Source organism: Balaenoptera ricei, chromosome 18, assembly GCF_028023285.1.
Source record: "Balaenoptera ricei isolate mBalRic1 chromosome 18, mBalRic1.hap2, whole genome shotgun sequence".
NCBI classification, from domain to species: Eukaryota; Metazoa; Chordata; class Mammalia; order Artiodactyla; family Balaenopteridae; genus Balaenoptera; species Balaenoptera ricei.
In genome coordinates this window covers 70,925,978-71,180,507 of record NC_082656.1, presented here as the reverse complement: position 1 = coordinate 71,180,507, position 254,530 = coordinate 70,925,978, and the positions used below count along the sequence as shown (strand labels likewise).

Below are 254,530 nucleotides of genomic sequence, written 5' to 3'. Positions count from 1 at the left end.
GTAGGTAATGTACTTGTCTTCTGGAGAAACTAAAAAGTAATATGAAATTATCTGGTTCCGCTGTAAGACAGCATCTGGCTTACCCAGAGAACAGTTGTAGTTTCTCTTGTGAATACAGGGAATTCCTTATTGTCCAGCCTGAGGTGAAGGGCATGTAGGGCATGTAGGGTTATAGCCTAAGTCATATTTGTAAACTTACCATCATCTCTAAAGTAGCTTCATATTTAACTTTTAAATCAATTTGGAGGTGAAACTCTCAGACTATACCATTCATCATCTAAATTTGAATACTTTTGAGAGTAAAATGGGGTACTGTTAATAATAAAGCTAGGACACCAAGCATAAATTGGGCTGCCACAGGCAAGCTGTATGATATAGTCACCCTACACTTGGCCTTTGTATTCAAGTTTCTGAGTGACTTAATTTTAACATAGTCATGTTGGTAGCAATGATAAAAATCATCTAGCTAACATTATTACATTAGACATAGTGCTGTTTGTTTTATTTATTTTTATTTTCACAACTGGTATGTTTTGTTTTTCTTTTATTTTGTTTTTTGGCATGGTTTTTGAACACATCAAATTTTAGCTGCCATTTTGGAGACTTGCCCATACTCCCACCACTGGTCACTATCTGTATAAATGGAGGCATCTCTGGGGCATCAGTCGCTTCACCTTTAAGATTAAGTGGATTATAGTCCATAAACCTAAAGTTCCTTTCAGCTCTTAACAGTCTATAATACACTTTTTTTTTTTTTAATTTTGGGCCGCACCATGCGGCTTGTGGAATCTTAGTTCCCCGACCAGGGATCGAACCTGGGCCCTTGGCAGTGAAATCGTGGAGCCCTAACCACTGGACTGCCAGGGAATTCACACTTAACAGTCTATAATCAGTGATATATACATCTAAGAATTCTACTTTTTTTGGAGACATTTTGATTATTTTGATTCAGGTCAAACCTTAATACAAAATAGAAACTATGTATGTCCATGGATAATATTGTAAATATGTTTTATACACATATAGTTAGTATGAAAGTAATTTTTTTTTTTTTGACTGCATCGGGTCCTAGTTGTGGGATCTTTGTTGAGGCATGTGGGATCTTTCGTTGCAGCGTGTGGGCTCTTCGTTGCGGCGTGCAGGCTCCAGGGCGCATGGGCTCTGTAGTTGTGGCCCGCGGGCTTAGTTGCCCTGAGGCATGTGGGATCTTAGTTCCCCGACCAGGGATCAAACCCGCGTCCCCTGCATTGGAAGGTGGATTCTTTACCACTGGACCACCGGGGAAGTCCCTGAAAGTAATCTTAATGATGCATTTATGAAGTTGCACTGACAGCATGTGTAGCATCAAGCCCCTGGACTAGAATCTAACCACTTATTTCCTCTGTGAATTTGTGAAAGGTACTTAGCCATCTGGATCCTGAATACCTTCAACTGTAAAATGGGAAGAAGAAGAGCTACTTTTTAGTGATACTGTGAGGATCAAATGATGTGTAGTACGTTAAAGTATCCTCCATATACCAGATAAATAGATGTATACAATCCGTAAAGGCAGTCCTTGTTCCTATTAGAATGTTAGTGTTATTATTGAATATCTGTATCATTAATGTGGACTGCTAATGGACCTTTCTATTCTCAATATTGGCTTTTACCGTTAGAGGCATATTTACATTAGATAAAAGCACATCCATAATTATATACATTATTAGAGTCAAACATTCCTGGGCCAAAATACCTTCTCTCACCTTCTCAATATATGACCTTGGAAAGGTTACTTAGGCTCACAGAGTCTCTATATTCTGTCTGCAAACGATGAATGAGTAATGTATATAAATCACATGGCACAAGGCCTAGTTTATAGTCAATAATGTGAACTATCATTGCTATTATTATAGTTAAGATAATATTGGAGAAAAGAAGTCAAGATCTCCGTTTAAGGTGGGGAACAGAGATGTTTCCATAAGAGGAACTTTATATAGTGCGTGTAGACTACGGAAGTGTTTAAAAGTGAAGAATGGCAGTTGAGACAACAAACCCACAGACACTTCGTCAGCACTGTTGTTCCCACTAGGCAGATCTCATTCATGGTCATCGTTGAGCCATCTGTCATGGGCTGGCCACAATGCTATGACTCCTAAGAATTCAGATTTACAGTAGGGTTGCAGATATGTTTTCCTATACAGGGCTTCTGCCAGTGAAATCAAAGGCTTGGATTGATGAACTCTGCAAACAGTGTTAAGTTGCTCTTAATCATTTTATTGATGAGGCAGACCAGTCTGATGAGTAATAAACCAATTTTGCCTGAGCCCTACCTGCTCCTCTTGTAAACACTATTTTGGAGGAACCCACTCCTATAATTTGTTGATAAGAAATCAAGTATGGAGTGTTGATGATCGCATTTAGAGAATTATATCTGTGATATTAATGAGGACGGGCAACATGGATGATGATGATGATTTACCTAACGTGCATCAGAAACAGACTTGACAACTTGATTTTACCCTCATTGTCTCAATTAATTCTAATTAAATAAATGCATGACTTAGACAAGGGTCAAAAGTTATCATTGCTTAGTAAAGATTCTGAATTTTCTGGTGCCAAGAAACATTTTCCTCAGGTCATTTTCAACTGAGTCTAAAGCTTGCTGTACAATTCTTTTTGAGGAGAAGGATCTAGATTTAGTAGATTTTTGGCCAACTTCTGGTTCTCGATTTATGGATTTGGCAGTTCCTTAAGGTCCATGGGTTTATCCCAGCTCTCCTCCTGCCTGAGGTGGAAACTGTGGGAACCACGTGGATGTTAAAACCCCAACCTGCCTTCATTCCCCAGGACCTGGACCTCTGTCAGGATCTGATTGCCCTGTGGACAGCCCAAACCTCAATTCCTACTTTCCACTCTGGGTTTCAATTTCTTCTCTGTTTCTGTATCCAGTGATTTCCAATTCCATCTTCCAATTTTAGCTTTGGTGTAATTATATTTGATATATTTTATCCAACATTTATAAGTGTTTGGAATAAGACCAAGGACCCATCTGCTTAGTTTCCAGATTTTGGTATAAAGAGGATTTGACTTCTCCTGATTTTCAGATCTCCCAGAATGCCATGTCTAATGTTTGTCATGAACAGAATTGGCATGAGGAAACTAGAGCCAGGATCTAAAATCTCAGAGTCCATCACAGTGTGGCAGGTTATTTGAGAAAACAAAAGAAAACAAAACAGTCTCCTATCCTAAAATATCTAATATCTGGAATAAAAGGCACAAACCTTAAACTCTGATGACAGTGAGACTGCAAATTTTAAACTTTGAGGAGTAACTGGGATTATTTGTTTGACCAGGAATAAGCACAATAGGTCAGGTAGTATTTGAGTAAAGTTCAAGGTGAAACTTGTGGAGTGTTGACTTTTGAGTAGGACTGTGGTCACCCCAAGAAGTCATACCGACATCAGCGCAACCTTCCTGGACCCTGGAGCACAGTCAGGATGGAGACGTATGTTCCCCCTTGCCATGTCAGGTTTCCTTTCAGTAAGTCACACTCTTCTTAACTTCTTAGCTTCTACAGACTTTAAGCAAGCTTTTTATTTGATTACCTTAATTATAGTGCTTGGTACCTTAATTGTGTCTTCCAACAAAACCTAAATTGGTGTAAAAGCATTTTGTTTCCTTAAACACAAACACTCACATTCGTACAGGGTTTTTCCATTCCCGTTTTCCTGCAGGTTCCGGTTGGCTGGTTCTCTGAGGCTTGGTGACAGTGCTGGGGCAGTCTGAGTAGGGCTGTGCTCTGACAGGGACTGATGGGGCCCTGGAGCAGCAAGATGCGCACGGAGTAGCAATATTCTTGTCTTTTCTTTTTGGCGTTCAAAAAGCGTCAGATTGCATTGTGAATAAACACATATTGGAAGGTTATTGAAGGAGGTGAGCACCGCTTTGCCCCAGCCACGTAAGTTCACAGGCTCCCTAGAGGAAAGCTGGCTGAAGATGGTTTCCGGATGCTGGGACTTGCGGCTTAAGAGTCAGGCCTTTCTCTGTCCTGCTGCCTCTAACAGCACTGAGAGCAGGGACTAGGGTAGACCAAGGTGAGATTTTCATACACTTCCACTGTCCCCTACCCCCTAGTTCTCAGCACTACCTTGTCAAAAAGGCAAGTTAGGAGACAACCCAAGTGTTCATTGACAGATGAATGGATAAACAGAATATGGTAAATCCATGCAACGGAATATTACTCAGCCATGATAAAGAATAAATTGTGACACATGCTAAAAAATGGATGAACCTTAAAACATTATGTTACGTGAAATAAGCCAGACACAAAAGGACAAATATTGTACAGTTCCACTAACATGAAATACCTGGAGTAGGCAAATACATAGACATGGAAAGTAGACTAGAGGTTACCAGGGTTTAGGGGAAGGAGAGAAAAGGAGTTGTTGTTCAGTGGGTACAGAGATTCTGTTTGGAGTATGAAAATTTTTTGGAGATGGCTAGTGGTGATGGTTGCACAATATCGTGCAAGTAATTAGTGTCCCTGATCTGTACACATAAAAATGGTTAACACAACAAATGTTATATATATTTTAACACATATACAGACAGAGGTAAGTAAAGGGGACCATCACTTCGGGAAAGATGTAGAAGGCATATTTTTCTCTATTTCTCTAAGTACAGCTGTATGTAGTTATATAAACTATAAGGACAAGCTATATAAACCATAAGCCTCTGAATGGTAGAGAGAAAAAGGTAACCTGCTAGGGGTCTTGAGATACAAGGAATGACACAGTTGTGAGTTCCATGGGTTTTCTTTTTGCCTCATGTATCCCAGACTGGGTGCGGGAGAACTCAGCAGCTTGGGAACACCAACAGTTGCTGGCAAAAAAAAAAAAAAAAAAAAAAAAAAAATCCCAAAGAAAAGTCAACTTGTCATTGAAGATGCTAGTGCCAAATTTAACGTAGGGGTAGGGTGGGGTTGGAGCTGACAAAAGGGTGACTCTGCGCCTGGGCCTAAAGAATACAGTACACTAACACATATAGATGGAATCTAAAAAAAAGGTCATGAAGAACCTATGGGCAAGATGGGAATAAAGACGCAGACCTACTAGAGAATGGACTTGGGGACACGGGGAGGGGGAAGGGTAAGCTGGGACAAAGTGAGAGAGTGGCGTGGACATATATACACTAGCAAATGTAAAATAGCTAGTGGAAAGCAGCCGCATAGCACAGGGAGATCAGCTCCGTGCTTTGTGACCACCTAGAGGGGTGGGATAGGGAGAGTGGGAGAGAGATGCAAGAGGGAGGAGATATGGGGATGTATGTATATGTATAGCTGATTCACTTTGCTATAAAGCAGAAACTAACATACCATTGTAAAGCAATTATACTCCAATAAAGATGTTAAAAAATAATAATAATAATAAAAAAACAATAGTGCCTGGGATTGTTATGGCTACAAAACCTGCTGGAAGTTTGTCAAAGACAACATCAACTCCCCTAAACTCCTCCCTCACTGAGACAGTACAAAGCCTCTGCTTTAATCTGAATGTATTCAAAATATTACCTCTTCACTCACTTCTAATTTTCCCAGAAAATTTTCAAAGACTGGTTTGTTACCATATGCAGTGAGGGACTCCTTGGTTATCGTAGCTCAATACAATGCCTGTAGAGACCTAGCAACCTATGTAATTATATACAAAGTAAAAATGGTTACTGCGGAGAATTTATACCCAGAACTATCAGTAGGCCAGTACTTTTAAACAAAGCCTCAGGAATTCCTAAAATTCAAACTATCATCCTTGATGAAGTTTTGCCAACTTTGGATCCTGTGAGAACAAAGTTCAACACAAAAGGGGACTCCAGATCCCACCTCTTTGCTTCTCCATGAACAGTAGGGTACAGAGTGAGCTCAAGTTGAACCTCATTTGTCTCCCTCATTATCTTTGTTGCACTGGACAGATCACTGAACTCTGTGCTTTTGTTTTCTCATCTGTAAAATGGGAATGATAATAATAATAAAGATTCTTCTAAAGAGTAAAAGTCAAGTTAGTTGCTTATAGCTCCCATTATAAAAAAAAAAAAAACCTTGTAAACTCTTAGAAAGCAGGAACTGTCTTCATCTTTAGAATATTCCAGAAAAACCTGTTCTGCTGCCTTGTAGACACTCAAGGAAGACTTCACTGACCAAAGCAGTGTTCAGTATGAACACTTAGCACCAGCACTAAGTACTCTCTGAGCTATATTGAGTACCTGGAAGTACTCATCTTCTCATCCCTGGGGGCTGGAGATCCACACTGCCGTGTCACAGATCCTATTTTTGACAGCAGTCTAGCCATTCTCTCATCCCAGACTGGAATATCCCAGTGGCAGGGCCAGTGGGCACCGTTCTTCATTAAAGGCTCTGAAAAACAATCACATCATTCCTTATTTTTATATCTCCCTGGGAGGATATGAGGATTATCTTGGCTTCCTCAAATCTAATTAAACCATGAAACCACCTTATAAAATGGACTGTTTATCCTTATCTTGCAAATTATGAAACCTTAGGGGTTAAGCGATTATGTTAAGCTTACTAATTTAAGCATGGGGAAGTATAAACAGAATTCAACACTTATGCCACATTTTATCCACTGGGTTCTACTCTCCTGATGCTGAAGAAGAAGAATCTAGCACTCATATCCTTTATGCTTGTTTTTTTCTTCCCGTGGTTATCTGAGGGACTTTAATTCCCTAAATCACAAGGTGGTAGGTAGAATTTAGAGTAGTGTAAGAAACCTGTAAGCTAAGAGATCACTTTTTGAGGGGGGTCTAGATATTTAATTAAGAAAGTCTCTAGATAAGGACAGATAACAGAATTTCCTTAATCTATACACCAGTTTCAATTAGGCAGTGGTTAGTTAAAATGCATTTACAGGACAACCTAAGTCAAGAGTTAATGAAATTTGTCATTTATTTTGCCTGCTATAAAAGGAGAACCATACAACTTCATTCTTGGGTATCTCCTCTTTGTTATTTACATGAATTATTTATCTTATGTCTGGAAATTTAATACATGTCATAGTGCTGCAAATTACATAATCCATCTCAGGTTCTGTAGTTTGCTGTCTAAATGGGTAATCAATCTCAGCTATTAGTTTTGTTTATTAAACCCGGCTCAGGAAGTAGAAGTTTGACCCCATTTTACACTGTGCTGAAAACATAGATATGGTTAAGTCCAAGATGTTGGATGTGGTGAAGGTAAAAAGAAAACCAGTTGAAGTGAAATGTGAATTGATAAATGCTGTGCTGATTCTGCATGGCAGGATTGTGGGAGGAGATTAACCTACTGCCTCTGCTAAGGCAGAGACCAGAACACACTGGCTAGTAGGTAAAGCGCTGAATTAAAATACGGCCTCAATCGTCATTCTGAATCAGTGAAACAAACTTTGGCAATTTTAAGAAACGAACTCTCAGAGGTACAAAACCGATCCGATAATAGCTGCTTTGCTTTGTTGTGACAGTAGCAATAAAGTTACTACGATGTAAAATGTGGTAACCAACCCAAACTACTGAAACAAAGCCACAAATCAGAGGCTGCCCAACCCTGAGAACTTTATGTGCAGAAGTGACAGTGGGCTCCGATCTCTGAACAAGTAGCACAGGGAACGCTGTCATAGTCATTATATAGGTCGTATTTGCTGTCGGTCAAATCACGTTCCCCAAACTACGGGGTAAAATTCTGTTGGGATATAGAAAAATTTAATGCCATTTACATCAAAAAAAAAAAAAAACAAAAAAAAAAAACCGATCCGCGTCCTCTTATCTGATAATTAAAAAAAAAATGTTGGTTTCTATCCCAGGATCCTTAAACAAAGTGTATTGGAATGTTATACTAGCTTAGTTACTAAGTCCAGTGACAGACTGCCACGAAAAACAGATAGTGAAATCCTTTCTGAATTGGTTTTTGTATGACTGCCTTTCATTTGAAGGGAAAAATGCAGAATAAAGGAAGGGAAGGTTTAGACCCCGTGACTATGCATCGGAGCTCAGGGAGGAAGAGGAAGGAGAATGGGTCACACACACAAAAAAACAATTCAAAAACTTCAGGACACACTCAGATATTCACATCTCCCCGCAGCCCCTCACCCCTGCCACTGCCTCATTTGAGGACATGCTTTTCACTCAACTTTTTAAAACAGTCTGCAATTTTAAGCTTTCCAAACTGCTAAATAATTAACTTTTATTAAACAGAACATTATGTAGAATCCCATGAACCTGACCACTAGGTAGTATTGCAAACAGAGAGAGGATGGACCACGTTAGCTTTAAGGCTGTTTTTGTCTCAGTGTTCATAAATGTCTTTTGTCAGGCAACAAGGCCTTTGTGTGCACTGCTTCACTCTGCCTAGAACATTCTCTTTCCTCATCCTCCCTGCTCTCTTCCTATTTAACTCATACTCAACCTTCAAATTTCAGTGTACAATCCTTTTCTAGGGAAACTCTGTAATTCTCCAGACTATCTCAGATTCCTTTGTCTCATACGCTTTTCACAAGACCTTCTTTCACAGCAGTAAAATTTATATTTATCATGAAATTATTTTATTGATATCTGTCTCCTCTAAGGGAAAGTAAGCTCTATGAGGTCAGGGGTCATGCTTGCTATTTCTCATCATTTTGCCTCTAGTTTTTAGCACAGTGCTTAGAGCATAGCAAGAACTTGATTAATGCTTTGAATAAATGACCGAAAAGCAAGAGCAATTTTGCTTTTGGATTAGGTAAGAAAAGGAACTCAAAACACAACTTCTGTGCCTTTCAAAACCATTATGGGTTTTGAAGTTCTTGTGACCAGTATGAGGGGGCAAGTTCTCCATAGAACGCTGGCTCAGGGATGACTGTGAACTTCACAGTAAAAGTGGCTAATTTGGAAATAACTATGAAAGATGTTTGGATGGTTGATTCATTATTGTGTGACAAATAAATAATTGGCTTTAAAATTAACAATGATTTTTTTTATCATTTGGTGGGAAGAAGGAAAGAAGAGAAAATTGAGATGGACCTACTGGGCATCTTGGCTAATTATAGTCACATCATTCCTGCTTTTTTCCACCACTGTAACATCTGCTGACCTTCCGTGACATATTTTATTGCTCTAGTGCAACAGGAGAAATCAGCAAGTCTATCTTCTTAGGGAGATTAGAAAATAGGACTTCCTTTTGTTCCATGACCCCAACCCCCCTTGTGGCCTTTAGTTCCTCTTTCCTTTGTCAGGGAAGGTATTACCTTTGGGTTTCCTCTTCAAAACTGTGAAGGAAATTCAAGATTTAGTTCGTTTTCAGCTTGCTGCTTGGCTTAGTGACAAAACTCAGCTATTGTTTTATTTATTTTTTTATTATTTTTTTTCAGCTATTGTTTTAAAGATCAATATAAAGTTGAGAGTAAAAATTGAGATCTGAGTGAGAAGCTCTTTGTGTTTCCTTTTCATCTCATCTTCAGTTAATTCAATACATGTTTGCTGCAAAGCTATGATACAGAAGGCACTATGATTTGTGTTAGCTGATTAAAAAAAAAGATTCACAGTCCAATGGGAGAAGCAGAGTTGTAGGTAGCAATATAAGACAGATAGTGATAAGTATTAGAATAAGAGTACAAAGAAAGTTCTATGGGAATATAAGGGAGGACAGATTAATTTCAATTTAGGGATTTTTGGAAGACTTTGTGAAGAATTTGGACCTTGAAGATGGATCTTTAATGATGGGGAAGATTTCAGTGAGCTTAAAGAGAAAAAAGAGGGTCTTTTAGGCAGAAGGACACAAGGGGAACCTAGACAAGAAGGTAGGAGAGCATAGGGAATGCTTTAGAAATATATGATAATACCGTGGAGCTAGAGTTCCCAATGTTTGGCGATACAATGAGTAGTAAGATTATAAATGCAGATTGAATCTATAGAGTAGGCTTTGAATGTTATGCAAGACAGTTGCAACTTTACTCTATAAACAGTGTCTGTTCCGGAAAGGTTACCTTTATCAGAGTTTTAGTAAGTTTTAGTTTAGAATGGTTTAAGATAGCTGGAATTCTATTCTGATGAGATAGTGAGAAATAAGCAGGCAGGTCAGCCCAATTTCTTATGTCTTTTGTTAGTCTCTAGGGGTTTTTGGCTCTAATTTATCTGAGATGAGTACATGGGCTTTGTTGGTGGGAAGGGGGCATGGGTAAATGATACTCAGGGTGCATCAAAATGTATTATCTGCAAAAGAGGCTGGCTGCCCTGTGTCCTGGTTGGTAATGACTCTGGATCCTCCAGCCTCAAGGAGGGCGATGGAGGAGGAACAATGCCTCTTTCCACTGTCTTGCTGGCCTGCATGGCTTCTTTTTCAAGACTCAAAGCATGACTCAGCGTCGCCCATTGATTTTGAAGTTCATTTCAGCTTTGTAGATTTTGTTATTGGCATTTCCTCCCATAGTCTGGCAATAGGATGTGGGACAGTCTTTGTTTTCATTTCTTTTTTTTCCCCCCAGTGTCCTATATATATTAGTGTAAAGTTGAGAAAGGCTAAGTCTTAGGCTGCTATCCAGAAGTCATGTCAGACCGGAAATGAGCGCATGATATTTTGAAGTTCCTTTTGGTGATTTCATGGTTCAACAATAAGAGAAATAATAAGAAAATCTTGATATATTTCTTGTCTGTGATTATTTTCAAAAATCTGACAAGACCAAAGTGGAGTTGGAAGATCATCTGGGCCACTATTGTAGTATCCAGAGGGGAGGGATCAGGGAGCGAACTCAGGTCATCATAGTAGAAATGGAGAAGAGAGGATGGACATGAGATTTGTCAAAGGGGTAGAATATGTAGAGGTTATTGTTGATTGGATGTAAGAACTGAGAAAAAGGGCAAATTTGCAATATTACCCAGGTTTCTGGCTTCAGTGACTGAGCAGATAGGTGAAAGTGCCACTCAAAAGAATGGGGAATGTGAGAGAAAATAAAGACTTTTATGAGACCAGTCATGAGCTCGTTGTGGATATGCTGAGGTTGACATGCTTGTGAAGTTTTTCAGTGCGTGTACAAGCAGTGGGAGGAAAACACATGGGATTGGAGCTCAGAAGATGTATCTAGCCTAGATTTGATGGTCATTAGTCTATTACAGTATACCAAGGAACTGAATGAATTTCCCAAGGGTTATGAAAATAAGAAAGCCAAGGGCAGAAGCTTTAAGACCATAGAAGGAAAGACCAGGACAGCTCCCATTTAGGAAAATTTAAAATGTTCAAAAGGCTAAAAGAAGGAACAGGGTTCCTACCTCAAGAACTGGACATTTCTGGGGAGAAAGAGCATCCAGATTTGAAAAAAGAAACATGCAGACATTTTAAGCAATGAAAGACATTGTCACTAAAATAAAAATCAACAGATAGATTAAAGAATAGACTAGATGCAGATGAAGAGAAAATTCGTGAATTGTCAAATATGCCTGATGAAACCACACAGAATGCAGAACTGAGAAATAAAGAGATGGGAAATATAGAAAAAGAAATGAAGAGACATAGAAAATGAAATGAGAAGCTTCAAGAAAATGAAATGAGAAGCTTCAATTAAGAGCTAATAGAAGTTCCAGAAGGAGGAGTTTAAGAGCATTGTGGAGAAGCAATATTAAGAAGAATTATTAAAGATGTTTTAAAGTTAAACAAAAAAGAAGCCTGAGTTTGAAAAGGCACACAAGCTCAGTTAAGATAAATGCAACAAATCTGTATCTAGAAACATTATATTAAAATTACAGGACATCAAAGGTAAAGAGAAAAAATATAAAGCTACAAGAGGCAAAACAGATTATGTGTAAAGGAACAAATCAAATTGACAGTTGTAGGATCACTGTGATCATAGATAACAGAAGACAATGAGATATTTTCAAAATGCTTGGGGCAATTACATTGTATAACCACTTAAATGTCATTCAAGAAAAGGCACATATTTTTATTCATTTCTAAGGAAGATTACCACCTACCAACTCTTCTAGCAGGAACTTCTAAGGGATGATACACTTTAACTGAAAAGAGCTGAACCCAGAAGGAAGGAGTAGGAAACTCACATGTAGAAAATTGACCTATGTCTGAGTTGGCATTGCAAACCAATGGGTGAAAGATACTTGACTCAATAAATGGGGCTGAGGCATTCCATTCTCCTCAAGGGAAAAACAAAATAAAATTGGGTCCCTGCTTCACTCTGTATACAAAAATCAATTCTCAGTGGAGTAATTTGAAAGGCAAAATTATTATAGAAGAAAATACAGGAAAATATCTTTATGGCCTCAGGGTAAGGAAAAATTATTAAACCACAGAGAAAAGGCCTTAATAAATTTGACTATGTTAAAAATTAAAAACAAATCTGCTCCCACCCCAGTAAGATTGGTATGTAGAACAATTTTCAGAAAATTCAAATGGCTAGAAACTTATAAGAAAGAGCCTGAACTGTACTAGTAATTGGAGAAATGCAGGTTAAATCCCGGTGGGATTAGCAGACTGTCAAAAAAATGTAAATTGACAATATTAAAAGTTGTAGAAGATTTGGCATATAGAAATGTAGAGAGCTAATGTCCATTTGCAGTAATAAATGAATACTGACAGTATTCACTAAATCAGGACATAAATTGTGGTGTATTTATACAGTGGAACATCATATAGGAGTGAAAATGAGTGAACATAAACTGTGTATGTGCACAGATAATTCTCACACATAATGCTGAATGAATAAAGCAAGTTGCAGAAGAATACATACTCTATGACACCATTTACACAAAGTTAAAAAACAAAACAATATTGCATGTGGTTAAGGATAACCTTAACCATAACATACATGATAAAATTATGGAGATGCATGGGAATGGTATAGTTCAGATTCAGGAGGGAGAGTTATGTGATCTAGAAGGGTTCACAGGGGTTTCACCTGTGTTGTAAATACGTTATTTATCAGGTTGTGAGGTAGGTACCTGGTCATTTGTTGTTTTGTTCTTTTTGGCTTTTTATGCCTTAAATTTTGCATAATCCTTTTCTAAAATGAAAAGAGTAAATCAGAGGTGAGGAATTGGAGATGGCAAGTGAAGACCATTCTTTCTACTTTTTTTTTTTTTTACTGGGAAGGAAAGAAGAAAAGAGATTGTGTTCTATTTCTTGACACCAAGTGGTTGGGAGAAATTCAAAAGTTTATGCTATTTTGTAGATAAACTGACATGTGAAACTGCAGAATTCTGAGCTCAAACTCAATATATTCAACTTTGTGGGGTAATTATTATTATTTGGACCACACCATGGTCTAATCATGCACAACTTGGAATTATGTTGAATTAAATCATTAGAAAGCAAAAAGCTCAAAATGATTTTTTCTTTGTATTATTTCTTATTCTCTAATATAACTTTTTGAGAAGAACCAATAGTATACATATAGAAAAATGATCAAAATTGAAAATACTGAATCATTGAAAATATGTATAAAGATCATTCTTTCAAAGAAGCTGAAATTTGATGATATGAAGGTCTCTTAAAACCTGTTCTCTAAGTGTAGATAGTTTGTGGTCAAATTTCTTTGTTTATGTTTTCAATTCCAGACACTAAACTAGGTATCTTTACATATTTTGTTTCATTTATTCATTGTAAACCTTTCAAAAATGAAAGAACTCACCAACAACATCCATATCTCTTTAATGAGATGGGATAGGTATTTTTAAATGTGTGTTAAAAATTATGTGCTTTAGTTGTCTCTTCTTTAGAACTAAATCAGACATTTTCTGAGTAGGGTACAGCATGTTCAGTACTAAAGGAAAACCCCTGCTTGGAACAAAGGTGTTACTGAATAGCTCTGCCAGAGACCTTTATTTCAAAGGCAGAATTTTATTTCACAAGAAATGTGAATATGAAAGTATTTTACTAGTAATTAGCTTTTAAAATAGCAGGAACTTCATTTTCTTCATTTATGCTTGGAAGCTAGACATGGAATTTGTGGGGTTTTTTTGTGGCTTGTGTGAAATTGTTAGAAACATGCCATATTGTAGCTAAGAAACATACCAAACTTGGTCTTCACCTGAGACAGCCCCTGCAGAACAGTCTTGAGGAGGCAGTAAACCTGGAAGATGAGCAACCACTCTTCTCAGCAGGTGCTGTCCCAGTCTGGGCCCCCAGCCCCGCCCCCTTACACGTTCATTCTCATCTCCAGTGGAAAATTTAAAATAATTAGTAATCATAATAGCATTCACTAACTGTTCAATCTTGCTGTCCCCATTTAGAGATGGTAAAACTGAGGCACAGAGAGGTTAAGGGTCTTAACAAAGGCTACAATGAATAAGTGGCCAGAGTCAAGCTTTAAACTGAGGCAATCTGATTTCAAAGCTACTCACTTAACTGCCATGCTACATGTCTTACCGTATTTGAAGACATTAAACTTGGCCATTAATGTGAGTTACTATCTCACACTAGGAAGATTCTATCATAGTTTCTGTTATCGCCCCTGGTAGCTGTTATCACTGGTAAGTTGGGGCTTAGATCTTTACCCTCAAGCACCGTACTGATGCACATATTCTGCTAGGTAATACCAAATAGTTTTCTAAAATGATGATACCAATTTAAGTTCGCAACACTGTATGAGAGTACTTCTTGTTCTACATTTAAATTTTTTGCTGATCTGTTAGGTTTGAAATGGTATCTTGTGTTTTTAAATTGCATTTCCCCAAATTATTGATACAGTGGAGAATTTTTCACATGTCTTTGGGCCATTTGTATTTCCTCTTCTATGAAATGTCTGTTCATGTCTTTTGCTCATTTTCATTTTGTCTTTTTTTTCTCATATTGATTTATAGGAGTCCTTCACCTATTCCAGATACTAATCTTTTATCTCTTGTATGTGTAACAAATGTCTTAGTTTATGTCTTCTCACTGATCCCCTTGATAAATAGAAGTTCTTAATTTTAAAGGAGTTAAATTGATCAATCTTTTTCCTTTATCATTTTTTTTTATCATTTTTGAGCTTTTAAAAAACATTTAATGTATCTTGCCCTACCCTCAAGATGGTAAAGGTATTCTTATGCATTTTCTTCTTAAAAACTTATAGATTTGACCTTTACATTTAAGTCTTCAATTGGAATTGATAACTTTCATGATGGTGGGAGGTAGCGATCCAATTAAAAAATTTTTTTTATCCATTGGATAACCAAATGTCCAAGTACCATTTACTGGACAGTTTCCCTACTCACATTGATTTTCCAAGTCCCTCTGTCTCTCTGTCTTGAGTCAAGCTTTCTCATAAGTGTGGACTGTTTCTGGCCTTTCTGTTTTGTTCCATGGGTCTACCTTGTATGATACTTTATCAGTTCCACCTTGTCTTAGTTGCTACAGTTTTATAACTAGTTCTGATGTGGATTGGGAAAGTCCTTTACCTTATTCTCCTTTGGGAGTGGTTTGGTATTTTTAGTCCTTTGCTTTTCCATATACATTTTAGAATCAGTTTGTCAGTTCCCATAAACAATGTTAGTATTTTGATTGGATTGTATTGAAGCTATAGATTAATATGGGAAGAAGTGACATCTTAATGAAATTGTTTCCCATTTGTGTACATGGGCTATCCCTGTTTATTAAAGTCTTTCAAAAAAGTTGAAAATTTTTCTCAAAAAGTCTTTGTACATCTTTTGTTAGATTAATTCCTAGGTACTTTATGCTTTTGTTGCTACTGACACTGGTATCTTGCTTAAAAACTTATTTTTAAACTGCTGTTAGGTACAGCTATACAATTTTTGTTTATTGTGTGGCAGAGACAACCTTGCTTATCATTAAAGGTTTTTCCCTTTCTTTCTGGACACACATCTTTCTTCTTGGCCTTCCTTCTAATTAGGTGCAGCCATGTGACTGACTTCTGACAAATGGAACAGGGGGCAGCTATGATATACCCCACATTGAGGTCTGGCCCATAAAAACTTCCTCTCTGGCCCCCCATCCCTTCCCTCTAAGCTGCTGGATGTTGGTGCCAGAAAGACTTGGGAAGCCGCATGTTGAAGAGGGTGGCATCTCTATCCGTTGGGTCCCCAAGTGACTGGGTAGCATGGAGGCTCATCTCTCATCTGCTCCAATTAAATTAGCTTTACATGATGAGAAACAATTTTTATTTTGTTAAGCCACTGAGATGTATCCATTACAACAAATATGATTATCTTAATTAATGCATATTAATTCTAATCCCAGCAAGTCAATAAGCACATTTATTAATCTAAATATTTACCTGTTGATTCCTTAGTATTTTCCACATAAATATTACATCATTTGTAAATAACGAACTTTGCTTGTTTTCTTTCCTATTTTTTACAGATTCTATTCTCTTTCTTGTATTACAGTACTAGCTAAGACCTCCTGTACAATGATGAATCAAAGCAACAATGGTTTGCAAGTTGCCTTGCTCCTTATATTCAAGGGAGTTCTTTTAACATTTTGCCATTAATTGTATGCCTGGTAAAATTTTGTGTATATCCTTTATCAGGATATGGAAATTCCTTCTTATTACTAACATATCAAGAGATTTTTTTTGTCATAAATGGATGTTACTTCACTTAATGATATATTTGCATCTTTGGGAAGATCATATGTTTTTCTTCATTAAACTGATAATGTGCTGTTATATCTCTTTTCATGAGTGACATTCACCATAATTTTAGCTAAGGCTCAAAATTAATAAATCAACATCCATTTTAAGAAGAAGATTCTCTACATTATCTATTGGTTTCTATTTTAGGAAAAATTTCTGTTACATTTATTATTCTCTTCTTTATACTTTTTTGAGACTTATGCTGCTTTTTAAAAAAAAATTAAATTAAATTAATTTTTTTATACAGCAGGTTCTTATTAGTCATCAATTTTATACAGATCAGTGTACACATGTCAATCCCAGTCGCCCAATTCATCCCACCCACCCCCACCACCCCGCTGCTTTCCTCCTTGGTGTCCATACGTTTTTTCTCTACTTCTGTGTCTCAATTTCTGCTCTGCAAACCGGTTCATCTGTACCATTTTCTAGGTTCCACATATATGCATTAATATACGATATTTGTTTTTCTCTTTCTGACTTACTTCACTCTGTATGACAGTCTCTAGATGCATCCACGTCTCTACAAATGACCCAATTTCGTTCCTTTTTATGGCTGAGTAATATTCCATTGTATATATGTACCACATCTTTATCCATTTGTCTGTCGATGGGCATTTAGGTTGCTTCCATGACTTCGCTATTGTAAATAGTGCTGCAATGAACATTGTGGTACATGACTCTTTTTGAATTACGGTTTTCTCTGGGTATATGCCCAGTAGTGGGATTGCTGGGTCATATGGTAATTCTATTTTTTAGTTTTTTAAGGAACCTCCATACTGTTCTCCATAGTGGCTGTATCAATTGACATTCCCACCAACAGTGCAAAAGGGTTCCCTTTTCTCCACACCCTCTCCAGCATTTGTTGTTTGTAGATTTTCTGATGATACCCATTCTAAGTGGTGTGAGGTGATACCTCATTGTAGTTTTGATTTGCATTTCTCTAACAATTAGTGATGTTGAGCAGCTTTTCATGTGCCTCTCGGCCATCTGTATGTCTTCTTTGGAGAAATGTCTATTAAGATCTTCTGCCCATTTTTGGATTGGGTTGTTTGTTTTTTTTAATATTGAGCTACATGAGCTGTTTATATATTTTGGAGATTAATCCTTTTTCCGTTGATTTGTTTGCAAATATTTTCTCCCGTTCTGAGGGTTGTCTTTTCGTCTTGCTTATGGTTTCCTTTGCTGTGCAAAAGCTTTTAAGTTTCATTAGGTACCATTTGTTTTTATTTCCATTACTCTAGGAGATGGATCAAAAAATATCTTGCTGTGATTTATGTCAAAGAGTGTTCTTCCTATGTTTTCCTCTAAGAGTTTTATAGTGTGTGGTCTTACATTTAGGTCTCTAATCCATTTTGAGTTTATTTTTGTGTATGGTGTTAGGGAGTATTCTAGTTTCATTCTTTTCCATGTAGCTGTCCAGTTTTCCCAGCACCACTTATTGAAGAGGCTGTCTTTTCTCCATTGTATATCCTTGCCTCATTTGTCATAGATTAGTTGACCATAGGTGCGTGGGTTTATCTCTGGGCTTTCTATCCTGTTCCATTGATCTATATTTCTGTTTTTGTGCCAGTACCATATTGTCTTGATTACTGTAGCTTTGTAGTATAGTCTGAAGTCAGGGAGTATGATTCCTCCAGCTCCGTTGTTTTCCCTCAAGACTGCTTTGGCTATTTGGGGTCTTTTGTGTCTCCATACAAATTTTAAGATTTTTTTGTTCCAGTTCTATAAAAAATGCCATTGGTAATTTGATAGGGATTGCATTAAATCTGTAGATTGCTTTGGGTAGTATAGTCATTTTCACAATATTGATTCTTCCAATCCAAGAACATGGTATATCTCTCCTTCTGTTGGTATCATCTTTAATTTCTTTCATCAGTGTCTTGTAGTTTTCTGCATACAGTTCTTTTGTCTCCCTAGGTAGGTTTATTCCTAGGTATTTTATTCTTTTATTGCAATGGTAAATGGGAGTGTTTCCTTAATTTCTCTTTCAGATTTTTCATCATTAGTGTATAGGAATGCAAGAGATTTCTGTGCATTAATTTTGTATCCTGCTACTTTACCAAATTCATTGTTTAGCTCTAGTAGTTTTCTGGTGGCATCTTTAGGATTCTCTATGTATAGTATCATGTCATCTGCAAACAGTGACAGTTTTACTTCTTCTTTTCCAATTTGTATTCCTTTTATTTCTTTTTCTTCTCTGATTGCCATGGCTAGGACTTCCAAAACTCTGCTGAATAATAGTGGTGACAGTGGACATCCTTGTCTTGTTCCTGATCTTAGAGGAAATGCTTTCAGTTTTTGACCATTGAGAATGATGTTTGCTGTGGGTTTGTTGTATATGGCCTTTATTAGGTTGAGGTAGGTTCCCTCTATGCCCACTTTCTGGAGAGTTTTTATTATAAATGGGTGTTGAATTTTGTCAAAAGCTTTTTTTTTTTAACTAACTTCTTAATGTGGATGTTGACTTATTAATTTTGAGGCTTTCTTTACTAATATAAACATTTAAGGCTATACATTTTCCTTTATCATTTTATTTACATCTTTAAAGTTTATATATATTTCATTATTGTTCAGTTCAATATTTTCTGATTTCCATTATTCTGTCATTCAGAGGACTGTTTTAAAATTACTTAACAAGTGGAGTTTCTAGTTATTTTATCATTAATTTCTAACAATTGCATTTTTTATCAGAAAAGTGTGATTGGATATGCATTATTTGCAATTTATTATTGAGGCTTGCATTAATGGCCTGGCACAGAGTGAATTTTTAAAAATGTTTCTTATGTGCAAGAAAATAATGAATATTACTTAATTTTTTGAGTTCTCTGTTTATTATGATATGATCTTTAAATATTTCCTTATGTCAGTCAGTTACTAAGCAGATGTATTAATTTTCTTTGACCAGGATTTCTCATAGTTCTATCAATTTTGCTTATATTCAATTTTTGCTTATGTATTTTGCATTTGTGTTATTATGTGCATACCAGTACAGAATTGAGTTTCTGATGAACTGATCATTTGACAAGGCCTTTTAAAATCTCTAGTATTGCTCTTGGCTTTAAAATTTATTTTGTCTGGTATTAATGTGGTGATACCAGCTTTCTTTTGGTTAGTTTTTCCTAGTTTCTCCTCTTTCATGCTCTGACTTTCCAACTTTCTGTGTATTTATGTTTTAGAAATGCTTATAGTAAACATCACATACCTAGGCTTTTAAAAAAAATCCAGGCTGGCAATAATATAACAGAGAGTTCAGTCTATTTATATTTATTGTCATTAATGATATTTGCATTTATTTCTACTCTCCCATTTTGTGATTTTTATGTATTCAATATTTTGGGTTTTTTTCAGTTTCTTTCTTTGTATTTCCCTTTTTCCACCTTCTTCTGGATGGGTTGAGTTTTTTTGTTTGTTTATTAATTTTTTTTCCATTTGGTAGTTGTACTCGCCATGGTTACCTTTAGTAGTTAACCTAAAACAGTGTCTTTGAAACTGTGAGTTGTGAAAATAATTCTGTGGTTATTGACCAGGACTTTTAAAAAGTACATAGAAGAGAATGGTAAATGGAATAGTAAATGTCTAATTAGGGAAAATGTTGTTTTCATGACAATGTTGTTTCATATATATGTGTATTTCGTATATATGTATATTGCATATATATGTATATTGCCCTTAGAACAGGGCTTGTTATTACTGCCTCTGTTAGCCGCACTGGTCCACTGGTTTTATTTTCAATCATTCTCACATAGCCAGACAGCAGCGCCCTGTAGAACCATATTGGAGTCTGAAGCAAAAGAAAAAAATGTGTGCACTTTTCAGGATTTGTTCTCATATACAAAATATATATACTTTTCAAAATATCCTCTCGTATTGTGGACCAAGTGACAAAACTTAATGAAAGGTCAATAGTTTAAAAACAAGACTATATAGAAAGCCCCACGTGGCCCAATCTGATGTCAGGCCACTGTCTCCCTTCTAAACCCACCCGGCAAGGACGTGCGGGCCGATTGGAAAGGCCAGTTCCTGCTGCAGAGTGACGTGGGGTGACATGTCAAACAAACAGCGACAGACAGTCTTGTTCACAATTTTGATATTTTGTTCATTATGGACTTTTCCCCATTAGTTTTGATTTTTAAAATATTACACTAACAATATTCTTTATCTGGATTACTGGGTCTTTTACTGGCCACCTGAGGTGGGCGAGTAAACACGAATCCAGCCGTGCTGGCGGTGTAGGCCCTGGGGCTCCAGCTGCAGGCCCACTCTGCCTGGGAAAGGTCCAATCTAGCTTTTGGTCTCCTGTGCCATGTGGAGACTCCAGTTTTCTGGAGTTGGGCACATGCCACCAGGCAAAGGGTAGATTTGGTGCTAGCTCACATTAAAATATTCCCATTTAAAAAAAAAAATCTCTGAGCATTGCTTACTTTCTTGACAGTGCATTTAAAAGGATTTTCCTTAATATTTTATCCAGTTGTCTTGTTATTTTCCTCCAGAGGCTCATTCATTGTATTTATTCTATTGTACCCCCTCCCCCCCAGAAATGGAAGTCTAGAAGGTTCATTACCACAAGATATAAAAAGATGAGCTATCTGCTGAGTTCAACCAGTGTCTGCTGACTAGCCGCTGGTTTACTTAATTCCACTGTGAGGCAACCAGACTATCCCAGTTAACCTTGCCGGGAGCATGGCTGACAGGCTGTCCTCCTAGAAAAATATACATATAGAGGAATTCCTTTGAAATGGCCAACTTTTCAAAGTCTGATTTTTTTTTTCAAAGATGGTTAATGCTTTTATGTTCCAGGCACAGTTCTAAGAGTTCGGTGTATGTTAACTCACTTAATTCTCACAACTACCTTACGGGGTAGATACTATTACTGATCAGCTCCTTTTTACAGAGAAGGAAAACAGGACCAGAGGTTCACTCACTTGCCTGTGGTCACACAGAAAGTGGAAAGTCAGGATTTGAACACAGCCAGCTTGGCTACCAGTGCCATGTTCTTAACCTCTATGCTGTAGGGCCTTCACTTGCCACAGGACGTGGTGCGGTTAGCCCAGACCAAGGATCAGCAAAGGGCTCCCCGACTGCCCCAATTTCCTGTCTCCTACAGTGGCTCATGTGGGTAGAATATATGAAAGTGATAGTCCCTGTGTCCTCAGGTAGTCATCAACTCATGCACTAAATATGCTAATTGATTTCTGTAAAGATTTTTGCCAGAGCAGAATCACCAAACATGTGGCTTTTATTCAAAACATATTGATGACTCTTGGAGGAGTTGAGATAATCTCAGTATTGATTATGTGTACGTGTTTCTTAATTACTCCTTGCTGTCTTAATGGGTGCTTTGGTCAATAGTGCATGTGAACTGCACTAGTTTCCAAGTGCGACCCACTTCAACTTGTAAACGCCGTGACTGATAGAGAGGAATCACTTCAATTATTTTGAAATGGCTCTGACGGGTGGAGCGGAGTTTTATACTCCTGTGCTTTATTTATAGCCAAAACTGGCTCCAGGATCGTATTTACCAAATGCACACTGAATACTCTTTGTTTTAACCTTATATGAAGATACTTGGCTTCCGTAAGAACCAATTTGATCATTTTTCTGGTTTCTTTTCAAAGAAATGCTGACAAAGAGCTCAATAATATAAAAGACTAAGAGTGAAACTTTGGACCAAGTGAAACATGACTTTTCATGCCTTTTAAAGGCATGCTTTAAAATAAAAAATAAAAGCTATGTTTCCTCTGAAAGTATGTGAAAATTTGCCATTTTTGGAATCCACAATAAAAAAAATACTTCAGTTTTGATTTCTTTCTTCCTCTTCTTTTTCTTCTATGATTAACTGAGTACTGTCTCAGGCGAGACACTTTTACAGGCAATTAATTTTCTTTATCAAAAAGAATCAAATTGCTATGTTGAATATATTTCTTGCATCAGTTTGAAAGGAACTCAAAGCTTGGGCAGTGGAATTAATAAATGGTAGAGTTGCCTTTCTGTCTCAGTTTGGATTTTCTGGGAGGCAGACTCTGAGGTGGAGATTCCAATCCATGGAGAAGGGGAGGAAGCACGATTGGGCCAAGGGAGAGGTTGGGCCGTGATGTAGTCTCAACAAAAGCCTCAGCCCACGCCGTGGGGAGCTGGGGAGCCCGGTGCAGTATTTGCCCTGAGTTGGGCAAAGCTGGGGGCCTTTATACTCCTGTGTCAATCAACTGGACAAGGGATGTGCTGCGGGAGGAAGCAAGACTTTGGACAAGGCAGTTCTCTTTAGTCAGTGCAGTTCCAGAAGGAGGCTGACAGCTGCACCTGACTACTGTCACTCCTGGACACTGGGGAGTGAATGCCGCATCCCGAACGGGGAGCTGACTGCAGACTGCAGCAGCCACTTATTGTTCTTTGAGTTGTGGCTGGCTCGTAGGAGCCAATGCCCTCTTCCGTTTTGTGTGCCTCTCATTCCTCCAAGTGTAGAATCCCTTTAAGTGTAGAATCTGCCTTCATTCTAATCACAGGCCACTGTGTTTCCATTCCTGTTGCTTCTCATGCTTCTTGCTTTGCCAAATACTATATTTACAACTCCTCAGCTTCCATCTCAAGAAACTCTCCTTCAGGGAGACTTCTGTGACATCTCCAGCTCTCAGTAATCTCCCATGGCAGTCACTGGCTGGTTAATAATTTGGAATTTATCATGAAATACCTCAATGCATGTATTTTGTTTTCAGCCATATGTATCTCTAGCTAGATGGTAACTAGATTATGATGATTTCAGATTATTTATAATCTAATAAGAATATAGATATCTTTTTTTTTAATGTTTTCTAGCATTTTGTAATACAAAAATATTTGTTAAATGAGTGGATCTGCAGTTTGTTTAGTTCCTTAGCCAAGAATGTGGATCGGGTATAGGCAAAGTTTATGAGAAACTATTTGAATTTCATAATTTTATACTTTCACTTATGTCTGTCTCTTCTGACACCATGGTTTTACTAGTCATTCGTTCCAACAAATATATACTGAGTTATGTTCTTAGACACTGTTCTAAGCAGAGGGGATATGGTGGTGAATAAGACAAGGGCCAGACATCACAGAGCTTAAATTCCAATGAGATAACCGATAATACAACTGAAACAGATGAGCAAAATAATTACACAGTGTGACGGGTGTTATGACGGCAGTAAACATAGCGGTGAGATGGAATCAGCCACTTTAGATCAGGGCTGAGGTGATATTGTCTTCAGAAGGAAATGATTCTGCCATGGCCAGAGAGAGAAGACAAGCTCCTAAGGCATAAGGAATAGGAATTCAGGAGGCAGAAAGGACTCCACGTATTTAAGAAACAAAAAAGAGGTCTGAGGGATTGGACGGTAGTTGGCACAGCAGAATACACTGGATGAGGCTGGAGATGTTGGCTAGGGTAAAAGGTTTCAGATTTTATCATAAGAGCAGTGGAAAACTAGTGAATACTGGTGTTTGTCTTGTGTGTGTGTGTTTAACTAGGAGATGGAGGTGTTTGTAGGGCACACATCTGTAAGAGTATATAATAAGCAGTATGTGTATGTATATGTGTGTGTGTGTGAATTGCACGTCAATTATCAATACAAAAACAGATGCTAAAAAAAATTTTGCTAACCATGCTAGAGGTGAGATTGAATTACCTTTCTGTTCTCTATATAGGAAATGACATCACAAAAGTGTTATCATAAGACGATGGGGATACAGTCAAAAATGTAAACAAAACATATCATAAGGCATGTCAAATGGTTAATTCATAAAATGGCATGTTTTTCATATTCTTTTTCTATGTATTTATTCTCATATTTAATTCTATATTCATTTTTTGGATTCTTTTTCTTTAAGACCCCTCTTCCCCAAGTTTTATAACCTTCAGACCCCACAAAACCTGGAGTGGATCCACCTTTGATTGGGAAGATGCTGTGATCTGATTTTTATTTTATGAACGTACTGGCTGCCGTATGGAGAATGGATCGAGAAAGGACAGGAATAAAATCAGAGAGACTCCAGTTTGTATCCAAACAACCACAATTCTTTGGAGTTTGGATATTGAAGACGGCCATCAAAATGGTCAAGTGTTGGCAGTGGTTTTCCTTCATTGTTCTCTAGAGTCAACAGAGCCTTTAAGGGGGTGGCACTGGTTAGCACCGTGTCACTTCTCACACTCTAATGTGTGTATGAATCACCTGAGTGTCTGGTTAGAATGCAGGGTCTCCTTCAGTTGGTCTGGGGTGGGGCCTGGGATTCTGCATTTCCAACAAATCCCCAGGTGCTCCTGTGGAAGTTCAAGGACCACATCTGGCGTAGTGAGGCAGTAAAGCACTGTGGATCCAGAGTCAGGCGGCCTGGGTTTCAACGCCCATTTTTCTACAAACTTTGTGACTTTGGTTAAGTTAGCTAATCTTTCCAGTCCTCAGTGTTCTTATCTATTAATGGGCGTGCTAATAATAGAATCAACCAGAGAGGGTTATTATAAAGATTAAATGACATGATCCAGACTAAGAGGCTATCACAGTATAAGGGCACAGAAATATTTGATATGATTATTCTTGATGTAGTTAGAACACTTGGTCTTCTTAGCCAAGCTTGGCTAAGACTTCCTATGAATGATTACCGAATTTTCTCATGCATATAGAAAGAAAGGAAAAGCCTTTCTCTGCAGTATGGATTAAGTAAAATTAATCCAATCAATAAAAACTTATAAACAATGAAATATATTTGCAAATCAAAATTACTAAGTAATGGACTTCCCTGGTGGCGCAGTGGTTAAGAATCCACCTGCCAACGCAGGGGACATGGGTTCAAGCCCAGGTCCGGGAAGATCCCATGTGCCACGGAGCAACTAAGCCCGCGCGCCACAACTACTGAGCCTGCGCTCTAGAGCCAGTGAGCCACAACTACTGAGCCTGCATGCCACAACTACTGAAGCCTGTGTGCCTAGAGCCCGTGCTCCACAACAAGAGAAGCCACCGCAATGAGAAGCCCACACACCGCAACAAAGAGTAGCCCCCGCTCGCCGCAACTAGAGAAAGCCCACACGCAGCAACGAAGACCCAACGCAGCCAAAAAAAAAAAAAATTACCAAGTTAAATAAATATTGAGACCAGTGAAGAGCGGGCTAAGCTGCTGATTAAATCACAGAATGTTGCATCTAGAATAGAAGTTAGAGATCTTATAGTCCAACTGGTTCATTCTACAGACAAAACCAAAACAAAGCAAATGGAAGAGGCCTAAGGGGTCATGACTCTCGTCATCATATATCATGTAGGTGGGATCTTCTTATTGAAAAGACAACAGAAACCCTTTCATTGATATTTTGATATCTATAGAAACCTGTCTTTATTTAGGTTGTCATTGTTGTGACAGGTCAAACTGTGTCCCTCAAAAGGACATGTTGACATCCCAACCCCTGGTCCCTGTGAACGTGACCTTATTTGGAAATAGGGTCTTTGCAGATGTCATCAAGTTAAAATGAGGTCATTAGGGTGGGTCCTAATCCAAGATGACTGGTGGCCTTATAAGAAGATAATGTGAAGACAGACATATGGGGCGAGGCCCTGTGACGATGGAGACAGAGAGTGGAGGGACGCAGCTGTGAGCTAAGGAACGCCAAGGATTGACGGCCCGCACCGGAAGCTAGTAAGAGGCAGGGGAGGATTCTCTCCATAGCCGCAAAGGGATCTCGGCCCTGCCAACTCCATGATTTCAGATGTTAGTCTACAGAACTGGAGAGAATTCATTTCTGTTGCTGTAAGCTACCCTCTGTGCGGGGCTTGGTTCCAGCAGCCTTGGGAAACTATAGTACTCTTTATCCTTTCTCCATTTTTTCACAGGTTTATTTTTCCTCTTCTGCCCCACAGAAAGCTTCTTGAGGGTAGGAACTGGACTTTGCCCATGTTCGTGTTCCTTGAACAGCTTAGCAGTGCTTAGTCGGGGCTCAGTGAGCATTTGTTGAATTGAAGTAATTGTCGGCTTCCCCAGAGATAATGCAGCTCATTATTTGTTATTATAAACCCCCTATAATTTGCCTGTCAGCTTTTGACACTGTCATCGAGGACATAGAAGAGGTGCCTCTTAGTTGCCAAGAGATTTTTGGATAGAATGAGGAAATAAATACTGATAGGGAAACCCAGGAGCGTACTTTAATATTATTTTAAGAAGAGTTACTGGGCTTCCCTGGTGGCGCAGTGGTTGAGAGTCTGCCTGCCAATGCAGGGGACACGGGTTCGAGCCCTGGTCTGGGAGGATCCCACATGCCGCGGAGCAACTAGGCCCGTGAGCCACAACTACTGAGCCTGCGCGTCTGGAGCCTGTGCTCCGCAACAAGAGAGGCTGCGACAGAGGCCTGTGCACCGCGATGAAGTGTAGCCCCCGCTTGCCGCAACTGGAGAAGGCCCTCGTACAGAAACGAAGACCCAACACAGCCATAAATAAATAAAAATTAAAAAAACAAACAAACAAACAAACAAAAAACTTCTCACTACCCTCTGGAAGGGTGGGGGGTACAGTTTAAAAAAAAAAAAAAAGAAGAGTTACTAATATTCACTGAGAGTTTGCTATGTGTCAGACTCTGTTCTCCGTGGTCAGTGCACATTCTTTCATTGAGTCATCATAATGTCTAGGTGAGAGAGATCCTGTTAGACCCAGCTGACCGATGAAAAACACTGAAGCTCAGAAGCTGTAAAAAGCAGAGTTGAGAGTCAAACTTGGGCCGTAAGACTGTAAAATTTGCTCTTAACCACTAGACTATTGGGAAATGCAGACGCTGATCATTCCTTTCTGCAGAACTGAGAGATCCTCAGCTTTGTGTTTATGGACGATAATGTGTTTAGATTGCTCTCCATATAAACGTGTGTGGGACAGTGTTGCATATATATTTATTCTGTGGTATGTTTGTTACCTCCATATATACAGGACATCAGGTTCCTCAGACGTATTTAGAACTTATGAGCCAGGTTTCCTAAGCTGCCACGCTACCTTTTTTTTTTTAAGATTTTTTTGATGTGGACCATTTTTAAAGTCTTTATTGAATTTGTTACAATATTGCTTCTGTTTTATGTTTTGGTTTTTTGGCCCTGAGGCCTGTGGGATCTTAGCTCCCCGACCAGGGATCAAACCTACACCCCCTGCATTGGAAGGCGAAGTCTTAACCACTGGACCGCCAGGGAAGTCCCTGCCATGCTACTTTGAGAATACTCTTCTCCCTCTGTAAAGCCACAGGTTTTATACTTAAGTGAGTGGGTTTCCACCTTTGTGTGCATTGCAGCACTTAGTAGAGGGATGGAGAGCCCCAGCAAGGAGAGCACTTTGCTCTTGTTTTGCTTTTGTACTTTTGTGGGGTGACCCTTTCGTTTGAAAGAAAGTTTCTCTAGCGAAAGAAAAGTTAGATTCCCCTAATTTAGATCATTTTAGTTTACACAGGAGGATTGATAAATAAACTTCTCCCTTTAGTTTATATAAGCCCAAGTCCTGAAAAGACCCAAGAGCAAAGTTATCAGAGAAAGGAAGAACTGTGGTTAATAATAAACAGAGCATATTTCTGAGTCTGAAACATTATTTTTAGTTTGGGCTGCCCCAAATTAAAATAACACCTTCCTATTGGCAGATAATTATAGAATAATTGATATTTTATATTTAAATATTTTCTGTGCTGAAGAGATAAATTAGTTTTATCCTCTAAGGTTTAAATTTCTCTTTTGATTTTGATGTAGTAAGTACCATAAAAAGTCAGTCTACTGATGAAAATTACACTTCATAAACCAAGTGTGAAAATTTTTGAGTACAGTTTGTCTTAGATTTTTCACTTAAAATAACAGCTTGTTCTCGAAACTTGACACCTTGAACTCACTTAACAGAGAATGTTTTCTTGTCAGGAGTGACTGATGGAATAGCAACTTTTTTTCTGCTTTTACAATAAAAGAAATTGCTCATCCAAAAATATAGCCAATTTTTCAAACATCCACAAAGGTGTGAAAGTATTTTTACCCTTGGAATTCCTGATGGCAGTGTTTAAAAATACAAGTGCCTTTATTTGTATATGCCTGGTCTGTTGAATGTTTGTGTTTTCTACCCTTATAAGGGGTCTCATAACCACTCAGAAGGCCTGAAGCTTTAAACCTGCCATGGAGAAAATCTTCTCCTCTCCCTGTTCCTGCCTTGGCCCATAGAGGAGGTGACTTCCGCCAACCTCTGCATGACAAGGACTGTTCCCACCTTCCCTGAGAAATATCATGGACCCCAAAGGACAGAGGAAGGAGAAGACTGAGAAGGTGCCCCGCACCTCTCAGGAGGCCTCACTTTGTTGAGCACCTGCCCTCAGGTGTGATGCTCAGCTCTCGTGCTCTCCTCGGTCCACCCAGCCAGGATGTCCACGTAGAACAGGTTTCATCATTCTGCCTCTATCTGCAGCCTAAGGTCTAAGACACGTTGCTCAATCAGGCTCTTACCTGAAAGCCTGTCTTATGGATTAATGGGCATTTTCTTGTCTGTTAATTAACGGACGTTTTGTTCCCCATTTGGTTACTAATCTCTTCACATCTCTTCATATTCAGGCAGAATTCTGAAGATGAGGGCTGAGTGGTGGGATTTATTTTTATTTCTAATTTCAAAGAATAATAGAAGTAGTTCCAAAATGATCCTTGTAAATTGTTTTTCTTACTGTTGAAAAGCCCAAAAATCCAAAGCCTGCTTTTCTTTGAAGCTACGAAATGTTATCTGTATGAATGTAAAAACCATTTGGTTTGGCTAATTATCAATCTGTCTCAACAACAAAAAAAGGAGGATGACCAGAAATCCTTTTAAATGCTTCTTTTATTTCATTGGTTGTACATTGGGTGAGTGAACTGAATATTACAACCAAAACATAGAATTGATACAAATTAGACTCCTGTTTACACTGTAAGGTAATGAATGAGGGAATTCTTTAAGTGTTACAGAAAGATTTAGTAGAAATGTTACCAGTGATATGGCTCAAAGAATATTTAGGTGAAGTGCTGTTATATCCTGAAAACCAAGAGTGAAATGTAGTTCCCATACAAGTGGTGAGTTCATCTTTTAACTACAGTATTTGTTGAATTGCTATCATCATGTCTTGGATATTGGTGATTTTGTTGTGTAATTAAACAAAGCATTTAAGATTTATTCATCATAGTCAGACTTCTGAATATAAACAAACTTTTGGCAAATAATATTTATACAGAAAAATAGTTTTAGATCCTCTCAAATCCCAGAATTATTCTATAAAATTACATTATAAATAAATAAAAAGCAAAATCTGTTGTACATATATTTGTACATCTATGCATTTGCCTTGCCTCCTCCTTATTGTAAATGGCATATTTATGACTCCTTGCATATTACAATCACAATTCTGGAAAATGGATATCATAGTAAAAATACAGTCTTCTATATTCGCTTGGGGGGTACAGGTGATGTTTCTGATGCTCCATTATTAAAGGGCTGAAAATAGTTGTGTGCTAAAAACTTTAAAAATCAAAATCATGAAACAAAAGAAAAAAAAAGACAATGTTACAATAATTAGTCTACAAAAATATTTCAGTGATTCCCATAATTTACCTTTTAGTAATGTATACTATGTTTTCAATGAGTTTAAGTGAATTAACAAAGAAAAAAAGTAAAAAGAAAATAAGTTTGAATGTTTTAGGCAAGTTGTAGCATAACTACATTGTTATAGCTGAGAAAATTACAAATATCAATAATACATAAAGATGAAACTACCAAAGAAATACAAGTTAGATACAATACTTTCCCACAAATTAAAACAAATGCAACAATACAAGCACTATGTAAGATTACACTTAGAATGTGATTTTTTTTTTGATAGGGTTATCAAATCTACGATATAAGATAAATAGTCACTAGACTTTGACCAACATTAATTAAAATGGCAGATTTCTTTTTTCTCAAACAAAAATGATATGGTTGGTGCATCTAGTTTTCAGAACAGGCAGTGATGCCAAAATTTAAAATATTTTACATTCAATCTCAAAAGTCAAAATACTTCAATCACTAATACGTTCACAAAGAAAATGGATGTTTTAAACAATTACACATAATAGTAATTCATAACAGCTGTTTCGTTTTTTAAACAATAATTTAAAAACTATGTAGGTACTGTATAGGCTATGTGCAACATATAAAATGTGAAATATGAAATATTTGGTACGATAGTGCTTAAAATAAACTTTAAAACAAACTTTCTGAACAAAATTTAATTGTATCGCTATTACCTTGAAGATCAACCAAGTATTTAAAAAAGTAAACAACATTAAAATATGTTTCATCCATATATAGTATATATATATGTATGTGTATATATAATATGTATGTACTTGTATTAAAGTTTTTTATACTTTTGAGACATAAAATATGCTTTAAGGTGAAAGAATTAAAAGAACTATTTTTTTCCATGCTGTAGTCAGTTACAACCTTTTAATCCAACTTTTGAAATGCAAAACAGTAATGGATTTTTTAAAAAGTGAAACTATCTACTTTTTGTTTACATAGTAATTTAGATTAAAGTCACAGTCAAATTTTCAGTGACTAAACTCAAACTTACTTAAATTAGAATATTATACAGATCTCCTCACCTACAGCTTCCTTGTTTGTCTAGGTTTTTAGTTCAGAAGAGTTATTCTGTAACAGGCAACCGGATGGTGAGTTTGAAAGACTAATCCTTTTGATTAGACTGTTGGCATGGGCCTCTCATTCTTGTCAAGCTGGATGAAGTCTGGCAAAATCTAGGCACTTCTACAAAGTCTCTCTTATAAAACAATTTTAAAAATATACTTGTAAAATAATACCTTCAAGACTTTGTTTGGTGGGGTATGAAGCTCATACCGTGCAAAGTTTCTTTTTCAATCTAGTTAATGTTATTCTAGAATCACATGATTCAATGCGGCATCTCCAGGCAAACCAAATACCACACTTTGATGTGTCCCCAGTACTTGTGCTTGAATTTCCATTCAAATTTTAGACCTGCAGGACAGGTAACGGTTTTACTTCACTTCTCATCTTTGCTGCAGCATTCGTGTTGTCAAGAAGTGAAACATAGCTTTGATCCAGTAGGTAAATGAAATGACAGTAATTGAAGTTAGAATCGAACCTGCCCTTGGAATAGGTTTTTTTTTTTTTTTTTAAACTAATGCTAATTGTTTATTGCTAACTTTGAAATATTCTGAGTCAAAATGAGTAAATTGGTTGGACTTTCTGCATCAGCTATAGTTATGGAGATAAGACAATATTCCTAGGACAGAAACTATGTTTAGAAACCCTTTAAAAGTAAACTTTATCCTTTATGTCTTTAAACATCACAGCTGGTCTCAGGTAGTTAACTATCTTAGGTTGGAATATACTAAGCATACCATATTTAATACTCATATATGATATAGCAGCACTAGCTTCTTAGAGTTGTGGTCTGTCCAGAAGAACTAAATCTTTATTTAGCATGCAGTTTGTGGCAATTCTATTGAGGAGGAAACAGGATAGTATGTACAGTAACAATGTTTAGTTATTCTCAATGCAGATTCTTGGCATTCCATTCCGTTTCTGCTGATTATTTCAGAATTATCTGTTAAAGAAAAAGACAAGTGTGATTTAGACATCCTTCTTGAGGGAAGATAGCTAGTTTAAGTTTTACTCTTTGAAGATAGACATTTAAAAATAGGAATTTTCTGCAATTTCTCATAGTTTTGATGCAATTATAATTTTGCACAATCCCCACCCTTCATGCTGAAAATGTTTACACTTAAGCACTTCTGCTATGTGGCCACTGTAAAGAATGATGATTCAAATGCACAGTATTTTCTGTAAAACTGTGACTGCATATATATGGGCATGCAGTGTGTTCAGACCTTAATCTCTTTTTTTAGTTTTGGCTTCATATCTCTTTATTATATGTTCAATTCTCATTCAATTAATATTTGCTAATGTGATAAGGAAGTCTAATCAAAGAATTAGTTTGTACGTGAAAGGTTCTTTGTAAAGATTAAATATAGATATTTAAAAATGTGTAACAAATTAAGTAATACTTATCTATTAACTTGCATTTATAATTCAAAGATATGTTCCCATCAAAAGTAATTTTGTTCCCAAGATACAATAACAATTAGTTTCAAATTCAGGAACCACTTAAATGTCCCATATTAAAGAAAAAAGAAATAACGTTCTAATAAAGCTGTTAAAACAGTCTTAATAATTCCAAAAGCACAGATAAAACTAAACTATCAAATACAAGTTTGATATAAGTTCATTTCCAACTCCATAACTTTGCAAAGGACAGGGAGTTTGCCCTGTGTGACCCAGTCAACTAAATATCCAGCTTACAAGCCAAGCTTTTGACACATTCTAACAAAAATATTTATTCTTTGTGCAATGCTTTGACCAAACTTTGTGCAGTTAATAAACAAAATGTTTATTTATTAAATAGCCGAGTCTTTGTTTACAAAATAACCAGTAAATATTCTTTATGATCAAGGTCAGCCAATATTCTTACACACTGGGATCCAATTCCCAATAAAAGCCTCATTTCTCCAAGTATGATTTCTTATCCCATTATGTTAGAATTTATACATGTGGATATTTTTTACATTAAGTAGGTATTTCTGCAGTTAATATAAAACAGTTTTAGTACATATACTTAATTTCTCCCGTGAAATAAACATGAGTATCCTTTATTTTATTGGAATATACAGATATGTATGGAATTGATAAAAATAGAGGAAGAATTCATGTATGTTAAATATTTGTACTAAATGGAAACTCAAAACTTTGGATAAGATCAGATCTTTTTTTGTTTTTCAAAAAGTTCTAAGAATTTAAAATTAATTGGGAAAAAATATCTCATGTACTGATATACAAATAAAAATAATGAGATATAATGGTTTATGTGTAAATACTATCATACTATCTTTGAACAGTCATTGCAAATAGCTAACATTAAATTCTTCAGATGGCTATATTATAGCTTCATTTTTAGATATTTGATTATTAAATAGGAATTATTCTATTTCATCCCTTAGCTTCAATCTTGTCTGTAAGTTTTCCAAATAAGAATGTGCCCTAGGACATCAGATCATGTATTTCTTTTTTCTTTCTTTTCACTTCAGCAGAAGTCTCTCTAAAATATTTATGGAAAACAAACTTGCAATTTCTTAAATTGATGTATAATAATATATGTTTTGAACATATTCACATTCTTGCTTATTGACTGAAATGAAAATGCCATATAGGATGAAAATTCCCAGCCACCTGGAAAGAAAAAGTATCCTACAGAGAGCCCAGCAATGGGCAAATCTGTATTATAGAAATTAGTTACAATGCTTTGGACTTGAATTTGACAAACAGACGTGTCCGACCACCCAGATGTAATTGAACTGTAAATCAGCCTTGAAGTTAACTAAAAGCATTAACTGGGCTCACCCAGACTGCTTTTCCCCTCTTTTCCCCTCAGCCTACACACAATCCATTGTATGGATAAAGACATAAATAAAAATGACCTCTGGTACTACTGAACTCTCAGCCGCACTGCTTCCTGGCATCTAGGCCAGAAAACTCTGGCCATACCCTGGTCTGTGTGTTGGGCTATCTTGAGGACTGTATGTGTGATATTAAAAGATGAATTACACCCCTGCCAGCTGTGAGCTTCAAGAGGTTTAAGAGATTTGATCTTAGATGGTAGGGAAGCTATGGGTGTTTTTTGGTGGTAGCATTTTTCTCAAAAATACCGTTTGATTATTAATTTTTTTCCTGAGAAATATAGCTTGTTGGTACAGTCTGAATTAAGTGTACTCTGGGGTGAAATACATTTTGGAAATATAGACAGATCAGGAATCCAGATGAGGACCAGTTACCAACTGAGAGCCTCTTATTGAACTCCTGCCCCTTTGATCACTGCTTCTGATGTTAGAAGGCACATGATATTACAGGTCTTAGGGCCCACGGGGAGAGGAGGACAGTTTCCAGCAGGAAGGAACCTCTGGAGGGAAGAGGAGGGCCAAGTGGGCGTGTGTCAAGCGGGAAGGGTGTGGAGAAGCTGTTTTGAGGGAAAGAGGGCTCTTCTGTCTAGCTTTTAATATGGCTTTTCTTTAGTCAGATTATAGTTTTAATTCACATCAAAAAACCATAATTTAAAATAAGATGAATAGGTAATTTTATGTTTCCCTGTTGCCTCTCTTTGGAGATTCTCTTCCACACCAATTCAATATGAACATATAAAATATGTTCTATATACGAAAACTTCTTCAGCCTCCATTGTAATTTCAATGGCCAGGAGGATCAAAAGCTTCTGGAGGTACCTGAATATTTCAATATAGATACAAAACATATATTCCTAAAAGAACAGGCTTATATGTGGTCCCAGAACATGGGCTCCAAGTCTGATATTGACAAGTCCTAATCCTGAGCTGGTCTATTTTAAAAAAATGGTTAATTAAACCACAGTTCACCAAAGTGACCTCTGTAGACTGGCTGTCAGTGGCATCCTTCCTGCCCTGCACTCATCAAAACTGAGGCTGATATCCAAAATTCCTTCCTCAACCTCCAGGCACCGCAGCCCATGCTTTTTGAGAAAGTCAATCAAAAACTCCCCTGGGGACTGCCAGCATGTATAGAGGTCAGAGAAATAGCTACGACACTAGGTCCCCTAAAAGTCCCCTCCCTAAAGCATCGTTATTGTCTCTGTTTTAATTTTAATAGATACTCCCCTGATTTTCCAGGAGGTACTGAGAAATTTTTATCAGAGCCTTAAGAGCTATGTCAGTACTGCCGGTCATATGTCACAGACATGGAAGAGGCAGCATGAACAGTGTCAGCTGGCTTGCACAATATACCAAGTACTTGTGCAAACCAGCATGAGCTTAGAGATGTTAGCTCAGTCTGCTCCCTGGTGTGGGAATCCCCTCCAGGGTGTAGTGACCGTCTGCAATGGGACCAGGAGACAGTGATTCCAAACAGCAGGTCTGTGCCTCTCGTGGTGCCAGTGGAGGCCAGTGCTCGGAACCCCCCTGGGAGCTTGGGAATCAGGGAAAGGCGAGGCCATGGGGTAGGGCCCAGAGCAAACAGAGCCTGGAGCCCTGGATGAGAGTCAGCAATGACTGTGTGCAAGAACCAGACGCATAGCAATTGCTGATGGACCTGCGGGCTGCTAGGCCCCCCGCTAGGTCATCCCTGCCTGGGTGGTCAACCACATCCTACCCTAGGCCTCCTCCAGGCGGATGCAGCAAGCATGTCTGCTTATGACAGCAGAAGCCCCTACCCAGTCAGAGTTCCACCGCTTCAGCTTCTAAGGAGCCCTGGCAAGCTGTATCATAGGAAAGAAATCGAATATATTGAACACGTTGTATTTCTGTTCATCTCTCTGATAGACTGGTCCCTCAAATAAGTATTATTTTCTATAACAGAATCATGATGAAGATGGGGATTAACTTATTAAAATAAGATTCTAGCTAACCTTTTATGGTAAATCAAAATCTTGAACTGAAAGCATTATTTTCAATTTCTTTTTCCACTAAAAGGAGAACACACAAAAATGAGAATAGCTGATGCCCACCAAATTGGCGATTCTGTTTTTAAGACAAAGACACACTTGATCTCAAAAAATGACTGCGTTCATAAGTCTTCAGTGGACCCTCTAGTTTTAACAAGGGTGTCTGCAGGCAAAAATATCAGTTGGCTGCAACAGAGTCTACCAAGCAATGAACATCTCCTTCAGGTGGTTGGATTTAAGAATGTAAAGATTCTGCTTAATCCACATCCGTAAATTATTCCCATATGAGCCCAGGACACAATGAGTCTCATTTTTATTTACTGAAGACAAAATATGAATGGCCCCAAAGAACATCAAATGGGTTGTTTCCCCAGCAAATGTGTTATGAGCAGCCATTTAATAACCCCTGCATCCCCAGTGAAATGCCTACCGTTGACTCACAGTGCAATGGCAGTCAAGCTCATTGCAAAGAGGACTGGGTTAGGCACTGCCTGAATACTAAGCCTACTGGGGCCAGGCAGAAAATGTGCATAAGTGTGTGGATCAGCCTGCAAGTGTGGCAGATGGAAGGGCCTGTGCCTGGAAGGAATGGAGCAGTAGCTACTCAACTCCAGCCACCTGTCACCTGCAGAAGCCTGGGCTCTATAGTGCCTGACCTTTCCATTTGCCAAAAGAAGCTGCTGATTCACATTATGGAAAACACCTCTGTATGGGTCAGATATATCTTTGGGCTGAATTCAGCTATGAGCTGCCAATTTCTGTTCTCCTTGAGCCTTACTTTCTTGAAGGAGATATCCACTAAGCCTGGATTGCTAGCTTCCTGAGCCGGGCAGTAGCCAAGGCTGAAGGCATCATCCAGGGAGGCAGTGCTGGTGATGGTGGGCGGGATCAAGAGAGCAGGTCTAATGGGGAGTTCATCCTGCAACTTTCAGACATTTGGCTTTCACCCAAAGGAACAGGGTACTTGACCCACCGGTACCTTCTACCTAAGAAGAAATTACTGACCCTCCCTTGACTGATTCACCAGATATGAAATATACATGTTGCCTTGTCTTTTCCAAGATGATGATGGATTCAGAATGAGCCACCCATGTGCCTTAACCTTTGGTGTGCACTTGAAAAAGAGCTGACCAGAGTGAGAAATGCACTCAGTTGAAAGCAAAATAGTCTGTGCAGAGGCTGAAACACTGAACTTGAAAGCATGAATACCACGAACTCAACAGCGGAACTAACTAGCACTCATGCAAGAGGGTTCAAAGAAGACAAATCAACATATAATTTCCTCAGTGCTTCACAGGTATCAAGTATTAATACTTTCTGAGTTTTCTACCTTGTGGCTGATCTCCAGGAAATGTACATATAAATAATTTTGGAAATTGTGAGCTTCTAGATGACTTCTAGACATGTTCGCACTTCTTATGTAAATGTGTTCATTGCAGACATTCAGAGATGTCAGATGAGTTATCCTTTAAAATGTTAGTTCAGTAGTAAATTCAGTAAGAACTCTTATTGCTTGGCTTAAATGATAGAAAAAAACATTTCAGTGAAAAGACCAACTGTTTCTAGGGATCCAAACCATGAGAAACAGTTAGAAAAGAGGGCTAATGAATGTTTTAAACATTCAATACTAACTGTTTTTGTAACGTTGAGTTTGGAGAGGTAGATATAATATACCTTATCAAATATCTGTGTGGCCTTGCTGAAATCTGAAGGAATCTCAGTGGATCTGCATACCACTAGCGTAAGAGCTCAAGCAGACATTTCCAAGCAGGGCTGTTGCATTAACTGGGTCCACAGCACAACCGAATTTCGTAAGGACAGGGGCACTGTCTCATTCCTCTTTAGATCCCTAGTAAAAAGGATGGGGCTGGCTATATAGGAGGCACTTCTTAATTACTGGTTGCATGGATGGCTGAATAAGTAAGAACTTACCGAGGCATAATGCCGCAATGTTGGCATCTACAGAAGACCAACAGACCTCTCACAAGCAAGAGGTTGCAATGGAGGCAGGAAAAGAACCCCTTGGAGAGTTTACATCTCTTACCCTTTCAGAGCAGCTAAGGCTTCAGGAATATCCAAGAAAAAGAAACATTCATCCCCATGCCCTCACCCCATGTTCTATATAGATAAAAGGAAAAATATTCCAGGCTGGGGGCAGAATCGCTCAGAGGATGGAAACATGGCAGATAAGCAAAAATGCCACCTGAAGAAAACTTCTAGACTTAGAATATTTCTTAGAAATCTCTTCCCATGGTTAGAGGGCCCTGTTTCCTCAGAAGGTAATTAAAGAAAGGGATGTTTTACTGTCTCCTTAAACAAAACTTATTATTAATCTAAGAATAGACAACTGGATGGAATTTCCTAAAAATATGGCCAAGCTAAGGAGGCCTGCCTGTTGCTCACCATCCCAGTATCTTTGTCTTTATTCACGGCATTCTTCTTGTTCTGTCACTCATGTTGCTCTTTGCTACTTTCCACTGGCGTTCCTCCATCCTCCAGGCCCTGCGTTATTTAATATTCTCTGCATCTTCTCCCTAGCACTCCACACGTCTTCTCCATGGAAGCCTCTACTGTCTGAAATTCCCTGGTTTTGTCTGAGAGGTGAAACTTGTATTTTGGTTGAAGCAAACTCTACAAAAGCAGACAGCCATTTGTACATCTTTGGCTGCCAGAGAATTCTGTACTTAATTCTAGGGTGGATTACTATAGATTAGTATACTATGAATTATTAACATCGAAAGCAAATGCCTTTGGTTTCTTGGTGGACATAGGTTATCAGAGTAATTCTCATGATATGTGTTGATCAATGAACACTTTCAAGAACTTTGACTTATTTCATGTCTATTTGTAAATTTTGTTTTTGAAGATTTTTTTTTGATGTGGACCTTTTTAAAAGTCTTTATTGAATTTGTTACAGTATTGCTTCTGTTTTATGTTTTTGGTTTTTTGGCCATGAGGCCTGTGGGATCTTAGCTCCCCGACCAGGGATTGAACCCCCACCCCCTGCATTGCAAGGTGAAGTCTTAGCCAGGGGGGACCGCCAAGGAAGTCCCAGTATTTGTAAATTTTAATTGTATAAAAAGTTCAAAGATAATTAGAGGTGCATGAAAAGACACTTTGAAAACCAGTCACATTCATTATTTGAGTGGTATGTTGTTCCAGGGCAGGGCAGGGTCTTCTGCCGTATTTGACTTGTTTTCCAAGTGGAGTTTTATTTATACAGAAAAGGCATATAGTGGGTTGTGGGAGAAAATTCTCAAGTGTGACAACCAGTTTCACTCTTGGGAAGAGTAACCTGAGGTTGGTGGGAAGGCCCACAATATTTAGCAGAACTTAAAGAGTACTTCAGTCCAGATTATTGTCTTGCCTTCTGTCATTAATATAAAGTTTACACTTAAAACTCTAATTCTTCTATTTTCAATGACATATCACTTTGCTGATGACTCACGACTGTCTAATATTTTCCACTCTACGATATTTGAACAAAAAGATTTTTCAGATATACTTTCTAAGAATTATCATTTAAAATACTACTAACTGACTTTTTGTATAAAAGGCAATAACACTGGCCTCATTGAAAATTACTGACGAGGGTCCACACTGGCAATTTATATTATCTGGATAAAATACATATATGGAACTTCTTGATTTGAGTAAGATTCCATTCCTTGCATGAGTCCAAGTCACCTGGAAAAATCCAGGCTCTTGTGAGTATTGCAGTGATGCTTTGATCATGCATGATTCCCAGCTCCACCCCAGACCCAGCTGCAATCAATCCCCATTCCCCTGAGGGAATTCTGAGGCTTACTTCTGTTGCTTTCATGGTGAGATGGGAATCTACACCTCAGATCATCTAAAAATCCATACATCATTCATGGGTGACTTTTTCTCCAAAATAATATTTATGAGGAAGAAAGGAAAGGCATTTGAGAGGAGATGTTTTATTCCTCATGCTTCCCCCTGTTGCTATAGCAGTGTTGAAAAGGAAATCGCATTCGGGAGTTTTGTGTGCTCATTCAGGAAGAGAAGGGCTATGAGATCATGTTTGCTCTGCAGGTGCCACAGCAGGTCGAAGTAAAACAAAATGCTAGATTGGAAGGGCCACACGACAGCCAGGAAAAAAGAAATTGGCAAATCAATTATAGCATCCAAGGCAAATGAGAACAGAGGGTGGTGTGAATGCATCTGGTGGCCACCCAGGACCAGGTTCCAGCTTTTATCTTCCTATTCATCCTCTGGCATTCTTGGCTCCACACCGTACATCCCATTCCTACTCCACACACCTTCCCCAACAAACATTCCAATCACGCAATGAACCATAGACTGTGGTTCCTCTACCCTCAGCTGGTGGAGAAGGTGAAGGACTTTCCTATCACATGCTGTCTGGGGCTTTGGGTTAAGCATATGCTTTTGGCATCCTTCTTGAATCCTAAAGATGTAGAAACATCCATGAACATGGTATTTAGCCTCTTTCATGCTGTGAGCACAATATTATCCTTGAGCAATGTCACCAGTTAAATAAACTATTATAGGCCAGCCTGGAGACCTAACCATCAAATCCACCACTGTCTCTATAGGAAAATTACTTGAGTTCCAAACCAAGTGGCAAAGGGAATTTTGAACAAACATTTTTAAAATTAGAGACTGTATGTATATTAAGGAAGGCTAAATTCCTCTACTATATCAAGAAATAATATATAATAATTGGGCCACACTATTTAAAAATACTGTAAAATATTATAGAAAAGGTAATAAGATATTTTTCTAAAAATATTATGTTTAGAATATGTGCAGTGAGATACGGAGCAAGCAAGGCTGTCTGGGATTAGACAGGCTGCCCACATCTGAGGCTACTTCAGGGAAGGTGACCTCTGGACATGAAGGGAGAATCTAAGAAAACATTTTTTATATCTTTAAAAACCAGTTTATGCAGTGACTGAAAAGAAATTTCAAAAGCATTCCTTTAAACCTGCTCTTTTCAATATGGGGTTTTGCTCCCAGTAATAAATTGAAGAATCAGGCCAAGAAAAATCACAGAAGCAAGATCCTGCTGGATTCAACATTAAGTCCCCAGTCCTGCCCAGTGCCCTGCTTTTGTATCCACTACCATTATGTTAGACTTAGAATCCTGGGCACATTTTGGCCGTAGTATTCATTTTAACAGTGGAGCAGAATGTATAATTCAGTCCGCTAAGAACTGGCTTTTAAGACACCAAAGGCAGAAAAGTAACCAAATGCTGGGATTCAGTAAAAAGAAGGGTAAGTTAATGTCATGCGCAGGACATGAAGTGTGTCTTTGTGTATTGTAGTCATCTTACACATTTCTCAAATTGATAGGATGACACTGCCATTTAAAAAATTTCCAGCAAAAGTAGTTTTGTTTTGTTTTCTTCCTTTCTAGTTCTTTGCCTGGGTGTTTGTGTATGTGTGTCAGAGAGCGAGAGAAAGATGAACAAAACCACTCAATGTGTGTAAAATAATGGTGCAAAGGAAAAATCAAAGAGAGTCCTGGAGTGGAATTTCGGGAGGCTTGTTTGTGCCACCAACCAGCTTTGTGACCCTTCTGGGCCTTAGTTTCTCTCTCTGCTCGTACCACATTGGCACCTCTGCAGTGTGGTGGGTAGTTAACCAGGTTGCCATCTGTCCTCCCTGATAACTCCTCAGAAAATGCCCTAAATATCCTGGTATAATAGATGGCAAAATAGAAACCAAAGGAAGAAAGCAAGCTCCTACATTCTCTCTTATTTCTCTATTACTAACTGTCCTCCCTCAAAGCTCAGTGGTTAGGCCCATTCTTTTAGCTTCTCTACTTTTTGAGATGATCCTTATTATATAATAATTACTTTGACTGTAATTACTTACATGTTGGTTTATTGCCTGTCCCCTTGACAGTGTAAGAGCCACAAGAACAGGGACTGTTTTGTTCATTGCTGTATTCCCAGAATTTTGAATTTCACATGACACATAGTGGGCTCTTTGTAAACATTTGTTGAGAAAAAGTATGAAGATGCATTGCACTGGGTTAACAGTGGGCTTTTGTTATGGCCTCAGAATAGACCCAGCTTCTAGCCTGCATGGTTCACTGAGGAAGAATTTGCATTTGCACTCAGTTACCTGTTTCATGAAAACAGAACTCTTAAAGGAAAACACAGCAACAATAAAGAAGTTTTAATGTGAAAAGAATAATTTTATACTATGGATTAAAAAAAACAAAAACCTACGTATAATTAGGCATCTTTCTTTCCAACCTAATTCTTCTTTGGAGAAATGTCTATTCAGATCCTTCACCCAATTAAAATATTGTGGTAAAATAGGCAGAGCATAAAATTGGCCATTTTAACCATTTTTAAGTGTATCGTTCAGTGGCATTAAGTACGCTCACACTATTATGCAACTGTCACCACCATCCATCTCCAGAACTTTTCATCATTCCAAACTGAAATTCTGTGCCCATTAAACAATAACTCCTGTTCTCCTTTCTTGCCAATACTTAACCCCTCCTTCCTTCTTTCCCTCCCGTCCTTCTTTTTAATCCTCCCCATTTTGGGCTTCAAAATGGAATTTTTCTGTTTGCGTATCTGAATCATCATTGATTCCTTGGGATACTTTGGAATTGAGCTCTATGGTTTTACCTACAACTGAATTAACCTCTAGTCACTCCTTTCACAGTTGCCTCCTCCAGGCTGCCCAAAACATTCCTTCTCAAGTAGAACGAATCAAGTAGTGATGTTCGTTTAACCTGAGATTTATGTGAAGGTAAGGTTCTGTGAAAACAGTGGAGAAAAACAGTATCTCTCTTTTAAAATTATTGTTTAAAAAAAAAAAAAAAGTCCTGGATGAAAGGACTCCTCCTGGTAGACTCTTTTTTACATAAGTTTCTTGCCAGTTTACCACCCTTGGAAGGGTGAAATGGTGCCCTCATTCATCTACTTTCTAGCTCTTGTTTACTGGACTGAAATTTGAATTTCCTTGTTGGTCTCATCAACTAACCATATTTTCAGACATTTCTGATATCGAACTTGGATTTTAAAAAGGTTTGCTTCTACTGGAACTTTCTTCTTAATTGGTTAAAACTTTGTAAACCAATAGTTAAACTCAGTAGTTAGCAGTTTTTAAGGGAACCATATAAAGAACTTCACCCCAGTCCTACATTGACCATAAGCTCCAATCTAATTCAAATATGGTGGAGACACAAGAGAACAGGATTTGGAGATCAGTGAACCTGAGTTCTAAAACTGTCCAGCCACTTCCAACCTGCTTGAATCTGAAGCACATTATTCTTTACAATTTGCTCTCCTCTGGAAAATGGATGAGATACTTCACAGAGTTCTACTGAATATTAAATTAAATAATGTATATAAAATGTCTGATATGTAGTAGTGTTTTTTGATAAATGTTGGTTCCCTTCCCTTGGTCTATTTATTTTAAAATTCATAATCCTAAATAAAATTTGGTTCAGCTCCTACTTAATTAGGCATTCAAATAATAATTTTGTGCATTTAAATATTATGTGATCTGTATGACACTCCATATGTGTTGATAATAAATTTGATTTTGATGAGATTAGGATTTTCTAAAATGTCAAATGTACTTCCCTTTCTGTGTATGTATATCTTGACCTGTCACTGAAAACTAAATAAATATAGGCTGAACTTCTTTATTGTTCATGAAAGTCTTGACTGTCATTCATATCAATCATTTTTCAAACTAAAATCTTTTATTATAAAAGCATCAACATCCAGTACCATACAGTGATCAAAGTCCACTGCAATAGAAAGTTACATCCCTGGTGGTCCAGTGGTTAAGATTCCATGCTTCCACTGCAGGGGGCATAAGTTCAATCCCTGGTCTGGGAAGTTCCGCATGCCATGGGGTGTGGCCAAATAGATAAATTAATTAATTAAATAAAATAATAAATAAAAAATCAAGTTAAAAAAAAAGTTACATCCCATGGGAGGCAGCATCTCCCACTCTTTAAATTTAGATCCAGTTCAAACCCAGCTTCTAGACCTAATAACTGTGTTCATGGGTAAGTGATTCAACATCTTTTATTCTTAGTATTCCTTTTCTCTGTAATGGGAATCAAACGTTGTCCCTAATGCATAAGTTGTTGTGAGCCTTAGATAATGTAATTAACAAGTGCTTGGTGGTAGTAAGCAGATGCTACTGTTATCCCATGCTAATAGTTCACTTATTTTAATTTCCTAGGCTATGCCACAAAACATGAATATGAATATTTTGACAAGGTATAGCATTTACTAATAATTCTTAGATCACTGGGCTTAGAGCAAACCACTATTTATGGACACTTCTGCACACCCAGTCTTGTCTAATAAACATCCATACTTCAATTTTCAAACCTTCATCTCTTCTCAGATAGGTTCACATAACCAGCAGGAAAAATGAGGGGACTTAGGTTATGAGTTTATGTTAAAAAAAAAAAAAGAAAGCAATTCTTAAACACAGTTTTCCAAGGCAAAGGAATACAGTGGGGTTTTCTGCTCGTTCTTCACACACACCTTAGATTTCCCTCTTTTAACTTCTTTCCTTGTTCAAGGCCATCCTTAATGTTACAGGGGTCAGAGAAGACCAAAGAAAAGAAGATGAACAATAGGAATTGATTCAAGCAATTCCTTTTCTCCTGGATCTTCATAACTAAAGTGGTTCTCTGGCCCTTTCAAATATCTCGGGATAACAATGACAAGAATTGAAAGAATGACTAATGGAAGAGTTATGAACAATATTTTGAGAAAAAGAAGGAATTGAGTTTAACATCCCTGGGTATCTTTTTGACTCCTCCAAAACCTTTCTAAATTTTAAGGAGGAAGAAAATCTATTGACTGTTCTAAACAATGTATAGCTAACGTATTCATGCTGGATTGTGGTTTGAGGGAGGGAAAGAGGACTAAGCATGGTGTTAGGAGATCAGTTTCTAATCCCTTGTGTAACCTTGAATGAGTCACTTAACCATTGTAGGTCCTTTTCCTCATTAAAAAATGGAAGATTAGGAGGTTGGGGGAGGTTGTATATCTGGTTTTGCCACTTAATAGATGACCTTGCACAAGTTTTTCAACTTCTCAAAACTGCAGTTTCCTTATCTGTATATTAGGGAGAAGAATATTTCCTTACAGGGCCATTTTGGGTTTTAATGAGATAATTCATATAAAAGCTTAGCATGATGTCTGGCACTTGGTAAGAGCTTACTAACGGAGAGATGCTTGCGTTATCTTTGTGCTTTCTGTATGCTCTATAGTACTTTGGGGTCCCTTTAATGATCATTTAAAGCACTTTCTCAGGAAGGCAGTGTGGTGAAAGGGAAAAAACACTACCCTAGGCAGGACACAGACAATTGGGTTCTATTCCTGGTTCTCTTATTATTTATGTGACTTGGGTAAGCCACCTTACTGATCTGGGGTCTTGTTCCAATTTATAATGTAACTTGCATCATCATTTCCCTTTTCTGTTATTGTAGAAGTATGGCATGGTTGTGGTCAGTTTGCTCTTACGACTTATCACCTTTCATAACTTTGATGTAGTTAATGCAGGTCTTGGGTCAGACCTGCGGTGCCTGAGGCAACAGTGACTATGGGAAAATGGGTGACGTTTTACAACATTCAGCTTAATGATGCTGCTTCCAGAAATGCATTGTGGTAAATACCGAAAAGTGTCTGTATTTGATCATAGGAAGCTCATCGACATAAACTCTGAGATCTTTGGAAACTCCAGAGCAAGGAGAGTGACGATAATACTATAATTTGATCACCGAGAGTTAAAACAGACAGACCAAAAGTTTCAGCATATTATACGTGATGCCGAGAGTCATGACGGAGTCTAAGTGCTAGACTAGCTGTAGTTTTTCATAAACCAGTGTCAGAAAATACCAGTCAACAAATTTCTCTTTTATAGTACAAATGAAAGTGAAGAAGTGTCCACAGGAGCCATTCTTTTTATGTAAGTCATTGGGAGAAATGTCTTGTAGACGGTTGATGTGGCAAGGAGCAGAGAGCTGGTGAATCCACAGATACTATAGAAACTGGCAAGAGCCACTGGGAGAGTAAAGGATCAAAATGCCTCCCTGAATTTTCTTGATTTTCTTAGTTACAGTCTGTCCTCCTTCATATCTTCAGGTTCTGAATTCATGGATTCAACCAACCATGGATAGAAAATATTTGAAAAAAAAAATTCCAGAAAGTTCCAAAAAATACAACTTGAATTTGTCATGCGCTGGCAACTATTTACATAGCATTTACATTGTCTTAGGTAACGTAGAGATGATTTAAAGTATAAGAGAGGATGTGCATAGGTTATATGCAAATGCGCCATTTTATATAAGGGACTTGAACATCCATGGATTTTGGTATCACTCGGGGTCCTGGAACCAATGCCCCACAGATACTGAGGGACGAATGCATTCATCCTCCCCTCCCCACATTTTCCCTTTTCTCTCTATCCCAATTTTATCACTTCATCAACAAAGTAGCTTCCTCACCCGTTAACCTGCGCTCAGCCTATCCCAGCTCACACCTACCCACTCACTTCCGGTAGGTGAGTGTTTGCAAGTCTCTCATTTCGCATTTTTCTGCCCCGCCCTCAGCCTGCCTTTTGACCTCCTCAGTAACCTAACCTCTCCTCACCTGCTCAAGGAGATTTTCTAGTCCTGCCCACGTGTGTCTTCCCTTCACTCCCTCACTCACTGCGGTGTGGCCTTTAGTGCGTGTGAGCTACACTGTTCCCCCCTTTAGATCTGATGTAGTAATAGCTGCTCCGTCTGCATCTATTGTGGGATAAAGTCTGAAACTGATTCTGAAACTCCTAGCTGAGCCGCGAAGGCTATTGGGGAAGAAGGTGGGATAAGAGGGAAGCATTGACCTCAGGGTCAGAGTCTTGAGGTCAAATGCAGGCCCTTCTACTGATTAGAGCCACAGCCACATCTGAGCCTTGATGTCTTCACATGTTAAAGAGCGAGAATAGAGCCCATCTGATAGGGTTAAATGTGAGAACACATGTAAAGCATGATGCTGGTACATTTATAATGCCAGTCTCCTTGCCCCTTACCCCACCCCCCAGCTCTACCTGTTACATTTCACTCTGGTCAGGAACAACCTCACCTGTTCCTTATCTAATTCCTACACATCCTTCAAGACCTGCCTCCACACTTTTATACACAGTAGTGTGTATATGTTAATCCCAAACTCCTAATTTACTCCCCCCTCCCACTTGGGGGTAAGGCTCTGCCGTGGAGCTTACTTCCCATGCAATAATGTTTGAATCCTTGACTATTTCACTTTGTGACACTGTCTGATTGCTTCGCATCTCTTTGACTAGGCAGTAAACTCCTGGGTACCCTTAGCACCTCCCCACACTGGTGGCCTCTAGAATGTTCAGCAGACTCAGACAGGTCTGACCTTGGAAGCCATTGACTCCTGTGATGTGGCCCAGAGAGAATGCTGGAAGAGGCTGAGAGGCCAGACCTCATGCCAGTTTGTCTTTGACTCATCATGGCGTCATATCCAGTAAGTGAAGTGACAGTCAGGCCAGCTTTGTGTCAGGAGACGGCAAAGATCTCTCCTCCCCATCCACCCACACAGCAAGGCTGGCAACTTCCCCAAACATGCAGGTAGAAGTGTGGGAAGGCAGGCAGCAGTGGCAAAACTTGGGGAGATAGATGCCTATAAATCAAAAATTTTCTCTGTTCATAGCAACTTTTATTAAAAATGAGACCCCATTCATCTCTCAACCCTTGGCAATGGATCCAAATTCCTGCACTGTGCCTAGTCTCTCTTTCCTTACAAATCTAGAGCTGGAAATAAACACACATATAGGATGAACTGTATATTTATTCCTCTCAAAAGAGAAAACCTACAAATAGAAAAATGAGCATGATTTTATTACGGTCAACGAAAGCCAAAGTACTACTGGGAATATAACTTTTCAATCTAAAAAGATTCCCCCAAATTCCATCAAAATGCAAAAGAGGGTGGGATTTGAAGGAAAATAAGTAGGACGATCCACCAGGCAGTCAAGTTCCACAGAAGGACCCTTGACATTTTCTCTTCAGCTGCACAAAATTGGAACTGATATTATGTCTTTAAGTGCTGTATACAAAAGAATTCTACCCAAGTTTCTCACCACGAGGTGTAAATTATTCATGAAAAATGAAAATGTACTAGATTACAACACTTACATAACTTAGCCTTTCCTTGGAGAATCTGCAAATACATATATTAATTAAACCTCATGGTAGTTCTGCAAAGCAGCTGCTTCTGAGGCAGGAAAATAAGAGGCCTTTTTTCTTCTTATTTTCTGCTTTCTTGAAGAGAGAAAATCATCTGCCTCTATATGGTTCTCAAAGATCCAGCTCCACCTAAGACATACGGAGCAACCCTCCCACCTCTCCTCTCCACCTTAAACATCTTTTTTTTTTTCCACCAGACTAGCAAGACTGGATTCCAGTGCCCCAGCCACGTGGCACCATGGAATTTAGACTCAAATTGCCAAGCAGCTTTAACCAATGGTGTTAACTGAACGCAAATGCTGCCATTTTTATTGTTTTGATTTTTTTATTTGAAGAGCTATACAGCAGGCTCCAGTGAATCTCCCGCTCTCTCCTCCTCTGTCCCTCCACCCCTCTTTCTCTACACACACACTCACACGCACACACACACTCCCTCTCTCCACAAAATATTTGATATGGCGATTCTGCCTCATTTGAGGCAACCAGATCCATTACTGAAACGGAACCTTCCTCTGTAGTTAGAATATCAGCCCAAAGTTAGAGAAGGCCGAGCAACGTTAGCAGCATTACAATGCTGAGATGGATGTCTCAGCCCGAGCGCTATTTACAGGCCCTGGATTTGGACAGTTGCTCTCCAGCCCTTTCAGAGCACGACATACTTGGGGCCCAGCTGCTTTCTGTCGACTGTTCTCAGGACCCAGCAAACTGCGAGAAAGGAGCGGTTCACAGTTTGATCATCCATACAGGGAGGCCAGTCGCTCTGCTGTGTATTTCAGGGGAGGGAGCTAACGGGGGTCTCCTCCTCCCACGCTGGGGCTTTGCAGAACCCAGATTTTTCTTGTGAAAAAACACAGGCTCCAAATGGGTCAAGTGGTGAATAGTGGGGAATGTTTAATGCCTCCTACATTTGTCTGAATATAGTCCTAACAGATGGCTTTGAATAATAGATGTTTTAGAAAACTCTTTGAGATGAGAGATTAAGTAGAACATGACCTTACCTTTCTAGACTTCTTGGTTAGGATGGGGTGATTTACTGTAACTTTGTATATAGAAGTCCAAGAATCTATATACAAATAGCTTTGAAGTTGTGTTCATGTTTATATGTGAGAAATGAGTAAAATCTGATGCTCTTAAACTTTTCTCATCTCCCTTTAGTAATTTGTAGCAGGCCTGATAAAGCATAATATAGGTATCCGGTTGCATGTAATTATTTTGTCTGGTAAGATACTGTTGAAATTGTTATTATATATATACTAATCAGGCATGTCTGGAAAATGGGGATTTTCTGACTTACCAAATATCCCAATAAATGGAGGGCTAGGAATGTATAATACGTTATTAACTAATTTTCAATAAACTCTTCCTAAGGCCAGCTTTCTGTTGAATGGATTTAATCTTTGGAAGAGGATTCAGAAGATGTGATAAAACCTTGCGGTCATAATTAAACACCAATCAGCGCTTTTTGGAGATGTAATTAGTGTTGTTAACATGTTGCCAGAAATATAATTGATTTCACCAGCTTTAAAGGCACTGCGTGGGATGCACCATTAAAATATTCCTAATATCCAGCATGTAAGAATTTGCCTTCCTAGCATGGACTCATGACCCAGAATGAATTAGATGAATAACTGCCCTCCACGTCCACATAGCTCTAACTGTGGACACGTGGACAACACGTATTCACTCCAAATCTGAAGGGACTCTTTCTTCCAGGCAGAGGCCTGGGAGGTGTTTGAGCTTTTGTGGCTCTGACTCTCATGCGGGTAGGGAGTGGGGAGCTGCATATTAGGCGCAAGCACCGTGGAGGCATTTGCCCAGGGAGTCCGCCCGAAGGCCATCCTTGAATTCAGGTCCTACAGAGGCAACTTCCTCTGGTTAACCTTTCATGTCAGCCCAAATCTCTTCTTCTGCTACATGACATTTATTTGGACAGGTTTTGCCATAGCATGAAACCATTTTTATGTTTCTCTTTGGCTAAACGTGACTGTCCCTATGTAACAGGCAAAGGCAAGGCAAAGTCGGCCACTCGCCGGCTGCCACTGTCCCACTTGAGGCTCTTGTGAAAGCCTCTCCACGGTCTCTGCAGACTCTCCCGCCTTGAGTCCATCTGCTTGCTATTCTCAGAGCTGTGTTCCATCACTTTCCTGCTTGAAAACCTTCAGTGGCCAAATAAAGGCCAGCGAACCCTTTACCCTGGCATTTTAGGTCCTACACACTCGGAATCAAACCTATGTTGCAGCCGCTCGCGAAAACTGGTGCTCTGGCCAACGGGATTGTTAGTTTTTCTCTGCTAAGCTTTACACTTCCCCACCTTTGTTGTATATCAGCACTGTCATTCCATCTATCTAATGATGATGCTTTAAGGAACATGCAGATAGAGTCCTTGTGGAATTCAGAGGATAGAAAAAAGAAATTCTAGCTGCAGGGGTTCAGGGAAAGACTCAGAATATAAATTGTATTTCAATTGGGCCTTCAAGGATGTTATCAGGTAAGTTGAATAATCTCTGTATATAAATGAAGAAACTAAGATTTAAAATATATTTACTAGGAAATTATTTTCTCCCCTTTTGAAATAGAATGTATTTTTGAAGTAAAAAAATAATAAAGCAATGACAGGATAGAGTACCATAATAATTCAAGTTAGAGGGATTTCAATCTGCACTCTCATTTTATTAAATAAAATTTCTTATAATGCGAAAAAAACTAGATAATCCATATGCTAAGCTGCTGACTGTACACTCTAAGATTAAATTGGCTTCAATATAGGCATCTATAGATGTATACATCCTGACCTTCTGTTAGCGGACTGAAATTGACTGACTTATATAGTACCTGGGTTTTCATTTCTGATTTCCCTCATTACAATGCTACTTGTGAGATGAGTGGCAGAGGCTGGGAGTAAAGTCCAGGGCCATGATTCACACAAAAGAAGCCCATGAATCTGCTTCACCAGGACTAAAGACTAATTCCTTTTCATTTCTCATCTTAGTTCTCATCTTACTTGTACAGAAATTATTCATAATTTTCAGTCTACTCACTGGGTATAATATAACATAGACTCTTAATAAATAGTTCTATATCATAATTAATATATATCAACTATGTATATGGTTTCTAAATGTGACCTGGCTATTACATAACTAGCCTGAAGCTCTGCTCAGATTCAGTTCATCTCCCCAGCTTAGAATTCACCTCAGTCTGAGCTGCATTAGCAGAACTCCTTCATTTTTCCCTAAAGCAACAGAGCTTGCTGCTATTGAGTTTCACTTTAAAGACAGTTTTACCTGTGGAAGAAGTGACTTCCGTTCATTTATAATTATAGAGAGAGGCAGTGTAGCATGGTGGTTAAGAGCAAGGCCTCTGGGATCAAACTGCCTGGGTTTAAATTCCAGCAAGACCATTTATTAGATGTTTAACTTTGGCTAAGATAGTTAACCTTGGTTTCAGTTTTACCGTCTATAAAATGGGGATGACAGTAATATTTATAACACTGTAGTAAGGATTGAGTGTATCCTATACATATGTATTCTTTCTCATATGATATATATGATATGATATATAAAAATATGTAATGTATTATATAAGAGAGAAACCATTTAGAGTAGTATCTTGTATCTATAAGTAATTTGTTAATAATAATATCATTATTATTAGGTATAACTTGTATATTGAGGCCCAAAGACCTTAATTGAAGCAGGAGATAGCTGTTGGTAAATTTGTTTATTGTATTTTTGTTTATATATCTACTCCCAGAGTTAAATAACCAAAAACTAATTTTCTGTTTCCCAAAAGTATTTGGATCTTGTCGTCATTTAATTTCAAACTGCAAGTCTAAGTTCAGTTAAAACTTTCATTGCTGGCACCTTGATTAAGCCCTGAGGGTAGAATTTATAGACTTATTGCTGGTTCAACTTGCCTCACCCTGGGGTAACATGTGAAGGAAACCTGGGCCGGAGGAGCTGTCATGGGATGTTTCGATCTATGCTCTTTCTTCTCTGAATGACTTGTATCTTATTACAAATACTTATGAGATTTGAACTATTTGAACTGACAGGCTAAATTGATCAAATGAACTAAAAAACTGTCAAAACCCTACCGCATTTTGTGTTAAAGACAGATGGCTCAATATATATACTTGATGTGTGTTTAAACATACATCCATGTTAGTAAAGTAATAAATATATATGTATATATTTATCTATAAAAAAAAAAAAGACAGATGGCTCAATGAAGCGAAAGAAGAGAGGATGCGTATCATGCACTGAACTGTGAAATCATTAGCACCACTTCCTACTCTGTTTGTGTTTACCTTTATAATCTCATGCTTTGGGCTTAGCACAGCAGCTAAGGAACCATAGATTTGTTGAATCTTAGAGCTGGAAGGGACCTCGGAGGCCATCTAGTTCTAATCTTCCTTTTACAAGTGAGGAAACAGATTCATTTTGTTTAAACGACATGTAGTTCACATGGACATGATTCAGTGTGAGTTTAAAGGGCGAAATCTTAATAAGATGAAAACTTGTCATTTCACAGTCATCAGAAATCTCTCTGAATTCTGAACTCTTGGGCACTAAAAGAATTTCCAAGTTCTTTTGTAGCTGCTTTGCTCTTTGAAACTTGTTGAAAATACATTAAGAATATCATATCTGAAAATTTATGTTTACTACTGTTTCTTTTTCTGTTGTGTTCATGTGCAAGCAGACCTTCATCAAGAGTCATCACTGAAGTGCAGTCCAGCAACGGTTACATCTGATAAACTGCAAAATGCAGAATCTAGGATTCTTGAAGCTACTGTCAGGTACTCCTGTAATTATACTTCTTTGGATTTAATTGAAGTTAACTTGTTAGTTCCTTTACCAATCACACTCCGCTGGAAAGTGATATACTTTAGCTTCTGAATAGTTATGCTTCCCCTACACACATACATAAACCTACGCATACGTATGCAATCTCAGTTTTTTCTACTAAATGGAGCCAAAGAATCATTAGGCTGGAAAAATATTTATGATACATGATCAAGAATTTATCATAATAAAGGGACTTATCCTAAAACTCCAAAATAGTTCTTTATCTTGACTTCCTTTCCATTCCCAGGAAAGAGCTGTCTGTATTAGAAGTGCTTAACTTGCCGTAAAGTATGTTACATTCCATTGTAACGAACACTCTATTACACTTGAAACTTATTTTCTGATGAAGGGACTTTATATAAAACTTCTGCCAAAAATCGCAAAAACATGGTTCAGGAAGACAGGACTCAGACATAAAAGAAACCTTTCCAGTTTCCCTACTAAGAATGACCATGTGAAAAGAGGTGCTTTGAACCTAATGATGGAAGGACGCACACTGTCTCTCCCTTCTGCCATCCCATCATTTAAAAAAATCTTCGCAGCTAAGAAAGTGATTTGCTGTTCTTTGTTCTATCTGTTTGGAAGCTGAGTTGGCTTTCCTTAGAGGGAAGCTGGCATGTTGAGGTGGCGAGTGAAGCTAAAACATTGTCAGTAGTTGGTATTGCCTCTGAGGGCCCGCTTGGCCTCTCCTCCCTCCCTCCTCGCTCTTTTCTGCTTTATCACAATTCAGAGGCCACAGGAGGAGCTCACAGGATTTTACTTTTATTCCTTCATACAAGTGCACTCACACCTATCTTTTCAGCAATGAAACCTATAGCTCTGGAATCACTTATTCACTAGAACTGGGAAAGAAGTGTGACTCAGTCCTTCCCGCCTGCAGAATGTAGTTTGGAATCTGCTGTTTATGCCCAGACATGACTTTTTCCAATTTATCCCGTTAGCTGGGACCTTCCCTCCACCTCCTCCTATATGTCTTGTCATCTTTTATCAGTACAGTTGATATAATTAAAACAAAAATCAAAACAAAACAAAACGAAAAAAACCCCACTACACTCACAGTAAAACCAGAATGGCTCTTCTGTGAAGGGAGAGCATGCGCAATCAAGTGTTTTTCCGGGCACGTGAGAGTTTGTGCTTTTACTCCTTTCCTGGGACCAGAAGCACATGTTTGCAAGTTGGTTGGCTGGAGTTAGGGTTACAGTCAGCCTGTGACCACAGGAAACAGCCAACTGGCCCTCCCTGAGAAAGAGTCCATCCGAGGTCTCATTGGCACATGCGTTAAACCAAAAGAATTACACGCCCCTAATCAGTTATATCCAGCCTTTGTGAACTCAGTGGCCTGGTACTCTTCTTCCAGGACCGTTTATCTCTCACTTGGGAACCAAGCGAGTTTGGGAGCACATAGGACCCAGATGAAATGTTAACAAGAATCATTCAGACTTCAAATTTGACACTAAGGGAAAAGGGGAGACTTTTCTAAGAGGAGAGTTTTCTTTTCCTCCACAACAGATAATAGGGTCTCTGAATGAACTGAATCCAAATACAGCCAGTTCTGAAGCACTCCCAGGTGAGCTTTTCTGATTTTTCTGCGACAATTCACAAAGCCCTGGATGCGTAATGCTGCCCTGAAAGGAATGTAAGCCTGTCAGGTTAATCACACAATATTAGGTACGGAAACGAACAGCGCAACACGAAACACAGCTACATCATTATTTGCAGTAAATGTTAACTCTAAATAAGTGCAACCTGTCCACAAATGCTGGCCATAAACTAATCAAAAAATAAAATAAAATAAAATCTGATGGATAAACATGAAAAAAAAAAATTCTCCCTGAGAATTTTTTTTTTTTTTTAAACTATCAGCACTCATTTAGAGTTTGGGATTTGTGAAAGAAAAGCTTTAAAAGGAGCAAACCTGATTGGCTGTGGCTGCTGCTGCGAAGGGGGCACTTGTTGCAGGAGCTGTTGCCGCAGAGACAGTGGCTGACGTAGCGCTGTGCATCATGGGTACTTTCAGGAGGGGGACCATGGGAGCAATGAACAGGAGGGTGTAGCGTTACGGTAACAGAAGTGGCATTTTGGCATATGGTGAATATCAGAGCAGCAAGCCATCATGGGTTAAACCAGCAGATGGCATGCAATCACAATGCAAAGCAAGGAAGCATATGGGAGAGAAATAAAAAAAAGGGAAAATAGCTTATTACAAGTACAATTAAAGGAAGTTTTAAAACATCATCAGTGATTCCCAGAAAGGCCAAAGCAGATTACTTTGGTTGATGTATTTATAAACCCTTTTACCTCCAGCACTAGATCGTTCCCAAGTCAGAGTCTACAGTGCCTGTAATAAACGGTGCTCCCAAAAACGCGAAATTGTAATGTCCAAATGAAGTAAGACTATGCAATATTCACTTTTAATCATCATTCTAAAACATCAAAGCCTCGATAATGTAGGCCTAATTTGGGTTAGAATTTTCTTGGAATTAATTGCAGTTAAATTGAATTTTTTGGGTCGATTTGGGCCTGCCTGTTTGAACTGGAATTACTGGGGATTGTGGTTTATTTGGGTCAATAAACAGTAGAGCAAAAATCATGGCCTTGATGTAGATTCTAACACAGTCACTGTGAAACAGCCAGACAAATTTTGCCAATGTTTATTTTTCTTTACTCTAAGTGGAACTAATCCATATGTCCTTAAGACAGACTTTTGTACCAAGGCATTGGAATGTGTGGGGATAGCTTATGTATGTACTATTAAAAGTTAACATCTAAGGGAATGGTAAGGTACAAATACTCATCACAAATAAATCAACACAAAATTAAAAAGGATAATAAAGCAAGGCAGTTGAGACATTTGTTTTCAAAATACATCCATTTATAATTTTTTAAAATAAATACTTCTGGGAAACTCTGATAACTCTAACACACAGCAAAGAGGAGATAAAGGCACACCACATGAAACTTTAAAACATTGATGAAATTAGCCTGCCTCTCTGATAAAGTAAGCTTTTTTTTTTTCTTATGCTAAACCATATGAACTATAAAGAGAAACAAAATACAGATCATTAAAAAGCAGACTCGTACTTGTGGTTTTATGTCTTGCAGTGGTTGTTCTAGTCACATTAAGATGGTCATTGTCTTCAGTATACAAGTACATTTTGAAACCTATACATTAACTCTAAAGCCAAATAAGCCTTCAGATCTACCAGTTCCTACAGCATTTCTACGATCTTTGAGATAAATCTCAATCAAGTGAAGGCATTGTACATAATATAAAAGACAAATAAAAAAAGGTTGGAACCTACCAATACTGGTAGCGGGTGTCATGCACAAAACTGACCCTGCATGTCATGCAATGGTAGGTGGAAAAAAGTGAATAAAGGGAAAGAAACAGGTTAGCGGTTTAGAGTTAACATTCAAAGTGAGATTGAAGCACAACCAGAAATAAGTAGGGTTAGTTAACACAGTCTTTTAGAGTCATTCACATGTTCAGTGTGGACACAAATATATGTGACTTATTTTAAGCCAATATTATTCATTACTTTTCATACTTTTGATTCATCTCCATTGACATGATTCTAGTAAGAATGACATGTGATAATTCAGCAGTCACCTTCCTCTAAGACCTCACAGTATCTTACAGACATTCTCAAGTTCATCCTCCAAGGTAGGAAGTGGGTATTTTACAGATGAAAAATCTGAGGCATAGTAACTACTCCAAGGTCATGCATCATGGGAGTCAAGGCTAAGGCTAGAAATAGAATTCTGTTCCTAAATCCAGGTCAGGTTTTGTATTCACTAAATCACACTGACCTTATTGAATTAAAAGTTTGCTTGTTTGATTGTAAAATGTTTTGTGTCAATAACAATATGAAAACAAAAACAATAATTAAGATTCCGTATCCTCTAAATCAAAGGGTTGCAGGTCAGGTGAATTTTAGATTACTGCTTGAAAGCCCTCAACGTAGGAAGACTGAGGTTCCCGTGACGGGATGACCGGATGTGTGTGTGACCTATTTTCTGTTATGAGATTCATTATGACAAAGGAGCGGTGGCTAGCAATAAAATCTAAACACTGCAGAGGAAGAACAGCACAGAACTGGGGCTGGGATAGGACCAGGGCTAGGGGTTTTTGGTGTCTAGGTGGGTAAGTGAGAGGGTGGGAAGGAGAGGGGGAGGGAGGGGGATTTCAGCCCTTCCTTGGGAATAGCTGCCTTACCTGTGGGTGGTCTTATTAATGTACTTGAATCAGAAAACTGACCATGAATATAACATATGTTGTGGAATACTGAAAAAAGAATTGTATTGAAAGGAATTATCTACTTCTGGTTCAGCTCCTTAGAGTGAAAATCAAGGTAATGTAAGGATTTAGATAACTGAAGATTGGGTGTCATATGGGTGCCAGAGAAGTAGTCTTTAATGAAGGTAGGTGTACCCACTTAGGGTTTTAGAACTGCCTTCTGAGATACTGGGTGAAGAATCTGAGATGTGTAGGTCTCTAGTCTCTCTGTTGAACTGTTCACACCTGAGGGAGACTTTTTGCCTGATCTGCATTTTGATCAGGCCAACATTAACTAGTCAGGAAAAGAGGCTATTTAACTGGGCCACTCCTGGATTCCTCAGCAAACATGTGCTAATATATCCAACTGAAAACACACACACAAACACCTCATGACACCCTATCTTTCTCCAGCCCTATGTTTCTAAACTTCTTCACAATCAAACTTCTGGAAAGTTACCTACACATAAATTTGCACTTCCTTGACCCCATTTATTCTTCAGTCCTCTCCAGTTTGGCTTTCATTTTCACCTCTCCACTCAAACTGCATGTCATCAGAGAACTCCGTATTTCTGCAATCAGTAAGAACCCTTCCATCCTGAGTCATGGTAACATTTAGCACTTGTCTACTCTCCCCGTATTAAACCACTCTTTTCTCTTGGATTTTCTGATAACACAGACACAGACACAGACACATATGCAAACACAGACACACACACAGACACACACACACACACACACACACTCTACCTCTATATACTAGAGTTTTTCAGGGCTCAGTCTGGTTCCTTTTTATCTACTCTATACTTTTCTTCTGGTATATCATTCACTCCATGGTATCATTCAATTTAGGATTTAAATACCATCTACAAGCTCAAGGCTTCCAAATTTATGTATCCTGCCCAGATAGCTCCTCTGAGCTCCAGGTTTTTCCATCTAACTGCTTATCTGGCCTTCCTACTTGGATTTCTCACAAATATCTCAAATTGAACATGTCCAAGCATTGACCTTTTCCACAGCATCTGTTTCTCCACCTCAGGAAATGCTAGATGGACATCACCATCGATGTCGTAGCTCTAGCCTAAACTGAAAGTTCTCCCTGACACCACTTTCCCTCGTGAAATTCCCTGGTCCAACTCACCAATAAGACAAAGCAGTTCTGCTTCTAAAATGTGTCTTGTGTTTGTCTGTTGGTCCATCTTCACTGCCACTTCTCATGGCCTGATCACCATTTTATGATCTGGGATCGGCTATGCAGTAACATCCTAACTGGTCTTCCTGCCTCCATTCTCGTCCCCCCCTTTAGTCCATTCTCCATTCTGCTGGCAGAGTAAACCTTCCCCAATACAGGTCTGTTCACTTCTCTGCTGGAAATGATTCATTGCCTTCTCATTGCTTTTAGGATAAAGGTTCCCATGGTCTAGTCTCTGACTATCTCCCCAGCTCATCCTATACCCCTCCCCCGGCCCCCATGCACCAAGCTCCAGACAGATTAGCCTTTCATTTCTTTGAAATGAACTCATCACACTTTTGTCCTACTTTTGGGCTTCCTCACAAGCTCTCCCCGCTGCCTAAAATCATCATTACCCCACTCTTCATTTTCCAGGTCTCGAGGTATATGTTGCTTCTTTAAAAAACTGTTCAATTGTTCTTTTACCTACCTTCACATGCCACTTAAATCAGTTTCCTATTTTAAACCTTACTGAACTCTTTACTTTTTCATTCATTATACTCATAAAAATTTTTAATTATATATTTCTATGGCTATTTATTGAAATCCACCTCTCCTCTTCCACTGTAAGCTCTGGAGGGCAGGGTTCATGTCTGTCTACGTCTGTGGGGCACGTGGTAAACAGTCAACTGAGTGAATGTTCTCAGCCACCAGTGAGAGTGTGTTGGGAGCAATTTGTTCCTAAAAGTTATTAAAGTACCCAGTTTGTGAATGATTTCAAAGTCAACCATGGCTGGATTCAAAATTATCCCTATAAAAATTCCATGTTATTCTCTCGCATTCCAATGTGGATGGGCTTTCTTGGAGCACTTTCCTGGACACACCTGAATGTCACTGGGTTGCAAATCATCAACAGCAGCTGCTACAGCCACACTGGACTAGGACTGGAACCGTCCTTTGGCTTCAGTTCAGGACGTGCCTGAAATGCTCAACCAGAGTAATTTGATGAGCATCTCTCTCTATGTGGCCTAAAAGTGATATGAATATCGGAAACACGTAATTTTTGCAATGTGTGGCTGTCTTACTCAGTGGCAGATTCTGGTCCTGATCTTCTTTCTAAGCCCCATCTCTGCCTTTTCACCCCACTCTCTCCCACCACCCGCCCCCGCCCTCGCCCCAAACACAGCCCCTTCAGTACTTTACACTGAGCTACAACGGACAACTTGTTATTCCTCAAGTACACTCTTCCCAATCCATGCTGTTCCCCCTGCCTGGGATGCTCTTCCCACACTGGTAAAATTTTCCTTTCAAAGTCCTAAGCAAATTTCTCCTCCTTTGGAAAGTCTTTCTTTCTCCATATCCTTCGTCGCCACCACCTACTGCACATCCGATGGCCAAATACATTGTCTCTTTCTTCCTCATTCTCAAATCGCTTTGCCCATTCCCTAAGGTAGCCCTTCACGCTTTGCATTATATTTGGTTTTTGCCTTGTTCTGAACTCCGTTGTATGCCCCTACTGGCTTTGGAACCCAGAACAGACTATGTGTTCAACAGTGGCTTGCTGAATTCAACAGGATAAATACATTTTGCTATGGTTATACAGATAGGGTTTCCACTAAACACTGACAAATCTTTCACCAAGGTGTGTGATAAACTTATGTAATAGTCTGGTTTCTGATCGTTAGGCAGTATTTGTGCTAGCACTTCCCTGTTCTACTTACTCTGTATTTCCAATATAATGAAATAAATCAAGGAGAGAGTCAGTAGGTTGTCTTTGCTCTGACCGGCAGAAGCATTTCACTAAGGCACTAATTCTATTAACAAAGACTTCTCAATTGTTTTCTGCTTCAGTTGCACAAACATTTCCACTCTAGAATCTGTGAGAATTATCTGGACAATTCCATGAATCATATATTCCACTTTACAGCAAAGGCATAGCCTCAGTTTTCCCATCTGCAAAATGCAAATAATTACGCCTGCCACTTGGCGGAACTATCTTGAAGGATAATGAGATAAGAACACTTAGAGGAACTCAGAATAAACCTGTCAGAGAAATGCCAAGAATTATTATGCTGCTATTTCTGTGTGTGTGGTTTTTGTCACTTTCCTAACATAGCAAAGAAAAAGTATAACCACTAGGTTAAAATAATGCCTATCAAAAAAGGAAAAATCCCACCCACTGCAAATGTGCTAGGGCATCAACCAGGGTGATAATTATATTAGCATGGGTTTGGAGAAGAATCCCATATTTTGCGTAATATTTTAAATTAATATCTCCACAGCCTGGAGGCAGAATCCCTGAAATTCAAAGTCACATTGTATCAATGGGAGAATTTTAGCAGCATATCAGAAACTTCACTGTGAATGACCTTTCAATAAAGGGTAACTTCCAGGAGAACATAAAATGGTTTTTTGTTTCACATTTATGATAATTGTTAATGTAAAGCATTTATAGAAAAATCAAAATCTGTCAGTTTAAAAGCAATGAGCCCCTCATTTACTAAGTTAAAAAAAATTATTTTTGAACACCATCACTTAATTTTCAGAGTTTAAAACAATGATTAACAAAGAATGATTATTATCATTATCATTTTAAATTAGGTTGAAAATGTGGCTTATGAGAAAGAGTGCCTGAAATAAAAACTAGAGCCAAAATAAACACTGAATTTTCTGTTATGGATTTAATGGGGGGAAGGACTATGCTTATTTCCTTTTAATAAGATTAACCTTTCATCATTTAAGAGAAACGTGAACACTTCATAGAAGTTGAAATACCATTTCAGAGCATGAGATCCACATGTTTGTTCACTGTGATATTTATGTCATGTTACAGATGGAAATACTTCTAATCCACAGAATTAAGTGGGCTAGGACCCACTTTTCTTCTCCCAAAGCCCGCTCTATTGAGAGTTGCTGGACACACTTGAACAGTTCTTAAAGAGTCCAGCAGGGGGAGGAAGTGCACAACCACAGCACCCAGAACAGCCTTTGGGTCCTCAATACAAGCATTTCATCAACAATAATCAGGCCCTTGCAAAAGGGACGCTATTCGTTCTTGCTTTGGAAGTCTTTAAATGGTTTCCAGGTGAAATATTTTTAAATGAGAATTCTTCCAGTGATTTAACAAGTCAGTCATTATTGAAGTGTTAAATATGAGTTAGAGGCCTTCAGCCTTTTGCATGGCTTAGCTCCAGGGTTTCAGAGGCATTCCCAGGAAATGGTAGTGGCATTACTACCCAGTCTTCAGAAACAGACTTGTCCTTTTCTGTTTTTCCCCTCAGTATATCCTTCCACAATTTTTTTCTCTTAAAATATCTAGTGACAAGGTCTATCAAATAAGACACTTGTAGAAATCACACAGGACCTTCAGATAAGTTTACCTTCTAGTAATTATTTTATAAACATGCTATATCAAGTGGATTACAAGTACAATCACTGCTGTGCTATAACTGTACTGAAATGTCACTAATTAAGGTTGTCATAGGACAAGACTGAAGCCCCAATAATTACTGATTTGGAGACTCATTCTACAGGTCTATGAGTCTATTTATTTTAAGAGAAGAGCAGAACTAAAATAAGAAAACTATATACTAAGAACCACTTTACTAATGTAATTTATATTTTTACTACAATATAAATATTGTTAGGTTAATAATTCATTTCAAAGTGTAGATTTTATATAAAGAATAGGATAGAAATATTTATTCAGCTCCCTCCTATGTTAATTCCTGATATGCTACAGGATTTAAGAACATGGATAATAAACGTGAAAGGTCCATCCATGTGGATTGGGATCAATATGGTTTTTTTTTTTGATAAGATTGTTATTCACCTAGATTGACCTTCAAGCCACTGTCATGGGCTGAAAATTTTGACTTCAAACTAAGAACTCAATGGACAGCCTTCTCACTAAAGCCTAAGTCACTCCCTGGTTCTTTTTTTATTTTTATTTTTGACACTCCAGCAAATTTTATTTTGCAAATGTTATCCCTTCTTTTAGCTCAGACTAAAAGGTCGAAACCCCAGTCATTTATGGTGACTCTTTGTGTTTGTATATGGTGGATGTAGGTCTGTGGTCAGGGAAGTGGGTAAAACAACAGAGGAGGGTTGGCGTGCATTGTACTTTTGTTTCTTCACTTTTATCCGATGTTTTATGCCAAGGTCTAAAGGAGGACTCTGGCCTCCGCCTATGGAGGCTGGCTGGTGTCATGTCATGTACATCGAACTGGTCACAGGGAAACTGGGTTCTAGGTCTTTTTCTCTTTAGTAGTGCCACCTTGGGAAGTCACTGCACATTTAGGGGGCCTCAGCTTTCTCATCTGTAAAACAATCAATTGGATGAGGAGATCACTAAGAATCCTTTAAACTTCAAGATTCTGTGATTAACAGAATTCATTTCTTAGTAGGATGACAGAGTTAAAGCACCTTAGCACCTAATATTATCAGGCATTGGCTTAGAAACTGAGGATAAGAGTTCTCTATATTTGTGAACTTGGTGGAAGTTGAGAAGGATGGCAAAAGAGATAGAATGGATGTAAAAATATGAGTAGAGGATTGCTTTAATTTGAATAGCCTCTTTTTTTGTTTGTTTGTTTTGTTTTGTTTTGTTTTGTTTAGTGCTCTGAATAGGAATAGGAAAAAAAAAAGGTTAGTATTTACTGGAATTGCTATTTTTAGGTCATTCAGGGTTAATGACAAATTTCAATTGTCACACATAAGAGGTCTTACTTACATAAACAATTTTTACACAGCTTGTGTAAATACAAGAAACCAAAAGCCCTAACAGCTGTTTGCTTCTCATGGGTTCAAACTGTCACTTAACTCTATAAAATATTTGGCTTTAGAATCCTAACAGTCTTTAGCTATTGTCCCAAGCAAGGTAAATTATCTAGATAGCTAGGACAATGATGAGTTTCAGGCTGTATTTATCGTCCCTTTAAAAGCAAACTAGATGCCACCAAACAGCTTAAAGGAATGAGAAGAAAGCACATGACCGAGGGCACACGGACACAGGACTTGGAACTGTCAGGGCACGTACCTGTCGGAATGAATGCCGTGTGCTGCTGCAGCTGTGCACTGGTGAGAGCTTGCTGGTAGTGCAAGACGCTGGGATTAAAGACGGTGCTGGCACCGTTGCTTTTTTCAAGTGCTTGTCTCTTTGGTAAAGGATGAAGAGCACCAGGAGGAAAGGCCTATAAGTGAAGAATTGGATAAGATGTGTATAACTCACAGTGAACACACCTTCAGCGTCCACAGAGATCATCAATTGCAACATACTTTAAAAAAATGACAGCTAAGGAGATGCGTCTGCCATGCACCTTAATTTATACAGCGGCAAAGTCGAATGAGTGAGAGTTTGTTACCGAGAGCAAAGCATGATTTCTGTAATCCAAAACGGTAGCATCTTAACTAAGGAAAAGAAAAGCTATCAAGCAACAACAACGAAAAATGACTTCAGCTTTTAAAATGAGTTAAACTAGTCTAAGGGGGGAAAGAAGCATTTGTGTTATTATTAATACCTATTCTTTTCCTTAACGAAATGGCAATTTCTTGAATTTAAAGGTTAATTAGAATTATAATGAGCATTTATCCAAGCCAAGTAATTTAAATTTGCTTCACTCTTTTGGAAAAGGTATTAAAATTTGTTAGGATTAATTTATTCCACATATTACATATGAAAATGAGATGGCTAAACACCTTATTGAATTTTTTTCATTAATTAATAATAGTGATTGTTTGCAACCAATATTTTACAAGTAATACAAATCTCAGATGGTTCTCTGAAAAGCTACATGCAAAGCGAAAGGTGAAAGGTCAAAGTACCAGGTCTACAGATGCTTCGAGAGGTCGCTTCATTGCTTTGGCAGTCGACTGAGTCTTTTAATAACAGGCAGCGAGCACATGATGGCAGTGGGCCAATGGGATTCAAGCGAATTAACATACAGGTAAACAGCAAGCAGAGGTGCATCATGGGAACGGCATTGCATTGTGGATAGGTGAGAAGGAAAAAAATATTCTGAATGCAATATACAACGTACAAAACACTAGGCATGCACAACAACAAAAATGTTCTCTAAAGAAATGAATATTACACCTTAAATTAGTATTGAAGCAAAAATGCATCTACTATACCTTAGTTAAAAGCATATAAGAGAGTAAAATATAGATGTTTGAAATTCAGGAAAGTTAATTAAAACAGCAGCTTGCATACATACCATAAGCATTTTTTACATTGCTTCAGAAAAAATGCAAAACTTTTAAGGGCCACAGGATTGAAGAACTTCTGATAAGTTAGTTTTCAAATATAAAATAATGAATGCACTACGTATAACATCCAAGTTATGAGATCCAAGTTGAAAAAAAAGATAATATCTTTAACTTTTATAAAAATAATTTTTAATGAAGATCTAGCCTAACAAAATGAAGCGGCAAACTGAGACAAACAATTCAGGCAAAAAAATATTCAAACACAAGATTATTTAGGCAAAACTGTTTGGGTTTGGATCTTAGTTTTTTGTCTGAATTATGTGGATAATTGTCTCAATTTTTCTCTTCACTTTGCTAGTGTGGATCTGGTAACATGGAATAAGGTTCCAAACTTAACAAGTTTTGAATTCGCATAGTAGGTTTCTCAAATTTCCTGCTTTTATTCCATCATATGGTTTCTAATGACTAACTTATCATCCATTCTGTTTTCCACCACATTTGAAATTTTAATTCAATTTATCGCAAACAACTTACCAGATTACACTAAGAAAATACCCTTTAAAGGGTATTTAGTGTCCTCAGGTATCAAAATAATTTATATTTAATAATTCTAGTCATACTTTTAAGTATAATCAGTGACCAACCCAGTTAATGAGATGTGGGAAACTCTTGGCTAGAACAAGTACAACAGCTAAAAATAGCAAACAGCTAAAAGATAGCAGAGAACTGCTTGGACTATTAGAAGTAAAATAATATCTTTAACTTATAACCATACTTGTGGGCAGATAGTTTCATTTAAACAGCTGAAATAATAATAAATAGTGATTGATTTAGACCATGATGAAAAAATTTTCCTGTTCCTTGATGACTGTTGTAAAAAAAATCTAAAAATTTTATGATGGAATTCTATGAAAATAAAGAAATTCAAAGGAATAGCTCCAATGCAAACAAAAGAAATGAAATACCCATTTTCTATGTTTAGCACAATAGGTAAATCCCTAAGGTTTGCACAATAAATACAAAATGTTTTATTCTAAAGTTCCGAGTTACAGCTATGGCATTTGAAAGAAAATGGGATAGTATTTAACCCTCAAACTGGGAAACAATGAATGATATCTTCCTTGGCCAATAAAGAGCTGTTCATCATCATTTGAAGACTCAGGATTAAAAGTATGGAAGTGATAGGAAGTAAAGGAAGGAGCTAAGGGTGGAGCAGGGTGGAGACTAGCAATAAAGCGTAAAGGACTACAGGTAGAGGAGAGGCTTAGAATGGCCCGTGGAGAAGCTGCTTTGGAAGGCAGTCTGGATAGAGGCCATCACGTAACATACAATCATTGTTCTTCAGGCAGAATTGTGAACATTTTCAAAGCCCAACAAGCTTCACAGTGAGAAAGCTTCTTTGAATATTCTTTCCTCAAATGTCAGTTTGCCATGATGTAACTTTCATGACACCGGTTTTGTTTAAAATCTTTCATTCCTGTATAGTTTTACACTGCTAGATAATGCAATTTTTAAAAATTAAAAAAATTATTTTTGCTTCTATTAGCCTGTACTGACTACATGAAGCTGCATAGCCTGTTCTCACAGAGTACACTAACAACGTTCACCGGATGGTTAAGCTCAAAACCATTTTGGCCTCAACTTTCTGGTTTCAATTCTTCCCTTCACTTTTCCAGTCTTTGAGAGGTATAGAACAAATCTGCTCTTGGGTTGATCTTTTCTGATATGCTAACTAGAAGAGTGATTATGTCTCCACAGGCTGGTATTTATGAACAAAATTTTGATTTAACAGAGTATCATTTAATGAAGTCTCCAAGTAGAAAAAAGAAATATTAAATATTTCTCCTTAGGATGGACACCTGAAAGGTTAATGTTCTCTTTTTTCCCAACCTTAGTTTGATGAAATGCAATTTCGACAGAAATTATAATAAACTAGGAATTTAAAGAAGCTGAGAGCCCTAAACTGAGCTGGACAGTGACAGCATTTCCCTTTCCGCCACTCCGTATTTGGGGTTTTCTTTACTAAATGCAAACATCTTGTCTTTTCAAGGAAACACTAAGGTCTTGGAGGGTCGACTGTACCTATTAATATCTTGCACACCTCACACTTTGAGGCACATGTGTAGAATGTTTTTGAAAAACTGTATGGATGAATAATCATGTTCTAATGTGGCTTTGTAGTAGACAGATGTTCCGTTTTAGAGGGTATTATGTGGCTGCAGGCATATGTTTACCTATATTGAAAGATCTTCAGGCTTAAAATAGGCCTGAGAGATCCCCAAGCCCGGTGCACCTTGGGAGCTTCCTTAGGCACCTATGCAGAGAGCGAGGTTCTCTTTAATTGAGCCCCTACCGTGTGCCAGGCACTGGGCACCCATTCTTGCTGGCTTCACCAACATTTCTGATCCTTTGCCCCCTCTGGGCTTTCTCCAGCCTTATATACATACAGCCAGGCTTTTCATTTTCTGGATCAAGGAGCAAGCCAACTTCAAGTCAAGGCAAGCCAACCAAGGGCCCGGCATTAGAGGCAAAGACCAAACCTGAGGAGTCAGGAAATGCTGACGACAGTCATCAGAGCTGCCACTCGAATGTGGAAGAAAAGGATGTGGACGAGTAGGATGCGATTCAAAGTTCCTGTACGTGTTTTCTTGAACAACTGACACTTATCTAGCTGATGGCAGCTGGTCCTGTTTCCTTTTACAAAATAAGTATCTCCTGGTGTAGCCCCATTTTGGTGTGTGCGTGAAGAAAGACTGCTGACTTGAAGATCAGATACGCTCTGTGTTAAAATTACCAAAGAGAGGCTCTGGCTGGCTTATTTTTACATTTGAAAAATTCTGACGAGGGTGATGCTCATGTTTTAAGAGGCAGTGCAAAAGATTAAGGCTCTAAAGGAAAGAGATGTCTCTTTTTCTGGAATCAAAGCTTTCAATTCCTTTTCAGGGTCCAGTTAATCCAAAGAAGGGGAAATCCCGGACAGTAATAAAAATCGCACTACAGAAATTCTTGGTGTTCAGATATGGAACCCAGGTGAATGGAATACTAATATCTTCTGACTGCAATCATCACTCCCATTTGTTCTTTTAAATAAGGAAATAATAGTTTTTCTTCAGTGTACTGAGTAATCTCGCTATGAGAATAAGAATACTTTGACTTCATCCAGCTGCAACTAGACTGGTTTCAAATGAGCCTCTCACTTCAACTAAAAAGACATGACAGATTCAGTAATTTTCATGTCATTGTCAGAAAGAAGCTGACGCTTTTGTTCTGTTTTGTTTGTTTTGTTTCCTTAGTTCAGGGAACTAAGGAAACTACATTCCTTTGGGTTGTCTTTGACGGTGCTGCAAGATCACCTGAAGTATCAGAACTCCAAATCTGGGCACAGGGTAACAATCTAGGAAACTATGGTAACTAAATACACTGACATCCACTGCAACAACATCTGTGCATCTTGATGAAGATGATGTGAAAATGCACAGAAAGGCACATAGAGGAGTCGAATCTTGATTAAAAGATACCGGGCTGTTTGTGTAAATGGCCAGTTCTTCTCTTATCTCCATCAACCCAGGTCATCTACCATTGACATATTCTAGGTGCATTGTTCCTTCAGTGATTGAAGAACATATTGACTGCAGATGTTAGAATTGGTACTTCTAGGTAACAGCCGGATAAATCAAGGCTCAGATAAATTCAGGGCTCAGCTGTAAAGGTCACTATTAGCACCAGTGTTTTTTTGTATTTAACAGGTATTTGAGGTATAGGGACTAAGTTTTTCATAGTCCCAGAACCTCGTCTCATATTCCAGTGGCCAGAGATGGCCATCGTGATCCAGGCTGAGCCAATCATGGCATGCTATTACTCTCACCACAGGACAACCACCAAAATGACCCTGGTGGCTCTTTTTTTTTTTTTTTTTCCTAATTAGAGATGGTATCGAAGATACTATTTTTGTCTCTTGTCAGGAGATGTAAGAATGTGTCCCTACAGGTGTCCAAAGCCATGGTCAGTGTTGTCTGGAGAAGCTGATCTTAGAGAGTGGAGCTGATATACCAAGAGAAGCAGAAAAAAAGAAAAGCGAGAGACCTACTGGTTTTCAAGTTTCTGGATCCATCTACCCCTGAGCCCTATTTTACCTCTACTCTCGTGGAGGGCACTAAATGATCTAGTAAAGTTTTTGTCTCTTGCAACCAGAGTTCTGATTAGCCTTGGGGGTATCCTTGATACCTAGTTATGATTTATAACATTCGCTTAAGGTAAAAACGCGTTCTTTGTGCCCAACGATCAACACACCAGTTAGAATAAATTTGGGCTGGCCTGAAAGAATGATTACAATGAAAAACATTTTACTTCTCGGTAGGATGAGATCTTCACTAAGTGGATGGTAAGATGGATTCCACACTGCAGAAGTGTATAGAAGACCTCATTTGCTCTCTTAAAAGAATTCCTTTTTCATCAGCATTCAGTGACCAATTTATTCTCATCTCCCCTACAGGTCCCTCACTCCCTGCTCCTAATTATAATCAGTTTCGAAAACCACTCTTTTATGAGAACAAAAAGGGGAGAATTCATCTATATTGTCCTGACTTTCTTATGTGGATGCATACATTCCCACACATATAGAAACTCACACACAGAGAAATCACTGTTACGTCCAGTGATGAAAAAACACTAAAGGGACGAGGACTCTGAGAAGAAACAGTGAGAGAGATGAAGGACTCAGTGCTCAAGATACTTGGAAATAAGCTGAGATTGGAAAGGTCTGAATAAGCACACAGGCCACGCTAAGCGGTGATGACGTAAGGGCAGGCTCTGTTCCTCTCTGCACGCCTGTTGCTTATCACTGGGCCAGGCCTTATAAACATGTGTGGAGGGAATTCCCTGGCGGTCCGGTGTTTGGGACTCTGTGCTTTCATGCCGAGGGCCCAGGTTCAATCCCTGGTCAGGGAACTAAGGTCCTGCAAGCTGCGTGGTGTGGCCAAAAATAAAATAAAATAAAAAATAAAACGAATCATTCTCTAAAAAAATAAAATACAATGAATCATTCTCTAAAAACAAAAATTTGTGGAAAGAATGTTGAGTAATATGAACTTGGTGTATAACAGCTACCCTTGCATTCTGATCGCCTGATCAGTGTATGAAGTGGTGGTCGCTAGTTAGAACAATGTGTTTTAAACTATACCTTTCATCCCTGAAGCCATATCTGTCTTTCGCAAGGGATGACTGGCCACTGAGTCTTTCCTGCCCCCCTCCACCCCGGACCCCATTATGCATTTCCATTGTGTCATGGAGGAGCATTATCGCCATCACTAAACTCCAAGCTCCCCGAGGGCAAGGAAAGCTGCCTGATTTATTTTTTCCAGCCAGCAAGTGCCTGATGCACGGCAGGTCTCATTATATAATATGTTTTGAATGAATGGACGCCCAGTGCCTATCATATATTAAAATAGACTTCTGTCAAGCCAGAGATCTCACATGAAAACAAATTAATTCTACAGGCCAGTGCGGTGGGTTCTCAAACTTTGCTGCACACTGGAATCAACTGGGAGCTTCTAAATAAATAAAGAAAGAATAAAGAAAGAAAGAATAAAGAAAGAAAGCCCCTGCCCAGGCCACATCCAAACTAATTAAATAAGAAACTTGGGGGAAGGGACTGATGTTAGAACCTTTCAAGATCCCTCAGGTAATCCCAGAATACAGCTAAATTTAAGTGTTCTAGGTAGGGGCTTCTCAAATGTTACTGTGTATACAAAACACCTGGGGATATTTTAGAATTCGAATTCAGAGCCCCAACGTCTGGGGTGGGGCCTGAGCCAGGACAGCGGCTCAGGGACCTGAGGCTGGGTTCCAGGCCTTTTTTTTTTTTTTCCGAGCACCAGCCCTACAGCTCCATCTTCAGCTGTTTCATGACTTGATGTTCTGCATAAAATTTCATTTAGGGAGAGAGTGTTTGCAGCATGGCCTTTGCGATAAGTGACAGAAGAGGGACAAAAGATGGGGGTAGGGAAGAGCCGGGCAGGGGGGCCGCCGGCCGCGGGCTCCTGGCTCCGGGCTGCTCTCTCGGGAGCGCTGCGGGTCATGCGCAGCCGCCGCCGCAGGCCTCCCGCCCTGTTTCCCTCTCTCTCTGTCTGTCTCTCTCTCTCGCTCTCTCGGGCTCTGGGCCGCCTCCCTGGTCCTTCCCGCTCTGCGAGGAGCCCGGGCCGGTTCCGCCCGTGTCAGGTCTCCGAGCAGAGCTGGGCGTGGGGAAGGGCGCTCGCACCCGCCCCGCGTTCCCTGCGCCCGCCTGAGGGATTTACTTATTGTGCTGCAGAAGGGAAGGAGGGAGGGACAGAACAGAACAAAACAAAACAAAACGGGGGCAACCGAGACAGGACGTAGGCAGCGGAGCAGCGGGAACAGCAGCCGTCCCCGCTCCCAGCGGTCTGGGGAGCGTGCGCGTCCCCGCGCGGAAGGCGCGGCTCCGGGCTCGCGGGCCGGGAAAGGTGCGCGGCGCGCGCGCCCCACTTACCATGACTGTGGCCGCGGCCGCGGCTGCCTGGGCGGCCACCGCGGCCTGGTTGGCTTGGTGCTGCGCAGCTTTGATTTTGGCCTGCAAGTGTGCAGGAGGGTGAAAATATTTGCATTTCTCCCTCATGCAACGCCCCTTTATGTAATCCATACAAACGGTTACGGTGTTGTCGTTTGTGTCGATCATGGTGCTGTCGGCGGGGTGTGCAAAGCGGCAGTCAGTCTCTCCCCGGGCACAGTTTCCTCGCTGGAACTCCCTGCAGACCTAGGACACGGGGAGAAGAGCACACGATGCAGAAGGAGGCCCCAGGGCCGCCGGGAACTACCTCTGCGAGCGCAGCCACGATGTAAAAAAAAAAAAAAAAGAAAAGGAATAAATGCCTTTCCTTTCTTTTAATGGTGGCTTTTGTGCCATTTACAATAAACATTCCATTATCCAGGACTCAAGTAACTGGAATCCCGGGCAAAATAATTTGAGTTTTACTTCGCCCTCTTTTCTGGGGTAAGAATCTATATTAAGAAAGTCAAAATCTGCAGTTAAATCAACAAGGCCCCCATTGTTCTTGGGATTTATTTATTTATTTAGAGAAGGAAAGGAGGGAGGGAGGGAAGGAAGGAAGAAAGGAAAGAAAGACTAGTTTATTATATATATATATATATATATAGTAATTTGGAGAGTTTATATATATGTGTGTGTATATATATATACACACACGTATATAAAATTTGGACGTCTATATATAGCCACATCTTCTTCTACCATGACAACTCTGGGATTTTACAGGTTTTTTATGTGGAGGGATTATTTCACCAAAGATCAAGCCACAAGGTCATTGCTGCACAACTGCTAAAAGAATAAGGCGACGTGACAAACTTGTTTCTCCTCTCTGAGGATGGGAAGTGGGGCTGGAGTGAATGTGAATACTCCCGTTTTCCCATAGGTCTCTCCTGCTCCACAAAGATAACGTATGCTTATACTCATAAATTAGAAGAACTACGATATCTAAGACACCAAAACTTTCATTTAAGTCACAATATTATTATTTCTGACAGCACAGAAAGAAGGTAAAAATACAAAATAAAACGGAGAGAAATATGGGAAGAGATAAAGGGAAAGAAGTAAAAGGAGGGAAGTAGGATAGAGTTTGAAGTGTTGATGTATTGTTTCTTTTTTTTATTCCTTAACCCTTAATTATCCTGAAATCTCAAGTAACTGCAATGCTCCATCCTCTGAGAATTCTCGTGGATCAGGAGTTTACTGTTTAAAGAAAATTTTCTTTGGAATTTAAAGAGTATTCTTAACCTTGCCCTAAATACCGATAGCATCAAGTAACACAAATAACATATATACATAATACTTATATTTATAAATATCATTATCGTGGAAGAATTACTAGTAAAATTGTAAGTTATTTTCTTCTCAGGCTCCACATCCAAAGTTGATGTGCTCAAGTGGTGGTTCACATCTTTATCATTAGTGACATTACAGGAAGGGTCACTGACATGACATTCAAGCCTTGTAAGAGTCAAAAGTACTTGGGAAATACAGTTTCACTGACCAGTGACCAAGCGAGTTTAAAGGGTAAACAGATAAATCACAAAATTATTAATTGTTTCCTTCTACTTTGGATATTATCCAACATTCCATCTTTAGCTCATAAAATGTACAAAATAAAAATTACTAAACTGTTCCCACAGATTCTGAGTATGCCTCCCTCTGTAAGTGGAATGACTCCAGGCTAAGACTGCATTGGGGTGTAGAGTAGCCATCAGGCATTTACCAAGGGGCTCTGTGTGCAGCTGACTTCATTCCTGGTTTGAAATGAATTGCAAGCTGCTTTGCTAAAGTCCTCGTGAATCAGTTTTACATATGTCTTTGTCTACCAATCCTGTAGGGAAGGACAACTTGTTCCCAACTCAGCTGATTTAATTTGTTTTCTAAACCACACGGTCACGTACTGAACACGAAACCTTCATGGGTCCACCAGGTGGAGCCCCAAACACTTTTCCAGTCCCATGAAAGGTCTGTTCAATATTCACAGGGTTAGTCTTGATCAAAACAGTAGCGATGGGAGTTTATTGTCTTTTCATTTGGGGATCTATATACTCCAGATGGAAGCTGATATTAGGCAACATTTTATCATTTTCAATATTTATTGGGTAAATATTTAAACAAATGCACATTGAAAGAACATTCTCAGATGATCCAAGATAAAGCACAGTGTACATTCTAACCATACATATATATCACCTAACAACTAACTGGTGGTTGAATTAAAGGAACTCTTTGAAAAATCTATCAGACCCTTTACACACCCATATACAATGCTCTATTAAATGTCATAGGATACAGTAGTTAAGATGAATGGATGAATGCCCTAACTGATTAAAGAGAAATTTTACCTAGTAAAGTACAGCTGAGTTGGTTTGACTCATGACTTAAGAATTATGTTTTATAAATATATGAATTTTTAAACTTTTTATTTTATATTGGAGTATAGTTGATTAACAATGTTGTGATAGTTTCAGGTGTACAGCAAAGTGATTCAGTTATACATATACATGTATCTATTCTTTTTCAAATTCTTTCCCCATTTAGGTTGTTATATAATATTGAGCAGAGTTCCCTGTGCTATACAGTAGGTCCTTGTTGGTTATCCATTTTAAATATAGCAGTGCGTACCTGTCAATCCCAAACTCCCTAACTATCCCTTCCCCCCCACCCTTCCCCCCCTGGTAACCACAAGTTTGTTCTCTAGGTCTGTGTTTTCTTGACTTTTGTAGATCACTTGAATTTAAGTTAAAGAAAATATCTCAAATCAATAATTAGATTTTCCCAGGCTCCAGTTCCCCCTGTTTACCTCTACGTAACTGGGGCTGATATCCTGGAACACGCTAGAGCAGCCGTACTAGTTCTTCAAATACTGAAATATGATCATACCACTTGGTCAGTAGTCATAGTGCTACGTCCTCCCACCCGTGTCCCTGACCGTCCCCCTTGTCCTGGCTGCTGGCCTCCTAACCTGCCCGTTACCAGACCTTTCCAGGATCCAGCAAAGGTTCATGCCTGGCGCAGCTGGAGCCCTTGGGAGCCATCTTCGTGGCCTGCCTAGTGATTGATTCAATGTTCCATTGGTTGTTACATATTTTGGCCCTGGACACACATTCCACACAACAGATTTTTGTTTGTATTAAACTTATTCTTTTCCCACAGACTAATTTCCTTTCTACTCGACCTTAAATTCAAACAATAGAATTATGAATGCATGGCTTTTAGGTGAATGTGTGTGCATGGCTGTTTTGCAAGACTGAGTTAATATCTTACAAGCATTCACTTACATAGAGGCACGGTTCTACCACAGATGCATCTCAAACCACAAATATAATTGAAGTACCTCCAGTTTGTCAGTCCTGAGAAGTTTCTGAGTTGCAGTTGAGCCCGGGACGGTGACAGGTGGACTTCCGGGAACAATAACAGGTGTGGTGGGTAGAATTTCCGTTGGGACTAAGCCAACTCCAGGGGTTACCGGCGCTAAGTAAGGAGCAAAGCTAATCGCCGTATTTGTCCCTATTGCGGGACCTACAGGAAAAGTGGGCTGTTAAAAGAAGATAACACAAGACAAAGATTCCTTTAGAAGAAAACTTTTCAAAATCACCAGCAAGTGTCATTTGAGCAAAATTCATTCATTGCATACAAGACTCTTTGTGTTAGTTGCGTAGGTCAATGCTGAACTGTGAAAATTCATTAAGCTTCTCTGTTTTTTGCTTAATAAAAATGAAGTCCATACAGATCCTCTCTTCCCCAAACCGTACAAACACATGGGAGAACATCATAGAAACCTAACCACAGGGACCAGGTTAAACTTTTATTCCCATGAAAGTGTTCTCAAGAAAAGAAAAGAATAACTTCACTCTAATTGCTCATCATTCCAAACTATTGACTGTTACAACAAGAAGGCAGTCGAACTTAGGGAATGCTGACTCATAATCTTTGATTTCTCCTACGTGTCTCTCAAAGGGAGAGGAAGAAAGAAAAACCCTTGACTATAGACTGATTTTCAGACTGACCAAGTTTATACACTCTCAAAAAGTGGGGATTATTTGGTATTTTATTTTGCTAAGATTTACCAGTATGTTTCCATATTCTATCACTAGCATATATAACCCCAAAATTCATAGGCAGCTTTCATCTAGACCTGCTGTTTCTTGCTCTAGCTCAGCTATGTCTAGATCCAATCTTCCTTTCCTGAAAGGTGGGACGGAAGGGCTTGAACTTTTCCATTGGCCATTAAAAGTTGCTTTGGTTTCCCAGGTCACAAAATCAGCGCAGCAGTGATGAAGGCATAGAGTTCCTTACTAAACTTCTCTATCACTATACTCTTTGTCCAGGGATAAGAAGAAATATATTAGAGGGTTGACGGGATGATTGTTTTCAAAAGCCTCACCTGAAAATATGCCTTTCAGAAAGGAAATAATGCACATTTAAGAGAACAACAAACTTGGTTTCACTTTTAAAGAGCCAATGTTAAAAATGTACATTTAAGAGAACAACAAACTTTTGCTTCACTTTCAAAGAGCTGATGTTAAAAATTTAAGATGCTAAAGATTTTTCTTAGAATAAACTTTGCAGTGGAGTGAATTGGACCTGAATAGTTTTTGTTGGTTTTGTTTGTTTTTAGTTACTGGATGACTTTTACCCTATTTATTTTTAGGATATTTTAGGTATTTGCAATCACATGTTAATGCAATTTTCTCATATTGAACTATGTGGTTGGCCATGTCATGCTACTTCTCTATTTGTACATTGTGGGTAACATTCTTGTTGTCTATTTATAGCTCTGAGTTGTTGAACATATGGGAAAAATAATAATCTGTGTGTATTAAGTTTTTTGTTGACAGCAATAATGGAAAAATATCTTTTACAAACGATGATGTTAGAAAGCAGTGAATTATTAATAGTTTGTGCGGGGAGTTCTTGGAGAGGCTGAAAGGCTTCACTGAAGTGGCTGGTCGGGGGAGGGATGGAAGAGGTGATTCTAATGGTCTTAGAGGGCTGCTGCTGCACTCTCACGAGGGGCTCTTAGATCTTTATGGCTCTGACATAAAATTCACTTTGGGGGAAAGTTGCTTCATGAGGTCTTATCATGGGAAATTGATGGCAGTTAGGATTTTTTTTCTTCCTTGACTTTCTACAGAGTTTTATACATGAATGTTTTCCATTTTCAACCCATTTGAGTCATAATTATAGAACGCTGTGGTTTTCAGTAACTGTAGCTTTTATAATTTAGTACCGTTGAAAAGAAGCCAAGTGATTTAAATGGTATAAGGGCTCTATAATGTTAGGATTTAAGAAAATCAATTCTGAAAGGTCATAAATCACAACAGATCAGTGATTCAAAGAACCAGCTATATCAGAAATGCCTGAGGGGAATTTCATAAATAGAGATATCACAAATTTTGACTCAATATGTCTGGGCAGGGTCCTTGAGATTTGCATTAAAAAAAATTTACTACATGATCTGATGTGCAGCCCAGTTTGGGGACAACTGTCATAGATGAGGAGTGAAAATAAATATTAGGAAAAACCAGTACTAGTAGTGTAATTTAATCTAGAGACTAATGATCGAAGTAAACATTTAGAAACTAGAGCCCTCCCCACATCTCCATTTTTGACTTTCTGTTGAAGCAAATTCCCAACCTCCCTCCCTTTTAGATAATTTGAAGCCTGGGTCAGTGTAGGGACACACATTCAGGTTGTACCTTGACTGTCAATGGGCTGTCAGAACCTCAAAACCCATTTCCCAAAACCTTTTTGGATATCAACAAATCTCTTGCCATTAGCCAAATTTTGTTCCTTGTTCATCTAATTTAATGGTCGAAAATGAATGTTGCAGTTTGTTTTATTGATGATAGCTGTAATATAGGTCACAGATAGTATTATTTAAAAGTAAAAACACAAATATTAGACAAAGGGAGACAGGAATTCAAAATTCTGAGCTCGGCCAGTTATTAATCTTTACCCTGGGCAGGAAATCAACCTCTCTGAACTTTAGTTTTCTCATCTGCAGAAGGGAAGTAAAGCTACTTAGCTTAAAGACTTGGGCTGAGCAAGGTGTTAGTTCTCTCTTATAATACTTCGCACGGTTGGAATGCAAGAAATAGCAGCTATCATTAGTAGTGTAAAAATCAGTATTAATAAAGGTTTTTTTCCCCAAAATTGTCCATTGATTCTATAACAGGAATGTAGTCAGGATAGCAATATAATAATAGAGGTATAAAATCTTACTAAATGATAGCAAATACCTTCTTTATTTTGAAATATAGGTTGGGAAAGTCTGTATTTTCTTTCATGTGAAAGTTAAAAGTTCATAGGCTTTATGAAGATAGATTCAATTAGATATTTTCCCTTTTTTTTAATCTAGAGTGTTTTTTGTTGAAGTTGAATAGTAAAAAAAAAAATACAGTTATGGTAATTTTCAGAGATGGGCACTATATTATTATTATTATTATTATCATCATTGGCAGTAATACCTTACATCTGTGAAAGGTTCGGCTGTTTTCAAAGCATTCTCACACACGGTGTCTTCTTTAATCTTCTCGATACCCGCGAGAAGCAAGCGTGGCAGCGAGAACGGCACAGTCTTCCAGGTGAAAGCAATTTAGAGTAGAGACTACATGGATTGCCCAAGGTCAGCGCTGCCGAGGCAGAGAGTCAAGGCAAAGCACCCAGGACCCCTGGCTCCCAGCCTGGGACTGTTTTCACTCCTCTGCACTTACTAGATTTCGTTGGTAATTTCTTAAAACAGAAGAGGGAACAAAAACACGAGTTGCCCTTACAGACGTAAGCGTACAGAGTGAGCATTGGCGAGGAGCCGTGTCCCACAGTCAGCCAGGGCCTCCCGCAGGCAGGAGGTTAGGGCTGCTCTGAACAGCTGCCTGGAAAAGTGGGTCTCAGATCCTGGATTCAAGTTAAAGTCTCCAGGTGGCGTTGAGGCTGATGTCTGAACTTGAGTCTGAGTTGGTAGCTAAGAGAAGGGCAGCACCTCCAGGTGACTCTGCTGCTGGAAGGCCACGAGCTAGGGCTTGGGAGAACCGACCCCGCGGTTCCTGCAGGAGGGCTGTTGCCAGGTGGTCTGAGACGAGATCCATTTGGTCCTCCTCATCTCTCAGCACTAACTGCAGTGAGAGAGGCCAGAGGACAAGAGCTGCAGAGAGTCTTCGGGAAGAAAATCGTGTCCGAGATGCTGGTCTTGCCATCTTCGCTCTGGACTTCACCCCACGTGCCTGTGTTTCTCACTCTCCACTCTTCCTTCTCAGTACCTTACAGCAGTAGGTCCGGGTTCAAAGATCCCACACTCACATGTGCACACACGCTCTTTGATATTTTGTAGTGGCGAGGAAGGATCAGGGCTGGGGAGGAACGACTAAGTGGCCTGAGGTATTTTATGGCTCTAAAACGTAGTCAATTGACTTTTTAAAACAAGAGCGTGAGAGCTCATACATTTAGAAAGCTCTGACTTCAAACGGTAGGTATTTGGCACTCAGACTGAAAGGCCTAAAACATGGCATCTCTTAAGCCTTCTCCCTTTACTCCCAGAAGCATCTCTGGAGCACAGAATACTCAACACTAGACCTTGCCCCCAAGGACTGGATTGCATAGGCTCTTGAATCCCTGTCCTACTAAAGGCTACCCACCTGCTGCTTTATCTTGAGTGTACGTGGGAAGGTTGTGTGGGAGGTGAGGGGTTGGGGGCAGTGTGCTGGGAAGGGAAGGGAAGGGAAGGAAGAATTGCTGTTACACTCTGTTAGGAATTGGAGAAAGAAAAACTGCTAGGGGGAATAAGGTGAATGAGACTTTTCAAATGTAATGAATTTGAGACAGAAGAGGAAAGAATAGTTTGCATTTTCATTCATTCAATAAATATTCATTGGTGGTACAGACATGGTGCCAGAACACTGTGTCTACATTTATTGAACTTAAACCCTAATGGGGAAGAACAAAGAAATAAAATGACAATTCATTTTTATGGATAAGCAGAAATGAGGAGGCATCACTGGTAATGACAGAGATTGGTGGTGGGTCGCAGGGGATAGAGTTGGAGTCCTTATGAATAAGATGAAGTTAAAACGTGAAGAGTAGTGGGAAACTTCCGGCAAAAGCAAAGGCCTTGAGGCAAACAAGAGCTCTGTGTGTTCACAGAACTGAAAGTTTGGTTTGGTCTCAGTGGATAAAGGAAGAGTGGCCCAGAGTGAGTTGGTGAGCTGGGAAGGGACCTGATCACAGATGACACTATAGATAAAGTCAAGGTTACATGTTTAGGCTTTGTCTCCAGTGAAATGGGAAAGCATTGAAGGGTTGTAAGAAAGGCCTTTACAAGGCCTTTATATGATGCCTTTATGTGTTTAAAAGAGTCCTCCCGTTGCTGTGTGCAGGATACATTGGAATAAAGCAAGAGTGGAACTTGAGAGATTAGGAGGGAACAGCTTATAAAGTATTTTGAAATACTTGATGGCGGCTCAGACGAGGGTGCTGGGAGAAGAAGTAGATGGGCTTGAAGGCACATATGACAGGATTTGCTGATGAACTGGATGTGAGAGAATCTGCTTGGTTTTGGTTTGAAACTGCTGGTTGCACATACTGAGATGGAAGTGTAGTAGAATAAAACAATGGGTCTTGAACATGTCAAGTTCCTGTGAGAAATTTGAAGGTGAGTCCAGTAGGGAGCTGGATACCTGAACCTGGGACTCAGAGGAGAGGTTTGGACTGGGAACGTGCATTTGGGAGTTCTCAGCCTGTAGATGATTCAGAGCCATGGAAATGGATGAGACCATGAAGGAGAGGGTACATGAGAGAGGGGTCCAGTACTGGGAACATCAATGTATAGCAGCCTCAACATATAATAGAGGAAAAGAATGGGCAATGGAGACAGAGGAGGAAGGAACGATCAGAGAGCGAGGGGTGCTCCGCAAAGGAGAGATTGATTGCATGTTACTAAGAGGTCGAAAGAATACAATAAAAGCAGAAGTGCCCATTGGTTTAGCAACATGGAGGTCACTGGTGAGAGATTTCAGTGGATGGGTTCAGGGGAGATGGGAGACAAAGGGAGTGGAAAAAATATGCATAGCTCTTTAGAGAAGTTTACCTAAGAAGGAAACCGAAAAATGGAGGGGTGCTGGCTACTTTATGTTTATCAATTTCTTTGTCTTAAGCAATTTCTGCATGTATTAGTTTCCCGTGGCTGGTTTAACAAATTCCCACAAAGCTGGTGGCTTAAACAACATGCATTTATTCTTTCATAGTTCTGGAGGCCGAAAGTCTGAAATCAGTTTCATTGGGCCAAAGTCAAGATCATACTCCGTCTGGAAGCTCTAGGGATGAATCCATTCTTTGTCTCTTCCATTTTCTGGTGGCTGCTGGCATCCCTTGGTTAGTGGCCACATCACTCCAGTCTCTGCCTCTACGGGCACATTGCCTTTCTCCTCTTCTGTATGTGTGTCAACTCTCCCTCTGACTCTCTTATAAGGATGCTTGTGATTGCATTTATTCCAGGAGAATTTCCCCATCTCAAGATGCCTAGCTTAATCACATCTGCAAAGACCCTATTTCCTTGTAAGGTGACCTTTACATTTCCAGGTACCTTTGAGGGCCATTATTTGGCCTACTACCTTGTATTAGGTCACTAATTCATTCCTGAGGCTCTGAAGTTATTTGTTTGTAGAGTTAATGATTTTTAAGTTTATTACATTTTTTGTTCTAATTTTTCTTGAGATTTAAAAACCTCTATTAAAATACTTAAATGTAATATCCCTTCTTCACAGAGTAATCGTGATTATTGTCTTTAATTAATATATGAGACAATACATAAACATAACTTTCAAAGAAAATTCAACTAATAGTTTATAACAGGAATGGAATTTTCTTATTAACATTGCCATTATTGGGTACCAGGGTCAATCCTTACAAATTCTAAGTAAATAAGAAGTGAATGATTAAAACGATGTAATACACTGTTGCTATGTTGACCTAGGTGGTTCTAAATTTATTCCCATAGACATCATTTAATATGTATAATTAAATTATTTTAGCATTTAGGTAATGTAATAGAATAATTTATATGTGTATATCAATAAAGAGAACCATAAATTATACATGTGAATGGTTTTAAGTAGATCCACTTAAATGCCTGTATTTGGTGTTAAATGTGTTCAGCACTCTACCTGTGTTGTCCTTACATCTAGGATAACTCCTACTCATCCTTTAGGATGTACTTATTTGGGACTTCCTCCAAGCAGCCTTTCCTGCCTCATCCAAAATCATAATTCGCTGGGCCTGAATCTTACGTTGCCTTTTCCTTGAGTCTGTCTACACCCACAAGACTGTAGCTGATTTATCTTGGAGTCCCCTGCACCTGCACTTTTTTATTTTTACTCTGGGCAGAGCTGGTTCCTGGCTACTTTGTGCCACTATTCTTGGGCAGAAACCTGGAGACAAGCAGAATTGCCAAAAATCTGCCCAGATTCTCTCCTCTTCCTGGACCAACCCCACCTTCCCCATCTCATCTCATGGACGCACAACAAGAAAATGTAACTCCCTGGTATCTATCCCTTTTCATTTAGCAGCTTTCAATAACATAGAATTTTCATACAATAAGGACTGATTTTTAAACAATCATCTCTTGTGTATGCACCTTTTTTTAAAAAAGAGCAAATTTCACTCACTTCACTGGCTTTGTTTTTTAAAAAATTAGCTTGTTTTTGACAAAAAATTTACAAGTGTAAATGAAATTCACTAAAGCCAAAAAATGCACTCCTTTCCCTCAGGGCCTCATTCCTAGAGCAATTTCCAGACCTTTAAGGAAGTACTTTCAAACACTGTGAAATCAGGGAGAAAATATGACACAGTACGTATTTGTAGACTGAATTCCCTGGGCGTTTAATCCTGCGGGCCTTGCCTCAGCTCCTGCACCCTTTGCAGGCCTCTGAGACGGGAGGCGTGGGTGGCTTAGGCAGCCCTCCTTCAGGCCTCTGCCAGGCTCCAGGGGGAGCAGACTGCAGAAAGCGCCCTGGTCAAGATGTCTGAGGTCCAGGCTCAGCTCCACAACTGATTAGCTGCAGGACATTGGGTAAATCCATTAACTTCTGTGGTTTCATTTTCCCCTTCCTTAAAATGATACCATTGAACTAAATAATCTATCTGTTGCATTGCTAATAATGTTTTAGGCATCAGAATCTCTTCTTTGCATAGATCATCAATTCATACTCTAAATGAGAACGTAGAACCATTGCCCTTCTAAGATGGTTCAAATATGGAGGTTACTGGTGAGAAAGAGTTGGAGTGACACAGATTTCCCAGATATTGTTTAGAAATTGTCTTTGCCTACGGTTTCTACATGCGTTTTTCCATTTAAATAATCTAAAAACGCCTATTTTCAGCATCTAGTTAGCTTCAAAGCTATTTGCTTTAATGGTAGCCAAAGAGACAAAGTAGGGGGACACCATTTTAGGTCAACATGGCCTTGCCTGTACCAACACTTTAATCATCAAGCCCATCATGAGATGCAGTGTACTCACCACTGGATGAAGTGGGGTTCCTGGAAACATAAATTGCATCTGCTGGGCAAGCATTGCTGCTGCAGTTTTTTGCTGGATCAAATTGTTCCTCCCGTTAATTTCGAGTTGAGTTTTTAAATGTGTTGGAGGGTGAAGATACTTGCAGTTCTCTCTTGAACAACGGCCCTGGAAGAAAGAGTTTTTGTTTTAGGACTGTCATAAGTAGCTTTCAACTCTGTTGTCAACCATTTAACAATCATTCCTTATATACGAAGGTGTGTATCTGTGTGTGTGCACACGCGTGCACACGTATGTTGGAACATACAAGGGGTGAAGGCATTACAAGGCATTAGATGATTATCAGCCTTGCTCAGACCTGTTGAACAGAGAAGCTTCCTGAAATGTTGTTGTTTTTAGTGGATTCTAACTCTGACAAAAGACCCTAAGGAAACGTGAGTGCTGAGAGTAAAGTCGGACCCTTCTAGGCAGTGTGGAAAGCCAGCAGAGGAGCATATTTATTGTGACTTATCAAAAGGAAGCTTTGAACTTGCTAAACGTTGGTTTGTGCTGGAGTGATGACAAAATGTGAATAATTATGCGCCACATTTGTGCAGCAGGGAAAGTAATCAGAAGGTCTTGAAATGTGTGCTCCAGGGTGGCTGAAGACACCCCTAAATCAAATGATTGAAGAAGAGGCGGTGGTAGAATAGGAGCAGACATTTCTTAGTAACTGATGCACAGGTGAAATTTCCAGGCATGAACTCAGATAATCACCTGCAACGGAGCAGTTTGCTATAATACATGAAAGCTGCAGCCCATGTCCCTGCCCCACTCCCGTGACAGTTGTATAAAATTAAATGTCACCATATGAGGTAGTGAAGAGTGTTTACAGCTGAAGTAACATCGGGATGTTAAAGCTGGCAAAGTGAAAAAAAAAATTAACTAGGTGACAGGTGTGCCTAAAACCAGTCTTGAAGAGTAATCACAAATGGTAGTGTTCATACTGAATTCCCAAGTTTTCAAAACTACCAACTGAGAGAATCATGTTGATGTGTGAATTATGCAATTTCTGGAGAAAGAATAACGAACTGCGTTAACCAGTATGGGGGTTGTCATTCCCTAAAGAATTAGTCTTATTTGCAACCAAGAAAAGAGAATATGGGTTTGTTTACCAAATATAAAAGTAATTTTAAAAAGCAAGCTGGGTGGATCTGGGCAAACAAATTTGTTTATAGTCATCCTAATTCTAAACATCTGGAGTTCGCACGCTGCCCCCTGCTCATTTCAGCTGCACTTGTGGTGGCGCAGGCTCCCTCCCGAATGTCATCCTCCTACGCTGCCGCGGAGAAGGGCAGACAGGGGTCCTGGGCTCAGCTTGGTGCTCTGCACTCATCAACCCGCGTTAGCAGCATGAGAGGCTGTGCCGCCCTCTGTAGGGAGGACGCAGAGGTGGGCACCGGGGACCCCAGAAGGAATGGGTCACGTTTCTGCTAAAGTTATTCTGTAACAATGGGCAAGGTCAGCATGTCTCCTTAGGCTCAAGTTCATATTGTCGATGTTTCATTCAGCATCCTAAGGGAGGAAACAGACATCTTGGGTCAAGTACTAGAAGGTCCACTGTTAAAATACTGGCAAACTGGACCCACAATTTAAAATAATCCACTTTGTTGTACACCTGAAACTAACACAACATTGTTAATCAACTGTACTCCAATACGAAATAAAAAGTTAAAAAAAAAATAATCCAAGTCAAAGCAGTCTAGGAATCTCTTTCTCTCTCCATCTACTTCTGTCTGCAGATTTTTAAGGTAAAGTTTTAATCCTAACTTTACTTTGCTCATTGTTTTGTGATGTCCTAGGTTCCCTCCGGCCCTACCAACCTGCTTCAGGCATGCCTTATTTTACTTCTCTTTCTGTCCTCCCTTGACAGTTGCCCAAGTCTCTGGATTTTCTAAAATAAAATCTCTGAGAAAGCATTCGGATTGGGCTAGCTCCTAGAGCACAGGAATGTGACCAGTCTCTGGGTTGGCTGCCTTATGTCAGGTGTCCAAATACATTCTTATCATCTATTGTGGGAGGTGGTCACGGCACGTAGTTACTGCCCATCATCAGGGGTGGAGGAGAATTGAACAGAGTGACATTTCTTGTATAGAGGATAAGTCTCCCCAGGCTTCTCTCTGACAAACTCAGTTCAAACTCTCTTCAAACACAGTTAGTTCACTTGGAAGATGACACCCAGAGAGGCTCACGTATACAGGGTACACGTATGGGCCTATGTGCACAAATGTACAAAGGGCCTCATGTGGGGATTTGGGAAAGCAGAGTTCCATAGAATGGAGTTGGAGTTTGTGAAACATCCACACTTCTACCAGTTTGGCTATTATATTTTGCTCGTCCATATAATTGTCAATTTGATCATTAGTCTTCTAATGTAATGCTTTGTAGCTTCAGGTAAAAATTTCGATTAACCTGGAAACATATGGTTTTTTTGTTAATGCTGTCATCTCTTTTTTTTTTTTTAAAGCAAGTTTCTTTTTTTAAAAAAATTATTTATTTATTTATTTATTTATTTATTTATTTATGGCTGTGTTGGGTCTTCGTTTCTGTGCGAGGGCTTTCTCTAGTTGCGGCAAGCGGGGGCCACTGTTCATCGCGGTGCGCGGGCCTCTCACTGTCGCGGCCTCTCTTGTTGTGGAGCACAGGCTCCAGATGCGCAGGCTCAGTAGCTGTGGCTCACGGGCCTAGTCGCTCCGCGGCATGTGGGATCTTCCCAGACCAGGGCTCAAACCCGTGTCCCCTGCATTGGCAGGCAGATTCTCAACCACTGCGCCACCAGGGGAGCCTAATGCTGTCATCTCTTGATACAACTGGGACTCTTCAGGAACTACATAAACTATTTTCAGCCAACGGAACATGATTTACAACATCGAATTAGTAATTTATTGATGGAACCTTCTTTTCCATGAGAATTAATACAATTTCCGACTGTTCTTACTTACACACTTGGAGTGAGGTATATTATTGATTACCCATGTACCAGACAACTTAATCATGGTTATCTCATCTTCTCCTTATAACAGCTGTAATGATCCCTATTTTACAAAACAGCAAATGTACTCAGAAAGCTCAAGAAACTTTCCAAAGGTTATATAATTGGTAAGTGGTAGGGCTGGATTTTAAATCTAGGTTTATCTGACTCAATTACATCACTGTACTAACCTATTTATTAGCAACAGTTAAAATCCAGGGAGGATAAAAATCTAGCATTCTCCTTCATAGAATAATAGGCTACTTAACACAATTTAAAACATAATAGAATATATATGAGGATTTGGGAGTGGAAAAAGATCATTTGCCTGGGTCTGTCTGTCGGAAGGGGGTCAGAGGAGTGGTTAGGCTTACAGGCTCTGGAGGCAGATGCCTGGGCACATAAGTTGGCTCTGCTTTTTCCTACCTTTGTAACTTCGAGCAAATTACTTGAATTTCTTGTATATTGGCGTTTTCGTCTATACAATGAAAATAATTATGGTGTTTTCCTCTAAAGGCTGTTGTAGCATTAGACGAGCTAATACAGGCACAAGGCGTAGAGAATGCTTGGCACGTAGTAGGCACTGGGGAAGCGTTGTCAGCATTACCAAAGCAAGAACAGGCATTTGTATGTCATCTTCTTTATGGTAAGTGCAGGATTACAGATTTAGTTATATTTTGATTGGCTTTTTGTTTCTTCTCTAGAGTAGCTTTTCATTTCAAAACATGATAAAAGCAATCAGCACTTAATTATACTTATTCAAATATCTTATATTTAAAATTATTTTCAAGTCTACAGGATATTTCTGCAAGTATCCATATTTGAGGAGAGAGCCCTGGAACATAGTTCGGTCTAGCATCAATATTTTGAGGGGTGTTGCAGCACAGATGTATGAGGCATACAAATTCAAAGCCTGGGAAACTCTAGGCAGCAGAATTTTAGGAAGGGATACTATAGGACTCTAAAATCCTAAAGGAAACGTTGCTGTCAAAATATAACTATTTGACATGGTAAACAATTGGTAAGGAAGTTTTTGTTAAGGCGTAAGATTTGTCAGGATACGTATCATCGTACAAATACTGTTGATTATCAAAGCAAGTTGTCATAACCCGATGGGAGAGGGCAGTGAGCAGACATGTAAAGCATCTTTGTATATCATTGTGAAACAAAACAGAAGTGTCAAAAATAGTGTCTCCCAATTTTAGTCCAAGAAATGAAGATGAAAATGTCTTGGGAAAGTCTTCCTGTGGCTGCTAGGATTGTTTTTTTTGTTTTATTTTAACTCTTCCTCCCTTGGTTAAACACTGTTTCCGAGAGATAAGAGAGGTAGGGTCGAGCCCCTGGAGAAGGGGACTGGCACAGCTTCTGTGGGATGGAGTGGGAGGGCACCATTCCAGAGTCTTTGTGAAGAATCTTCTAGAACTGGAAAATGGGAGCCCTGGAGGAGTCTAGGCAGATGGTCCCACACCAGGGTCTAATGTGGCGATTGCAGCCCTCAGGGGCTCCGCCCACCCTGGGTGGGATGCAGCAGGTTTAGAAACGACAGGTGGTCTGGATCACACTCACCATTGTTCTTGGTCTATTTCCAGGCTAGGGTCTCATTCCTTCCTTCATTCCACAAATATTTATTGAGACCTTGCTGTGTGCCAGGCCTTGTGCTAAGTGCTAGTTAACTAAAGGTGAGTAAACACAAGATCTGCTGCCTCCCTGCCTGAAGCCTGCAATCAGGTGGTGAAGACGGATATTAGCCAAACAGTGACACAGATAAATGTATAATTATAAACTGTGGTCCCTATTCTGGAGGAAAAGGCTGAGAGAGAATGGTGGGAGAGGGTCAGAACTGAGACTGGTGGCAAAGGAGGGCTCTGAAGAAGTGACATATTTAAACTGAGACCTGAAGGATGAGAAGGAACTTGGCAAGGGAGTGAGTGAGGGCTAAAGTGTGTGTGTGTGTGTGTGTGTGTGTGTGTGTGTATTTGTGTGTTGAGGGGGAGAATACAAAATGAGGACAAAAGGAAGAGGACGTGCTAGGAGAATGTACCATCTGGGGGCCTTCTTGAAGTTTCTCAAAGCTGGAATACAGAAGGGGGTGTGGGTTGCAGTGGGGGGATGATAAGAGATAAAACGGGAAGAAGTAGACTAGAACCAGATAACAAAGAACTTTGGGAGTCAAGTTAAGGGCTATGAACTTCATTGCCACTGAAAGTTTTGAACCAGGAGAAGAGCAAGATCAGATTTATGTTTTACGCTACGTATAAAATCTTACCCAGATTATTAGATTTTGTATCTCTAATGTTGTTATGGTTTGCATTGTTTGGAATCCACTTATTTAAAAACAGTAACAGAATTCTGACGTAGTTTCCATAGGATTTGTGCACTTCATTCTGCTTCCCAAAATAATCTCTACTCCAGGAAAATTTAGTTTAGGGAGGATGGTTAGAAGCAAGTAAGAATTTCAAGCTGAATTAAATGTATTAATATAAGCGACCATGAAAGATTCTAATGCAGAATACCCATGTTGATTCTTAACGGGATGAGGAAAGATGCTGAATAACTGTAATATGTACTTGTCAGAACAACAGATCGGAGCTATGGGAATTACATGGTCATTACATTGCACGACGTGGGAGAGAATAAATGCAGCTTTGGCTAAGAAAAGATTTCAGAATCAGGTTGGTGTGAGAAAGGAAAAGCATAATTGGAAAATGAGGTTTTCCAATTGCTTATTTTAAAACCAGGAATTTTTAGAATCTTTTCCTAGTATGCTCCTAATTGAAAAAGTCAATTAAAATATGGAAGCAAAAAAGAAAACAGATTAATTAGGAGATTATTAAAGGGATTAACAATAGGAATTTGGCCCATAGGAATAGCTAACAGACAACTATATCCCATTAATTTTCCATGGGAAAAGCAATGGATTTTATATGATCTGCAATTCAAACTGACAATAGACCCCCGCTGTACGACTCGGGGATAATTTAAATTGTTTCTTAGTGTGGGCCACGCCATTGATCAGCAGACTCTACAAAGGCCCTTTTGGGAGATAATTCCAGTTGAGGCCCAGGGTCACAGCCTGATCCACTGAATTCCTCCTCTTCCCCTTGGGTCTTGGCTACTCACTGCTTTCAGCATGTGATGGTGTTTTCAGGGGAGCAGGCCTGGCTGTGGAACGGAGAATCTGACTCTAAGACTGGGGGCAAATGGTATGCGTTCCCAAAGTGGCCTGCTGGGATGCTCTGAGTCCAGGAGCCTGCTTGGGAGGTCCATGGAAGCCACTGAAGAACCTCTCAGATTCCCTCGCCTTCCACATGCGTGAAACCAACTTAGCGAAATCCTGATGTCCTGGAGTCATTCCTGAAGCCCGTTCTGTCTTGGAACCTTCCCTGGAGAAGCAGTTGAAACCAGTGGTAAAGGGAACAGTCTCTGGAACTGGACTACTTGGGCTCAAAATCCAGCTCTGCTGTTCTTGCCATGGGACCTTGTGGCCTCCAGTTGCCACATCTGTAAAATGGGGATAACAATAGTTCCCCCCTCATAGATTTTGGTAAGGATTAAGATTTAATGCTTATACAGTGTTTGAACAGTTCCTGGCACATAGTAAGCCCTCTATAAGTTTTTATTATTATCCCCCTCCTCCTCCTCCTCCTCATTATTACTATTACCAACACCCTCTCCGCAGAGTAGATAAAAATACATGGTATTAAAAACAACCTTCCTGGGACTTCCCTGGTGGCGCAGTGGTTAAGAATCCACCTGGCAATGCAGGGGACACGGGTTCGATCCCTGTTCCGGGAAGATCCCATGTGCCGCAGAGGAGCTAAGCCCATGCACCACAACTACTGAGCCTGCACTCTAGAGCCTGTGCCCTGCAACTACTGAGCCCACGTGCTGCAACTACTGAAGCCCGCGCGCCTAGAGCCCACGCTCCACAACAAGATAAGCCACCGCAATGAGAAGCCCGCGCACTGCAACAAAGAGTAGCCCCCGCTCACCACAGCTAGAGGAAGCCCGTGCACAGCAACGAAAACCCAATGCAGCCAGAAACCAAGCAAATAAATAAATAAATAAAATAAAAATAAAAACAACCTTCCTGATAACTAGTTCAGTTTCTGTATCACAGTGCTTCTCTCTGGCCTGTCTACCAAGCTCTTTAACACTATTCTTGTTCTCACAATCAGCACCAGCCTTGGCCATTTCTCTCTTCAGAAGAACCTCAGATCTGTTTTTCTTTGATATCTGTTCTGCTGAAACTTGCCAGGCCTGATTAACATGGCATGACTAATCTAGAGTTTAAAGAAGCTATGCATTATAGTGGGAAAATCCTGGAATTCTGGCTGTGGCTTCATCCCTAAATGGTTAGATTAACTTCTGCAGATAATGTATAATATTCTGTGCCTCAATTTTCTTATCTGTCAAATGGGGGTGATCATGTTGCCATCTCTCAACTCCTTCCGATGTTTGTGAGAGCTCGAGAGACAGCCACAGTTGCTCTGAAAAAATCATAATTTGCTATACATTGTCAATTCTACGTCTATTTATTTCTCCCTTGAATGTTCCTAATCTAGTAAAAGGAGAAAGCCACATAAACCAACAGTTACAGTGAAGGGTGACACCGGGGAGGTAGGTTGGCAACAGTCCCAATATGTTATGAGAATTGTGGGCAGTCTATGTGACAGACGGGGCATGAAGTGCATCAGCAGACGTGGCAAATTAAGTCAAAATCGATTAAGTCTAGGAGGATTTATTAAGTACCTACAGTGGAAAATTCAGTCAAATAGACCACTGCTTTGGTCCCTGTGACATGTAAAGTGTTTAGCAGACGTTTTCTAAGTGACTAAACTGGCTGCGGGGATCAGATGCTCACAGCCTCAGTTTCCCTAGTTTCAAAATCTCTCAAGGTTTTTGAAAGTGGGAAAAAAAACCCAGAGGCCTTGGTTTGAGCAGGTGAGGTCCAGCCCTCTTCCCCAAGGCTGGCGTTTTTCCCTTCCTTACAGGGAGCTGCGAATGCTTCTGAGTCTGCCCTCTCTAGGTTTGCATTTAGGGCAGCCTGTTATCCCCGGAGAGGCCGAAAGACCCTGGGGCCATCACCAGTGCTCTAGGAGCAGATTGGTGACCATTATAGTCATGCCAATGTAACTGCCCTATTCCTTCAAGCACTATTGTGCGGTTAAGACCTAATTTGTGACCGTTTAAACAGATGAAACATAAAAATTAATAAATGGGGAGGAGAGGCAAAGAGGGTGAATTGCTTGTAGTTTGCCATTTCAAAGCATGTTTCAATTTTTTTAAATGGATTTGGCTGCCTGAGAAGTTTAATTAATCAATCAATTAATTTATTAACATGAAGACTCAGGTTTATATTTTTATATACGCTTCAAAATGTACTGAGCATGTCTCCTTCCCTTGATTCTCCAATTATGTGAAGAATTCTTCTTCACTGTTTTCCTCTTCAACTTCTTTTCTCTGTCCTTGAGCCTGGGCAGTTTAAGTGTCTCAGACTACTGTGTCTTATGATTGGAAAGAGCTGTTTGTCAGTTTGATTGAGGAGCCAAGCCCTATCTTTACTGGTAAGGATTATCCATCTTGTTAACTTTATATGTTAACTGAAAATGTGCCAGTTAAGAGAAATCAGTGAGACCAAAAATAGTCCCTCCATTTTCCAGAGGTTTAAGGAAACTGATTTCCAAGCATCAGATGCTTCATTTGAAAATTATTTTATTTAGCTAAAAGATTAATATCTTCTGAGTCACAGAGGAACACTGGGTAGTGTGGGTGGTGGTAATGTACCGACATAACACAAAACCGGTCTAGCTGCTGCCTGACTTCATAGTGTCTAGCTTCCTGACATCACATTCATCCGTGTATGCATGGCTGTGGCCATGGGTGAAACAGAAGCTCTGTGCAATATTAATCTCACAGCATTAGGATGTTTCCTGTGTGGGGAGGGCAGGCCTTTCTGGTCTATGTCTTATACTTCTCAGTACAGGGACCCTCACACGGTGGGCACTCAGTGCACGTTATCAAATGACTGTCCTCCTTTCTCTCCTCCAGCAAATCACGTGCCGAGCCCTGTGATATTAAATGGGCAGTCAAAACACAGAGCGAGCAATGCCACAATATGGGGGAAATCAAGGCGCTTTGTGAACACATTGTAGGGAACTCTGACTAGCTTAGGGGCCAGGGATGACTCTAGTGGAAGGCACATATCACGTTCGGACTAAGATCTTTATCGGATTATCTAGTTGGGTGTATGCGGAGGGAGGTGGGTAGGGAGTAAGGGTTGGCGATTTGGAAAATTAAAACGAGCCAGACTAATTCACGACCCCTCTGGGGGGGCGGTCAAGTTCCCGAAGCCTTATAAAGGCCTTCACACGGCACCTGAAACAAAGCAAATGCTTAGGAAATATTGGCTACTGTTTTTTTTATCATCAGCTGATCAGTATGATTAGAAACTGGTCATTTTCCAAATAAGTGAAATCTAGCCAAAGACACAAACTTTATTTTACACTTTCTGTTATTGTACGGTCTCTTTCAGTCTGATTTGAAAACCACGTGGTCAATCACCTACCCCCCCCCCCCCCACAGGGAACTTCCTGGAATTCGGACACTGGCAGACAGTCAGCCTTAAAGGCTGACATTTAGTGGGTATAAATACCTCGGTTCCACTTAGAAAATAGCCATAGTCCCAAGCCTGTGGAATGTCAGGTGTTTTCCCCACTTCTCTGGTCACTCTAGCCCCTTCCCCCAGATCCTACCAACTCTCCCTCCTGGATCCCAGGGATCAAAGAGTTAAATCTGACACAGCAAGAGGGGGCCTCCCTGACCCAGCTCTGGGGCATTCTGATTGGTCACTGCCCTGGGAGGTATTTATATTAAAATATTTTGCATATCGTACCTCATTATAAATATACTTGTGACAAGGCCACAGTGCCCTGGTTGTTGGTGTCAAGCTGGGTAAGGCTTCCAGGAGGAGGTGGGAGGAGGGGTGGGTGAGGTATGGATGGGGCATTGGGAAGGGATGGGCAGGAAGGGGAGGAAGATGGGGAAAAAGACCAGGAAAACAGGGCCAATCAGGTGAAGAAGCGCTGGAAGGAGATGGAAGGGTAGAGTGTCCTTTTCAGGGTGCATTCAGTTTTAGTAACACTGGAAAGCACATTCCTCTTGGGCTGGTGTGTATTACTCGCTGCCTTGAGACTGACCTGCAAACTGAGCAGCTGCCGGAGGAAGCTGCACTTGATTCAGGAAACACAGCCTGGGGAGGCACGGGCGGGCGTGGCCCCTGCGTCGCTGCAGGGCCAGTTCTGCACCGCTTACGGGAGGGTCAGCTGAGCCTGAGCCGCATTACGGAGCAGAGGTGAGGGCTTTAGTGTCTGTCTCCTGAGGGCAGGAGCTGTGGGCCTCCATTCCTTTATTCATTCAGCAAACATTGTGGAACATCTGCTCGAGGCCAGAAACTGGGGTGGAATTGCACACAGGGTACTGAGATGTGATCTTACCCTCAATAAAAATAGCAAAGACTTATATAATAGCGCACACATCATGTACCAGGAGTTTCTGAGTGCTTTTGGTACATCACACTCTAATCTTCAGTGCAAGTGCTTAACAGAGGAACTGTTAATATTCTCATTTTATGGGATAAAAGGGAGGCACAGATAGGGGAAGTGACTTCCCAGAGTCACACAAGTAGTCAGGGGCAGAGCTGGGCATCCGACCCAGGCCGGATGGCAGCCTGTGCTGTTGGCCCTCTGAAGAGCCATTTTTAAGAAACTGAAAATCCAATGCAACGTTCCTATTGCACCTTAAAAAGCATTCTTCACACATAATATCTTATTACAGCTTCACAACATTCTTGTAATATATTACTCCAATTTAAAGGTAAGGAAAATGAAGCTCCGAGAGATCTGAAGATACTTTCCAAGGCCAAGTTGCCAAAGTCAACCAGGCTGAATTCTGGGCCTCCATTACTAAAAAATGTGCCCTCCCTTGCCCCTTGCTGTCAGTGGGGGGAAGCTGCAGGGTGACATACAAAAGATTTGTTCAGAGCAGAGTGGACCCCTTGCATACTAATGAATATTAGGGAGGTGACATGGGATGATCGTGTTGTGGGTTGAATTGTGTCTTCCTGGAGAGACGTGTTCATGTCTTAAGCCCCAGTTCCTTGGAATGTGACCTTATTTGGAGATAGGGTCTTTTACAGAGGTAATTAGGTTAAGATAAGGTCATCTAGGTGGGCTTTAATCCAACATGACTGGTGTCCTCATAAAAAGGGAAAATTTAGACACAGGGACAGACAATGTGAAGAGACACAGGAAAAAGATGGCTATCTCTAAGCCAAGGAACGTCTGCGGCTGCCAGAAGCTGGGAGAGAGGCCTGGAACAGTTCCTTCCCTAGACCTTTAGAGGAAGTATGGCCCTGCTGACACCTTGGTTTCAGACTTTGAGCTTCCAAAACTGTGAGAGAATAAACTTCTGTTGTTCTAAGCCACCTGGTTTGTGGTACTCGTTACAGCAGCCTTGGAAACAAGTACAATCACTTATAAGAAATGCTAGATGATGTATTTTTTTTCATGAGATTGGAGGCTACAACCAGCAAAGCGCTACGCTATCTTCTGACACAAAGATTTGGTTCTGCGAATGGGTATTCTAATTTTTTTCGCGAACTCAAGTAACAAGATCCCCTTGTCTTATCAAAAACAAACTACAACAACTCCCAAATCCTTAACAAGTACAACGATTTTCTGCAAATGAAATTTTGTCAGCTTAAACACTATTAGATTTTTCACATGGTAGATTTAATAGGAGAGATTTATTTTAGTAAAAGACAAAATGTTTCACTAAAGAACTTATTAGTAATGCATAAAGGCCTACTGAGTCTCTGAAGATCCCATTTTCAAAGAGAAATGTTGGGATAATTTTTATGTGCTGATTACAGAGAAAGACTCGATGAAGATTGTCCTTGATAGTAAATTTGTATGGAGGAGGCAGATGGGGGAAGGGGGAGGAATCACTCAGTCAAGCAGGAGGGAAGTCAAGGAAAGTGTGTAAATTTGGCCAGCATTTTGAAGTTGCTTTTTAAAAAGGTTGGTATGCGTTTCTGGGAAGTGAGGCCACCTTCACAGGTACTTGGACACACCAAGCGACGATGTTAGAGGACGGGGTGCAAGGACGAAGCCTGCCGAGTCCAGCCCAGGTCTGCCCTACTCCCACCCTTCTGACCGCCTCACCCATTCATTCTCTCCCAGGCTCCCAGGACAAATCCTAAACTGAGGCTGGCTGTTTGCCCCTGGCTGATACCGAGTCAGGCCCCCTGTTTTGATGGCTAGACGACTGCTCTGTGCTACGTCCCAACTTTCTGCTTTCCTCTTCACCTTGTCTGCCTAGTGGGTGTCCCAGTGGGTACCACAGGGTTTCTCTCTTCACTTCCAAGTTCAAGGGCTGAGAAACTGCCTCACTCCAGGCTCCCTCCTCGGGTCAGAGCTCTGCTTGGCCTCTGCATCCAGAAAACCCTGCCCACAGGCTGGGCCCTGTGACCCACTGGGGGACAGCTGCTACCCACCTGCAGACCCACCAAGGACCATCTACCTGGATTTGTCCTCACTGTCACCCACCCTCAGCTGACACTCTGCTTATTTTTCTCAGACTTCCTGCTGCTGAATATTTCTCCGGGATGCACCTAGGAGGGTGGACACACAGTCAGCAGCTCAGTCAGCATCTCTTTGGTCCAGGGGGCAGAACTAGCTCCAGACTCTGGAGCCCCTCTGGTCAGATTCAGCCAAACACTGACATATGACATTATTCCCTTTCGCTCTTAGGACTGTGTGTGGAAGAAGTGTTGTCCCTCAGCAAACCCCCATGTTCCCCGTTAGTGGCTGCATGTTGGATACTTAAGCTCCTCGTAGTCTAGCAACTGCTGGTCACATTTATTTGTAAACGGAATCAATCCCTTATTAGAGAGTCCAGTGGTTTTTTTTTGTTGTTGTTGTTTTTTAAGAGAATTACATATATGGTAATAATACTTGGTAACATTGATTGAGTACAAATAAATACTGATATTATTATTATTATTGACTACTTATTATTAAATACATACTAGGCACTGTGCTAAGTGTTTCACCTGCATTGTCTCAGGCAAACCTATCAGAAGGGGAGGTGCTATTAATATCTCCATCTGATACATGAGAGAACCGAGACCTGGCTAGAGTACCCACCTTGTCCCAGGTCATACAAGGAGCAAAAGGCGGAACCAGAATTTCCACAGGGTTACTCCTGAGCCGCTGCTCTTGGTCCCCGTGCTTCTTTCACATGTTCATATACTTATACAAGTGACATTTACTGAATGCTTATGATGTGCCAAGTATGGTGCTAAGAGCTTTACAGGAATGACCTTGTTAGTGTTCATTGTAAGCCTCTAGGGTAACTCTTATTTTAATCCCTATTTTGCAAAAGTGGAAACCAAGGCTCAGAGAGGTTAAGTAACCTTCCCAAGGCCACACAGCAAGTAAGGGGAAGATCCAAGATTTGAACTGATCCAACCTGGCTCAGCCAAAACTGCCATGCTCTGAGAATATAAATTATTAATTCCAACGATATGCCTGGTACTGTGCTAGGCCCAAGTGGATACAAAGATGAAAGATAAATTGTTCCTAACTTTAAGAAACTCTAGATACATAGATCTACAATGCATATACACATGAATGGAAGACAGGGAAGAAACCATAGTAACGAGTAATATTTGAGTTTAGTATTAGCTGAAAGGATCCATGTAGTGTTTCATAAATCAGGCATTCTTACAAATCCAATTAAAGTGAGTGAGTACATTTAAATAAATATGGTTGAATTTTAACACATCGAACTAATAATTGAGGGGAACGACCAAAGTAGACCCCTGCCAGCACATCTGCAGGTCTTAGGGCAGAAGGAGGCGCCACTAACAGCCCTAGCGACTACCCTGTTTGGGGAGAGCACAAGCTTTCAGAATCTGCAAGTGAGGCACCTGAATGTCAGGGAGATAAATGGATTATGCGTATATCAAACCATAGTTCAAGACTAATGCGTGTACGTTTTAGGCACACGTCTGTGCTTTGCTTATTGAAAAGGCCTAAAGCCCCGGATGAGGGCAGTTCCCCAGGAATAGTCGGTGGACGTTGGGGCACTCTGCACCTCCCTGGATGGCCCCAGCGTGGAACGTCTGCCTGGCCTGGCATGGCAGAGTTGAGCAGGGCAGGGCTGACACTTTGTGGGATCCGCGGGGAGTGCATGCAGTTTTGAGCTGTTTTTCTAGGACTGGTATTTTGTTCATTTCTATCTACTCAGTTTCACCTGGTCACTTCTGTGATCCTAAGGACAGGGGAGCAGGGCGAAGCACGCAGCCCAGGGACTCTCACAGGGCCAGCCGGCACTGAACCTGTGGCTGGTGCCTCATCTCTTCACAAAGCCCCGCGTCTCCCATGTGGAGTCACCTGGCCCTGGATACACATCCACTCCATCTCCTGCATTGTCCCTCCCTTTCCATCCCCCTGCCTCCGTCAGGCCAGTGAAGGGTCGGATGTGTGTCCCGACGCTGACGTGAGACCACTCACCCACCTCCCTTCCTGCAGCGCCCTGCCCTTCGCTCACTTGGCAAACGCTGGCCTACTGTGTGCCAGGAGATGCTCTAGGAACAGAGGCTGTATCAGTAACACAACTCACAGATACCCTGTCCTCATGGAGCTCAGCTTCTACTTCGGGCACACAGGCAATGAGCAGTACCTAGCATAAAAATGAGGAAGTCGCAGGGTTGAATGTGTCAAGTTCTATGGGGGAAGAAAGGGCGAGATAAGTAGGATGAGGAGGACGGGGGGGGGGCGCTGGATTGCCCTGTTAAATCCAGTAGGCAGGGTCAGCCTTCCTGAGAAGGTGGTTTTGGAGCAAAGACTCGGAGGAGGTGGACAGTTGAGCCTGGCCTGACCGAAGCAGCTCATTTCAGGTGCAGAGAACAACCAGTGCAAACGCCCCAAGAAGGAAGTGTGCCTGGAGCGTCTGCAGCTAATGCTCCCGGAGGGGTACCAGGAGGCCAGAGGCCCTGGGCACCCAGAGGCAGGGCAGAGTTGAAGAGGAGGTCAGAGATGCAACAGGGTCATGCTGGGCCCTGTAGGCCACTTTAAGGCCTCTGTTTACTTTGAAGGAAATGGGGGTTTTGAGCAGAGGAGTGACATGATCTGACTGCTATTTTAGAAGGGTTGCTCCGGCTGCCGTGTTGAGGATAGACAGTGGGGGCCAGAGGCACAGTGAGGCCAGTTACGCTGCACAGTCGTCCGGGGGAAGAACTGTGATGGTTTAGACCAGGCTGGTGGCAAAGGAGGTGGTGAGAAGTGGTGGCTTCTGGTGATATTTTGAAAGTAGATCCAACAGGATTTCCTGCTATGCTGGATATAGAGTGTGAAAGAGATCAGGGTAGGGTTTTGGGATGACCTACCGGAAAGGTGGAATTGATGTCATCTGAGATGCAGAAAGGCATGGATCAAGTCAGTATTGGGGAAATCGCAGGAGCTGTGTTTTTGGACGTACTGAGTTTGAGATGCTTATAGCATATCGAAGTAGGCATGTCAAGGAGGCAACTGGATATAGGAATCTCAAGTTCAAGAGAGAGGTGTGGGGTGGAGATGTTCATTTGGAAGGCCTGGGCATCTGAAAGGTATTGGCAGCCATGAACACACCTCCTCAGTTATGGCCCCAGGTGCATCAGTCTCCCTCTGAGAACCTCAGGGAACACCATTCCTTCCTGACTCACGTCCAGATGTCCTTATCTGTGAGCAAGGCCTCCCATGTTGTCAGAGAACGAGCTTCCTTTCCAGTCTCCCCCCTGCTGCTCTGCTTTCTTGCAGCCTAGAGCCACATCCAGTTGGAGCTGGGACACCCGAATCCCCATGCCTCCCTTGGCTCCTCTGTGACTTTGCTGAAGCCGTGTCCACTCCTCTCTTTTCTTTCCTTTTTCAAATCGCTCAAATTCCACTTCCCCTCCAAGGCCCAGTTTAACTGACCTTCCTCCATGTGAATCATTCTCCAGCCTGTTTACTTTTGTGCGGTTTTGCCTGCCCTGGGCTGTTTTAGCAGCCTGCACCGCTCGGCGGTACATCACACCTGATGCCTGTTCCTATCATCAGGATTCTCGGGACCCAATCTCAGGTCTTACTGTAAGTTTCTCCTGAGCAGAAGTGCTCTCATTTGCCTCAGAATAGCCAAAATGTAGAGCACAGTGCCTGGCAGAGGCAGAGCTTGTACGCCAACAACATTTGCTTAACAAATGAACCTTGGGGAGACATGGATTTTGCAAGACAAGACCCTTGTATACCTTGCGGGATGAGATCTAGGGGACAAGCAAGTATAACTTGAAGATGATTTTCACTGATTTAGAGGCTACTTTGTCCCACTTAAGGATTCTTAAATAGTACAAATACATACTGGAATCTAGTAAAAGCGTATAGAGTAGGCTTTTTTTTTTTTCCACAAGGACAAAAATACTATTGCAAGTTAGTTTTAAAATGACTGAATGTGTTTCCTAAAATGAAAATACCAACAAGTATGTGAATTCTTACTTTTACCAATAACACAAACAACTACAAATTAATAGAAATGATTTACATATATAAAAATGTCACAAAGGTTTGCTATATGTCAGACATTTTACATACATTGACCCTGATTCTCACCACAACCCTGGAATTTTGTATCCTTATCTTCCTGTTACATATTGAGTGAATTGAGAGAAGTTACTCACCTACGTTACATAGCTTGTCGGTGGTCACAGAGCTAGTAGGTGGTAGAGTCAGGATTCTAACTTAACTGTCTTGAAAGCCAAGGGCAAAATTCCTTGCGTCCTGTCATCTGACCTCCTCCCCTCCACCTAGAAGCCCTCAGACCTACAGTTTCTGACCTCAGTGTCCAAGCTGCTGATTGTCTTAGTAGAGGAAAAATATCATGGCATGATGCTTCCAATAATCACGTTCTTAGACAGAATTCACTACCACTTCCAGACATTCATTCACTCAATGCATATTTCATGAGCACCTCCCTCCTCTGTGTCAGCCACTGTTCTCAGCAAGGGAGAGAGAATAATGAGAAAAACAGGCAGAAGTTCCTACCCTCAATGGAGCTTACATTTAATGAGGGAAGACAGACACTAAACAAGATCAATAAGTAAAATCTATAGTGAGTATGATGGGGGTAAGGGCTATGCAGAAAAAGGAACCTAAGTGAGATAGGAAGTGTGTGGCTGGGGGACTTGGCGGTTTCTGTTAGCGTGACTGTGGGAGGTCTCAGTGAGAAGCTGCCAGTTGAGACCTGGCAGAAGCAGGGGAACAAGCCTGGTAAATTCTGGTAAGAGGAGACAGGAAGTTCAATGGTCCGGAGGCAGGAGTGCGCCTAGAGTATTCTAGAATAGCAAGCAGAGCAATGTGGCTGGAGCAGAGTTTGTAAGAGCAGTAACTGAGATGGGAGAGGTGAGGAGGGTGAAGTGACCAGAGCCTGGTGACCAGGCTCCTCAGGAGGACTTTGGCTTTTACTCTGATTGAGGTGCAAAATCAATGGTGGGTTAATGCACTGGGCGATATTACCAGAGGTTTCCACGTTCTTCACATATTTTTAGAATGTATTAGCAGCTTTAATAAATTATGAGAAAGTGCATTATGTCAGCCTTCCCATCACTAAATATTGCTGATCTCATGCAGAGCTCCATATAGCACTGCCCCTGTGACCGGGAGCAAGGCACGGAGAGCACAGAAGCCTTCAATACAAGAGGCCCAGATACGGGGCGGGTGGAGGGGGGGACCTATCTCCAGCCCCCCGACCTTTCCCACTCTCTTCCTTGAAAGGAAATGGGTGGCGATCCCCGCAGCCCCCATCTCAGTCTTAACAGCCAAACTGCTGGGAACGGATCAGGCCGTCTTCACTCCCAGCTCTTGGAGCTGAGCTGCGGGGATAAAGCCATCCATCAGCAGCCTGCAGATGCACCTCTAAGAAGAACAGTGAGGGGAGGAAGGTCTTTATGACGGAGCCTGGAACACTCCTGGTCAAACTGCTGCCAGCCCATTTTACACCTGCCAATATAAAGTAATCCTCAAATCTTACTTCCCCAGTTTCACCCTACAGTTCAATACGACTTTTTATTTTTACTTTGAGGAGTATCTCACAAAGAGAATATTGGCTGATGAGAACATGCGTTTCTCCTGCTCTGCCCTCTGTGAAGGCGCTGGGCCTAACAACGCATGGTGAGAGGGCAGGAGGGCGGCTAGATGAGTGAAAAAGAAGGAAAGCAGAGAAAACCACTGAAAATTTGCCTCAGAATAATCAAATTGACAGCTCAGTTTCTAGTTTCAGGATTTAAAGTGAACACATTGGACCTTCCTTTAGCCTGGAAAATGTTAGGATGCTAAGAGCCATTGGACCTTTAAAACTTAGAAGGCACCGCTGGGAGCCTCCATTTTCAAGTTCATCGTCCTGAGGTATTGGGGAATTTACTTCTTTTTGGCATATATACATGCAATTCCTTCTAAGAATTTTCTGGAACTACCTTTACTCTGAAATTATCAGCGCTTCCCTGTATAGAGCATTGCTGCGCCAGTGGAGGGGAGTTTTTGCCAGGGGAACACGGATGCGTGTGCCACCAAACATTGCTTGTAGACCGTGTAAATGTACGTATTACAGTCTCCAAGGTTATAAAATGCTGTTGTCGCCAATAAAATACAGATTGAAACACACAACAGTTAATTGAATTCACAGTAACTTTAAAAATTTTTTTAATTAATTAATTTATTTTTAAACTTTTTTTGTTTTTTTTTTTTTTTTTTACTTTTGGACCACACCCTGCGGAATGTGGGATCTTAGTTCCCGGACCAGGGATCGAACCACTTCCCCCTGCATTGGAAGCGCGGCATCTTAACCACTGGACCGTTAGGCAGGTCCCCTAAACTTTTTAGTTTATACTGGAGTATAGTTGATTAACAGTGTTGTATTAGTTTCAGCTGTGCAGCAAAGTGATTCAATTATACATATTATATGTATCTATTCTTTTTCAAATTCTTTTCTGACTTAGGTTGTTACATAATATTGAGCAGAGTTCCCTGTGCTATCCCTGTGTTATCCATTTTAAATACACTGAAGTCCGCGCACCTAGAGCCCGTGCTCCGCAACAAGAGAAGCCACCACAATGAGAAGCCCGCGCAACGCAACGAAGAGTAGCCCCTGCTCGCTGCAACTAAAGAAAGCCCGTGCACAGCAATGAAGACCCAAAGCAGCCAAAAAAAAAAAAAGCAAACCCATGAAATTAGGAAAAGAACCTAGAAAAGAGAGCTAAAGTGGGAGAAGTGCTGCAAGCACAAGAGAAACTTACCTCTTTTTTCTCACATGAGGGTGTTGGACTTCATCAGATGCTTTTTTTTTGCGTCAGTTGAAGTGATGCATTTTTTTTCCCCCTTCATTCTATTAATGTGGTTTCTTACATTGATTGTTTTTTCTGTATGGAAGGGCTTTGCCAAAGGCTGGACCATTCTGTGACACGGGCACCTATGCTTCTCTTCTATGAATCAATTTTTCAAGTTATTGCCTAGGATGGCCCATTTCTAGATTGTCCTCATGTGCCATAGGGATTTGAAAGTTAAAAACTTTTCAGTGTTTCAACTCAACACTAAGAGCTAGTTCTTGGTCATAATTAGTTGGTTCCATTCGAATTAGTACTGGGTAGAAGCTCTTATCCTCTCTTCAGAGAAGTAACAAGATCAAGATCGGCACAGAGAAGAATGATCTATAACGACCGATGGGGCAGGTTATGCAGAAGGAGGACTGTCGGTGCCTGGCAGCTCACAGGAACGGGCTTCACCAACATGTGCGGGCCTAGGAAGGCACGAGGGGCGGAGGACGGATGGATCCCAGCCCGTCACTACCCGCCTAATAGCATCTCAGCACCGGCTTAATTCCGCCAGCTTTGCAGGAACCTCAGAAGCAAACAAGGAGAGCTTCTGAGTGACCACCAACATGCACACGGTTAAAAAAGAGTCATTTCTAAGACACAAAAGCCATCTCAACAAATTGATCAACAGCTTTTTCCAAGTAATGCAATCTCAGTTTGCTATTTTTGCATTTCTGAAAACTTTTCCTTTCCTTTGAACTAAAAAATAAAATCTCCTAAAGAATAGCTAGAAAGCAAAGCTTCAGTATGTGAGCTGGCTTGTTCTCTTAAATTTAATTATAAAACGTTATTAAAAATTTGGGGGCTTCCCTGGTGGCGCAGTGGTTGAGAATCTGCCTGGCAATGCAGGGGACACGGGTTCGAGCCCTGGTCTGGGAGGATCCCACATGCCGCGGAGCAATTAGGCCCGTGAGCCACAACTACTGAGCCTGCGCGTCTGGAGCCTGTGCTCCGCAACTAGAGAGGCCGCGATAGTGAGAGGCCCGCGCACCGCGATGAAGAGTGGCCCCCACTCGCCACAACTAGAGAAAGCCCTCGCACAGAGACGAAGACCCAACACAGCCAAAAATAAATAAATAAATAAATAAATTAAAAAAAAAAAATTTGGGAAGTATGGGGGAGGGGAATCACTCTTAAGAGCCCCATGCTCTCATAATTATTACTGTTTGAGGACTCCCTTTTGATGTTTTCCCTATTTTTATATAGTTAAAATCTTGCTGACCAGATCATTTCATCTCTCGATTATGTTCACTGAGCCTATCATTAGCGTGTTTGTTCCTCTCTGCTGATGGGGAGTTTCATTTACGATGCCTGCTTTATATTACCCTGAAAGGAGGTAGCACGATTAACTTAACTATTTCTCTCCTTTCGATCACAGTTTTGCGCTTCCATAAATACTTTTGTGACCAGCATTTTCACACGCACAGTCATCCTTCCTGCCCTGTTTTTCTTTCTTCAGATTAAGTGGAATTATTGGATTAAACAGGATGGATTTTTGCATGGCTTAATATATCTTGAATCAGCGTATTTTTAGGTGAAATCTTATCTGAGCGCTCAGCATATCTAGATGTTTTTCTCAAGAACTCATCATATTACACTGATTTTTATCAGACAATGAGCATATGTTTTTCTTTTTGCCTCAACTGCCAGGAAACTCAGAGCTAAAGTTCAAATCCAATAATGAGTTCATCTCAGGTGACCTGTAATGGTTTCTTTTGGATTGATATTCTACTTTGTTGTCCCTTTTAAAAACAGTGATGCTGAATTCTTAAAGTTCCCTCAGGTTCCTTTTAGAAACAGGGTGGTTATAAAGCTCACTCACGTACGCACGCAAACACACACACAAACGTGTCTTTATTGTTCCTTAACACAAAACTTCTTTATGTAATTAGCATCATAAAATCCAAATTCTTGGAACTGGAATCTGTGAGATGATCTAGTGCAATCCCCTCCTTTTACAGTAGAGACACTGGGCTAGAGAGAGAACATGATTGGTCTGGGATCACAGAACTCCCTGGAGCTAGAGCCAGGGTTAATGAGAACCCAGGCCTTTTCATGCCCAGTCTGAGCCCTGAGCAAAGCGCGAGGAACTGCCTATTGATTGGCTGTACCTTACACCTTGACACTCTTGCCAGGGGCTCAGTCATAAGCGCCTCTCTCCATGACACTTTCCATCTCTCTCTCTTCCTTCTGCCACCATTTCTCATTGCCACCATCCTCTGTGATGCACGTGCTATTTCATTCCTAGAGCCCCGATTCTGCCCACTCTGGCCCATCTCACACACTGTCACCATATTAGTTTGCTAGGGCTGCCTTAACAAAGTGCAGATAGGGAGGCTCACACCACAGAGATTCATTGTCTCACAGTTCCGGAGGCTAGAAGTCCAAAGCCAAGGTGTTGGCAGGGCCACACTCCCTCTGGGGGCTCCAGGGGAGGATCTGTTCCAGGCCTCTCTCCTTGGTTCATAGATGCCTGTCTTCTCCCTGTGTCTCTGTGCACTGTCTTTCCTGTATGCGTATCTCTGTGTCCAAATTTCCCCTTTTAATAAGAACACTAGTCACATTGAATTAGGGCCCACCCTAATGACCTTGCTTTCTCTTGATCACCACTGTAAGGGCCTTCTCTCCAAACAAGGCCACGTTCTGAGACACGGAGGGCTTGGACTTCAACATAGGACTTGGGCAGGGGTAGGGGTGGGGTGGAGTGAGCGAGTGGAGGCAGGATGCAATCCAACCTGGAACAGTCGCAAAGGTCTTTTTTTCCCAAGTTTTCATCTCCCTGCTCAAAATCCTTCATGGTCCTGACTTGCCAAATTAATTCTAAATTCTTCACTTTGGCGTTCCAGTTCTCCCTTGACCCAGTTTTGACATATCATTGTTATTTCATCTCCCGATATGCCCCATATTCCTCTACACTGCAGTCCAACTGCATTACTCTCAGATTGCAAACACCCCGCACTCTCCTGCCCCCAAGCTCACACTCACGCAGCTCTTTCTGCCTCAAATGCCCTCTTCCCCCACCTCCCAGGCCCATCTCAGGCGCCCTCCTGTCCGCTGAGCCTTCCTAGTCCCCCTCAGACATGTCTCTTCCTCCTACAGGGCTTTGCTTCATCTATCTTGTTGGCAGTTAAGGATTATGACTATTGTATTACAGTCACTTGTGTGTTCCCTCCTGCTAACCTGTATCCCTCTTAAGCATAGGAACTTAGCCATCCTTGCATTCTTCCCAGTGTCTTTTCTTTTCCAACTTCCCCCAAAGTGGTTGCTGGTACCTCTGATGAACACATAGATGGCAAAAGATATATGTACTCTTCTACAGAGAGCGATAGTAACATGTCAGGTCCTCTAAGACAGTTCCTCTGTAACAGTGTGCAGACTCAGCATGATGTATATGATAGACAGTGGAATAAATAAAATCAGGGTTGGATGTAAAATCTAAGATTGCTGGTATGTGGGCATGGCTGGTGTAGAATGGGAGATTATTTTTACTAGGAAATTCCCTTTGTCCTCATCATTTTCCCCTCCCAACAGAAAATTCCATGAAGTTCATTTCTGAAGAAAAGTAAATATCCAGATGGCCAGAGCAATGACCTTTCTCTAACGGAGGGGATGGATTTGTTATCCGGCCAAATGTTTGAAATTCTTCCACCAGCATGCCTAATTGAGAGAGATGTGTTAATTACCCTTACGTGACAGCTGGTGGGACTTCCTAGACAACTCTGAGAGGAGTATCGATCTGGAGTCATTGTCAGTGACTGTGCTGTGGAGGTATAAAGGTAAGGCCCTAACAACAGCTTCTGAATGGGCAGGTCAATGTGCAGGTTCTCTATGAAGTGGAGCCTGCAGGCATTAGGGCAGCTGGCCAGTGCTTGTCAGGAAACAAAAGCACCAGTGTAGCTCTTCAAATGACATCTGAATGAGTGGCACAGGCAAACTCCCAAAGATGTAATCCCTATTATTATAATAGCTCTATGGCTCAAAATGGGCTGTTATCAAAGAGAAAGACAAATCCAGAAAGTGAAGATGAGATTTTCTTTTTACCCCCTGCAGCTGTGAATCAGCAGTATCCACATCATTGACTGGTATTTAAGGGAACTGAGTGCACAGCTCTTGACTCAGCACTGTGAACATTTTGAAGAGGAAGCAGAAAATATGATCCTTGCCCTAGCGGAGTCACTGTCTTGGCATTGTGTGGAAAATAATTTAATTCTCCAAAGTCTTTTACGGATCCAAGGTTTTGTGAGTCTATGATCAAGAAAGAGAACTATTTTATCTTTAAAAAGCAAAAATGTCATGAATATTCTTTTGTCTAAAAGGCAATTCATATTCCCTAATATAATTTGCTGTATTGCTTCTACATCAGATTGTTCAGTTTTTGTACCACAGATCTGCACAAGAGAGCTTTTGGATTTATTTTCCCCTTTCCTATTGCCAACTAAGTATTTTTTTCTTTTACCTGGAGTCATGTGAAATATGGGATTACTTGACTTCTCTGAAATCAGATATAATGGCATGTCTGCTTCCAAAGTAACCACTTTGTTGTTCATTCATACATTCCTGGAAAAACTATCTGATTTTGGTTTAGTCTAGGGAAAATACATTCAAGTTTTTTTTTTTTTCCTTAAAATGTGTAGAACAAAAATATGCATCTCTTTTGAGCAACTGGAATCAATTTAAGGTTTTGGCACACACCATGGAAAAATCAATGGAAGTTAAAAGTTGACAGGCAAAGTTCACCTCTGCAAGTGTCAATAAACTTGTGTCCACTAAGAAAAATAAAAAAAAGGACCTTTGACAACCAACTAGGAGGGTAGGTCGAGTAATCAACCAATATAGTTTTATAGAAGATAATTACACACTGGATGCTGGGAGGTGGGACCCATAAAATTTAGGCTTCCTTTCTATCCCTCAAAAGAGTTTTCAATTTAACTAGGGAGGTAACAAGAACATGCAGAGAACAATAAATAAATAAGATGTTATGTTGATAACAAGAATCAGACATCTAAAGGACTAGGAATGCTGGAGGAACTCATGAACGTTGAGGATCTAACCGAGGTTGAGTCTCCCTACAAAGTCCTGACATCCTGTTGAGAACCCATCCAAATCTGCTTCCCACCTACACAAGAACACATAGTCCTTGAGCCTTGTTCTTGTTGCTTGACAACTGACATCAGGCTCTACTGAGCCCCAGGAGACCAATGTCCAAGACTCTCTACTTCCCATGCATGTTTTTTTTTTTCACATGGAAGGTGAGCTAATAAGTAGGACACCTATTTTTCCCCTTTCCTTTCTGGTGCCGGGAATTCCAGGTTTTTCTAGAAGCGTTTGCTGCTTTGTTCCTTGCTCAGAGGGAGCAAGTTAAATGAGGATCACCAAAGGCTGAGCTTCCCATTTATGTCCCAGGCATTCACACTGGTGGCTCAGGGCCAGCCTCTCAATAGTATCAACAAATCATGGCAATGTAATGTAATATGTGTCATGTAAGTTACAGTGGTGGCAAGAGGCCATCATCAGTTTGGTGTCAGATGGTAATTAAAGGCTCCATAAATATGGGTCTTGGGGAAAGGAAAGAAAGGAGTGGTACTGGGGGAGAGAGTGAGAGTGCCCGGCAGTGTCAAGTACTGCGGAGAGGTCAGGTAAAATCCAGAGTTGCAAAAGTGATCTTTGAATATGGCAATTACATAGTTATTGGTGATCTCATCAAGGGCAGTTTTGGTGGGGCTTTGAGAACAAAAATCAGATTGCAATGCAGTGAACAAGGCCTGGAAAATGGTGAGAAGTAAGGTTGGACAATTCTTTCACTGAAATATCCTAGTAGATTAGGTCTGGTCAGAGATGTTGGAGGAAGAGGAGACAAGATGATGTTTAATGTTATGGAAAATGTCTCTATTTTTCCACCCTCCTCTGTGTGAGTAGACAGAAGGGACCACGTGCAGACTAGCAGTGGAAGGTGCCCAGCCAGGGCACTAACAATGCCCTCCATGCTTGGGGCAGAGAAAGCCCCACTGGAATCCTGTTTTGGTTTTGGTTTGTGTTGTTTTCCCTTAATCTGTGTGTGTGTGTGTGTGAATGCATTTGTTCTATTCCTTTTCTGTCCCTTCTTCTCCCCCTACTCTTGCTCAGTTCCTCTCAGAAACGTTAACTACTTTTGGGTAACTTTCTATCAAATGTCTTGAACTTTTCATGAGAAATCCACCATAAGAATCTGACAAAAATATATAGAAAGCCTGCAAATACATGATTTGGGATTTCTGAGGTAATGATTTAGGCTTTTAAGCAGTTAACCTAAAATTATATCCACTTAATATTACCTGAGCGCTGGAGACCGGTCAGTTTTCTGATTTGCTCACTTTGCCTGGTACATGGGTAAGTCTCAGAGTTCACTCTTATTTCCAAGTAGTAGATTGTAATTAGCTAAGAAGGAGTTTTCCTATTATAGTAATTTCCTAATTATGCATAGGGACAGTAGAAAGAAAAGTTGGGAATAATAGTAATTCATCTAAAAACCTATTTTAACCATTAGCTTTAAACTCAACTAAGAATTTAACCAAAACTCCTGATAAGAAGTAAGGGAAGGAAACCAACGGGAATTTTATCTTTTAAAAATGTCTGTGAAGGTGATAATGATCAGTTACTTGCTTAAGGGTGGGCTTGCAATTTAAGAAGCAAGAGTATGGGCGGAAAGCCCAAAAGACCACAGAACAGTGATTTTCAACCCCCCTTTTTTAAGCAGCAGATTTCCAGTGAAGCCTTATGTAGAAAACCAATATATAAATCAGATATGAGGCAGAAAAATCAAATAGAGTTTCTCTAAATTAGCAGAGCTGGAATCTCTCCCACTTTTCCTCTTCTTGGGGACTGTCCTGGAGGTGACTACATAGGGCTCTTTATTTTAATTCTATATGGTAATGCATCACATTTGTAAGCATTTAATAGTTTGCAAAGCACTGCCATTTTCATCACATCACTTCATTTTTATGAAAAGTCCATGAGCTAGGCAGACTAGACACTGGCATTATTATTGCCATTTTGCAAATAACTTGCTTAAGGTCATCTAGCTTCTCGATGGTAGATCTTCGATCCGAAACCAGGTCTTCAGAGCTCTTCTACTTTGGTACACTGTGAAATCCTTCACTTGCCATCTCATGACACTCCTGTTCCAGGTCAGGGTGTACTTAAGAATTTGGATAACATACTAAAGGACAATAGCAAATATTATTAAATTAAAAATTAATAAGTAAATACACCTGTTTTCATACATTGGACCTATGTAAAATGGTACATACATTTTTTAATATATATTTTAAAATCATAGTTGGTATAGGCAATGAGCAAATAAACTCCTCCCTACTTAGCCCCACTAGGTCAATCCCTACAGAGGTTAAGTGAATAAAATATGTGACAAAGCTTTCCTCCCTGGGTAACAGAACAGCATTTTCTAAATATGACTTTCCAACAGAACTAATCAGAGAACTTTTGGATTTTTATTTATTTATTTATTTAAAATTTTTTTTTGGCCTTGCAGCATGGCATGTGGGATCTTAGTTCCCCAACCAGGGCTCGAACCTGCGCCCCCTGCGGTGGAAGCATGGAGTCTCAACCACTGGACTGCCAGGGAAGTCCCAGAGAACTTTTTTAACATGCAAATTCATGCCCCCTTGATTGAAAATATAAGTCAGTAGGTCCGGATTAGAGCCATTCTTCAGATGTGGGGTTAGGTTTGTAAAACAGAGATAGGATCATACAGTGGATTCAGCTTCCCCAGTTACTTCCAGAGAGTGGGCTAGAAGTTTTGGGAGAGGGCTTTTCAGGTCACAACAGTATCATTTATTCAATTATAGCATTAAATTCTATTCCAGTGACCTGAAAGAATCAGTGCATATCCAATTATGTCTAATTTATACCCTGGGACGTGCTGGCTCTGGCTCAATGTAAAATCCTGGCAGAATCGCAATTTAGCAAGCTTGACAGGACATCAAAATTGCTATGTCGTTTCCAAACCCCATTAAGTGGGAGCCTACATGTTCCTATAATGTTCTGAGGCAGTATACACTATTATTATTTTTCTCTCTGTTTATGCAAGGCAAATGCTCAGCAAATACTTTACTGGAAAACAAGAACCGGTTAGAGGGAGCTACCGTGCAAACAGGGTGCTTTGCCACCCAAAGCAGTGGCACTGAGACAGTAGATACCACGTCGTCCTTTGTGGTTCCAGCATTTAATGGAATTGAATATATTCTTAACAAATTTGACATGATTGAAAATATCACAGCAGCGGCCTGGGCAGGTTAGAGTGGACCAACGGCAGGCTGGCTGCGGTGCGCTTGGGCTGGAACTTTCTCTGCACGTCCTCCACACTGAGTCTCTGATCATGGCACTCTCTGGTGCCAACTGTCCCTTTTCCACCTCTTTTGGCGGCACCTAGGGCCTCTCCTGGCCCCTGTTGGTGGGGTCGCCCCTCTTCTCACAGCAGAGCAGAGCTGCCGGGCTGGGACCCCGCAGGGTCCAGTTTGAATCCCTGCTCTGCCACTCAGGGGCCCTCCTTTCAAACCCCGGCACCCGTCTCTTCAACCACAAGATGGACAAAATCAGATCTCCTTCATAAAGTGATTGTGGAGCTGGCTGAAACAACCACGCGCATTTGCGGGGCACGCAGCGTGTTCCCTCGGCATCCTCTCCCTCTGGCCTTTGTTCCCCTTTTTACTCTCAGCCTGCCGGCCTTTCCTACGGACGCCCTCTCCCTTCCTTTCCAGTCTATTCCTGAAGCCAACAGAGTCCCGACCCTGAGAAATTCAGGACTCACGCCAGCTTCCTGGGAATGCCCCTGTCTTCACTCTGGTGACATTTTTGCACCTGTTGTATTTGGACTGAAGTTCTCAGCCTCAGACTCGGCTCTGCCACAGACCAGCTGTGGGACAAACGAAGCTCTCGAAGCTTCAGTTGCCACATCCACAAAATGGGCACAAGCTCATAGGGTTGGTTGTGAGGATTAAGTGAAATAATGCTTTTAAAGAGCTCAGCATGGTGCCGGGCATATAGCAATTCTCTGTCCTCACAGTGAGCCACGGTCTCTTTTTCACTTGAAATTAGTCTTATGCGCTATTACCAGATCACACGTCATAAACTTCAACTTTATCCTATCCAATTGTCTTCTGCTCAAGGAACTCCAAGTCTTTCCTCACCTGATCCCAGCCCACAACCAAAATATCTTTAGGAAAAAGTATGAACCAGTCCGTTTGACATTCAGACCCTCCATAGTACAGGACACCCCGCCATATCCAAGCGATTGAGATTCTTTTCCTCTCATTTGCCTGATCACAATAATGAGGTGCTTCTGGAGGAAAGCTCTTCATACAGCATTTGGGAATTGTCTATGGCTTGGGTCAGAGAATGAAAGAAGGGGGAATGGCCTAAAAGGAGGACTTTTGCTTAGACTTTCCAGTTGAGAAGGGCTTCCTGAGGAAGAAGCCAGTGGAGATGGCTGCGGTGCCAGGGAGAGACAAGCTGAGGATGGGCTGGGGAACTGCTGCAGGAATCTGGTGGCGTCTCTAAGGCACCGCCTCGGAGAATACACTGCATTACAGTCACCTCATGAAGAGCTGGGAAAGGTCCAACAGAAGAAATCTGAGAGGAGCAGGTGCAGCTTAGCGGTCTCCAGCCTCTGAAGAGATAGGAAGACCCTGCCTGCCCTCGTTTCTAGGGGACCACAAGTAACCTGGAGCAGCACAGGGCTCATCACCATTTGCTGTTGATGAACTAGTACAGGCTGGGGGTGTTTTCTGCGAACTAAGCCCCTTTTCTAAACTGGTTACGTTGTTAAATTGGCCAGTGGAGCTGGGCTGACTCGTAGAGCTTCCTTCCCCCAGGCCTGGGGGAGAACTCAGTGCCAAGTGAAGCATGATACAGCGCTTCCTATAAGTAACCCAATCCTCTCGCACCGGACACAGCGCTCAGACACCAGGGTGACCTCAACGCCAAGGCATCTGAACTGACATCCTGCCACTCAGGCAGCACCCCTCTCATACCTCAAGAGACCACACTCAGCCCCATTCCATTCCATCGCTTCTGCTTTTCCTCCTGAAATGCCTGAAATGCTCACACAGTGAGGTAATTGGAAACCAGAGAGACCTAAATCTATCCAGAAAATAGAGGGATCTAGACCCAAATCCCACCTCTTCCACTTACTACCTCCGGGATCCTGAATCGTTTATAGAAGCTCTCTTTGCCTCACTTACCTTATCTGTAAAATTAGGGTGTCTATCTTAACGATACGATATAAGGATAAGTGCAATAATGAATGCAAAATGCCTGCACCGTACACAGCATGTTGCAGGTGTCAAGAAAGTTTCACTCTCTCCACCCAATATACATGTGAATGTTTTTATGTCTAGACAAATATCACATGTGCCCGTGGGCCCGATTCCAGTCTCATCTCATTGAGGAATCGTCACTTAAACTTCCTTTCCCAGTCATCATTCTGAAGTCCTTCTTACTTTACTGGCGTCACCACTAACTTGGGCATATCAGCTGCCTCTGTTAGTCATCTGCTCAGACACTGATGTCTTGTTTGGCCAGTCAGACAGACTTTCCTGAAGGGGAAGGCTAGTGTCAATGAAACTTCTGTCTCATCACTCCAACTTTCTGCTGTGTCTAGCATGGTTATCAATGCTCAGTATATCTGTGTGAGTCACAGAGTGAAGGAGAAAATCCCAGGGCAAGGATCAAGGCCAGTGGCGACCTGTCTTTTTAATAAATTACAGTCCAGTAGGTGCTGGGCGTCCACATTTTGGAAGCATTTCAGTGGTGGTTAGTGTGGAGGGATAGTGGGGTGAAGGTATCGGAGGTGAAGAATAAGATGGAGAGAAAGGCAATTTTGCCAGAGTTATAAGAGGTCAGTTGGGAGGTCAAGTGAGCTGCATGGAGCCCTCCCCCACTCAGGATTAGACAGCAGATTAGCCAACTGACCTCATTACTGGCTCCCAGGCGGTCATAATCTCTCCTACTCACATTAAACGATTCAAAGAATGCTGACGCAAAGATTTCCTTTGAGATGCTGCCCCGTCCTCACTTTAGATCAAAACTTCACATTCCCCTTTGTTTTCTATTTGTGTTCATGTCCTCTATATGATGGAGGAGACAACTATCTGTCCACCAAAATCTATTCCCTTCTTCTTCCACTGTAATAATCTGTGGCTCGGTGTGTGGTCATCTAGCCAGGGCTGTACATCCAACCTCCTTTGCTGTAAGGGGTGGATGTTTGGCCAAGTTTTCACCAATAGATCGTGCGTAGAAGCGACACGTGCTATCTCCAAGTTGGGACCCTTGAGATAGTAAGTGGGCTTCTTCCATATTTTCTCCTTTCCCTTAAGGCTGGTTGGAACTTGGATGTAGCAGTGATCCAGCCTTGCTCATGCAGATGCTAAGACTCTAAGGCCTAAAAATTGCAGAGCCATGATATGGAAGGAACCACAGCCCTGAATGACTGTGGAACACCCATCACATCCTGTATGAGAGAGAAATGTTTCTTGTTCACTGGTCTATGCCATGTGTTTAAAAGCTATATAATTGTTGGGTCTCTTATTACAGCTTAGCTGCAGCAACCCAATTGCAGCATATATATATTATACATTATAATATACATTGTATATAAATATAATCTGTAGATACTATGTAACATGATATATTAATATAACGTGTGATGTAATATATAATATTATGTGTAATAGGTACATTATATGTGTACTTATAGAAATATATCTCTTGGAATGTATTTTAAATACAAATAGATAATAGTGTATAAAATATTGCAACTAGCCTTTTCTCCTACTAAATAATCTGTTTTGGAGATTTTTCCAATTCAGATGTGTATGTGTTTGATATAGATGACAGACAGACACACTTCTGAAGTGTCAGATGTATTTCATAGTATCAGTGATCCATAGTTTATTTAACCAATTTCTTTCCTGGATTACCCTACGGACTAGTTTTGTGATTGCTTTTACTTTTCACTATTATTACTACTGACATGAACACCCTTGAACATGCTTCTCTGTTCACATACATAAATATTTCTCTAGTGTAAATATCTAGAAATGGGATTATTGAGTTGAATACTATGAACATTTAAGAATATAATTTATTATTGTCCTCTTAAAAGTCTAAGCTAATTTATACTTCCATAGCATATGAGAGTGCATAATTCTCTATAACACTGTCAATGTTAGCAATCTTTAATTTTGCTCAGCTAATGGGGAAAAATAGGGAAAAAAGATTATTACAGAAAGAATAAAAAGATATCTAGAACCAGAAAGATGAAAGTAGCTGGAATCTAGTATGATAAGCTACCAAAAAACCCTATCAATGATCACACTCTGTGAAATTCTGAGCCACTTGTACTGTTCCTACGATCACAGCAATTGTCAGTCCTAATCCTGTAACTCCTAACATTCCACCGCTTTCCTGCTGCCTTTCTCCCAAACCAGCCAGGTTCACGACAAGTTACACACTTCACTCTGCTCTTATACTACACGCTAGGTTATCATGACTGTAGGTAATTATGAGGCTGAGCTGCAATGCATCAGTGTGTTTGTCTTTACATTTTAATAATATAAATAAATGCTGATGAGGACACTAAACTGCATCATTGCAATAGCTGAAGCCCCACTGCAGCTGTCGGGAACAGGCAAGCCGTTCTGTCTGTGTATTCCTCTAGTGCTTTTTCAGCCCAAGCAGGAGGAATAAAACTTTCCCATTTCTCTTCCCCAATCCCCAACTTTTTTTTAGAAAAGTTGATTATTGCCACTATAATAGGTATTTGCTAAACATTTACCAATATATGCTATTGTGCTAAGTCCTTTAAACAAGACCTTATTGGTGAATTATAGACAGAAAACTATCCCTGGAATATAAGCAGGCCTGAGATAATTAGAGAATAATTGTGCAGAAGGAAAGGCCAGGTTGGTGTGACGTGGAGGGAAGAAAAGCTTGGGTTGACCTGAGAGCAAGTCCCAAATCGTCCCAGTTTATGTCATGATTTTATCTTATGTGATTTTGTGTAAGATACTGAATCCTGCTAAATCTCAGTTTCCTCATGTTTTATTTTCTAATTTTTAAAATTTATTTATTTATTTTTGGCTGTGTTGGGTCTTCATTGCTGCTCACGGGTTTTCTTCAGTTGCGGCGAGCGGGGGCTACTCTTCCTTGCGGTGCACGGGCTGCTCATTGCGGTGGCTTCTCTTGTTGCGGAGCACGGGCTCTAGGCACACAGGCTTCAGTAGTTGTGGCATGTGGGCTCAGTAGTTGTGGCTCACGGGTTCTAGAGCACAGGCTCAGTAGTTGTGGCGCACAGGCTTAGGTGCTCCGTGGCATGTGGGATCTTCCCAGACCAGGGCTAGAACCCGTGTCCCCTGCATTGGCAGGCAGATCCTTAACCACTGTGCCACTAGGGAAGAAGAGGCACATTTAGCGAGTGCCTACCATGTGCCAGCCTCCATTCTAGGTGCTTGGGATAAAGAAGAAGGCAAAACGAGGTTCCTGCCCTCAAAGAATTTACATTCTGGGGATGTGGGAGGGGAGAGAGACAGACACCAAGCAAAGAGAAATATTGATCTGTTCATTTATTTAAGAAATAGTTACTAAGCCCATACTTTGGCAAAAGACTGTTCCAGGACTTGCTTTAAGAATCTGCCTACCAGGGACTTCCCTGGTGGCGCAGTGGTTAAAAATCCGCCTACCAATGCAGGGGACACAGGTTCGATCCCCGGTCCAGGAAGATCCCACATGCCACAGAGCAGCTAAGCCCGTGAGCCACAACTACTGAGCCTGCGCTCTAGAGCCTGCGAGCCACAACTACTGAGCCCACGTGCCACAACTACTGAAGCCTGCATGCCTAGAGCCTGTGCTCTGCAGCAAGAGAAGCCACCACAATGAGAAGCCCGCCCACTGCAACGAAGAGTAGTAGCCCCTGCTCGCCGCAATTAGAGAAAGCCTGCGGGCAGCAATGAAGACCCAACACAGCCAAAAATAAATAAAATAAAATAAATTTTTAAAAAAAGAATCTGCCTTCCAGATTTACATATAGTAAATTTAAGAATTACATATAATAGATTGAAAATGGCTGGTACACTCGACGATGTATATTGTATATGCTCAGTAAATGACAGCTATGATTGTTACTATTTTCTTTCATTTGTCTGCTTTTTTCCTTTCAAGAAACATTTGGTTTATTTTTTCTATACATTCATTTATTTCCAAGTGCATGTATGTATTTATTGCTGCTCTCTCTACAGTTTAGTATTTTGTCTTTGCATCTTGTTTTTGGCAGTTATCTCTTCTTTGGAATGGCAAGCAGAGCCAGTTTTAACTTCACCTGCACCAGATCTTTTGGAATTGGGAGGCAGGGCACTGTAGGAGAATTCTCAACTTGCAGCCTTCTCCAACCTGCAGCAGGGCCTTTAGGCAGTGTCTTATTCTTTATTGTTGCATAATGGTTTGATGGATGGTTCTCATAGGGTCTACTCTTCAAGCAGAGAATGATCCAATAGGGAGACATGGAAGATGGAGACATATGAAATGAGGCAAAAGGACAGGGAGTGGGGGTGAGTGAGGAAAGAGGTGGCTTCATGGAGTTAGACAAGGAAGATTCAGAGATGGTGTGTTCTGCCCTCTCATCCACCACCACCACCTCCATTCTCCTGGTCAAGTCTGATGAGAAGTTTCCCTGATCTTCCCAGGTCTGAGTTGGCTACCCTAAAGTGCGCTTCCAGAGCACATGCCCTAGAGCTTACCATGCTCTAGAGCACACAGATACCCTTTCTGGTACTTAGCATCCTGTATGGGAGTTGCCTGATACTCATCTCTGACTCCTCCCCACCCCCACTAAACTCTCAGCAACTTGAAGGCAGGATAGCATCTTCACTGCTGGATCCTCTATGCCAAAGACAGAGCCTGGGACATATCAGGCTTTAATAAATACATTTGATGAATGAATGAAGGCAGAGACAGAAAGAGAAGGTAAAAAAGTTAACAGGGCAAAGGTCTAGAGGTAAGGCACAGGTACAAAATGAATCTCTAGAAGGCGTGAAAAGCAACTTTGACCTTCAAAGAGTAACACTCATTCAACAGTTCTAGATAGAAAGGCCAAACAGAAGCTCAAAGAAAGCAGGTCTACAGAGAAGATCCCCAGAGTGAGATGCCCTTTCCTACCAGAGAAAATGAAATTGGACTCTTGGCCTCTGAGATCCAGTTGTCTCTTCATCTAGTTTATGTATAACTGTTTCAATGGACCTACTGTTTAAATGGCAATGAGTCAGGTTCACACCATGCCTTATCCAAAAGCCTATTTTGGCTCCATGAAGTCAGACTTGATGTTTGGGGCAAAAGACCTGGAAATCTTCTGTAGGTCTAGCCTTCCTCATTTTCTAGTATATATATTGAAATGTTCAAATAGGTCATCTCAACTAATAATAGTCGTTTTTCCTCTTTTCAGCACCTTTTGCAACTACCTCCAAATTTAAATGATAGAGAAAAACTGATGGCATCATCTCTACTATCTTATTAAACCAGGCTTCTATTAATGATGATTCACTGAAGTGTCAAGAATAGATACACTGAAAACTTCTCTAGCATATTAATGTGTTAAGCGTCATAGCACACTTAGCTGCTGATATAATTTTGATTTTCCTCTGGAGGAAAAAACAGTTCTTTTGGATTCTTTTCATAAACAGCACCTTGAGAAAAGCTTTCAGATACTCAGAGACATGAATCTTGCTCCGTTCCCTTGTGTATATCTGACTTAAAGGTTAATAAGTAATTAGGGAGCACAATCATCCAAAAATTACCAATTAATATGCCATAATTTTCATTAAAATGCTATTAATTATATTTTTGTACAAATGTCCTGGACTGGCTAATAAAAAGTTACCTAAAGCGATTCTGAACCTTTCAGGGAGAAAGAGAAATTAATCCATATCAATCACTTTTTAAAGTTATGTTTGGGGCTTGAGAGATCAAACAAAGGAGTGTCTTAGTTATTTAGTGTGGAAAGAACCTGACAGGGTTCCATTGTTTATTTTGTACCGAGTCATTATTGCTCAGAAAACCTAATAAGATATCTTGGCAGATGTTTAATGTGGAAGTTTGACAAATAACAGTTCTTGGGTTCTTATAACTTAAAGCAACCCTTTATAAAATGAGATCAAACTTTTTAACTATCCAGATATATTTTGTCGGTTTCCTAGGAGACTGTGAATGGAAAGTTATGATTAAATGATTAAAGCATGTTATATATTTAAAATTTGTTCTATACCTTAAATGATGGTATCAGTCACTTATGAAAAATCCATGGAATTCCAAAGTTGAAGAGTTCATGATTAAACTTCTACCATCACTCTAAGGACGCTACTAGATTTAACTTTAACACTTTTACAGATCCCCAAATTCTTCTGTTCTCACCATCTTACCGTGTCACCTCCTGTCTGAAAGCAACATCTATTTCCATCGTGTGCATTATGGCCGGCTAGTGTTTGATAAACATTAGGACTGGGCAGGTTGCAGCTCTACACCATTTTGGTACATAACAAATTGTAACGGGAATATTTATCATCAGTGAAATGAACCAAGTGTGGTGTTAGGAACTATACAATCAACTCAGACACAAACTATTGATTTTCCATTGCATCATAGATATTTACTGGTTGTTAGGCAACCAAATATTCCAACACTGACACCGGGGAAAACTTCTCTTGCTGGGCTTGGCCATTTTAGTAATTAGTTCAGCATGGGATTGTCTCATAGTATCTCTGGCATATAAAAGAACTTTTTAAAGGACATTTAATACAAATCCCAGGCTTGCATTATTTGAGCAGTTCTGAGATGGGAACTTTTATCCTACCAGGCACGTTTATTAATTTTTTCCTCATACTAAAAATATACCTGTCTCTCTACAGACCTTGTACATTGGCTCCACTCTTTACCTAGAGCAAGTTTACTTCCTCTTCAATATGCCAGCTCTAATATTTGGAGAAGGCTATCATGTCTTCTCTGAATCTCTCTTTCTGCAGAGTAAATATATCCGATTCATTCCCTTATTCAGAATTCCCCATTATCTCACATGCTGGCTGTTCTCCCCTCTCAATGGCACCATAATATTTTAAACTGGGACTAACTAGGATTGGTTGTTGTTTTATAGTTTACAGCTATGACTAATGATTTATAGGCTGTTGTGTGGTTGAACATTGCAATTAAAATTGGCACAAGAATAAGACGTCAAGGGTATAGAACAGGTGCCTGTTTTTATTTGTTTATTTTTAAATTTTTTTTAAAATCCTGACTTGGAAAATGCTACCAGTGAGAAATCACAGCATTTGTGCCTTATTGGAACCTTGGAAGACAAATGGAAACTTTAAGTAAGACCTTCAGGGATGCCTAATAGATTTATGCAGCATAAGAACAGTTTCAGAGTGTGGGATGAGATCATTTAAAGTAATATTTTCTAAATTTGGCCGTGCATATGAATCATTGGAGAGCTTCTAAAAATACGGATTCTTGGGATCTGTACCCAGACCTACCGAACAGGTGCCTCCGAAAGTTCCCAAGGGAAAAGCATTTGGAAGCCATGGATGTAGGGTACGCAACATGAAGATCAGTCCTTCCTTTGAGCTAATTCTACCTACCCTATAAAGCTGTCTTCTGTGACACGTTTTCGCTGCCTATTACAGCCAATTACTCTCTCTCTTTTCTAAAAGAGCCTCTTCTTCTAATAATTGGTACCAAATAGTTTGGTGTTTAATTGTTAATTTTACATGGCTTTTTGTCTCAGTTATTTTATAAAATCCCTCAGGGCAAGAACTCCCAAGGAATATGGCACAATATTCAACAGAGTCATTGATCGATTGGTGAGAGGGTTTGGAGGTAGCAGAAGAAGTTAAAGACAAAAGGCAGACAGATACTGCAGGAGTCTAGCTGGAAAAGTTTAAGATTAGGGAGATTAAAGTCTTTCTCTTTTGAAAGAAGTATCTTCTGCACTGTGCTGTGGCCTGCTCCCAGGTGTAAGTGATAGAGTACACAGATGTTGCTTGATGTCTCCACCTCCAGCAGGCCTGACCTTTGGAGATGTCAGACAGTAACCCACGAGACTACATTATATAAATACGGACAGAAGGCCTATTATTTCCAGCGCTTCTACTCCATCTGGAACACCAGACATAAATGAGTTCTATCTCTTTTGGTGCAATTCTATCATGTGACAAAGTCAATAGTGAGGGTACTGCAGGTCCTGATAAAAGTTGCAAAATAAAGATGAAGGGGTTCCTTAGATAGTTACATAGGCTTTTTTTTTTCTTTTTTAAATATCAAAGACATGTAAGACTTCAAAATTCATTCAAATTAAAAATCAAATTCGAAGAAATGATGCTTACATGAGATAAATACATAATACAATTAAAAATAAAAGAATGACAAGCTATATTTGGGAAGCATGAAGAAAAAAAGCAGGGGTGGTACATTTGTATTAGAGAGTAAATTTGACAGAAGGTCAACTGCATATTGATACAAGTAAAACCATAAAAAAAGTCACGAGTCATAAAACACTAGGCACAGAATAACATAGTGTCAGGCCATGAAAAGCAAAAGTTGCTAGAAATATAAGGAACCACATGAGTTGTATTAAAGTTTCAAAATTACATAACTCTCTGGTAGGTCAAGGAGACAAAAATAAGCAACTAAGGACATAAAGCACATGAATTATTTAATGTTTGTATAAATATCTATACATTGATATAACTTTGCACCTAAGAACAGAAAATGAATCTTACAAACCCTGATCATGATCTGGACCATAAGATATTTCAGTGCATTTTTAAAGTAAAAATTGCACAACTCCATTATCTTAATAATAAAATATTACTAGAAATTAATATCAGAACTTTAAAGGAAAATAAAACTCAAATTACTTGGACATTTTAGAAATAGTCACATAAATAATAAACGAGTTAATAAGCAAACTAGAAAATAACAAATGTGAGAACATTATTGAACAAAAACCTATGAGATGGAGGCAAAGCTATTTTATGTAGTGATTCACAGCTCTAAATGCTTTTTGAAGAAAAGAATTACAAGAAGACACCTAAACAGTCTACGTGGGAATTTAGAAAAAAAAAAAAAAAAAACGATAAAAGAAATTAAGGAGAGCTAGTGAGAAAGAAAATAATAAAGTAGAAATAAAAAAAAAAGAAATATAATAATGAGAAAAAAATAAGCCTATCTTTTGTAGGATTGATAGCTAAAACCAAGAACATGTTCTTCAAATAAAACAGACAAATCTCTGGCAAATCAGGCAAATTTAATCAAAGAAAAAACTAGAAAGAAAAAATATAATAACATTTATAAATAAATTTATTTAAACTATTTAATAATAGAAGATTAAGGCTTATAACAGAGTAAAATAAATTAGTGATTAAATTGAAAACTTGAGTAAAATAAATAATTGAGAAAAATGTAAATTAAGATGAACTTAAGGAGAAGAAAATCTATAAACAAAGAAGAAATTGAACCACTTATCAAAAAGTTACTTTTACTTCAATTAGAGATTTTAGAAATTTGGGGGTCATAGGGCTCTCTGAGAAAGGAACACTTTCTGCAATGTAGTTAAAGAACTGGGTTTAAACGCCATGTAAAAATAACCTAAGTTTTAAAATATAGGATTGAAATTGGTAATAAAAAATAATTCTGAAAAACAAATGATCCAATAGAACTTTCTGTGTAAAACGTCTGAGAAAAAGTTCATGAGATTCAAGCCAATCTCAAGACTTGACCAAAAGAAAACCGAAAGTAATAGGAACTTCAATTATACAAGGCACATTTAGAAAGGTTTTCTAGATAAGCAGCCTGATTTTGCATAGCAGCACCACTACTCAGATAATAAACTAGCTTCTCCCGGGAGCTCTGGTTCCCACCCAGCTCCTGAGTGACCACATAGAGAACATCCTTAGAGAACATTAAGAATAAAATAGCCAGCAGGGCAAACAGGACCAGGAGAAATGAACTCTCCAGAGGAAATGGTAACTTCCCTCTCCAAACCATCAGTTCCACGTGCCATAAAGGAAGGAACAAACGAGGCTACGACGCATATTCATTGGCCCTTTTAATACGCCGTCAGGATGCATCTTTCCTAATAATATCTACCTCCAAAATTTATTTTAAGTTTACTCTTCTCTGTCACCCACCCGGGTGGCATTGGCAGTGATCGGGACAATGCAAAGCTTCGCGCACTGAGCTCCCGGCCCAGCCTCCTCCTGCAATTCCTTGTCCAGGCAGAGGACCTTCTCACGAGGCAAAACATCCTCTCGCTCAAATCTTAGTACGGAGCATAAAATCCAAACGCCTACACAGTCTCTCTCTTATTCCTTGTCTCAGGTGCGTCTCCCCCTGACCCACTGGTCATGATCTAGTCACCCTCACCTCTTGTTTCCAGAAGTTGGCTAAGTGCTTTTCTCTCCAGGCTTTAGGGCTCTCTTTTCCCTGTGCCAGAGGAAGCTCTCCTCTCCTCACATGGCTGCTTCCTTCTCACCCTTCAGGTCTCTGCTCAGAAAGCACCTCCTTGGGGAAAGCATCCCAGGCCATCCTTTCTGTTTAAATTCTTCCTCAGTCGCATTGTTTTCTATCCACATACCTTGTATTTCCTTTTTAGCACTTCTCACAACTTAAAAATAATTACTTTTTGCAGGGGCAGTGTTTCTACCCATTTGTTTTCTGTCACTCCCATTAGACTGAAAACCCCATGGGGTCAAGAACGCTGTGGGCTTTTACATGGTGCTGTATTGCAAGTGCCTGGCCGAATGCCTGCACTCTGTGGGCACTCAGCATTTCGTGAAGGAATAACAGTCTTGATAAATTGTGATGATTTGATTAGTTTGTTTACTTTTCTCTTGTTGTTTCCTGCACTTGACTGTGAGTTCCACGAGAACAAGGTTCCTGTGTCTTTTTTAGGCACCAAACGTCGTGCTTGGCACTTAGGGGTAGCTCAGTGGCTATTTGTAGAATAAGTAAATGAATAAAGATACTGAAGTTCTCTAGGATATGAAATTTCTTTCGCCTCAGCTTTATACAACGCTCAGAACGTCTGGATCTACTAGAATCCTTCATTAAGAATTCTGCTATCCCAATATTTTCCAGTATCACTGTTTCTGTTAACAACTCAGGCACCCAACGGGAATGGAAGAGAAGCAATGTGAATTGAATCACTCAAATGAGGCTGCTGCTGGTTAATTTTAGATCCTGAGCATCTGGGTCAGTGCTTAGTTTCATAGCAGGTGTGGAAATGATATCTTCAGTGTCATTATTAATGATTTTACTAAGGGCCGGGAGCACTTGAAATATTCTTCCGAATGAGATTTGAGAAGTGAACCAGATGGGCATTTTTAAGAAGGCTATATTAACTGTATTCTACTTTTCAGCAAACAAGTTTTCATATTAAGATTGATTACAAATGTACCTTAGTGTACATATCATATTCAATCAAAAATTATAAGCAATGATTTTTAAAAGAATATGAAATACTCCAGTAAGATGATGGTAATCTAAATGAAATATATAAACATGCCTGAAGTTGACTCTAGTCATTTTGTTTTGCTTTAACCAGGTTAAAGCCTCTGAGTCACTTTCTTTTCCTCTTTCTCCTGGCAGTATCTCATCTTCTACAGGGCTTAATATTCACTATGGGTATATGACCTCAGTCATAAGAAAACGGTCTTATCAGTCATATCCCCAAAATGCTGGTTGGTCAGGCAGGATGGCTAGGTAAGGTTGATCACAAGTAAACATGTCAGCGTCCACTTACTCCCTGAATCCCAAGGGTGGGTGCTCAGGGGAGTATTTGTCCTCTATCAGTTTTATCCTTCTTGGTCAAAGCAGAACTGAGAAAGAGTAATACATACTAGACTATAATCTTTGAGCCAGAGGAAATTGAACCAAACCAAGTGGAAAGAATATTCTATTTAGCATTAGCAGGTCAGTTCATGGGGAAATTGTAAAACCAGTGAAGTTCATTATTGGTGAAGCTCCCCTAGAACAACCCTGGTCTCCCCAGCCCCAGGGGTGAGACCCCACTATGGTTTAGACCTTGACACTGAATGCCAGCTGTCTTTGGCTTCCTAGAGACTTGCTCTTGTGCAATGAAACAAGTATGTTCTAGGTCTCATAGTCTCTGGTCAGGCTCTTTTCCCCACCAAAAATGAAAATTAGCTTATTTGATAGATCAAGCTGTCTGTCCTCATTTGCTAACAGAAAAAAGTTCGAGAGTCCTCTCAGGTAATGTGTACTCAACAGTGACTTTCTAATGATGAAGACTTTCCTGTGTGACTCAAAGAAGTGAGTCTGATGGTGGGAATTTCAGACCAAATGATATAGTTTTTTATGAATTTTATGGAGCAGTAATATTTCATAAGAAGAGAGGGGAACTGACATAGAGTTGCCCACTTTTTTTTTTGCTGAGTAAGGACATTAAGGAAAAAAGAACAACAAAACACATCCATTGACAATCATTTTAGATTACGATAATCAGAAAAAAACAAGAAGCAAACAATCTCAGAATAAAAAAGCAACCTTGAAAGAATTTACCTTTATGAAAAAATGTGCTTCATACAGTTTCAGTTATGCTAGGTGCTGTACAACGTCATGCCTGTCGACGGCAATACTGTATTGTGCACTTAAAAATGTGTTGAGAGGGTAGATCTCCTGTTGTGTTCTCATCACAATAAAAACAAAACCAAACCAAAAGAAGATACACAAATGTATTTCAATGTCCTAATTTTAGAGAAGACTAGTGAACACGTTGTCCAATACCAGCGTCAGTCTATGGCCAGGCTTTGGGGAGGCTGAGTTGGGTGCCCACAGTGGCCCAGCAAGCCAGTCCAGGAATTTACATAGCTGACACTTGTGGGCAAGTCTCCATATGACCTGCCTATCAGTGCAGTCAAAACCATGAACGTGATCCAGAAACACCTTCTGGGTTGTAAATCAAAGAACTTGTTTGTACAAAGCCTTTAACTTTGAGGGGTTTTCTGTCTGTAGATTAACAGAAAAAAATGAATAATAGGTAGCCAAAAAAGTGATCTGAATTTTGTTGGAACAGTGATACTTTAAAGTGTAGGATTTAAGGATATACTTATTCACTGGTAAATATGATTGCACACCCAGCAGCTGCCAGGTACAAGGAAAGAGCAATGAGACCCCTGCCTTACAGCCTTACCTTCTAGCAGTGGACACGGGCAAGCAGGAGATACGTAGGCAGATAACATCCCTTAAGGACAAGTTCTGAGGTTGCTTTTGCGGATGAATGTGTGATACTTAAGCGAAGTCCAGGCTAAAGTGAAGAACTGAGGCTTATAGTAACCTGGGGAAAGAGCATTCCAGGTAGAGGGAACATCCAATGCAAAGGCCCTGAGGAGCAAAGAGGCCAATTTGATGGGAGCACAGTGGGACCAGGAATGCAGCAGGGGGCAGACCACATGGGGCCTTGGGGACTTTAGGTTTCATAAATGAAATGGACAGCTATTGGAAGGTTTTGAGCAAGAGAGTGACATGACTTATGGGTCACTAGAGTAGGGAGTAGCAAAACTGAAAGCTACAGTAGACTATTATAACAATCCATTTGAGACACGATGGTAGTTTGGGCCAAGGCAGTCATCATAGAAGTGCTGAAAAATGCTCAGATTTAGGATATCTTTTGAAGGCAGAGAGAATAGGACTTACTGATAGAATAGACTGAGAGATTGGATATGGTGATAATGGTAAGAGAAGATTCAGGCTGGGTTTCAAGATGTTTTATTTGATCAACTGAATAAATGGTACCATCTACTGAGAATAGGTACCATGGGAACAGCAGGTTGAAGGGGGAATCAAGAACTTATTAGTGGATATATTAAATTTGAGATGTCACTTGAATATCCAGGTAGAGATGTCAGGTTGGCAATTGGATACATGAGTCTAGAGTTCAGGGGAGAAATCAAGCCTAGAGCTAGAAATTTTTTAAAAATTCAGTATATAGAAAATGTTTACAGCCTTTGGGTTGGATAAGGTCATCTAGGGAAGTCCAGTTTTCTGGGCAGAAAGTACAAAGCTCCTGAGGCAAAAACATGCTTCGTGAGTTACCAGAAGAGTCAGGTGTCCACTGTGGATGTGAGCAAATGAAGAGAAGATGCTCAAGGATCAAGCCTGGAGAAATGCCAGCATTTAGAGGTCAGGAGGAGGAAGAAGATTCAGGAAGGGAGACAGAGACGGAGTGGCCAATGAGGTAAGGGGAAAACCAGAGAGTGAATCACCAAAGCAGTGTGAATCAAGTCTTTCAAGAATGATTAAGAGCAGTTTATAAATTCACTCTGCCCTCAATTAGCTCTATTGATGGAAGAAGCTGTATATGCTCTTCTAGTCCCAGTGTTTAGTGGCACCTGTCACAGGATCAATATTTATTTGTTTATTTCAGATGTTAAATGTGGCGGTCTTCAGGCTGAATGCATCCTGTAGGTGTGTTTTATATGAACTTTGGGGTTTAAAGATATTTTAATTGGTTGCCAAGATTTAGAAATTGGGAAACTTCACATCAAAACTTGTATCTTTGGTTCTTTTTAAAAAAATCTCCAGGATTCTCACAAGGCAGGCAACAGCTATTTGTGGCTAGGTGGCAGCTGCCATCTTTAGAGGGGTTATGTGCCCTTCAGCTAAATTCCTGCCGTCTCCAGCGAGCCCTGGGTCTCCCCAACCGTGAGTGCTGAGTCACTCATTCATATTACTTGCTGGTTCCTGCAGATTTTGAGTTTGTACCTCTTGTTTAGTTAAAGAGGGAATGAATGAATAAACAAACGAATGAATGAATGTTTACTGACGAGTCACCTGGAGCTGGGAGAGGTGAAATGATGTAAGCTTACATGCAGAAATGCCAGGGCTCAGCTATAGATTCTCAGGCCAGGGCTTTTACCTAAAATCTTTGCTTCCAATGTCATTGTATTAAAAACATCCTAAAATAAAAACAAGAGTTTGAGTGAAAGAAGTGTACTGACAAAATGCTATTTCCATGTTTGGAAAAAATAGAATATTAAACAAATCGTTTTATTATGATAAATGTAAAGAAATGGTTTCCTAAGAACTGCTACGCAGACTAGCAGAAGTTAACATCACTGCCCAAGGCAAAGTGAATAACAAACAAATGTAATTATTAAACAATATAATTAAGGTTAAAATTAGTATTTTACTCCATTAGTTTTTTTTTTTGGATAAGTAAGTTATGCCATTTTTCTCTGTGAATTATTTTTATCTATTCTTACGTGTTTTAAACACAGACTATTATAATCATAGAATGACAGTTTATCATCATCCCTTCTTTTACTCACTATCAAAAACTGGAGTTTTTTTGTTTTTTTTTTAAAGGAAGGGGTGGGCTTTAGAGAGTCTAGCCCTGCACTGACTCTTTTTTTTTTTTTTTTTTAATTAATTAATTAATTAATTTATGGCTGTGTTGGGTCTTCGTTACTGTGCGAGGGCTTTCTCTAGTTGCGGCAAGCGGGGGCCACTCTTCATCGCGGTGCGCGGGCCTCTCACTATCGTGGCCTCTCTTGCTGCGGAGCACAGGCTCCAGGCGCGCAGGCTCAGTAATTGTGGCTCACGGGCCCAGTTGCTCCGCGGCATGTGGGATCTTCCCAGACCAGGGCTCGAACCCATGTCCCCTGCATTGGCAGGCAGATTCTCAACCACTGTGCCACCAGGGAAGCCCAAAACTGGAGTTTTTTAAGCCTCCTCTCTTTTGCCAGCTCCGGTGATGGCTAGTGGCTATTCAGGGCAGTGTGTGGAGATGGACTCTGAAACCCAATTTGGGCTCATTGAATGAGACCACAGTGCTTGATTTCTGATGTTCGGACATTATTGTTATGCATTGAATTGTGTTGTCCCCCTCCACGCCTCCACCCCCGCCAAAAGATATATTGAAATCTTAAATAGAATTATCCCTGTCCCTCAGAATGTGACTTGATTTGAAAATAGGGTCATTGCAGATATAATTAGCTAAGATGAGGTCATATTGGAGAAGCGGGGGGCCCTAACCTAATATAACTGGTGTCCTTGTAAGAAGGGGAAATTTGGACACAGACCCAGAGGGAAGATGAGGCAAAAAGAGACACACAGAAAGACAGACACCTACAGCTGGAGGCAGAGATCAGAGTAATGCTGCCGTAAGCCAAGGAACGCATGCGCGACAAGAAACCGGAAGAGGCAAGGAAGGATCCTCCTGTAGGAGCTGCAGAGGGAGCGAGATCCTGAGGACACGTTGATCAAACTTGCAGCCCCATCACTGGGAGATAATAAATTCCTGTTGTTTTAAGCCACCCAGTCTGTGGTGATTTGTTACGACGGCCCTAGGAAACTAACATAGAGATTATCTGACTCTTCATTTTATTTATTTTTTAATGTTTTAAAATATTTTTTTAAAATTTATTTATTTTATCTATTTATGTTTGGCTGCATTGGGTCTTCGTTGCTGCGCGCAGGCTTTCTCTAGTTGCGGCGAGCGGGGGCTACTCTTCACTGCGGTGCACGGGCTTCTCATTGCAGCGGCTTCTCTTGTTGAGGAGCACGGGGTCTAGGCGCGCAGGCTTCAGTAGTTGTGGCACGTGGGCTCAGTAGTTGTGGCTCGCGGGCTCTAGATCGAAGGCTCAGTAGTTGTGGTGCACTGGCTTAGTTTTCCCGTAGCATGTGGGATCTTCCTGGCCCAGGACTTGAACCCGTGTCCCCTGCATTGGCAGGCGGATTCTTAACCACTGCACCACCAGGGAAGTCCCCGACTCTTCATTTTAAACTGTGTTAGAACGTAGGTATCTCACTGGTGGAAGCTGTGTCCCTAGGAAAGTGGCATCAGCCATAAATGCCACAGATGTGCTATCCCTAAGTAAGACATTTAGGCAGATTCTGCATTGCTTGAGAATCCTCATTCCTTTGCTTACTGAAGGCACTGAAGCTGATTCCACCTGCCCTTAGACAGGGAGTAATGGCCCTCCTTTTGTCCTGGAAGCTAAAGGTATATCATTCCTTAGCAGAGAATATCTTGAGCATTAGGAGGAATTCGGCACTAATCTTGGCTCTAGGAAAACTTGGAAAATAATCAAAAAGTATCTTTAATGACCCTCCGGTCTTCTTGTGCCCACCTTAATGTGTCAGACTTCTCCGTGAATGAGAGTTCCTTAACTCACAGTCCAGAGAGAGCTCTTAGAGGCCAGCATGAAACCTTTGAGATCTTGAGATTGTTTGCAGTAGTCTGAGGGTATGACCACTTTTCTGGGTAAAGATTCCATAGTTTTTATTAATTCTTAAAGATGTATACTTCCCTACAACCAGAACATCAAGAAAAAAAAACAAAACTAAGGGTGCTTGGCATGATGGTCAGGATCAACCTAAGATTTTGTGCCTGGGGAACAAGGCATTGGGATGGAGTGGGGTGATGGCTCAGGGTGGAGACAAGATGAAGAATGTGGATTTAGATATGTTGAACTGCAGGGGACAATGGACCATTTACATGGGGTGTTCAGTAGGCATTCGGAGCCACAAAGTTGGCAAGGAAAGGGCACACACGCAGAATTGGGATTGAGCAGCAAAGAGGTGGGAACTGAATATCTGAGTGCAGGTCTGCTTTCAGAACTGATCACTGAACCTGACTTAGGAAGGACCAACACTGAGTCTCGGAGAGCATCTACATTAGGGAGCAAGGGGAGGAGAAGGTGGCGTTAGAGGTAAAATAGGCAGGCAGTTTAGAGTGGTAAAAGAACGAGGAGCATACCATGGGGGAAAAGAGCAGGAGAGACTTCAAAGGAGAGGCTGGCCAGGCTTGTGAAATGAAATATTTAAAGAAAATGGGGAACACTCATGCAGAGAAGTTCTGGGTCTGAAGTTCACCAATGATCACCAATAATCCCTTTTGAAAAACTGTGGGGATTCTTTCTTAGTTTATGCATACTTTGAATGGTTATGATTGCACCTCTGCTATGTGCCAGGTACCATGTTAGGTGCTGGGGCGCAAAGATGAATAAGACACAATCCTGCCTTTGGGAAGCTTACCTGCTTGTACAAGGACACATACTTAGAGGAATAAACTGTATATGGAGGTCTGAATAGTGTCAAGGGAGGCCACAAAGGGGAAGCAGTTGATTTACAAGGGAGAGTAGAAGTCATGATAGGGAAATGGATCTCTTATGCAGGAAGTATAATTGGTGGGTCCAAGAATTCTTAAAGTGTGAAGCTGTCCTGCACATTATCACATCATAATATCTGAAATCATGCATTTCAGAATCACGTGGGCACACACTCCAACACCTTGAACCAAAACCATTTTTTAAAAAATTAATTTTATTATTTATTTATTTTTGGCTGTGTTGGTCTTTGTTGCTGTGCGCGGGCTTTCTCTAGTTGCGGTGAGCGGGGGCTACTCTTCGTTGCGGTGCGCGGGCTTCTCATTGCGGTGGCTTCTCCTGTTGCAGAGCACGGGCTCTAGGCGCACGGGCTTCAGTAGTTGTGGCTCGCGGGCTTCAGTAGTTGTGGCGCATGGGCTCAGTAGTTGTGGCTCACGGGCTCTAGAACGCAGGCTTAGTAGTTGTGGCGCACGGGCTTAGTTGCTCCGTGGCATGTGGGATCTTCCTGGACCAGGGCTCGAACCTGTGTCCCCTGCATTGGCAGGTGGATTCTTAACCACTGTGCCACGAGGGAAGGCCCCCAAACCTTTTTTGTTACTGAGACCTCGTAAGGGATGATAAAATATTTGTAGGCAGATACAAAAATAAATACAACGTGTGCCTTGCATTCTCTTGCAGTTTCTCTCTTTTAAAAAATATTTAATATTCAAGCACCTAAATAGGTTCATTCCTGGGCCTTCTATTTTGGAACGTTTTTTTACACTTCAATATGCTAAACCTGTTAAACAAATATGACTAAGCTACTAGGAGTTTTAGGATTAATTACATCGATGATTATTCTGGAAGGGGAGTTAGGAGGAGGGAAAGGATGATGCCAGCTTTGGAGTCACACTTACCTGGGATCAGGTCCCTTCTATGCCATTTATGAGTTACATGAGAGTTACTTGTATTTTTGAATCTGTATCCACATCTATAATGGTTGATTGAATAATATTTACCTTACAGAGTTGTTGGAAGGAATAGATAATTGCATGAAAAATGCCTGGCAGGTAGTAGGCTCTATATAACCACAGTGATTTCTATTGATAATGAAATAATTGCCTGAGATTATATTTCCAAATCAGGCCAAAATTAGGCATATAACTTAGAAGACTCTCAAGAGGTTTCTACAAAAATTAGCCTCTATTTAAGAGCCCAGTGGCAATTCAAAAATGTGAAGGTAAGGTCAAGGCCAGTGACATATTCTGATATCTTTTTTGGTATGTGTTTTAAAACTGTCCAAAATGGTCACATATCTACCACTTCTAATTTTTTTTTAAATAATTTATTTATTTATTTATTTATGGCTGTGTTGGGTCTTTGTTTCTGTGCGAGGGCTTTCTCTAGTTGCGGCGAGTGGGGGCCACTCTTCATCGCGGTGCGCGGGCCTCTCACTGTCATGGCCTCTCTTGTTGTGGAGCACAGGCTCCAGACGCACAGGCTCAGTAATTGTGGCTCACGGGCCCAGTCGCTCCGCGGCATGTGGGATATTCCCAGGCCAGGGCCCGAACCCCTGTCCCCTGCATCGGCAGGCAGATTCTCAACCACTGCGCCACCAGGGAAGCCCCACTTCTAATTTTTAATTCATAAATCCGGAGACTAAAATTCTGTCATCAGCCAACTTACAGCCAACATCCCATAGGTAAATGAGCAGATCTACTTTTTTATATTTTTGAAATTTAGAAAGAATGGGAGAGTAATAATAAAAATTAGTTTCTGCATCATATGCAGCTTCAGAGAAAGTGAAATAATTTACTTGTCAATTTTCCAGTGTTGTATTGTACTTCCAGAGTCAACCTGTGTCTCCAGTTCTTGAACAGAGCTCCCTGATTTTGAAATCGAATGGGATATTGAGAACAGGACCATAGCACATGGTTGCACAGGTTGTGCACTGCACAGCTCCAGGGGGTGCCCATCATATAGACTAGACGAGAAATGTACCCGTGTTGTGTGGTGCACCCCTGTGCAAACATATACAGCAGCCCTATCTGAGAGGCTTGAGTACTTTGCTGATGAACACGCTCTACCATTCAGCGAATTCTTAGTGAGTATTTACTGTGTGTGAAACACTGTTCTAGGCTCTGGGGATATAGCAGTGATCAAAAAAGACATGATCTCCAACTACATGGAGCTTACATTCTAGTAGAGTGGAGGAGGGAAACAAGTAACGAACAAAACCAAGTGAATATAAAGTTTATCAGATGGTGATAAGCACTAGAAAGAACAGTAAGGCAAGGTGATGGGGAAATGGGATCCAAGCAATGAGGGAACTACTTGAAATGAGATTGGCAAAAAGGCTTAAATGTTGGCATTTTTTATCATAAGCCTGAAGGGAATGAAGGAACAAGCTATTCATATAACTGAGGCAAGACTATTCCAGGCAGAGCAAAAAGCAAGTGCAAACACCCTGCGGTGGAAGGCTGATGGGCACATTCAGGGGACAACAAACAAGCAGGGTGGTTAGACTGGAACCTGAAAAGAAAAATCTCAAACATCTCAACTGTGAGGGAAACTGTTTCATGGATTATAAAGGTGTAGAGGTGGGGTTAACTTGGTCAAGGCCTTTTCTACAGGGAAGTTAGTTGCTCATGAAGCAATCTGCACTTTGTCAAGTTAACCTAACTTGTGCCGAGAAAACCATAATTTGAAAAGACACATGCACCCCAATGTTCATTGCAGTACTATTTACAACAGCCAAGACATGGAAGCAACCTAAATGTCCATCGACAGAGGAATGGATAAAGAAGAAGTGGTACATATATACAATGGAATATCATTCAGCCATAAAAAAGAATGAAATAATGCCATTTGCAGCAACATGGATGGACCAAGAGATGATCATACTAAGTGAAGAAATTCAGATAAAGACAAATATCATGTGATATTTGTCTTGTATGTGGAATCTAAAAAAAAAAAAATGATACAGATAAACTTATTTACAAAACAGAAACAGACTCACAGACTTTGAAAACAAACTTATGGTTACCAAAGGGGAAACATGGTGGGGAGGGATAAATTAGGAGTTTGGAATTAACATATACACACTACTGTACATAAAATATCAATAGATAATCAACAAGGACCTACTGTATAGAACAGGGAACTACTCAATACTCTGTGATAACCTATATGGGAAAAGAATCTGAAAAAGAATGGATATATGTATATGTATAACTGAATCACTTTGCTGTACACCTGAAACTAACACAACATTGTATATCAACTATACTCCAATATAAAATAAAAATTAAATTTAAAAAATAACAAAATAACAAAACCTAACTTGTGGAACACAGTGTTCTTGAATGTTCTGGCCTTCTGGAAAAGATTTAAGCAATTCCATTGTTCATAATAATACTGTAACTTAAAAAAAAATCATAAATGCTTGAATGTCCAGTGGTTTCACATAAAATGCAGTGAGGTAACAGTTGTGAATAAAGTACAAATGTCATTGTGAGAACTCTGCTATATCTTCTAAAATATCTGTTATAAAAACATTTATATGTGTACAACTCTTTACAAAGACCTCAGCAAATCTCTTTTCCAAACACCCACGAATTTGATTAGTATGTATTTATGGAAGTTTGGTCACATATACAAATAACTCATAACAAAAACAAAAAAGGAGTATCTCAGGCTCACAAACTAACTTGTCCCTCTATCGGCCAACACAGATTCCTTTTACCTATTTTTATGAATAAAAGTACCCTACACTGTTTGCAGTAAATATCTTGTAATAAATAACCACAAAAATGATGTCTGCCCCAAACTTGATTTCTTTTAATGTCATGACTAATTTGCATCACTGAGGCATTATTACAGTAGATTTTTAAGAGTTTGGACACATTAAAAATTGGACTCTTTAAGAGTTGGCCACAGCTTGCTTGTAAAGCTAGTCATCAAAATCAATGTCCATACTATATGATACTTAATTATGAAGGGAAAAAATCTAACATCACCAGTCCCTAACACATCCGGCCTGTGCTGGGCATCTGGCATATCTTAGGCCAGTTAGTCTTGGCAGTAACCTTATGAAACAGGAATTATTGTATCAATATTAAATAGGATGAAACTGAAGTCAAGCAGGTAAAACACTTGTCTCAAATGATATAGCTAGCCTGTGTCCCCGCCAGGGTTTCTTCAAGCCCCAGCCTGTCCTACTTCAAAGCCCTTGCCCATCTTTCCATCCCAGGCTGGTTCCACTGAGCGGCAGTATGTTTTTTAATGCATGAAATAAAATTAAATTAGCTTCATTATTATCACCCTCATAATTTGTCATTTTAGCTGCTATTTTTGAGTGTCTCTTTTGTTTACCAGTTCTTGTGGTAAGGACTCGTACTCTTTACCACCACCTTGCAAGGTGAACAGGCCAGCGTGCTGCTGGACACCGCACATTCTTTAGCCAGTGTCCCTGGTGAATAGCCTCATTTTACTGATAAGACAACAAAGCTAAGAAGTGATAAATGACCCACCCAAGGCTGGGAAGTGGTTGAGCAGGTATTTGGACTCAGATCTGTCTTACTCCCGTGCCTATGGGCTCTTTCCACATTCTTTACAGTTTGACAACGTCACAAGTATATAACATCGCACTCAGATTAAATAACCGGAAAATTTACAATTCTAAAAGGGAACTAATAACCTGAGGCAATATACAACTCTGCTTCCACACTTGAAAATGGTTTTACTAGACACTTCTGAAAATGATCTTTAAAGTTCCTTTTTGAATAGTGTTCAACATTCTCACGACTTGGTTTATGCTTTTATACTAAACATTAACTGTTCTAGATTCTTCCTCCGTGAGTTGGAATCCTCAAAAAATCATGGTCTTGGTGAATCCACAGTGAGGTAATGAATTATAAGAATCTGGGAGTTGTTGTGCTGTTGATATTCAACAAATACTGAGCCTTAATAGGTCAGGCATATTTCCCTAGCTAGTTAAAAGAATTAAAAGTTGTTTTTTTAAAAATTTTTCCTCATAACTGATAAGCTGTCAGGGAGATACATCACAACCATGCAGATATCCTATTCCATAGATTAATTTTTTAAATTAATTAATTAACTTATTTATGGCTGCATTGGGTCTTTTTTGCTGCACGCGGGCTTTTCTCTAGTTGTGGCGAGCGGGGGCTACTCTTCGTTGCGGTGCGTGGGCTTCTCATTGCAGTGGGCTTCTCTTGTTGCTGAGCATGGGCTCTAGGCATGCGGGCTTCAGTAGTTGTGGCACAAGGCTTCAGTAATTGTGGCGCATGGGCTCAGTAGCTGCGGCTCGCGGGCTCTAGAGCGCAGGCTCAGTAGCTGTGGCGCACGGGCTTAGTTGCTCTGAGGCATGTGGGATCTTCCTGGACCCCCAGGGCTCGAACCCATGTCCCCTGCGTTGGCAAGCGGATTCTTAACCACTGCGCCACCAGGGAAGTCCAAGAATTAAAAGTTTTAAGAAACTTGCTAAAATCTCAGTTTAATAGTAAATATCTAACCAGAGAAGGGTTGGATTAATAAAATGAAGAGATTGGGGATGACCTGGAAAATGAATTTCTCATCTCTGACCTGATTCCATATCTTAAAGTTCTTATGTTCTAGTTTTCAATCTACACTGCTTTTTATAGTGAATGCTTCCATTGGTGATAATCATAGAAGCAAATACACACTTTGTTTACTTTTTTGACTACAAGCAAAATAAATACTAATATAAAAATGTGCTTATGCTGTTATAGTTTATATGAATTGTGATTTATCCATCTATTCATTTCTGTGTAGACAAAATGATTTATAATTTTAAAGTCTAATCTAATAAACTTAGATTAGACAAAAAAGATAAAAAAGAAAGAAAATGGGGGTAGTTATTGAGATAAATCACACATCTATAATTTTTCAAATTTTAATCCTTAAAATAATTCTGTTGAGCTATAAATGCATTCTTCTGCTTTTAGTATATAGACACATTTTCCCTTTAATATATGATTTGAAGTCTTGTATTTCAATTTTCACTTAAAAGTCTTTTTACTTTAAGATGAATTTTTTCCAAAAAACATACCCAGTCCCTTCATACCCAAGAAAAGACTAAGGTCACTATTTTGTAAACTCACAGCACTGTGATTTCCCAAATCTTTTTTTTTTTTTTTAAGCTATGTATCTTACCTATATCCATTGATGTTAGGACTGTCCTAGACAGTCAGGGATTGATAGAATCCATAATCTTAGGGCAAAATCAACCTCAAAGCATTATGGGTTAAGTCATCCCCATTTCCTTCAATTAGATCTTTCATTGTAATTCTCCCATTTCTTCAAGCCCAGGCTCCACCAAACTCAGTATACAACTCAGGTGCCACAGCCTCCAAAAACATTTCTTGAAACAATCAGCTGGAAGCCAGCTCTCCCATCTATGGATCCCCATAGAAGTCTGCCCTCTGTCCTTCTCTTAGGGCACGTGTCCCTTTCTGTCTTGCATTGTAGCCATTTGCTGTATTTTCCCTACCAGACAGTGAGATCACCAAGGATACCATCTTGAATCACATTCATTTCTTCTCTGATGTGCTATGTGTTAACTTACACATAGTAGGTTCTCAAGGAGTACTGCGTGTGTACTTAATAATTTCTGTTAGCCATGACAAATTGTCAAAGAGAGTGAAAAACCTATTAAGTAAAGTATTTTAGGAGGCCCTTGGTCAAGAAAGAAAGCCACTAGAGTAGAAAATGCTTCAAGAGGTGAATCAGAGTAACTGGCACATAAAAGTGACACATTCAATTTCTTCACCTTTGTATAACCTCCAGAAGATCAAACGTTAATAAAATATTTATCTTCAGTTGTCACAAGCCAGACTTTGATTTAAAACTCTTGGGTACATGAATGTCATGCCAGACCAAAAGTACAGCACCGTGTATTTTTAATTTAAACATGGATCCGTAAAAAATTTATATATTCCTGATATGAAAAAATTTGAGTGCAAATCTCCCAATAGTCACCACAAATAAGAAAACAGGATCTAAAATCGATTGTTAAACGTCTGTAAAAGTACAATGAAAAATATTCCATTTGAAAGTCCAATGTGGCATTGATGTGACACGTAAAATGCATTCTCTTACCTTTAGGGAATCAAAGCAGGCAATTACTCTTCCATTTTCAACCTGGCAACTTTTGGGGGGGTGAGCAAATTTGCATTCCTCATCAGAGCGGGAGCACGTTCCTCTCTGGAACTGTCTGCAGACTTCCAAGGTCAGCCATTTTGTATCTCTGACCGGGGCAACATTCAAAGCCATGATGAGAAAAGAATTTGGATCCTGTTCGTTTCTGTTAAATGATGAAATCAAATCAAGTTCCAATGATTCCAAAACTAGTGCTGTGAAAAATCCCACATGTAAGTCTGAAGGTAAGTGACAAATTGCTTAAAGAAGCCCAATCCAGGAAACAGAGTGAGGAGAGAATTTATCGGCAGGCGGTCACTCATCAATCAATATGCCCCACTCGAAGACTGCGGGCCGCAATGAAAGCATGCTCAGTGTCATCTCTGGCTGCAAATGTCCGAGTCACCTGATCGTTTTGTAGACACAATTGTTTCTAATAAAGTGACTTCAATATCATGGCACTCCTTGGGAGAATATTTAGTTCTGATGCAGCTCTTGACGATGCTGGAAAATAAGCCACTTAGATGTTCAGATCTTAGCAGGATTTCTCTTTCCTTTCACTTTTTAAAATTCCGAAATCAAGCAATTGGCAAAGCCAGACAATTGAGGTATCTTCATCCACTCGTAAGGTCAGGGTAATGTGTATTTGATAGCAAAACACGATAACACGAAAGCTCCCGGGCTGTGGTTTCCAGCAAAAGTGACTTCACGCAGGCACTTTTAAATCTTGAACCTGCAAAACACAAATAAAATATCAACTTACACCCAAACTCAATGGAATCAACACTTTAACAAACTATTTAGCTCTTATCTAGAATTTGCGAAAGTGCAGTTTAGAGCTTTGAGCTTTGAATATAGTGAGGAAAGTTATGCATTAAAAAAGAGAGAAAAGAATGCGAAACTGCAACCGTACTGCAGAAATGATCTAGGCAGCAGTCCAAAAGTTAGGAATGACTCAGATGAGTGTGGCAGACACAATAATTAGGCATTCTGAAACAATTCAATCTAATGTGCCTAATCGCCAAAACAGTGTATTAGAACTGTGACTTCCAATTAATTTCACATTTAGGCCATTGATTTTATTGTTGGAAATGCTATAACCAATCATTTGAGATGTGACTCTCCTAAATAATAAGGATATTGTCATTCTGGATGAAGTGTGGGCTCCTTACCCTTTACATCCTTTCTAGTTTACAGAGATTTGAACTTAGAGAGGGAAAGGTAAGAAGCCTCCTGATATTTATTCTCAGATCTCTTACACTTTCTCTCCACCTTCAATACTTGCTTGACGTTAGTGTTCCCTTCTAGGCTGTAAGCACTCAGAGGGTAAGGGCAGTTTGTATATTCCATTTCTGTTTCCCTAGGGCCTTAGTTCATGGCTATTTGGTCCTCAAAAAATATTTCTCGACTGATTTAACTGATGACTGACTCACTGACTAAGTGACTAATGAATGCAAGTTCATTTTAGCTGAGTCCAGTTTAGATTTTAACAGAGTCACAATCTGAGAATGTTCTGTTCTGTGGAATGCTGGAGCTGAATCACATATCTAACACAACAAAAATATAACAAGTCAATTCAGATTTCTAAGATCAGCACAATTAGTTTCTTTTAATATCTCCAAGGATTATGAAATTATTAAAACATTAAAAACTTAACATTACTGACTCAAGCATGAATGAAGGACTAAATATCAGAAGTTTGTCATTTTTATATATTGGATATGCCACGGGCTACCTTAGATACTTGCTTAGCCTTGATGGCCTTCTAAAAAATTTATAACTAAAAACTTAATGGAGGCTGGAAGTAGGTTATTTAAAATCGTCATGTACCATAGAAGTTCAGAGAGCAATAATTCTTGAGCGATTCACAAGTGTTCCCTGAAAAAGTAAGTCTCACAATCAATTACGTTTAGTTAACTCCAGGCAAACCGAGCTGAACAGGCTTCCTTGCAATAGGGCTTTTTTCGGCCTTGAATGAATCTCTGATAGGGGAAGAGAAGCAGTGGCGTCTCTCAAGCTTATCTGATTGTGGATCATTTATTTAGCGGGACATCTCCCGGGACTAGTGGGAAATGCTTCATCATCCCAATACTTCTCTTACTTGTTAGTAGAAGTGTTTGAATGAGTTATAATTGTATGTGCATTTAAGGAAATTGGCAACCTGGAAAGCTATGACACATTCCTAGCTTCCCATTGTGAAATATTTGAGGGGCCAGACAGGTTCCTGCTTGTCTTTTTGGCAGGACTGCATTCCCAGCAGCTAACATCAACTATCTTAACTTCAAGAGTTTAAGAAGATGACTTTAATAACCAAATTGACTCTGGGTCAGGTTTCACCGACCAGCCTGGACCTGCACCCTCATTACCTCAACCCTTACCTCTAAACCCCGTGAGAACAAAGCAAGGGAAGCAAGGGACAAGGAAACATTTCTGCTTGTGTGTTCAGTGGAGCTGAGGCGCCAATAATGTGGAGACAAAATGAGGGGCTGGACACACGTAGTTCATATTTGCCAAATATTTTGCAGCGTCCCTGAGTCCCAAGGACCTGGGTCCAGTGGGGTCACAGAACAACAAAGATGCAGGAGATGCTCTTCCTCAAAGCAGCACAGTCTTGGCCGATGCTTCACGTGTAGGAAAAGAAACAGGCAAACACATATTCATGCACAGATGGCAAATGAATAATTACTCAAGTCTTCCTAAAAACCACACAGGAACAATGCTCTTAACTCAATCCAGTGAATGGGGTACACTTTTGCTTATACTTTTAGATAAGAAGACATTTTTCTCCCCCTGGGAGAAACGGAGTGCCATTTCTACTACTATGAAAATCCAACCAGAATTTAGTTGGTCAGACTCTATCAAGATGAACTTGCTTTTGAAAACAGAGGAGCCAGGTTTCTGATGGCCAGAGTCCTGTGTAAGTCAGAGATGTTCCACAAGGCTCGTCAGGTTGCCCCTAAATATATCGCTGTCCTAACCGTTCATGAATCCACTCTTTCTCCCAGCTTCTTCTCTGTTTCTATCCTAAAAGTTACCGAGCTACTGTTACAAAGATATCACCTCTCTTGGGCCATGACAACCTCCATCTTCTGGAGTGGGTACAGCAAGCAGCTGTGGGAATGAGGAAGTGAGAATAGATTTAATTTAGGTCAGGGGAGGCCACCGAAGGAGATGGGCAATGATGGGCAAGGATGAAGAAGACCAACCTTTAACATGGTTATCAAGGGACAAGACTAAATTAACTAACACACAGAGCAAATTACATATTGGGTCTACCAGACTGGAGGTTCCTGGGAGGCCCACTAGCCACACGTGGCTATTGAGCACTTGAAATATGGCTAGCGTCACTGAGGGACTAAATTTAAAATTTTTATTTACTCTTAATTAACGTAAATTTAACTTAAAAACTGATCCTCGGTTTACTTATCGGAAAACTTTTAAGTATGCTTGGACCAACTTGAGTATATGAATCTACTTTTCAGTTGTAAATTTTATGAAGTCTAAATTCAGATCAAGTATTTCTAATAAAAATCCAGCATCCTAATTGAGATGTGTTCTAAGTATAAAATACACACTGATTTCAAAGACTTAGTATGAAAAAAAACCCCATGAAAACACCTCATTAATATTGCTTCATATTTACCACATGGTGAATTGATAATATTTTTAACAAACTGGATTAAATATTATTATTAAAATTAAACTCACTTGCTTCTTTTTAGCTCCCCTCCAAAAAATTCAGAATTATATATGTAGCTTACATTATATTTCTGCTGATGGCGCTGTTGTAGGGGCTTCTGCATTTCTTCTATTAGCCACAGCACTTTCTGGAATGGTGGAAAGTACCCTGTCCTAAGAGCCAGGTTCCAGCCCTTGTTTTGCCAAGCCTCCTTCATATGACCTTAGTAAGTCAATTTCTCTGAGATCCAGTGTCTTCATCTGTAAAATGTTAATGATAGTTCCTACCTACTTTGCATGGTTACTGCCACGAAGGACTGATTACAGACGAAACATAAAAACACTCGGTGAACAGTCAAGAGCTGTCCCAAAGCAAGGTGATGAACGGATGAGCCTCTGTATAAATATTTATTGAATAAATCCACTTCCAGGCTTCCTCTCTGCAGTCGTTCCCTCTCAATGACTGGGGTCGTGCCTGGGGTAGCTCTGCTCCAGCCACGGATTCTGAGAGCAGGACGGTACCTTGCAGACCACAGAGCTGATCTGTGATCGCAAGGAGCGCCCCTCATTTCTCAGACCGTCTTATTCTGCAGCCGAAGGGAACCCACAGAGAAGTTTCCCCGAGTACACCTCCCACGGTGTCACTACAAAGGCCTGAGCCTGCTGTCTTCCTCCAACTGCCACCAACCCAGAAGTAGATGAAACACTTTTAGGGCCCGGCGGTCACCCTGGGTGTGATGCCGAGTCCCAGTACGCCGGTGGCAGTGACGGGGAGTCCATTTGGCTCGAGGCCTTGGCGGGAGCGCAGCTGCTGAGTAAGCTCGCAGCGTCCTGGGTGAGGGGGGACCAGGGGGTGGCACTTTCTAGTTCACCTGTCCAGAGGGGTCCCTGTTAAAATGTGTCTGTGTGGAGAGGGCACGTCTTTCTAATTCTCAAAAAGCTGCCTCGGGTGTCAGTTTGGGACCCATTAGATGCCAGGCACCATTTACCTTTCCTGGAAAGTTTCTGCGCTGCTCTGGGAAGCAAGGTCTCCTGCTCCCATTATTTTCCAGTGTTTTCTGTTTAAGTTTCTCCCAGGGCTTTGCTTTTGCTTCTATTTGCTTCGCTCCTTTTCAGTTGTGCTTCAGCTTTATTTCCAGCTTCACAGTCAATCCCATCCCATTAGCTCCTTCCCAGGCAGAACCTGGGCAGAATTCTGAAGCACTTGCTCCCAGTTATTTCTCTGGCCTTTGTTGGTATTCCCTTCCCCTGTCCTCTCCAGGCATTCAGCCACCCCACGTTCTCTCCCCCTCCTGCCTTTCTAAGCCCCCTCACAGAGGAGGGCATGATCTTGCCCTTGAGGCTCTGCTGAGTCACCAGGCTGGCAGCCCTCACCGGCCCTGCACCCTGCAGCGGGGCTCCGGCCTGACCTCCTTCATTCCCCTTTTTAAAATTAATTTTATTTATTTATTTTTTAAATTTTCTGGCCACACCACGCGGCATGTGGGATCCTACTTCCCCCGACCAGGGATCGAACCCGTGCCCCCTGCACTGGAAACGCAGAGTCTTAACCACTGGACCGCCAGGGAAGTCCCCTTCATTCCCCTTTTGATGGCCTCTCTGTAGTCCGTCTCTTAACACTGCCTGGTAATTATTTTTAAGTAGACATCATTATTCCTTAATTCATGAGAGCTGTGAATATTGATTTATCCAACTGTCTCCCCCCAGTATAAGCTCCTGTGTATCTAATAGACTGTTATTATTTTCCAATCCTCAGAATTAAGTTCAGTGCTTGGTATCTAGAATACGCTCAACGAATATTTGTCCAGTAAACTCCTGATCCGATCCTCCTACAAAGAGCATTTGCATTTTAATATGGACCAAAGTCTAACCTAAAGGAATAAGGCTCTGAATAGAGAGTTTCAGTATTATCCTGTAGGAAAATTCCAGCAAGTGCCACCGGCTTACCCTGTTGTTGCCAAGTAAGTTGGGGGTGAGGGTGAGGAGCTGCCCCAGAGATAAATTATTTGAGCTTCAAAACGCTGAATCTTTAGGCCAGAGGTTTTCAAAGTGTAGTGTACGTGGGCCAGCAGGCCCAGCAGCCCCCGGGAGCTTATTAAAAATGCAGGTTCTCAGGCCCCAGCCCAGAGGTCCTGGGTCCGAAGTCTTGGGGGTAGGGCCCAGCAATCTGTGTTTTGACAAGCCCTCCAGGGGTGACTCTGAAGCACTCTCCAGTTTGAGAAGCACTGCGGTAAGCATTTCTTGCCGCCCTCCTGCGTGCCAGACATCCTCTGGGTTGCTGAGGGAACCAGGATGTCTGCCCTGAGTCGATCACAGGGTCTTGGGTCACCGATTCCCACACAAACAGTTGCAGGAGGACTGGCTGAGGGTTTCTCTCAGTGGCTGTGTTTCCGATCAGTCAAAACAAAATAAAACTAGATGACACAGGAAACACCTGAGAGATTTGTCCCTGCTAAGACTTGATTCTATGAGAATCTGAAAAATAGATTGTCTCATAGCTTGCAGATTTTGTTCAGGATGAAGCAGGCCTTTGATGGGGCTAAATAGGGCTTTGTTTCTAGGGCCCTTGTCTGAGAGAGGACCGTCTTAGGGGGCTGGCGGTCCTTGGTGGCCAGCAGCTTGGTCTTCAGCCGCATGACGCCAGAACTCTCCACAGAGGGGCTGCTGTGTAAAGCCCCAGCGCCAGATATGACCAATATGGAGGTTCACTGCTGGACTCATCTTCAAAGGAAAGGCAAGATTGAAGTTCAAGGGTAAGGAAAGGAGGTTCTGTAGTATTTCCTGAAATGCCAAAGGACTTGCTGTTCAACAGTACAAAATAATCCCAAGCTTCTTTTAGGGTCTTCACTTACGTGACACTTCATCTTTCAAAACATATTGAAAACTCTTCTAGGTGTTAGATTTTCAGAAAGCTGTGACTTTTGACTGCAGGGAAGAATTCACTGTGCACGTTCGTTCCTTACAGTCACTCTGTGATGTCGCAGGGTGAGTTTGGAAAGCACGGTCCTTCACTCTACCACCCTGGCGACGCTGCCCCAGGCCACGCCCCTCAGACAAGCCCGGGCTGTGGACCCCAGGTGTCCTCGCCTTGCCAACGCTTTGTAGCCAGTTTGTACATTTCTGAAGGGAAACACATCAATCATGTCCAATCTTGAGACTGAGACTGATTAAAACGTTAAGACCGCCTTAAGGAAAATAGTTCTGCAGCACACAGCTCCTCCAGCCAACTCTTGGTCATCTAAGGTATTTTAGCTGTCTGCCAGACAAGGCCTCCTAGAGAGCTGATTAAAAAGGATCCTTGCAAAACAAACCGATTTCTGAGTCAGACAGTCAAGGACTCATTATCCATTAAGTAATTTATGGGATGCCTTTAATTTTATTTTGCATAAATCTAATTACATAAAGAAACTATGTCTCCTTGAGTTTCCTAACTTCTAATTTGGAGAATCTTGGATTTCCTATTTTTAATCCTTTATTTATTTATTTAATTTTGGTAATTCATTTTCATGAATTTTTCCCTTTTTACATATATATATATATTTTTAAACATCTTTATTGGAGTATAATTGCTTTACAATGGTAGGTTAGTTTCTGCTTTATAACAAAGTGAATCAGCTATACCTATACATATATCCTCATAGCTCCTCCCTCTTGCGTCTCCCTCCCACCTTCCCTATCCCACCCCTCTAGGTGGTCACAAAGCACCGAGCTGATCTCCCTGTGCTATGCGGCTGCTTCCCACTAGCTATCTATTTTGCATTTGGTAGTGTATATATGTCCATGCCACGCTCTCACTTCGTCCCAGCTTACCCATGTAAATTGATACAGCCACTATGGAGAACAGTATGGAGGTTCCTTAAAAAACTCAAAATAGAACTACCATAGGACCCAGCAATCCCACTACTGGGCATATACCCTGAGAAAACCATAAGTCAAAAAGAGTCATGTACCACAGTGTTCATTGAAGCTCTATTTACAATAGCCAGGACATGGAAGCAACCTAAGTGTCCATCAACAGATGAATGGATAAAGAAGCCGTGGCACATATATACAATGGAATATTACTCAGCCATAGAAAGAAACGAAATTGAGTTATTTGTAGTGAGGTGGATGGACCTAGAGTCTGTCATACAGAGTGAAGTAAGTCAGAAAGAGAAAAACAAGTACTGTATTTTTTTTTTTTTTTTTTTTTTTTGGCTGTGTTGGGTCTTCGTTTTTGTGCAAGGGCTTTCTCTAGTTGCGGCGAGCGGGGGCCACTCTTCATCGCGGTGCGCGGGCCTCTCACTGTCACGGCCTCTCTTGTTGCAGAGCACAGGCTCCAGATGCGCAGGCTCAGCAATTGTGGCTCACGGGCCTAGTTGCTCCGCGGCATGTGGGATCTTCCCAGACCGGGGCTCGAACCCGTGTCCCCTGCATTGGCAGGCAGATTCTCAACCACTGCGCCACCAGGGAAACCCAACAAGTACTGTATTTTTAATCTTTCAATTCTTAAAACACATTGTTGAAAAATGATCCTTCCTTCCTGTGAGTGGCTTGACGTGTCCAGCTCTATTTCTGGAGGTTAATTTAAAATATCTCTCCACATGCTCTCTCCCTTGGTCCTTGACTCCCCGTATCCTGCGTGTCAGATGCAAACGCCCGGGCTGGAGAGGGACCCAGAGCAGCACGGGGCTGGAGGCCTGGGCTAAAAGCCACTTGACCTCCAGGAGTGGGTGTAACCCTGCTCTGTAGTCACAGCCACGGAGAAGAGGGCCCCGACTGGGGACTTCCCATGGGAACCCCCGAGGACCAATTAAAAATACAGAAATGAAAGCAGTCCCAACTGCCAAAGCAATACAGAACCTCACTGACTTTTCCAAGAAAAAGAGTGAAGGGAGCAGCAAAAGTGATTGTCCTTAAAAAGATTTTTCTTTCTAGACACCTTAAGATTTCTTTTTAAATTTATTGGAAATATAAATGAAATCGTGCTTTGAAACTTTGGCACGGGTTCGGGGTAAGAACAAAGTTTTCTACCCTGGATTCGTCAGTCATTCCTCTGCCCCGAATAGCTGTGAAATGTCACCTAAGCTCTCTGAGTCTCAGTTTCCTTGTTTGGAATCATGGAGATGATTGAAAATACCTAAACCATAAATGGATGTATTGCAACCAAAATATAATTAGTAGTATATTATAAGGACTCTCTATTTGGTGTCTAACCCTTATCAGCGTTAGGTAAGGCATCAACTTTCCTTAAATTTGTGTTCATGTACACACACACACACATATACACATGTACACACACAGGTGGAAATGACTCCTACTCACTAAGAGTTATACATTTCTGTAAAGCAAATGCAGTGTAACTTAAAGAAAGTAGAAAGTCTCTTTCTTTGATGGTGGTACAAAGTATGAAGTCCTTCAGAGAATGTTAGACAAACCTTTGATAGATGCTCTTCAAAAACTAATTCCAAACACTCATTCATTCTAAGCAGGGAAAGAACCACGGCTACCAACCATGTCTTCATTTCACATGCTACTTGTTCTTTTGAACATACTTTCGAATACATTTCTATAGAGGAAATTAAACACCAGAGCACCCAAGTCACACAGTAAGTCAGATAAGCCAATGTTTCATAATAACAGAAATAAAAGGAGAAATTCCCCCACTAAAAATTTTCCTCTTGGACCTTGTCTCTTAAAGTACAAGTGAAAAATTCATAAAATCCAGAAATCATTTTAATGCACGAAAATTCCCAGCCCATTTTCATTGTAGTTTCCAGGAACTGGCAGAAAAAGAAATCCCTTCTTCAATTAGAAGAGGAGAGATTTCTAAACATACTCCTGAAACTACAGCCAGATATAATATATTCAACACATATTTGTATTCAAATTATGTTTTTTCACTGCGCCTGTGTTTTCTATCTAAACATTTATCATTCAGTTAGGAGCTGCTCTTATTAGAATAAAAGCAATTGTATTAGATACCATTTAAGACTGACAGCACTTACCGGTTTCCTGGATGTCCAGGACCCGGTGGCTGCAGTGAGAACAATTATCGAGCTGCAGGCTGCAACCTAGGCCTGAATGCCAGAGAATTCTTCCTCAGAACTTCCATTTCCTTCCCAGCCACAGCTGCTGGTAGCCAGGACCGCTTTTCAGCTGACCTCTTCCCTTTTCTCTCTCTCTCTCTGTATCACCAACCAAATGCCTAGTTCATCTGCCTGTACACGTACAAAGACCAATGCCCCCTTCTTTGACAAAGTTTTTGTAACATAACTTTTATTACCACCAGATGAAAATCGTAAATAATCTAGCCAACATGTACACATTGAAGAAAACTCAATATATTGTCTTAACTGAAATATAACTAAGATATCAAAGGAAGTCGTTATTTATAAAACAAATATAATGTGTGTTTTAAAATGTCCATGCTTAGGCACAAATATGTTAGAAGACAGAATGAAGTGGTCGGATGTTCACACCTTATTTTGTGTGACAGGTACAATGCAGACTGACATGGGTGAGACAGGTGACGTGGCTTTTCAAGATGCCAATCAATTCCTGTTAAAGTTCCTAACAAGTTAAAGAACAATCTTGACTCAATTTACACAGTTGTTGTTGTATTCTTGAAAAATTCAGTTATATTGACTGTCCAAAAAAAAAAAAAAAAACACTCCATGCAAATACATGAAACAGTTAAGATCTTGACCCAGATCACCCAGAACAGGATTTTTATCCATGTGAATGTCCAGCAGGACACTCAGAACTCATGAGATACAGACTAGTTCTTTACTCCCGGGGAGTCATATTCATTGCAAGATGTCAAAATCCTTTACTTCAGCCCATTACATTCCAGAGATGTTGCCTGATCATTAGGACAAGGGGGGGAAAATGCTCCTTTAAATTTCCAAAGTTCTCTATAGGGAGTGGTGTTGTCCCCATTGAGGATAGTGCTGTAGGGTCTTAGGCTGAGTTAGTCTGAGTAAGTAGGCTCAGTTATAAAATATCAGGATCTTTACTCTGGTAGATATTGGGGAGCACTTGAGCTCTAGACAAGACCCCAACTGGAGGATCACTTAGGATGCACTAGAATTAGAAGAGCTTGCAGGTGGTGAAACTGGTTGGCGATTCCAGCAATGGTCCAGGAGCAAAGGAGTAATCCAGGCCCAAAGTTATACTGCAGGGGTGGGAAGGAAAAGGAGGAGGGTGATTTCAGATCATGGCTGGGGTAAAATCATCAGAAAAAGATAAACTGGGGGGATTGGGAGTGAGGAGTGCAGGAAAGAGATTTGTCAAAGAGGACCTCAAAATGTGGGTCCTGTGTGGGCAGAAGAACACTGATGCTTTGCCCAGGAGGAAGGATGTTGGGGAGTGGAGGCAAACTGGAAACAGGACATAGAGGTCGTGGTCATGGATACATAGTTGGAATTAATGTTCATAGAAATGATAGCTAAAACCACAGAATGGCTGAAATGGGAGAGAGAGAAACACATAGCAATATTTACATCTGTGTGTATATCTAGGAGAGAAAAAATGAAAGAGTTGGACAGGGTCATGGACACTTTGTTCAGTTATTTAGAGGTGACAGAAAGAAGAGGAGCAGGTGACACCACAGGAAAAGAATAATGAGAGACAAAAGAGCCTCTGAATAGCGCTGCATCCAGGGTGCTGGGAGAGAGATTCAGAGTTTCAAGGAGGACCGAGCAGCCAAAAATGTTCAGTGCCACAAGATCAAGGGCATGTGGACAAGTGGTGGTGGCTAGGCGCCATAACAAGGAGGTCACTGCTGACTTTCCAGGTGGCAGTTTCTGTGGCACTCGCCCGGGGGGGGGAGGGAGCTCCCTCGAGTATCTGGGGTGGCAAGGGCACCATGGAGCAGCCAGGAGAGTTTTGAAGCCCCTGGGCTCTGCAGGCAGATGGCCCCTGATCACCTGTGCGCCCCTGGGGAAGTGACCTTTGTGAACCCGAGGTTTGCGCACAGAACTGTAAGAGACCCAGGAGAGTGGCGAGAACCTGCTTCTCCATCACTCTCCCTCCTTTCCTTTCTCTTCGGAGTGGAAGGAGAGAAACACAACAGGAACGTGGGAAAGTGCCAGGATGGGGGTGTGGGCCAGAGGAGGCACCAAAGGTAGGGGAGGGACGAGGGCATTAGCTCCAGGGGAGGCTCTGAGACCCGGGCCGACAGAAGGAGGGGAGCGAGGGCGACAGCCCGGTTTCCCGTTGGAGGGCAGGCAGGAAGAATGGGGCAGCTCTTGTGGCCCCTACGTCTCAGCCGGGGAGGAGACGCTCTACCTGGTGAGACAGGCTGAGGCGCGACCTGGGACGCTCCCCACGGGAAGGGAGAGAAAGCCGAGGAGTGTCAAGCGGCCCGGGAGGCTCCACCTCAGTGGGACAGCGTGAACCTCTTCTGAAATGAATGATTTCTCCATCTATCCTTGGCAACCTGAGAGCAGGGGCAGAGAAAGGATGCTACCGAATTCAAAGGTCCAGGCCTCGGAGGTGGGACAATTTAAAGCAGCACAAAGGGTGGAATTCTAACAAGAGGACATGCAGAGGTGGCTGAAGCCGAGGAGGTGGGTGAAAGGGCCGTACTTCTCTCCTTGCGGAAATTGTATCTGTTATCCTGTGACTGTGTCTGAGCGCATCATGAAGTATCTGGGGGTGTGTGTGTGTGTGTGTGCGCGTGCGCGCGCACGCGGGCGTGAGTGATGTCAGACGTGCGCATGGCTGGAATCCCCAACCAAGAGGTTCTGGATCAGTCGTGGGCTCAGCACATAACAATCACATGTGATCTGCGAGTGAGTGAAGAGCCAGTGGCTTCCCTTGGGTGCGAATAAATAGCTGCAGGAGGTGCCATAGGAAGTGCACACGTATCAAGAAGAAAGAGGCAGGTGTTGGAAGACGCCGGTGGGCAGAGGCAGCTGATAGCTTCCCTGGTTGACAGCACTAACCTGGGGGTGAACAGCGAGATAAGACCCAGGGACTGACTTAAAACAAATATTTATGGAGAAGCATTTGAGATAATGGTTTTCAGGTGAAAGGTAATAACGATGAGAGCATTCAAAGACTTTATGCCTCGTGGCCAGTGTTACTTGGAGGAGGAGGAGGAGGCTGGCATATCTGTGGATGGTGAATGGTGGCGGTGAGGAAAGGGCTAGAACACAGGCAGTTTGGCTGCAAAATCTACCAGGCCTCTGCTTCACCATTCTCTCCTCCAGTTGAGAGCTTTAAGCCCACTGGATAGTGATGACGCCCAAATGTGTATCCCTTCTCTCTCTCTCCCCTCCTCCTTCCCTCCCTCCCTCCCTCCCTCTCTCTGATAGCCCACCTCCCATCCATTAGGAAGTTCCACTGGCCCTATCTTTCTAATAGATCCAGAACCCAGGCCCTTCTCTCCACCTCCCCTGCGGGTACCTTCAACTACACCATGATCTCTCCTGTAAGTTAATGCAGTAACCTCCTAACCCTTGCCTCCTGCAGGCCCATCTCATATTATTCTGACAAATCCCTTGGAGACGTAATCAGATCACATCACTTCTCTGCTCAGACGCCTCCAGTGGCTCCCCACCTCCTGCGTGTGAAAGCCAAGAGCCTTGCGATAGCCCGTACTGACCTCCCGGATCTGCCCACACCTTTGCTGACCTCCTCTCCCCTTGTCCACTCCCCCTCAGCCACCCTTGCCTTTGGCTGGGCTTTGAGCGGCCAAACATGGGCCTGCCTGGGGCTTTGACCTGCTCTTCCCCTGCTGAGAATGTGCCTCTCCCAGATGTTCAGATATTAGCCTGGGGTAGGCCATTCCTGATGTGATATTGTTTCGGTCCTACCTCCTCACTCCAGCTCACCCTGCTTTACTTCCCTCCGAAGTCCTGATCATTATTTTACACTCACATATTTACCTACTTATCTGTTTATGTTCTCCCCCAACCACAGTGTGATGTCTGTGAGGGCAGGGTCTGTCTGTATCCCTGACATCTAGTCCAACACCAAAACTTTAGGACATGGTAAGCACACAATAAATAGTTGCTGAATGAGTGAGTGGCTGAATGCACAAATAAGTGAAAGAATATACTACACAGCTCATAGTTTGTACTGCCTTTATGGTTTGCTTTGTTCCATCTTCATGATGTGATTTGTAATATTCCTCAACCATTGTTCTTGCGGTTAGCTCTCTGGGACTCCGATTTCTTAGCTTTAAAGATGGAGAGGGTGCAACAATTTCTAAGGCCAATTCTGTCCTTCAAGTTCTGTGATTGTGCAGTGATTGGCAAGGCTGGTTTAAGGAGAAGTGTATTTTTAGGAACTCTTCTGGAAATCTTATCAGCTCGGCTGGGTTTGGCCTAGATTTGTTAGCCGGCTGTTCGAGCCGGGGGATCTAACAGGAACATCAGTGCGGGGGTTTGGGGGGAGCCTTTGGGGAGCTCGTTGTGTTCCTGCTCCAGAGTTCAGATCCAAGGGGGCGTCCAGGCGGGGTAGAGAGGTGGCGGGCTCTGTACTCAGCACCTGGCAAGGAGCAGCTGTTGAATACTTCAGCCCCAGGCTGCAAAAAGGACACAGATCTAGGTCTTGGGGCCCCAGAGGTTTAATTGTTCTTCTTTACATTTTCTCTTCTGAGAAAAGAACAGCACACAGAATGCTACTGTGCACCAAGAGCTCAGCCACCCCCCAGCCCTGCTTCACGGTGTGGCGGTGGGAGCTGCTCTGCTCTCAGACCTCCAGGAGGCTCTCGAATTTTCTGAATGGAAGCAATACTGGCTCCTGAAGGCTGTCAGCCAAAACAGGTTGCTAAAAGTGGACGTGAATTTGTTTCTTGATAAGACTGGGCTCCAAGAGGCCCTGCCCGAGCCGTGCTATTCTCCAGCAAGTTAAGGCACAATTTGTGAGCCACACGGACCCTCAACACAGGGTACCCTGGGGGGTTAACGTATCTCTGAAGGCAAACCAGAGAGAGTGGCTTTTCCTCCGCCCTGGTCCCCTGAGCCAACGGCCATTGCTAGGTCCCATTCTTCTCAAGATTTGTGAGCTGGTGTTGAATACATCGCAGAGAGGTTCTGCTGGGAAGAACCTTCCAGCTTTCCATTTTCTTTTCACATCCAACCCCACCCCACTAACTATGGGGAACACAATCATTCTGTCACAGAACCAGATATGGGGTATGTGGATTGGATGCTCCCAGGGTTCAGATGACCCCAGAAGGATGCAGAGTGCTACTTGTTTGTTTGAACACTGTGGGAAAGATACCAGCAGGGTCAGGCATGCAGGTGATGGTATTTCATTAATATTTAACCAAATAAAAATTTCCCGACAGAGCACCATTTGACTTCAGCAGAAAAACAGAGCCCAGGACTTCAGGATCAGGGAGAGGTCAATCTATTAAAAGCGGATTTTAGTTTTGTTGTCATTTCACTGACCCTAGAAGTTAAAAAAAAAAAAAAAAATCAACTTCCTGCCACACTTTTAAAAATCGCCATTGACAAGGCACGACTCAAGTCGCAAGTACAAAGCAGGCTACAAAGATGGTGTGTCAACAGTTCCTCTTATCTTTCAGGAGATGGAGCTAGAATCGAGATCAACAACAAATATTTACTGCACTTAAACCAGGAGCTCTGAGTAATAAAGAAGGACAAACCTGGCAACCAAAGGGATATTCTGTAAAAATGTACGGCACTCTGACACGGGGCGTTATCAGGTCCCGTGATTCCTAATTGCTGGAGGCAGGTAGCACCCGCTCACGATTTGTTAAATCAAGCTCGCCCTCCCGTTCCTTCCTTCTTTTGTTGCCTCTCCGCCCAGACAGGGCGCTCCTCCGAGGCTAATCACCACTCTGGCTCTGCTTCCCCGCTGTTGCCAGTTGTCATTATTTCTAAGCGACGTCACCCTGTGCTGTGTCACCATGGCAACAGCGGGCCACCACTTTGAGGCGTGCAACGGGGAAATGAGAAAAGGAAAAATAGTCACGGGCTGAACCGCTCCTGGTCACGAGCAACTTCTGAGGTGGCAAACGTGTTTCTTCCCATTTTATGGAAGGGGAGACTGAGGAAGGGCTCAGGCTCTCCCGCATTCCTGTGCATGGAGGAGCAAAATGTAAAACCTGATGACCACACCCATGGAGGTCACTCAGCCATTTCAACAAACAAACGAAAAACAACAGAGAGTGTGGGTGCTTTGGTATTTTGTAGATGAACCAAAAGATCCATAGACGTCTATTTTAATGTACAAAACACTGCTCTCTTAACTACATATTTTGCACATTTTTTTCAGACACACAATTCTTATTTAAATGTAAGTAGTGTTGCTTTCCCGGGTCTACCGACCTGTGGACTCACTCAGCTCCTTAGTTCTCCTCTGCCAACTGCATTTCTTTCAAAAACATCCATTTTCCTTTAAGAGTTTTTTGAGAGGCATACTGCTGAGTCAGAAAACTAATAACCTGGTATAACCTGTCATACCACCCTCACGACAAGCTCTCAAGTTACCTGTTCATTATTTTTCAAAATGATTTTATCACCTGCGTTCCCATGTGCATACTTCAATTGCTCTTCTAATGCTGCTTATTCCTGAAACTGGTCTGTCCTCCTTCTCTAAGAGAACCAACAGCTTTGAATCAAACCAAATCTGACAAGATAAAATGAGAGAGAGGAAAAAAGGTAGAGTCTGAAAAACACCTTCTCTGGTATGCAGATCATCCCATGGTTACCCACACATGCTCTTCGCCTATTCCAGTACCTGAAATCTTTTTTTTTTTTTTTTTGGTCATTAACACTATGTATGAAAAAGCAACTTGTCCATGAAGTAATGCTTTTACATTTGAAGTATGATTTTCCTAATGCAGTCTCTGTTTAACAGGGATGAACTTGGAAATAATTTTTATGATGCCAATAAAACTTTATGTGTAGATGTAAATGATGTTTTGCTTATTGGAATGGGTCTTCTTGGCAGCAATCAGAATGACTTTCTTAGAATTTAACAGAAGTGTGCATCTAAATGAGACATGGATGGTTGACTTAAATCCAGGCTTCTTTTTTTTTTTTATGATTTTGCACATCCAGGCTTCTGAGAGTCAAGAGATGCAGCTTACAAAACCATGTGCCCTTGAGCCAGCCTTTAAACTTGAGAGTTCCTTTGCCCCATCAATAGCAGGTTGTTTCTAAGACTCTACTGATCAACTGTCTATGAAAGCATTGGAAGACTTAACACAGAACACTAGTGTGAAGATTTCATCCCTGGAGTCCTTCCGGAGCCATGGCAGGAAGATGGCAACTGACGGTGGAAACCTTGGTGAAGGCCAGTGATAACCCTGCAGCCCTTGGCAGAGATGAATCTTGTTTGCATCGCTTTTCCCAGGAAGAATGACTCAGCAGCCAACATTTATTAGGCCTGGCTCCACGCGCTTCACCGGGCCCGACACTATAACCAACTCCCCGTCACCTCTGCTAACAGGTATTCCCAGGTCTCATCTAGCTTCACAAGTGATAGTTCTGATATGTTCAAAGAAAACTGATAATAAAGATCCCTGTCCCCGGGGGCTTCCCTGGTGGCGCAGTGGTTGAGAATCTGCCTGCCAATGCAGGGGACACGGGTTCGAGCCCTGGTCTGGGAGGATCCCACATGCCGCGGAGCAACTGGGCCCGTGAGCCACAACTACTGAGCCTGCACTCTAGAGCCCGCGTGCCACAACTACTGAGCCTGAGCGTCTGGAGCCTGTGCCCCGCAACAAGAGAGGCCGCGATAGTGAGAGGCCCGCGCACCGCGATGAAGAGTGACCCCCCCGCTCGCCGCAACTAGAGAAAGCCCGCGTGCAGAAACGAAGACCCAACACAGCCAAAAATAAATAAATAAATAAATAAATTTATTAAAAAAAAAAAAAAAAGATCCCTGTCCCCAAGGCAGCAGTTTTAAGGGTTCACTCATATCTGTCTTAAGTTGACGCTTTAGGCTGCTCAAGGTTGTGGCCTTCAGAAACAGCAGCGCTCTGGTCGCCAAGAGCAGAAAGAAGATGGAGTGTTTGAATGCACAAGGCCGTGGGTAGATTATGGACACGTTGTGGGTAACTGGCTCAGCTCTCCTCATTCCCCACCAAAAGCACAGTTAACTCAGCAGGTTCCAGGCAGTTTCCAGAAGGAAAGGGCAACCAGTATTTCTTTTTCCAAAGTGGAAAAGTATAAAAGGTAAAGACCCTCTGAAATGTACTTGACTGCCCTTGGGGGCAGCCTAATTGCCTGATTGTCAGAAAATGCGGAGGGCTGGGAGTCAGAAGAGCTGTTAGTTTTTGCACAGTGACACGCTTGCCAGGAGATTTGGGGTGAGTCACAATCCCTCTGCAGGCCTGAGTTTATTCAGTCATTAAAAAAAAAGGACCAAGCAGTGGTTTTCCAACTCGGGTGTGAGCAGCTACAGGGCCAAAGGTAAACATATAGCGTAGTTTATGGAAGCATCAGTTTTACTTACAAAGTTTTAGGGTAAAAGGGGTATGTAATTTTAAATTTTTTATACTAGAGCAGACATCTATAGCAGATAGAAGGCAAGATTTAGAAGACTTCAGATAAGTTAAGGGGACCTGGTCCGTCAGTCCTTCTAAGCTTCAGGAGACCAACTCCTCTCTCCTCTGCTATCAGGATGCCTCAGTGGGAAAACTTGAGAAATACTGAACGACAGGGTCTCCAGGGCCGCTTCTACCTTTTACATCTAGGGATTGTGTTTCTCACCTAGTAGTGAGAGGGATCTTTAGGGAGATACCTGTGATCTAGTGGGGTTTGGTTTGTTACCTGCAGCAGAAACACAAAGTTCATTATAGCTAAAGATTTCATCTGAATCACTAACCCTCCTCAAAGAAAATAATGCTTCTTCCGGCCATTCGCTTGCCTAAAATGAGCATGGGGGTGTACTCTGGACTTAGTGCTACCTTTGGGGCTGGGAAATCTAATATACCAATTAATTTACTACAGCCTCAGGGTCAGCCAAAAGCACCTGGGCTGTTCATGTCGCTGAAAAGTGGTGTCCATTGCATTTCAGTTGTATTTGCTCACATTGCACAAGAGTCAATCTTGTTTTAAGAAGTCCGTCCAATTAATTATTTTCTTAATGATTTGCACTATGACCAAGGATGATATGGTAATTAAAAAGCAGATCTGGAATTGCAGATCATTTTATATGCCTACATGTATAAGAATCAAATATTAGAGGAAGGAAGACTAGGTTTAAAGTCAAAAGAAGTCAGGGCTTCCCTGGTGGCGCAGTGGTTGGGCGTCCGCCTGCCAATGCAGGGGACACGGGTTCATGACCCGGTCCAGGAAGATCCCACATGCCGTGAAGCGGCTAGGCCCATGAGCCACAACTACTGAGCCTGCGCGTCTGGAGCCTGTGCCCCGCAACGGGAGAGGCCGCGACAGTGAGAGGCCCGCGCACCGCAATGAAGAGTGGCCCCCGCTTGCCGCAACTAGAGAAAGCCCTCGCACAGAAATAAAGACCCAACACAGCCATAAATAAATAAATAAATAAATAAATTTTTTTAAAAAGAAAGGGAAAAGGAAAACAATTTCCTCCTTGGGGAAAAAAAAAAAGTCAAAAGAAGTCAAAAGGCAAGTTCAAATCAAGTGTTTAGACTGAAAAAAATATTTTCAAAATAGAGGCCAATGTTTTTCAGAGGCTATGGTGGAAATAAGTTAGAGTAGGAGTGTTAGTTGTTAATAATATTAGTTTTTCTTTTCATTTAAACTTTTACAACCAAAATTTTCACGAGCTACTTACTCCTTGGTAATTGCTAAGTGTCTTCCTTCTCAATCATAATGTAGCAAACTCCCCCATCATGCTTCACAAATGGAATTAATTTCTTGTAGATTTCTAAGTGTGAATTGTGGTTTGTTTTTCAAAGGGAAATCATAAATATTAACAAATTTGGAAATGATTCCGTGTGCTAATACTTTAAGCTAAATATCTAAATGCTTCTTACTCAGCAACATTTATCAGCCAAAATTCTATACGCTTGAAGACACTGTATTGGAAAACTCCTAAGAAACTAGGTAGCACATTTTCTAGAATGTAAACTTCCAAAGAACACTATATGATAATGTCTGTAATAAGTATAATAAGTATGATGTTACTATAAAAAGAAAATTTTTGTGTATCATTATTTCTTAAAGGGAGGATTAGCTAAAGGATTTTTTTTTTTTAATGAGTGTGAAAATCAGTAGACTTGGAACACATTTAATTTCCTTGCATTTACTCATATAGCGCCAGTCTTTTCCCGACTGACAGACCTTGATGAGGATACAAGAAAATGGAGAGGGGGAAAGAGGCCTCTGGTAACGAATGAACAAGATCCACAAGTGATGTTTGCTTTTACTCACGTGTCACAGGTGTTTCTATCTCAAAGGAGGAAGTTTTAACTCATAAGCATATCATTAGAATGTAATAAGAACTTAATAACTATATACATTTCCACTTGACATCATTTAATCAAGTCATGTACTTTTGGGGGTACACTTACATGAACAGAACTATACATTCCTAATAATTCTAGGCTGAGACTCTCTAGGGTTGGGATGAGACTTTCATGTCTTTGCTTCAAGCACAGGGTTCAATGAACATTTGTTGAGTAGATAAATGGATGGATGGGTGGAGGGATGAATGAATGGGACAAAACAAAACAAAAATTTTTGGTTCTCCTTATTTTAAATGTATATATCAGTTATATTTTCTATAAAGCAGGAAACTTTTGTGCAGTCAGTCTAAATGTAGTAGCCTGAATTTTTTTTTTAATATCATAAAACTAATATTTATGAGATGCGTAAGGGTCTTGGATTTCAGTCAGCGAGATGCCATTTCTACTGCTGGTTGTATTATCAGTTGAAAATTCTCTCGGGAAGCTTGCATTCATAGCAGGATATAAAATAAAGAGAAACCTCTGTCACGAACTATTTGTTTTTGAGAATTTTCAGAAGATGAGCTATCCATAATTTTCAGAAAGTCAAGAAACGGTGCAGCCGATACATTAATATGTAACAGGAATACATGGCATAACTATTGGAAAAGAGGAGAAAATGTTATCATCTTCAGATGATATGACTACGTACCCAGAAAATTCAAGAGAATTAAATTTACTTCTCACAAGGAAAAAGTGAGTTCTGTTAAACTGCCAGAAATGAGACAACTAAATAGAGTTAAATGGAACCAATAGTTTTCTTGTTCTCTAGCATAGCAATAATCAGGTAGAATATATAATAGAAAAATATATCATTTATAATAGCTACATAAAACATAAAACACCTGGAAATAATGCTAACTGAAAATGTTTTAGACAGACATAAAAATTAACAAACTTTACCTGGAGATGTAAAGTAATATTTGAATAAAATTGAGAGATATTTCTAGATTAGTATTCTTATCATTTAAAAATATTAGTTCCTACAAAATTACAGATTCAACACAATTTTAATAAAATATTAAAAGGATTTTTTGTTGCTGGAAGAGGTCGTTATGAGTATGAGAAAGAACTTGAAAATGATTTTGAAATTTGAAGAAGAAATAGATGAGGGCAGAACAGAAATTTCTGAATAAGAATCATAATATATAGAATTGGCCTTAGTAGATGGATACATACACTATTAATCTAAAACAATCAAAAGAGTTTGTTACTGATGAAGAAATAGATAGATAAATCAATGAAATTGACTATAGGTATCTTGAAAGAAATCCCAGTATACCTAAGAACTTAGGATCCAAGATAATAAGTATACACATGGGAAAAGATGCCTTATTCATATTGAATAAGACTCGTTTAGAAAAATTGAAAAAACAAGAAGAAAACTAATTTGTAAACTCAACTTGTACTGTCCATCAAAATAAATTCCATGTTGATTTGATTAAAAAAGATAAAAGACAAAAAGGCAAAAGAAAATATAGCTGAATCTTTAATCAAGAACAGGCATGCATGTCTTTCTAAGAATAAAAAAAAACACAACATTGTATACAAAGAAAACAAAGAAGAACAACAAAAAGGTCGATCTTTTACGGCTTTAATAGGCCATCACTCGAAGCTTGTGACTTCTTAGTTCAGTGTCAGCTTGAGCGCAAGTAGCTATCTAACTTCCCCCGCAAAATCCCCAGTGAAATGACTAAAGTTTGATTTAGAAAATATGGAAGCAGAGTTAGAAATAAGGAAAGTGTATCAGCCACATGTTTTGAAGCCTGTGCTGCTACTAGTTATACTGAAAAACCCCAAATTATGCCCAGGAGCTATATTAAACCAAAAAACAACAGTTCACTGATTTGTCTCCTTTGTGCAGTAGAAATAGCAACAGCAGTGGGGCTTGGCTGAGTTGGATACTTGTCATACAGGCTGAGCAACGGAAAAGTTGGGTAGAGAGAAGTAACCCCTATGACAAGAAACTGAGCAGAGGTGGCATATCCCTGGCGGGCACCCCCTGGCCACAACTCTCTCTACCCTATACTGAAGCTGTGCCACCACTGAACTCTACCAAATTGACATCAAGGAATTTTCTACTTAATATTTGACAAGAGAGTCTATCTACAGTCAGGTGGCAAGCAAGGAACTATACAAAGACTCCTCTGCCCTGTTTGAATAAAAAGAACCAAGCCTGGACAGACTTCTTTTCATTCAAGATGAATAAATGAATTTAAAAAAAGCAAAAATCTAGATATGCAACACAGATCCAATATGAGACCAAAGGAAAGATTCTGCAAACTAAAAAGAGGATCAAGATGGAGCACTCGAGATTTACCATAAAAAAGTGGGAAATATTAAAACAGCATCTTGCTTTGTGTTTTCAGTAAAGTTCAGTAAAGCTCATCCTCTCTTCATGGACTTACGAAATAGGAAAGGAAAGATGAGAAGAAAAGACAACAGACTGAATTGGAAAGGGACTGAGAGATATCCAGAAATAAAAATGGTAGTTGGTTGATGTAAGAAAGGAATCTGAGTAAACCAACATTTCAATAGCAGAGTACAAATCTTAATTTTATGCAGTACAGAGCACTGTCGGTGTACAAAATGTAATCAACAAGGTGGAGAATACACAAGACACATTTACACAACGTAGAGAAACAGGAAAAAGATTAAAATGATCAGAGAGCTAGTGACGGATATGGAGGTCAGAAAACAAAGATCCAGCTTAAGAATTATTAATGCCCCTGGTTGGGGCGGGGTGGGGGGTGGGAGAGAGAGAGGGAGGGAGGGAGGGAAACAAAATAGAAGCAATAATTAAAAGATATAGGTAAGAAAGTCTTGAGAGGTTCAAAAAGGAACTGAGAAAGAAGATCCAAAGAGAATTCAGTGTCCTAGGCAAAGCAGTGAAAAGTCTGTGAACATCCTGGCAATTGTGAAGATAAAGGAAGATTTCTAAAATTATTACCCTTTCTGCTCAGAAAAGAGTTACCTACAAATGAACTGATTGGCTTCTGACTTCTCCTTTGCAGTACAAAACAGTAAAAGTCAGTAGAAACATCTCTGTTGAATTTTGAGGGAGAAATTTATTATTCCAAATAATATACTCAATCATATTATATTTCCTGCATGAAAGTGAAAAATATTCTCAAATATGCAAGGGATCAAAAACTACAGCAGTTCCCAGGAATACCACTTTAAGGGATATATCCTAAAGGAACAAAATCAGGCACTGGGATTAAATATTTATGTATCAGGATGTTAATCACAGCATGATTTATGAAAACAAACAATTAGAACAAATGTAAATGTTAAGTGACGGGAAATGCTAAATAAATTATGGTACCTTCATATTATTGGACATTAAGCAGCTCTTAAAAAAAACATGTTTTCTAACAATGTAGAATGTTAGGTCCAAACACTTAATCGTGTGATATAAATATTTTATGTTTTCTTCTTTAGGAAGCAAATATTTTATTATCAGAAAACAAAACAAAAAACATTCTGAGACAAAAATTCTAAAAATGCCCCCTGGGCTTTTATGCTTGCAAACATGTCACTTCCTCATTTAAAACTGAACAATAGGTCAAATGTTACCAAGATCTAGGGACAATCATTTAGAAAGCGTGGATACACTTTCCAGCCTGAATAGCCTCAAATGCAAGATAGTAGCAAGATAGGGAAATCGCATTATTTTGCTAAGTCTAGACATATTTTCATGATTGTGAACTTTACCCAGTTAGATGAGATAATAAGCATATCATATGTCATAGCCTGTCGTCCAAGTTGCTCAGCAGAAATTATAGTAAGTGTTACTGAAAAATAAGTCACAAAGTAAAATACGGTTTAATATTTAAACAACTTGAGGTTAATTTGAATAATTCAAACTCACAGTGAGTGGGTCATGGTGGAGGAGGCTGGCCAACTTTTAAGAAAAGAGATTAAATGAAAGAATGAACAGAGTGACAATGGCTTGCAAATTGTAGCTTTCTAATAATAGTAAAATTTGCATAACACTTTTCACAGAACTTGGAATAAAAATGTTAAATTATAACTGCTTGTTATTACTTCTAATAATAAGACATAACTAATGCAAAATTAACCATTAAGGCACCAAATGAGACAGTTTTAACATTACATTTAGGCTATGGCTCCACCTTCTCATCACCTCCTTTTATTTTATAAGATTTTAGAAAAAAAGAGAGGGGATTCTAAGAAAAAAAGAAAGGTAGCTGAATTTGATTATTCTTAACGGCAATAATGAATATAGGGTTTCCTTTTGTGTTTTAAATGGTTAAAGATATTAGGCTATGGTTTGGTCTCTTTGGGAACTCATAGCACATATTTTTAGAAGGGTTGGCTAAGGTTTGCAATGAAGTATGAGTCTGTGTTACGGGGGACCCATAATCACTGTCTCATGCTTTAATCAACTAAGCTATTCAACCATGTACAAGAGCCTCAAACATGACTATGAAATATTATGAAGAGTAAATTGTTCTGCAAAGAATAAATAATTACAAGTTAAATCCAGCAGTAATAAATATGGGAAGGAATATTTGCCGAGAAACATCGTTTCTAGTGCCACATAAAAACATTAAACTAGAATGAGACTGTCTGATGATAAAATATTTTAAGTTGAGAAAGTGTGATGCAGGATTTGCTATATATGCTTTGATTCAAACTAAATGTGTTCTAGATATGGGTACACCTAGATTTTAGGGTAAAAGTTACAAGTAGAGCAATTGGTCAGCAGATCCAAATATTAACTGCTTATAAACTATTTAAAATAAAAATAATGCAACTGAATCAAAATGTGATTAAAATATAGGGTAAGTGACATTGGCTTTTTTAAAAGCTATCTGACTAATGAATGAACTAAAGAAATCATCTAGAGTTCTAAACAGTTTTCATATAAGCAACACCACTGCCTCAAAAACCACGACATTTTACATTTGAATCCACAGATGAGTATCCCAGATTGATTAACTTCAACCGATCAACAAGAGGAACAGATATGAGAGAGATGACGCCTTCCCCGAGAGCTCTGAGAAGAACCATAGTCACGTTTTTCTAGAATGAAAAGCTAGTGGTTTTCTGTCCTAGACCTTAGAACGTATATCTTCTCTTGTCCCTCTTTCAAAAGACAACTCAATCAAAAGACAATTTCGAATTTTAAAAATCAAGGCAGCATACCACTTTAAAGAAAAAAGAAATCTCAGCCTGTCTTCTGAGGGCTTTTGTATTATTAACATATAGCTAGGATTCAGGTGCCTGTTCCTCCTAATATTGTTGAACATAAAGAAACGAGTAAAGCAGACTGCAGTCTTTAATGAATCCTCTTTTTGAAGAAACATAGTGGGCAATCTTAGAGCTCTCTTCATGTCTTCGTTAAAAGCTTCAATATGATTATTCTCATTAATATCATCAGCTGTCATTTACACAGAATTTTATACAGTGAATAAAGTGCTTCCAGCATGCACTATCTCATTAAATTTCAGATGTGGACAATAGGTACTCAAAGTGTTGGTCTGCAGATTGTCAGCCTGCACAATAAGGAAGATTTCCAATTACTAGTTTCATTATTTAGGCTACTCAACACTTTCTTCCCCAGATTACCGGTAGCAATCTCATTGTGGCCCCATAAGTGATTCAGATTCATGATTGCTCCTGTGCTATTTACAGAACAGCAGTAAGTATATTAAGAAAATCTACTGGCTTTGCGATAAAGCTGACGGTAACCAGCTCATAAAGTTGATATCTGTGTCCTTCAGCAGGAAGGAAAAATCCTGTCTGGGGGAGCCTGTCCTGTGGTGTGGTTCGGTACAATAGCTCTCTTTTTCTTTACAGGGTCAAAAATTCAGTAAAAGAAATTAATAAAAAGCCTTCTCAGAGAAAAAAAAAAAAAAAGCCTCTCTCCCTACCACCAAAGCCGCTGCCCCCTCCCACCAAAAGACAGAGGCAGTGAACTTTAGAAACAGGAGTTTATTCACAGTGCTTAACTAACAGCAGACTTCTTCTGGATTAGGACTGCAATTTACATACTGTATAAAATGTCAGGATGATATTCTAGTTCCTTACACACGCTGCTGATTTTATTGTATTCTTTACATTCTTTATCCTCCTATAAAAATTTCCCCTTTCTAGGTTTAGATAATTTTCTAACACAAAGAGGCATTCATGTTTTCTTTTTGAAATAAAAAGGCAAAGTGGTTTGCGATAAACATTTGAAGTTCAATAGGGCATTAGCCCACAAATATAGATGTATATATATGAATATGTGTATGTATATGGAGAGAGAAATAATAGTAACCAACATTTACTGAGGGCTCTCAAAATGCTAAAGTTATAAAACTCTTATTAGTCAACACATTAAAACATCACTGCTAAAGTCCTGTTTAAAAGTTAGGATGGGTGGGTATGTTTAGGTTCTGAACGCCAAACAGAAATTTCGGCCAGCTTTAGAGGCTGGCTCCAATTTAAGCTGCACATTGAACTAAGAGTCTAAATGTTCTAAACCTCACTTTTCTTATCTATAAAATGAGGCAGTATTATGAAGCTCTCAGGGCAGTGAGGAACATTAAATTAGAAAAAAAATGTTAACATTTTGAAAGTAATTGTCAAAGTGCCTAGAACATAGCAGGAGCTTTAAAAGAGTTAGTTCCTTGCCTCTGTTCTATTCATTATGTTACTTAACCTAGAAATGAAAGAAAATCGTGCTGCGCTGTGGACCGGGCCCTGAGTTTCCGATTTGTTTTAGTGGAGGGAAATAAGCACTTGTTCACTTTCTTTCAAAAACTGCAAGAGTAATGACTACAAATTAAACTATAACAAAATATCAGAATATCATTTCAAAGGGCTCATTCCTGTGTTAACTGCTCCCCACTCTACCCCTAATATCACATTCAGGAGAAAGGAGCGAAAGAAGAGTTGCAGAATAATTGTTTCCTCAAACTTCGTAAAAATAAAAATGCATTTTACAGAGCTACATTTAGTAAATGCAACTTAATTTTCTTAGAGTTTCAGTGAGTTAGGATAGTTCAGTGGCTACCACCCTTGCAGAAAGAACCTTCGATGGCTGGATTTTGGAGACACACAGAAACTGTGTCACCTGCAGCATGGAAGCTACTACCGTTTTGCGGTCTATTCCGGAGCTGACTGTTGTGAGAATTCCAACTTTCTAGCACTTCGGAAGGGCCTACGCCAGGCTCGCAAATGGATGTCACTCAGGTTCCTTCTGGCCACCTTTCCCATCCCCAGCAGGCATGACCAATGGATCCCCGTGCTCTTCCCCTGTGGATCTACACTCGGCACTCAAAAATTTCTCAAAACAAGTTTCTAGGCACGCAGCCACCACCAACTGATTAGAGTGCCCTTGTGAGTTGAAACCACCCCAAGACTAGGCTAAAGGTTACCTTTGAACTACTTATGAAAAATGGGGGCAGAGGGTGCGTGCTTGCTGAATAAATTAACTGTCTTAACGTAATTCTAATGGGAATATTTACCCTACTTAGGAGACCAAACTTCTCAGGCATTTCATTACCATTCATTTAGATATAAATACCTGTAATACTACTTATAAATCATTCTTATCTCTTCATTAATAAGAGCTTCTTAAGAGCCATTATGAGATAAAATAGTCTTGGCCAGTTCACATCGCTGTATGTCGCTGTAATGAATAAAAGGGTACATCTTTATGAATAGTCTATAATTCAGGCTCTTCCATAATTAGACTGAAATGAAGTTTTATTATATTTCAATTTCATTTTCTATAGTAGCGGATAAATGTAAGCCTACCCCAGTGCAGACCTGGGGTGTCTTTCACCCAGATAAGCCTCTGTTTTTATGAGCAGTGTAAAGATGTACCGAGAGCTGATTTCTTCAAAACAAGCACTGTGAAACAAATGTCTGATTCTTTGGCCAGTGTGCATTAGTGGCAAAACAAACAGGCCATTATATCTGTGGCAAAGAATGAGATTGCAAAGTCAATGAGGAACAAGGCACATTATCAGCTGGTCTACATTGTAAAACAAAAGGCACAAAAGCGCTGTTAATACATGAAAAAGCCAAAGTTTCACGGTTCTCAGTGAACTTCAATGGTTGGTGGGATCATCCTGAATTTAAGTTGACTTGTCTCTATTTAGTTTCCATATTTTCCTTACCAGAGGACACGTTTCCCTTTCTGATCATGATCTACTCAGCAGTATTATTGGGTACTGGCCTCTTTTTCTCTCTGTATCTCTCAATTTGTTGCTCTTAAAATTATAGCCTGTGTTTATTCAGGACAGCTAAAAAAAAGTCAACATGTTTGAAACGCAAGCAAACAAATTCACTGCAAATATTTTCATGAGTGCGGGTTTTTCTTTGGGCATGTGGTAATATTTGAAATAAATTAAACACAACTAAAGAATCACATTGGAATTTTGCAAGCATTTCCATGACCTAACCCTGTAATGCTAATGCCTTTAAACTATGAGGAATTTTGAAACCGCCATTATCCAATGTCATGTGAGACGAATTTTTTTTTTTTTTTATTTCGTCATTTTTAGCCAGCGGGGAGGGCAGGAGACGGTCCACGCTGTGGCCAAAAAGAAGGGTGCGGTTCCTTTTCTTGCCTTTTTGATGGTGTGGGAGACGGTGGTGTAGGGAGAACAAGCAGGAATCTGCAGAGAAGTTTTACTTTGACCCTTTTCCCCTGATGTTTCTGATGAATGATAACAAAACAAGATCTAGGCTGGAGGACAAAAATCTCCCTAAATATCTAGCCCTATCCATGCTGAATAAAATAGTCTTGTTTCCGTGCATCTACATTATGCTATCTGCTGCCATATTAACTCTTAATTCATGTGTTTTTCCCTTGAAGGGTAGGAGGAAAGAGGCAAAAAAAAAAAAAAAAAAATCTAACTGCCTAGTAGTTTTACTTTATAGATGAGACTTGATAAGCCTCAGAAGCCACTAATTAGAAAGAGCATGCTAATTAGGAGATTGGGACAGCCTTCTCCCCTTTCTTTGCTGGCTGTCATTTGGTGCATCCTACAAGGTCCCCGATCAAATGTCCCTTCTTGGAAAGTCATTCCCTAACCTGTCCCCCATCCGCACTGCCCCAGAGAGCCACTCTCACTCTCCCTGACCACTGTGACCCCCTCTCATGTCCTTGAAGTTGACCTTGTTGTTGTTGAGTCTGGCTTGAATATGAGCCAACTGAGCCCAGGTGCCAGGCTAACCCTTCTTTCTAGCTCAGCACCCAGAACAGCGTGTGGGTACTCACCTAGGCTCTGTTGACAGATTGATTGACCAAATAAATAAATGATCCAAGAGCAGTTCCTAAGAAAATTTAAGGGCCTTAATTTTCCATCCTCCAGAGTGAACTGAAAATCGATTTACCTAAGCTGCAGTGAAACTTGATGTGTCCAAGGAGCACTGTCTTGTGATCAACTTTCTCTCCTACATCCACTGTCCACGGCTGCTACTGGCCACTGCTGCAGACAGTCACGTGGGGGAGGATGGAGGAGGGGAGGATCGGGGTGGTGACACTCTGAGCTTGCGCCTAAGCTCTGGGGGTCGAGGCGGAAACGGATGGAGACTCCACCACAGGAGCGCATCCACTCAGGCAGGGGGAGGGGGGCAGGCCGTGTGTTGGGTGTGGAGCCCTTAGTCTTAGACTAAGAAGACTTAGTCTTCTCTCATTTCTCCTTCCACCAGCACCCCTTCAGAGGATGATGTCAGTGGAAAATGACTCCATAATGCATGCCACTTACAGTAGTATCCCCACAGACCCAAGCTTAACTGTACTCAAGCTGTCAATCAAATAACACAAAGGTGAAAAAAAAATAACAAGTTCTGCTCATTCCATGCTTTTTTAACAACTCTTAGGTGCCCCACCCCAGGGGCTCCAGGGGCCAGGAAAATTCCTGTTTCTTATTATGTTTACTGGAATGAATGATCCTCTTCTAGACCTTAAAGTCCTTGGGAACTGGGAATGTCCTATACGTTTCTATGTTCCCTGCGGGGCCCGGGACAAGCACCAGGCAGGCACCAGGCTGTATCCTGCAAAATCAAAAGCTCATGGTCAGGATTGTATTTTGGGTAGAAGACGGCAGGAAACAAGCCTGTTGATGCTACTATTGTCTAACTGAGGGGCGTGGATGTAAACTCCCTCTGAGCTGATCAAGGGGCCTCATCCTGGTTGGCCTGACCCACCGCAGGGAGCCAACAAGGGCCCTGTAGAGAGGTGGCCCCGCAGGGCACGGGCTATGTCTCAGATGGCTGATGGAGCCTGAAGAATGAAGGAACTCTACCCATGTGCCTGCTCCCTGCTTTTTCCAATCTCCAAACACCCCAAAGCACAAGGAGGGGCATAAGAGAATGCCTTTTAGGTTTCCAAGGACACTTTTTGTAACCGAAGTCTCTGGAGGTCCAGCAAAGTGGGTGGTTTTGCTAAAGTCCTACCCATTTCACTGCAGCCAACCCTGGGTTGAGAAAGACACCTTCTCCAGGTTGTGGGAACGCAGGCCTTTCCTTGTAGCTTCAGCAGGCATCGGAAGCGTCCTGAATCGGGCAATTTCCTTTCTGTGGAGCCCCATGTGTGTGCACAATAAGAGCTCATTTCCTCCTATTGGCTTTTGTTTAAACGGTTGCCTTTGATATGGGATGTGTTCCGCTCTCCTTCGAAATTATCTAAATCCAGACATCCTTCTCAACTCAGGAGCCACTCCAGTTGGAGTCAGGCCCAATTGGTTTAACTCTCATGGCCTTTCCCTCCCTCCTGCCTTAGATTAAGCAGTTAAGTGCCTGGGGCCCTTAATCCAAACAGGGTTACAGTCAGGGTTCTCCATTGTGTTCGTGCGCGCGCGCGCGCGCGCGCGTGTGTGTGTGTGTGTGTATTTTCAAGATATGCATGCACGTGTATGTCTTAACACCTCAGTGCAATTGCTAGCTACCAATCCTCTTCTTTTTGCTTGCCTTCTATAGCATCTGCGGACAGGCACACAGTTGGGTTTTAATCAGTACATTCTGAATGGAGGGAATGAGTCTTTTGAAAATGATTCACAATGAATTTGAAGATCTGCAGATAGACCGAGCTGAAACTAAGACTTTTCTATCCCAGAGTATCATAAATTTCTCTTTGCACTCCAACCCCTGTTTTTGAATTTCTTTTTCACTTTTCTGTTATTTCTCCCTGTGTGTTGATCAAATGGACTCTGTACCACACTTCTTTCCTTCTGTTTGTGTGTGACCCAGATCTCATGACCTGGAGCACCAGCAAGCCTCTAACTTGTGAAGATACTTCTGCTGTTGATGGCTTCGCAGTGGGAAAAAAAAAAAAAAGGACATGTGACATTGAGCCTTCCAACACAGGCAACTGGGTTACTACATCCGGGAAGGAAGGAGCGCGTGGTTGCAGGAAACACCTTGGAGCAGTCCTTGCTTATTTATTCTCTAAGCAACAAAGAGTCAACCTTTCCTCAGGGACCAGAGGGCCAGAATGGACTGGCAGATGTCAGGAGTGTATCTGGGCCTCAGAGGAAATTCATTCATTCATTCATTCATTCATTCATTCATTTCCAAAAGTTTAAGTTCAGGAATTTAGTCTCCACATGAGCCAGTTACCATCTGCTTCAACGACCTAAAAGCAGCCTGAGTGGGGACAGAATCAACCTTATCTTTGCCAAAACAGCTCAAGGCACGGGCAGTCACAGAGCTGGGCTAAGGGCTCCACTTTCACACACACGCTGTATGAAACTTCTTGCAAGTGGCTCAGTCCTCCTGTTTTCAAAAGCAACAGCATTCCTTCAGTCTAGGGTAACATGCTCCAGTGTCTTACCATCCTTACCAAATACAAGCCTTCCCCAAAGTCTGGTATAGCATTATTTTGTAAACTATAAAGGCTTCTTGCATTTTGCTGAGAAAACAGTGCAGTCTGTGAGTAATAACAAGACTTTAAGAAACTGCAGAAATAGTCATGGTGAAGCCCCTACCCTTTCTGGAATTGTTTGGAGGGTATGTAGCATTCATTGGGGATTAGTCCTCAGTAGTTTCATGTTCACCCAGAGAAAGATACCCAAATATTCTGTATTGAGTGTTTATTCTGTGCCGTAGAGAAAGTTCTTTATATGGGTAATCTCATGCAATCCTAACCATCACCCCGAGAAGTGAGTATTACTATCCTCATTTTAAAGATGAGAAAACTGAGATTCAAATACATTTTGTAATTTGCCTGAAGTTGTGCATCTAGTCTGCGGCCCAGCCAGAATCTGAATGCAGGGTTTGAATTTGACCTGAATGCAGGTCTCTTAACCTCTGTGCCAGGAGGTCTGTTAGTCATTTGTGTTCAAATCACTCTGTGGTTTTACAATAAATGTAGATTCCTGGGCCCTACCCCAGACGTCCCAAGTCAGAATCTCAGAGGCTGAGGCCTAGGAATCTGTCATCTGTTTTATTTTTTTAACAAGCTTCCCAAGAGTTTGTGCAGCCAATGAAACCAGGGTTTGGAGTCACTGGTAAGGGCTTTTGAAATGGGTTCAGAAAGAAAACACAACTTCTTTCTTCTCCTGAGGTTAGAGTTGGGTGGGGCAGCGAATGTAGTACAGACATACGACCTTGTCCCAGTGGCTACAAGAGCTCACTGTGGCCTGGACTGCGGGCATGTTTATTTTTTACTTAGTTTTCAAGTGGCCCCCAAGCGCGAATAAATAGGCCAATCCGTTTTGTGAGATGTGCTGTACATTTTGTGCAGCTAAGCATAATCAGAAGTATCTGTCCTACTGCAACTAAGCAACTAAAACTTATTTTCAAAGTTAGGGCACTCCGGATAACTCCCCAGTTGATGCATTTCACCCTTCGTCTCTCTCTGCCCGTTGCCTTCATCAGCAAAACTTCTTCTGTGAAGTTTCAGTGAAAAAAGAGCCCTAGCTGAAGGGGTCAAGGTTTAGCTGGCCCCTCTCCAGTACTAAACGACAGCTTCATACAAATGTGCACAATCTCTGGGGGGAAATGCATTCTCTCTGTGTCTGTGATAGAAACTTCTGGGTGTATTTGGGTGGATGATGGACTATGTATTTCTGTAAATATGACTCGTGGCTAATAATCATCTCTAGAAAGGTCTGCCTCAATTATAAAATACTTTAATCATTCAATCGTGTCCCACAAACATTTATTGAACACCTGCTTCTTACTGGACATTGGTTCAAGTTTAAATTGCACGAGGATTACTAAAATAAGGAGCTTTAAAAATATTCCACATGCGATATCTCTATTGACAGATTGTTATTTCAGAAAAGAGTGCTAGGCCCACGGATTCTCTTTTTGCTGAACCCAGTGAGATGAAGGAAAAAGCTAAGGAGAATGAGTAAATAACAAAGCAACAACCAAATAACATTGGTATAGCACTTTAGAAAGAAGTGGCAGTCATTGCATTTTAGTTAAGCCTGCAGTGATGCAAAGCTCATCTTTAATTAATAATTGGGGATCGATGCAGTATATTGGCCTCACCCCACGATGGTTATTTTGAATAGAGCAGGATTCATTTCAAGGCAAAGGCCTCTCGGAGTCTCCCTGGAGAAGCATTTAGACCTCAACTTACACCTTCCTTCGAATATGTCTGACGTTTTCCCCCTTTCCTGTTACAGCAGAATCAGACCTGTTCCCTGCAGATTTTCACAAACGGTTTCTCCCTGGTGGGCTCAGCCCATCTATCCCCTGCAGCCTCCTCGGGCTTCAAGCAGCGCCAGGTGCCAACAGCCAACCCAGCCCACCTTCCGACAAACCTACACAGTCTTATCTTAACCCCGCTTCTCCTCCACTTACTTCATGTCTCCTTTGATTGCTCTGAATACCCCACACCCCCTCCCTGAAGATTTTGGCTTTCCACTCTCCTGGGACCTGGCTGTCCAGTCACCACTCTCCGGCATTATTTTCCATTATCACCTGGTTTTAGGAAACCGTAATACACATTCATACTGTACCACTGATCGGTGTTATTTCTAGGACACAGTAAGTCCCCTACACACGGACCTTCAAGTTGCGAACTTTCAAAGATGCAAACGTGCGTGCCATCAACGTCAGGCGTGAGCGACATTGCAGCTTGCCCTCCGTCTCCTATTGCTGACGATCCTTCAGCTCTACCGTCTCCCACCAACTCTCCCTCCTCCAGTCAGTAACTCTTCTTGCCTGTTCACTCCATGCCAGCCCCTGGATGCCAGCTGTTGTACTGTACTACTGTACTTTTCAAGGTACTGTACTGTAAGATTAAAGTGTTTTCTTTATTTTTTGTGTTTGTTTTTTATGTATTATTCGTGTGAAAAGTATTATAAACCTACTACAGTACAGTACTATATAGCCAATCGTGTTAGTTGGGTACCCAGGCTAACTTTGTTGGACTTACCAATGTGCTCTCGGAACGGAGCTCGTTCGTGTGTAGGGGACTTACTGCAGTGACTAGACCGATCTCTTCTCACAGACCCAAAGGCAACGGGAGACGCCCTGAGGACCACACACCTGTTCCAAGGAGCACCTGCCCTCTGAAATGCTCTTGACGTTGGATTTCTTTGCCAGCGGGAGCGTGCCTAGGAAATCCCGTTAAATGTAAACCTTCCCCAAGCCTGTGCCACCGACCATTTTCTAGATCACACTTGCTTCCTTAGGGATCTCAGCTCCTTTTATGAGTGCAGATACCGCTCCTCTGTGGATGCATCCCAAATGTGCATTTAGCTCTGAACTCCACGGAAGCCACGACCTACACTTCCACGAGGACATTCCAACTTCACTTCAAGCTTCTGATGACCAGAACCAATCTGATTCCCTCCCCCACGCCTTCTGGGGAGCTTCTGTCATTGGCATCATGAATGTTCCTGCAACCTCACTTCATGGACTCCCCCCTTGTCCCTGGGCTTCCACAAGTCCTGCCCACGATCTTAGGACGCTGCCCCTGTACCGGTGCATCGCCTCCCGCGAAGTTGCATTGCCACTATTCCAGCTCATGCCTCCGTGACGCCTGGGTGCCTGTGGTTCTCGGCTCTAAACGGCGCTCACAGAATTATCTCCCTCAGGTAGTGTCTGACGCCATCACTCATCTGCTCACAAACATTTGGTGGCTCTCTGCTGCACTCTGAATAAAGTTCAAAATCTATAGCTTGGCAGTCAGGGCCCTCCAAGCATTTTAGCTCCGCCCCTGCAAGTACTCCCTAGACTCTGCCCCCTGCTCCACGGACACCTGCACGGGTGCTCCCCAAGTGCATGCACCGCGGTCCTGCCCTTCCTTCACAGGCTGGGTCAGAGGCTGCCTCTTCCAGGAAGCCTTCCTTGCCTCACCCGGACAGCAGTTAACCTTCTGCAAAGGCACCTTACACCTCCCTTGTGGCACAGATTACCTTCACCGGGCGATTTATTTGTACATTTTATCTGTTATTCTAGAGCATAAATTCCATGAGAAAAAAGGAAATGAGGAAAACTGAAGACCTTGACCTTTCACACAGCATTCTTTTTCTCCGCAAACTTTTCTGTCGCCAAGAAAACTTCACTAAGTAGAACACATTTGCTCTGGCCAAGCAGGTGAAGATAAAATTAACAATGATTCTGTCTCTCCCGTGGACACTGGGGCTTTCACAGTGTGCAGGGCACTTCCGGTACCTTGTTTCACCAAATCGTCACGAAAATCCTGAGATGTGTCATGATGATCTTGATTTGTGCCAACCAGGAGGTCAAAGTTCCAAGTGTCTTGGTAACTTTTGTTCATCCTAAGTAGGGGAGCCCAGGATTCAAATCCATGTCAACAATCCGCAAGCTGTGGCTTCTGGCCACCCTCAGCCACCCTATTTATCTTTTGAGACCTGCAGTCCCCCGAAAGGGCAAAGAGCACTGTCACCTGTGGTCTCCAGGGTGTCCCTTCCTCCCACTAGTCTTGACTGCCAAATAGGATTAAAAAAAAACCCAAAATCTTTTAAGCAAAACTTTCATGTGTGTGTAAAACATAAAGACAGGGAGAGAAAAGTAGATGTTTTGTATACTGTGACCAAGTGGCCTTATTATTACTATCATGATTACCATCATCATTATCATCATTATTATTTAACACTGATGATTTCCTTTCAAGTTTGCATTTGAAGCATTAACTTCCACTGGCCCGGGGGTAGGACGTTATAGGGCTTCATGGTTCCTGTTATTAGTGGGAGCGGAGCCCCACTTCGGAAGCCCGGAAGTTTAGGAGAGAAACAGATAAGGTGGGGAGACGTGAGTGGAAATAAAAGAAGGAAACAGGGGGTACCTTCCGACTAGTTCTCCGTTTATCTGATAACAGGCAGTACCCGGCGGCCAGCTACATTAAAAATTTTTTCCTTACAGGCAGGAAAGACTAAAAGACGTAGCCCGTTATCCTAAGTGCTCAGCTCGCTGGATTCCACCAAGTGAACACAGTGGGTAACCCGCACCCAGACTGAGAGGTCACGTCTTAGCAGGACCCTGGCTGGCCCTCCGGCGTCTCTCTGGGTCATAACCTCCCTTTCCTCAAAGGGTGAGCCCTCTCCTTAGCCAGCCACTACGTCTAACTAGCTGGCTCCAGTTGAAGTTAACCCTTTGACTGTTCTGGCCAGAACAGCGTGTGTTTTTTGAGAAGACGACTTTTCTGGCAGCAACTGCCATTTCAAAGCGGAAAAAAAAAAAAAAAAAAGTGTGTGTGAGGGAGTAGTTTTGTGTGTAGGAGAAAAGTGTTTCTAATTTTCAATCCTGAAGATGTGAGGGGAAGAAGGGAGATGTGAAGGAGGGAAATAAGTCAGTAAACGCAGCCTCGCTCCGCTTTCCCCATTAGAAGCTGGAAGCGTTCCAGCGACATGCCATTTCGAGAAAGGAAGCAAACGGAATCGCCCTTCCCTACCTGCCTCAGCTTGGCTGGAGCAGGTCGGCTCCTCTTTCCCAAGCCTTCGGATACGGGCCTAGGTCTCTGATTATTATTTCATAGCACAGTGTTCACTGGAAGCCTGATACCGCACTGAACATATGGTTTTGATTTCTTTTTTTTTTTTTTTTTTCAGTTTTGAACCAGAGAGCAAGATGGAGAGTGTCACAACCCTAACTCCAGGATTTGCTGGTCCTGCCAAACTGTAAGGCAAAACTAACTCCAGATCGATGCCCGTCCTGCTGTAGCAGCTGCGGTGGGTCGGGGCCGGGGGGACACACTGAGGACCGGGGGCTAAAACACGGCAGCACTGACCCCGGACTGCTGACCTGACAAAGCACGCAGGCCGTGTCCGAGCTTCTCCGTTACTTTCTGCACTCATTCTCAAGCTGGAAGGAAGGGATCAGAACATCAAATAAAAATCCACAGCCGCAGAACAATTAACTCAGGACGCAGCATGTATCTGGCTAAGGGGACGATTATTAACTCGGGGATCCACAGTGTTTGAACCGCAACTTTCTCCAACTTCACCTCTCGGGTTGTCGGCCCGGCAGTGTTTCCCAAAATCATCACTCCTCTCAATTATTTTTTCTGATCAATTATTTAGTGTGGTCTGGGTTATATGACATCAGTTTTACCCTGAGGGGGAAAAAGTTTCTTGCTCCCTAGTGGTCAGCTGGAAAATTTGTAGGTTTAATTAAAAAGGAAAATTTTCAACAAGGCAAAGAGTGCTGGCTGGGTTTAGAGGACATTCGTGAAACTAGCAGTAAAGAAAAAAAAAAACAAAACGGCAGTGTTGTGATAGAGTAGGGGGGCCTGGGGACCTTCAGGTTAATTATCAACCTGGGAATTTTCCTAAGAAAAAGTGGAGGGCTTATCTCAACTCAAGTTTTAAAGCCTTAGAACAGGCTTTCTCTAGATGAAACCTGGCCAGCTAGTCGGGAAATGGTTTACCAGCCTTCCCTCCCTCCCTTTGTTTGCTCAGGGAGGCCCTGAGTAGGCCCGGGCAGAACTGAGGGAGAAAATCCTTCCTGGTTTCTCCCACTCAGAGGAAGGAGGGCAGGTTAGTGCAGCCTGCTGTTGACTGGAGTTGGGATTAATTAGTTCCTTCGGTGACCTTGGCATCTACTGATGGCAGAGTGTCTCTAAGCTGCTGAGGACTGTGCTGAGAGCCGCAGAGAAGCTCTGGAAGACTCGGAGCTACTGCTAAAACGATTGCCCTTTTGTCGTGCATAAGACAAACGCAACAAAACAAAAGAAAACCCAAAGCACGTACTTTACCTCTGAAAACTGCCTTAATGTGGTATTCAAATTGTGTGAACATTATCATGTATCTATCTTTCTATCATCTATCTATCAATCAGTCTACATCTGTGTATATATACTAATCTATATAGCTATCTATTTGTGTATACATTTATCTCTATCTTTATCTACCTATCTCTATCTGTATATATAAATATTAATCTGTATCTATAACCATCTATCTATACAGTAATCTAAATCTATATCTATCTATAGGTGTATCTTTATTTATCTCTATGTGAGTGTATTATATAGATACATATATATTAATCTATATCTATTTATCTCTTATCTATCTCCCATCTATCCATCTCTCTATCCATCTATCTATCCATCTACCTATCTATCTATCCATCTATCTATCTATCGGTGGTTTTGCAAGTCAATGCCCAGGAACTTGCCAGGCATTTCCAGAGGTGCCTAGAGCCTGTTGTTGGAACGGAAGACAATTTTCAACCCTTCTGTGCGGTTGGGGAAGCTGTCTGTCCCTCCCCCCCTTCACCTCCATCCATCACCTTTTCCCCACTGTGCTCAGGCCTGAACGGAGCGGAGGGGAAATGGAGGGCCCACCCCCTTCTCTACCACAGCCGGTTCAAGGTTCAAGTATAATACCAATATGGGTCAGCAATGTGACAAAGCTGCCAGAAAACCTGAGTATCTTCGGTTGCATAGATAAAGTGTTCTTTGCTGAAAATAATAGGCAGTGCCAGCTGCTCCTATCAGAGGAGGCTTGTTTGCTCTCTTTAAGTATGTGAAGGGGCTCGTCTGCTGAAGGGGCATTTGACTTGCTTAGGGTCAATCCGAAGGCCTGAACAAGGGCTGAGCAGTGAGGGTCATGGGGCGTCCCATCTCGTTTCAGCACAGGGAAGAATTGTATAACACAGTGTTACGGTTTGCGTGCATCATGGGGTCGTGATTGTCCGGCATATAGAGATGGGTGAGCAGCAGATAGAGTCTGCTTGGCAGGACCGTGGCACAGGGTAGACGCGAATTGTGCCAGATAATCCCGCCAATTCCTTCCATCTTGGGATTCCCTTCTGCTTTCCGTCGTACCTTTGTGGGTTTTGTCAGTTGGGTGGCTCTCGGAGGGGCGATCGGAATCTGGTGGAGTGTGCAAAGCTCCTCTGCAGACCCCGATGTCTCCCCACAGCTCACCTTTCTGACACCTGAGCACCCAGAGGAACAGAGACGCGGTGGGGGCAGCAGGTCACAGGAAGCAAAGAGTTAAAAAGGCCAAAGCTCTGCGTGGGTCCCAGCAGCCCCAGAGGCAGCTAGTCCCTTTGAGCCTGCCTCTTAATTGCAGCTTAGCTGCAGCAGGGAACTTTGAAGAAGAGAAACAGGGAAAATCTAGAGATAGGGTTTGTTTTGTTTCCTGAGGGCATGGACTTTGTGGTGGCCGCCAGGAAGCTGATACTTTCGGGTTCAAGTGATGGGCTTCCTAAGGGGGCAAATAAAGAGTCCTTTCTACCAGCTGAGAGTCGGGTGTGACTAGAACCCCAGAGACGTGGGGCATCTGTGTGCCATGTAGTAGGGGTGCCAGCTACAGCCTTGGCAGAGAGAAGAGAACCCGGGGAAAGAGGCCATGGGTCAGCTCAGGAGCCGGCAGAGCAAGGGAGAAGGAGAGCCTGCAGCGCGAGGGTGGTCAGGAGATGCAGCCAGAGGGGAGGACCACGCGGCCCTGCCGGAGAACGGGTGACACGCGTGAGCGTAAACAGCCCTGCACGAGAACGGGGAAGTCGATGGCAAGGAAAAGGGATTTCCAAGTCCTCCTAGAGGGTAGCAAACCACAGCAGCACAAAGCGTCTCGCTTTCGCACAGGTTTCATAGCTGATAATGAACGTGTTATCAATTGAAAGTATCTAGAAGACACCTCGGATGAGGTCTTTCTTTAAGCATCTTCCTGCCCACCTAGACACACACACACACAGACACACGCACACAGACACAAGGGAGATTCAGGAGTAAGGAAAAGGCCCACTAATCACAACAAATAATGAAGATGACGCCCTAGCTGTCCCTGGAGATTTCCCAGGTCCCTCTGTGAGGAGGAACTCTCGGCTAAAACTGAACTCTTGCCTGCCCAGCCTGCCAGGAATTCCTTGTTTGTGTTCTATTTAACCGTTGAGTGAATTCTGCTAACAGTACGTGCAAATGAGAGAGAAGTTTTCCCGAAGCAAACCCCTTTTGTTGCTACCCCCAAGTAAGCACCGTTGCAAAAGGTCTGGGTGTTCGGAGACCTGCCAACTGGAGTTTCACCCCCTGCTCTGTGTCACTTGTTCATGTGTGACCTTGGCAAGGAACTCAGCCTCCCGAGACTTTATTTTCTTCGTAGAAAGGTTTAACTGAGTTGATGTACAGAAAGCTCTCGGCAGAGGGCTTGGCATATAGTAGACACTCAATAAATACTTGTTTCCTTTCAGTCCTAAAAGGTTATTGGTAAATTAAAAATGCATAAAAATACCGGTCGTCTGTGTGTGGGCTAAATGGGCATCTGGGCAGGGAAGATTTTCTCTAAATCTGGTTAGTGGGACTCCTGGTTCTAGGAAAGAGGGGGCCACATGCTGGACATACAGAGAAATGAAGCTCTGGAGGGCAGGGAAGGCAGACGGACATGAAACAAGATCTAAGACTGTCCACAGTTTCACTGAAGCCACCACCTGAGCCAGCTGTCGTTTCTCTTAACGTCTTCACTCATAGCACGAGACTTTAAAACTGGCATGTTTAAACAAATGTGATTTTAATTGCACATAACACTTCCTCTACACTCTTCCTATTCTTTGGAGGGAATGAGGGGAGAATGGCAGTATCCTAAGGGAAACGCTGGGTTTGTCAGAGTTCCCCGAAGTAACCCGCTGAGGCTGTCAGACTCGCAGGCTCCAGCTCCGACCACTGTCTAGAGGGAAAAGTCTATGGCTGATTTTGAACACATATATTTGGTAGGAAAAAATATCTCTGGAGCAGACGTGGAAACAGACACACTAGCCTTCCCTGGAGGCAGTGAGCAAATCTTTTTGGGAATTGGTGAGAGTCTGCGTCCACAGAGAAGACGGCCATCGCGGGCACGGGGCGCCATCCACAGACCCGCTGCTGTGGCCACGGAGCTGCTGGAAACTGCTGGAAGGCCCACCTTCGTGGCCTCGACCACAGCAGCTTCGGTGCAAGGCTTGCAGGATAAGTCGGCTCGACCTCTGCTCCACTCTTGAGCCCGGGAAGCCTGGAAAGGCCTCCTGGATGGAGGAAGCAGGTCCTGGCCCTCAGCCCTACAGAGCCTCCTTTAAATTCATCTCAGACCCGGAGACCCACCGCCGTCTACGTTTACGCCAGCAAAGCCTCCAGGGCAAGCAGCAAGCATCATCTTCGTCCGGGAGGAATGCAGAATCTCGGACCCCGCTCCAGATCTACCGAATCAAGACTCTACAGTTTTAATTCGATCCCCAATGGTCTGCTGTACACACGAACATTTGAGGAGTGCTGTTCTGGCTTGCTCACTATAGGCGTGAGGGTACTTTCTCATTTCCTTCAAAGTAGTCCTTACAGCTGGGTTCAGCTGAGACCTGCTAGAGCCAGCAACGAGTGAACCCTAGGTCTTTGACAACGGGTGGCCTAGTGTCCAGCAATATCTCCAGTCACTCTGGAATGACTGTCCTAACCACTTGTACCCTCAAAATGCATATTTTGAGATACAGATGGATACATCTTGATCACTGTTGGTTTTAAATGCTTTCTTTTGGTTATTAGTGAAGATTTACTTTTTAAATAGTCAAGTATCTATATCTGTATCTACATGAAAGATCCAGGCAGGAGGTTCTCCTTATCCACCGATACTCTGTGGCTGTCACCATGGCAGGGAGCTGGTATTTGCCCCCACGAGGACCACGGACTGAGCGCTCACGTCAGAGAGGGTAAGCCCCGGCGGGACGACGCGGCACGGGAGCCACGGAGGCTGTGGTATGCTGCCCAACAGTCTTGGTTACTTAGTTTTTGATTGACAGTTTTGCTCCTTTGTGGGTATTTGTTCTCCTGATTCTTTGCTAGCTCTTAGTCTCTTCTGGGCCCAGGCGGTCTTCCCCAAGGCTCATCCTTGGTCATCTCCCTGTCTCCATTTATGTTCCCTTCTTCTTGGAGGCAATGAGAACTCCTGGCCTCAACAATGGCTTCAACACAGGTGTGTCTCAGTTTACATTTGCAGCCCGGTGCCTAAGCTGTTCTCCATTTCATGTTGTCACATGTCTATGGATGACCCACTTGGATGTCCCATCGTTAGCTAAAACACCTTTACCAGAACTCAAAACTCATCCTCCCTCCCTCCCCTGACCCCATTCCCATGATGGGCCCCTTTTTCCATCTACCCCCATTTTCTGTTAGGGTCCCACAGATATTTCTCCTGCTAGAAACTCCGATGTCATTTTGGCTCTTCTGAGCTCTCTCTAGCCTCTATTATTTTTCCTTCAAGACATCTTCTAGATTTGCCCTTTCTCCTCCATCCTCACACGGCCATTCTAAGGCAACTCCTACCCACACGATGCCTGGAATATTGCAAAAGTTTTCCGGCCAGTGGCATCACTTGTTACAAATTTTCTAACCTCTAACCTGATCTCACAAGTTCAATTCAATCCTTATAAAGCATTAGACAGGATGCTGTAGGTAACAAATTAAACTCTTCCACATGGCTTTTTAGTTCTTCCATATTCTCACTCCCCGACTCTGTCTAAACTTATTTCCACACTGAAAAAATGCTTATTTTCCAGCATTTAATCCCTAGTCTTCAAAGTTCCACACTGGCCCCTACATTACATCATGCTGTTCCTCCCTTCTAGAGATAATCTTCCTTCCTCTATTTTTGACTATTGTCCTCTCCAAACTTTTTAGATCATATATCCCCATCAGAAAAATACTTTTGTGCAGGAACAACCATTATAAGATTAGTTACTTATTTATAAATGTTATACTTGCATAACAATACTAATATGCTATATACGTTATCAAACATGTGAAAAGTGACATTTTAAAAGGACGGGTTAAATAACATATAAGATGTAAGTTCAACTATTTCCTTTCCTCACGGAGATGATGACCTTGCCCTAGGCTTGGGGTGTAAACATCCCGTTGTAGAAACACTGATCTAGACAAAGTATATCCATAGAGAGCTAGAGGAAGTATCTCTTCCTCTTCGAAGCCTTATCTAGTACTCCAACCCAAAAGGAGTTCCACTTTCCTGAACTCCCAGAGCATTGAAAACTACAAGCAGTAAATCACTGACATAATAATATATACTTCACCAATACTTTTTAGTTGATTAGGTGAAGCTTGCATCTAGGATGCCTGAAATTGATAGATTTTTAAAAAATAATTCAATATCTTAATTAAAAACATACTGTCTTCCCAAAATTGCTTGGGTTGGGCTCTAATCCACTATGCAACATCCATTACAAGAAAACTCCAAGTCAGGCTGCAGTGTCATTTCATTTAAAGACTATTTGATCTCATTGAATATCATATGCACAGATTCCCACAGTTTTGAGGACCAGCTTTTCCGCTTTTTGGCTAGTGAGATTTTTAACACATTGCTTAATCTCACTCAAATTTGGTTTTTATTTAATTTATCAGATGGGGACAAATAGGGAACTTTGTGTCCATTAAAAGAGACAATAAGCATAAAAACAGAAATGATATATGAAGTAAGATACTAGTGTTACTACACCCAGTATTTATGTATCATAATGTAAACTATATAAAGTACATCTGAGATTTCTAAAATAATCGGCCTCCTACCTTCACCTTGAGCTTTCTTTCTGCAAATAAATTATTTTTATTTTCTCTATTTTATTTGCTCAGCTGAAAACATGGTGCTGCCTCCCTATAGGATTTGGAGGTATGATCGGGCCTGAGTTTAAATCCTGGCTCTGCCAAATACCAGCTGTGGGATCACGGGTGTGTTCCGGAAACTTTCAGAACTTCTATTGGCCAGCATTAACTTTGCGGGGTTAACAGTAACTTCATGAAGTTCTTTTAAGGTTCGAAATACACAAGATATGTGTGTAAAGCACCTAGTTTATAACACATGCCAATAAAATATTAATTTCTGCCCCGACCCCTTTAACAGGCTTAAGAGAACTCAATGAGGTGCTCTAATGGGCAAATGGACTACTTTGAATTTTGGGTTCATTGTTGACTATGGGTTTTCCCTGACCTGTGAGCCATTTACAACCATTTACGAATTTTATGTTCTAGAAGCACCTCCTTGCCAGTCATGGCCAGACTCACGTTGCTACTGTGTGCCTGGGTTGGGGCATGAAGCCAGTGTAGGTTTTGTCCCCTAATGACTTCTGAGCAGTCAGAGCTGGGAAAGCGAAGCCCACCAACCTCTCCTGCTCTGCTGCCGCATCCGGGACGCCTACTGTATCAGTTTTTAAGTGTACTTGTCCAAGAAAGCATCTGGGGACAGGAGAAGGTGACACGCATACATGTACCAGGAGCACCTGTGTCTCCTGGTTTTCTAAATTCAAATCCAACGCTGAAAAAAAATCAATGAATAAAAGTTTTAAAAATCCGGTTCGTAACTCATCTCCGCCAGAAGCCTTACCTAGTACATCCTCACAGGCGTGCTCTAATTTTAGGCTCCCAGTTTTTAACCCTCTGTTTGAACTGTTAATTGAGACAAAGTCTGTGAAAGCCCTCTGTAGAGGGTAGGGAACTATACATATGCTAATTATCCTTCTGAAGGCATTTGTGTGCTGCGCTGCTCTTACCTTGTTCGTAAGTGTCTCGTTCCCCAGCTAGTGTGGATGGCAAACTGCTCAGGCCCAGGGACCTGCAGCATCTTCCATGCCCCCTGCCTCCTGCTGCTGTCTTCTGAGGCGGCACACTCCCCCAGAGCTCTTCTCTGGCAACCAGCTCGCCTCGATGCTCCTAGACCTTAGAGCCTGCCCATCTGCCTGCCAGGACCCATCGCTGAAAGGAATTCTTGAGGCTCCCTTACACCCTCAGTCCCCTCTCCCAGCTCTTCCCAAACTGGGCTCCTTCCCTTGTGGCTTGTCTGTGCCCAGAGAACACACATTAATTTTGATGTTAGGGTGAAAAACAAAGCAAAACAAAAACTTTGTGTTTAAAAAGGGAAATAGATTTTTTTTTAAAGTAACTGTGCTTTTAAAAAAAAAGGTGTGTGTGCGGGGGTGGAGTTTAACCCTCCAGGGTCAGGAATCAGGTTTCCTTGCTGGGATGGGGACGGTGAGATCTCAGCCACCCCGAGGCTCAGAAGTGTGGGAGAGGGTCTGGGATTTCCTTTTGTTGATTGATGGCTAAGATTTTTTTGGACGATGCACCCATATTCCCCAGTCATTTTGGGGCTGACTCTCAGCTTGCTGAGATGGGGGGAATGCTCTCAATAGCCCCATATTTTGGATTTGTGGGAGCAGCATTCTCATACGTCTGTTGCTGATCTTACATCATTATATGTTATTTAAACAGCATTATGCTGAGAAATATAGTAGAGGTGAAGAAATTACAGAGTTAAACTCAAAATTCCTTCTCTTATTCCTCCCCCAAACACCAAAACTGTCTCAAACCTACAATTAACGTCTGATGGTTAACAATGTTAAATTAATGTTAGCCAATAAAGTTATTATTAAAGTCTTTGAAACTTACAATTCTGCATTGTTTCTTTCTGTCCTACATTTTGCACATACTCAAAGTTAGCTATTAGGTAATTGACTTGTTCTAACCAAATGGCAAAAGCCAGGGGAACCAAGAGGTGTTTAATAAACACTTGTTGACTGATTGATGGAATATACCGACCTAGGATCTCGGAGACAATGCAATCTTTGTCAGAGCACTAAGGTAAATCGGTGGGTCCACTTTTATTACCAAGCGTTTCTGCCATATTGAGGGGAGCAGGCCAGCCGAAAACTTATCCATCAGCACTGTGGCTCCGGCTCACAGAAGAAACCCTATGGCCTTGACTTTCACACCTGTGTTCACTCTCAGCAACAGAGCGGGGACCAGCTTCAGCTCAACCAGGCTGAGCAATTGGAGGCATGGCCTGATGCAGACCAGCCATGACGCCACCTTGAGCTCCTTACTATGAATATTATCACAGCTGCAACTAACGGTTCGTGCACATTAAACAAAACAAAACAAAACAACAAAAACCAACTGAGCTGAGTAAAAATCTGGAGGAAAAAAACAGTATTGCAACTAATTTACAAAGCCCAGCTAAGTCTTCCTGCATCATTCTTCTGCAATAAAGCAAAGCATGAAGTACCAAGTTCCTTGGTCCACCCGGCAGCGGACATCTGTGCCCATTTGGTTCCTTCCAGAAAGTACGCCTGGGCACATGACATCTTCACTTCTCTTCACAGCCACTTCCTCTCTTTCTTTGCTGGGCCTTCAGGTTGGGCCTCAGGCAGGTTTTATGAGAGGAGCTAAGTGTGTGTCCTGGCCCCTGTGCTGCTCTACCCCCGGGCTTCCGTGCTCACCTGGCCTGCCTTTGGACCTACAGCTTTCTCGTGACTTTGCTTCGGGCTCACATTGATGCCTCACACCTCCCTATCTTTCCATAACGCCCCTCGCCCCCCTGCGCACCTGCTCCCCAGAGATGCCAGCTTTCTCTGCCTGACACGGCAGTCACAACTGTTTCTGACCCACCAGCTCTCCTGTGCAGCTGTACCTGGAGCTACTCAAGACCCCAAACTATGTTTTCACAACCAACATATCCTGCAGGTGTCCCACCTCTTCGTTAATCAGAATCCTTTGCCACTTGCCACGTGGCCAGCCTCCTTCTATGTGGATAATATGTTTTGTCATCTTGGAAAACGTAAACAAATCAGTAGGCCTTCCCATTTTTTTTTTTCTTATTGACGTCTCGTTGACATACAATACCCAGCTTTTCTCGTTACCGGTAGGAAAGTGCAGGAAGAAAGGAACAGAAAACGCATGCACGCCTGAGCCTTATCAGTCTCCCATAAGGAAATCCCGCAAACTCAATATCTAAATCCTCTTCTCCCAATTCTTGCTTGGAAGCGTGAGTACCTGATCTTGAATCTCTGTGGCACTCCCCGAGCGGGATTGGCTGGTAGCCATGTGATATTGATTTGTTTTTTACCATAGCAACAGCAAATTAAAACAACTAGCAGGGAGAAGGGAGGCTGTTAACCAGTAACGCTACACGACCAGTAGATTTCACAAGCGTATTTTTCTCCTTTCCTCTCATTTTCTCTCTCATTCACTCCACTTGCACACATTTAATACCAAAGTCAAAGCAAAAATAGCACTAAATGCTTTGGGCACTGCAAGGCCTGTGTCTGAAGGGTCTGGTTTGCACAGTTTCTAGTATATTGCACAAGATCAACGGAGAAAATGCACACAGCAATGCTCTGATTTCCTTGGAAATTGTATGCGTTGGTCTAAGGACAAATATCCCTAGAAAATGTACATGAACATGAAGTAGATTGAAGTGTTCTGTATAGATGACTATATATCTTAACACCCTAAGGCATTTACCAGTTTCATTAATAGGGAGGTTTTATCCCTTTGTACTTTAACTAGCTCACTGTGTCAAGAGACAAACCACTTTTTTTTTTTTGGATGCAAGGTCAAGATCTCTCAAAATGCTAGAAGTATGAAGGAAAGTGTGGCAAGTATTATTCAGCTCTATTAAGAGAGAGAAAAATGGAGATGGGTTCTTGCTCAAGGCTACACAACACAAGCAGTCCTAGAGAGGGTGCGAACTAGAACTGGGAACTCCCGAGAACTCCAAGCTGTTCGAACGGAAATTCTTTCTGAAAAGGCTCCTTATTAAGAACTAACCATCCCCTGGTCGCGACGACCAAGGTTGCCACTTGTGACACGGGCTGAACAGCCTGCAGTACTGACTGGACTGCCCTTCCTGGGGTCCATCTGCACGAGGACACGGTGCTTTTTCTATCAGAGCGGCTGTTCCCACCATCGCGACCAGCCGCGAACTTGGTGGCATAACCTGGGCCCTAAAAGTGGCTCTGGGGGAGCTGGGAACGGGGCCACGGGGACCGTCCGCCCAGGGGGCAGTGCTGGGCTGCACTGAGGAGAAGTGGGACCAGAAGCAGAGCCGTGCCCCACTCCCTGCCGCTTCCAGGAGCGCAGCCAGGGTCCTGCACAAAAACCGCCCTGACCTGCCCGACATGAGGAAGCAGGTAGGAGAAGATGCCCTATTTCTGCTGGAGGTCGGCTTTGGGTTTAGAAAGGACGGGAATATGAAGACCTAACTCAAGACCTGCCAAGTGAGAGTTAGAATGTTCCTAGCCAGGACATAAAAAAATATTCCTCTCCACGAGCTTGAATAAAAGAACACACAGCAGAAATAGTTGGGAGATGACGTCAGAAGTTCTGGGCTAGTGTCCTGCACTTCTCCTTGAAAGTAAAAACAGTGGGTCTGGAAGAATCTACGTGGCATTGCCCTTATTTAAATGAGTACTTCTACGGCTTCTTACAAAACAGGCAAGCTAGCTGAAGAAACTTCATCTTATGTACAGGTTATAAGAACCTCTTTATCTTTTTACTTTATTATCCTCAAAATGCACATATGACTCAATTAACAAATATCTTCCCACTTAACCTTTGTCTTTTCAAAGGCCAGTGATGTTTCTTGAATAACATTCACGGTGGTGATGGTTAGGCAAGTCAGATTTTTTTTTTCTTTGCTTCAGTGCTTGCTAACTATTCTAAAAATGTTACACATTTATTGTAAACATATGCTTCTGAGGCCTAACAAAAAAGCACAGTTTCCTCATGCCTGGCAGAAATTTAAAACGGAAAAGGGCAGAAAGAATTCTTTAACAAATATATCCTTTCCTTCTCTTGGGCCAAGTGTGTTAAAAATAAATCTTCTCCATCATTTCTCACTGCTGCTTCTCGGCAAGAAAGTTGATATGGTTCGGCACAGTGAAAACACAGCTTTAAAAGCTAGCCTGCCCTCATTAAATTATTCTGCTGGCTGTGTGTTCTCATTAAAAATGCATAAAGATCAGATAATTGCAGTAAGCATTATTAACCCAGCTTTACTTTTGAATATAATGGTTCCACTTTTAAGCTGGAAACAAAGGCTCAGACATGCCAGAAAAAGAAATGTAAACATTGAACTACAGTATCGAAAACTTGTCAGAAAGCTACCTCTTGCTGGCTTGTTAAAAATGTGCTTTTGAAACTCAGTTAAAGCCGTGGCATTGTAGAGCTAGGTAGGTCGCTAATTTCCAATAAGTAGACGTATTTTTTTGGCTAAACGTCCAATCGATAATTATTTACTATGAAGTTTTTTTCCTTTTTCTTAATTACGAGTCTGTTTTCAAATAATAGGATCAACGTAAACTTTATTTATTCGGGAGCTAACTACGACAGTATGAACATTTTCTAGAACAAGAAAATAAGAATGCTCCCAAGAATTCAAATGGTTTTTGTTGAGTAATCAATGGATCTATTCTTTGAATAAAAACTCGTTTTATGCCTCACCCCAAACAGGCAGCATAGATTCACGCTTTGCCATTTCTCTTTCTCGAATCACAATGTTACGTAAAACTCCAGGGTCCCCCGTGCAAGTATTACATTTGAACTAGTGGAATCCGGTTTCCCTGGCTTCCCTAAGCAACATACACGGAATGCAGCATACTGCAGCAAACTCTTTAAACATTCAGGAAAAAAAAAAAAAAAAAAAAAAAAAGAAGGTGGGGGGGATGATTTCCCTACCTTGTTTAGCTCTGCCTCTCCTTTCCTTTTACAGTAACCCCAGGAACATCTGGCAAAATCAAGCGGCCGAGGCTTCTCCGCTGCATCATGAGGAAGAAATTTCCATGTAAATAGTTCTCATTCCCTGTTTATTGTACTCTGAGAGCCGTCTGCCGTATCTGGAAAATTTTGCCTTCAGATGATGAAGCAAAGACAGTCTAAACTCTGTTGCTGTAAGCTGCAGCCCTTCCTTCCGACAAATCCCTCCCAGCTGTGAGCAGCCAATCCCCAGCCAGTTCGTCAGCCCTACTCGTCTGAAACTGGCCCTAATAGGATGACTGACACAGCAACACAGCACTTGCAGTGTGTGAAAACAGTGCATCCATACTGATGAAAGAGGAATTTCCCTCTCAGAAGAAAGCAATCAGAGCACCAAGACAAAGTGGCGCATAATTGGCAGAGCAGAGAGAGGGGTAGCTCCAGAAAACACCCTTTAAGACAGCCAGCCCAAAGCTTGTGGCTGCATTGTCAATACTTTGGAAAATAGAAAACTCTGCAGATTTAGGAAAAATCCAGGTTGTACATGAAACTGAAGTCGTTACCCCATTGGACAAAGCATATATTTTTTTAAAAGGAAAACAATTCAATGTCTGCCATGGAAATTAATATACCTTACAAAACGTTTGCATATGATTTCCATTAGTGAGGAAGGACGTGTTAGCCCAAGTGCATAGTCAAAGTCAAAACACGCTTATATCCCTCGCACAGTTTTCCTGTAGAACATCTGTTACTGCAGTGGTTAATTACTGTAGCCCATATATCTTTCCTCTTAAGTTTTCAGACTCCCCGGGACTTCAATTAAGGAATTCTGAACAATAAAATTGATATCTGTACTTCACCCTTTGTGCTCTTGGCAAGCTCCCCTGAGAGGATTAGGTGTGCCTTAACCTAACCCTTAGGTTCCTTGGGTACCACTCGATAAATACCGTGCATTGGTCCATATTGTCATTAATGAAGCAACCATCACAGGAGGATGTTTACTGCTGAACACACATGGCACGTGACCCAAGGGGCGCCATCAGGTGCAACTCCACAAAGGATGGTCTGGAGGTGCTGAAGTTCCCTGAGATAAAGCAGAAGAGGAATGGAAAGCTTAGTAAGGGTTATTTACTTCTTTCCCAGTCAATGGTACTCCGTTCTGAAAAAGTATAAATGGCATTTAGAAAACACAAAAAAGCATACATTTTCCTTCCACTAAACACAACATTTTGAATTTTAAAAAAACTGCGTTATGATTACATGGCTAGACCAAGGTGGGAACAAAGGCCCATTCATCTGAAAGGTTGAACCCAACGCACTGTTGTTTATAAGCGACGGTTTGATGCATCTGTAATGAAATAACAGTTGGGGTGGAATGTAATGGTTTCTTTTGATTTTGGCAATTGCATTTAAAAATCACAATGTTTCATATGATTTGTAGGCTCTTTCTTTAATAGAATACCATACTTTATTCCCCTTGAATCTTATACTTACAATTTGTTTTCATCCCAGTGTAAATCCAAGATATACCTAACTTAGAGTCTTTCATCTACTATAATTTTTCTGGAAATTTAAATGATCTCTGTGGTCAAACAGGTAAACAATTATTTTTAAATATTCTTAATATTATACTGCATGTAAATGGGATATCACAGGTTTATGAATATCCTCTTCCTGATCCCCCTCTGATTAAGACTTTAAAACTACCTTTCCCTTGATTTAAATCCTGAAATTTTAGTCTTCTTTGACTCATTCTTCTGTTTTCTTTTTTTTAAAGGCTTTATTTTTTAATTTGTTTATTTTATTTATTTTTGGCTGTATTGGGTCTCTATTGCTGCACGGGCTTTCTCTAGTTGTGGCAAGCAGGGGCTACTCTTCGTTGCGGTGCACGGTCTTCTCATTGCGGTGGCTTCTCTTGTTGCGGAGCACAGGTTCTAGGCGCGCAAGCTTCAGTAGTGGCGGTGCACAGGCTCAGTAGTTGTGGTGCATGGGCTTAGTTGCTCTGCGGCATGTGGGATCTTCGCGGACCAGGGCTCGAACCTGTGTCCCCTGCATTGGCAGGCGGATTCTTAACCACTGCGCCACCAAGGAAGCCCATTCTTCTATTTTCATTCAATGAAACTAAATCTGGTTGATTTTTTTCCTTCTAGCTAGTTCACAAATCTGACCTATTACCTGGCTAATGCAAATGCTAATAAGCTGGCTTCTGGGACTCAAGCCTCCCCCTGTTCAAGCTCCCCTGTTGCCAGACAGGTTTTCCGAAGTCATGTAGTGTCATGTTCCTTTCATATTCAATTCTTCTCTCTTAAAATCCAAACTACTGACTTTCAAGGCCCTTCATAATCTGGGCCCTCCCTTTCCACTCAACTTTTTCTACTCTGTTTTTCTAAGTGAACTTTGTGAGGGAGCCATGCCTGAGTCTCCAGGACCTGACTCCCACAGCCCATCTTCAGACCTGGCTCCCAAGAGCTTCACTGAATAAAGTCTTATCCAACCTTTAAACCTCAGCTTGCATCCTCTTTCTTCTGTGATGGCTTCCCTGTTCACATTGTCTTCTCTGATCTTCTCCTTCAAAAGCATTCTGCACTGTTCATTTTAGCAGACCATTAAACCCTTAGCAAGGAGTTGATCTTCCCATCTCAGAAGGCTAGGCTTGCATAGTATATTAAAGAAGGTAATGTATGTAAAGTGTCTACACAGTGGCTGGCACGTGATAAATGCTCACTAAATGATGGCTATTCTTATCTTAATTTCTATATTGTTCATTGCATTTAGCAAGATGCCACACACAAACCTGCTGAGTTCATGACTCCTATCTCAAGAATTGATATCGTATCCATCCAATTGCACCAGCCAAGAGTCTGGCAGTCATCCTTGACCCTCCTCTCCCCAACCACCATATGAAATCTATTACCAAAGCCTGTCAAGTTTAGCACCTAAATATTTTGAAACGTTTCACTCTGCTCCATCTCCACCAGCGCAACTTTGTCCAAGCTCTCAGTGTCATTCACCATGACTATTGAAATAACCTCCTGGCTGGTGTCCTGCATATATTGTTGGTCCTTCCAATCCCTTTTCTGCACCTCAGCCAGAATAATAATTCAAAAACAGACTTTTGAATACTCCACATACTTTTGCTATGGACCGAGTTGTGTCCCACCAAATTCATATGTTGAAGCCCTAAGCCCCCATGTGACGGCAGTTGCCGATGAGGCCTTTGGGAGGTAATTAGTTCATGAGGGTGGGGCCCACATGATGGGATTAGTGTCCTTATAAGAAAAGACACCAGGGAGAGAGATCTTTTTGCTCCCTCTCAGCCAAGTGAGGACACAGCAAGAAGGCAGCCAGGAAGAGGGCGCTCACCAGAACCCAACCATGCTGGCACGGTGATTTCAGACTTCCAGCCTCTAGAACCATAAGAAAATAAATTTCTGTTGTTTAAGCCACCCAGTCTACGTGGTATTTTGTTATGGCTGCTTGAGCTGATGAACCTAACCTTTAAACATCTTTGAGTTGCTATTAGGAAGAGATGACAGTTTTCAAAATAGCCTCCAAAGTCTTGTGCTACCCAGCCCCTGCCTACCTCTCTAGCCAACCAGAGGCCATTTCTTCAGGGAACCCTTCCCTAACCCCCAAGAGGAGTATCCAGTCCACCTGTTGTTTTCTCTCACAGCCCGGTACTCTCTAGAGCAGTGCTTCTCAAATTTAATATGCATGTAAATCCCGCCCCCCAGGGATCTTGTTAAAAATGCACGTTCTATCTCAGTCGTTCTTAGGTAGATGCTGAGCTTCACTAACAAGCTCTCAGGTGATGCTGCTGGTCCATGGACTATTCTTTGAGTAGCAAGATTTTATAGATGTTGTTCATTTTATAGCACTTTTTAACAGGATATAGTGATACATTTCTTTGGTTAATTACTTAAGATCTATCTTCTCAACCAGCTTGTCAGTGTCAGAGTCACCACTGCCTCTTCAGCATCTAATCTAGGATGTGCCTGGCACATAAAAAGAGATTCTCAATAATAAATGTGTGTTGAATTAATGAATTGATCAATACAGTGTACTGCAGATCCAAGCTGGACTTTTTTCTTTTTCTCCTCCTCCTCCTCCCCTTTTGCTTTGTCGCTAATTCAAACATCCATCATCTTTTGTCTATTCTTCACCTCTCTGCCTCCAATCTTGCCCCTCACTTCTCACTCTATTCACAACACCACAGCCAAACTCATCTTTTAAAAACACGAATCTTATGGTGCCATTACCTGCACAAAGTCACTCAGTGACTCCCTATTACCTTCAGAATAAATCTCTTGCCTAAAACTTGAGTATATTCTCTCACCACTCCTCCTGAACTCACTTCCCTCCTACTTCACATCTAATATTACTAAACTAATTTTAATTTTATTTCCTAGAATGCATTGTGCCCTTTCTAATTTAGAGCCTGGATTCCTTCTGCATGAAACATCTTTTATTTCTTTTACATCCATCTAACATATTTCCATCCAGCAACATTTAATGTACACATCACCTCTCCCAGGAAGCCTTCCCTGACCACCAAAGCTTCCCTGGCAATTTGACATTTTATTCTTTATAGCAATTATCCCATATCAATTAGCAATTAAATATGTCTTACTTGTTTATGTACCTCGCTAGTCTCTATAAGAGAAGTGACCATGTCTTTCTTGCCCATCAGTTTATTCCAGTACCTAGAACATGCAGTGATATAATAGACATTTATTAAACAGTTGTTGAATGGTTAGTGGATAACTTGAAAAAAGCACTAGTAATAAAGTGGCAAAGACAAATTCAGGGTTCAAGAAAAAAAACTGATAATGAAGTCAAAGAGACAATGGATTTGGTCTATATATTAAAAAATGTTTCTCTAGAGAAGGGAAAGGAGAAATACTACAAAAGCCATAAAGTACATGCAGGTATGATCGTCTCCTTTGTTGGATATACCAAAGTTAGCAAGCTTACAGGCAAGAGGAAAATTAATCTTTGATGATGTTTAAAATGGAGGTGATTTCCATAGAAACAAAGCCTTCCTTCAAGTGGAAATGGATAGGTGTCCTAGAACAGATGGAAGTGTTGACTTTCCAGAAGAGATGGCTAGAAAGGAGAAGTTTGTTTACAGCGAAAGAGAAATGAGACAGGAAGGCAAGGTGCAGATGGGTCAGGTCTGTGACAATTCAATCTCAGGGTGCATTCCTCTCTCAATATAATATCTCTACCTTACACTTCCCCACCTAGTTCTTTAGTAGATACTGTTGTTTTATTTTCCTCTAGTTATTTTATGTATAAATCCTATTGGAAGTCCTTTGAGGACACAGATCATGCATTTAAGCCCTTCTGTATCCTCTACACTGCCTAGCATGGAGCAATGCTGAATTAATTTTGGTTGGTGGATTTTTATTTATGAACCTGCAGAAAATTTGCATACTTAGAGGAGACTGGTAGTTTTTTTTTTAATACGTGGATTGTCAAAAATGCAGTAGGAAATAGAAAATTTGTTTTATAATCATTAGAAAAAAAGTTATAGTGTTTTCAATCAAATTTATTACAAAAAGTTCAACTGGTTCCTAAATTTTCTCTGTAGGTCCAGGGGCAGTAGACTTGGGGAAAAATTAAGACTAACATTTCTGGGTTAAAAAAAATAAATTGCATAAAGCATATAAATAAAATACCGTCTGAGAAATCCTTTGCATAGACATGGCACATAATAAATGCTCAATATATGTTAACTACGACTGTTATTACTGCTGCTGTTATCATCATCGGCATCATCATTTTTAGTTTCTAGAATTCTAGCAAGATTTCACTGAGGAGTCTATGTGGTAATGGACTAAAGTAGAGATTTCCAAACTTTCTTGGTTTGTAGCAGTATTTTTTTCACCATGCTCCTAGACCAAAAGAAACACCTAATTGTTCTATTTATTAACTAGATCCTAACAACTTAGTAAGAGTTTATGTTTCCACAAGTTTGTAGCTGATTGAAAAGTTAATACAAAAAGTTTAAAAGAAAAAACAGTATTTTTATTTCATTCTTAAATAACCTTAATTAGTTATTAATGAATTGTGTGAGTGCCTATTGGGCACTGCCTACAATTCTCAAAGCTTGAAATAAGAGTGAAACACTGCTCTCGTTTCCTGCTCCACATTGATTTTTGTGTTGCACTTGCTTTTCTTCTTAGCAATTGCTGAAAGTCCAACTTTGCAAAGGTATATGATACCATTGAAAGGAATGTAGTGTGTTTCTAATACTGGAATTGCATTACTTTGAATTAGTAGTTTGCACAGTTTCTGACAAATGTTAAATATTTCTGTGTTTCCCCTGGAAATATAAAATATTCCATGGAACCCCTGTGTGTTCACCGCAGTCTCCCAGGGTGACTCATGGTTCAATCTGGGAACCATAGCACTAAGGCAAGGGTCGCGACAGGTTGGCCAACATCACCTGTCCCAGTGTTTTTTTCTGGTGTGATAGCTGCATCAGGCTTCCTGTCCTGAGGCCCAAGGGGATTTGGAGTTGCAAAGACAAGGTCAGGACATGTTCAGTCCTGAAACTGAGGTCATTTGAAAACAAGCTTCTGAGTAGTGGGTGAACCTTATGGTCCTCAGAATTTCAGATGCTTGTGGGCCAAATAGAGAAGAACGTGATGGGACAAAGAGGACTCTGATGCTGCCAGCTGTTCACAGGGAGAACTTGCCAGTGACCACTTGCCTTTCAAAATGGTGAATTCTGAAAATAAGTGCAAAGAGGAAGAGACAATGAGTCTTTTTCCTATAATTCCTCTTCATTAAGACCACACACATCTTTTGCAGCTCATCTCCATTGTTCTTCTAGGCTAGCTGGTGGATCACCACGCTTCCCTCATATTTCCTGTTGTGGCCACCATAACTTGACCCTTCACCTATAAGAAAGGGTGACTATTCTTAGACCCTGTCTCCACCTCCTTATAGTAAAGTGGTGTGTCTGAAAGAGAATCCTCCAAATCTGAAATGCTAGAGGGGGCTGGCATGCTCCCCTTGTTGGATTACCTGAAAGACTTTCCCGTCCATTGCCTCCTGACCATCTTCTGACCGAGGGGTCAAGCTGGACTGGGGTCTAATAGCAACTGGATGGAAGGAGATCTACTCACTTTGTTCTATTTTCCTTTCTCTTCCATAGCACCTGTCACCTTTCATCATACTATATAATCTACTTGATATTTATTCTTTGTTGTCCATTTCCTCCACTAGGATGTAGGCACCCATGGGCAGGGGGCTTTTCCTGTTTTGTTCATTGGCATAGTCCAAGTGCCTACCACATACTTGACATATGGGACTGATGATAAATATTCATTAAGTAAATGAATAAAATATGAGAGGACTGAAATGTGGCACAGGGTGAGTAGGAAATTGTGCTTGAGACACAGGAAACCATCAAAGCGGGAGTGGCACTCCCTAAGGGCCTTCCAAGGGTCATTAGAGCCACGTGTGTGCAAACCAGGGACAAGTCAAGACCGGCTATTGAGGGTGCAACTTTGTGCCACCTGATAGCGTGAGCTCTGGCAGAGTTGGGATGTCATGTTTCTTATGTTCAGTGAGCAGCCCAGATCCCTAGAAAGTGTCTTGAATGGAATGGGAATAACCTCCTTTCCAAAAGGCTGAGAAGTGGGTGAGTGGGTGGTGAGTTTGAGAAAAAGATCTTGGTGAGTTCTTGGGTGAGCCTCTGTGACAGCAGGAGAATGTGAGCTTGTTGACTAGAGAAGACAACTGTTGTCCTGGAGCGCCAGTATGAACTAGTTGTGGGAAATGAAGGGTGGCATGTGTGTAAGTGCAGCTTTGATTGCAAGCTTGATTTTAAAAATAAATACAACTGGTTTTGATGTAGTACAATATGACGTTCCTTGATGGAATGCTTTTCAAGGCTCTCATTCCCATCTCCATCTCTTTCAGTTTCTCCCAGGATAGCCACTCTACCTAGATTCGCTTTTTCACTCATCTGATTAGGATTTATGAAATACTTGCTATACGTTGGTTCCAACTGAGATATGGAAGATATAAAGATGAGTAGGACCTGACCCTGAGGAGCTTGAAGAATTACACAGAGGTTCCCCAAAGCACGATCTACGGATCTCAAAATGTTTCTGAAGAAAAGGGTCACAGCCAAGTAAGTTCAGGAAATGTTGGAATAACCAGTTAAGCATGTGCTTTCATCAAAGGACTTCTCAGAGGTTTAATTCTAGGAATATGCTTTGTGAATCTCCAAGGAAGGATATGTAGTTTGCCATGTTTGAAAATTTATTTTACCACAGACCCTTTTAATTAAAAAACATCTAACTCGTATGGTGTAACATCTAACTATATGGGTGATGCATTTTGGGGAACATTGGCCCAGATAAATATTTTTTTATTTTTCTTGTCCTGTTCTTTGGGCCATGCCCATATCTGCTTACCTCATTCACCTCAACGTCTTTTATCTGATGCCAGATCTTCCTACTCTATCAAGGTCCTCAACTTTGCCGACAACTTGTGAGGCATCTACCACGTCTCCAGTGCTACTTTCTACTCATTTCTTGGGACCACAGTTACCTGGAAGTCCCTGTGGCTCCAGGACGTCTTGGCTGGACCAGACCTTCACAACCGTCCTTCTTGGTCAAATCTTGGAGACCATTTGCCCAGGTTTTTCTGGCCAGCAGAGGGCCCCTGGTGGCTGTCCAGTGACCTACGGGCAGAACTACCCTTCCAAATTGTAACCCCACCTAAATCCTATGTTTCAACAAAAACACCAGTTTCTGGAAAATGTGTTATTCATCTCTCTCCTCCATCAAATGTCACTCATGACAAGTGCTTCTCAGGATTTCCCATAGTCTCAGGGGCTTGGAGGGGGTAGATACAATTTATTTACATAGTAAATATTAAATATTAATAGAATATTTAATATTGTTAATTAACAATATTAATATTGTAATATTGTTAAATATTTACATAGCAATTACTATGTTGAGCACAACACTATGAAATACATGCTACTATTATCCCAGCCTTACCTTACAGAGGAGAAAAGTCACCTGCGCAGTTAAGGAACCTTTCCGGGGCCACACAGCGAGTCAGCGGTGGAGCCCATTTTCCCCAGGCAGGCTGGCTTCAGAGTGCATTTTCTTTGCCACTACAGCATGCTGCTCTAAAAGCAACAGAAAAAAAAAAAATCATACAGTAAATTAGAAGGTGTCAAGTGTTGTTAAAAAAAGAAAAAAAAAAAGAAAAAGGAAAAGGAAAAGAAGGACACGGTACAGGGGACCAGACCATCTTACAATAAGTAGGCAGGACAGGCCTCCTTGAGAAAGTGTCCCTTGAGCCAAGATTTGCAGGGTTGGGGGAGTCTGTCATGGACCCCTGGAGAAACCTGCTCCAGCGGAAGATGCAAACTCCAGGGAGAATTCTGGAAGACCTTCATGTGGGAGGGACTTCTGTGTTCAACTGCTCTGGCCTCCAACTTGTCGCTGAATCCCACCCCTTGTTTCTTCATAGGTTTTCTCGGCTCTGCCCTGTTCTCTCCGTACTAATGGCATAATCCATTATTCAGTTTGGCTCAGTCCACAGCCTTAAAACAGTGTCTTCTGTCTCTCTGTCTTCCAGCCCAGGACTCCCCTCGCTGCCTTCCCTCTGTCAACAATCTGAAGGTGACAGATCTTTCTTTTCCCTTCTAGATGTTTCCCTATTTCTTTGCACTAAATTTAGGTTGATTCATCAAATCATCATCTCATTCAGATAATCCATTTAGATCTCAGTATATGTTCTTGATCATCAAAATTTCAAACTTATATAAAGTGTTCCGAATTTTCTTTGAAGAACAGGTGGTATGTTTTGTAATACAAATTTTGTCTTTAAGAAATAATTTGTGCAAAGAGAAAGCATCTGGCTTTGTTTCATCTGCTACAGAAAAGGGATCATGCCATGGATAGATTCTTTACCAGAAATGGGCAATTATTTAGCCTTCCATCTGGATCAGAGAGAAAAATAGGTTCACCTTAGCAACAGCATTCTGATGCTGATGTCATCACCTTACATCATTCCGGTCTCATGTCACTGTGTTCTTTCTCTAAAATCTCAGACCTTTAAATCTCAACGCTTTATAGATCTCTGCACCTAAAAGGCTTAATGAGAAAGGAAGAAATAGCCACATTTAAATATTCACTGAGTCATAATCCTGAACTCTGTTAGCAGGTCTCTCGTCTACAGCCAAACAAAATGAGAACTGTTCCTTTTCGACTCACTCCAATTTTTGCTACAGCTTTGCCTAAGATACCCTCGTATCTCCCGAGTTGTGCTGATGCCCACAAGCCCCCTCTCTGTGCCCCCCAGCCCGCTGGACTGCCAGCCTCCCCAACAAGCCTGATCACTTACAAATGGAATTATTTTATTTTGCAAAGGAGCCCAGTCCTCAGGCGATTATGGTGCGATTACAATCATGGATCCTTAGGGCTGGAAGATATCTTACTGTTCATCTAGATTCTAGCCCCTTATTTGAAGGCGAGGAAACACAATGCTTGGCTTTTATTAAAGCAGAAGAGATTTGAACCCTCTGGAAGTTTGTACTTCCTCAAAATTTCAGTGAGGATGATTCCAGGGTGTCATATTATGCACTGGGTGCATACTTGGCCCCCATTCCCTGCATCTCTGCCCCAGGCGCCTCCCCACGGTCTCCTTCATACACAAAAATTCCATACACCCAACTGGCTGAATTATAGCAGCCAGAAATCCTTCCTGTACCAGAAACTGGTCTGAGACTCCTCCATTTAGAGTTTAAATACTCACTGTGGTCTCAAAATAAATAACATTTAAAAATTCGCGTCGTGTAGGATCATTTAAGCTATGTTTATTTACAGTAATAAATATTTGTATATATCTACAGGAAAAATTTGCTGTCAATGAGTAGAAAACTATCCACATACATGCAACACCTTGGCAAAAGCAGGTGCTCAGCTTTCAAAACAACAAGCTCTGCTACAAACAAAGACTTCCTTCATGAGTTCTCATCACGTATTAACCGTCACGTTCCAGAAGTAATTTCAAAAGTTCTCAGTTTGCTGGATCCCTGACTAAGAAGCACAGATGATATTTTTAATCTATTTTAATCTTAAAGCGTAAACATTTTTAACATAATTAAGCATTTATAACTTTGCTTTATATATACTTTGAGTTACGTAACATTGCTGAGCTAATAATTTGGACCATACTTTTAAAAACTCTCTATTCTCGAGATTTCACATTTAAATATAATGAGGAAACTGCCTTTTGGTTAGAAATCAACATTTTCCTTGTAAAGGACTTTTTAACATTGAAAAAAGAGAAACAAAAGATTCCCAAACTTCAAGAAAAATGTAAATTTCACCAAATGGGCAATTAGAGCATATTTTTCACACCGAATCAACTAATAAGTACTTATTGCCCTAATTATTCTGACACCCAAATACGGATTCTATCGTTCTCAGAGGAGAAAAAAGGGCTGCTTAATTTATCTTTATGTCTTCAATATTGGAAAGATTATTATTAAGCACTCATTATACACTCTCTTTTGAAAAGCACTTTACAATCATTTTTCACTTCATACTTGTACTCAATCTGGGAGGTCACTTTCTTTACCTTCATTTTACAAGTAGAGAAACTGAGATGCCGAAGGTTGAAGGCTTCATCCTGGGTCTCTAAAGAACCTAGTGGCTGAGGTGGGTGGTGAACCCAGATTCTGTGTAAAATTTAGGCCCTTCAGTGGCACAAACACTCAGACATGGTCTAATCCTGAAACTTGAGCAAAGATTCATACTCAATTGCCATGTTTTAGCAGGGAGTTTGCAAGTGAAATTTTGGTGGGTTCTCTTGCTCGTGAAGAGGAAAATAATAAGGAAAGGGATTGTCTTGAAAACATGAAAATATAGAGCACTTCCTGAAATGTTCTAAAGGAAATACCGAGGTTTAATTTTTAAATTCATAATTAAATTACTCAAATCATATCTTTATGGTATTTTGAATTCATTTCTTGTGTGTTTCTAGCTGCTTGGGTAGCTGTTTGATTTTACTGCCCCCAACTTTAAGAACTCTGCTTAATGGACAAACCAGCTACAGCTTGACAAACCAAATAAATATTTTGTAAGAACACATTTTCAGTTAGTTTACTTAGTCCCTGAGGTTAATGTTCAGGGCCACTGTGTATGACCAAGGAGGTTATGCGTGGCAGATCTCCAGGGCATTATTCAGGTTGTAGTCAACATTCTGCAGTCACCATTCATAAAATACGTGCTCCCCTGGAGTTATGCAGTACACAACCTGCTCAACCGTACGTGTCTGCCCAGTTAACATCTTCAGATTAAGACTGGGGTGGTAGACACTAATAGGGGCTGGTCACAGATTTACCACTTTTAGATAATCTTTGTGTTTCTCCCCTGACTCTTTTCTAGTCGTCTGTAAATCTTGTCATTATTTTTTCAAATCTTTCTTAAGCCCCTGACCCATATACATCTACAACTGAGACTTCTCTACACTGCTCCTAATAGCCTAAGGACTAATAACTAGGGTTTCTAAATCCCAGGAGATTGATAAAATAAATCCATGAATCAGCTTTTACTTCTACAGTCCTAGGAACAATTAGTTCTGTTGTACAATCTGGGCCAGGCTGCAGCTTCCTCAAAAGGCTTGAGTTCCAGCTCTACAAAGGAATCAGCGGTATAGGGTTAGTCTCATTGCTCCACTCCCTAAGTCACAGAAACAATCCTCAGCATTGAGTTCTGCATCTATTCGTTGGTGCCACCAAAGCCCAAAACTTTCCCCCGTTTTTTCCTGCTCAATACTGGTCTTGCAAGATGATCTGGGGAAATAAAAACGGATTCCTTTTTAGAGTTGTTTGGGAAACACTGCACGCTACATTGTCCACTTGGAGATTCACATAGTGTGTTAGCGTATTAAAGGCTCTGAGAAGTCCTGCAAGAAATAAATCTGTTTAATTTTGTTTATCCCCAAGTTTACTTATTTATTTTTGGTAACTCCTATTAATAACAATAATGCACTTTGGGAAATATTAGTCTACAGAAGAACAAGTTCTACAAACATTGCTTCTCAACATGATTTAAGACTCTTCCCTGATCTCACCCTCATTGGCTAGCTAGGTTTTAGCATCCATAATAATGTGCACAGCACAACCTTAACCATTTACAGGTTCTCCCAAGCACCTCACAGGATTTCACTGTATAATGAGTTGAGCTTCGCAACAGCCTGCATACAAGAAAGAGAAGGAGGGATCTGGGGGCCTAGGGAAACAGCAAAGTAGAGGGAAAGGAACCACAGACAGGTGACCAAGGGAATTCAGGGAAGATCAGCCTGTTACCTGGCCCTGTTTTATTAAATCCATCTTGCATATGGGGAAACTGAGGCTTAGAGAAGTTATACAGCTTGCATTAGCTCACGCTATTTATTCGGTGAACAGCTTTAACCTGAACCCATATGGATGCCTCCAAACCCCTTGCTCTTCCACTTCATTACCTTTGGTATCATCTCACGCTTGCTAATAGCGCTACTGTGGAAAAGGCACCATGGTACAGTGGTGAGTGCAGGCTCCAACCAGTCCTCAAGTCCAGGTCCCATCCCTCCCACTGACTGGCATGTGACTTTGCCTGGGGGTCCCCTGTGCCTACGATTCGATTCCTCATCTCTGCAATAGGGAACAGTAATCCACATAGGATTGTTGAGAGGATTAAAGGAATTGGTGTTCAGAAAATACTTTGAATACTTCCCGTCACTATTTGAGTAAATAATAGATGTTGCCAGTTGTTTTTATTATTATTATTCACAGCTTAATTCTCAAATTTTACAAGTTTCATAGCCAAGGCTATGTCAGGAACTGCCAGGAACTGCTGGGATCAAATGTAAAACAGAGTCCCTCTCTCCTTCCTCCCCCCTGAAGCTGAAGGGGGACTAAGAGATCTTAATATGTGAAAAATCACATACTTGTCGGGTGGACTATATGATACCCTCAGTCACTGTGCGGTGAAGAGTGAGAGCATTGAGCGTTCAACTAGAAAATAGAAAATATCCAAGTGGCTTGTGCTCCGAGGCTCAGAATTGTTATGGATCACGATTCAGACACAGGGGTGAGTTTTGCTGGGTCAAATGCTTTCTTGCTGACTCATGACTGTGGATACAGCTGAGCGACACAAGGGGATGCTTACTGAGAGCTACAGCTCTTCTCTAGCGACTCACTGGCTTTTATATTGATTGATCTAATAGCTTTGATCTATAATCTCGAAAATAACTCAGTTTTTTTTTTTCCATACCAGTGGAAATGCTATTAATACTTTCCTGACGAGGTAGACTGAGCAATTTATATGGGTTAAAAACAAAGGAAAATACATGTGAACTATTTTTCCAATATTTCTCCCTTTGTGTTGTCCTTCATCATAAAGGTTGATTACATTTAGAATTAAAACTTAACATTGGCAGTGCATTTAATACATTAATATATTTTGATGACACTTTACTGCAGCAGAGAGATGAATGTCATATTCTATTCGGGTCAGCTATGTAAATCAGCCACATTAATGAGCTTTATTAAATCATCTTAGTAAAAGCTCCACTGTCTTAACTGTTTACCTAAATCCACATCCAACAAAAAACAGCTGTCACCTTCTGGCAAATCTTATTCTGAGTGAGAGTTTTCTTCTTACAAGAGGGAAATTGATGTAAGTTGTAATCCAGCCTAAATGTCAGATGTAGAGTCTTTTAAGAGGGTACTCTGTTATCAAAGGCAAGACTCATAGATGCCAACTCATTGTTACAGAAGAACATTGACAAAGGGGAGAGTTCAAGGGGAACGCTGTGCTTCTGTCATTTACTTTATACGCAGAACATTACGGAAACCACTGAATTGCTGTACAGGCAACTGCGTGGACTTGGGGTGTCGATATGTAGTACATGTGTGAGCAGGCTGACGTTGGTTGAGCTGCAATCCCCTTCCTCCTCCTTCAGAAGAAGAGATTTCCTAAATAAGTTGATACATCATTCAACTGCTACATAATTTTAAAAGTTTTTTCAACATTCTTAAGAAAGTATAGTTTTTTTTCTTCCTTAAACAGTATATTTAAACAGTTTATGCAAATAAATGCTTCCATCATAAATGTACTTTACGTGTTCAAAGAAACAAAGCTAGGAGCGCCTCATGTTGGTAATACTTTGTTAACAGTTTGAGTTGCTTCTATGTACTTAGGATAACAAACTTGTATTCGTTTGATTTTTTTCTTTGGCTGCGTTGCATGACTTGTGGGATCTTAGTCCCCCGACCGTGGATTGAACCCATGCCTCTGGCAGTGAAAGCGAGGAGTTCTAACCACTGGACAACCAGGGAATTCCCCAAATTGCCTTCTTTTGAATGTATTTTGAAAAATATTTTAAATGGATGTTTTTTTATTTCAGATAAGCCTTTTCCTAAGATATGTAATAACTGCTCAAGGCATTGAATCCAAGCATAGATCTTAAAACTCTCTCTGCTTAAGCTCTGCGACCCTCTAACTCACTGCAGCCTCTAATGCACATGTGGAAAAGTAGGGCTTACTGAGGTGAGGTGATTTCACGTTGTGGGCTGCAGGAGGTGGTGACGTGGCACTTCTCTTAGAAAGGGGACATCCGTCACTGCTGCGACTGTCTGGGGTAAATGAGATCCTCAGGCAGGTAGCTGAGACTCAGAAGACAGACCTAGGTCGGCAGAAGAGGGAACTGGTCTTTGCCAGTTAAAAATGAATGAGCAACACGTTGTAATGACAAGTTTTACAGTTTTTTCAGCATTTCTTTCCCTTATTTGTTCATTCAATTAAACAACGACTGTGTGCCAGGCAGTGTTGTAGGCACTGGCGATCCATAACAGAGGAAAGCAGACACAAATAAATACACGCCTTCACAGGGCAGGGGGGGATCCATCGTTTTCTAAGGAAGTAAATAAATTACATAATGTGTTAAAAGATGATAAATGCTACGTAGAACAGTAAAGCACAGAAAAGGGATAATGAAGGCAGATTCAGGTGGTGGTTTACTGTATTGGGTTGTCCGGGGAGGCCACCCCAAGCAGGCTGTATTTGATTAGACACTAAGGAAGCAAGCCATAGCGACCCCTAAGAGGTCAGTTTTCAAGGCGGAGGAAAAACAAGCACAAACAGCTTGAAGTCGGGGGTGTGCTTACCTGGAGCACATTGGGCTGGCAGTGGAAGCCATCGAGAAGAGATGAGGCTGGTTACAATGTGGGGCTGGGGGGTGACGGCCAGTGGCGCTCCAAACAGTGTAGAGACTCCTGTGATATTCTAAAGACTTTGGCTTCTGTCATAGAATTATTGACCTGTTTTGCATTTAACAATGTATATGTGAATGAACAAGGACCTCTACCCTTAACAATGAAAAAATACCAGGTTTTTGTTTCCACATCCATACACTTAGCAGTGTTTAAAATGGGCACTGGCTAAATACTGATAACCACCTCCGCAACCCCGATCCCCCGCCAAAGTCGTCTGCAAAGGAATAGGTCTTGACCTTTTTATGGAAAGTGGTCTATATTATGAATAAAGTACGGCTTCCTTGATTCTGGTTAAAGGCATCCTTTCCTAGAGCTTTCCCATCTCCAGAACAGCCCTGGCACACAAATCCTTCTGGTCTACCCATCACTCTAAGCATGTCACTTCTCCATTAAAAAAAAGACAAGAAAATCAGTGGTGGAAGAAGTGAGGAAGAAAGACCAGCACAGAAGGAGAAGAGGAGCCAAAGGGAGTCTACAGCGAGCAATTCCTTTGGCAATGAATGGAATCTGCCGTCCGCGACAGACCACACATCCAGCCCCAGGCCAAAGCCACCTGTGGTGCCCACTTCTCAGCTGAGTGTAAGGTATAAGATTGCTCTGATTTTGGTAAAGATTCATCTTTATATCAAGAACATTTCTTTTCTTTTCCTTTCTGCAGTCAGCAATTGAACCTTTCGACTTCTCTGCCACTCGTCATCTAAAAACTTCAGTGAGTAACTCTTTCTATCTCAGAACCTAGGATAATAGTATTCACATCTTTTATTCATGTCACATTTCTTTTTTAACCGTTGCAGTAGGTGTGGAAGGACAGAAAGCCATGGAGATAAGGCAGCTTTTCAAATAACAACAATCACAGCAATAATATACTAGGTAAAATTTGAGGGATTACAAATGTGCTGGGGTTGTTTTAAGGGTTTTATATGTATTATCTCATTTAATTTTTATAACCCTATGAGGAAGCTACTTGACGTGCATTCTGTAAATGGAGAGGTAGTAAGTGGCAGATCTGGAATTGAAATCTCCCTCATTTGACTCCCCTCCAGAGCCTATGCTCATCACCTCAATGCTCCAGTGACAGTGCTTTTTCTTTTCCTAAGCTAACTTTTTGTTGTGAAAACATTCAAACATGAACAGAAGTAGAAGGGATAGTATAATGAGCTCCTAGGTATGCATCACCCAGTTTCGATAATTACCAAATAAGGCTAGTCTTGTTTCATCTATTTTTCCCCCAACACTATTTTACTTTGAAACAAGTCCAAGACATCCAGATCATTTCATCAATAAACATCTCATTATGTATTTCTAAAAGAGAACTTTTAAAAACTATAACCACAATACTATGATCACACCTAAAAGTATGAACAATAATTCATTAAAAACAACAAATACCCAGTCTCAAGCTGTAGTTTAACTACAAGGCCATAATCTTATAGGTGTGACAAGATTTGGTACAGATGAAGGAATAAATCTACCAAACCCCTAATGGCATCATTTGTATTCCAGCATTGACACTTAAATGTGTTTGATCAAATGAGGCTACTTTACATGCAAGTTGCTGAGGCCATGTATTTCTCCAAGTGGCATAGCAGAAAGCAACAGGATTTAGAAAATCTAGTTCTCAAGTTTTGGCTCCATGTTTAAGTTTACTACTTATACTCTTAGGGCCTCAGTTTCTTATATATGAAATGAGGAATTTGAACTATCAGTGACTTATAATTTGGAATTCTCAAATTCTAGAACTTTCTGAAGGTTATTTTACATATATATATATATATATATATATATATATATATATATATATATATATATATATATATTCCAAAAGGATTTTATTTCGTAAATATGATTTCCTTAGTGGACGGTCTTTCTAACCTTGAAAAGTGGAGTCACTGGTGTTAAAAAGGAATAATAGGACTTCAAATAGCCTCTTCCTCTCTGACACTCAGTATATTTATCTATCTACCTATCCATTTATGCATCCATCAATCAATGTGCCTACCTATATATCTAGCAAGACATACGTCTAAAAGTAGTCTTTTAATAATATGTAAAATGAAACTATTATTTTTCACAGAACCCAAAACATAGGCAAGCAGGTGAATTATAACATTATAAGTATGATTGCTTTGTTATGTAATATGGGAAAAAAAGAAATAATTGCAAACTCAGATGAGACTCAGACAGGAGGGCTTATGTGTTTCTAAAGATAAGATGGTCTTTGAAGTTTCACTTTTCTTCTAATGGGCAGATGACTCTGACCGCCCCCAGCCTTGCTTTACCAAGAAGAAAGTGATAGATCATTAAAAGCTCATCACTCAAGGGCTTCAAGGAAGAAGAGGCTTTCAAAGAACTTTTTTTTTTTTTTCTCTCTTTCTAGTCGATTAGCTTAATGAGCAAGAGAGAGGAAATAATTTCAGAGCGAGAAGAGAGTCTGAGGTCAAAAGTAGGGAGAAAGGGCTAGGGTGGGTGAAGAATAATGAACTTCCATAAACAAAGGTAGAGTTTAAATGAAACAAGTAAGGGCATATAGTACTGCAGGACCTTGGGTGGAAGGCTGGGCAGCCTAGGTTCTGGAAGGAACCCACCTCCCTAACGCATCTGGAACTTGTCTCTAGGAACAGAGGGCAGAGAAAAGTGCTTCTTTAGCATACAGTGATTCAATATGCCTACTTAGTTTAAAACCCTCCACAACTGCTTCTTTCATCTTTAAGTGCTGTCTGCAGGTGCTAGAATATTAAACAAGATACTCAAATACAAGTCATGTTTAAGGGATAAGTAACTTGCAAATTTTAAGGAGATCTGGCCAAAATTTATTTAAAACTCTTTACAGTCAAAATCATAAACAAATGCAATCCAAGAGGATTTTTTTGTTGTCGTCCAATGCCTATTAATATTTTATACAGAGAAATAACATACAAAACGCAAATGTTTTGAGTAGAAATTCTTACAACTGTGGTGGGTCAGCTTGGCTCATCCGGAACTGTGTTTTCCCAGATTCCTTGGCTTGTACGGTTCTGGGTTAGCGCTGGTCACCGGACACATTCGATGTGAGAAGGGGAAGTGCAGCCGCAGCCGTATTCCCTACACTCTGAAGGTCAGGGCCAGGCTCCAGGCCCCGCGGTAGACCTTGCACATCACTGCTGACCCGCAAGCCGGAGGCGGGGCTGGTGTAACACCGCATCCAGACTCACCGCACCTCCAGCTCCCGCGAGATCTGCTCCTTCTACTTTTCCGAGGCGTGGAGCAGGTGCACGTGCACCTCTGCGCTGAGACACCCACTTCTCCCCGCCACGGCATTGGGGTCGCAGGTGCTGAGACACAGGTGCAGGCCCCAACTGGTCTCAAAGGTTACGGTTGACTTCATAGGGCTCCAGTTCATCAGTTCAGCTCCCTGCTCTCTACCACATCCAGCTTTCTTCCCCACTTGCCAATCTGGCTGATCCAAAGGCTCCATGTTTTTGGCTTAACATGGGGTGCAGAGCCAACAGCAGTAAGGGACTGCACCACCAGCTCCCACACTTGCAGACAGGTCTAACCCCTATTAACAAATCCCTTATGTCTTACCATGCGTAGCAATTCTGCTTCTTGATCAAACCTTGACTGATGCACTAACCGTATGAGGTAGAAAAACAATTCAGAAACTAAAATTCATTCAGTGCTTGAAAGAAAAAATATCCTCCAGAATTCACGTAAAGTCCCCCAAATTGGCAAACCATATGAATATTGCATATAAAACTGTAACTCATATTTCTTCATTCACCAAGATATTTATTAATCAATATTCTGTTCATTAAGACTAAAAGGTCAAAACCTAAATAATTTTAAATAATGAATAATTCTAATAATTATTATGTAATAATAATTGGTTAATTTAATAAAATAATAACAATAGTTAATTTAATAACTAAATGAATTGTAAATAATAATTCTAGATTACATTATATACTTAATTATATACTCAAACATAAATAATCCTAATAAAAAATTGAATTCAATAAAAAATTGAATTCATTAAATAATTGTTGAATTAAATAATTATTTGACCATTACGGAACTTACAGGAAGATAAATTTGCCATTTAATGAAATCCAACAATGTAGATTTTTGAGCTTCACTGTATATTTTCACTTTTTCAACTATAAATAAATTCTCACAATTAAAGAAACAAAATCACGGAGAAGTGTCCAGAAACCACCCATTAAGAGTTTAGCAATTTCATGAACTTGCATTGCTTTAGCAATCTCCACTTTGGGATGACATTCCCCATAATGCCATTCTGAATTCCAAATCCACATCCAATGTCGGCTAGATGTATTCCGACAAATAATCCAGTGGAATCTCAACCCCAAACTCAATTTTTCAGCATCTCCTTTCCCCGAGCAAATACACTCTTTCTCCTGACTTCCTAATTTCTGTTAACAGCAGAAATTGACATTTGCCATGATTTGTGGCCTCCAAGTATCTTTTAAAAACATTCCCTATGTCTGGGGAATTTCACACTTGGTTAGTCTCATCCTAGGAAACTCTCTTTCCCCACCTTTCTTGCAGGTCCGGTAAGGTGTCTGACATAATCTATACCCATCAGTTGTAGCCAGGCAAGATTTCCACTTGAAGGAGACTAATGGGACAGAGTAGGTACCATTTGGAATTCGCTTTCTAGCAAGAGTGGCGGTTGGATGCTTTTGGCTTTCCAGGACAGCAAGGGTAGAGGTTCTGGTTTCTGTTGCCCAGTTCTGAGGTGGGAATTGTGGTGTCTGCTCCCCATGGCAACGGTAGGGACTTTGTGGTATGCTTTGTGCACTGTTCCTGTTAAATAGTCTCCTAGCCTGTTTCTTTGTATATTCTGAAGATTTTACAAGCTAGGTAGGCAGGATTAAACACTTAATCCAATTAGAGGAGATTCTCTTACTTGCAATTAAGAACAACTGGCTGATGCAGACACATAAGAGCAAAACATCAGAATCCTCTTCATTTCTAAGCAGTTGCAAGATCTGAGTCCTTCTGCATCTATCCGCAAAACGTCTTTAGAATTTGTCCTCTTCTTTCTCTCCCAAAGTCACTACCCAGTAAGGCTCCGTAAATAGCTAGTAGGGTGGTTCCCATATATCAGAAGAGTCTAAGCTTTTTACGTGCATCAACTCATTGAAGCTTCATATCAGCTGTGCGATATATGCACCATTTACTGCCTGCATGAAGCAGGCAAAGAGACTGAGGTCTCCGAGAGATTAACTGGCTAGAATGTTGCAGAGTGAGGGCTGGGGGCCAGGTTATCTCATTCTGAATTCCGAGCTACAGAGGCAACTTGCACGTGGACATCTCAATCCTTCCTTCACACTGATTAGCATGGGTTTATTCAGATCATCTCATTCCAGCTGCACCCCTATGCAATGTCTTCGATGATTCCTTGGTGCCTTCAGATAAAGTTCACAGGTATGGCTGCCATATAAGCTCCTCAACGGTCTGCTACAACCATCTCCTCTTCATCTTTATCTCACGTTCCCCGTGCATGGCCCTCATGTTCAGAAAGATCAGACCATCCTGCTTTTCGCCAGCCACATCCTGTGCTTCCCCGCCTCTTATGACTCCTTTCCAGGTCTCTATACCTAGAATGCTTTCTCCAGTTTTTGCTTCTCTAAGAGTGACCGCGTGTTGAGATGTGCTTTTCGCGCCTGTGAAACAGGACCTATATTCATTCACCCCTTCAAGTCTTCACATTAACTCTAGGAAACAGGCCTTATTACTCATTTCCAGTTAAGAAAATGGAGGGTGAGAAAGGTAAAGAGATTTGCCAAAGGTCACCAAAGCTGTAAGCGGCAAGGTCGGAGTTTGAATCCAGGTATGTCTGATAGGAAGCCTGAGCTTTTAACCGAGGTGCCATCAGCCTTCCATCCTATCCGAATGTGGATCAGAGGTTCCTCAGAAATGAGCCTTCTTTGGTCTTTCCCATCAGACGTCATCTCTCATCTCCACATGCACAGCTCTTGTCTCGTGAGTCTCGGATAGCAGTTACACATTCTGCATTCAGCAGCGGTCATCCACGCCCATGCTTATTTATTCAGCCAACTCCTATTTCTCAAGTATCTATAAGGGGGCAGGCACTGATCTTCATGCTAGGATGCAGCATAATATGCAAACACCTTGCCCCCATGGAGCTTATATTCTAGTGGGGAGACATCAGATTAAAGAGTGTATATAATATATGTGAGGAGGCAATAGTTGCTACAGAGAAAAATAAGATCAATTAGAATTGTCAAGCACAGAGGGTTTCTCTTTTCAATAGGAAGGGAAGGGAAGGGTTTTCTGACAAGGTGCTACTTGAGTAGACACGTGGAAGAGGTAAGGAAGCCAGCTGTCGGAGCTCTGGAGGACAAGTATTCTAGGAAGGGAGACCAGTGCGTACAAAGGCCTGAATCAGAAGGAGGCCTGGCATGTTGTTCCGGGAATAGCAGGGAGACCAGTAGGACCAGTACGCATGAGCAAAGGGGAAAGGGGAGGTCGACAAACCCAAGAGGTAGCAAGGGCAAATCATGTTGGATCTTATGCAAGCAATTTGTAAGGTCTTTTGCTTTTACTCTGAGTCAAAAGGGAAGCCACTGGAAGGTTCTTGAGCAGAGGAGTGATGTGATCTGAGTCCTGCATTGAGGGCAGATGATGGGGGCAGTGGTGGGAGCAGTGAGGTTGATTAGGAAGCTATTGCTGATTGCAGTAGGTGAGAGACAGTGATGGCTTGGATCAGGGTGGAGGGTCTGCATATGTTTTGAAGATAAAACCAATGGGTCTTTCTGAAGGACTGTTGTGGAATGTGGTAGAAAAAGAGAAGCCTGGGATGGCTCCAGGGATTTGGGCCCGAGCACCTGGAAGGATGCAGTTGCCATTTACTGAGGAAGGGAAGACTGTGGGAGAAGCAGGTGAGCCAAGGGAAGTGAAGGGTTTGTTTAGAGACACGCTCAATGTGAGATACCCACTAGACATTCGAGAGAAGGCAGCTGAACATGAGTCTGAAGTTCAGTGGACAGGGCTGGGCAGGAGATCCAATCTTGGGAGTCTTGTTTGTACTAAGTCTTCCTGACAGCAGGATCTGTGTTTGTTTATCATTTGTACCCAGGATAGAAGCCACAGTGGAAAAAAAAGAGGAAGAAGAAGAATTAAGGATAAAAAATCAGGCAAATGTTTAAGGAGTTAAAAAAAAACTTAACTAGTTTAATTGGATCGCAATATAATCCAAAGACCCATTAATATTATTCTCTAGAGAAACATTACATTACTGAAATCAAAATTAGGGGAATTATAAATACTTCAAATAAAGTAGTAGTGCATTTGTAGATCAAAGAACGCAAACATATCGTTCATGTGATTTTTATCAAGAGAGTTGAGTATGAGAAAGCAGAGAGAATGAGCACATGGGCTGGAGAAAAAATGGCAAAACAAAACAAAACAAAAAAAATTGCCTGAACAAATGAAAAACTATCTCTAGGGCAAATGAAAAGAAACCACTGTAGCAGCAAACTTTCAAGAGATTATCAATCCTATTTTGGGAAAATGAATAAACATAAAGCTGAGCTTGACACACTAATGGAATAAACGTAGAAACTCAAGAACTAAGAATACCAGAATTCATTGTTTTAACCAGGGAAGGGTAATGGATAATTTCACTTATAAAAACATGAATCTATTGCAGAGGTTACGAATTCATTCTTCAGTTTGTTCTGATTTAGTAAAAGTGTAGGGTATAAGGCAGAATGATTGTGCATGCAAAGAACAGTCATTTTTAAAATAAAAGTAGAAGCATGATATCAAGACAGTTTATCTACATGAGAAATAAAGTAAATTTGTTACTCAAACTAGAGAAAAACCTCTCGCCAAGCTTACAGATGGGAGAGTTAATAAGGGAGGTATCTGACCTCCCCAGTCAAGTAGCAGGCTGGATAATCAATGCCTTTTGAGGTTCTGTGACTCTGCTTTTTAATTTGCAGTATCACTGAAAGCAATTTCCTGGCATTCCACAATCTAGCTCTAGGGGCAAAGTAATTGGTGACCCTTGGTCTATGTAAACAACCTGAATAACAAAGATCACAAAAGGCACACTAGAGAGACATTCAATTTAAATCGCAAGTTTCTAGGCTGCTGGTTCTCAAGGAAGGAGCTTCAGAACCATATGGTGGCAAAGAATATCTTGGAAGTGGGTAAGGTTCAGAAGAAAGTATGTGGGGAGGGATCATGGTAATTAGAATTGTAGAATTTAGCTAGTTATTCTGCTTTTGTCTCCCCCCCATCCTCACCTTTCTGTGCCCTGGAATTAATCCTCTATGGACACCCAGGAGGAGGTATCTTCCTGCCTCGTTTTGAGTTGCATTTCTGGAAGTGACTGGGACCCGCCATGGCACCAGCTGTTGTCGTGGGCCCCTCCTCCATGGCCCCAGAAACACTGTCCCTCGCTTCTCCCCTTCAGACCTGAAGGTGATAATGGCTTCCCACTGTTGATAATCCCTGGGTGCCTCGACATCTCTTATAGGTTGCTTTTACTCTGCCTTTCTTTACCTTTGTGGACAGTCCCTTCTTTAGTAAGTCTTCTGAACCATTTAAATTGGATTCTGCTCCCCTGAATAACACAAGAGTGCTAGTTAAAAAAAAAAAAAAAAAAAGAGTGCTAGGTAATTTCTAAGTGGCAACAAAAAATTGAAGGGTAGGGACTGTATAGTCTTATAATTCCCAAAACACCTTCTATGGCACTTCAAATGCAATGCAATCTTAATATTTCTGTTCAGAAGTTGTTGATGAATTATAGGCTCTGCGCAGGGCGGGTCGCCTCCTATGTCAATTGGATCCACGTCCCCCTTAAGACAGTCATTTCTCAGTCTTTGAGGTTTCCTGTCATATCCACAGAGGATACACAGAGGAGGAACAGAGTTTCAACCTTGCAAAGCACGAAAAGGTGGTTTATATTTGTTATTGTTTTATGGGACTGAAACAGGACACAGCGAGGGAAAGATTAAGGTCAAAATTATTTGAAAACTAATGTTCTCTAGGCTGAAACAAATGAAGCCACTTGTACACGTTTGTCTTGCTGGGACTATGGAATTCCTTGGAGATTATCCTCCACTTACCTTTGACTGATGCTGCCCAGTGTAGTGAATCTATAAAATAACATTTGCTGTACCACTAGTGAGAAAAACAACGTGCCGCAGACATGAGGCTCTCACAACTAAAATGGATTGTCACCAAGCTACGTGTCAATCGGCAATATCAAAAATGTCCAGGACTGCCAAGAATCAACCATTAGTGCAAATGTACCTAAAACCTTTTAGTCACCTATCACATCTAATTATCTGATACCAGATATAATTATGCTATAACATATCATTTTAGTACCATGACCTACATCATGCTAATTCACCCTATATGCCATATGGAATTTCTAGTCTAAAATGATCAACTTCAGTAAGACTAATAAATGAGTAGTCTAATACAGTTGTTCTAAGAACCTTCCAAGAGGGATATTTATTTATTCATTCATTTATTTATTTGACAGTTTTTTTCTGAGCGCCAATTATGTGCTATGTAAGGTGCTAGATTCTGGCAATACAGTGACAAATGATATGTCCCTGAGGCACACACAGTCCAAAGGAGAGCAGGGTTGGGAAGAGACAAATAATTCCAAATAGGGAGCCTTGCATAGTGGAAGGTGCGAGCTGGCATATTTGGGGTGGGCTGGGAGGTAGCTGAAATCATAGAGCAGATAATGCCTGAGTTCTCTAGGAGGACAATGACAAGGCGGAATCTTCCAGGTAGAAGTACCATCCTGAGATAGGATGTTCCATTTAGAGGCTGCCTAGAGATTGCTCTGGCGGTCCCTCCAGTAATAGAGAGAGATGTCAGGAGAAGGGCGTGGGTGGGCGGGCAGGGGCCTCACGTGCCGAGGGCTTTGATCTGTGCTGTGTGATCTCTGGAGATCACTGAAGTTTGTAATCAGTTTAATTCGTCTGGTCATTTAACAAGTATTTAAGGAACCTACCTGTATACGGGGTATGATGCTAGGCATTGACGATATAGGCACGAACCAAATGGAAAGGGTCCCTAATCCTCACGGAACTTAGATTCTAAAGGAGGTATGGTAGGGCGCACATTGAAAGGAAAACAATTTTAATGGATAAAATAGGTACAAATTGTTATTAACGCTACAGAGGAAATAAGGTGCATGTTGAGACTTGTGGGCCAGGGGAATGGACTTTGGGCGGGGCGTTCAGAGAAGACCTCTCTAAGGACTTGTTATGGAAGGAAAGGCCTGAAAGCTGAGAAAGAGGCAGTCACACACAGAGCCGGGTGAATGTTCCAGGCAGAAGGATATGCCAGGATATTCAGGTAATGTTATGCCCTGAGGTAGGCGAGGAACTGGCACTACTCCAGAAATTAAAAGACCAGGAAGGCTGGAGCATAGCGAGAGAGGGCAGTGGTCCGAGATGATGTTGGAGGGGTTACCAGGAGTCAGACCACGGAAGGCCCGAAGTCCAGGGCTAAAGGGCTGGAGGTTCATGGAAGGTGCCCTAGGAAGGCATTTAAAGGCCGTGAGCAGTGAGGTGACGTGACAGAGCCCTGGCTACTAGGTAGAGAGTGGGCTGCATGCAGACAAGAAGGGAAGCAAGAAAACCAAGCATACGGCAGTTGTTCAGGAAGGAAGTCATGGTGGCTGGGACTTGGGATGGTGGCAGGGGAGACAAGAACTGGGTATACTTTGGAGGTAGCACTGCTCTGTCTTCTGACAACATTGCCACGCAACATGGTGGCCAGCGTTTCATCACAGACGTCTCCTAGCTCTATGGCCTGGACAGCCATGTCACCTATGAAGCCATTTACTGAAACGTACATGGCTTCGGGCCTTCCGTGGTCTGACTCCTGGTAACCCCTCCCACATCATCTCGGACCACTGTCCTCTCTCGCTAGGCTCCAGCCTTACTGGTCTTTTAATTTCTGGAGACTCTGGGTGGAGTGGAACAGGAAACATAGGACATTTACACTGTAGAAATGAAATCTCACTTGTGGTCTGGTGGTGGATGTACTAAGCTTTGCGGGGTGTGTGGGACTTGGGGGAAGGTAGGGAGACTTCTGGTCACTGGAAGATTTGACGTTCTGAGGTTAAGAAGGTTGCAATATAACACTGGGGAAATGACCGCAATAGGGACAAAGGCTGCTGAGAAGTGAGGACAGCCAGGGCAAGCCGTGGAAGTGTGGTGCAGTGGAGGGAGAGCTCCGGGACATTGAGAAGGTATGACAATAGCTCATGAAATGGAGAAACGCTGGAGGCTGGGAGAATGGCCAGCAAGGAGGGAGGGAGGCCCAAGGAGGAAGGAGTGGGTGAGCGCCAGGGGTGGCCAGGAGCCCTAGACACAACCTTCTGAGAGGTACCTGCAGATTTGGCCATCATCTCATCAGGGACGCTGGCAAGAGCAGCTGAAGGGGGATGGGTGGAGGCAAAAGTGAACGGTTGGTGAGGAAATGACAGAGTATAGTTGAATCCTTCAAGCAGCCTCATTTTAAAGCCAGCTTGAGTTGGGAGTGTTAAAACGTGGAGCAAATTGCTGCGTTTGTATATGCTAAGAGGAATGAGCCAGTGGTCAGGGAGCACATGAAAAGAAGGAGGGTTGATTGACAGAGAAAGGCCAAGAGGACAAAGAACTTCTTAATATAGTAACATCCCTCATGGGTAGCATCTACCCCGTAATTTCTAGTCACTTTAGCTTGTTATCACATTTAACCCTCACAAGACCCCAAGAGGTAGAAACTGTAATTATCTACATTTTACTGATAAAATAGTTGAAATTCAAATATTTTGCCCACGGTTTCTGAAGCCAAAAAGCACTAACACCAAGATGCAAACTCCCTTCGGCTGCCGGAGCTGCCTCTTAAAACCCTGCACTGTGCCTCCTTCCCACTCTGTCAGCTTTAATCCCAGCAGAAACCAACGAGTCCATGTGTTCCTGCCGGCTCAATGTCCATCAAACATACCTTTCAGGGTCCTGCCTTCCCACTGTTCCACATCTTGCCCTCAACCATCCCAGGGGCCCTCAGGGTGTGAACCAAACCTGGTAGAACCAAAGCCAGCTGATTGGGTAGATCTTTCTCCAGGGCTGGCTTGTCTAAGCAAGACAGTACTTAGGAGAACTTGTCCATCCCCTGGACGATGGTGCTGCTGCTGCTTTTTAACCCGCTGGGTCTCCCTTCCCTTGCTACCTCTTCCTGACCATCTACGTTCTGTCCAGCCCTCCACACCAGGTGCCCCCCTGCAGGCTTCCCTCAAAGGAGGTCCTGTCCTCTGTGTAACCATCCACCTGAAAACCTGTCAGGGCTCTTCAGACTTGCATGGGAAATGGGCGGCAGAGTGATCACATCCAAATATCCACCAAGTCCCTCTTGATTAAGCTGTCTTGGGACCAAAGCCCAGAATGGTTCTAGTGTTTATTCTTCATCTGCTGGCTTCATCCATGGCTTGTGTCAAGCTTCATGTGAACCTGCTGATTGATACCGGGCATCCGTACGCACTTGGACTTCACCTCCTCTTTATCTTAATTTACTCACTTACCAGTGTCACAGATGACCTACTTGTTTTGGGGTGAAATCTAATAGTATTCCCTAGTACAGTGTTTTCCAAAGTGTGACCCACAGGTTCCTGGGCCTGCCATAAATCAACTGAATCAGAATCTCTGCAGGTGGAGTAATTCTAACCTCTGGGTAATTCCAACCTCTGGTGTAGAATGACTTCCTGGCCCCTTCTCAGGATCCTGGGTTTCCTGCTTGCCAAGCCATGGACAGTAAATAGGGCAGCTCAACTGCCCAGGTACCCATGAGCCTGCTCAGATTCAGCTATTCTTGGGTGCCCTTGTCTATGCTGACGGGCTCAATTCCATCTGTTTTCCAACTGGCCTAACCTTGGGAGTATTAATTATTTTCTTAAGCTCTAGTACAAACCAAGCCTTCAATTCCAAGTTATTTAGTCTCACTTCCGCCTCCGATTGTTTGCACTTGACATCTGCCATGTGGGCCAGGTCTGATCTTATTTTCTCTAGCGACAGTTCAGGTCCAGCCCAGGGTCATATCCATACCAGTAGCAAAAATTATGCTGGAAAAATACGGATGGGGTCAGATCGAAGCTAAATTAAGCAGTTGGTACATTGTGAAAGCGTGAACAATGAAGATTTTTTTCCTGAATAAATATCCTTTAATAGCAGGTCTGCCTCAGTTACTGAAGATGTTAATTTCTCATATTGTTTTCTTTCATTTGCGGATGTGAATGTTAAGCTTGAAAAGGCCAACCAAGCTGTCATAGTAACGAGGTTAACCACGGGCCAGGTGATTTCTGGTTTTTAGACCTTATAGTTAAGGACTGCCCGTCGTACATGTCTATAGCAGGGAACAAAACTTAGGAGATGCGTCATAGCCACTCCCTGACCTATAAACACCTAAATTATGAATGTTCTGTATATAGGAACATCCTGTGCTGAGTCCCAAAGCGTGGGTAGAACATTTTCTTCTTCTCCTTTGAGACGCCATGGCAGATGCATCGAGGAAGGTCCCTTCTCATCCTGTGCCAGGTGCCCAGCACAGCTGCAGAGGGAGTCCCCTTCCCCAGGGGACTCTTCTCATTGGCAGGGGGGTGTCTTTTGCAACTGTTCTGAAAATGAGAATGTGTACTCACAGCATACTGAGTTCCCATTCATGAGTAAATTTTCCCACAAGAACGGTGAATAGATTAAAACCGTGCTACTCTACAAAATTCCTTTTAATCCAAAACATAGCAGAATTATTCCTCTTACGTTTTGCCCACACTGTGATTCAATAGGCGTTGGTGGGCTGACTGACACAGATAACATGTTTTTCTGTGGGACTTGAATTATAAATTTCAATAAGTATAAACTTACACATGAACTTCTAGAACACAATCTTCATGTAAACTGAAAAATGCTCCTACAGAGGGTTCAGGTGACAACTCTTTTATCAGAGCTAGTCATTCCATTGTTCTATCTACAATAGCATGACTTGGTTTTAGGCATTTTGATTCCCAAGTAAACAAAAAAATTTTCAATTTCATTTGACTTATTTTTAATGAAAAGTACACATCTCTCATTAAAACTTTGTGTTACTATCCATAATCAAAGCAACAGAAGATATTTTAACCAAGAGATGATAAGTTACAATAAAAGATGAAACCAGTCTGTGATTTATGAATGCGTAACCTGTTTGCAAAGGGATGTTAGGAGCAGATGTATTCTAGTGATACCATAAATTCAGATTCGGGCTTCAGACTCTGTCAGATGGGCCTCTGAAGACCAACAATCAGTGCAGATGAAAAGCACTCACCACATTGGTGGTCACGTCCCTATAGGAGTTAGTTCTTCATAACTCATAACGTCCTTTCATGCACACCATCTCCTTGGACATGCAAAAGGCATATGTTTCCTTTCTAGTGATGAGAATATCAGTCCCAGAGAAAGCAAATGACTCGCTCAAATCCAGTAGATGTATGTGGACAAACTCAAAGCTCTTCCACCTCTAAGCCCATTGTTCTTCTACTATTTTGAACTTTTGTTTTAGGATAAATAAATATGTGATACAAAATAAACATGACTTTTCAAGGCTTATCATGAGCAATTATGGGAAATTAACTTTACTTCTCTATTTTCATTATCTTCATTTTTTCAAAAAATCACATTCTGTCTTCTTTCCTCTATTATTCTAGAGAACAAACAAAATGATAGATATGAAACAATGAACAAACTGTGAAGTGCCATCCAAAGGAAAGGGAGGATAATTATGCTGGTCTTCATAAAATGTTTTTATTTCACTGCTGGTGATTGTTTCTTTTTTTTAATTTATTTACACAGGACAAGGGAGCTGGAAAATTTATTCAGAACATTATCAGCATCAGCGAGGCCACAGGTCAGTTTCAGGAAGGGCTGAGCTTCAGCTCCTGTCACCTACTGTGGCCAGTTGGATTTGCTTTCTGTCATGCTAACAGAGCACATGGAAACCAAGCAAGGGATCTGCTGCGGCAGGTGGCCAGAGCCCCAGGCCGTCGTATATACTGCTGACATGCGTGGTTTGAACTCCTTTGCCCAAACACAGACTAAATGATAAAATACATAGCAGCCTGGGCTATCTGGTAATTTTCTCCGTCATCTTTGTAATCAAGCATGATTGAAGAAGCACGAGGTAGCAGGTGGCCCACACAGCGTCACCAGCTGCACATGCTGTGCATGTGGTTTCAAAGGTAAACATCGATAACCATTTGCTGAAAATTGGCTAAAAGTCCTTATCTGTCCCCTTAAGTTGTGATCGTCTTAATTTCATTTTGCATACTGTGGGTTGCGTAGATATGCTGCTAGCTGATCCAGGAAGACTAGAATAAGTATGTATGTGTGCTTGCATGCCTCCAATGCCTGTGTATATGCACGCATGCATGCAGACACACTTGCAGACACACAGACACACATATACACACACGTATATACATATAAATATATGTACACGCGTATGTATACACATTTCTGCTGATACGTGTATACACATATGTATGTGTGTATAGACACCCATATATAGACGTGTGTCCTTCCCCACAGAAACAAAGAACTATTTTGTTTCTTCTCCTACCAAAATATTCAGTTTCATCTTAACAAAGCCAAAATGCTCTGATTCCACCTTGAACTAACTTCCTCCCTCCCTCCCTCCTTCTTTCCTTCCTTTCTTCTTTCCTTCCTTCCTTCCTTGCCTCCTTCCTTCCTTTTTCTCTGCAATAGGTATTTACTGAGTTCTATCATGTACCAAGTACCTGTAAAACAAGATAGAACGCACAATCCCTTCCTGCCACAGTGAGGGACCCAGGCAACTAAACTGACCCCTGGAATTCAGTGGATGGGGTTTTGATGGGGTGAGTACAAGGGGCGTGGAGCACATTGCCTACTTTGGAGTGTTAAGATATGGCTTCCTAGGTCAAGGAGTGCAACAGTTGTTTAAAGGACAAGATTTATTAGCAGACGGCGATAGGAGAGTCCCAGAGGGAGAGAAGAGCCTGTGTGGGCAATGGTGTGGAGGCCTGAGACAGCACGGCTCTTTCAGCAATTTCAGGTAATGTTGGCTGAGAGTGAAGAAGTCAGTGAGGCCTGGGTTGGGGGAAGTGGGATGGGGTGGGACACTGAGAGACAGCCAGAGAGACTGACGGGAATCGAGCAATGGAGAACATTGGGTGTCACAATGAGGAGCTTAGAATGCGTGCTCAAGAAAGCCCTGGTCCACGGCCCAAAGGAAATCAGGGTGGGTTTAGTGAAAAATAAGACGTCAAAGATATGTATTATTTTTGCCTCCCTTTCTTTTTCTTTTGGCTTAGTTTTCACATGTATTCGTGTTCTGGGGAAATTATATGTGCATCAGCTGCATACAGATGCTTGGTTCCCTCAATCAATTGATTCAGAAAGCTATAAGAAACAGTGGATCCAGTTAAGGAGAAAACATTGTACATTTCAATGTGTGTGTAGCAGATGTGGATTCTGTGATCTAAACAGAAATACAGGAGGAGAGAAAAGTGTGTGTGTCCCCCAGTAAATTTCACCACTCGGAGTTGCTGGGTATGATTATGGCCCCAGGAGTGATGATAATTCCCGATATTTGTGCATGACTCTAGTCATCTTGGAGTGCCCTTCTGTCCACCGTCAGGACGTTATTTGGGGAAGCATCCTGTGAGGAGTCTTGAACATGGATTTCCAGCCCCACCAGGCAGGGAAGAGAGCCAGGATCTGGCGAGGTGATGGAATTACTCTGTCTCTTTGATGATGGCTGCAAGGGAACCATTTGTCAGCCCAAGTGCCTCCTAAGGATCCTCTCACCTTTTGTAGTTTCATTTTAAGGACAATTACTCTGTGGGTGAATTTAGGGAGAATATTCCCTCTGCAACCTAAAGCAGCCTTGCTCTAAGCATGAATCTGTCAGAGGTGGCGAAGAAAAACAAAATTGTTCCCCAGAAGATCTAGTAAATCAAGGGCTACATCAATTCTCCACGGACTAGGGACAAATATCTTCGTCCTGTGTGCATTTAAGGAAAGATATTGTGTCAGTTTCCTTTTTTTTTTTTTTTTTTTTTTTTAAGCTGCATACTGCATGGTGTGAGGGTTCCTAAAGCCAGAAGGAAACAGATAGGTTTGGCTTTCTAATTACATTAGGGAGTCTTATGCGTGGCTCTGGACTCTGATTCCTTATGTTTGCTGTCACAGCACAAATAAGAGATTGCTTCTCCTATTTTTGAAACTTTTAGCTTCTCTGTTTCATTTCTTCCCCTCTGGCACAGACAAAAGCCTTTGAGTTACTTGCTACTTAGACAAAATCCTGAAAGAATATGAACCAAATGTAAACAGTAACTAAATCTCAGGGGTGGATTTAAGACAGCACTTATTTTATATATCTTAGTTTATACTTACCTTCACTTTTTGGCAATGAGAACGTATATTTTTATAAACAGAAAAACAATAAGGCTGGAGCCCATTTGGAAACATAAAAATTACAAACCCTCTAGTCTACACTCCAAAAAGCACATGGCTTGTACATCTCCGTGTCACTTGCACTTTCTAAGCAGTCATCTGTTAGTAAATATTTGATAGGATCGTTAAGACTGTCATCCCCAGTAGGACAAGATGCACAGGACAGGGAATCCTTAAAGGAGATTGACTTCTTACTCTTCCAACTGAGCAGGAGAATAAGGCAGTGGAGGTCAATGGGTCCCTACAAGATGAAGTCACTGAGCGATCACTTGGGGAGCCCCTGGGATCCAATTTCAATACATCTATATCTTAACCCAGAAGCACTTTCTGAGCACTGGCTATGACAAGTGTGGGATGCTACCCTTTCCCGCATATGATCAAAATATCAACGCCTGTATCATGATGTACAATGATCACTTTAAATGCTATTATCAGGGTAAACTGAAAACAGGAATAACCTCTTTCTATAATACAAGCCTAATTTGCTGTGACCTCCAGAAGAATTTAGAAGTACCCGTAGTTGGAGAAGAAAGAGCCTGCTGTTATACTGGTAAAGGCCCTGTGCAGTTTTCTAGTTAGTAAGGGGAACATGCATTGCATATGGGGAGATATTCACTCTGGCCTGTTTCATTAATTGACAAACCAATTTGAATACTATATTTGTTTATATATTAATATTATATGCATTTTTTATTAATGGCTAATGATAGCTAAATTATACTAAAATAATAAAGTCTACTATAATTATGGTCCTTGATGAATGGTAAGCTATAAGTATTCCAAAGTAAACAACTGACCAAGCTCTCCACATTGGAGCATAGGGTGGCATACACTTCATAGGGAGAAGGAGGGATCCACAATAACTTTGAGGTTTGAGGATGAGATGATTGGGTGTTGCCAATAACCAGGACTAAGAATGCAAGAGAAGGGTTAGGACTTGGGGAAATTGTGAGTTCACTTTTTGACATATTAAGTATCTATGGGTACATCCTGGGAGACATGCCCAATAAGTTATTGAACATATGAGTCCGGAGCTCAGGAAAGTTCTGGGATAATGATAAACTGTCCATGTCTTATGGATCTGAAAACCCTTGTCTAATCTCCCCTTTTAGACAAGTGTTGACCTCAGAGTGCTATTCTCAGCCTAGGATTTTAGATACTGAGGCCAGACACTGAAGAGATGAAAGTTGACTTATCAAGAGAGAGCATCCAGGTAAAAAGTCAACCCAGTTCACTAATCCAAATCCAAAGGGGCAGGGTAGAGAGGAAGAACCCAAGGCCCGGGCAAAAGTAGCAAAATGAGGAGAAGCCGTGAACTTGCAGGTGGGTGATAGAGTTTAGAAGGAGACCCTGAGTCACTAGAACAAAGCCATGGTGTTTTGTATGGAGCTCCTGGAGTTCTGGCCTTGAGTATGGAAGGGGATTGTATTAGTTTCCTATGGCTGCTGTAACAAACTACCACAAACTTAGTGGCTTAAAACAACACAAATTTATTATCTTACAATTCTGGAGGTTGGAAGTCCAAAATGGGTTTTGCACACTAAAATCAAGGTGTTGGCAGATCTGCATTCCTTCTGGAGGTTCCAGGGGAAAAGTCTCTCTCCTTGCCTTTTCCAGTTTCTAAAAGCTGCCCACATTCTTGGTTCATGGCCCATTCCATCTTCAAAGTACATTACCCCAATCTCTGCTTTCATGATTAAAAGCATGAAAGACAGGCAGGAACACAGAAAATAATTGAGATAACACATATGAAATGTGAAAATAGACCAAAAGGATATATATCAAATGGGTAATTGTTTCATTAGAAACATGGGAATACAGATCGTACTTTTGTCCTTTAATTCCCAAGCATTCTATAATAAAAAAATAACTTAAAACTGCTTTTAAAAAGTGACATACCAAAGAATTCTTAACAGTCTGACTCAGGGAAGAGATGAAGGAATAAGTCATTAATGCCAAATACAGAAAAGAGGTGAAATGCGGGCAATGGAGGAATTACAGAATCGGGGAGTCAGATGGTCACTGGTGATGGCTGGGGGAGAGCAGTTCCCAGGTGAGGTGGGAATGCAGACAAGACAGTGAGGGATTATACTGGAGACCATCAGGACAGCAGCTGGAGATCACTGGTCAGGGAGGGAAAGATGACAGCAAAACTTCTTGGAAGCCAGGGACCAGGAAAGCGAGGTGGTTGATTTTGTTGTCATCGTTTTTAAGAGAAGAGAGGAGATTCTCAATTCTGACCAAAGCACCAGGCAGAGCCGTGTAACAAGAGCTAGGCTATATTGAATGTGCACTTTAAATTTTCCTAGATGACACTCTCTATGTCTTTCAGGAAAGAGAAGCAGTGCCTGGTAGTGTTATGAATATGAGAATAGTCTTTTCTCTCTCTAACTATGGGAAAGATATTTCCATTTGATGAGCCTCGGTTTCTTCATTTTTAACATGCATGGTTTGGATCAGATGGTCTCTAATGATCATTTAAGCTGTAATATTTTATATCCATCTCTGAAATCTCTAGCTCATTTAAAAAGCCTTAGTTTCACCCTCTTATGAGAATGACTAGACCAAAGCACAATAGTGAAGAAAAGAGACTGGGGGTTTGATTTCATATCAAATTGTCTGATTCCTTTACAGTCCAAACAATTAGTTCAGTCACCTGGAAGCACTTTTATGCAAGCAATTCAACAACTGAAAAAAAGGTAATGCCAGAAAGGGTAAGACAATAAATTCTCCCTCTTACCAACATCAGAAGGCAGGTAAACACAATCCACCTAGGCAAGGATCAGAAATTACCATTAAAATTTCAATATTTTTCCTTTCACATCCTTAAAAAAATACCATTAAGAGGAAAATTAAAGGGGGAAAGGAAGGCATGCACTAGAGAATGCACAGTTACCTTCCAGTCAGATCAGGCCAAGGTGCTTTCTGAGAGGTACCCAACTGCGGGTGTGAAATTGTCAAACACCAGGTGTTTGCCACTATGTATTTAGGAGAAACACAAATGGGTATCTGGGCAGAGAGGAAATCCCACTGGGTACTTGGCAGGGTATGATGGCAGATTGAGGAGGGCTCAGAAAAAGGTAGAAGGAGAGATCAGTGAGGTGAGGAGAAGGCATTTGCCAAAATGCATCTCCCAAATAGAAAAATGCTAGTCTCAGGCAATAAATAAAGGGAAGGAATATTACAGGTACACTGGAAACAGAAAGAATCTTCTTAAGTTCTGTGTAACTAAGAATAGAGGTAACTAGAGCTCGAGAACATAGTTGCTGAATTTTGAGTAATTAATCTGAGAGATAGAATTTGCTGCAATTTCTATTAAATATAATAATGGAAGGAATACTTGGGACAGAGACACACAGAGATCGCTGGTGCTGAACAGTCAAAGCGGAAGAGAAAACCAAATTTGACACACATCCTGTAGCCACATCTAGGTTAAACTTTCTTCAATTCTTTGTTGAAAGGAGATTAGAGCTGATAAGAAGGCCCTACTCTGTAACATTTGATTTTGATAGATCTGCATTTATGCTTGACTCCATTGTATAGTAATTGTATAGTAAATTGCATATACTTCCATTGTACAGTGCTGAAAATTCAGACATCTTTATGGACATTATAAAAATCTTGAGTTTATTCTCCAAATATGGCAATAGACATATCTATACTTGGTGGAGCTTGCAATGGACACTTGTCCTTTTTGTTGTTTTGTTTTTGGCTGCCAGCATGCATTCCCCTTCCCAAGATCAACCAGTTTCCTTTGCCAAGATGAAATACACAATGGAGGGGAGTCATTCCCCAGAACGAATTCAACATATTCTTGGAAAGGTGATGGTGATGTGCACTTAAAAAAAGAGCTGATATATGCCTAATATAGTCCACTCGGTTGCCTAAAATCCACCACATCTTTATTCTCATCTTGACAGTTCAAAAAATACCTCAAACTAACATAAGTTAACTCTCCTGACACATCAAAAGTGAGCGATTCTCTTCTCTCAAAGGAACATAACCCAAAGTTCTGCCAGTTTCTCCATCCATCTCCAAGCCTAGATTATGTGAGTGATGCCCTCTCCTCCTCTTGTTCCATTGTGTTCCATCATTCTCATCAATAGTCTTCCACCTATGAGCTAAATGACATGTATGTCACTAGTAAGACCATATCAGTTAGTGGGAGCAGGGAGAGGAAAGAGAAGGAACTCAGGTAAAACATTTAATAGATGCACAGCATCGCAAAGAAGGAAAACTGAGTAATGGACTTCTTTTTCTGTCTCTCTGACATACCTTGTTCCTTCCTTCCTGAGGGCTGTCATGCATACTGTCTGCATGGACAAGCAGGAACCAGATTCTCTGGCCCAGGCAGCAGCCTTAGAAGATGGGGCTGGGCAGAATAGTAAGCAAAAGGCTCAGGGATTCAGGGCATACTTCAAGGGAAACTGGTGACCTCATATCTGATGAGAGCAGGTGAGGAAGCAAGCAAATCTGGAAGCAAGGAGGAGACATTCTGCTTAAGGGTCAGTCCAGAGAGGAACCTAGGAAATAACCTGGGAATTGAGTTACAGGGACTGAGAGAGGTTTTCTGAGCACATTTGCATGTCAAATAGAAAAAGCAGAAGCTTTGGAGGGATGAGGAGATAAGGAGTGACCAGAGGGGCACAGAGAGTAGGAGAAACTGTGGGAGGTAAGCCAAAAGAGAAGTCGATAACATGGTCAAACAAGGAAAATGAATGTATGGGGTTGAGCAAGAGATCAGTAAGGCCGGGGGATGATTAAGTGGCCAGTGAGAAATGGAGACAGTGAGAACAATCACTGCTAGAGAAGCTGGTCTGTGAAGAAAAGGAAATGGAGCAGAAAGGAAGAAGCCAAAATGTCAAGGGAGGTTTATGGTGTTCTTTGTTTTAAGATGGGAGAGACTGGTACATGCTTAAGTGTTTGTGACTCACTGATTGCTCTTCCTATTGTGTAAGTGATTAGGTCTTAAATTATACATATATATATATATAATCAAAGCAATACATGTACAAAATTTTAAAAAGTCAAATGGCTCAAAGGCTAATAAAATGACTATAATTCTGCTGTCTCAACCTTCCATCTCCAGGACTTACTTCCTAGAAACATGCTTAATGTTTTTAGCTGTTCATGTTGATATTTGCCATTGTATTTCTAAGTAATGCTCGTTTTGGACATTTCTATTGACTCCCTGCTATGAAAGATGAGGTGGAAGTACTCTTAGAGAAAACCTATGTACCCACATACATATTTTTTCCCCTTATTTTCCCAAAATGGTTATATAACAATTTTTTATTTAAATAAATATTTAGTGTTTACTATATAATTATTATTCATGTTGAGCCACAAAGTACACTATTATTGCTTTTTCTTTCTTGTACAGTTTGTTTTTCATTAAATTTCTTTGTGCTGATCATTAATTCTTCCCCAACCTCTCCAAGAGAATTGTATATTCCTCTTAGTATAGTCAAACACATAAATAAATCAGGTCCATTTTCATAGTTGTTATTGTTACTGAAGCCTTTCTTACTGTCAACCTCTGTTATTCTGCTCCAATCCACCCCAGTTGCTCTCTCTTTATGCCAAAGGGCTGTCATCCTGGCATTTTCTTTGCCAGAATCCTGTGGATCAATTCCCACAGTCTCTTCCTCTGTCGGAGCCCCTTGTTTCCTAGATTCTATGTCTTTGGCTTTCTTGGTTTACTCTGTCATTTTGGTAGTGCAAATTCTTCAGTATCTTTCTAAGAACAAATGCATAGGAGGTAAATGGTTTTTTTTTTAATGGCTATTCTTTTTTTTTTTTAATTTTAATTAATTAATTAATTTATTTATTTATTTATGGCTGTGTTGGGTCTTCGTTTCTGTGCGAGGGCTTTCTCTAGTTGTGGCAAGCGGGGGCCACTCTTCATCGCGGTGCGCGGGCCTCTCACTAGCACGGCCTCTCTTGTTGCGGAGCACAGGCTCCAGACGCGCAGGCTCAGCAATTGTGGCTCACGGGCCTAGTTGCTCCGCGGCATGTGGGATCTTCCCAGACCAGGGCTCGAACCCGTGTCCCCTGCATTGGCAGGCAGATTCTCAACCACTGCGCCACCAGGGAAGCCCCCGGAGGTAAATTTTTGAGATTTCAAATGTCTGGAAGTGGGAGTAATCTGTGCTCATACTTAATTAATAGTTTGTCTTGGAGAATTCTAGGTGGAAAATCATTTTCCACCAGAATTTGGACCTTGTTCCATTTTCTTCTAGCTCTCACTATTGTAAATGGGAATTCTGATGCCATTCCAATTCTTGATCCTTCATATGTGACATATTTTATCTTTATGGAAGTTTTTTTTTTTTATTTATTTTATTTTTGGCTGCATTGGGTCTTCGTTGCTGCACGTGGGCTTTTCTCTGGTTGCAGCGAGTGGGGGCTACTCTTCGTTGTGGTGTGCAGGCTTCTCATTGTGGTGGCTTCTCTTGTTGGGAGCACGGGCTCTAGGAGCGTGGGCTTCAGTAGTTATGGCTCATGGGCTCTAGAGTGCAGGCTCGGTAGCTGTGGTGCACAGGCTTAGTTGCTCCTCGGCATGTGGGATCTTCCCAGACCAGGGCTCGAACCCGTGTCTCCTGCATTGGCAGGCGGATTCTTAACCACTGCGCCACCAGAGAAGCCCCTATGGAAGTTTTTGAGATTATGTTTTTATCCTTAGTATTCTGAAGTGTAATGATAATGTGTCTTGTTTATATTTTCAGTCATTGTGTTCTTTCAGGAATTTTCTACAAACACTTTTTTTAATTTTGGAAAAATATTTCTGTTATTTCTTTGATAATTTTTTTCTCTTCTTTCTTTGTCTCCTATTTTTGAAACATTGGACCTAATGAATTGATCTTCTATTTTCTTATTTTTCTTTTCAATTTTCCTTTTCTTTTTCTCCTTTTTGTTCTACTTTATCTTGAACTTTATCCTCCAAATCTTCTCTGAGTTATTGATTTATATTTTAGAATATAGTATTTTAGAAATAATGATTTCTAAGTTTCAAAAGCTTCTACTTATTCTTCAGATGTTTCATTTTGATGATATCCTGTTGTTTTTTCATGGCTGCAATAGCTTCTCTTATTTCTCTGATAAGTATACTACATATTTTTATTTTTTTGCCCCCTGCTCCACATGCATCTCTCAAAGTTTGTTTTTTCTTTATTGTTTTTTTGTATCTGCCTCTCAAGTTAGTCAATTTTCTCAATTGTCTCTGGAGATCTGACTTTTGGTACATTTTCATTATTTATTGATTACTGCTTCATATTCATTATTTATGGGCTTATATTCATATTTAGGTATAAAAACCTAAATACCTAAAAAAGCTGGAGGGATGTCTACTTCTGTAGTGGCAAAGTAGTTCATTGCAGAATAATCCTCTATAAAATATAACTAAAAACATATGACAATATACATAAAACATCTGATGACAGGTATCACAAGGCTAGCAAATCATCCAGGACTTGAGGGACCAAGATCTGTGAGAGAAGAGGAACAGTTTGAGGTGGGTCTTACATTCTTTGGGACTTTTCCCTTCAAAACACTTGCAAATTCTTATGCAGCACAAGTTGAACTTCTTACTGATGCTGTTTACTCTCTTGCCGGTGCATTCCTGATGGCCTAGGTGACTGTTGCATCCTCTGAACCCTCTTGAGGAGAATCCTCAAGAGGGACTTTGGGCCTCATGTGGTATGTCTATTCCAGCAGGCCTACCTTTCTCCACCTTTTATGCCTTCCTCCGCCATCTGCCAGAGAAATCCAGGCATTTCAGTTTTCCTCAGTGTGAGGCAAGCATATACAGGCTTGCCTAACAGTGAGTTTGCTCCAACCCCTGGGATCCTAGCCAGAGTATTTAATCCCATGTTCTAAGAAAGTGCCCTCAAATCAATGTATTCTTGCTTATACGCCTTTATATTCTGGCCCCCTTCATCAATTACTCTTAAAATCTAATCCCAGGGGTACCCTGCTAGTTCCTCCTAGTACATACTAGCTAATTCTTTCAGCTTCTTAGTGAGTAATCTCTTTCCCCCTTTATCAGACACAGTACATTCCCAGCAAAGTTAAGTTGGGATTTAACTCTAGTTATCCACTTCTTCAGCTGCTACAGAGAGTCGTTTTCTCAACAGAAGAATTCTATAGTCTACTTTCTGAAGACCCACATCTGGTTACCAGTAATCTGTGAGTTGAGGGGAGAAGGGACTGAGAATATCATTATCAGTTTACGGACTTTCACTGAATTTTCTTGTTTTCAAGGTGAATGACTCACTACCTCTTTCCACTGGTTGCAGTGTTTCTGAGACTGGAGAGCCTCTGCTTCAAAAAGTGTTCCAAAAAACAAACCTTCTAATGCTGAGCTAGGGGAGGGTGATTAATTGTTTGCAAAGTGAGTGGTGAGATTTAGGAGTTTGCTTCTTCTATAACCAATCCTGTTTTCAACCATACCTTATAAACCTGCCTTCTGAGGTACCATACCTCACACCTCCTATCCCTCAGTGTGTGCTGGGGTTTACAGCACAAATCAATCTGCTTCTAGTTAGCATTTCTCTATGTAGACACACAGCTTTCAGCTGTTTTTCCTTTGCTAAGTCAATGACCATTTATACATCCTCTTTCCAGCTTCAAAACTTGGTTAACATTTCTCATCCACTGTAGATTTCTGTCCTGCTTTTCTTTGTCCTATTGCGTCTACACCATTTATGTTCCTTTATTCTTATAGATTTAGGGACGAGAGTGGAGGTAAAAAATATATAAAACCTACTTTCTTTACCTAGAAGCACTAAGACCAGCTCATGTGTAAATTCTGATGGAAGGCCTCAATCAATCGAGAATTCAAGAGTTAAAGAGGGATAATCAATGACCTGAGAGCCTTCAGGAGGAAGGAGAGAATGGGATCTAGAGATGAAGTGATAAATTTTAGTCCAGAGCAGGGCCAACTCTTCCACGTGACCAGAAGAAAATCGGAAAGAACTGGGTACAGACTGTGATAGCTCTTTGACTATAGAGTTGGGATATGAGGCTGTTCCCCACTGAATGCCCTCCTGTTTGTTTCCTCTTATAAACCTATCTTCTCTCATGCCCGCTGCCCACCCACCAGTATCATTCCAGGAGCAATTTAGATTAATCACATTTCCACTCTATCTAAGACAAATCTCCCTTTTCTATGTGTTTTATACATAATAGAGAAAAGCAAATTTTTAAAATTTACTTTCTTAAAGGCACTGCATCTAAAGCCCCGTGTGTACAAAAACATGTAGCGTTTGGCCCTTGCCTTTAAAGAATTTTAAACTAGTGAGATAGATGATATAGAAAGGCAATTTTAACATAATGTGGTAAATTTTTATGGCACAGGAATATAGAGAATGCTCTGGAAACATCCAGGAGGGCCCCTAAATCAATTTGGAAATCAGGCAAGATCCCTGGAGGAATTGAGGTCTCAGCTAAGTGTCAAATGATGTTAGACCAACCAGGCACAGATGGGAGGGGCAGACGTTCCAGAAATAGGTGATGGAATAGCTAATGTATGGTGGTGAGGAATATCCAGCTGCATGTAGGGAAACTATAAGGCAGGGGGGCAAGTGAGAGGCTGAGGGGTGATCTGAGAGGATGCTAGAAAGTGCAAGGGCCAGACTGTGGGGTCCTTTGGTGCTGCTTCAAGGAATGAAAGAAGAGCAACATGGTCTGACTTGGATATCGACACAATCTGATTAGGCCATAAGGACTAAGGAGAGAGCAGGGCAGGCTAGCCATTGGCAGTGAGGGCCTGAACCAGGTGGGTGAGAGCAGGAATTGAGAAGAATAAAGGGCAGTAACCACAGCCAAAAGACCAGGCTGGAATTGTTACTCTGCCAGTCATTTGTACATGATGTCATTCAGCCACATTCCTGCAGAGCAGAACCACACTCCGCCCTGTGGTTAATTCTGCGCTCTAGAGAGGATGATCCCATGAAGTACCTGACGTGCTGCTTGGCACACAGAACGTGGTTTCATCCCCTTTCCTCACTCTGTGTTTTTAAGTAACCTCCAGTTTTCCCTACTGTCTTGCTTTTGGTAGCTATTTGAGGCCAATTGTCATGATAAGTAAACATGCTCAGTGGACCCTCTTGCTTTAAACTAGTATGCACCCCTGCCCATCCATCCACTGTGACATTGCTTTTACAGACAGGTGCACACACGCGTGCACACACACACACACACGGCATCTCTCTCCTCCCTCACTTTTCTACCATAGTCACCATCTCCCATGGCTCCCATCCTCCATTTGCTGGGCCAAGAATCCCAAAGAGTTTTGAGGATATGAGGAAATTCAAGATGTATCAAAGAGTTCATGAAATGTATTTGAGCGCCTAGTCTGTGAGACCCAACAAGAAGACTCCTTGCCTCTCGGGAGTTTTGGAAGAGGTGAGAGAGTTGGAAGGCTTTTAGTCACACACTGACCTTCTCAACCATTTGGAGGCAACATGTTCCAGGGCTCTTAACTGATGGCAGTGAGGTAACTAACAGGTGTGAGAGTCGCTGTTTTATTTTGCTGATGGAATAGCATGGCGATTTCATTTCTCATTCTCATGGTGCAGCCCTAGGAAAAGTTGAAAACTAATTCTCCTTTAACCATGCTGTCTTCGTGTATGTCACCTTCCCTGATGCCTCAGGAGCATGAGCTCCTAAGCCACGTCTGGTGGAAAATTTGCCTTCTCTTCTAGACTAGATGCAGATCCAAGAATCCATCTTCCCACAGTGGGACAGGTCTTGTCACAAATAGCTGGGATTTATGGGTGCTCTTCTGCAGCAGAAATCGTTTCACCTTTTGAGGTAACCTTTACAGAATCATAAAATCAATCAGTTTTATTTGACATCCAAATCAGAGCTCTGCCCTAAATAAATTGCTAACACTTTATGTAGAGAACAGAACAGAGAATAGGACTGTGTTCAGGGCTAGGCAGAAGGGCACTGGAACAACAACAGGACGATTCTGAGTTCACAGCTGACCAAGTGGCCGGCAGTGCCCTGAGCGCCCTGAGCCTTGGGTTCCTGTCTGTGATGCTGGATGCCACCAAAATAAGCTCTCCTCCTTCATCCTGGAATGGACCAATGAAAATGAAATGCCCGCAGGTTGATTCTGTTTCCTGTCCTGTTTGGCTTGGTGTCCAAGAAATCCGTGTAGATTTGTCTGGTGGGGGAAAAAGGGGACAATTCTAAATGTATTCTCTGTAGGCAGGATCTATTTGGCATGGTAAATTTTCAAATTGTAAATGATTCATATGGTGAAGAAAGGGTTTTAAGTATACAAATTGTGTATGGGTGTAGTGTACAGTATGTGCACATGGATACACTTACGTAGCTTCAAAGAAAATTTTTACACTTCTAATGATTTTGCAAAAGTATCTTCAAAGGTATTTGTTAAGCTGAGAAGCTAATATAATGTAGTGGTTATCAGCAAGGCCTCTGGTACTAGGTTGTCATATTTCAAATTCTGACTCTATAAGTTGCAAGCTGTGTGCAAAGATCTTTGGGCAAGATCCTTAACCACTGTAGGCTTCAGTTTCCCCAACGATAATAATGGCACCTACCTTATTCATGAGTATTAAATGAGATAATATATAAGCAGTACTAGTGCCTGTCTCATGATGAGTGTAAGTGCTATGTATTTACTATTATTATAATTAAGTGAGCGTGGTTGAACCCCTTTAAAAATCCTAGAATTGGAGTGAAGAGGTAGTCCTATGTAATGCTTGAGATCAGACAAACCTGCTTGGGTTTCAGCATTTCCACTGTGCAACCTTGGGCAAGTTCCTTACCCCCTCCAGTGATAATTATGTCCTATAATTATTACTAGGAGTTTTAAATGAGATAGCACATGTAACGCACCTAGCATAATGACTGGTTCATGGTTGGTACTCAATAAATGGGAGTGATAATTATAATTCACGCACACACATGCTTTAAATATCATCACAAAGCCACGTGTAACTCTTAACGGTCTCCTAGTACATAGGATTTAGGCTGATCTCAGGCAAATAAGGAAATTGACATCCTAGTCACAGAAAAGTATCCCAGATGAAAGGGATCAGGATAACCCTATAATGTGCAGTGTCAGAATGACCAGAACAGCCACTGTTAAAATTACGAGAACTTGAGCCTTGGAGTTCTAATGATTTAGGTAGTTGTGGTTAGGATGTGGTTGCAGTGTAAGTAAAGAACAATCAGACGCTTCATTTTTTTTTTTAATAAACATTTTTTTATTTAATTTTTTTTTTTTCTTATTTTTGGCTGCGTTGGGTCTTCGTTGCTGCGCGCGGGCTTTCTCTAGTTGCGGCGAGCGGGGGCTACTCTTCATCACAGTGCGCGGGCTTCTCATTGCGGTGGCTTCTCTTGTTGTGGAGCATGGGCTCTAGGCGCGGGCTTCAGTAGTTGTGGCACACAGGCTTAGTTGCTCCGCGGCATGTGGGATCTTCCCGGACCAGGGCTCGAACCTGTGTCCCCTGCATTGGCAGGCGGATTCTTAACTACTGCACCACCAGGGAAGCCCAGACACTTCTTATATTAGCAATCGGATTTCTTTTCCAAAACGTGCTAAATTGAAATCATCTCATTGGGATTAAAGTCGTGAAACTGAATGCACCATGTGAGCCTCACGCTGAAGGGCCACATCAATGTGGCAGCATTGTAGGGAAACAACCTTCCAGAACACCGCAAAGTCAGTGCCCAGTTCAATAGGAAGCATCTTTTACGCCTCTGCTCTGGACAAGGTTTGGGAAGAGTGGCCCCAGTCGTAATTGGGAGGCAGGGCAGGCTGAAGGAGTAGTGTGAAAGGAAGACCATTAGTCCTGTTATTAGACGTTCTCACTAGACCTTTTCACATACACAACTATAAAAGCCAGGAAAGATGGAGAACTTTAAATGCAAAAGACAATTGCAGGGTCATTTTGCATTCATGATTTCATTTAGGGACACAAGCTTTCAAAATACAATAAAACATTTGGCTTTGGCCAGGTTGAGTTTTCTCAGAAAACTATGAAAGCAGAGAAATCTTGTTTTTGCAAAATTTCCAACCTAATTTATCTCTTCTTGATGACATTTGAGGAAGCACACAAACATTGATAGGCAGACATGAAACCATCAGACTCTGTGTGTGTGTGTGTGCGTGTGCGTGTGTGTGTGTGTGTGTGTATTAAGCCTTTACTATTTTTTTTCAGAGCAGTTTTAGTTTCACAGTAAAATTAAAGGGAAAGTACAGAAACTTCCCATATACTCCCTACCCCTAAACATGTATAACCTCCCCCATTATCAACATCCTCCAGAAAAGCGGTGCATTTGTTGTAACTGATGAACTTAACACTGACGCATCATTATCCCCCAAAGTACATAGTTTACGTTAGGGTTCCCTCTTGGTGTGTATTCGACAGGTTTTGACAAATGTATAATGACTGTACCCACCATTATAGTATCATACACGGTAGTTTACTGCCCTAAAAATCCTCTGTGCTCACCTATTTATCCCTCCCCTGTCACCAACCCTTGGCAACTACTGAACTTTTTACTGTCTTCATAATTTTGCCTTTTCTAGAGTGTCATATTGTTGGAATCATACAGTATATAGCCTTTTCAGATTGACTACTTTCACTTAGTAATATGCGCTTAACTTTCAAGTCTTTTAATGGCTTCATGGCTTATTTCTTTTTAGCACTGGATACTATTCCATTGCCTGGATGTACCACAGATTATTTATCTACTCACCTATTGAAGGATATCTTGGCTGCTTGCAAGTTTTTGCAATTATGAATAAAGCTGCTATACACATTCACGTGCAGGTTTTTGTGTGGACGTAAGTTTTCAACTCCTTCGGGTAAATACCGAGGAGTACGATTGTGGATTTTATGGTAAGAGTATGTTTAGTTTTGTTAAGAAACCACCAAATTGTGTGCCAAAGCGTCTGCAGCGTTTTGTACTCTCCACCAGCAATGTATGAAAGTTTCTGTTGTTCTACATCCTTGCCAGCATCTGGTCATGTCAGTGTTCTGGATTTTGGTCGTTCTAATAGGAAAAAAAAAAGAGTTCTTTGTATGTTTTGGATAACAGTCCTTTATCAGATGCGCTTTTGCAGATATTTTCTCCCATTCCCTGGCTTGTCTTCTCATTCTCTTGACATAGTCTTTTGCAGAACAGTAATTTTTAATTTTATTGAAGTCCAACTTATGAATTATTTCATTCATGGATTGTGTTTTTGGTGTTGTAGCTGAAAAGGCAACACAATACTCAAGGTCATCAAGGTTTTCTCCTATGCTACCTACTAGGAATTTTATAGGTTTTCATTTTACATTTAGGTGTGTGATACATTCTGTTAATTTTTGTAAGGGGTTTAAGGTCTGTGTCTACATTCATATTTTTGCATGTTCATGTCTAGCTGTTCCAGCATCATTTGTTGAAAAGACTATCTTTGCCCCATTTTATTGCCTTTTGGTCCTTTGTCAAATATCAGATGGCTGTATTTATGAGGGTCTATTTCTTTTTTTTTCCAGAAAAACAATGTATTTTTATTAATTTACTGCTTGATAGTCATATATAATACTTTTTTTTTAACATCTTTATTGGAGTATAATTCCTTTACTATCGTGTGTTAGTTTCTGCTTTATAACAAAATGAATCAGTTATACATATACATGTATCTCCATATCTCTTCCCTCCTGCATCTCCCTCCCACCCTCCCTATCCCACCCCTCTAGGTGGTCACAAAGCACCGAGCTGATCTCCCTGTGCTACGCGGCTGCTTCCCACTAGCTAGCTATTTTACGTTTGGTAGTGTATATATGTCCATGCCACGCTCTCACTTCGTCCCAGCTTCCCCTTCCCCCTTCCCGTATCCTCAAGTCCATTCTCTAGTAGGTCTGCGTCTTTATTCCCGTCTTGCCCCTAGGTTCTTCATGACCATTTTTTTTTGTTTTTTAGATTCCATATATATGTGTTAGCCTACAGTATTTGTTTTTCTCTTTCTGACTTACTTCACTCTGTATGACAGACTCTAGGTCCATCCACCTCACTACAAATAACTCAATTTCATTTCTTTTTATGGCTGAGTAATATTCCATTGTATATGTGCGCCACATCTTCTTTATCCATTCATCTGTTGATGGACACTTAGGTTGCTTCCATGTCCTGGCTATTGTAAATAGAGCTGCAATGAACATTGTGGTACATGACTCTTTTTGAATTATGGTTTTCTCAGGGTATATGCCCAGTAGTGAGATTGCTGGGTCCTATGGTAGTTCTATTTTTAGTTTTTTAAGGAACCTCCATACTGTTCTCCATAGTGGCTATATCAGTTTACATTCCCACCAACAGTGCAAGAGGGTTCCCTTTTCTCCACACCCTCTCCAGCATTTATTGTTTGCAGATGTTTTGATGATGGCTATTCTGACCAGTGTGAGATGATATCTCATTGTAGTTTTGATTTGCATTTTTCTAATGATTAATGATGTTGAGCATTCTTTCATGTGTTTGTTGGCAATCTGTATATCTTCCTTGGAGAAATGTCTATTTAGGTCTTCTGCCCATTTTTGGATTGGGTTGTTTGTTTTTTTGATATTGAGCTGCATGAGCTGCTTGTAAATTTTGGAGATTAATACTTTGTCAGTTGCTTCATTTGCAAATATTTTCTCCCATTCTGAGAATTGTCTTTTCGTCTTGTTTATGGTTTCCTTTGCTGTGCAAAAGCTTTTAAGTTTCATTAGGTCCCATTTGTTTATTTTTATTTTTATTTCCACTTCTCTAGGAGGTGGGTCAAAAAGTATCTTGCTGTGATTTATGTCATAGAATGTTCTGCCTATGTTTTCCTCTAAGAGTTTGATAGTGTCTGGCCTTACATTTAGGTCTTTAATCCATTTTGAGTTTACTTTATAATACTTTTTGATTCCAATGTTGTTGGCAGCATAGTTTTTGATCATGTCTTCATGTGACAATGATTTTGTCATACTTTCTGCAGAGAAAAGAAAGACAACCAGTCTCTCTTTTAACATAGTTGGTTGGAATTTATTTTCTATTATTTTGGTTGGGATATATAATGCATATGACTTTACAAAGATATATACTTACTATTTGTAATAATGCACAGGTTTTATCCTATACACCTTAAAATTCATAAATTTCTGTTTTGTGCAATTCCCAGGCAAAAAAAAAAGATGGTATAGTGTATTTCTCAGTGTCAAAAAAAAAATGCATTATCAAGTATATTTCTGAGAGGAGGGAATTTCTGGGTTCTGTTTTTTTTTTTCTGCATTGGGTCTTTGTGTTGTGCGCGGGCTTTCTCTAGTTATGGCAAGCAGGGGCTACTCTTCGTTGTGGTGAGCGGGCTTCTAATTGTGGTGGCTTCTCTTCTTGTGGAGCACTGGCTCTAGGTGGATGGGCTTCAGTAGTTGTGGCACGTGGGCTCAGTAGTTGTGGCTCCTGAGCTCTAAAGCGCAGGTTCACTAGTTGTGGCGCGTGGGCTTAGTTGCTCTGTGGCATGTGGGATCTTCCAGGACCAGGGCTCTAACCCATGTCCCCTGCATTGGCAGGTGGATTCTTAACCACTGTGCCACCAGGGAAGCCCAGAATTTCTGTTTAAAGTAGGTATTAATGAGAATCTTCTACTAGAAATTGTATATATGTAATTACTGGTAGAATCGCCCTCAAACCAGCTTCCAGCTCTTCTCAAACCTTGTTTCTCCTCCATTATCCACATATTTCAAGTGCTGGATGCCGTTGGACATGCTGGTATCACAATATTACCTCTGGCCTCGTGACGATAATGATAGGCTGTCACAGTGAGTGGTGAGAATATACATAGAAGCCATTTTTACACTAGAACAGCTAGCAATAATAGCCCTACATCAACTGAGTTTGAACTGTATAAATTTTTCTCACTAAACCCAAACTAAATGTATCACCAACTCAATTTCCCCTTTGGGTCACAAAATTCCCAAGGCCACTTTATCTTTTTTTTATTAGGTAAATATTATTTTTAAAAATTTTTTATTGGAGTATAGTTGATTTACAATGTTGTGTTAGTTTCAAATGTACAGCAAAGTGAATCCATTATACATACACATATATCCACTCTTACTCAGATTCCTTTCCCACATACGCCATTACAGAGTATTGAGTAGAGTTCCCTGTTTTATACAGTAGGTCCTTATTGGTTATCTATTTTATATATAATAGTATGTATATGTCAATCCCAATTTCCCAATTTATCCCCCTCCTTCCCCCTTGGTAACTATAAGTTTGTTTTCTACATCTGTAACTCTATTTCTGTTTTGTAGGTAAGTTATGAGGGTCTACTTCTGAGCTCTCTTTTCTGCTCTATTAATCTATTTGTCTACTCTTTCACCAGGACCACCCTGTCCTGATACTGTAGATTTACAGTAAGTCTTGAAGCTGGGTAGCGTCAGTCTTCTGACTTTGTGCTTCTCCTTCAATATTGTTTTGGTTACTCTGAGTCTTTTGCCTTTCCATATAAACTTTAGAATCAGTTGTCAATACCCACAAAATAACTTGCTGGGATTTTGATTGGGATTGCATTGAATCTATAGACAAAATTGAGAAAAACTGACAATATTGAGTCTTCCTATCCATGAACATGGAATATCTCTCAATTTATTCAGTTCTTTGATTTTGCTCATCAGAGTTTCATACTTTTCCTCATATAGATTTTATACATATTTTGCTAGGCTTACATCTAAGTATCTCATTTGGGGGGATGCTAATGTAAATAGTATTGTGTTTTTAATTTCAAATTTCACTTGTTTTTTGCTGCTATATAGGAAAGTGATGAGCTTTAACTTTGTATCTTGCAACCCTGCTATAACTGTTTATTAGTTCCAGGAGTTTTTTATTTATGCTTTTGGATATTCCACATAGACAACCACGTCATCCATGAACAGAGCCAGTTTTATATTTTTCTTCCCAATTGGCATATCTTTTATTTCCTTTTCTTCTCTTGTTGCAGTAGCTAGAACTTCTAGTATGATGTTGAAAAGGAGTGGTGAAAGGGGACATCCTTGCCTTGTACCTTATCTAAGTGGGAAATCTTCCAGTCTTTCACCATCAAGTATGATAATAGCTGTAGGATTTTTGTAGATATTCCGTATCAAGTTGAGGAAGTTCCCTTCTGTTCTTAGTTTACTGAGAGTTTTTATCATGGAAACCATCATTTTCTGAAGCCCTTTTTGCTCACTACCGAATCTCTAGTGTCCAGCAGAGTGTCTGACACCTTACTGCATTGTATCAATAGTTTACCCTTGAACAATGCAGGGGTTGGGCTGCTGACCCCCTCCCAGCATAGTTGAAAATCTGCATATAACTTTACAGTTGGCTCTCTGTACACCTGGTTCCATATGCACTGCTTCAACTAACTGTGGATGATGTAGTACTGTAGTGCTATTTATTGAAAACAATCTGTGTGTAAGTGGACCCGCAGAGTTCAAAATCTGTGTTGTTCAAGTGTCAACTGTATTTTGTTTATAATTAATTAGGGGATAGGAATGAGAGGAAATGAAACCACCTTAGATAATTACCCTCTCTGTTTCATTTGACAAAATAGTGTGTCATAATAACTACAAGAACACGGTTGTCAAGTAAGAGTTATCTGAAATTATGGAGCATTCGGCAATCTGACCTGGATACATTTATGACAAGTCATTGGTTGCTGAAATGGCCATTTACAGGGATGCTGCATGGAGGGCAGCTTGAGAAGAATCCAGAAATAAGAAGTCATGTGGCTGAAGAGAGCATAGATAAACTTTGCCTTCTCAGGATGCAGCTTACATCTAAGCTCCAGCACTTTCTGTGTTTGGTGATTTAGGACAAATCCTTTCACCTGTCCGAGCTTCAGTAACCTCCTTTGTGACAAGGTAAGAATGGAAATAGCTCCCCAAGAGGCTGCTGGGAAATCAAATGAGACAGTGCAAGAGAAAGAACTTTGTGAATTGCTTAAGTGCCATAGAAATGTTATTTAGTTTATTGTTTCTGTTAAGTATGACCTGGTAGTCCTTGAGAAAACACTGACTTTGTGCTTCTGTTCTAAATAAATGTTGATACCACATACTGTTCTAAATAAATGTTGATAGAAAATTGGGGCTCTGAGCTGCATGTGTTGGCATGATATTTGTAGTCCTGCATTAGGTTTATTCAATTCATAAAATACTTATGATGTACCTACTATGTGCCAGTCACTGTTTAAGCACAGGGGATGCATCAGAAAATATACAAAATTCCAGACCTCATGGAGCTTACTTTCTGCAGAGGCAGAGGAAAACAAAGTTAAAAATCATATAGAATATTAGAAAATGGCAAGTTCAATGGGGGAAAAATAAAGTAGGAAAGGGAGCTAGGGATGGGGAATGCAATATTTATATAACACTTCTAGTCTCTTTCGTTTACATAATATCTGTTCTTTCTTTGTTGTTCTTCATTTGTTGACAATTCTGGAAAGCCACAGGGGAAATAAAAGTTAATTTGGGGATTTTTTGTGTTTGATGAGTTTTGAAGCTGCTCTGTTTAAACTTCTGGACCACATTTTATTTATTTATTTATTTAAAGTATACACCAACAAAAAATTTGGGCCGTCTTTCTCCCCCTGCCACAATGTATGCTAATGTGGCAAGAAATTAGTCAATTTAAAATTTGACAAATATATAGGTTAAGGGACAAATAAAACATGCACTTTTGGGGACATGATAGAAGGCATTCATTCCTCAGACCTCATGTTCTATTTTCAAAATGATCTCTACACATAAGAACACACGGAACTCTAGAAGTATAGGAAAAATGTTGCTCCCAAGGTCATATTTATGATCCATGTAGAATGAAGACCTTTAGTTGAATACCCAGCTTTATGATTAAGTATAAAATTTGTCTATAACTTGTCTAAATATGTTAAATAAGCTGATTAATAAAAATATAAAATATAATAAGTGAGTCTAATTTGAAAACAGTGAAATACAGCCTCATAAATAAATAAAAAGAGTTCATTCTCTAGAGGTTTTTGTTTTGGTTTGGGTTTTTTTTCTTTTTTTTTCCCCTCTTTTTGGTGTTTGTTGGTTTGTTTTCGTTTTAATGCTTTATTCCCTTTACTTTGTAGGTTTTCCTATAAGAATTTCTACTTTCTGGTTCCCATTTCTAAGATCCACCTTTAAAAAAAAACCAACTCATTAACTGGTCTTCCCACGTTTGGACAATTATGATGGCAACATTGTGGAGCATGTAGGTGAATGCTACAATTTAGAGGCAATTCTGAGAGCAATTCAGTTGGCTTATCTCTTTAAACACGCTCCTACGCCCATGTGTACTCCCCTACACATGTTCTGTTTGATTTGTTTTGTTACTTTGGTTATTGACCTCAATTCCTGGAATTTCAAATTGAATGATTCTTTGCTGTTTTATTCCATTAATTATTATTCTTAATACAGGGAGGTAGTCCCCCAATATTTTAATACTCATTTATTCATTGGTTCAACAAATGTTATTGGGCATTTGCTTTGTGTTGTGTAGCATTCAAGGCATTTCTCTTATCTAAACTTTGTAATGGGAACGGAGTCCAACGGGTAGATCTGGGTAGAAGAAGACCCTTAGGTTGTTGAGGTCCCCCCACCCTTGCTGCTGCCGAGTCAGAATTACCCAGAAGAGGAAAGAATTGAGGCACATGCATGTCCTAAGCCTTATCTACCTGATCGTTCACACCTGAAACTAAGATGGAGAGGAAAGGCATCCACTACTGTAAGAATATGAACACATTAAAAGACCCTCTGAAAGGCTTTTCTCAGTTTGTATGATTCACGTGCTGCCAGATAGCTTATTTAATTTGGGAGGAAACATCCTAAACGATACATCTCCTAAGTTAAAAAAAAAAAAATCATGCCTGCCCCTGTCTTTATCCAACATGGAGTACCATTTTCACACTCTAAAGATATTCATGTCTTACACTGTGTCTTCTCCACTCCCCTTAGATCTTTAGCAAACTGTTACTTTGTGTTTACCTGGCAACTATCCACTAGGATTAGAAAGGGTTTCTAGTTACTTGTCTTAAAACATTGATAAACAGTAGCCATAGAGGGGGCAAAGCACATTTTTAAGGATGGAGGAATTCCACCCCAAATAATAAGTTACAGCTCCCAGGTTTGGGAACAGACTTCAAGGCTCTTGATACCCAAAGGTAGACTCCAAATGTCACGGACAGTGTGAATTATATGAAGAGAAAATACAATATTAGACAGGGTGTTATATTTTTAAAAGCATAAATGTATTACTAGGTGTTCAAGTTCAAGATTCTGATAAGATCATCCCTCCTGGGGCAGTGTCTTGGTGCTGGTGAGTTGCTGGTACTCAGATGACTGTCTTTTATGTGTCCCTACTAGTGAGGATTTGTCACCCTTTACTTCCTATGGTTTGTATCATCAAAACATTTTTTAAATTTTTCTAGAAATAAATCTATATTACAATGTTGAATATGCTTTTCAAAACTACTCATGCCCCAAAACCTTCCAACTGAAGTTCTGATTCACTCTCCTTTCTTCTGAATAATTAATTCAGAACCAAAGGACTCACAAAAGACATTAGAAAAATGATGTCAGGAAGATTTTTTTTTTTTTTTTGAGAAAAAGTAGCTCATCTTGGGTCAGTGCTTTAGATAATAGAGTTTAATTGTGTCACAGATAGAGAAGAAATGTAATAGCAAAGCCCCAATTAAATTAAAGTGACATTTCCCCTTTTAAGGGATTATTATAAAAACCGTTCATTTCTCCTCATTTCCCTCAGGCTATATTTTTGCATAGGCCCTTAGCGTTTGTTTTGGAAATAGAGTTTATTTTCTTTTTCTAAGTCTGGGAACATAATGAGAATGATTCTCCCCCTGGAGGCCTGCGCTAGACCTTTGTATGTGGCCCAGGAGACACAGTCATTGGTGGTATCGCATCAGGTGAAAAATCAGAACTGGGGTTGCCTAGAACTAAGAGGCATTCTTCCCCTTGGCATTATTTAGAAACAGGAAAATTAATCACCTGCTTTCTAATTGTAAAAATTTGTCTAAATTTGGCTCTCTCTAAAGGAAGAAGACTATAAAAATTGATGCAATCCTTTCAAAGTCCCTGCCCTTCAGCCAGGGACTGCACTGTATAATTTACAAATTTAAATATCTGGTATCTGGACAGGACCTCCATTTGTCCTCTCATCCCAGCCCACAGAGGTTACAGCCTGGAGGCTAAAAGGGAGGGTGGAGCCAGCTCAGGAAAGCTGTAGGCTGGCACTTGCCCTGTTGTGCGATGGTGCTCTTTCTGCTTGGTGTCCTGTTTCTCCTCAGACCTGTAAGGACAGGGGCTTCCCTAGTGGCGCAGTGGTTAAGAATCCGCCTGCCAATGCTGGAGACACAGGTTCAAGCCCTGGTCTGGGAAGATCCCACATGCCGCGGAGCAGCTAAGCCCGTGTACCACAACTACTGAGCCTGAGCTCTAGAGCCCGCGAGCCACGAATACTGAGCCCACGTGCCACAACTACTGAAGCCCGCGCGCCTAGAGCCTGTGCTCCGCAACAAGAGAAGCCACTGCAACGAGAAGCCCACGCACCACAACCAAGAGTAGCCCCCGCTCACCACAACTAGAGAAAGCAACAAAGACCCAACACAGCCAAAAATAAAATAAATTAAAAAAGAAAACAAAACTGTAAAGACAGAGCTCGTTCTTTGCTGTGGTTCCTTGTCACTGGGTGGTCGTTCGTGGTGGTGGTCTACAAACCTAATTATTCTGCAGCCGACAGTGGGCTCGTGCTCAGGCTGGCAAAGGAAATGATCTTCTGTGTTGTCACTTCCTCTTCCCCTGAACATCTAAATCTCCCACCTAGGAAGCCCGAACTTCTCAAGACCTGTGGTCTTTGCCATCTTTCCCCAAATGCCCTGACTTTCCTATCTCCCCATCCAGACTAAAGTCTTCTCTGGTCACCCACATCTTGGCTAGGTATGGAGAATAAACCTGTTTTATGTTAGACCTTAAAAATAATAAAAATATAACTTTGCACAGGTTTACACTCTTGTGAGCAATAGGCAAAGATGAATAAATTCACTCCATCCAGTCTGAGCCGGTGGGGAGAGGCTGGGCTGCAGCACAATTTCCTTTTCCTTCCTTAATGACTGTCCTGACTTCCTCCTGAGGATGGTGAAAGAACAGTGAGGAGCACCAGATACCCAGCTATGGGAGGGTTTTAGGACCTGCCCTTCACAGTTTCACAATTTCCCTAAGCCACATGCAGCAGGAACTGCGATTGTAAGACAAAGAAACCTATGCATACGAATGCACACGTATCAAAAGTAACAGGTGTTAAGTGGAAAATACACTCATCTCTCCACACAGGAGCATTCTCTATGCAAGAATTCACGTATATGAGCCACTGCTTACGTACAGAACATTTCCACTTATCCAAGGCTGGAGCCCAGTAAGCATTCTGTTTCTTGTTCTTCCACCATACTTTTCATTCTTAGAGGTGGCTTCATGTAGATCTCAACTGGATGTACTCCTCAGACCCTGTGTCCCTGTGTTAAAATACAGAGCTTTTATCTTTTAAAATATCACTCAGTATATTTTAAAAAATGGATCCCAAACAATGCAAATATATCTACCGGTTCCAAGTAATTTTTGCAGCTTGGGGCAACTGAAGACATGGCAAGCACTTGTTTGTTAACTGCTATTAAGTTCCCAGGCATGTTAATATTCCGTCAGTGTAATGATAGAATCCACGGTCATCTCAAATATGCTATTCTGTTATAAATACGTATTTTAGATATTTCCAAGGTGATTCTTAAGCTTACTTGTTCATTCATAAAAATATTAGGGCTACTATCTTTTTTTCTTTTTTTTTTTTTTTTTTAAATTTTTTATTTATTTATGGCTGTGTTGGGTCTTCATTTCTGTGCGAGGGCTTTCTCCAGTTGTGGCAAGCGGGGTGCCACCCTTCATCGCGGTGCGCTGGCCTCTCACTATCGCGGCCTCTCATTGCGGAGCACAGGCTCCAGACGCGCAGGCTCAGTAATTGTGGCTCACGGGCTAGTTGCTCCGCGGCATGTGGGATCTTCCCAGACCAGGGCTCGAACCCGTGTTCCCTGCATTGGCAGGCAGATTCTCAACCACTGCGCCACCAGGGAAGCCCCTACAATCTTAATTATAATGAAAACTCATAGTTATTTACGCAAGTTTTGCCTGAAACTTTTAGAATCCAGGATGTTACTAGAGTAGCTGAACGTTCCAACATCCTCTGGGAATTTCTGACCTTAAGTCCAACACTGGCATGGAACCCACCCAGAGACTACCTTCACCCTCTATGGTGAGGTCCAGCTTAGCTGCAAAAGGAGTCAAGATGATGAGTATAATGAACAAGCCATGAGAACAGAGCCAAATATGAAAACGTCTCTAGAGGTGGGTGGGCAAAAGAAGATGCTGGGTTCTTAAAAACCAAAGAGTATGAAGTCCAACTGGATTTATTTTCCTTTCGATGCCCAATGCCACTGGAATTAATCCGCATTGGCTTCAGTGAAAGACAACATCCTAACCAGTGCTTCTCAAACTTTACTGTGTATATGATTCACCTGGGGATTGTGTTAAAAAGAAGATGGAGGGCTTGAGATTCCTTATGTCTAAAATCTTCCAGGTGATGTTGTCTATAGACCACAATTTGATCTCTAAGGACTAACCAGCATCTTCCCACAAACCACAGAAAATCCCACCTTCAATCTCAGACAAAACTTTGCATGGCATTCTCCAACTCCATTGAAAAATTAAGTGTGAATTGCTTCTTTTCACTTTTGCCTAAACAGTGGTGTCAGAAAAAAATAGGTTTTAAAGAAGGAAACAATTGTTGAGTGAAATGAAATAAGTCCCTCTTCAGCAAGCCGTAAAGCCGATCTCTGGCTACATCCATGCTAATAAGAGCAAGTTTGGAAAGCCGAGATTCCTGATTCTCATTCCAAAGTGTTTATCCTTGAGAATGAAAAGCCAACGCCAATAACTATGGTTAGCTCGGCTCTAATGAAGCAGAGGGTCAGCCCCCCAGGCTGCGGAGGGAGCGTGAACACTGCAGGCAGTGGATGTTGGCCAACCAGGGCTGCACAGCTTACCGGTACCCATCTGATGCGTGCCCTGAGAGCAAGTCGGGAAGCACTTCCCTGCTCAGAGAATAAATGGGGGCTGAGAACTGGCTTAAATGGTTTATTATTGCCTCAGAAATTACATTCCATAAATAAAATGGTCCAAACGCTGCCTTGAGTTACTCCCCTACAAAGCCAAGAGAGCTTAGTGCAGGGATCCAAAAGAGAATTGATGGAACCACTATTTTTAATTTTCAAAAGATGCCTTTAGAGTTGGCCATAGACCTTTTAAGCCTATTTATAGGCTCACCTGCTTAATTTTGTCTGTCTCTCTGTGTGTTTTTAGGTGCCTGACAATCAAGCAACTGAAGTTAGTGCTGCCTCATTTTCCACACGGTTTTCAAAGACCTATTAAGTGCAAACTACATGCAGTTAGACAGAAACAAAGATATGACTGCCCTTTACTTCTAGTAAGTGGAAGTCATCCTGTTGTGGTGGACCTACACTTATTCGTACCTTGAAGCAGTGATTCCTTTCAATGAGAACACTCTTGAGATTTATTAGGGGGTTTCTTTTTGCAGCTGGCTCAGCAAGTGAGCTAAATGCGATCTGGAATTTCCTTACAGCTCAGCTTAAATCACACAGTCCGACTGAGAGACAACAGCTTAATTCCAGAAGGCTCTTTCACCCCAGAGTTAATGTTATAGAAATTTGTTCCCAAACAGCTATACTGCCTTTTAAACATAAGAAAATAACTTCCTTTCCAGCAAATATAATGTCTTTGGATTTAGACAAGGGTGAGAATGAGAGGAACAGAACTTGATTTTAGACACAAAAGCTATTACACTAATATGTATAAAATAGATAACTAATAACCTGCTGTATAAAAAAATAAATAAAATAAAATTCAAAAATTCAAAAAAAAAAAGAGAAACGTTATTTAAAATCTGGATCTAAAAATACATATATTAGCCATTGCTAAAGAGAACAACTTCGAATGAGAGCATGGAAAATGTGTTTCCAAGTCAAATAAAAATAGCTAAAAAATATCCCAAAGTCCATGGGTGTAATTAGTCCAATGGTTCCCTGAAATCTAAACCAAGGAAACAAGGAACTCTAAAAATGAGCCCTTTTAAAAAGTATGGCCCCTGGGAGTCTAGGCTCATCTCAAATTTGTACTTATGGAAGCTGAAAGGGCTGGAATATTCATGTCCTGACTGTAAGAGAAGCCATAGAGTCAGATCTACCCAAAGGATTTCTTTTTTGGAATCAACGCAACCTATTTACACAGTCTGCAATGTATGGTCCCTCTACTCTTAGAATCACCTTTGTAATAAGCCAAGGTGAGTTTCAGATGAATCAGCTTATTCCTTCCTTCCTTCCTTCCTTCCTTCCTTCCTTCCTTCCGCCATTTATTCATTCAAGAAACAGTTATGCAGTACCAATCATGTGGCAAGTACTGTGCTAAGCATTAGGGACAAAAGCAGAATAAGACACGCTTCTATTCTGTCTCCCCTGTTACTTCCAGACAGGTTTAGTCACTCCCTCTTTTGCACTGCTGATGCTAATCCACATGCTTAAAAACTCAAGTGGGTGAAAAACAGGGTTAAAATCCTCTTGTGAAAACTTATCTAGTTTTCTTATGAGACTGAGAAGGTCAGTCCATCTCCGGTCTTTTTTTTTTTTTTTTCTTTTATGACTGTGGGTCCAGGAGGAGGAAATTCTGCCTGTTTCACTAATCAGGTTTCTCCAGCTTCGAGACATATTAGGCACAAACATTGAATGAATGAAAGAAGGAAGGAATGCCTTTGATTCCTGAGCACACTGTATAGTCTGGCACAGAGTATTTGTCCTCCAGAAATATTTACTATGTGAAACTGAATTCACACACAGAGTCAACATCCAGTGAATGAAGCAGACATAGAAATTAATCATTAGAGTTTGGTTAAGTCTCTTCTACATAGAAGTATGTCAAGGGGTAGTCGTAGCGTACGGGAGAAATTCATAGGTACAATTTACCTGAAATCTAGCATATTGGCAAGTTTTCCAGGCATTAAGAAACTTCATGGTAAGGTGGACATGGTCAAGTCATTGGCCACTTTGTTGTCAGTCCTTTGTGAAAGGACACCAGACCTCTGGGGTTGGGCGTAATACTTCACGGTTTGCTTCTGCCAGGAGTATACACTATCCTTTGTTCTGATCATTCAGAGAATATTCAGGTAGTCATAGATAGTTCTAGTTTTATTAAAGGTTTTATTTTCTCTGAATATAATCATTTTCTTTCTTGCTTTATATTTACTGTTTAATCAAAATTATCTGTGCTCATGGGATTAAAATAAAATTTTTTTCTACAAGGCTCTTTTCACCTGCCTTTTTTTCCAGCAGCCTCTTTTCACCTGCCTCCCAACTACTTTAACTTTTAACTACTTCTATTTGATTATTTCTTTTGATTATACTTATATTTATCTAAATAATGTGCTCATACTGTTTCTGTTACTTTTTTTTAGTTCTCTGAAGAAGACTAGAATTTAGGTTTTTCAGCCCCCCATCCTCAGAGTGCGCACACGCACACACACACACACACACACCTCCCCTCCCAATATTCTTCTTATACAATTAGATGGCAATGTTGATTTGGATCTGTATATTGTCTTTTTTGTTACTGTAAGGTTGGAGAACACTATTCACACTATTCACATCTAAGTCGTGATAAACTATTACATTTCCTTTCTTTTATTTATTTTTATGTCTGCAGAGTTAGTAACTGTTCTGATTGATTGATTGATTGATTGGGGGGGATTGCTTAATTTTCTAGGTACCTATTACTAATTAATCCCCAAACTCTTTACCATAAATGCAAATCTCCTCTTAGCCGCACACATTTTGGTAAGTCATTGGTTCTTCTTTTTTGAGACATCCCTCCAGAGCCTTCTGACTTCCTGCTCCAATCCAGAGTTAATGTTCTCTTTATTTACTGTTCAGATGCCTTCCTGGGATCTCTCTTCACCATCATCTTGGCGATTTCCTTGGCTACTCTTTGTGTTTGATTATTTGTTTCCTGAATCCAATGCCTTTTTATTGACATACTCCTTTGTTTTAGAAGATTCTCTCTTCCAGTAGCTTCCTGAGAAAAGGTACAAGAGAGGAAACTTTTTGGACCTTGAATGTCTGACAGTGTCTTTATTTTATCCTCTCAATTGATGGTGGGCTGGGTATAGACTACTAGATTGGAAATCATGCCCCCCAAAATTTTGAAGGCTTGTGTTGATCGTTTATCTCTACTTTCCCGTATGGTATTGAGAAGTTCAGTGCTATTCTGAATCTTGATCATTTGTTTTTACTTTCTGAAAGCTTTATGAAAATGTTTCTTTGCATCTAACGTTCTGAAATTTAGTGATGATGTGCATGCGTTTGGGCCTTTTCTATTCATTTTGCTCACACTTGGTAATCGCTTTAATGTGGAAACTCACATACTTACATTCTGGAAATTTTATTTGTAACCTTTCTTAGATTATTTTCTCCTCTCTGTTTTCACTTTCTTTCTTTATGAAACTCTTGTCATTTGGTTTTGGGCCTTTTGGATTAATTATCTATTTTAAAATATTTTTCTCTCATTGTTCACTTATTTGTCTTTTCTCCTTTCTAGAGGGTTTCCCAAACTTTATCTTTCAACTCCTCTGTTGAGATTTTCCTGCTTTCCTATCATACTTGAAAAAAATTTTAAGATTCCTTTCTTAAATGTTCCAGAATGTTTCTTTATAAAGGCTTCCTTTTCTTGTTTCATGAATGTAATAATCCACTTCAATCTTTATGAAGTGTTCTTCTTTCTACACTGTCCTTTTTTATTCCAAATTCCTTTTTTACTTTCTTTTTTTTTTTTCACTTCTGACTTTCAAGTTGGCATATTTCCTATTGCAACTGTTCATCTTTCACTATCTGCTCACATATGAGTGGGTCGATAAAGTGCCATTGATAGCTCTTTGCAGGGAGGGCTTGCCGTCAGTTGAAACTCATTATAGAGCAATCTTGTTGGTCATTTTATGAGGGCCCTGATGGCCATAAGAATTTCCAGGTCCCTCTTATCTCTCACCAACTAGTCAGATTCTCCAAGGGAAAAAAATTGCAATATACTATCTATAACGTATTATCCTGACTGCCTGAATATAGGCATCAAATAGTGAAGGGGATGAAGGTAGAGGTTATTTCGTAACTATGTGTGTAAAATTCCACTTATTTTCTCTATTTTGAGCATTCTTAGTGGTCCTGTAGCCAGCTTGCCCCAATTCACAAAAAGCTGATTATATGCATCTCTTCCCAGTTCCACAATCAGAGACGTTATGTTGTTAGCTTGAAATTAGCTTTGGTGGGAGGATTTCTGCCTCTGAAGTTGGCAAAGACTACACATCGTCTCCGCCTCCGTGCCCCCGAACCCTGAGCGGGTTGTTAACATAACCAGTGCTCCACGGAGCACACTAGGCCTGCCCCCAGCTGTGTCTGGTCTTTCCCCATGCCAGAACTCCTCCGCTTCACCCCTCTAAAAATACACTTTAAGTCTCCTGCCAGGGTTGGGGGAAGGAAACATGTTTGTGAGTTTGTGCAGAGTAGGAGGGAGAGCGGGAATCTAGCATCTAACTGCCTCTCAGATTTTCAAACCACTCTCCTGTTTTCCACCCTCTCTTCACCCGCTCTTTGAAAAGCACCCGGCACCCCCAGGCCTGAGTTTCTGAAGCACAATCAGGTTACTTCTTGTCTTTACCTGCTGCTGGCTGAGGTTTTGGCTTTCTGGGATCGACCAAGTCAGTGGCCATTCATCCATCTGTTTTCCAGTGTGCAAAATTAGGTTTTTGTTGTCTCTTCTTTGTTTAGGGTTTATACTGTTCTTTGTTTTTTTGTTTTCTTTAACCTTTTATAGTCCATTTAGTGGTTTGAGGGAGGAGCAAAGTAAACACAAACTCAATCTGCCTTTTTTTATTTCAAAGTCAAACTGAAGAGTTTATGGTGTTTTAGGGGCAGGCCAAGAGACAGAGTGGTCCTGCAACACTCTTCTTACCCTGGGCCCACCCAGAAGTACCTCTCAGGACCATGGGCAGCCCCACAGCCAAGGTGGCCTTTCTTGGCCTCCAGTGAATAATACGCAGGTCAGAATTGTTTGGGGCAGAGCAGAACTACATTAAGTGAGGATAGAGTTACCATGTATTTGTTAAGTACTTGCTTGATGCTATTCAGGGCTTTGCCAACTGTTACAAACTTGGTAACTCTGACTTTCTGAAAACTCCCTCTTATTGGTCTTTGTAAAACACATACATATTTTCTCTTGGAAAAGTTTCCAAGTACCAGGGCAACCTGAAGAGATCCTGTGGATTTGAGCCATTACCTGTCGGTCTACAAATTGGTTGGGATTTATCTGGCATTTGAGAAATAACTAATCTTGCTCCTGTTCCAGGCAGCCTGAAGGTTCACACCATTCATCTTGTTAAATTCAGTTTTTCAGCTCCAAGAGGTAAGGACGCATCTCAACACGAATAACTCTGGAGAACAAATGGCATTTCTGGGCAGATTACTTAACAAAAACGTGTCCTGGACAAGGATAAAGCCTTGCTGATTCCTTTCATTCTGTTCCTGGTGGACCTAGCAAGTGGTGAGTGTTGGATGGCTGATTATTGTGGATTGAAAAACTTTTCCACTTTTGGTTACAAGATTGGCAACAATTTCTGAGACAAACACTCCTGTGACAACAGGCAACCATGTAGCGCCAAAGTACAATCGGAAACATGCTCCAAAATGTTGGCCCAGACTCCTGGGAGACCTTGCGTCCAGTGACTGGTGTGCAATATGGTGGGAGCACCTCAGGCCGGTTATTTCCATGCACTTCCTGATTTCACATCTGAGAGAACAACTTCCCTGCTGAGACGAGAGGGAAAGGGATCCACCCCCTCAAGATTTATCTTTCAGGGACTTCCCTGGTGGTCCAGTGGTTAAGACTTCACACTCCCAATGCAGGGGGCCTGGGTTCGATCCCTGGTAAGGGACCTAGATCCTGCAATGCCACAACAAAAGATCCCACATGCTGCAACTAAGACCTGGTACAGCCAAATAAATAAATAAATATCTTAAAAGAAGATTTACCTTTCAAGTGTGGGAACAGAGTTGATAAATGATCTGCATACGCATGTGGAGTTAGAAATATGTGGATTTCAACCTCTGCTCCACCAGTCTCTAGCCGTCTGTATTTGGGCAACTGTCCTTTTCTAAACTTCATCTTCTGGAAACTGAAGTAATAATAAGAACGACCTGGGGAAGTTACTGGGAGGAGTAGGTGAAAAGCAGTAGCCTGCAGGCTGGCTCATAAGCTCCCTAAGTGTTTGCTGCTGTGGGGTTGTTCCTGTGGGTAGCATGTCTGCCCCCAGCAGCTCAGAGTGCTTCGAGGTGGCTGCTTTCGAAGGTATGGATCAAGGGGCAGGTTCTGGTCTCTGGGGAAGAGCCAGGCCGCTCCCGGAGAAAGCAGAGAATGACTGAGTTGAAACTGAGGAAGACACAGAGTTGACATGAAATATTTACTGAGCATCCAGAGCGTACCCCAAAGCAGACAGATTTATCTCCAGGAACGTTTCACTTAAGACAAGGCATTAAACATCCATCTGAAGCCTGAACATGTCCTCATTTAATCGCTAATGAGAAGGTACCATAGGAAGCAGAATATTACACTCTCTCCTGCCTGCCAGGGCTGCATCTTGCCCCATTACTTTCTCTCCCCTCTGTTTTACACCCACACAATTCAAAGGCCAGGCCCTGCATCTCCAAGATAAACCACCTCAGCAACAGTGTGTCTTGGCTTGAGCACAGACAGGTTTCGTCAACTCCATACACACAGCAAACGCATTTTGTGGAAAGTTCCCAAGTCTGAAGCTGGGTTTGAGTCTTCTCTCTAGGCATTTTTCATTTGTTTTGAATCATGAAACCTCCTGTGTGTGTGCACAAGTGTGTGTACAAGTGTGTGTGTGCTGGTGCACACGAGTGCGTGTATATTTCTACTAAGAACGGACCTAATTAGTTCACTTTTACTTTTAATAATAGTGATTATCACTACAGGAAATCACTTTGGATTTCATCACATCCTATGGAAGACACTCACTAACTCTGAACATATCAGGTATAAGGCAGATACATTAGCATAAAAATCTGGAAATTTTCCATGGAAGACAGTAGGTAATAAAGTAATATTGATCTATATCTTATATGATGCTGTCTCTTTGTAGGATCATTGATTTTTCTTTTTCTTTTGAAAATAGACTTTATTTTACAGCTGTTTTACGTTCACAGCAATACTGAACCAAAGACGCAGAGATTTTCCGTAGACGCCCTGCCCCACACATGTACAGCCTCCCCCATTATCAACATCCCCACCAGAGTGGACATTTGTTACAACTGACGAACCTACCCCGACACATCATCGTCACCCAAAGTCCATAGCTCATCTTAGGGTTCACTCTTGCTGTTTGTTGTACAGTCTATACGTTTTGACAGATGTTTAATGACTTGTGTCCAGGGTTTATTTTAATAGTCCTTTGGGCTTTACCAGATTGAAAGAATAGGACATGAATACCGAGATTTTCCTTCCCAGGTTCCACGGATGGAATTGTCTCAGCTAAGAACGTTTTCTAATGATATAGCAAGGCTCCAACTTAAAAAATGTGTTGTGTTCTTCACAGAATTCTCAAATGAACATTGTCAATAAATGAATATGTTTTCAGGGACAGAGCCCGCATGGTTATTCTTTTCCCTGTAACTAGGGGTGGTTCAGCATCTCTGCTTCTCAACCATTTATCCTCAGCCATGCCGACTCCTATTCTGTCCAAGGTCAAGCTCACACAGCGGCAGTTTAGGCTGACTGGAGCCTTGACCCACGCCTGACTTGCAGTCATTTCTTTCCCTTTTCTAGTTCCCTCCTGTAGCTGCCCAGAGCCAGGGTGTCTCC

The 254,530-nt window shown here is 41.0% G+C and overlaps 1 protein-coding gene across 5 annotated transcripts; it reads right to left on the bottom strand.

Annotated features, from left to right (window-relative positions):
• Positions 1 to 29,363: 29,363 nt before the first annotated feature.
• Positions 29,364 to 187,838, bottom strand: MBNL2 (muscleblind like splicing regulator 2). Of its 5 annotated transcripts, XM_059903142.1 has the most exons (9): positions 187,614 to 187,838; positions 137,617 to 138,388; positions 82,887 to 83,051; positions 74,711 to 74,911; positions 71,317 to 71,580; positions 64,428 to 64,481; positions 63,643 to 63,796; positions 55,073 to 55,167; positions 32,050 to 32,160 (listed from the first exon to the last, which is right to left on the bottom strand). In XM_059903142.1, the coding sequence occupies exons 2-9, from the start codon at positions 137,788 to 137,790 to the stop codon at positions 32,146 to 32,148; spliced, it is 1,122 nt and encodes a 373-aa protein (XP_059759125.1). In that variant the 5' UTR covers positions 137,791 to 138,388; positions 187,614 to 187,838; the 3' UTR covers positions 32,050 to 32,145. The 5 variants fall into 5 exon arrangements, with proteins under 5 accessions (XP_059759123.1, XP_059759126.1, XP_059759125.1 ...); XM_059903140.1 differs by lacking the exon at positions 55,073 to 55,167 and having other exon boundaries at positions 29,364 to 32,160; XM_059903144.1 differs by lacking the exon at positions 64,428 to 64,481.
• Between the last annotated feature and the right edge of the window lie 66,692 nt (positions 187,839 to 254,530).

Bases quoted from the DNA above. Each gene is read 5' to 3' on its own strand.
- MBNL2 (XM_059903140.1), bottom strand. From the start codon at position 137,790: ATGGCTTTGAATGTTGCCCCGGTCAGAGATACAAAATGGCTGACCTTG. The intron at 71,581-74,710 runs GTACTTCAATTA...CCCGTGTCCTAG, and splicing joins TCAGGACTGACAAACTGGAG to GTCTGCAGGGAGTTCCAGCG. The intron at 63,797-64,427 runs GTACTTTGACCT...CTTCACTTATAG, and splicing joins TCGAAGCATCTGTAGACCTG to GCCTTTCCTCCTGGTGCTCT.